The sequence below is a fragment of the Prionailurus viverrinus genome, chromosome B4 (genome assembly GCF_022837055.1).
Source record: "Prionailurus viverrinus isolate Anna chromosome B4, UM_Priviv_1.0, whole genome shotgun sequence".
Classification (NCBI taxonomy): Eukaryota; Metazoa; Chordata; class Mammalia; order Carnivora; family Felidae; genus Prionailurus; species Prionailurus viverrinus.
Window position 1 is genome coordinate 131,459,719 of NC_062567.1, and position 250,816 is coordinate 131,710,534.

The window sequence follows — 250,816 nt, forward strand, 5'->3', positions numbered from 1 at the left end:
TCTGTGTTTTTACACCCATGCCATCAAATACAAAATGAGTAAAAGGAACCTATCCAGAAATTTCATGTATCATGCTTCTACACCAGCAGATTTATGATCCAGTTAGTTACACTGCAACCTGACAATGTTAGTGATCTGGGGGAGTACTTAAAGCCATTTTAATTATATACCAGATAACTAGCTTTTCAGAACCGTATACATGTCTAGTTCTATTTACCTCCTTGCTACTTTCACCTAAAGAGAATGTCAAAATTCTTATAGACAACTTTATAGAAAATTTTGAATTTACACTTCCACCAGCACTACACACAAAAGGTGTCACTGAATTGCCAAGAGACTTAAAACCTTCACCAATTTCACGTTTACTCTTTCAAAAGCTTAGTGGCTATTTTAGGATTTGTTGCCTATTTATCTCAGGGTATTTTCCTCCCTGAATTATGCAAATAGGTATGCTATATTGGTTGTAAATACTAAACTTTAAAATTACTGCATAATTTTTAAACCTTTTTTTTCTTGTCCTCATTCTTGGGCGTCACAAGCGTTCTAAGCCCTTCAAGCACGATGCTACATCCCTTACTATCCGGAGAAACCTGTTGGGTGTGCACATCAGTACACCCAGTGATGTACGATATTCCTTATTTAGCCAATCCTCCTCAAATTTCTTTCCAATTTTTTGAAGTAATGAACAATCCTGCAAGAAGCAACCTTCGCCAGAGGGCAGCAGGGCATAGAATTTAAGAGGAAGACCTTGGGGGCAAGGCAAGGAGGAGAACCTTTGAAGAATAAGACTAGTTAGAATATCAGCTTCACAAATCAGCAGGAGTGTTAACTTAGGCAATTTATTTTTTTTTAATGTTTATTTTTGAGAGAGAGAGAGAGAGAGAGAGAGAGAGAATGAGCAGGGGAGGGGCAGAGAGAGGGAGGAGAATCCCAAGCAGGCTCTGCACCTTCAGAGTGGAGCCTGATACAAGGCTGAAACTTGAGTCTTGACATCATGCTCTGAGCCAAAACCAAGAGTCGGACACTTAACTACGCCATTCACGGGCTCCAGCTTGGGCAACTTACTTTAAGTGCTTCAGTTTCCTCATCTATATAAAATGGGAATAAGAGCACTGACCGTTATGGTCATTACCAGAATGGGGTCAATGCTTTCAAACTGATTACAGAGCACCTGGCACAGAGTGTACCTGATATAAGTACTTACTTGGATGCTTTGTTAGGTATTAGCAAACCTCTAAAATGTTGTTTCTCCCTTATCCCAATTAGGCCAGCATATCCTAAGGTGGCAGCCTGCTAGCTGTTACCCCAGGTAACAACTTTTTCTTCTGTAGTTTTTTATTGGGTACATGACCACAAAGCAGTGGACTATTACTTTCTAGCTTTCCTTGCAGCTAAATATGGTCTCAAGACCAAAAAAAAAAAAAAAAAAAAAAAAGACCAATGGAATATGAGAAGTCATTAAAATGTTAATTCTGTGTATCAGTCTCAGTATCTCAGTATGTGCTTCCCTGACGCCCTCTCCTGTTTCCTCAGGCTAGAAGATGATCATCAGAACAAACACTTTTGGACTCAGAAGCTGCCTGTGGAGTATGGCAGAACAGCTTACCTCTGGACTGCTACCTGAAAGAAAAGCTCAGCTCTGTTTAACATCTAATTTTTCTTATGAAGTCGTTGTAACAGCACTTTATGAACTAAAGCCTACTGTGTCCAGCAAATAACTTAAGGTGAGTGCTAAAGACATAAACAGAACATGTACTGGGGAAAAAAAGTGTGTGTGTGTGGGGGGGTCAATATCCAGTTTGAAACCATAGTTTATTTTTAATGTAGCTAGAAATCCATTAACTATAGATTTTTAAGCAGAAAAAAAAAAACTACTTTACTTTTCCTTCTTATAGCATTGTTAGCACAAGAAAAAAACACTTCTGGTTTAGAAATGATACTGAGTTTCTATGAAAATGAATGTACTTTGTATTTGTGGAACTTAAAAGCACAGGACACATTTTTCTGAAGACCAATTTTACTTTTACCCATTTATGGTACTATTTGCAATGTTAGAATGTATTTAAGTAATATATAATTAAGTAAATCAAACAAGGAACCCAAAAGGAACTGGTCTTCTTGAGTTATTCACAGCACACATTAGAAATTTTGAGAGAACACACATTAACAACAACAAAAAAACACTGGCAAGCTCAAACGCAAGTTTATATGCTGAGTATTTTTAAAGGGTTTAAAAAGCATGCTCAGTTAGCATACAGCCTTTTCTCACTTACATAACAGATGCATTACTATCTGTTTGTGTACAGCAAAGGATGAGAACCTGAATCAACTCACTTATGACTCCAGAAATGTGCTATTTCAGAAATGTATTCCATGAAATTTTTTTACTGGCTCCTACCACTGATTCTTCAAATAAGCAAAGTACAGAGGGTCTCATCCCTTGAAACTGTTTTTAAACACCAGCCACTTTAAATTGAAAGATAGGTAGAAACCTAGCAATTCCTGGTACGGTGCCTGGACTTAATTAATGTAAGAGTTGAATGTACAGCAGAAAATCTATCATTTCTTTATCCTTGAAGAGAGGGAGGGAGAAAAAGGAGAGGTGGGGATATGGTGCACTATTTAAGAGATGAATAGCAGTACAATGACTCATAATAATACCATTAACTCCACAATGAAGAACCATGGATCTCATCAATTTTATAATTCATGTTGGACCAAAAAGTTTAGTTCCTCTGTAGTGTACCAATGAAGTCAAACCTCATGCTTTCCAAAATATGAAGACAAATAATGTAAGATAAACTCCAATTGCAATAGGTATTTCCTAAGTAGAGAACTGAACACAAAGGGAATCCCTCCTTCCAACATCTTTTGATATAAGCTTTCACTGAAGTGAAAACCTAACACTTAAATATGAAATCTGTTGGCCAAGAAACTACAGCTGCTATGGATATTACCTTCCATAATCATTTATATGTATTACATATTAAATTAAACCCAGCATTACATATGCTTGCACAATTATGCTGTGAATGATATTAGTGATGGTGCCAGTGAAAAAGGACAATCTTTAGCCCAAAAAGAATAAGGGGATGGGGAGGCGAAAACAAGTAGAAAACACACAATGAGATGGGCCATTTTCTGACTAGGAAAGGTCATTCTAAACACAGAAATACAAAAAGAAAAGTATTCCCTTATTTCCCGTGTGGAAATAATACGAAACATTTATTTTCTGTATCACACAAGAACACAGCTAATCCAACTCTACTGCAGCATTATAAAAATCATCCCTTCACCACAGTGTAAGATTTAAATGCATCTGCACAAGTGTGCATGCTGTATTAAAGGAGAAAGGTTGCTGCTGCCCTGCCAAGAACTTCCGGCCCCTATCCAGGTCCTACTGCAATACTGGTGGTCCCAATGGTTTTATTGAAATAAATCATGTTTAAAAAATAAAGCATTTAAAAAGACAAGTCAAAATGCCTCAGTAACCATATACCCAACTTAAACTTAATCTATTTAAATGTTATATTTGCCTCTCGCTAATAAGCCTTTATTTCAAACTGAGCAATAAATCTTCCATACTGAAGTATCTTCCTTGCCCAATTAATCCAAAGGAAAAAAACTGAAATGATTAGTAAAGAAAAATGTAGGGATTAACACACCCTTTTAATATGTTTTTAAATATTTTTAAGGTTTAAAAAGTATTTAAAGTTTGTAATTCCTAGTAGGAAAACATCATCTGAATGAAAACCCTAATGGCAAACCACTGAAAAATGTCTCAGTTGTATGTGGGGCAGAGGGGTAGGGATTATCTTCACAGCACCCCAGCTTTCTCCATGAGAAGGTCAGAGGTACACTGGTTTGTATTATTGCGACATCCAATAGGTGATCGAAGTTGCTTTTCCTTCAGCAAGGGCTTTATTTGTCAGAAAGGCATTATGCTTGACCTCCAAATTTGGCTGACAATTTACTGATGAGATTCATAACCTTTGGGTTACTCTGATATTTTGACATATTTGCTGGGTTCTGGGCCACATCCTGGAAGGCCACCATAACTTCTGGATCCTGAAAAAAAAAAGGTAATGTGTTTTTTTTAGTGTTTAAAGGAGTTCTGTGGTTTAACATTTATTATCCTGAATCTTATCTCTTTATTTCAACTTGACAATTTTGTCAGAGACAAGTTAAATGGAATTTTGGACAAGTCCCCGAAGTACAAATATTATTAATGTGCACTTCAAAGTCAAACACCAATTATATCACTTTAGATAATGAAAAAAAGCATACACAATTTTGATTAAAAGGACGACTAAATTAGGGATGATTGGGTGGTTCAGTTAAGCATCTGATTCTTCACCTTGGCTCATGTCATATTCTCACAGTTTGTGGGATCGAGCCCCATGTCAAGCTGCGTGCTGTGCTCTCCCTCTCTTTCTGTCCCTCTCCTGCTCGTGCGCACTCTCTCTCTCTCTCTCACTCAAAATAAACTAAGGGTGCCTAGGTGGTTCAGTTGGTTAAGCGTCTGATTTCTGCTCAGGTCATGATCTTGCAGTTCATGAGTTTGAGCCCCACGTTGGACTCTGTGCTGACAGCTCAGAGCCTGGAGCCTGCTTCGGATTCTGTGTCTCCCTTGACCCCCCTCGTTCATGCTGTCTTTCTCTGTCTCAAAAATAAATATGTAAAAAAAAAAAAATTTTTTTTTTTAAAAAAAGGACAACTGAACTACTAAATTCTACTCATGAAACCAGTATTACATATAACACTATGTTAACTAACTAGAATTTAAATAAAAACTTGAAATATAAATAAATAAGTAAAGACATGTGGATATAATCAAGCTATTACAGACTAATAGTATTATAGAACCGTATTACAAACTATACTGCAAACTATTATTTTTAGTAACTTAAGCTACTCATTCTGAAACAAAAAATGAACAGAACTGTATAATGAGCTATTTGGTAATTCTGACAAGTGAAACATGTCTAACATAGTAACCTTTGTCTCTACTTAGAATTAATAAAAGAAATACCTTAGGGATACAAGGCCCAACTTTGTTCTTCCAAGTCTTACCTGCATGGCTGCGAGAACCTCTGGGTCACTAAGAATTTCATTGAGCCCAGGCATTCCTGCCATTCCAGGCATTCCCCCCGCCATTCCAGGCATGCCTCCAGGAAAATTACCAGGCATTCCCCCAGGAAAGCCACCTGCAAGAATAAATGAAGTAACTGCAAGACACCAGCCATATTCTTTCTCAAGTAGTGACAGCACACTATTTCCTTCCAATGAAAATCACACACACTCACAAGTGCATGCAAAAAGAACAAGGGGGCTACTAACCACAAAGTAGTCTTAACATTCTAACTGGATGCAAATGAGAATTTTACCTTCAAATTTTCTCCTAAAAAATAAGGCTGTAAATCAACTTTACTACATTTTGCATTTACTTTTTCCTAGTAATTAAAACTGTTAAAGAAACTAATCTTAGCTAAAAGAGAAACCTAATAGTCCCTGGAATTACAAATAAAGTCATCTCAGTCATCTTATTTTCTCTTTTTAATACTATGTGTTTCAATTCCAAGTTCTAATTTGTAAGACTTTAGTTGTTTCTGTTTAAACTGTATTCCTGACAGCATTCTTTCAAGAACTACATGAAATGCTTGTTTTAAAAAGCTGTGGATTTCTATCTCCACCATAGACACAATCAAAATCTGTGAAAGTGAAAATCTGCATTTTTAACAAGCACTCCTGGTATTTCTTCTTTACACTGAGGACAATCAATACTCTAGCAAAAAGATTTCAATCTCCCAGTATATTTTTAGATTATAAACACAAATTATCTTCTACTCAGTTGTTCACTACATACACCTTTTATGTCTACTGGAGATATTATGAAATCACAATTATACCAACACAGACATCTATAAGGGAATACACTTTACATTAATGTATCTTACAGATCAAGGGTGACTACACATAAGCCATCATAAAGAAAAAACACAAAGAACGAAGTCATTTCCTCCTGGCTCAACAACTTAAAACATTCCCATAAGTAGCTAATAATCACAGGTAAGAGAATCTAAGAAGCTGGAAAAAAACTATTAGCTTCTCTTGATGCCCCTACTCACTGAAAAAGTAGTTTCTATCCATAAAAAAAATAACTGGTCCAGCACAAAAAGAGTTAACCGGCCTGCTTGTCAAATCTAGACAATAAAATCCACATAATAAAAAAATTTTCTCGGGGCGCCTGGGTGGCGCAGTCGGTTAAGTGTCCAACTTCAGCCAGGTCACAATCTCGCGGTCCGTGAGTTCGAGCCCCGCGTCGGGCTCTGGGCTGATGGCTCAGAGCCTGGAGCCTGTTTCCGATTCTGTGTCTTCCTCTCTCTCTGCCCCTCCCCCGTTCATGCTCTGTCTCTCTCTGTCCCAAAAATAAATAAATGTTAAAAAAAAAAAAATTTCTCTAGTACTAATCTACACTAGTGGTTTTCCTCTAAAGCAAAGATACTGGATATAAAATTATTGACATTTTAAGCAGAACATAAGCTATGAACTGCATTTTCTTGCTTTTTCTTCAAACAGAAAGTCATCCGCAATAGATGTTCTTTCTTTTTACTTGCTTGGCACATGACCTTTCAGAATAAAGGCTATCTTTTCTAGCCTGTGACCGTGGAACTTAAGTTGCAGCCAGTGGCATACACCCATTAGGGGGTGTGTAGCTGCCTCTGTAAACCTTCTTTCAGAGAAAGCTGGTTACTATTAAAACAGCTGAAGGCAGCAGATTCCCCATTAGAATTACAAACTTTAAAAAAATCTCTTCCTGGTTTTTAAATTTCACACTGTCTCATTTAGGAAGTATTCAAAAATTGTTCCTGCAGTGCCTTTTTAACTGTTCTTCTACCTGTATCATATAGGCTAGGCCTCTGCTATCACTGAAGACTTTGTCCCTGTAGTAATTTCTAATCATTTGACATTTACAAAAAAGAGCTTGTATTATTTTTACACTCGACTCAAAATATTTTTCATGAATAATAATTTCATACAGTGCTTTTACCTAGTATCTCGTGAATATCAACATTTAACAGAATAAAATCCAATTGTGACAATTTAGAAATATTTAGAATACATCATAATCAACTCTTACTCCATCTCTTAAAGTACAATGTTCATACCTCAATAAATGTTAGCTGCTCTGGGGTGGGTGCCTGGGTGGCTCAATTAAGTGTCTGACTCTCAATTTCGGGGCTCAGCTCATGATCTCACAAGTTGTGAGATCAAGCCTTACCTCAGGCTCTGTGCTGGGTGTGGAATCTGCTTACGATTCTCTTTCCCGTTCCCACCTCTCCTCACATGAGCGTGCATGGGTACTCTCTTAAAAAATATATATACACTGCTCAAAGTGTGAGGAAAATAATTAATATAATACTATTTCCACTAATATAACATTTTTAAATGAGAATGAAACTTTCTAGAGGCTAACATTCTAAAGACTTTTTTCAGTATTCCATGGACTAATAGTACTAAATATAATAGACCTATTTGAGCCCCAATTCAGAATATTTTCCGATTATTTACAATACTAATAGTTTTAAATTTTCTTTAAAAATACCTGGGAAAGAGCCATACTGAGCTCCTGATTGTCGTCTGGCTTCTTCCTCCTTTAATACAAAGAAAGAAAGAAATTATATAATGGGGGTGGTGGTGGTGGTAGTGGTTACGAGTCTGCAAAACCATGCAAAAAACTGTAAAATCAGCTAGTTAGAGGAATGACAAGTTTCAAATGGCAATACTGGACTAAAGGACACGCCCCATCTGCCTCTCCAAAATTTTCTAGCTAGGTTGTAAGAAGCATTACTTTTAGTAGAGCTGTCTAGTGTTTTACCTCTACTTGGGGTAGGAAAAAAAACACCTAACAACTGGAAAGCAATACAGTACTGATTGACGTCTGTCCATGCTTATGCAAAGTGTAAATTCTTAACGTTAAAACTCTAAAATGAAAGCACATGGTTAAATGATGAAGACTGCCAATAGCTTTTGTTTCTCAGGTTCGTCTTTTCCATACTCTCCCCACATAACTTAATACTACCAGAATTTTACTGATTTGTTTTTGCAATTTCCAACAAAGAAAATACAAATTTTCCTCATAACCAATCATAACCTCATCAAGGATGTATAATTGTAAAAATTACTTTTGACGACTATAAACCGTAATCCTAAAAATTAAGCATGATGCTTTAAAAGCATTTATTATTGTTAAATTATTTTATTAAATTCAATTATAAATTAGCTTTATTAATTTTGTTAAATATTAATATTTAATATTAAGTGATGAAAAATTAGGATGTCATGTTACATAATTATAACATAGCTTTACATCCTTTTATTCACAACTGTTGGAAATAACTAGATGGAAGATGATAACATCAAATGCGAAAAACTAAGAGAAACAAGAACAGTAGGAATATTGTGGACGAATTACGAGTAACTTTTCTTTTATCTAAGTTTTATGACTTTGTAACTAAAAATAAAAAATAGTCTATTTTAAATAGCTATGAATCCACACTGGAACAGGAGGAATCGTAAAATAACAAATCAGGGAAAGCATCCACAAGAAATCAAATACTACTAACAAGTTTTAATTACCCGACCAAAAAAAAAAAAAAAAAAAAATCCCTAATTTTAGGAGGACACAACATGAATATAAACTGGGGATGTATAAGCTCACTTAAGAATTTAAGGACAAAAGATATCCCTACAAATTAGATAAGAAGGAAAGAAAACTCTCTGTAAGTAGTATCAGCCTACAGAACTGCAGCCAGCATTAAGAGCCAAGAATCAGAATGATATCCTAAAACTCTAATCTACTGTATTTCCCTTTGATGGTTTAGCTACGGAAACTTTACCCTCTGGGCTCTCTCATGTTCTTCCCGAGCCTTCTTAACCCTTTCTATTCTTTCTTTGATCTCTCGTTCTTCACGTTTTCGCTCATACTTTCTCCGATGTTCAGCAATTTTCTGGGCCTACGGAAAAAAAACACACACACACAGAAAAATGTTTCCTTTAAGAGCTAAGTGCAACCCAACCACCAGTTTCGTTAAAGAATCATTTTTCTTTGTGGAGAGGTGTTAAATTCAACACACAGTTCTGAATGACAGATTTACCTTGTAAGAAAATACCTTACATACTCAGACTTTAACAAGTCCACTGTGAAATAAAGGAAAGAGGATGAGATTCTAAGTTAGAAAGGTTATAAATTTCAAACAAGTAACTACTCAAGGATGACAATTAGGTTTCCAATTGCACAATTCTTGTCTGATGCCTGCCATGGCAAGGTAGAGACTGAGAATATACACACCAGTTATTTGCGACAGTCTAACTATACTTAAGTTTTCCCATCCATAAACTGAGGGGATGGTGGGCAGGAGAAGAGAAATACTTAAGTCTTATAGAATGCTGTAAAGATTAAGAGAAAATATACATACCAGGCACTAGCACATAGCCTGGGCCAAATATTTGGAATCTATTATTTATTCAGAAAACAAATTTGAAGTCATATTCAATTGTTACTTCCGTTTGTTTATGATTATTTTTTTTAAGAATCTTGGGGTGCCTACATGGCGCAAGTGGTTAAGCATCCGACTTCAGCTCAGGTCATGATCTCACAGTTCCTGATTTCGAGCCCCATGTTGGACATTGGGCTGACAGCTCAGAGCCTGGAGCCTGCTTCAGATTCTGTGTCTCCCTCTCCCTCTGTTCCTCCCCTGCTAGCACTCTGTCTCAAAAATAAATAAATATAAAAAAAAAAAAATTAAAGAATCTCATGTTCTATGGGTGCCTGGGTGGCTCAGAAAGTAGAGCATCTGATTCTTGATTTTGGCTCAGCTCATGATCCCCTGGGTCATGGGATCAAGCCCCATGTCAGGCTCCGTGCTGAGCATGGAGCTTAAGATTGTATCTCAAAAAAAAATTAAAAATTAATAAAAATTAAAAAATAAAAGCAGGCTCTGTGCTTACAGCAGAGGCCGATGCAGGGCTCGAACCCACGAACCATGATTATCATGACCTGAGCTGAAGTCTGATGTTTAACCCACTGAGCCACCTGGGCACCCCTTAAAAGAATTATCTTAACAATTGTTTTTAAAACACAATCATTTTAGTGCTCGCTTCGGCAGCGCATATACTAAAACACAATCATTTTAGTTTTTGGATTTAATATTCTTTTTAAAAGGATGAAACCTGCTACTTCCACAAGGCCCTCAAGCTTTATACAGGGCTGCATATACCTACAACACAAAAAGACCGGACACAACCTTGGGTCACATTTTACAGGTTTTCTATTTTTTTCCTTGCTATAAACTTGATGCCCCCTTTCCCATTTCTAATTTTCTGGTTCAAGCCTATTGCAGGCATGCAAACCAAAGTAACAGTTTGCTTTAATACAGCAAGAGAAAGAAAGGCATGACAACCTAATGACATTTCCAGAGGTGAGCATAAACGTCAGTGATAACAGATGAAAACATCCAAATGTCTGTTTCTTTGTATGTTCCACAGGTAAATTATTGCAAGGGGCTGAGTACTAGAGCCACAGGGCATCACAGTTAACAACATTCCCTTTCTGTACTTTAACATACCCTTGGCTGAACTTCTTTCAACATTGCACTAGCATCTTCATCATAATCCAGTTTACAAGCAAGGGCAAGATCATGTGCTGCTTCTTCCCAATGGCCCAGAAGTCTGAAACAGATTAAATTCATTTTATACATATCCACTTATGTGGCATGGTGTCTTTCTTCCTTGTTAAAAAAAAAAAAAAAAAAAGGTTACTGAACAAATTTAAAATTAAATATCTGAAGTATAAATTTTCACAAAGCAATTCAATTACTATGTTCTACTCTATAAAAACTTGGAAGTTTAATCTCCTCTTTGGTAACTATAAAGTTGCTCTTCTAAAAGATACTTTAAACTTTAAAAAATTACTTTAATTCAAAATATCGTAAAATTTTTCAAATTATGTACAGCTACAATTTTCAAATTTGAAATTCTGATTTCAACTCCTTAAAAATGGAATTAACATAATGGATATTTAGTATGCTATAAAGGCAAAAGAGAAACAATACATGTGTACACATTTTATTGACAGGAGAAACAAAAGATTGTGGGAGAAGGTAAGAATGGAGTAGACGGGTAACAACAGAAATGACTTTTCTGGGTATACCTGTTAACTCAGTTTTGACTTTTTAAACACAGAAGGGTTTTATACATGTGAACGATGAAAATTAAATCAGAAAAGGCAGAAATAAAGTAACCCCAAAACCTGACCACAAACAAAGAAAAACAAACAAACAAACAAAACCAGCTGTTTATCACACAGAGCATACGGCATACGGGAAAGTCAAATACCTTAAAACAGTATTTTGAGGGGCACCTGGGTGGCTCAGTTGGTTGGGCATCCAACTTTGACTCAGGTCATGAGTTCAAGCCCCGAGTCAGACTCTGCGCCAACAGCCCAGAGCCTGGAGTTTGCTTCAGATTCTGTGTCTCCCTCTCTCTCTGCCCCACCCCCACTTACACTCTCTCAAAAATAAACATTAAAAAAAAATTTAAAACAGTATTTTGACTGTATATCTTAACTGAGATATACTCTAAGGATAAAAACTGCAACAGACACAAAAACTTTCAACTTTGCTTAGGGAGTATATTATTGTTAAGGTAGGACTGTAAAAACAATTTTATGTATGTTATTGAATAACAAGTAAACACATTATAGACAAGGATTTTGAGTCTAAGAGAATAGTGTCAAAAATGCATGGTACAAAAACAGACATTCAGATCAATGGAACAGAATACAGAACCCAGAAATGGACCCACAAACATATGGCCAACTAATCTTTGAAAAAGCGGGAAAGAATATCCAATGGAATAAAGACAGTCTCTTCAGCAAGTGGTTCTGGGAAAACTGGACAGCGACATGCAGAAGAATGAACCTGGACCACTTTCTTACACCATCCACAAAAAGAAACTCAAAATGGATGAAAGACCTCAATGTAAGACAGGAAGCCATCAAAATCCTCAAGGAGAAATCAGGCAAAAACCTCTTTGATCTTGGCCGCAGCAACTTCTTACTCAACACGTCTCCAGAGGCAAGGGAAACAAAAGCAAAAATGAACTATTGGGACCTCATCAAGATAAAAAGCTTCTTCTGCACAGTGAAGGAAACAATCAGCAAAACTAAAAGGCAAATCACGGAATGGGAGAAGATATTTGCAAATGACATATCAGATAAAGGGTTAGTTATCCAAAATCTATAAAGAACTTATCAAATTCAACATCCAAAAAACAAATAATCCAGTGAAGAAATGGGCAAAAGACATGAATAGACACTTCTCCAAAGAAGACATCCAGATGGCCAACCGGCACATGAAAAAATGCTCCACATCACTCATCATCAGGGAAATACAAATCAAAACCACAATGAGGTACCACCTCACACCTGTCAGAATGGCTAACATTCACAACTCGGGCAACAACAGATGTTGGCGAGGATGCAGAGAAAGAGGATCTCTTTTGCAATGCTGGTGGGAATGCAAACTGGTGCAGCCACTCTGGAAAACAGCATGGAGGTTCCTCAAAAAGTTAAAAATACAACTACCCTACGACCCAGCAATTCCACTACTAGGTATTTATCCAAGGGATACAGGTGTGCTGTTTCGAAGGGACACATGCAGCCAATGTTTATAGTAGCACTATCAACAATAGCCAAAGTATGGAAAGAGCCCAAATGTCCATCGATGGATGAATGGATAAAGATGTGGGGTGTGTGTGTGTCTGTGTGTGTGTATACATACACACACATACATATATACACATACACACATACATACATATATACAATGGAGTATCACTTGGCAATCAAAAAGAATGAAATCTTGCAACAATGTGGGTGGAACTGGAGGGTATTATGCTAAGTGAAATTAGGGAAAGACAAATATATGACTTCGCTCATATGAGGACTTTAAGATAGAAAACAGATAAACATAAGGGAAGGGAAGCAAAAATAATATAAAAACAGGGAGGGGGACAAAACATAAGAGACTCTTAAACATGGAGAACAAACAGAGGGTTGCTGGAGGGGTTGTGGGAGGGGAGATGGGATAAATGCATAAGGGGCATTAAGGAATCTACTCCTGAAATCACTGTTGCACTATATGCTAACTTGGATGTAAATTTAAAAAATAAATTTTAAAAATGCAAAATAAAAGGGAAAACATTTAATATTGAATTTTAATTGAAAACATCAGTATAAACTCAAGGTTTCATAACTTTTTTCCTTAAAATCATTATTTAAAAAATGTTTTTCTAACTCTGTTCAATGAAATGACAGAAATAATGCTATCCCAGAGGCAATGAACATATCTAGTGGCCAAACTTTACTTTCTGTAAACATTATCCTCACAAAAATGAACCCTAGTTTCTTGGAGAAATGGTTTCTTCTGAGTCTAGGACAAGCAAAACAGGAGATGAGCCCATGCTACCTTGTACCATAAAGCAAAGAAATGCTCAAAGATTACTGGGCTCTCAAGAGGATCAACAGCAATACATGAACTTTTTGACTCCCAGAGCACTAATTCTAATCTTTTACCTTTATCTTTGACGTGCATCTTCATAATCACCAGAGCTTTTTTGAGTACCTAATACAGTTGTCCCATGCATATCCATTTTCATTCCCACCCACACTTGGAGTACAACACCCTTCTAATCCACATAAGACGTAAATGTCATTGGACATCTCATCCCCAAGCCACAAATACTCACTTGTATAACACTAAGTTTTGCTTCCAGGAAATGATGACTAATCTAGGATAAATTCACTTCTTTATTTTCCCCTTTTTCTGATTTTCAGGTGGCCTGTAAGTAACTAAAGTAGTTTGAGGCTAAGGAATTCCTTCTTCTACAACATATTGTTTAACGTTAGGTTACAGAATTAAAAGAAAATTTGTAAGGCCATGTTCTTTTTTAGAAATAATTTTGATCCTTACCTTAAATTTGACTATATGTAGTCAAAAACTGTAAAACAATGGTTTTCTTTGAAGAAATAAAATGAATTTTTATTTGTTCCTTATAGTCCCTCAATTATTATCAAGCACATATTATCTTGAAATTAAATCCTTGGGCAACTTCGTTTTGCTTTAAAGGCATATTAAAACATCAGATTTAAATTTTAAAAGTTCTGGGGCGCCTGGGTGGCTCAGTCGGTTAAGCGACTGACTTCGGCTCAGGTCACGATCTCACGGTCCGTGAGTTCGAGCCCCACGTCGGGCTCTGGGCTGATGGCTCAGAGTCTGGAGCCTGTTTCCAATTCTGTGTCTCCCTCTCTGTCTGCCCCTCCCCCGTTCATGCTCTGTCTCTATCTCAAAAATAAATAAACATTAAAAAAAAAAAAAAATTAAAAAAAAAATTTTTAGAAGTTCTGAAAATAATGAAATTCCATTATTTACCGGTGTGCTTTCCCTCTCCACTTGTAAGGCTGAGCTGAATCAGGATTTATTTCAATAGCTCTGTCACAGTCTCGGATGGCAGCATTTGGCTTCTGTAATTTGATGAAGACACTAAAAAAGAAGTGTAACATTAAAAAGTATTTATTTTGGGGCGCCTGGTTGGCTCAGTCAGTTGAGCGTCTGACTCTTGATTTCGGTTCAAGTCATGATCTCACAGTTGTGAGATCAAGCCCCACATTGGGCTCTGTGCTGAGAGTGGAGCCTGCTTTGGATTCTCTCCTCTCTCCCTTTCTCTGCCCCTCCCCTGCGCATGGGCATGCTCTCTCGAAAGAAATAAACATTAAAAAAAAGTATTCATTTCGAACAATAACACCTTTGGGATAGTCACAGAAGCAATTCTATTGAAATCAATGAGCAGAAATTATTCACAGCAGAAAGGGATGCTTTTTTTGTTTAGAGCTCTCACCTGGCTCTCTTGGCATACAGAATGGCCAAGCGAGGATTCAGCTTGATGGCATCCGTGAACAAGTCAATGGCTTTCTGTAGTTCACCTAAAGTAAAACAGGTTGAGAAATAAAGATTAAGAAATATCTCCCATTCTTAGTAGGACTCATGAGTTTTTTTTAAAGAAAAAAAATAAAAGGATAAAATTAAACTTACAAAGAAAAAAGTACTCATACTAAATTTACAGGGTTGATTAAAAAACTATTTGAATTCACAGGAATGATATAAAAATTCAAGAAAACCAGAACTCATGCAAAGTCCATAACTCACATTTTAAATTCATTTACTGTGTATCCTATTCACATAGTTAGCTTCTTTGTGTATTAGTGCCTTCAGTGAAGTCATTCAACAAATAAAACATACTATACAACTGGAATAAGTCTTTGCACAAAGTTTAATTCTTGGGCATAGGAAACATGGGGAGGGAAGACAAACACAGAGTTTTAAAGGTAATGTCACAGTTCACTTTGGAAAATACATTTACCCAGCTAGTAAATGTGTAAAGAAAGAACTTTAACAGAACTCCTAAACAATGCAGAAGAATGTGGAATGTCATTAGTTACTAATGCAGATGTCTATTACAAATTATTACGCTTGGAGGTCTAATAAGTAATTCACAGCTACCAAGTTCAAAATTGAACTCTTAACTCTGACCCCATCTCTAAAATCCACTTCTCATCCTTATATTATCAACTAAATATGTGGTTCTTTCATTCACTCTAGTTTAGAGGTCAGCAAACTTTTCTGGAAAGGTCCACATAAAAATTATTCTTGCAATCATCAACTATTCAATTCTGCTGTTGTAGTTGCAGACAACACATAAACAAATGCATGTAGTTATGTTGTTCCATTACATTTTTATAAAAATAGGAGGCTATAGTTTGGCTAATTTGTCATCTACCTCATGCCCCAAATCTTGGGAGTCATTCTCAACTCCCCAATCTAAAACTGTTTTTACTGATTGCTATGACAAAAAAGTAAGAACTGTAGAAAAACAGATGTGGAACGGGAAATGAGGGTGGCAGTGTTCAATATGAATCCAAGATGCGAAAAGCTATTTAGTGCCCAAATATATACATTGCTTATTAGAAAACAAATATTACGTAAGAATAAGATTAAATATATTTTTTCAATTTGTGTATACGATTTTCCAATCACTAACTTGTTATGACACAGATACTTATTAAATTATTTGGACCTAACTACATTATAAATGGAACTCTTAGCCATTTCTTTTGGCCTAAAAGGTATGTTCAAGTCATGACAGTAAGGACACTAGGAACAGAGAAAGTCTGGGACTCTTTGCCCTAATCCAAGCCATCATCATTAGCCACTTGGATTATAAAATATGACTTGATTTCTTGCATTCCCTCTGTAGTATCATGACAATGCACTTTGTATCTGCTGTGAGGAGCCGGAGAACCCCATCTTCTGTGCTCAAGGATACACTTCATAAGCTGCTCCCAGCTAATGTTAATGACTAAATAACAGCAAGGACACCAAGACTGGCCCATTATTGTGAGACTGTTAACTCCTCTATTGGACAACTCTGGCTTGCCAAGACGTTTTAGAAACACACCCATAGAGGATTGTGTTTCTCTCCTACACAGGGATAAACACTTACACAACTTTCTCACTGCCTTCCAAACTCCTCTGGCTCTCCCCACTCCCCCTATTTTCCCTCTCAGGTATTTTCTTAGATTTCTGGCACATCAACACATTTTGACTTCTTCTGCAATGAACATACCCTTATTTGCCCCTATAACCTGATTTACATAAAAGAGCAAGAATAATCCTTTTCAAAAGTAAATACATCTCACAATGAAGCTCTCCTACTCAAAAACAAAAACCCCTACCCACACAACACCTCAATAGCTTCCCAATCATCCTTAAGGATAAAATTGTTAAGTCCTTAGCCTAACCTACAAAGTTTAGTGATCTATCTTCCCCACCACCTTCCCACCACCCATCTCCCACTACTCCAAAGTGCTTCTATGACCTCAACTCCATCTGCCATTCTTACCCCTTCACTTGCCTCGCTCCAGCTACAAGGCCCTTCTGTTATGCTCTCCCAGTTAGCCTCTGTACTTGTTCTTCACCTGTCTCAAAGGCTCTTCCTCACATTGCTTACTCACTTCATCATATACTTTTCTGACCACCCTTTGCAAAATATAGCTTTCATCAGTGACTATTTTTTTTACTCAGCTCTATTTTTCTTCATCACGCTTATCACCACCCAACATTAAATTACAATTTGGTTTTGTTCCCCAGTAATATATGAGGTTCAAAGGAAAAAAACGTGGTCTCTTTTGTTTTTCTCACTGTATATCTAGCATCTAAAACACCGCCTAGGGCGCCTGGGTGGCTCAGTTGGTTGAGGGTCTGACTTCAGCTCAGGTCATGATCTCACGGTTTGTGAGTTTGAGCCCCGTGTCGGGCTCTGTCCTGACAGCTCAGAGTCTGGAACCTGCTTCGGATCCTGTGACTCCCTGTCTCTCTGCCACTCCGACGCTTGCCCTCTGTCTCTCAAAAATGAATAAATATAAAATAATCTTAAAAATAAAAAATAAAACACTGACTAGAGGGGTGCCTGGGTGGCCCACTCTGTTGAGCGTGTGACTTCGGCTCAGGTCATAGCATCTCAAGGCTAGTGGGTTCAAGTCCCCAGTCAGGCTTTGCACTAACAGCACAGAGCCTGCTTCAGATTCTCCATCTCCCTCTCTCTCTGCCCCCCCCCCCCCACTCACGCTCATTCTCTCAAAAATAAATATTAAGAAAATAAAATAAAAACACTGCCTAGAACATGCTACGCTTTAAATATATTAAACGGAAAAGCGTAATAAAAGTAACATAACTAATAACGTGACAGCTAAAAACACTTACTAAGATCTTAAATTCAGTAAGAATACTGACACTTTAGAAATACCAGTAACTTGGGGAGCCTGGGTGGCTCAGTTGGTTGAGGGTCTGACTTCAGCTCAGGTCATGATCTCACGGTTCGGGAGTTTGAGCCCCGCGTCAGGCTCACTGCTGTCAGCTTAGAGTCCACTTCGGATCCTATGTCCCCGTCTCTCTCTGCCCCTCCCCTGCTCATGCTTTCTCTCAAAAATGAATAAACATAAAAAAAAAAAAATACCAGTACCTTAATAAGAATGGTACCAGATACTATTCTAGGCATAATACACATATTTATTCCTCAATATACTATGTAGGTACATTATCCTTATCGTACAAAGGAGGAAACAGAAGCAGAGACAAAGAGTAACTTCTCTAAGTTTGCCTAGCTAGTACGTGCCAGAACTGGGATTCAAAACCCAGGCACTCTGGCTTCCTAAGTTCAGTGTTTAATTATATTCCTGTCTCTCCAACCCCACGCAGGGCCTGAATCTACAATCCCAGGCTTAGAATACTAATGTTTTATCCCTCTACGATATACTATAAAATTACATTTATTCTTAAACTAGAACTAGGTTAAATTTACACATGAATACAGCTTGGAAAGAAATGTGGAAAAACAAGAACATGACTTATTAGGTAGTGGCAGCAGCTTCATTTTATTAAAAATTGCTAAGGCAATAATAAGAAAACAAATTTAAGAAATATAAAACAATATGCCAAAATAAGTGACAAAAATAATAAATGAATTGGTATCATGGCACAGTAAGATCCTGCACAAGTCAAAACCCTTCTGAGACCTCAGATTATTCATTAACCTGTAAAATGGGAGTAGTATGAGGTTTTAATGAAATAATGCACATTAAATACAATAAAACTGTCAGGTAGGTAGAAAGCACAAAATAAACGTTGGATAAATAGACATTAGGTAGTAGTAAAATTAAAAGATTAGTGTGGAAAAGGAGTGGTCAGGAAGAGAAGTGGCTGAGATCAATTGATGGGTATGAATTAAAGCAGAAATAGGTGAAGAAGAGCTTTAGAGAGAAGCAGCAGAGCACAAGTGTAGGAACATTCTAGGACAGCAAGGTCTGGCTGTAATGAGAGGTTAATATTCAAAAAGAAGAGAACAAGGCTGGGAAGGCAAAATATGGGATCTGACTCTAGCAGGTTTAATGCCTTGATGAAGATCTTCAGAAAGTGTGCAAAAAGCTAGTCAGAGGTTACAAGCAAAGGAATTTGTGGAAATAAAAAGCGGTTCTAAGAAAGAATAATCTAGGGACAGTGAACAGAAAGCAATAAAGGAACTAGACATTTAAGGTAGGCAAATTATTGAGGCTAATGCAATGGCATAAACATGTGAAAATGACCTAAACTAAGAAGGTGGTGAGATCACAAAAAAAAGAAAGCGAATACATTTGCCAACTTGGAATAGCAATCAACGCTAAACTCCTAAAGTTCAGTCATCTTCTAATTCTACAGGCGGAAGTCCAAACGCACTCCAGCAACAGACAGCAGCAGCCCCACCACAATGGCATTGTGGCACACTAACACACAGCTATGGAAGGGTCTGCATAGTACCCAAGAAAGGATTTGTTTTTATAAATTATAACTGATTCAACATTATGCTTAATACTACCAGCACTCTCCCACTTTGAAAGGATTTTCTGAAGTGGATCTAAAATGCAAAGATTAGAATAAGAATGTTATTATCCTACGGACATCATTTGCCAAGGGTGTTGCTGTGTCAAAAGTTAAGAGCCACTGTGCTGCTACTACTACCCTTTTTTTTTTTTTTAAGACTTTTGCCTCTTCTCAGTATAGAAACACAAGGATATAGCTGGTAAAGGAGTCTTTGAGTCACAGAAAGATGTGTCCAATGCCCTGAGGCAAGGTAATTGATACCTGAGTGGTTTCAGCCTCTTTATCAAAGGGGAAGGGGTGGGTAGAGAATAGGACGCTTACTTTCTTCTACAGTATAAGATACTCAGCAAATTTAAGTTCCCTTCCACTTTTCCACTATTTTAACAGCTGCTGCAGGGAAAAAGAGAATATATAGAAATATAGCAAAGACGAAAAAAAAAATCACTCACCATCATTTAGGGCATCAATGGCAGCCACTTTTTTATCATTTGCCTGATCCATCATTTCCTCGGTTATCTAGGGGGAAATCGTAGGTCAACTTAGAAGTAACAGAGAAAGCAAAGAGAAGGAAGCAGCTTGGGCTTTCTTAGGGATGGGGAGATATAACCCTCATTTTCACTCATTCTTCTCTTGTTTCCAGGGAACAAAGAGGATAACTACGGTAAGTGATTAGTAAGAAATTACACAGGATGAGCTTTAATCTTTCATAATGAACAATAAATTGCACTCCCTACCTTTACTTTAGACATCACCTTTGTGTCCCTCCATCCCAGCCAACCTAAGCAAGATGTTCCTGCCCTGGTCTTATCAACTCCTTTCTAGTTATTCACAAATACTAAAACTCAATCTCCTCATAAAGATGTAACTAAGTCCTGTTATACTTGAATTTTAAGTGAAATCTCTCATCCTTTTGTTCGAACAAAGACCTGCAGAGTACCTATACTGTACAGAATACAAGATGTTGACAGTACAATCATCATTAGTAACAAAAACTTAGAGCAAACATCCCACCTAAATGGAAAGTAGTTATTTCTTTTAAAAAAGGCAAAAAGATTCATTCCACCATTAACCACTGTGTAAAAAATATTACTGTTGCTGGCTAGCTCATTAAGAAAATAACTTGACAGGTTTAAGAATTGGAAGGAAACACCAAGCTGTCTTCATATTTAACCAGAAAACCCAATAGAACTGACAGGTTGTTAGACCTACTAAGACAATTCAATAAAGTCCTTAGAAACACAGAAACAACATAAAAAAATAAGAGTTCCTCCACATCAGCAAAAATCAATTACAAAACTGGACAGAACAGGATACCATTCTAAGAACATGTAAGACTTTCAAGGAGAGAAAAAGTAAAATTCTATTAAAGAACACAAGATGTATACCATGTTCATGGGGAAAAAAAATTTTTTTTAAAGTAGGCTACACGCCGAGCATGGAGCCCAATACGGGGCTTGAATTTATGACACTGAGATTAAGACCTGAGCTGAGATCAAGAGTCAGAGGCTTAACTGACTGAGCCACCCAGGTGCCCCAAGAAAAAATTTTTTGAATACTTCAACCGAACCGCAAACTACTCAGCAAATTCAAAGTAATTCCAACAAAAACTCCTACAAGTTTAAAAATCTTTTTCAAACAAAGAACAAAAAAGAACAAAGACACACTTTACCAGATAGTCAGACATCCTACAAATCCAGAGTACTTAAAAAAGAAAAAAAAAGACAACTCAGTTTATGGCAACATGGTACACATAAAACCCTGAATAAATGTAGAAGTCATCTTTGACATAAGAATGTAGAAATCCTCAAAGAACAAGATTAAATGAAGACTTGAAATCCAGTAAGCTAGCCAAGTACTCCATCTGCTTTCACCCTTTTAGCAGGTGTCAAACCCAATGATCTCACAATTCTGTTTTTGAATGTAGTGGACACATGAAAGAAAATCTAGATTCAGGTGAAGAGAATACATGTTGTCTAATCAGATACCCTCCAATAAATCTGGAATCCCACCCACATGCCTATACCTGCAAGAATAGCAAACCCAAAATAAATTGGTCCCAATGAAAGGAACAGCCAAGTAGAAAGAAAAAGAAACTCCCCTGTAAACTTATAATGATAAGCCAGAGTTTCTGGTGGAATTCACATTACTTGTATAGTTACACAAACAACAGAAAAACCATGCTGAGATTTTAAAGTGGTCCTTGACTTGGTAGCTCCAATCCAGAGTCTTGATGGAAGCAAACACTTCCCTCTTTGGAGGAATACACCTTCTACCCAGGCCCCAAAAACTTTTCCACAGGTGAAATGTCAAAGAACTCATGGTCAAAATATCAACACATAAGTACACACAGTCAAAATATCCACACACACACAAACCATCCACAAATAAATGAGCAAGAGTCAGGAAAAGTAAAAGAATAAGGCCAGTAAGAGTTTGATAAAGATTTTAATGTGTTTAAGAAAATAGAGGCACATTTTGAAAATGAGTAAGGAAAAAGTGACTTATAAATAACCAAGTGTACTTTAAAATGAATCAAAGCAAAACATAAAGATGAAAAACACAAGCATTCAAATTCAAACATCAACAGCATACATCATTCAGCAGTGATAAAGAGATGAAACTTAATAGTGAAAAAATCTAATACATATCTAACTAGGGCTCCAGAATGACAGTAGAGAGAATGGGGAAGAGGCGATATTTGAAAGATATTAGTTGGAATATTCCAGAACTAAGAAAGTTAACCCTAGAATTTAAAATGCCCAACAGGGGCCCCTGGGTGGCTCAGTCGGTCAACTGTCCAACTTTGGCTCAGATTGTGATCTCACAGTTCACAAGCTCAAGTCCCATGTCGGGCTCTGTGCTGACAGCTCAGAGCCTGGAGTCTGCTTCAGATTCTGCGTCTCCCTCTCTCTCTGCCCCTCCCCCACTTTCTCTCTCTCAAAATAAAAGCATTAGAAAACTTTTTTTAAATGCCCAATATATCCCAAGTAGCACAAATGAAGTATTATAAACCTAAATACCTGAAAGTGACACATCATCAATAAATAAAATCCGTAATTTAAAAAATTCCTTTTACAAAGAATGACAAAAAGTACCTATATTTGTTCTTAAAGATGCACACAGCTTTATGGAGAAAATGCTAAAAAATTACTTAAAAACATTAGGAAAGACCTAAAAAATTAGATACAGATTCATGGGTAGTTAATCTCAATAGTGAACTGTATCTTCTCCTAACTTGATTTAGATTTAATGCAATTCTAAATCAATTAGATTTGGAGTGGGGGGATGACACTTGATAATATTCTAAAATTTATATGGAAAAAGAAAGGCCAACAAAACAGCCAAAATATGCCTAGACCACTGGGGGTCCTTACCCTAAGGTTAAGGTAAGACAATGTGTCATCAGCACACAGAAAAAAATTAGACAAGAACACAGCACCAGAAGTGGCTCACACGTACATGAAACAGTGCATTTTGGCACTGGTGGGGAAAGAAATTCTTTAATAGCGCTGACAGATAGATTAAAGGTGAAAGGTTAACATAAAGTTTTCAAAAGGGAAAAATATATTACAGTAATTATAACCTTGAGATAATAAAGCATGATGTATAAGAGAATTATCAATTTAAGAGAAAAGATTGTTTATTAAAACATAAAAAATACAAGTCACAAACTAGCAGAAAATATGTAAAACACATATAAATGACAAATTGTTAGTCTCTAGAATATAAAATGAACTATAAATCGGTATGAAAAAGGCAAACCAGAAGAAAAATGGGTAAAGTCAAAATAGGACTTCACAAATACCTGTGAATGAATGACTAATAAACATTAGAACATGCTCAACTTTATTAGAAATCAGAAAAACTCAAATTGAAAGCCACAAGGGCATACCATTTCACACCTGGCTGAGATGAAATCTGATAGTATCAAGTGTCGACGAGGAAATGGACCAAGCTTCTAAACCACAATTACTGTATTTCAGTGTCTCTCAAGCCTTTCTCATTATCAAACCCCAAAGAACCATTTGAGACATTTTTTAATACTCCCCCACTCCATTTTAATACCACACAGATATACCACATGTATGTTATGACCCTCTGGAAAACCACTAACCATTGTAATATGTAAGGTTTTTTTTTTGTAAGCTCCCCTCCCAAGAACCAATTTTCACCACCTTGAGGGTAACACTGTACCCATTGTGACAAAATCACTTTGGAAGCCAATTTAATATTAGATATCCCATTAATAAGTAATTCCATTTGTAAATGTAAATGTTAGGTGAACTTAAACAGCAGTCAAACCAGATGCAAATTGAAAAAGCAGATAAATGACAAATAACAAAGATTTCAAAGATTGTTAGAGTATGATTACAAATAATGGGAATTTCTACAAATGTTTTAAGTACTAAAATAAAATGCTTTCCTAAATGCCTTAAGTTAGAGAAAGATTTAGTATGTGATTTTCCTGGCAGAATTACATCATAAAAGTCATTGCGATAGGTGGGACCTTTACATTCCTTACTACAAGCAGAAAATAAGCCACTGGACTCACCTCTACATTTTCATCTCCCATTTCTTGAGGGGCATCAGTATCTGGTTCAATCACACCTTCATTGTCAATTTCTGCCAAAGTTAAAAAAATGATAGTAAGACCTGTGATGCCCCACATAGCAGCTACCAGCCACATAAGACTATTAAAAACTAATGAACTATGGCTACTGCAACTGATAAGCTAAGTATTTTACGTTATTTAAACATAAATAAAAATATTTCCTTATTAAATACTACTGTATTGTTTTGTTAAAATTATATTTCATTTTAACTGTTGCATCACCAGCAGTATTTAATCTTATACTAGAAATGTTGGCAAGTGCAGTTTCTAGTATTACACACACACTCCACTGACTTTGTGTCAAAATGATTCCATTCAAATATTTTATTCTACACATCAATGTACTATAATGTTTTAAAAAATGCTTTATGCAGATAGCACAAATTATAATGATGTAAATCATAATGAAGTATTTACTTTTTAAATAAATTTTAATTTTAAAATAAAGGCACCCTGCTAATGCAGACTCAAATGCCAAAGCTAGCACTATAACCAAAACAGTAATAAGAGGTATGTCATAAATTTCATGACAACTGTAATTTGTTACAGCAAAGCAAAACAAAATAACTGGTCTATATAAAAAACTTTTCAAGGGGCGCCTGGGTGGCGCAGTCGGTTAAGCGTCCGACTTCAGCCAGGTCACAATCTCGCGGTCCGTGAGTTCGAGCCCCGCGTCAGGCTCTGGGCTGATGGCTCGGAGCCTGGAGCCTGTTTCCGATTCTGTGTCTCCCTCTCTCTCTGCCCCTCCCCCGTTCATGCTCTGTCTCTCTCTGTCCCAAAAATAAATAAACGTTGAAAAAAAAATTAAAAAAAAAATAATGGGCATTAAGAGACATTTTTAGCAAATAGAGCGAATTTAATGTTTCCTGTTGTCAAAAAAGAATGAAACTGAAATTAGCTACCTGAAGTCAGAATCATCTCAAATGAAAACATTTCAGTCAATTTTTAATGGTAACTGAGCCTGTCACTTTGTCTAATCATAAAACAGCTTACTTCATACAAAAAAAAAAAAAAGAAGGAAAAGCTTTTGGATGAAGAGTTAAGACATTATTATACTAATGGAAATTTTTAGAAAATTACAAGACTAAAAAAGATATTACACAAAAAGTGAAAGATCTTCAATTAAGCCTCCAAACAAGAAGCCCTTTCTAACAGTACCAAAGTTCACTTGGTTCAAAATTTGAAAAATTACAAGTACTCTTCTTTAGCTTTTAGACAGATTCTATGAGTTAGGAGACTGCCCATTTAGAATCTGGGATATGTGTTTATAGTTTCAAAGGACTTCCAAACTTAGGAAGAGACTTTTTGTCAGTTTGCAGCCTAAAAAAAAAGCCCAAACAGAAACAACCAAACTAATGGCATATCATCTCTTCTAAAAGGAACAAGTTTCATCAGTGTGTGTACAAGTACAAATAGGAAAATAATTTTTTGGTATTTGATTCAGTTATTGAAAAACTTAAAAACAGTTTTTATCTTATCACTGGATCTTATCAAAAAAAATTTTTTTAAGTTCATTTATTTTTGAGAAAGACAGAGACAGTGTAAGCAAGGAAAGGAAAGAGAGAGAGGGGGAGAGAATCCCAAACAGGCTCCATGCTGTTAGCAGAGCCTGATGCAGAACTCAACTCATTAAACTGTGAAATCCTGACCTGAGCCAAAGGCTTAACCAACTGAGCCACCCAGGGGCCCTTGGAAAACTTTTACCAAAAAAAAAAAAAACAAAACAAAAAAACAGGGAAAAAACTTTTACATATATTTAAAACTTGGGTATGTTACCCAACTTTTTCAACTACAAATTTCATTAAATTTGAATATAGATCAAATATTTCCAAGAAAAATATAACCTCTAATATCTGCATTGAAATGTGCTGTAAAGATAAAAATACACTCTGGATTTCGAGACGTCGTATGATAAAAAGGAAAATATTTCACTAATAATTTCTCCGTATTGATTACATGTTGAAATGCTAACATTTTAGGTTTGTTAGTTTAGATACATTTATTTGAATTAATTTCATCTGTTTACTTTTTAATTTTTTTTAAATGGCTACTATAAATTGCATTTCATATGTAGCTCAGCTACATTACATTTCTATTAGATAGCCCTGATTTCGTCCATTTAGTAAAAATCAGCACCGGATCTTATCATGAGGTTATCAAATACAAACTAACTACTACCTCCTCACCTAGATCACTTTCCTCACTTGATGGTTCGTCTGTCTTTATGTTTTCCTCCGCCTTCTTACTATCTGTTTTTTCTTCCTAGCAAAGGGAAGGCAAACAACGCTTTCAGTATTTAATAACACACCCAATATATACACACTAATTTATAAAAACTTATATGTAAACTGTTCACATCCGTTGTATTTCAGTTGTTAATGCTCCCTTTCTTGTTCTGTTTTGGTAAACTTTAGTTCTGTTTTCATTTCTTTTTAAATCAAATATAGGTCCAATCCTTCATCCAAACATTTTAGACGAGTTTTAGAATTTAAAAAATATTGCGTTATAGAAGCTAATACAAATGCATATCCCACAGTTATGTTACACCCTCAACAGGCACTGTGGTCTACAACTCTCCATAATCAACACATTACTTCTGCAAAAGAAAGTCTGAGCATTCATAATAAGTGGGATAAAGACTATAAATAGCCTCACATCTGTTTAGATTATGCTTTACTGCCAAACAAACTTACTAAAAATCTTCACAATTTCAAGGGTTTTTGAATTTGGAATTTCAAATAAGGAGCAATGGAACTATAATACACAAATGATGAGAATTCAAAGAATTTCAAAGTGCACATGAGGAAAACCAAATTTCTTTCCCATTCTGTAAGTAACCGCTGTGATTTCTGGCATATCCCATTAGATATTCTCAATGCATATATATAAGACAGCTCTGCACTTTGACCTTTCCATTTAATGATGCTGTGTATCGTAGGCAATAGATCACAATCAGTACACCCGGTCTATTCATACAATTGTATTAGTAAAATTACATAACCAGTTATTTAGGTTTCTCTTTGTAATTCTTAAAAATTGGAATCAAAGCCCTACGTTATTACAAAATATATGTTGAGAATACCATATGCAAGGTGTCAGATGCTTTAGCATATATGCTGAATAAGACCAGGTAGAATTCCAAATCAGAATATTTTGCTACAAAAATATTTTAGCAGAAATAGATTAAATATAATTTTGTCTTCATACACGTTTACCACATGGTAAAATATCCTATTTCGGTATCCTACCAAAAGTATCCTATCAGAAACTACTAAACTCACAAATGATTCCTCTAAAAAAAGAATAACTACTTTGAAGGCTTTTGCTGAAGTTCTCTTATATCACTTGCTCAAAGACAGAACTTCTGATTTCATATCTAAATAGATAAACCTTGTTTAAGGTTCTAAATAATAAAATAAATTTTCTTATCAACTTCTAATCAGTAAACTTGGGGATTTTAGACATAAAAGCCCAAAATAGGAGAAATAAGAATTCTGAAGGAAGCATTCTTAAGAGTATACCCACCCCCATCACTAAATTTCAGCTACTGCCAAACTCCTCCTGATCTTACTCACCTTTTTGGCAAATATGTTAAAGCAACATCATGACTCATAACTTAGAAATATCCCTGAGGTGGTATGGCAGAAAAACTTAAGAACTACTGATTTGGGCTATTTTTCATTTACTTTGCAAGTATTAATTAAGTACCCACAATACACAAAACCCTGTGCTAGGTGCTAACCATAGAATGATGATGAAGACTACAAAATGCATACAATCACAGAGCTTACCACCCACAGGTCATGCATATAACACACACAGAACATTTACTCCCAAACGTGGTGAACGTTCAACCCTGGTGTTAAATCAGATGCCAGACACTTGATGTCCGAATAGAAATTTTACAAAGATCTTATCTCCAAGAGATCCTAAAGAAACCAGGAGTGGTAATTTGAGAGCAGCACTTTAAAAACACCTGTAAGACACTTCATATACAATTTTATTGCTAAACATACAAATGAAATTCATAACTTACCTTGATATTGTCTTCTGATTTAGTTTTATGAGTAGCAGGTGGTATTTTACCCCCCATGCTTGAGGAAGATGAGAAAAAAAGATACTTGTTTAGAAAACTAAAATTCACTGAGCCAAGCAACATTATTTATGCTGGAAAGAAAAGACACAGATGATTATCTTTTCAAACCTTTAAGAGTAAACTCAATTAATTTGAATGCCTCAGTATTTTTTAATCGTAAAATTTTATCTATTTAGCAAGCTGGTTTTTTTTTTAACTTTTTTATATTAATTTATTTTTGAGAGACAGAGAGAGACAGCATGAGCAGGGGAGGGGCAGAGAGAGGGGGGGACACAGAATCAGAAGCAGGCTCCAGGCTCCGAGCTGTCAGCACAGAGCCCGATGAGGGGCCTGAACCCACGAACCATGAGATCATGACCTGACCCAGTCGGACGCTTAACCGACTGAGCCACCCAGGCGCCCCAATTTAGCCAACTGGTTAATGAAAATCTAACCCTTTCTTCGCCTCACTTAGCCTAATAAAAACATAATTACATAGCCGGTCTGTGCCCATTCCCAGAAGAAAAGAGGCAGAAAACACGTTAATGACAAAATCATTTGTACAGGTATACTGAATCCAAAACTTCAACTTTAGTAAGAGCTCACTTAAATTCAAATAAGCAGTTTATGAAATGATTATGAAATCACAGTATAATTCAAAATGTTTCCTCTGACTGGGACCTACAAGGATTCTTTCTGCTTATATTCAAATGCCCCTCACAGTATAAATTTTCTCCTTATCCCTTCCCACAATCCACCGATTAATACTTCCCCTTGGCCTTGCAAGTCCTTCTTTTCCAAACATTCTAAGGCAACACCATGAATCATACACAAATAACTTTAATACAAGAAGGTAAAAGATTATGAAGAATTAGTGCTATATGCTCCATTTGGGGCAGACTCTGAAGCATATGGGCCCCAGGAAGCAGTCCAGTGACTAAAATGTTAAATGGATTAAGGGCCTCCAGGATAGTGAAAGCTGGAGATCACGAAGACTTAACTAAAAATTTGCCTTGAAAAAAGATTAAGTTTCATGTAAAATAGGAGATATATTAACTTGGAAAACAAAAAGGAATCTACTTCAGAACACCCTTAAGGATTGATTCTTTATAACTAGAGTTCTATATCCATGTTTACATTCATTTCAGGTGGGTGGAATTTCTGGACATAGGGTATGTGTATGCTGGATTTAAATGGATACTGGTTCCCCAAAGTTCTACCAATTTATACTTCTATCAGCGGTGCCTAAGAATTCCAGTTGTTCCACAACTTGGCCAACACTTAGCTATTGTCCGTCTTAAATTTTTAGTCATTCTGATAGATGTACAGTGGTATCCCATTGTAGTTGAGTCTCTTTTCACTTATTTGTCAGCCATCTGCATAGCCTTTTTTGTAAAATTCAACTCTCCTCCAGCTATTAGATTGTCACATTTATCTGTAGGTGTTTGTATACTCTGCATACAAGCCCTCTGTCAGTTTTATGTGCTGCAAATAGCTTCTCTCACCTGTGGCTTGTCTTTTCACTTACACTGGAGCCAACAAGAAACAAACCTAGAAATCTAAAACAGTAAATGCAGGGGCACCTGGATGGCACAGTTTGTTAAGCATCTAACTCTTGATTTCAGCTCAGGTCACAATCTCAGGGTTCTGTGAGTTCAAACCCTTCAACAGGCTCTGCGCTGACAGTACAGAGCCTGCTTGGGATTCTCTCTTTCCCACTCACTCTGCCCCTACCCCGCTTGTATGCTCTCAATCTCTCTCTCAAAATAAGCAAACAACAACAACAAAACAAAATAGCAAATGCAATAACAAAGTCTGGAATTTCTTGTTAAGCACCAATCAAGAGAAATGTGCACACTTTTCCCATTCTGTTCCACAGAAGTTACAAAAAAATCTTCACTTAGTACCTTTCACAACAAAATTCTTTAAAATTCTAATCTACAGAGAAACTGCTTTTCAAAAGAGCACAGTAATCAAATGACAGTTCTTTGCAGTTAAATTTTAATGAAGACACATGGCCTCTCTTAAGGCCATGTTTTTTCCCTAAGTTACGAAATGCAACATTCAGGAATGTACTGAGGTACACATTCAAACGCAGCCGTGACAGTCTAACCTACATTAAAATTTGGGGAAGGGCCAGTCTTGCCAAGAAATGCGTTAAGCTAAATCTAATCCTCAGGAAAGATGAGACAAACCCAAATTGAGGGAAATTATCCAAAATAATTGGTCTGTAATATGCAAAACTGCCAAGGTCATGAAAGTCAAGAAATGACTGAAGAATTCTTTCAGAATAGATATTAGGAGTCATAAACAATAAAGTACAACATATAATTCTGAGGATTTGATAGCATTAATGCAGGATTCTTAGTTTCCTAGTTTGATGATTACACTGTACAGACTGTCCTTGTTTGTGGGAAATACACAAAGGTGCTGGGGGCACAACACTGGGAATAGTTTCAGGAAACATATCATTTGTATCGTACTTGCGATTTTCCTGCAAGTTTCAAAAAAAATTTTTTTTCATTTTTAAAACTGGAGGGGAGGGAACACAAGGTTTATTCACAAGCTACATACAGTTTCTCACATTCTGAATTCTAGTTACCTGTCAGAAGATTAACACCAATTTATATGTACAGAAATTTCATTTAATGCTTCCGAGATTTAAAACAAGCTAGTTCCCTGCCCAACAGTGCAAACTGGGCTTTGCCAGTATAGTCTTTTATGCTGCCAACTAGAGCTAGTGCAGAGACCTTCCTCATACGGAATCACACAAGACCTCATTCATAATTTCCTTCATTTGATACATACCAATTGCTTTAAGCAATAGTTACTTAGGCACCTGTACAAAAACACTGGGTGTTACATTCTAAACTCATTGAGACTAGAAATGCAACCTGTTCATTTAATATATTTACTGAAAAGCCATATGCCAAACACTGTGCTGGAGATTAGAATACAAAGATACTCCCTTTGATCTTAAATCACCATAGAATGAAATAATAAAACAGTGTCAAACAATGCTGCTTCCTTTAAAAAAACATCCCAAAACATATTTGTTGAAAAGATCATAGTCTCCCAGGATCCTCAATGACTAATAAGACAAAAAAATTTCTGCTTCGTATTTCCCTTTGTCCCATTGAAAAAGCTCTTGTTGGGGCATATGGGTGGCTCAGTCGGTTGAGGTCAGCTCAGGTCATGAGATCACGGCTCATGAGTTCGAGCCCTGCATAGGGCTCTGTACTGACAGCTCAGAGCCTGGAGCCTGCTTCGGATTCTGTGTCTCCCTCTCTGTCCCTCCCATGCTTGCACCGTCCCTCTCTCTCTCTCTCAAAAATAAACATTTTTTAAAAGGAAAAAAAAAAAAAAAAGAAAAGGCTGTTAAATAAATTTTTAACACCAAATAAAATTTTAAGCTATAAACAATGGTAGAAATTCTGGCAAATAAGCAAATAGACTAAATAAATTGTTCTTTAATGTCTAAGCCAGGGTACCTACAACTAATCTAGTATGAACAGAGAACTCTGAAATGGTTGCAACTTGGGGAGCTCTAAAAGTAGGATTAGGTTTAGGAATATTCCTGGGCCCAGAAATCTCCACATTCAGCCCAATCTTCTATAATCCTGCACTTAAGAAGGATGACGTGAAGTCAGAGAGAAATTGATGTACTTCAAGCAAAGGCCTCAAAGCCTACAAAAATTTTAATTTAGATTAAAATAAAGAGATAACAAAAGCTTCAGAATAGGGCCCCTACACGTGCCAAGATGCCTCATCCCAAAATGAAACCAAAAATTTAGGATGCCACATGAAAAGTATAAATGGAAAAAAAAAAAAAAAAGTATAAATGGAACCAGGAAAAAAATCCTGGAATTACCAATGTGAAATGTTAAAAAAAAAAAAAAAAAGATACATTAAGTATTTTCTGGAAATAATGTCTGACAATATTTTCCAGACCTTAAACTAGAATTCTCTACACAGCCATAATCACTCCAGCACAAGTTACATTGTTTTTAAGGACGTTTTAACCTTTTCTTCACAGCTCCCTTTTTCCTCTTGAGCAGTGGAACAAAACATTGTATACACTCAGTATAATGTTCACTCTTGATGCCAAGTATTAAACTTCCCTGTGGTATATATGCCTGCTTTACCTGGAATTTTAGAAACAACTTAATTGTAGGCTCTTTCCTTTAATGACTAAATATAAGAGAATAAAAGCATACTCACGTGTCAAGTGAGACACTGAAATTGTCAACTTAGTAAGAAGAAAGAACCAAAATCTAGGCCTAAATTCCTAGTCCTGAAATTAGCATCTTGTAGGTTTTTCTGTTACAAAACGGTATTCTTGTTAGCTATTGTCAATAATAGTTACGTTACTACAGTAAGTGTTCTCGGAATCTTACACTAATAGCATGAGCAAAATCTTACAGTAGTTCAAAAACTGGAGAAGTAAAAGACTGAGAAGCTTCTCAGAGAAAAAAAATTGTACCACTATATACACCGCTGACAAACTTTAACTTAAGCTTCTTCCTTAGAAGAGTTTGTTGAAAAAAACATTCTTTCAGGTATTTGGTAATCGTGTGTCCCTCCTCCCCTATGAAAAGATCAATGTTCAGAGTAGTACCTCTGAGTCACGTTGCCTTGCACTGTCGCTATTATCACCATGAGGTGCGATTTGTGCCTGTGTTGCATCTTTTAAATTCCTCACCACTAATAGTGATTTTTAAAAATCATCTCGGGGAAGATTTCCCTTTCTCCCTTAAGTTCCCCTCCAATATGCAAAATATTAATCTCTATTATATGGTAAATATTACGACAAATTTCCGCATTTATTATACTGTTTCCAAGCATCTGGCACAACGCCTACTCAATTCCGCGCACGTAGCGAAGTACTCCAGATTTAAGAATAACAAGAATAGATCATGGCTACATGCTGGTCCTCGAAAAATCATTTTTCAAGTGTTAAGTGTGATGGCACTGCTACTACGGAGATACAGTGATTCCCAAAATAATTCTACGCAGTTAGAATCGCTGTAAATTTAAAGGTAGCCAAACAGTGTTACCATTTTTATTACAACTCATTATATAACAAGTTATCATTATTGCAACACTATTTAAAGACGTAGTGCGTAAAATAGCTATGTGTCACTGAGACCTTTTAAACAGGACGCCCGAGATTTCAAGAAAACTCTACGCGAAAGAGAAATCTTGCAGCTCCCCTTCCCCACCACCACGTCTACAGTGTCCCAAGTCCCTGCAATCGTCTGCATTTATATTTGGATCAAGACACACCCCGGACGACCTCAGGGTGAGGGGACCCAGCTGTGCCCCCCCCCCCCCCGCCTCTGTACTATCTACGCTTCCCGGTCCTCCATTAGCCCCTGAAGTCGCCTTCCTTTCCTGGCCAGGGAGAGCCACAAAGAGGAGGCAACTCAGCAGGCCTCGCGGCAGAGCTCCCCGCTCGTCCTCCCCGCGCCAGCTGCGGCCCAACTCCCCCTCCGGCCGTCCCTCTTCCCACCCCCAACGGTCCTCGGCCTGGGTCTCACCTCTCCACCCACTCCCGCAGGAAGCGCATTTCCTCGGTGTGCAGAACGCTCGGATCCTGCTTACACATTTTCACGAAGGCCCGAAGCTCGCTCACTTTGCGGGGGTCCATGGTCCAGAAGCGACGGCGGGCGGCGGACGCAGCTAAGGTTGCGGCCCGATTCCAGGCGCAGGTACTAGCCCAGCGTCACCGTGGGGAAGGGGGCGGCTGCCGCGAGACAGAACAGACTAGAACCTCCCCGGCCGCTGGCTCCTCCTACCCAACGGTCTCGTGACCCCGGGTCCTTCGCCTGTTCATTCCTACTCCCTCCACCTCTGCTCCTGCGCACTGCCTAGAACCTTCTAGAAGTATGGCTGTTCAGGCTGTTGCCTGCCTGTACGCCCGCATTCTTATATTCTAAATGCTGACCCAGTTCTCTGGGTGCATCAATCCCCCCACACGGTGCTTTTAAGAAGACGAGAAATATCAGCCCCTGCTGGTAGTCATTTAGAATCGGGCATCCTATGCGTACCGGCATTTAATGGAGCACGACGACCTGGCGCCAAATGGGCTCTCTATCAGGAAGGCAATCATAGCGCTAAGGCGTGACGTCATCATTCAGCGCCGCTGGGGGGAAGGAAAGCCCCGCGAGCGGCGCCGGCCGGAAGGGGAGGGGTGTTTGGCTTGGTTTCCTGGCGACACAGCTCCGCGGCCCGTTGCTTCTCTGGCTGTTTTCCTTTTATCCTTCCTGCCGCGTGTGCGAGGCCGTCATGTCTTGGTTGCTGTCAGCAGCTAAGCTGGTTCCCGCCGTAGCAACCGCCCGCTGCCTCTCAGGTTAGACTCACCTCCCACGGTGTCCCTTCCGGGGCTTGCTCTCTGAGAAACCTGAGGCGCCCTAGAGGAATCCAAGTTGGTCTCTGGGAATCCCTGGTTCGGCGGACCATTCTCGTGCTGGGGCTTCCACTCCCAAACCCTTTGTGCGCTCCTCGGATTTCTTTTTTACCTGCTGCTCCTGGAAAAGGGTGGGCCCTGTTCTCCCTACCGTTAAGGTATTCTGGGAAGCTGGAATGACTGCCGAGAGAAAGTGTGTGCCATCCCCCAGAGGGGCTGTCTTCAAAGTTACTCGGACTCCCAGACGTTGTCTCAGTTATCACTTGCTTAGGTGACAAAGTGTCTCACATCAAGTAGCTCTTGCTTTTGTTAGGTTATCGAAAATCCTGTTTTCGTGTTTTCAAAGAATGGCTTGAGAGCTGTCTACAGAATGTACAAGAAACATGTTTAGTAATACAAATCATTTGAGCAGTTCCTCTCGGAAGAGGTAATGCTTGGAGATACTCCCTGGGCTTTTCAATGTCTGTCTGAAAGCCCTGTTGGTAAAGGCAAGATGAAGGAGTCCAGGAATAATGGGGACCATTCTTTTAGGGTGTACCCTTTCGTGAACAATTAATCTGATGAACATAAACCTCGATCAGTGAAAGCTGAATTATCTACCCTGCGGGCGGATCTGCCGTTGGATCATATTTCAGGGTTTTTGGCCAATAGGTGAACGGTGTGTGAACCAGAGCATGTGGTATTTGAAATCAAATCTATGTCTTGGAACATATTTGTTACATTGATGTACTTTAATTTATTGAAAATGGGGTGGTAATTATATCTAGATTTCTTCCTGTAAAAAATAAAAAAGTAACCATTGTCCCGTGCACAGAACTTGCTCTTTGGTTCTAATAGTTAAGCTACAGAAAGCTGTCCTCCATGGGAGTAGATGAATACATTTGGAGTTCATCTTAATCACAGAGCCTTGTGACTTTTTTTTTTTTTTTTTTTTTTTTTTTGGATTTGTTGAGGCTTTGTGTAAAACCTTATTAATGAAAGTTTAGGACTAGATACTGGAGCATACATGCTAAGATCGTTGAAAAATGTATTCATTGTGCTTCAGTTTGCCTCAATGCAGGAAGTAAATTTAACCGCTTCTTACCATTAATATCATAATATGTATTGGCATTTTGACTGGATAAGATCTCCTTGGATCTTCACAAGTTATAAGTTAGGGTAGGTATTCTCAATTTATGGATGGGGAACTGAAAGTAACACAGGATCACAAGTTGCAAGTCAGAAATTTTAATTGTGTAATTACCATCTAGTCCTTTTTCTGTTGTACCACCATTAGGTCTTAACTCTGGCTTAGTAGAGGCCTTTTGGAACTTTTTATTGAGCCAGAAAGAATGTTCTCTTCCTTCAATAACTTTGTAGCAGTCTTTGTGGATGAATCTGCATTTCCGTGGAGTTGCTCACTATCTAGTCAGAATGATGGATAAGCGATAGATAAATGACAGTATAACAATGGATTGTAATAGTCTTGACTCACGTGACTTAGGGGCTCAAGAAAGGCAGTAATGGATTTTTTTTTTTAAATGTCATTTTGGGATTTTACTAAGTTTCAGAGTTTAAAAATTCTACTGACTTGAGGTGCTCGTAAATAGACTTTTGAATGTCTGTGGTGCTCTTGGTTGCTGTTTAGAAAGACTCTGGGTACAGAGCCTTTGAGTAGAGTATTGGGTACAATAGGAAACTTTGAATAAGTAGAGAATAATTTTTTAAAAGCCTGTTTGCAGTTAATTCTTTCAACAAACATGGAGCACCACACATGAATATAGAGCATAGTTTCTACCATCATGGGAGACAAAAAAGCAAGTAATTGTAGTATAACATACTAAATTTAGTAACAGTGCTGTGGAGAAGGAAAAAGTGATAGATGTTTCCTGACAGCAGGGAGGGGCCAAGAGGTAACGTAGGGCATGCCCTTAAATATTAGGAGATATTTGAGACTTGAAAAAAGGCTTTTACCAAGCAGACTAGAGTGACGTAGCCATCCTGGCAGGGGGAGCATATGCAAAGGCATGGAACAAAGCTTTGCAATCATCAGTAAGCCTGGGGGAGCTTTTTTGAAATATGGTCCTAGGCATGTTAGCAGGTGTTAAACCAAAATGGTTCTGTGGTTAAATAAGTTTGGGGAAAGCTGCATTTCATCATGCACATAATAGACTAATTCTGAGTCTCTAAGAAAGAAGTGTATTTGGCAGTAATTTGCAAGCTGAATTTGACCATGGGGCCCTTTTTCTGTGATGAGTCTTGAATTTTTTATCCCTTAGAACACAAAAGATGTATAGGGTGAGGTGATTAAAAAACCAAGTTGGGGGATGACTGGGTGGCTCAGCCGGTTAAGCATCCAACTTTGGCTCAGGTCATGATCTCATGGTTCATGGGTTCAAGCCCCACTTCAGACTCTGTGCTGACAGATCAGAGCCTGAAGCCTGCTTCAAATTCTGTACCTCCTCTCTACGCCCCTCCCCTGCTTGTGTTCTCTCTCTCAAACAAACAAACAAACAAACAAACAAACCAAGTTGGGAGGAAAAGGAGGTTGTTGGCTCATGAAGGGTCTTGTTATTTCCACACTTCTGGGCAGTGGGAAACCATTGAGTAACTTTAAGCTATTGAGTAAGACTAAGTCTGAATTTTTAAGAGTGGAAAATGGACTGAAGGGTATGTCAGTCATTCTTATATTTTTAGAGATGCTGGTTTTGGTTTTGTTACTGGAAAATTGCGTTTTTTCCAACCCTGAGTTGTCCCACATACATGACAGATACTTAACTAAATACCACATTTTATAAAAGTAACATTTAAAATACTTTAAGCTTTTATGATTTTATTTTCTGAAAATAAGTTTTAAATGCAAATTGTCCCCAGACCTTTCTATAGAATTTCCTATCTACCAACCAACACAAAGTTAAACAAAAGCCCTCATTTTGCTATAGCAGTCATTTAAAGAGTAGATGTTATAATCTTTTTTGGTTTCCAGATTTATTGCATTGCTAAATGCCACTGAACTGTATTTTGCCAAAGGTGATTGAGTTTTAGTTTTGCTTGATTATTTGTTCCCATCTTTTAGTCACATTAAAATTTGCAGTCATTACATTTCTAAATGATAAAAGATTAAAATATAATCTTTTTGCTAAAAAAGAAAAAAACTTAAGAATTCAATGACAAGGAATATGCAGGATGCAAGTTAAGAAATTATTTTCAGTTAATAAATTCAGGCATCTCAAATGCAGCATGTCCAAAACTCAACACCTGTGGTCCTATCTGAGATAATAGCAAATCCCTTTTTTCAGTTGCTAAAGCCAAAAACCTTGACTCCTGTCATGCCCAATATTCAGCCTATCAGTAAATTCCGTTTGGCCCTACTTTTAGACTATATCCAGAATTTGATCACTCTTTCCCCCACCTACGTCCATCACCCTGGACCAAGCTATTACAGACTCTGCCTGAATTCCAGCAATAGCCTGATTTCCCTGTTTGTACATCTGCTTACTTTGAGTCTTTTCTTGATGACAGCAGCCAGAGTGGACCTGTTGAAATATGTCAGTTTGTCATTCTTCTGCTCAGAGCCTTTAAGTGGCTTCTCGTCCCACCTATAATAACAAAGTCCATAATGTGATCTAGCAGTACCTGCATAATCTGACCTCCTGTTACCTAATTTCATCTGCTTGTTCTCTTAATCATTCACAATGATCTCTTTGAGCCTCAAACACACCTTACACATTCTGCATTAGAGACATTTCACTTGCTGTTCCTTCTCCTATAATTCTCTTTCACTTCATATCCAAATGGCTAACTCCTTCACTTTCTTTACATCTTTACAAAGATGTTAGCCATCACTTTTCCCTCAGTACCTTAACTAAAATTTCAACCCTCCTACTCCAAAACTTATGTCCCCTATTCTTACTTTATTTTGTTTTCCTTAACACCTATGACTGTCATATTTTATTTAGTATTTGTTTATTGTCTTTCTCCAGCTTTAAACTCCATGACAGCTAAGGTTTTTCGTGTCTGCTCATTACTGTATCCCAAGTACCTGACAAACCGTAGGTACTCAAAAAATACCATTGAATGAATGAATGAATGAATAAAACTCGTAGGCGGAAAAGTAATATATTTTGAAAATGAAATAGAGGAAACTAAGAAGTGATTGTGTTGAAATTAAACTAAGCTCATTTAAAATGTCTGAAAACATTTAGCTAAGACCACTTGCTCAATATCTGATGTAACTCATTTTTCTTCCATTGTAACCTTAAACTATAGTGGGTAGAGATGTTTTAGAGTAATGTATTTGTAGATCCTTTGTACGTGGTATATACTAAAAAAGAAAATAGAAAGTTTCCTATCTGGAGTGCGTCACTGGTGGCCTGCCATACATGATATAGCCACATTGCTCTGAGAAATCCAGGATAAGTCTAGCTTTCTTTTTTAATTGTGGTAAAATACACATAACATAAAATTTACCATGTTAATTGTTTTAAAATATATATTGTGAAACAGACCACCAAACAACACCTCTCCCTCCCTTGCCTCAGTAACTACGATTCTACTTTGTTTTTATGAACTTCTTACCTTATGTAAGTAGAATCATAAGGTATTTTGTCTTTATGGCTGGCTTATTTCACTTACCGTAATGTTTCAAAGTTTACCTATCTTGTAGCATTTAACAGGGTTTCCTTTTTAAAGCTGAAAAGGGCCGCCTGGGTGGCTCAGTCAGTTAAGCGTACGACTTCAGCTCAGGTCATGATCTCGCGGTTCATGAGTTCAAGCCCCGCGTTGGGCTCTGTGGTAACAGCTCAGAGCCTAGAGCCTGCTTCGGATTCTGTGTGTGTCTCTCTCTCTCTCTCTCTCTGCCCCTCCCCCACTCACGCTCTATCTCTCTCTGTCTCAGAAATAAATAAATGTAAAAAAAAATTTTTTTTAATAAAAAAAAAAAGCTGAGTAATATCCCACTATATGCATGTATATTCATTCATTGATATTTGGGTTGCTTCCACCTCTTGGCTGTTGTGAATAGGTGCTACTGTAAACATGGGAATGCAAATATAACTCTGGCTATTTTTAACTTAAGAGAAAATACTTTATACTTTAATTTTTGTTTATAATGTACTTATGTATAAAATGCTCTACCTCTATTGGAAAAAAGTCATTTCATGAATAATTATATAGTCTGAATCTGTACATCGTAATAAATTTTTAGCTCCTAATGCGGTACATATTTCAGGAGTTTGTATAGTTGTTTTAAATAGATAAAAGGAATGAAATAGATCATGAATTCTGCTAAAGAAAAACTCTATGATTTGTAAATGTTCAGCTCAGAAATAGTAAAATAGTATTTCCTGTTTTCCAAATTCTTAACATCACTGTCGCCACAAACTCGTCTTTTTCTGACATACCTACTCCAAACAACACTGACCACAGGTCCACAATCCTGTTAAACATGTTAAAAACATAACATTAGTATAGTTCTAAACAAATGTTATCTACAAAACTCTGTGATTAACAAAAACACACAAAGAGTCACATTCAATTGTTATATGAACATAATGTGTCTGAAGAGTCAATTTAACAATTCCTTTTGGTTGACTTCTGCACCTCTTTATGCTTCTTTTTTTTCCTCTTACCACCTTCTTTGAATCCTGCTGAGAAAATAGAGGGATCCCAGTTGCTGGTGACCCAAGGTATATCTTGCTCATCATTGTCCACAAAAGTATGTTGAGTTACATGTTTGGGTCTGAAGTACTTTGGTGAATAATTGTTGAATAACTGTCTTCTCCAGCTGCATTCTTCTGCAAAGCCCTCTTCATCTGCCACACCATTTATAAGGAAGGACTTCAGTTCGCCATCATCTTCAACTTCTCTTTCTTGATCATTCTCGATAATTCTCTGTGTATTTGTATTTTTGCCATTAACAGTTTTACCCGAAGTTTTAACAGATCTGTAGTTGCCCATCCTACTATTATCAGATGCCAACGAGGAGAATGAATTAAGGCCCTCATGGCCCGGTGAACCATATGGTATATATCCTGTAGCATATGAAGAAAATCTCTCAAAAACTGGATATTCACTGGAGGTAGCGAAGAAGGATCTTGTACCACTGCTTCCATAGGAGCCTCTTGGACTATTTAAAAGGTCCTCAAGTGAGTCTTCAAAGAAATGAAATGAAAATGGATCCCTTTCACCAAAAATTTCTCTAAAGACATCATCTGGCTTACGAAATGTGAAGCCATACTCAAAAGAATCATCAAAATGACTTCTGCTTCCACCATTTAATCCTTCCTGGCCATATTTGTCATAAATGTCCCGTTTTTCATTATTTGATAATACTTCATATGCCTCAGCTACTTCTTTGAATTTTCTCTCAGCTTCTTCTTTATTTTCTGGATTTTTATCAGGGTGCCATTTAAGTGCCACTTTACGATAAGACTTTTTAATGTCCTCAGGTGAAGCATATCTCTGCACTCCTTGAACTTCATAGTAATCCACCATGTTTTAACAGGTCATTGGAAAGGGGTGTTCTGGGTCTGAGTAGTGAGAACTGTAGTTTCCTCTCAGCTGGAGCACTCCTGGTGGTGGGGGTGGAGGCAGTGACTGCAAATAGGCACTTTTTACATTGAAGACAATGTTACTACCATGGACACTGCTAGGAGACATTAGGATACTGATTTTGTGGCAAGCAGAGTTACCAGCTTATGTCAGAGAGGTTTGCATTATGGTGTCATTCCGGGGTTGGGGTAGGGACTAGACCTTCCAAATAAAGCTACTCCAGAGTCATACCAGACCATCCTGAACCCTCAGGACTATTTCCTCTATATTTCCCTGGAAGTCTCCAACAGTGCCTCATAAACTAGTGGAACCTGTTGTTGATAGCCACAGCATGCCCCTTGCATGATAGGACCTTCAGGCTGCTGAGCCTTAATAACTTCCCAGTTCTGTGATTTGGCTTTGAAAAATGAAGAAATTGAGAACTACACGAAAAAGTATTCAAATAGTTGACATAATTTATTTCAGTCAAGAGACAATTGTACTGGAAACAAACAACTTGATTACGGTATAATAAGGGCTATGATGGGGGAAGCACTGGATGCTAAGCAATCATATGAGAGACACCTAGCCCAGACTTGGGGTGATTCCTGAGGAAGGAGCATAATATACAAGCTTTCTGCATGCCAGTATTGAATCATTTGAGATGACAGTATCTTTACCCACTTAAAAGTTTACAATTTTAAAACACGTAAAGGTTTTGAAAGTTGTACACTTATGTATTCAGTATATATTATTGAATTTCTACTTTGTGCAAGGCACAGTTTTAACCACTGATGATAATGACATTAAAAAAATAGCAATTTTCATGGTGTTTTCATTAATGAAGTATAAATAATAAATGATTTGAGATAATGTGATATGTACTCCCCCTCAAAAAAAAAAATGGTAGTGTGATGGGGGCAGAGAGCTACTCTAGATTGGTTTTTCAATTCCCTGTAGTATATATGTCTACATGTATGTATGGTATACACATGATTGTATTTGCTTGCTATTGAAAATAATAACAAGAATAATAAAATCATCTGAGTACCATTTTTAGGTCAAACACCTAAAGTGTTTACACAGTTTACACAAATGGCTTAACACAGTCTCTCATGTAATTGTAACAGCATTCCAGAAAGTAAATATTTTGTGCCCATAGGAAACCTGAGGTTCTTCAAATACATTTGTCTAAGGCTATCTAGCTTATTAGTGAAAAATATGATATTTGAACTTGAATCTGATTCCAAATTTTACTCTTTCTACTCTTCTGCATTTTTTGGACAAGGGTTTAGGAATTTAGGTTCTAGACATTCTACAAATATGTATTGAGAACCTGTGACACAGAGAGGAGTTAGGAAATAGAAAATTCTGCTCTCAAGGAGTTTATACAATTGAAAAAAACATTCAAAAACTAACTTCAATAGAGTGTGAAGGTATAAAACAAGGATTTGCTTCTAATTATTCCCCCTCCCTTATCTATTGGCCCTTCCAGCTGCTATGCCACTTTCTCTCATTCCTTTACAGTAAAACTTGTCAAAATTATCCTCTCTGCTTGATGTTTCTGCTTTCTTCCATCCTGTTCTTTGTTGGCACACTCCAATCTGGCGTCTGCTTCCCCCCCCATCTCATTAAGTTATAATTTACATATAACATGTTTAAGGTGTACAATATAATGATTTGATGTATGTATATATAGTGAAATGATTACCAAAATAAGTTTAGTTATCACCCATGACTTCACATAGTTACAATTTTTCTCTTGTGATAAGACCTTTTTTAAGTAAATTCTGCCCAACGTGGGGCTTGAACTCACAACCCCGAGATCAAGAGACTCATGCTCTACTGATTGAACCAGCCAGGTACCCTATTTTTCTTGTGATAAGAACTTTGAAGCTCTATGTTTTTAGCAATTTTCAAATACACAATGCAGAATTGTTAAGGATAGCCACTATGCTGTAGATTACATCCCCAGAACTTATTATCTTATAATTGGAAGTTTATACCTTTTGACCACCTTTACCCATTTTGGCTTCTATCTTTCATACTTTACTAACATTGTTCAGGTCACCTTGGTGGCTCAGTCAGTTGAGCAACTGACTCTTGATTTCAGCCCTTGCAGTTTATGAGATCCAGCTCCACTTCAGGCTGGGCTCTGGGCTGACAGTGCAGAGCTTGCTTGTGATCCTCTCTCTGCTCCTCCCCTGCTCATGCTCTCTCTCTCTCTCACTCTCTCTCTCTCTCTCTGAAAATAAACGTTTAAAAAATAAATAAGGGGCACCTGGGTGGTTCAGTCAGTTAAGCATCTGACTGCAGCTCAGGTCATGATCTCACGGTTCACAAGTTTGAGCCCTGTATCAGGCTCTGTGTTGACAGCTCGGAGCCTGAAGCCTGTTTTGGATTCTAGGTCTTCCCTTCTCTCTGCCCCTCCCCCACCCATGCTCGCGCGCTCTCTCTCTCTCTCTCTCTCTCTCTCTCTCTACAATATTAGAAAAAAAAATTTTTAAGATGAATAAATAAAACTGTATTTGTCAGGTTCTGCATTGAATTCTGTGCTGCCAAATCCAGTGGTTGTCCTCACACAGGTGAGCACTTCCTCTATTAAATTATTAAATACTTGTTTAACTTCCTAAAAACCATTTTCCTCTGGTTTGCTTCCTTTTCTCCTGTGCTTTTCCTTCTCACGATATAATGGTAACTAAACTTGACCTACACAGTTCTGTGTAGGTAATATCCAGTCCCAGGGCTTTAGATACCATCTGTGTGCTTATAACATCTTAATTCACGTATCTAGCCTGTTGGTTTCCCCTGAACCTCAGATTGCCTATTTGAACTCTCATTTGGAATATCCAATAATTATCTCAGTCTTTGCCATTTCGTTTAATGGTACAAACATCTATCCTGTTATTCAGGCCAAAAAACCCAGGAATCGTCTTAATTTCTTTTTTCTTCACTCCCTGCATCTAATCAAAAGGCAGACTTCTTGACTTGTGGTCTTCAAAATATATGCCAGTCTAATCACTGGGGAAATAAAGTCAAAGAACAAATGATTCCTGCCCTTCCAAAAGTTTATAATAGACTGGCAAACTAATTAGCAATTAAGTGCAGTATAGTAGGTATTAACAATAGTAACAGAAGTAAACATGGGAACATTGAGGAGGGGCATTTACATCAGAATCAATAAGGATAGGGAATTAGACTTCTTAGGGTAAGTGATGTATGAGCTAATTTTTGAGCTCATGGAAGCAGGCAAAAGCCATTGTTAAGAGAACTGTATTTTTGAAGGCAAGTACTGTTACAGTACAGACTAATTAGCTGGGGCTCCTCCTGTGTGGCTGTACTAATGTTCTTTTGAGGATTATTAGGCCAGAGGAATAGACAGGGGCCAGATCATGAAGGGTGCTAAGCTAGGGGTTGAAGTGTATTCTGAAAGATAGAAAATTCTAGGCATATACTGTTAGCGTAGGAAGCTGGAAAGTTAAGGACAGATCCTGAATTTAAACAGGAATTAGTTGGGGCGCCTGGGTGGCGCAGTCGGTTAAGCGTCCGACTTCAGCCAGGTCACGATCTCGCGGTCCGTGAGTTTGAGCCCCGCGTCGGGCTCTGGGCTGATGGCTCGGAGCCTGGAGCCTGTTTCCGATTCTGTGTCTCCCTCTCTCTCTGCCCCTCCCCCGTTCATGCTCTGTCTCTCTCTGTCCCAAAAATAAAATAAAAAACGTTGAAAAAAATTAAAAAAAAATTTATTAAAAAAAAAATAAACAGGAATTAGTTGACAGTACTTTTGAGGACATCAAGGCAAAGGACTAGAGGGATCACTTTGGAAATAGTATAGCTATAGAAGATGAGTTACAGAAGAAAGACAAGATCCAAGAAAGGCAGACCAGGTAAGAGACATAGTGTCCAGGTGAATTGAGGAGGGTCTATACTAAGGAAGTGTCCCTACTTTGGATCAGATTGGATTTTAGAAATAGGACTCGACATACCAGTTTTGCTACTATGTGATACTGAGCAAAAAAATCCTGTTTACTTAAATGTAGGTAAAGGTATTGTTTATTTGCATTTGTTAGACTTAAGCTTCCTATGCCAGGAAGTGGTCCAAAATAGATGGATTGATATTCTAGTATTATTTCATTTGAACATAAAAAAAGAGAATTGAGGGGCACCTGGGTGGTATGGTCGGTTAAGCGTCCAACTTTGTCTCAGGTCGCCATCTCCTGGTCTGTGGATCTGAGCCCTGTGTCGGGTTCTGTGCTGACAGCTCAGAGCCTGGAACCAGCTTTGGATTCTGTGTCTCCCTCTCTCTCTGCCCTTCCCCCACTCATGCTCTGTCTCTGTCTCTCTCTCAAAAACAAACATTAAAAAAATTAAAAAGACAATTGGTTAACATTTTACATCCAATTATTTTACTGCCAAAATGGTAGTGTAGACAATGTAGTCTAATGGTTATGGCTCTATAAATAGATGGTTCAAATCCTAGCTCTGTCTCAGTAATTCTTCATCTTGGGCCAGTTTCTTAACTTTTCTGTGTATCTTTTTTTCCTCATCTTTAAATAGGCAGTGCTGTAATAACATCTGCCTCAAGCATACATGCTATTATTTGTTTAAAGAGAATATAGATGTGGTTTCAACAAAAATAAGTGATTTCAACAAAAAAGTGATATTACTGGCTGTTTCAAGGAAGGGAGACAGGTTAACTTGGGGACAGGTGTGAGAGGAAGGCTTTTCCCTATCAATTTACTACATCTTTTGAACTTTGATCCATATGAACATGTTACCAGCTCAAAAATAAGTTAAAAGTTTGGAATAGTAGTTACATTACACAGCTGTAAGGATTAAATAAGTGAATACATGCAGAGTCCTTAGAATACTTTCTGGAATATAATAATAGTAATGTTAGCTGTCATCAAGATCATTATTATTAGCAATGACGCTGGGATTTGAAAGTATTAAATACACTATGCCTCTATTTGTTGTAATCAGGAAAAATGGAGTGGAACCCTATAATGAACTTTGATTAATAAGCTCCTATAATGGAGCTTTGATTAGGACAAGAGTTTGTTTACAGGTGAAAAAAGCTCAGGTAGTTCTGCTAAACTCCTAATTGTATTCCTCTTCTTCATAACACTCCATCCCAGTCACTGTACCAACATGTTCGTGCACATGGACAGCCCATTATCTTCTCTTCCCTGTTAAAGAAGAGAAACACTTCTCTACTTTCTCTCTACTTTCAAGAAACACAACTGTCAAGCGTCAAATAACTAAAAGGTAAAGTGGGCCAAAGGCCGCTATGCATAGGGAAAGGTCATTTCTGCAAGTAACACTGTAGGGAACCTGATGATTGGATGAGGCGGAAGTTGGTCTCAGGATCCCCTTCTGCTCTTAACATTATTGAGCATCCTCACATCCCTCCTCCTCCTGAACTGGAGCCGCCGTCAGTACAGAGATACAGTCTTTTAGTGCAGTGTTTTCCAGTGACAAGTTGTAATCTTAGTGGGTCATCGTATTGGTTTCCTGAGGCTGCCATAACAAATTACCACAAACATGGTGGCTTAAAATAATAGAATTCTCTCACAGATTTGGAGGCCAGAGGTCTGAAATTAAGTGGCAGTGGGGCTGTATTCCTTCCAAGAGCTCTAGGAAAGAATCTGTTCTTTACCTTTCCAGCTTCTGGTGGCTGTAGGTGTTCTTTGGCTTGTGGCCACATCACTCCAATCTCAGCTTCCACATGCCTGCATTACTTCTTCTTTTCTCTTGCCTATCTCAAATCTCTCTCTCTGCATTCCTCTTATAAGAGGACTTGCCATTGAATTTAGGACCTACCCAGATGATCCAGGATGATGTCCCCATTTCAAGATCCTTAATTACATCTGCAAGACCCCTTCTTTAAATAAATTAGCAGTCACAGGTTCTAGGGATTAAGATGTGGACATATCAGGGCGCCTGCATGGCTCAGTCAGTTAAGCGATCAACCCTTGATTTCCGCTCAAGTTGTGATCTCACAGTTCATGAGTTTGAACCCCAGATCGGGCTTCATACTGTCAGATGCCATCAGCACGGAGCCTGCTTGGGATTCTCTCTCTCCCTCTCTCTCTCTGCCCCTCCCCGGCTCACACTCTCACTCTCAAAATGAATAAACAACAACAACAAAAAAGGATGTGGACATATCTTTTGGGAGCCACCATTCAAGACATTGCAGTAATAAAATCATGTTAGTGCATTGAGAAATTTTTTAATGAAATAAGACAGAAAAGTATCAATAGTATAGTATTTAGTGAAATTTTTATGTAGATCATATTTATATGTGTAGACTAGGTTACCACGTAAAATATGTTTCTTACTGGGAGTCTTGGTTTCACAAGTTTGAAAGCCACTACCTAATATTACTGCATTATTTCACAGGTAAAGAAGTGGTGCAAAGGAATTTATGTAACATGCTGAGATCACATAGATCATAGAACTGGCATTTTTTTCCTACTATACCACGCTGCCTTTAACTCTGTCTTGGATTGCCTTTCAGATGATGGTGTACTTCCTTCATTTTTCTCTATGCTTAACTCATCTTTTCTTGTTCCTTTTATTTTATTATGAAAAGTTTCAAACCTATACAAGTAGATAGAGTATATATAATGGACTCCCATGTACCCATCACCCAGCTTCAACAATTATCACCTTGTGGCTTCTTTCATCCAAATCCCCGTTCATCCTCTCCCCAATCCACCCCACCCCCATGTTATTTTGAGATAAATTCCAGGTCATATCACTTCATCTATAAAGATTTCAGTTTATATCTCTAAAAGTATGTGGTTTTAACATAAGCACAGCACTATTATCACACCTTAAAGAAGTAAACATTACTTCTGTAATCCTATTAAATATGCAATTGTCCAAATTTCCAATTTTTTCGTAATTATAGTAAATAGTATGAGTGGATACTTGATAGACAATTTGTTGCTTGAATCAGGATCCATATAAGGCTCACATAATACAGTTGGTTGATCAATTTTTTTAAGGTTTTGTTAATCTACGGATTCCTCCTTCCATCTCTTACCGTCCCTACCTGCCATAAAATTTATGTGCAAGAAACGGAGTTCTTTGTCCTGTAGTATTTCCCACATCTGGATTTTGTTGATTACATCCCTATATTGTCCTCTAGCAAGTTCCTCTGTCCTCTGTATTTTTGTAAATTGCTTGCCTCATCTTTATTAAGCTTTCAATTTATATAGACTGGACATATTCCCTAATATGTATTCTGTACATTTTCTAAACAGATTCCAGGAAATACTTGTTTTGTCCTTTTTCTTATTTTTTCACTATTTTTAACTGTTTTTTCATACTGCCCAGAAACTTTTGCCATTTTCTGTATTTTTAATCATCCAAAAAGCTATAATTTTTTTCAGTAATCCTCTGAAAATTTAATTCAGAGTTAACATTTAATATTCTTAACTCATCAAATATATACACCCCATTCATTCACACTACATAGTCCCTACAAAAACCTTTAACTTGATCCAGACATCACATTCTACCATTGTAGCGATTGTAGGTTCACAAGGAGATTTTACAGTACTGATTCTGTTTTTGGGATGAGCAGAGAACACCTACTGAGCAGCAGGATGGAGGGATAAGAACAAAGATTTCAAAGTTTAATAAATTTAGGCTTGAATCCTAGCTTCCTCATTACTAACTGTAACATTGCACAAATTACTTCTCTGAGCCTGATTCCTTTTTTGTAAAAAAGCAATGTTGATGGCAGTTAAAATCCTAATTCCTTAATTTGGTGTACAAAGCTTTCAATGGTCTGATCCTTACCTTTCTAATCTTTTCTTCCTCCATCAACACTGACCTGAAACTCTCTTCCCCCTACACACACACACACATACACACATGCATGTATGTACGCACATACACAGTGCCTTCTATGACTTCCCTTTTGTAATCTCATTTATGATACCTTCAACACCCCTCTTTCTCTTTCACTTGGCTTATTCCTTTTTTTTTTTTTTTTAAGATTTTATTTTTAAGTAATCTCTACACCCAACTTGGGGCTCTTACTAAAACCCCGAAATCAAGTTGCATGCTCTACCCACTGAACCAGCCAGATGCCCTTGACTAATTCTTATTCAGAGCAGGCATCCCCTACCTCTAGAGTCCCACACCAACACCCCTTTGTGTGCGTCTCTGTGTTCCTCAGAGCACTGTATCTGTATCTATATCATATTGCACCCATCCCACAGTATTGTTTCAGTCTTTGTGCTCTCAAAAAACCTTGTGAATGAATCCACCATGGTGTTCACCATGTAGTGCTTGAATGTTTTGTCTCACCTCCACTAGACTGTGTATTCTTTAAAGACCAGAGCATATAGTCCTCATTCTTTTGTCTTCTTCTAGCATGTGTTCCAGTCACATGCTTAATCTTACTGAATGAATGCTAATAGTGTCTGTTGTATACTATGATAAAGCATTTTTATACCTTATTTTATGTACCTCTAACATTCCAAGATTCAATGAGATATCATGTTTTTTTGTACTTCATATATTCTCAGTAAAAATGTTAACTCTCTTTTTCTGAATTTTAGGATACAGCTTTTTCTGAATTTTAGGACACAGTATTTCTGTGAAATACTTCCTAACCCCTTCCTTGCTTTTGTTTGTTGCCTTCCTTCTGTTCCCATAGTTCCTTATTCATACCATAGTCCTATTCTGTATATATGTACCTCTATTATACTATAGTAGACTGAAGTCACTAAGGGTAAAAATGATCTCATTTCTGTTTTCCCAGGGCCCAAGACAGGCTCTGACTGGCACAGAGGGAGGGCCATATAAATATTGAAGGAGATACTAATTTGCATTTTTCTAGAGCATCCAACTGCTAGAGATCGATAAATGTATATACACTGTGAGGACTTTCTTGATTATTGTTCCATTCTACTCTCTTTATTTTTCCTTCAGGATTCATGTCATGTTCTCAGCGAAGGTACTCCCTCCAGCCCATCCCAGAGAGGAGAATTCCAAACCGATACTTAGGCCAGCCCAGCCCCTTCACACACCCACACCTCCTTAGGCCAGGTAAGCCCTTTTAACCATAAATCTCTCTCTTTAGATGCTTTATTTAGAACTGTGCTGTCCAATAGATTTTTTTTTTTTTGCAGCAGTGTAAATGTTCTAGGTCTATGCTGCCCAATACAGTAACCACTAGCCACAAGTGGCTATTATATACTTATAATGGTGCTAGTGCAACTGAGAAACTAAATTTTTTATTTTATTTTTATTTTTATTCACTTAATTTTAAACTTAAAAAGGTATGTGTGGTTGTTGGTCCGGTGTTGACATTGCTATCTAGAGCAATAAATATAAGTCTTACAATTCAGAATTATCCTTGAAAAGTATATAAACCATAATGTTTTAAAAGTTATATTACTTTCTAAGACAGTTGCTAGAACTGTATTCAAATGATTGATTCCTTGTGAACTGCTGTGTTAAAGACATTTGAGAAAACATGTTTTTCTTGAGTGCCCCGTGGGCTCAGTTGGTGGCGAGTGCAACTCTTGATCTTGGAGTCGTGAGTTCAAGCCCCACATCGGGCTTGGAGCCTACTTAGAGAAATGAAAGAAAGAAAACGTGTTTTTCTTCAAAGTACTAAATGTTCATTTCCTTTTGGTTAACAAAAATATTGCTGTATAGGTTACACTAGATTTCCAGATTTGACTTTCACAGCTTTGGGAGGTGATAATAGTGACAAAAAGGCAGTTAAGGGATGAACTGTGGTGAATGAAAATCATCACAAAGAGGTAAGTAGGGTAAAACCAAATGCTTTGTAGAAAAAGCAGTCAGGTTTTCAAGGGAAATTAATCATTGCTTCTGTCATGGGAAGGTAAGTCTGTATTTACTTTGTGAGCATATGTACTAAGAATCTCAATTGCCTTTAGAAATATGTTACTCTTCCACTGTCTCCACTCAGTGAATGATACCAGTGTGTCTCTCAGTGAGGGCTTCCTTTTGCTGATTCTTCATCAGACTGGAATTCCTGCTGGGAAATCGGCTGAGACTCAGGAAATGCAGCTCACCACTGAAACACACAAGAAATCAGAGTTTTTCAAAGCTGTAAGGTAAGCTTAATAGCAATCCAGTTAGTATTAACTTAAGTATTTCTCTAATCTGTCAACCTACCTGTAGCTTCAATTTTTTTAAAAGGAAATAGAATTGGCATTAAGTTTTACCAGCTTTGAAAATTACTGATTTCTCGTGGTGAGATATTTTTACATGGTGAGCTGCATTTTCTAGGCCTTGAAACTAGTAATTATATTGTCAAGATGATGGTCTCTGTGTCTTAAACAGTTGGCTATTGTATGTTATGTGCATGATAACTATATAAAAAATGATTATGAATAAAAATACATATACACATTCATACATATACATATGTTCTTTTCAGCTATGGAGGGAAAAGGGATGCCTGTCTTAATTTTTACTCTTCTGGACATAGGATTTTAGATATTGGGCTAAGAAGGAATAGAATTTTAACTTTTTTTTTAATGTTTATTTATTTTTGAGAGAGACAGAGACAGAACGTGAGTGGGTTAGGGGCAGAGAGAGAGGGAGACAAAGAATTCGAAGCAGACTCCAGGCTCTGAGCTGTCAGCACAGAGTCCGATGCGGGGCTCAAACCCACAAGCCATTAGATCATGACCTGAGCCGAAGTCGGACGCTCAACAGACTGAGCCACCCAGGTGCCCCAGAAGGATTAGAATTTTAAAACAGAATCATCAGGATTAAAGAAACCAGATATACAATTTCTGGAGGCAAAAACTATATAAGTATCCAAAATATTAATCATTTGTCTTTTTCCATGTAGATATGGAAGTGGTAAAATGGTTATGGAGTGGAGAAAGAGTAAATTATTAAGAAAAATTAAAAGGGATATAATACTTTTTTAAAAATTTCTTTCACAGAGCCAGTCTGTTAGTTTGGAGCGTGAAATTATATCCTCCGTTACTTGGTTTGCTTCTAAAAATTTCATGTTTAGCATAGCTATTTTCCTAGTACTTATAAGTACTTAAAACTTTTGGAAAACACCTCAGTCCCTTCTCTAATTATTACACAAGGTCTATATAGAAAAACTAGAGAATACAGATAAAAGTAATTTTTTTTAATTACTCAAAATCCCTCCACTCAGAAAACCGCTATTGAGATTTTGGTATATATATCTTTCTAGACTTATTTCTCATATAGGTGTGTGTGTGTGTGTGTGTGTGCATGTGTGTATGTATACACATGTGTACACATTCTATACCAATCAATTATTTCCTTAAAATAAATTCTTAGAAATGAAATTCCTGGGTTGGCTTTTTCTGAATGTTGGGGAGCTATTTCCTCTGGGTTTCTCCTGGCTATACCTACCTAAGTTTGCTGAAGCAAGAGTAACCTGGAAAATATTCAGCAGAATGGCTCAGAGATAAAGGAATTCTGTCCTAGTTATGCTACTACTGCTTGAGATAGAAATAAAAAATCAGATTTCCCCAAGTCCTGGTGATTTCTAAAACTTATTTCCTTAAAGAAATCAGCATTGTAGACGATTGATTGATTGAATGATTGATTTTTAAGTAATCTCTACTCCCAATGTGGGGCTCAAACTCACGACCCCAAGATCAAGAGTTGCATGCTCTACTGACTGAGCTAGCCAGGCACCCCCTCTCCCCCATTTCTTTTTTAACATTGCCATCCTGGTGCTAAGGACTGTGTCTGTAGAGCCAGAAAATGTCAATTCATCCACCTTGATCACTAAAATGCCCTCCACTTATCACCCAAGCCAGAAAAAATGATTCCATGAAGGAAGGCAAATGACACAGTTATGAACTGTGAATCTACTTTTTATAATATTTGTGTGAGAAAGTTCTCTGACATTGCCACAAGAATAACGCAGTCATTAGGATAGCAAGGTGTTCAACTCACATAAACACTGCAATTTATCAGAGAATAGGAAGAATTACTGCCAAATGAAGCATTATTTCCAAGAACATGTATTTCTAACATTGTTACATTCCTAGACACAATAATTTTGGATATGTAATACAGTTTGTAGCGCCTTAAGAAAGGGCTCTTATTTAGAGAGTTTGGCTTATCAGAATGACTTGTCTGACATATCCAGAACTGGTTATTGGTTTTCTTTCAACTATAACAGTGAACAGATCCATTGGGAAGTATTCAACTGTATGGCCCACAATTTGGGAAAATGCTTTTACCATTTACCTGATTGTCCCTTATCAACTATGATGGCTAAGACTATACAGTTATTATCAAGTATTTTGTTAAGTAATATTTAAAATGATGAAAAGAGTGGTTCTAGAGTGAGTGCTAGGTAATAATTCCTGAATCTTCTTCCCTTAGAAGCGTCCAAACCAATTAGGTATCCATCTTTCAGTCATGGTTTAGTTGTAGTTCTGCCTTGAGCAAGGGGTATGTTTTTGGTTTTTTTTTTTTTAAGTTTTGTTAAAATGGTTGACTTTAAAAGATCAAGATTTATTTTGGTGTGGTGAGATTTTTATACTATTTAAAAGATTAAAATATATGTTCAAGAAATGATGGAAATTAAAAATGGTCTGAATCTGCCTAGACCATTGAGTGAGTTTTTTCAAAATATAAATACATGCTAGGATCCCATAGACTTACTGAATCTCAAGGGAAGGGCTTAGGCCCTATGTTTTGAAGAGCTCCCTGGGTGTTTCTGATGCACACCACCTGCCTAATGGGCACTCATTAGATGGGTGCGTGAGATGCCTAAAGCCAGATCTTTGGCCACAGGCCATATTTTGAAGCGGAGTGTACCTTTACTTTTCTTATGTCCTCATCCCCAAACACTCAGTTCTTAAATTTATTCATATCTTTGAGAGAAAGAGGGACAGAGCGTGAGCAGGGGAGGGGCAGAGAGAGAGGGAGACACACAATCTGAAGCAGGCTCCAGGCTCTGAGCTGTCAGCATAGGGCCCGACGCAGGCCTTGAACCCATGAACCATGAGATCATGACCTGAGCCGAAGTTGGATGATTAACCAACTGAGCCACCCAGACGTCCAAATTTATTCATATATTTATCATCACCACCATCACACATTTACTGAATGATTACTTTGTATTTATGTAGCCATTTCAAAACACTGTTTATACGTTATACCTGATAAGCAGAATAGTAGTATACAAACATTTTATATTCTAGAGCTTCTAAATTTAAGTTCAGGGCCTACTTTTTCATAGATATTTTACCATGAAGTGTCCCTGTTTTTATAAAGTAACATATTTTCTTTTCTCACTTCCTGTGTACCTCTGGAATTTTAAAAATAACGATATATTCGTATTGATTATTCATTTTCCCTTTGTCTTCATCTTCTGAAGTAGAGTTTTTGTTTTTTTTTTTTACATCCAAGTTAGTTAGCATATAGTGCAATAATGGTTTCAGGAGTAGAATCCAGTGATTCATCCCCTACATATAACACCCAGTGCTCATCCCAACAAGTGTCCTCCTTAATGCCTCTTGCCCATTTAGCTCATCCCACCACCCAGAACCCCTCCAGCAACCCTCAGTTTGTTCTCTGTATTTAAGAGTCTCTTATGGTTTTTGTTCCCCTCCCTGTTTTTATATTATTTTTGCTTTCCTTCCTTTATGTTCATCTGTTTTGTATCTTAAATTCCTCATATGAATGAAATCTTTCCCTGACTGACTAATTTCACTTAGCATAATCTTCTGAAGTAGATTTTAATGCAAAATAAAGACCAGAGTATTTACATATATAAATTTACAGGTGAATAAACCTATATATTTAACCTATATGTATATGTTAATTACTCATTCCAAAGTACCATTATACAGATAGCTAGCTCATAGAAATTCCATAAACAGCCATCTAGTACAGAATTATAGAGTATTTCTGTTTTTTAATGCTGGGAGAAAAAAAATTTTGAATTATAATAATGTTCCTGCAGCTTAAATACTGGTACATTAAGAATAAATGACTTTTCTGTTTCTCTTTAACCTTTGTGCATATTTCTCATTCATATCGAGAAATTCTCTGAAGTAAAGATTAGCAAGAATCTGCCCTAGACAAGAATCAGGAATTTTCTAAAGAATTGAATAATAAAAAGCTTCTGAATCACTTGTGAATGATAAGACTCATTCTTTTTTTTTTTTTTAAGTTTTCATTTATTTATTTTGAGATAGAGCAGGTGAGGGGTAGAGAGAGAGGGAGAGAGAGAATCCCAAATAGGCTCCCATGAACTGAGAGATCATGACCTTAGCCAAGATCAAGAGTCGGACACTTAACCAACTCAGCCACCCCGGCTCCCGGAGACTCATTCTTAATTGTGTGAGAAAGCCAAAGACTTTCAGGGCTTCAATCTAAAAATTACTTTGATAGAGATAGTAGTTGTCCGTGTAAATTTTACTCTTCCAAGGTCCTACTTGGCTTTGGATTACCAGGATGACAACATCTTTAAGTGTAAATTCTTTATGGTAATAATTGTAACTAATATTTATATAGTGCTTACCGTTCTGAGTATTTTATTATTTAATCCTCCTGACAACTTTGAGAAGTAGTTGCTTTTATTATCTCCATTTGACAAATGAGAAAACTGAGTCATAAAGCAGTTTGGTAGCTCTCCCCAAGTCACTCAGTAAGTTGTTAAGCCAGGATTCCAGTTCATAAAACTCTGACTGTTGAGTCCACACTTAACCACAAAATAGTACAAAACATTTGTACCAAAGAATACTATCTGGAATTTCTGAAAAGTCTATCTTTATCATGATATTTTTAATAAGAATAAATTCAACTGAGGGAAGTCTTAGTCTAATAGGTATTTCAAGTTTAGAGAGTGGTATACTTTTTTTTAATGTGGTAAAATTTACATATAATGAATTGCACAGATCTTAGATATGCGCATCAGTGAGGTTTTTAAAAATTTTTTTTAGTGTGTGTTTATTTTTGAGAGACAGAGAAAGAGGCAGAGTGTGAGGGGGGGAGGGCCAGAGAGAGAGGGAGACACAGAATCTGAAGCAGGCTCCAGGCTCTGAGCTGTCACCACAGGGCCCGACTCAGCTCGAACCCATGGACTGCGAGATCATGACCTCATGAGCCGAGGTTGGATGCTTAACTGACTGTGCCATCCAGGTGCCCCACAATTCAGAAGATGATGTGGAGAACAAAGGCAAAAGAAAAAATTAAACTTCTTTACAACTTATAGTCCATTGATAAGTACATGAGAGAAGGCAGAGTGACCTTCCTTGAGGAGCTTGCCAGAATGTTAAATTTTTGCTAGAGGCAAAAGGCAACCTTAGCTTGACATTAGCCCAACCTCCAGGATCCTTTATCTCCACACCACCCCTCATCCCCGCCCTACAAGATGTGTTTTAGCAATCCTTCTCTAAGTCTATGGCCCACTGTTATACATCTGAAGGATCTCATGTCTGAGGTTTTACTAAACAGTAATAAATGACCTTTTCCTAATAGCCCCTCAAGGTCCTGGAAACCTTGCTTCAAAATTCCTTAGAGACTTACACTACCCCTAGCCCCCTCTCATCACAACCCCAGTGCAGCTCTTTCTGCCCATGGGTTCTGTCCCTGTGGTTTAATAAAACCACCCTTTTGCACTGAAGACATCTCAAGAATTCTTTCTTGACAGGTCACTCCCGGACCCCAACATTTCAGATCAGTAGGCCCCAATATAACCCACACACCCCAGTCAAGATATAGAACATTTTCATCACCCTAGAAAATTTTCTCACACCCCCTCTTGTCTGTTTCCACTTCCATCCTTAACCATTGCTCTGGTTTCTATCAACATGGATTGTTTTGCCTATTCTTGGAATCATACGGTACGTACCTTTTCTGTCTAGCTTGTGTTGCTCAATATACGCAAATAAAATCTAGGGTATTTTTTATTGTTTATTTGGTCATTTCATTTTTTCAGAGAGGTCTGTGTTTTACTTTAAAGAAAACATTACCTTTTTTTTTAACCCCCATTCTCCACCTACATAGAGATCATTTTATAAACTACTTTCTTGTAGACAATAAAAACTACCTAATATTAAACAATTCATTTTAAGGATGCAGTTTCAAAATCAGACCATGTTAAAATACTAGTTACTTTTAGGAAATAATTAAAATACATACCTAGATTGTAACAAACACCTGCATTTTCCCATCCATTTTCAGTCTTTATAAAACTTTCTTCTTAGGGGTTTCTGCTTGGCTGATTAAATATGAAGAATATTTTTCTTATTCTCGTGAGAAGTCCAATCCTAAATGTCCTGGAAGAGCTTTTCTTCTTGGCTGCAGAGTCTCTGAACTGATTGTAAGACTTTGCTATTTGCAGAGTCCAGATTACGACCTGTAGGCATTTGATTGGTAAATAAACTTGTTAGAATAGCCCCTCTATCCTTAATTGACTCAAGGTGATAAAGTACTAACTTTGTTCTTTGCTATGTTACAATTTGACAAAGTTACCAGAGTGTCTATTCAGACAGTTTTATCAGATGAAATTCAGGCCAGATTGACCATTACAATGGTTAATTCTATGATCAAAGGCCATAATAACTGCCAGGTTTACCTCTAGGGTTAAAGTTCATTGCTTTATTACCCCCCCTTTTTTTCCTCCTTCGAATGATAAGAAAAGATATCTTTTTTACTTGAATAATTTTCTGTCACAACCAAAGAGTTCTTTTTTACTTTGAGATTTCAGAAGTGTGGAAGCATTTAGTTAATGGTCACTCCATAGTGTTGATGATTTATAAACTTGGGAAAATGTAGCCCGTGTTTTAAATGTTTCTCATGTAGTCATTTGTATGAAATTGGATTCAGGAAGATGAATGCCTTGAAGGGAGTAAAAGATAGTTTTCCAATCCCGTTTTGATTTCCAAATAATTGTATCTTTTTTTAGAAGTTATTTTCGGGGCGCCTGGGTGGCGCAGTCGGTTAAGCGTCCGACTTCAGCCAGGTCACGATCTTGCGGTCTGTGAGTTCGAGCCCCGCGTCAGGCTCTGGGCTGATGGCTCGGAGCCTGGAGCCTGTTTCCGATTCTGTGTCTCCCTCTCTCTCTGCCCCTCCCCTGTTCATGCTCTGTCTCTCTCTGTCCCAAAAATAAATAAACGTTGAAAAAAAAAAAATTTAAAAAAAAAAAAAAAAAAAAGAAGTTATTTTCCAACATATTTATATATGTGCTTTGTTATTAATGAGAATGAGAGAGAACACATATATTAAGGTCGTTAAAATTGTGAATTTTCTTATTTTCCAAATTTAAAAAAACCCACAAAATGAATTGATTTTTAATTTAGTTTTATTACATGGACTGTAGCTGTGAAGAAACCAAAAGCAAAGCAAACCAAAAGGAAAGGGGAAAAGGAGAAGACAAAAGGAAAGGTCGGATGATCTATCAATTATAATCAGCCTCTGCTTTTATAAGAGTATCTACTGCTTGGGTAAACTGGGAAATTTCCAATGTTGGGTAACAGTGGCAGACTTAACATACGTAATTACCGGTCAGATAGTTCTGGCACAAAGGTCAGAATTCTGCCCAAAAGCCCTAGAGAACTCTTAGCCAGCTTAATCCAGGGGAAAAAGAAATGCACTATGAGGGGCACCTGGGTAACTTAGCTGGGTAAACATCAGACTCTTGATTTCAGCTCAGGTTGTGATGATCTCACAGTTTGTGAGTTTGAGTCCTGTGTTGGGCTCTGTGCTGTCAGCTTGGGATTCTCTTTCTTTGTCTCTCTCTCTCTCTCTCTCTCTCTCTCTCTCTCTCTCTCTCTCTCTCTCTCAAAATAAATAAACTTAAAAACAAAAAGAAAGAAAAGAAATGCCACGTGAGCTCTTCTAGGACTGACTCTGTTGCTTATCTTTTATTTCTTACCAACTTCATCAATAAAAGTGTACATTTTTTTCTGTTGTAAATGAATAAGAGTTAAATAAAAATTGATATTAATGGAATGCAAACAACAGAGTTGGCTGGAGAGATAAACTATACATAGGTAAAACAACTAGATGGTTCCAAGGTAATCATAAACAACTGAGTTACATGTACTGAACATGAGTACTAAAAAAATTCAGAGGTCTTTGATCCAGCAATGTCTGTCCTAGGACTATGATAGAACTAAAAGCACCAGGACATAGGGCATAAAAGTAGCAGGATATAAGTACAAAGATGGTTATTATTACAGCAAAAACTGAAAACAATATAAATGCCCACCAGTATGGAAATGGATCAACAAGTTTTGATATATCAACCCCAAAAATATTTATGGAGACGTCAAGCAGAATGAACTGAAGCTATGCAAGATGACTTGGTGGGAGGAATTTCTATAAGGTATCGCTGTGATAGAAAAAGCAAGATACAGAAGAATGTGTAGTATCCCATTTTTGTAAAATACTAGTGACCAAAAAACCCTAAATGCAAGTATATGAGTATCGAGAAAAATAGGAAAGGATATGTGCCACATTACCAACGTGGGTGAGGTATTGATGTGGGTAGAAGGGAAGGGGAGTGAAGAGTCAAACAGCAAAGGAAAAGGGGGAAAATATTTATTGAGAGTTCAGTATGATGTGATTACACTTATACACAACTATAGGATGTATATATATAAGAAAATGAAACAGTTAAATAATTCAGAGGGACAAATCAATGTGATCTAGGCTAATCAGGAAAGCCTTTTGAATGAGAGGAGTCTAAAAACAAACATGCATTGAGCCCAAAATCTTGGGAGTGGAATTGCTATGGAGGGAGAAGAAATTTTGGAAAAGGGACACATCATAAGCAAGGTACTAGGGAAAGAACAGATTAGAGCTATGTAAGACATAAGAAGGAATTAATTTCAGAATAATTGGAGAAATGATTTTAAAACGTTGGCCAAATCACCAAAGACCATATATTGTGTGATTTCATCATATTAAATCTCTACAAGAGACAAATCCATAAAGACAGAAAATAGATTACTGGTTGCCAAGGGCTGGGGGTGCAGATTGGGAGGAGATGGGGAGTGACTACTAATAGGCAAGGGTTTCTTTTGGGAGTGATGAAATACTCTAAAACTGACTTTTGGTTTTTGTTTTAATTTTTTAATGTTTATTTACTTTTGAGACAGAGGCAGAGCATGAACAGGGGAGGGTCAGAGAGAGGGAGACACAGAATCCGAAGCAGGCTCCAGGCTCTGAGCTGTCAGCACAGAGCCCGATGTGGGGCTCAAACTCACGGACCTGAGTGAGATCATGACCTGAGCCGAAGTCAGACGCTCAACCGACTGAGCCACCCAGGCGCCCCTCTAAAACTGATTTTTGTAATGTTTGCACAATTGTGTGAATATACCAAAAACCACTGATTTGTATACTTTAAGTGGGTAGATTGTATGGTATGTAAATAATATCTCAATAAAGCTGCTTTTTTTAAGTTAAATAAATAAATATAAAGATATTTATGTTTATAAATAAATATAAAGATAAATTGGAATCCTCTGGTAGAAAGCATTAAAATCTACTTGAGTTTGAATTTGATGTAATGGACAATAAAGAGCCATTGTAGGTCATGAGTATGGAATGGACTGTCCATGATTTCTCTCTTTTATTCTCTTTTTCTCTTTATTTGGAATTTTTATTATAAAAGTATATACTCATTGAAACAAAATTCAAGTAATATTAAAAAGCATGTTAAAAAGAAAATTTTAGTCTTAACTCAATCCCCATAGATTGGTACTATAAAAATTGAGATTCTTTACTAAATTTTTTCTCTCTCTTCTTTTTTTCTTTTTATTTTTTAACATAAATGGGATCATATTATCCATCTTGTTCTGTAATTTTTTCATACAGCAGTATTTCATGGCTATCTTTTCATATTTGCATATGAAGCCTCAATACTACAGGGAATAATAATAGTACTCCACATCATGGAATCAATGTAAAGATTAAACGAGTTGATAACTGTAAATAATTAGGATAGTACCGGACACATAAAAAGCATTCAGTAAGCATCAGGTGTTGTTTTACTATTATTAATGCTAAGTGTAGGCTAAAGGATACAGCTTTCATGAGTGTTTTCATAGTTCTTTTACTTTGGAACCTAAAGCAAGAGCAGGCATGATTTCCATTTCAGAAGGGAAGCATTCACCCAGTCACCACTGGGCTAGAAGCCAGACAGTCTGCTGGGTGCTAATATTGAGAACTAACACATAACATTTCATAACACAGGTTCTTAATACAAGTTTTGTGGGAGGGCTTAGGGGAATCAGATATTCTTGAAATTGTATGTCAAAAGCTTGTGTGTGCCTAGGTGCAGTAAACAGTGAATCCACAGCTTTTTAAAGATTCCCTAGGGAGTCTTCAATCCTTAAGAACCACGTGCTTTATCAAGTTTACTTCTCCTGACAGCCCTAAGGAGTAGATAATATTATTAAAGTTTTTTAAAAATACAAAGATGAGGGGCGCCTGGGTGGCGCAGTCGGTTAAGCGTCCGACTTCAGCCAGGTCACGATCTCGCGGTCCGGGAGTTCAAGTCCCGCGTCAGGCTCTGGGCTGATGGCTCAGAGCCTGGAGCCTGTTTCCGATTCTGTGTCTCCCTCTCTCTCTGCCCCTCCCCCGTTCATGCTCTGTCTCTCTCTGTCCCAAAAATAAATAAAAACGTTGAAAAAAAATTTTTTTTAAATACAAAGATGAGGGGCGCCTGGGTGGCTCAGTCGGTTAGGCGGCCGACTTCGGCTCAGGTCATGATCTCGCGGTCTGTGAGTTCGAGCCCCGCATCGGGCTCTGGGCTGATGGCTCAGAGCCTGGAGACTGTTTCGGATTCTGTGTCTCCCTCTCTCTGACCCTCCCCCGTTCATGCTCTGTCTCTGTCTCAAAAATAAATGTTAAAAAAAAAATACAAAGATGACCCCAATTGGAAAATACAAAGATTTTCTCTCAGGGAGGGAACCCTTAAGGAGATTATATGTACCCAGCTCTACTATTAATACAAAAAGACCTATTAGAAGGGTATTATTATGCTTTGGAAATTCAGAAGGAGATTGGCCTTATTATGTTAAAAATTATACATCATTTAACAAATAATTTACCAAGTGCCTGCTATATTCCAGTTGTTATTCTAGGCTCCAGGAATATAACACTGAACAAACAGACAAAAATCTATGTCCTCATGGAGTTTACATTCTTTCAGGAAAGTCATACACGGATAATGTGATCCTTCTCCTCGCCTTTCATGTTGATACTTCAAGTCAACCTTATTATATATGCCTAGCAATGCCTTCCACATGATAATGTTTAGTAAATATTTGATCAAATGAGTAAAAGAATGAAAGAGCTACAAGAGATATTAAGGGGTCATGATCCTGGTTTTCACGCAGGACCACGTTTGACTATCATTTCCAAAATTTTTACAATGGAATAGAAAATTTGGACCTGTGCCATCTCCTTCATTCCCCATGTGCTATGAATAGATTTGGCATAAATTGAAGAAATGAACTTGTGTGTTTCCATCTAATATTGTTACCTTAAAAGTACTTTGGCACTATATAAATGCAAAGCATCACTGTTATTTCTCATTTCTAGGAGAGGTGACGCCAGGACTATCTCAAGTGGAATATGCACTTCGCAGACACAAACTAATGTCTCTGATTCACAAGGAAACACAAGGGCAGAGTGGGACAGACCAGACGGTGGTTCTGCTGTCCAACCCTACATACTACATGAGCAATGATATCCCCTATACTTTCCACCAAGACAACAATTTCCTGTACCTGTGTGGATTCCAAGAGCCCGATAGCATTCTGGTGCTTCAGAGCCTCCCTGGCAAGCAGTTACCAGCACATAAGGCCATGCTTTTTGTACCTCGGAGAGACCCTAGTCGAGAACTTTGGGATGGCCCACGATCTGGCACTGATGGAGCAATAGCTTTAACAGGAGTGGATGAAGCCTATACACTAGAAGAATTTCAACATCTAGTACCAAAATTGAAAGGTAATAAATGGAACAGAGGTCAAATCACAGGCCAGATTTGGGATTAAGACCTTCCTTGCCTATTTAGATGAAGTTGTTAATTTTTCTTTCTCTTTTTTTAAAATTTATTTATTTTGAGAGAGTGAGTGCACAAGCGCAGGAGGGACAGAGAGAGAGAGAGAGAGAGAGAGAGAGAGAGAGAGAGAAAGAGAAAATCCCAAACGGGCTCCGTGCTATCAGCACAGAGCCGGACACAAGGCTCAAGGTCTCAGGAACTGTGAGATCATGACCTGAGCTGAGATCAAGAGCCAAACACTTAACCGACTGAGCCACCCAGGCGTCCCTAAAGTTCTTAATTTTCTAAAATGATGATCATGGCAGCATTTCCTTGAGCACCATGAAAGGAACATAAATCTTTTCCACAAGACTAAATATTTCATTTACGCATTTGCTAAGTCTTTGTTAAATTATTCATTCATAGAGACTGTGAACTGTCCTAGTTTGAAATCGCAGAGAGAATTTTCTTTTAAAGTGGAGGATGGGCATGGATCACTCTTCAAGATTACCAACCAATCCATCCACCTTTGACCACTACATATTACTTCTGCCAACTCTTCAGAAAGAAGCAGTATTCTCAAAGAATGATCAGTGCTTCACCAGTGTCACAATTACCTGGTGATACATACTAGAATTACAAAAGCATAATAGATAGCGGAAATGTAAAATTTTAGCCCCCCCCTTCCATATCTGTTAGATCAGAATCTGCCTTTTAACAAGATTCTCAGGAGATTCATACAGTACAGAGTTGAGTCCATGCCACTCAAAATAGTCACTTTTTCTACATTTCTTCTGGTAAAATTATAATCACTCATAACATTTTGAGATTCTTTTTCTGGAACTTTTTAGAATCTACACTACATTATAAACTGTCTTTAATGATTCTCGTAAATCTACGGCCTGGGAAGCATTTTATTTTTTGAAGTGTCCAAAAGTCACTTAGAGCCAAATTGGTAAATAACATAGATAGTCAAATTGTAAAGTACTAATTTTAGACAAAATAATATATGGCTGTAAAATTAAAGTCTAATTTTAGGTAAAATAATATATGGTGTAAAATTAAAGTCTAATTTTCTAATGTTTAATTTTCTAAAGTCTAATTTATAATGGTTTATAAACCATTTCTGAAGTCAGTTTCTAAAAGAGAATTCCAAAATTGTTTCCAATGATCATGGAATTTATTGGACTTGTTCCATACAAAGCCTTCTTTGAAAGAAAATACTCAGTTGAATATGCAAGTTCCAGTATGTTTGAATTGTTTCATTGCTTTATACAAGTGTTCTCTATTTTACAGAGATAATTACTCAGCTAAACTAGTGGAACTTTTTCGTATCTTCAAAGTTGTCATAAATGTGGGATACAGAATCATTTTCTTTTTAGCTTTTTGATTTTCTGAATTAGTTGCTAGCTGTCCTATTCAATAGTCTAAATTTCATTAACCCAGTATTGTTAAAACCTTACACGAAATGTATTTCTCAAAAGTACTTCTCATTCACCATCCTTTTTGTTTTTTAATGTTTATTCATTTCTGAGAGAGAGAGAGAGAGAGAGAGAGAGAGAACAAGTGGGGGAGGGGCAGAGAGAGAGGAAGGCACAGAATCTGAAGCAGTTCTAGGCTCAGAGCTGTCAGCACAGAGCCTGATGTGGGGCTTGAACCCATGAACCTGACCAGCTCAGATCATGACCTGAGCTGAAGTCAGACGCTCAACCAACTGAGCCACCCAAGCGCCCCTCATTCACCATTCTTAATGTTAGTAGTTTACTAGACAAAAGCAGCAGGCAAAGGAAAAGATTCATCAAATCGTATTTATGTAAAAATTTAAAAACCAAAAAAAACTGGGCTATGATTTCATACACTGAAAACAGGTAGTAGAGGTTGTTTTACTTTTTAAAAACTACAATTAAATTTCTATTAAAAGTAAGATTAGCATTTGACATGTAATATATATTAAAAACCATTTTTATTTCAAAATGAAAATATTTAGGAGATTGTATCACTAATATATAGCCAATAAAAATTTTTAGGGTTTTTCCCTTTTCTGTCCCAAATACTTTGCGTAAAACATACATTCAGACTTCAGTTGTTGGAAATGCTGCTAATAAGCCATCTCAGGAAAATGGAAAGGGACGAATGGAGACCTGGTTTAAATGGGAACATTTTCATCATGAGCCTTCTCATCATGTATCTCAGGCACATACAGACTATTTCCTTGGGTCTCTAAAGTTAAAAGGAGAACTGTGGTCTTCTAATGAGAATACATGGCAGATGAGAAAGGAAAAGCCCTGGGTAAGTGTGGGCTAGCACATATCATCAACTATAGTGTTTCTATAGCCGTGAATATTTGCTCCTAAATGCAATAAGAACCTCATTCACTAACACAGCACAGAGCCTGATGCAGGGCCCAGACTCACAAACCGTGAGATCATGACCCGAGCCAAAGTCGGACCCTTAACCGACTGAGCCACCCAGGCGCCCTAGAAAGGGAACACTTAACCACGTCATGATCTGAGTACTTTTTTCTGTCCGTTCATGTTCAGTAATTCAGCAGGGCATCTAGCTCAATTGTAGTGTGGAGAACACTTTTATAGTTGTTCTTTAATGATTAGTAAATAATAAAATCAAAGCTTGAGAAGAGCTTTAGTCCCATCTATCATCTATATAAAGAACACTGAAGTTTAGGGGCAGAGAAGCTGGATATTCGGTGTCAGAATATCTTGCCATTCTCAGGGAATAGCCTTTCCAGTGATAGATGATCTAACCTTTCAGTTGCTTCAGTCCTGAGAAAGTTTTTGCTCACTTCAGAATTCCACGCCACAGGTTTTATGGTTTTGACTCTTGTTCAAGTCATTATAGCAGTTGGTATTTCTTGTTGCTGTTAGTTTTATTTTAAAATTTATTTTCTTGCTGCTCATTTTAAGATGAGACAAATATGGTCTGGTATGACTGGATGAGGCCCTCTCACGCACAGCTTCACTCTGACTACATGCAGCATCTGACTGAGGTCAAAGCCAGGAGCAAGAATAAGGTCCGGGCTGTCCAGCAGCTGGTACAGCGCCTCCGGCTGATCAAATCTCCTGCAGAAATTGAGCGAATGCAGATTGCTGGGAAGCTGACATCACAGGTATGGTTCCTATTGAAAAAGTTTTCTCCAAATTAAAAAATCTAAGTTCCTAGGGTTCAGTGGGTACCTTGAGGTTGTGTACCCGAGGGAGGAATTTCATAGTAGGTGAACATCTACCTTCTGCTTTAGTTTAGTGAACATGTCTAGAAACTTGCTCAATACCTTGCAAGGCAAAATAAAGCTGCCTTGCATCTTTTATCCATGATCTTAGTTGTTTCTCAGTGGGACAACATAAATTAATTAGTGGTATTCCCTTTCCTTATGATAACTGCAATAACAGTGGCAGTTAAACACAGTTTGATTGCTAAAGAAGACTCAGGACCCAGAATGACAGTACTTATAAGTCTGTAACTTATTATAGGAAAGGGGTATAGTATAGCAACAGCATTAAAGTAAGCATACCTGTCACAGTCAATGGCCGTCCCACAAAAAGGATCCAGAGAAGCCAAGTGCAGGATCTTGTCCTATCTCAGCAAGGGCCAGGTGGGATGCATTTTTTCTCATGGATAAGGAACCACAGATGTGGTGGTGTGGTGATGTACACACACAGAATATCTTGGAACCAAGGAGCCCAAAATGGAATCTCACCTAGGGATTTTTGGGTTTTGCTCATATTGGCATATTCCTGCTATGTAACAGCAGAGCTCCTAGACCAGTACAAACCATTAATCTCACTGTTACCAGTATTGAGAAACCGATACAAACTGCCCCAAAATTCCTTGCAACACTTTTCATTAATTGTGGTGAAATATATACAGCATAAAATTTGCCAATTTAGCCATTTTTAAGTATATAGTTCAGTGGCATTAAATACATTCACATTGTTGTACAACCACCACCACTGTATATCTCCAGAACTATTTCATGATCCCCTGCTGAAACTCTATACTCATTAGACAATAACTGCCCATTTCTCCTTCCCTCTAACCCTTGGTGACTACCATTTTATTTCCTGTTTCTATAATTTGACTACTTTAGGTACCTCATATAAGTGAGTCATAACAATATTTGTTCTTTTGTTTTTGACTTATTTCACTTAGCAAAATGTCTCCAGGATTCAACCATGCTCTGGTATATATCAGAATTTACCTTCTTTTTAAGGCTGAGTAATAGACCATTTTATGTATATGCAACATTTTATTTATCTATTCATCTATTGATGGACATTGGGTTGTTTTTTTTTTCATTAATTTTTTTAATTTTTTTTTTAATTTACATCCAAATTAGTTAGCGTATAGTGCAACAATGATTCCAAGAGTAGATTCCTTAATGCCTCTTACCCATTTAGCCCATCCCCCTCCCACAACCCCTCCAGTAACCCTCAATTTGTTCTCCATATTTATGAGGTCTCTTATGCTTTGTCCTCCTCCCTGTTTTTATATTATTTTTTTTCCCTTCCATTATGTTCATCTGTTTTGTCTCTTAAAGTCCTCATATGAGTGAAGTCATGATTTTTGTCTTTCTCTGACTAATTTCACTTAGCGTAATACCCTCCAGTTCCATCCACATAGTTGCAAATGGCAAGATTTCATTCTTTTTGATTGCTGAGTAATACTCCATTTTGTGTGTGTGTGTGTGTGTGTGTGTGTGTGTGTGTGTGTGTGTACCACATCTTCTTTACCCATTCATCCATCGATGGGCATTTGGGCTCTTTCCATACTTTGGCTATTGTTAATTGCTGCTCTAAACATGGGGGTGCATGTGTCCCTCCAAAACAGCATACCTATATCCCTTGGATAAATACCTAGTAGTGCAATTGCTGGGTCATAGGGTAGTTGTATTTTTAATTTTTTGAGGAACCTCCATACTGTTTTCCAGAGTGAATGCGCCAGCCTGCATTCCCACCAACAATGCAAAAGAGATCCTCTTTCTCCGCATCCTCGCCAAAATCTGTTGTTGCCCAAGTTGTGAATGTTAGCCATTCTGCCAGGTGTAAGGTGGTACCTCATTGTGGTTTTGATTTGTATTTCCCTGATGATGAGTGATGTGGAGCATTTTTTCATGTGTCGGTTGGCCATCTGGATGTCTTCTTTCCTTATAAGGAAAGACACTTCTCTGGAGAAGTGAATATTCATGTCTTTGCTCATTTCTTTACTGGATTATTTGTTTTTTGGGTGTTGAATTTGATAAGTTCTTTATAGATTTTGGTTTCTAATCCTTTATGTGATCTGTCATTTGCAAATATCTTCTCCCATTCTGTCGGTTGCCTTTTAGTTTTGCTGATTGTGTTGTTTCTGTCTTTAGGCTAGTGTGAATAATTCTGCAATGCACATTCTACTTTTCAAACCCCTGTTCTCATTTCTTTTGGATATATGCCCAGAAGTAGAATTAACTAGATCAAATGGTAATTCTGTGTTCAATATTTTGAGGAACCACCATACTGTTTTTCATAGCACCTGTGCCGTTTTACATTCCCACTGACACTGGACAAGAGTTCCTATTTTTCCATATCCATTCAAACACTCGTTTTCTGTTTTTTGATGATAGACGTCCTTGTGGGTGTGAAAGGATATCTGACTGTGGTTTTGATTTGCATTTTTCTAATGGTTAATGATGTTGAATGTCTTTTCATGTCTTTATTGCCTTCACAACACTTGTATACTTCATCTATGCTTCATGCTATGCCTTGACCAAAGTCAATGTCATTCAGGAGTTTAGCAAAACAGCTCAAGCTAATTCCAGGAAATAGCTCTCACAGAGCAGTCCATTCCCATGACCCACTATCAAGCCTTTTTTCTAATAAAACAATAATCCTTAGTGTGATATCATTTACTTGCCTTATAATATCCTATAATCAGATCATCAAAATGTACATGCAGAATCTAAACATTTACAACATCCAGTGTGGAGTTAGTATGGATTTAAACAGATAGTGGAACCATCCATTTATACTTTTCCACGTTTTTCTTTTTTTTTTTTTTTTAAAGAAGAAATGTCTTTTTTTTTTTTAAATTTTTTTTTTCAACGTTTATTTATTTTTGGGACAGAGAGAGACAGAGCATGAACGGGGGAGGGGCAGAGAGAAAGGGAGACACAGAATCGGAAACAAGCTCCAGGCTCCGAGCCATCAGCCCAGAGCCTGACGTGGGGCTCGAACTCACGGACGGCGAGACCGTGACCTGGCTGAAGTCTGACACTTAACCGACTGCGCCACCCAGGCGCCCCTTCCACGTTTTTCTAACTATATAATTATTTTGTTGTTTGGATCTTTAAGTGTCTGGGTTGTTTTGTTTTGTTTACATTTATTTTTGAGAGAGGGAGCACAAGGAGGGGAGGGGCAGAGAGAAAGAGGGAGACACAGAATGGCTCTGAGCTATCAGCACAGAGCCCAACACGGGGCTTGAACCCATAAACCATGAGATCATGAACTGAGCTGAAGCCGTATGCTTAATTGGGTGAGTCACCCAGGCACCTCTGTAAGTGTCTGCTTCTTAATAAATCTGCTGAATTATTAATCTATCATTAATCAACTCTGAATATTTCTCAGACCAGTTCTTCTACATAGGGATAATGTACTGAGATAGCTTTAATTCAATCTCCCACTATATTTTATCATTAATATCAGTATTATGCTAAATTTGTTAGTATTTACAATATTAATTTTACTTATGCTTCCATGTAATACCATATAGCAGCACCACTGTAGTTACAGTATAAGTCAGAAAATCATGGTATAATTATTTTGTCCCTCCCAACACAATCTACCTTTTATTATAGCCATATATTATTTCTCATAGGACTATAGATCAGAGGCCATATCTCTGTTTTTTCAGGATTCAAAATATCTTGAGAACATAGCTAAATTCCTTCCCTCAGGTTAGGTGGTTTGACAGATATTGGTTCCCAGTTGGAAGAAACCAGCAACAGAACCTATTAATCAACTACAGGAAGCACTCTAGTTCTGTTTATTTTTTTTTTATATATATATGAAATTTATTGACAAATTGGTTTCCATACAACACCCAGTGCTCATCCCAAAAGGTGCCCTCCTCAATACCCATCACCCACCCTCCCCTCCCTCCCACCCCCCATCAACCCTCAGTTTGTTCTCAGTTTTTAACAGTCTCTTATGCTTTGCCTCTCTCCCACTCTAACCTCTTTTTTTTTTTTTTTTCCTTCCCCTCCCCCATGGGTTCCTGTTAAGTTTCTCAGGATCCACATAAGAGTGAAACCATATGGTATCTGTCTTTCTCTGTATGGCTTATTTCACTTAGCATCACACTCTCCAGTTCCATCCACGTTGCTACAAAAGGCCATATTTCATTCTTTCTCATTGCCACGTAGTATTCCATTGTGTATATAAACCACAATTTCTTTATCCATTCATCAGTTGATGGACATTTAGGCTCTTTCCATAATTTGGCTATTGTTGAGAGTGCTGCTATGAACATTGGGGTACAAGTGCCCCTATGCATCAGTACTCCTGTATCCCTTGGATAAATTCCTAGCAGTGCTATTGCTGGGTCATAGGGTAGGTCTATTTTTAATTTTCTGAGGAACCTCCACACTGTTTTCCAGAGCGGCTGCACCAGTTTGCATTCCCACCAACAGTGCAAGAGGGTTCCCGTTTCTCCACATCCTCTCCAGCATCTATAGTCTCCTGATTTGTTCATTTTGGCCACTCTGACTGGCGTGAGGTGATACCTGAGTGTGGTTTTGATTTGTATTTCCCTGATAAGGAGCGACGCTGAACATCTTTTCATGTGCCTGTTGGCCATCTGGATGTCTTCTTTAGAGAACTGTCTATTCATGTTTTCTGCCCATTTCTTCACTGGGTTATTTGTTTTTCGGGTGTGGAGTTTGGTGAGCTCTTTATAGATTTTAGATACTAGCCCTTTGTCCGATATGTCATTTGCAAATATCTTTTCCCATTCCGTTGGTTGCCTTTTAGTTTTGTTGGTTGTTTCCTTTGCTGTGCAGAAGCTTTTTATCTTCATAAGGTCCCAGTAATTCACTTTTGCTTTTAATTCCCTTGCCTTTGGGGATGTGTCAAGTAAGAGATTGCTACAGCTGAGGTCAGAGAGGTCTTTTCCTGCTTTCTCCTCTAAGGTTTTGATGGTTTCCTGTCTCACATTTAGGTCCTTTATCCATTTTGAGTTTATTTTTGTGAATGGTGTGAGAAAGTGGTCTAGTTTCAACCTTCTGCATGTTGCTGTCCAGTTCTCCCAGCACCATTTGTTAAAGAGGCTGTCTTTTTTCCATTGGATGTTCTTTCCTGCTTTGTCAAAGATGAGTTGGCCATACGTTTGTGGGTCTAGTTCTGGGGTTTCTATTCTATTCCATTGGTCTGTGTGTCTGTTTTTGTGCCAATACCATGCTGTCTTGATGATTACAGCTTTGTAGTAGAGGCTAAAGTCTGGGATTGTGATGCCTCCTGCTTTGGTCTTCTTCTTCAAAATTCCTTTGGCTATTCGGGGCCTTTTGTGGTTCCATATGAATTTTAGGATTGCTTGTTCTAGTTTCAAGAAGAATGCTGGTGCAATTTTGATTGGGATTGCATTGAATGTGTAGATAGCTTTGGGTAGTATTGACATTTTGACAATATTTATTTTTCCAATCCATGAGCAGGGAATGTCTTTCCATTTCTTTAAATCTTCTTCAATTACCTTCATAAGCTTTCTATAGTTTTCAGCATACAGATCCTTTACATCTTTGGTTAGATTTATTCCTAGGTATTTTATGCTTCTTGGTGCAATTGTGAATGGGATCAGTTTCTTTATTTGTCTTTCTGTTACTTCATTGTTAGTGTATAAGAATGCAACTGATTTCTGTACATTGATTTTGTATCCTGCAACTTTGCTGAATTCATGTATCAGTTCTAGCAGACTTTTGGTGGAGTCTATCGGATTTTCCATGTATAATATCATGTCATCTGCAAAAAGCGAAAGCTTGACTTCATCTTTGCCAATTTTGATGCCTTTGATTTCCTTTTGTTGTCTGATTGCTGATGCTAGAACTTCCAGCACTATGTTAAACAACAGCGGTGAGAGTGGGCATCCCTGTCGTGTTCCTGATCTCAGGGAAAAAGCTCTCAGTTTTTCCCCGTTGAGGATGATGTTAGCTGTGGGCTTTTCATAAATGGCTTTTATGATCTTTAAGTATGTTCCTTCTATCCCGACTTTCTCAAGGGTTTTTATTAAGAAAGGGTGCTGAATATTGTCAAAGGCCTTTTCTGCATCGATTGACAGGATCATATGGTTCTTCTCTTTTTTTTTGTTAATGTGATGTATCACGTTGATTGATTTGCGAATGTTGAACCAGCCCTGCATCCCAGGAATGAATCCCACTTGATCATGGTGAATAATTCTTTTTATATGCTGTTGAATTCGATTTGCTAGTATCTTATTGAGAATTTTTGCATCCATATTCATCAGGGATATTGGCCTGTAGTTCTCTTTTTTTACTGGGTCTCTGTCTGGTTTAGGAATCAAAGTAATACTGGCTTCATAGAATGAGTCTGGAAGTTTTCCTTCCCTTTCTATTTCTTGGAATAGCTTGAGAAGGATAGGTATTATCTCTGCTTTAAATGTCTGGTAGAACTCCCCTGGGAAGCCATCTGGTCCTGGACTCTTATTTGTTGGGAGATTTTTGATAACCGATTCAATTTCTTCGCTGGTTATGGGTCTGTTCAAGCTTTCTATTTCCTCCTGATTGAGTTTTGGAAGAGTGTGGGTGTTCAGGAATTTGTCCATTTCTTCCAGGTTGTCCAATTTGTTGGCATATAATTTTTCATAGTATTCCCTGATAATTGTTTGTATCTCTGAGGGATCGGTTGTAATAATTCCATTTTCATTCATGATTTTATCTATTTGGGTCATCTCCCTTTTCTTTTTGAGAAGCCTGGCTAGAGGTTTGTCAATTTTGTTTATTTTTTCAAAAAACCAACTCTTGGTTTCGTTGATCTGCTCTACAGTTTTTTTAGATTCTATATTGTTTATTTCTGCTCTGATCTTTATTATTTCTCTTCTTCTGCTGGGTTTAGGCTGCCTTTGCTGTTCTGCTTCTATTTCCTTTAGGTGTGCTGTTAGATTTTGTATTTGGGATTTTTCTTGTTTCTTGAGATAGGCCTGGATTGCAATGTATTTTCCTCTCAGGACTGCCTTCGCTGCGTCCCAAAGCGTTTGGATTGTTGTATTTTCATTTTCATTTGTTTCCATATATTTTTAAATTTCTTCTCTAATTGCCTGGTTGACTCACTCATTCGTTAGTAGGGTGTTCTTTAACCTCCATGTTTTTGGAGGTTTTCCAGACTTTTTTCTGTGGTTGATTTCAAGCTTCATAGCATTGTGGTCTGAAAGTATGCATGGTATAATTTCAATTCTCATAAACTTATGAAGGGCTGTTTTGTGACCCAGTATATGATCTATCTTGGAGAATGTTCCATGTGCACTCGAGAAGAAAGTATATTCTGTTGCTTTGGGATGCAGAGTTCGAAATCTATCTGTCAAGTCCATCTGATCCAATGTGTCATTCAGGGCCCTTGTTTCTTTATTGACCGTGTGTCTAGATGATCTATCCATTTCTGTAAGTGGGGTGTTAAAGTCCCCTGCAATTACCACATTCTTATCAATAAGGTTGCTTATGTTTATGAGTAATTGTTTTATATATTTGGGGGCTCCGGTATTCGGCGCATAGACATTTATAATTGTTAGCTCTTCCTGATGGATAGACCCTGTAACTATTATATAATGTCCTTCTTCATCTCTTGTTACAACCTTTAATTTAAAGTCTAGTTTGTCTGACTCTAGTTCTGTTTAAAAGTTATCCATTATTGGGGTGCCTGACTGGTTCCGTCATTAGAACGTGTGACTTGGTCTTGGGGTCATGAGTTCAAGCTTCATGTTGGTTGTAAAGATTACTTAAAAATAAAAAAAAATTTTTTTAATAAAATAAAATTTGTTCAGTGCTCACAAACTGTGCTGTAGGGAAAGGATGGTTAGCATCCAGTCAAAGGGCTGAAGCTGTTAAAGAGCACCTGAATAGTTTGCATCCTCTAGTTAAAACTTACAGTAGAAAACAAAACTTTTTTTTTTTTTAACGTTTATTTATTTTTGAGACAGAGAGAGACAGAGCATGAACGGGGAGGGTCAGAGCGAGGGAGACACAGAATCTGAAACAGACTCCATGCTCTGAGCTGTCAGCACAGAGCCCAATGCAGGGCTCGAACTCACGGACCACGGGATCATGACCTGAGCTGAAGTCGGACGCTTAACCGACTGAGCCACCCAGGCGCCCCAGAAAACAAAACTTTCTTAAGACTGTAGGGCCCATAAGTGGCCCGTATTTGTGCATCACCTAGGTTTCTGCTGTGAGAATGCCTAGCCACTGTGCTTGGGATACCTTGGACTCCATTTGAATTAAGGTATCTAATAATCCAGCTTGTGTTTTAACACGCAGTCTTGTTCCCTTTGCTGAGTTGATTTGGGCGAGTTGTTTTAGTGTGTGATCTAATTATAAAATCCATTTTGTCAGCATCGTGTTATCTTTTCAAGTGGCTTGCCACTTTTGTCCTTACTCCTTAGACCTTAGTAGGTCTTTTTCAGCAGTATGTCTTTCCTCATTAAAAACAAATCTGCCTGACCAAATAACTCCTAAGCAGCTCCTAATTCCATGAAGGTTCTCTTATTTCAAATGGTCTGACACAAGATATGTTGTCATGAGTACTGACTGCTTTTGTACAGTTAGGAAATACATTTGATATCTTGAAAATGTTAATTCCCCCAGGCTTAGATCATGTGAGTAGTAGTCACTCCTAAGTAGACTTTGGTTTGAGTGTTCCACAGAACTTCCCATAACCAAACAAATTTCAGGAATGTGGACCCACCAAGTTATACCTAGTTCTTATCCTTTATCAGTGATCCATGTGTCCCAATTGTTCTTCCTCCTCATGCCTATTCACCTACAGTAACAGGGCAAATAGCTATTCTTACACATAATATTATTTTGACAGGTGGGATATGCAGTAGATAGCATTCTACCACCATATTCTGGTACCTTTTTTAAACCATCATCACGATTAATGGCTATGTAATGTTCATTTAGATTATTAATATATTTCATATTCAACTAGCTAAATATTTTCTACATGTTGCTTTCCAACATAGCTCCTCTGTAGTAGATCCATCCTGTGAAATGAGAATCAAAAACATTTGCATTGTTGCATACAGTCCTAGACAGAGCTCCCATCTCTTGATCTATTTTGAGGACATATGTCACTCAGGGAAGTGTATTTGTTAGGTTAGCTATTGTTCAACTCTCTCTCAGAAGAGGAGACTTCATCAGACAGAGTCCTTTGCCCCAAGGGGCTTCTGGGTCAAAGCTAAGAGAAAATATTATTCTCTTCCTTTAAGCATCTCCTTAGGCACCAAAATTATGTTAGATTTTCCTTTTTGTGGAACTCATTTTTTGGCTCCCTTCCCCTCAGTGACAATCTGGCCTTTCTTCCATTTGTCATTCATTTTAACCCACATCTTTACCACTGAAGAAGAATTTTCTGGTTAGTCCATTCCCAATAATAAAAGGACAAATTGGATACATACAGAAAAATGGGTCTAAACTATTGGCAACCAAAGCAATTTTTATTAACAATTTGAGCTTCAGTGGGGGCCAGTGGTCTATGTCTTTGTTTAGTACATTGCTGCCTGGCTTGAGTCCCTCCATGTCCATTCGTTTCATGGACCTTCATTGCCATTTCAAGAGAATGAATTAGGCCATCAACTTGTTGATTCCATTTACCTTCCAACCCTGGCATCGGGTTTCTTTAGTAAGCATCATATGGCCTGCTTTGATTTGGCCTCAGACTTTCCATAGAGATTTCCAAAGAGCACTGGTCCCACATGTGGGGATCTTTTACTATCCAGTTATTTATGACCCACTTGTTAGACCAATTGAAAGTTGATTGGAAATAGCCTAGGATCAGTACTATCCAAATAGTAAGGCTTCTATTTGCATCTAGTTCTTTTGTCACAGGTAAGAACAGAGCATATAATGCAGCTCAGTGGACAAAATTGTATTACATTCTTCCATAAGGATTTTCTTTTTTTTTTTTGAGGGAGAGAGAATCTTAAGCAGGTTCCATGTCCAGCACAGAGCCCGATGTGGGGCTTGATCTCGCGACCGTAAGATCTTGACCTGAGAGGAAATCAAGAGTCAGCCGCTTAACTGACTGAGCCACCCAGGCGCCCCTTCCAAAAGGATTCTACGTTCTTCTGCACTCAGAGCACCTGCTTTCTATACAGAATTACTCTCAATTCTGGAGCTACCATCTATGAACCAGACCAATTGCCTGGTGTCCTTGGGCAGTTGGTTGAAGGAAAAGAACCAAGGAAAAAAGACTTGTAAATATGAGTCTGTCCCATCCTCTGGTAGCATGCTCTATATAGTGCATTTTCATTTTATGATGGAACTTCTTTGGGTATCACCCCTCTTACTTAAATTTTGCTTTTCTGACATCACCAATGACATACATATTTCAGATCTTAATTTGCTCTTATAAGTCTTTTAGTTATTGGGGCTACCTCAGTAAATGCCCCACAATAAGTCAGCAGCTATCTTTCAAAAGACATAGAGTGGAAAGCAGCATCTAACAATGTCTTAGCCCCAAAGCCCAGAGGCTATCTTGGAGTTGTGAGTATGCCTTTTGCTAGAAATTCCAGTTGGGATGAGTATGGATGGCTGACACTTTTAATATCATCTCAGCATTAAGATCATGTGATCCTAACATAATAGCTTAAGCCACAGCCTTCTGCAGTTCTAAGAAGGCTTCTTTTTGTTGAGGCCCCTAATCAAATAAGGCCTTTTTCGCTGTGATTTTATGAATTGGGGCCAAGAAAATCCCTAAGTGAAGTATAGTTTCTCTAAAAGCCAAATATGTACAGTTAGCTGTTGTTGAGCCTCTTTAATCTGAGGGTCAGGGAGTGATAACAGTTTATTCCTAGTGTCCTGTGGTGTGTCACGGATTGCTCCAACCCATGTCATCTCCCAAAATTTCGTAGTCTGTGTAGGGCCCTGGATTTCTAGCAAGGTTAATCAGTCATCCCCAGTCAGTCATATGATTTATGACCTTAGTAAAGTTGCTTTTAACTTGACCCATGGTTTCAGATGATAATTATTTGTATTGTCCAGCTATGTTAGATCTAGGTCCTGCTTCATCAGATTGTGACAATACTCAGAGGAGTTCTAATATTTTTGAGGTAATACTGTCTATTGGGAACCATTCTGCATGAATACAAGTGGTTGTAGGCTCTCGCTGGTGACTGACAATGAGAAGACTGCATTAGCCAAATCAATAGAGAATACCAGTCACCTTTATCTTACATGAGTTGAATAGTCAGGACTATACTGGAGACAGCTAAGGCTCTTCAGGATATGGTTTTATTGAGTCCCCTATAGTCTGCTGACAGTGACCTGATTCATCAGTTGGCCTCACTGGCCACACTGGGCTGTTGCAGTGAGTTTATGGACACTAATATACTTGCATCTTGACATTTCCTTATTTAGAATAGTAATTTCTTAGTGCCTTCCAGGTATCTAATAATGTTTCCAAGTTACTAGTTGAGTTAGGTTAATTCTAAAGGCTCCCATGTTGCAAGTCCGATGAGTACTGGATGCAGGGAGGACAGAAGTTATTCCTTTCTTCTTATTACCCAGTAGGGGGAGGAATTTTTATTCAAACATTATATTCATATCAATTATACATCCAGGTAAGGGAGACATCACAGTATCCTTTTTATTTACATTCCAATTTCTAACTACACTTTAATTTTTAACCTTTTCACAGTATCATCCCCATGTTCCTTTGAATTAATTTTGTCATCCCTAAAGGGGTTCATTTGCAGCCCTAGGCAGTACTGCATGCTATGTTCCTAAATTCAGTAGATCCAAAAGAGTTTCTTCTCCACATCCAGCCAGCCACTCACACATTTGTAAAATGTCTTGAGTTCCCTGCCAGAGATGACCCTGGTCTTCATGTCAATATTCTCTTTCCATTATTTTTATATTAAGAGCCCATATGTTGACATCTGATGATAGCGGTTCATTGGAATCTTTTTCTTTCTAAGTTCCTCTAAACTCAGATAAATTGAGTATATCTGCCTTGGAATTTTTATACCCTGAGGAGTTTGAGGAAGGCAGTTTGCCAATTCTCTGCCTTACTTAAAATTATCAAAATTTGACACTCCTCAATTTCCTCCTTTTTATATCATTAAAAAAATTTTTTTAAGTTTATTTATTTTTGAGAGAGAGAGAGTGAGTGGGGGAGAAGCAGAGAGTAAGGGAGAGAGAGAATCCCAAGCAGACTCCACATTGTCAATGCAAAGCCCAGTGTGGGGCTTGAACTCACAAACCATGAGATCATGACCTGAGCTGAAACCAAAAGTTGGACACTTAACTGACCAAGCCACCCAGACGCCCCTCCTTTTTATATCTTTTTTTTTTAATTTATTTTTTAATTTACATCCAAGTTAGTTAGCATATAGTGCAACAATGAACAATGTTGTTGCCTGAGTTGTTAATGTTAGCCATTTTGACAGGTGAGAGGTGGTATCTCATTGTGGTTTTGATTTGTGTTTCCCTGATGATGAGTGATGTTGAGCATTTTTACATGTGTCGGTTGGCCATCTGGATGTCTTCTTTGGAGAAGTGTCTTTTCATGTCTTTTTCCCATGTCTTCACTGGATTATTTGGGGTTTGGGTGTTGAGTTTGATAAGTTCTTTATAGATTTTGGATACTAACCCTTTATCTGATATGTCATTTGCAAATATCTTCTCCCGTTCCATCAGTTGCCTTTTAGTTTTGCTGATTGTTTCCTTTGCTGTGCAGAAGATTTTTATTTTGATGAGGTCCCAATAGTTCATTTTTGCTTTTGTTTCCTTGCAGCCAGAGACGTGTTGAGTAAGAAGTTGCTGTGGCCAAGGTCAAAGAGGTTTTTGCCTGCTTTCTCCTCTAGGACTTTGATGGCTTCCTGTCTTACATTTAGGTCTTTCATCCATTTTGAGTTTATTTTTGTGTATGGTGTAAGAAAGTGTTCCAGGTTCATTCTTCTGCATGTCGCTGTCCAGTTTTCCCAGCACCATCTGCACCATTTATTCCATTGGATATTCTTTCCTGCTTTGTCAAAGATTAGTCGGCTGTTTGTTTGTGGATCCATTTCTGGGTTTTCTGTTCTGTTCCTTTGATCTGAGTGTCTGTTTTTGTGCCATATATCATTTTTAATTAATCATAAAAAAACTGAATTATTTTAGGATCTGAATTATTGCCCCCTCTCTTATTTTTTTTGATTTGCTATTTTTGTTGTAAAATTTATATGACATAAAATTTACTATTTTAGCCATTTTTAAGTGTACAACTCAGTGGCATTGAGTACATTCACATTGTTGTACAACCAGCATCATTATCTGTTTCCAGAACTTTTTCATCATCCCAGATAGAAATTCTAACCATTAGAGTTTCCCTTTTCAATAACTCCCCATTTCCCCTTTCACCATCCCCTGATAAGCTCTACCCTACTATGAACTTGTCTATTCTGAGTGCCTCACATAAGTAGAATCATACAACATTTATCTCTTTTTTTCTTGTGTTGCCTATACTTTTGGTGTCCTATCCAAAAAATTATTGCCAAATCCAACATCATGAAACTTTTCCCCTATGTATTTCTCTATGAGTTTTATAATTTTAGCTCTTACATTTCAGTCCTTGCCCATTTTTTAGTTAATTTTTGTATGTGTTTCTTAAGAGAATCATATGGGTAAATCTTCATGACCCTGGATTTGGCAATGGATTCTTAAATATGACACCAAAAGCAGTAGTAACAACAACAAAAAAATGAACAAATTGGGCTTCATCAAAATTAAAAACTTTGTGCATCAAAGGACATCATGAAAAGAATTAAAAGATAACTTATGAACAGGAGAAATATTGGCAAATCTGTATCTGATAAGACTCTAATATCCAGAATATATAAAGAACTCTTATAACTCAACAACAAAAAGACAATGGTTCAACTTTTTATTCTTTTGCATGTCCTCTTACTGGATTTTATTTCCCTTGTAAAGTCCTCAATTCATTCTTATCTTTTTATTATCCATAGGAGGAAGTTGAGATTAAAGATCTGAAACTGTCTTTTTATATCCTCCTGGGGTCCAACAACAAAGTCATATATGAAATCCCTTATTACAGTGTCAGTCATAACCAAGTAAGGGGCATCCCATAAGGGTGTTCATTTCCTTCATCAGATAGCACTGACTATCTGATGCAGCTTCAGGAGGTACTGACCGTATATATAACAAGGGAGAGTCAGGACAATATCCCTTCTATGTTGGACACATCCCTTAATCCATTCTAGTAAACTAGGGATTGTCATGTGATCCACAGTAAGCCCTAACATTTCCCTCTCCTCAGCAGTGTTTAAAGCCAAAGATACTGCTCCTTGATCTAAAATTCTCAGGATTCATGTTTAAAAAGAATTCATCAGGTTGCTGCATCTAAATCTGAAAAATGGTTCATTTCCTTCACTGAATAACCCCTTTCACTATCTTTTGTCCTGCCTCGTCAGTTTGCCCTACTTGAATTAGTTGTAGTGAATGTCTCTCACAAGTTGATTTATCAAAAAATAAAGTGGCTTGGGTTCCTTTGGTCGGAGCACCACCTATTGGCCAAAGGTGGAATTCTTGTGAAGGAGATTCTGAGCTTGCTTTCAGCTGATACAAAGCAGCAAACAAACAAACAAAAAAACACTGAGTTTTTAGCAGAACTGCCATTGATGTGCACTTCTCTTCCAGTCCATTTTTGCTAGCTGCTAAGGCTCAGGTTCTATCATTTCCTGATTCCACAGATTTCAAAGCCAGTGCTAATTCAAACCAAGAATGGTTTGGCAGTCACCCAAGTTCGTAATTGGATTTTCATCCTCTTTATCAGAATCATTCCTTTTCTTTTAAAATAATGCTTTAACCATATATTTAATAAAAAATAACTCAGGTATGCTGGAACAAATGGATATCCACATGCAAGAGGATGATGTAGGATCCCTACCTCACACCATATACAAAAATTAACTCAAAATGGATCAAAGACCTAAACTTAAGAGCTACAACTATAAAATTCTTAGCAGAAACAAACATTTATGACCTTGAATTCGGCAATGAATTCTTAGATATGACACCAAAATAAGCAACACAAGAGAAATAAATTGGACTTCATCAAAATTATAAACTTCTATGCATCAATCAAATGACATTATCAAAAAAGTGAAAAGACAACCTATAGAATAGGAGAAAATGTTTGCAATCCATATATCTGATAAAGGTCCAGTATCCAGAATATGTAAAGAGCTCTTGCAACTCAAAAACAAAAAGATAACCCAGTTAAAAAATAGGCAGAGGACTTAAATGGGCATTTCTCCAAAAAAGATATACAAATGGCCAATAAGGACATAAAGAGATGCTTAATATCATTAGCTATTGGGGAAATGCAAATCAAAACCAAAATGAGATACCACTTCATACCTGGTAAAATGGCTATAATTTAAAAACAAAGCACATAGGAAGGGAAGATGGCAGTGGAATAGGAGAATCCCTAGGCTCTCTTCATCCCACAAATACAACTAGATAACTGTCAAACCATCCTATATACCCCAGAAATTGATCTGAAGACTGGCAGAACAAACTCTACAACTAAAGGTGGGGAAGAGGCCACATCGAAGAAGGTAGGAAGTGCAGAGACACCGCTTAGGAGAGAAACAGAATGCAGCCCCTGCAGTGGGGAGGGAGCCACGATCCCAGGGAAGGGCTAGAACAAACTAGCACACAGGAGAGCACTCAGGGATAACAGATCCCCATAGCAATTGGCTTGGAAAGTGACAGGGCACAAATTTTGTGAGTTCTTACAACCAGCAGGGCTTAAAGCCTGAAGTTTGAAAGGTCAGCATGCTTGGCTCTGAGAGAGCTCAAAGGACATTGGGGCCGTTCTTGGAGAAAAGGCAGAGCAAACAGCCTGTGGACAAACAGTGTGGAAACCGCTATTTGAAGAGCACCTGAGGCACAGACTGTAGAGGGTTAGTTGTTCACCTCAGAGTGTATCCCAGTGAAGCAGCAATCATGGAGAAATCCCTCTAAGAACAAAGGAACTGTCAGGCTCCATTTCCCTCCCCGACCCCTCAGCATAAGCACAGGGCCACTAGTGAGAACCAGCAGTGTCAACACTTGCTACCTAAACTGCCTACACCAATCCTCCCTTTTCCACTCCAGTGGAACTGCTCTTCCCAGTCACACTTTCCTCAGTCCCGGGTCATTGGGTCCCACTCCCATCCCAGAAGACCAGCCTGAACCCCTGCCAACACATTTCCCAGCCCGGGAGTTTTGCAAGGCCTTGGTTCCAAAGGTGGGAGCAACAGGTCTCTTTGCAAGCAGACCAGAGAACACTTAGTTGAAATGCACCACATTCAGGCCAGGGACCAGACACTGCCCACAACAGGCAAAGAGAGCCCCTGCAGACAAGCGGCCTGAAGGATAAAGCAGCCAGGACATAGCAGCACATGTCGGAGACACTCCCCGAAGCACCAGGCCCTGGGGACAGAGGACACTACATTGCAGGGCACTGCAGGACCTCTTCTTCATAAAGCCATTGCCCTTAAGAACAGGAGATGTAGCTGACTCTCCTAAACAAGCACAGACTTAGACAAAATGAAAAGATGAGATTTGTCCCAGTTGAACAGGACAGGGTCATGGCTGGAGAGCTACGCAAAACATGCAGAAGTACTTGCCAATGAAGAATTTATTTTTTTTTTAATTTTTTTTCTAACGTTTATTTATTTTTGAGACAGAGAGAGACAGAGCATGAACGGGGGAGGGGCAGAGAGAGAGGGAGACACAGAATCGGAAGCAGGCTCCAGGCTCCGAGCCATCAGCCCAGAGCCCGACGCGGGGCTCGAACCCACAGACCGTGAGATCGTGCGGACGCTCAACCGACTGAGCCACCCAGGCACCCCACCAATGGAGAATTTAAAGCAATGATTATAAGGTTACTCAACGAACTTGAGAAATAGTGGAGGGCATCAGAGAGATCATAACACAGAGATAAGGAATAACGTAGCAGAGATAAAGGGCCCTTCTTCCAGCAGTCTGGAAGAAGCAGAGAAACAATGTAATGACCTAGAAGACAGAGTAATAGAAAGTAATCAAGCTGAACAAAAGAGAGAGAAAAGAATTATGCAAAATGAGAATAGACTTAGGAAATTCAGTGACTCCATCAAACATAATAACATTTATATTATAGGAGTCCCAGAAGAAGAACAGAGAGAAAAGGGGGCAGAGCATTTATTTGAAGAAATAATAGCTAAAGACTTACCTAATCTGGGGAAGGAAAGAGATATGCAGATCCAGGAGGCACAGAGAACCCCCCAAAAAATCAACAGAAGCAGATCCACACCAAAACATATTGTAATTAAAAGGGCAAAATATAGGGGTGCCTAGCTGGTTCAGTCAGTAGAGCATGTAGCTCTTGATCTCAGGGGTCATGAATTTGAGCCCCACATTGGGTGTAGAGATTACTCAAATAAATAAATAAACACGTACATACATACATACATAAAGCCAAACATAGTGATAAAGAAAAAATATTAAAAGCAGCAAAATAGGGACACCTGGGTAGCTCAGTTGGTTGAGCAACCGACTCTTGATTTCAGCTCAGTTCATGATCCCAGGGTTGTGGGATCAAGGACAGCATCTGACTCCACAGCCAGCATGGAGCCTACCTGAGATTCTCTCTCCCTCTGCCCCTGTCCCCCACACTCTCGCTTTCTCACTCTCTCTATAAAATAAAATGTAAATATAAATAAATAAAAGCAGCAAGATAAAAGAATACAGTTACATACAAAGGAAATACCATAAGGCTATCAGCAGATTTTTTCAGGCGAAGCTTTCCAAGCAAGAAAGGAATAGCATGATATATTCAAAGTGCTGAATGGAAAAAACCTGCAGCCAAGAATATGCAGCAAGGCTATCTTCAGAACAGAGGAGAGATAAAGAGTTTCACAAACAAAAACTAAAGGAGTTCAGGACCACTAAACCAGTCCTATAAGAAATATTAAAGGAGAATTGAGTGGGGGGAAAATGACAGTATGAAGATAGGAAACACAAAAGCAGTAACAATGAATATTTCCGTAAAAAAAAAATCAGTCAAGGAACTCACAAAATAAAAGGATGTCAAATATGACACCATGTACCAAAAACATGGGGAGGACAGGAGTAAATAATGGGTTCAAACTTAAATGCCCATCAACTTATATAGACTGCGGTATGCAGAAGAGGTTATATACAAACCTAATGGTAACCACAAGTCAGAAACCACTAATAACTATGCAAAGAATAAAGAGAAAGAAATCCAAATATATCACTAAAGAAAACCAGCAAACCATGAAAGAGAGAAAGACAAGAAAGGATCAGAAAAAAATTTTAAGAAACAACCACAAATAAAATGTCCGTAAATATGTATCTACCAATAATTACTTTGAATGTAAATGGACTAAATGCTCCAATCAGAAGACATAGGGTGAGGATGCCTGGCTGGCTTAGTTGGTGGAGCATGTGACTCTTGATCTCGGGTTTGTCAGTTTAAGCCCCTCATTGAATGTGCAGATTACTTAAAATCTTACCAAAAAAAAATTGGGGAGATGGGGCACCTGGGTGGCTCAGTTGGTTAAGCAGCTGACTCCTGATTTCACCTCAAGTCATGATCTCATGGTTCGGTTCGTGGGATCAAGCCCTGGTTGGACTCTGCACTCACAGTGCGGAGCCTGCTTGGGATTCTTTCCCTCTCTCTCTGTTCCTCCCCCTACTCCCGCTGTCTCTGTCTCTCTAAAATAAATAAACTTAAAAATAATAAACATTAAAAAAAAAAGACATAGAGTGACAGAATGAATTCAAAAACAAGACTCATCTATATATTGCCTACTGAAGACTCGTTTTAGACCTAAAGACACCTGCAGATTGAAAGTGAGGGAATGGAATAACAGTTGTCATACAAATGGATGTAAAAAGAAAGCTAGAGTAGCAATACTTGTATCAGACAAAATGGACTTTAAAACAAAGACTGTAACAAGACAAAGGACACTATATAATAATAAAGTGGACAATCCAACAAGAAGATATAACAATTATAAATATTTATGCACCCAACATGGAGCACCCAAATACATAAAACAGTTAATAGCAAACAAAAAAGAATTAATGGATAATAATACAATAAGAGGACTTTAACACCCACTTACATCAATGGATAGATCATTTAATTAGAAAATCAACAAGGAAACAGTGGCTTTGAATGACATACCGGACCAGATGGATTTAACAGATATATTCAGACATTCTATCCTAAAATAGCATGATACACATTGTTTTCAAGTGCATGTGGAATATTCTCCAGAATAGATCACATATTAGACCACAAAACAAGCCTCAACAAATTCTAAAAGATCGAAGTCATACCATGCATGTTTTCTGATTTTAATGCTATGAAATTATAAGTCAACCACCAGAAAAAATATGAAAAGACCACATATGCATAGAGCTTTAATAACATGCTACTAAACAATGAATGAGTCAACCAGGAAATAAAAGAAGAAATTAAAAAGTACATGGAAACAAATGAAAACACAACACTTCAAAACCTTTTGGATATAGCAAAAGCAGTCCTAAAAAGGAAGTTTTTAGCAATGCAGGCCTACCTCAAGAAGCAAGTAAAATCTCAAATAAACAACATAACCTTTCACCTAAAAACTAGAGCAGAAATAAATGATATAGAAACTAAAAAAAAACAAAAAAACAACAAAAAAACAGAACAGATCAATGAAACCAGGAACTGGTTCTTTGAAAAAAATCAATAAAATTGGTAAACCTCTAGCCAGCCTCTTCAAGAAAAAGAGAAAGGACTCAGATGAAATCACAAATGAGAGAGGAGAAATAACAAACACCAGAGAAATACAAACAATTATAAGAGAATATTATGAAAAATGGTATGCCAACAAATTGGACAACCTAGAAGAAATGGGTAAATTCCTAGAAACATATAATCTACCCAAACTGAAATGTGACAAAATAGAAACTTTAAACAGACTGATTACCAGCTAAGACATTGAATCAGTAGTCAAAAACTCCCAACAAAGAAAAGTTGAGGACCAGATGGCTTCACAGGCAAATTCTACCAAACATTTAAAAAAGAGTTAATGCCTATCCTTCGCAGATTATTCCAGAAAATAAAAGAGGAAGGAAAACTTCCAAATTCATTCTATGAGGCCAGCATTACCCTGATACCAAAATCAGAAAAAGACACCACAAAAAAAGAGATCTCTGATGAGCATGGGTGCAAATATCCTCAACAAAGTACCAGCAAACCTAATCCAGCAATACATTAAAAAAAGCATTCACCAAGATCAAGTGGGATTTATTCCTGGGTTTCATGGGTTCCAATATTTGCATATCAATCAACACAATACATCATATCAATAAAAGAAAGGACAAGAACTGTAGGATAATTTCAATAGATGCAGAAAAAGCATTTGACAAAGTACAACATCCATTCATGATAAAAATCTTCAACAAAGTAGATTTAAAAGAAACATACCTCAACATAATAAAGGCTACATGTGAAAAACTAACAGCTAACATCATTCTCAATGCGAAAAAATAGAGCCTTTCAGCGAAGGTCAGGAACAAGACAAAGATGTCCCCTCTCACCACTTATATTCAAAGCTCTAGCCACAGCAATCAGACAACAAAAAGAAATAAAGGCATCCCAATCAGTAAGGAAGACATAAAACTTTCATTATTTGGAGGTGACATGATATATAGTTAGAAAACTCAAAAGACCCCAGCAAAAAACTGCTAGAACCAATAAATGAATTTAGTAAAGTCGCAGGATACAAAATCAACGTACAGAAATCTGTTGCATTTCCATACACCAATAAGGAAGTAGCAGAAAGAGAAATTAAGAAACCAGTCCCATTGGGGCACCTGGGTGGCTCAGTCGGTAGGGCGTCCAACTTCGGCTCAGGTCATGATCTTGCAGCTCGTGAGTTGGAGCCCCGCATCCGGCTCTGTGCTGACAGCTCAGAGCCTGGACCCTGCTTCGGATTCTGTATCTCCCTCTCTCTCAAATATAAACAGGAAGGAAGGAAGGAAGGAAGGAAGGAAGGAAGGAAGGAAGGAAGGAAGGAGGGAGGGAGGGAGGGAGGGAGGGAGGAAGGAAGGAAGGAAGGAAGGAAGAGGAAACAGTCCCATTGGAGTGCCTGGGTGTATCAGTCGGTTAAGTGTCTGACTCTTGGTTTTGGCTCAGATGGCGATCTCGCAGCTTTGTGGATTTGAGCCTCACATCAGGGTCTGCAGTGGCAGTGCAGAGCCTGCTTGGGATTCTCTCTCCTCTCCCTCTGCCTCTCCCCTACTCGCGCTGTCTTTGTGTCTCTCAAAATGGATGAATAAACTTGGAAGGAAGGAAAGAAGTAAACGAAACAATCCCATTTACAATTGCACCAAAAAGGGGCACCTGGGTGCTTAAGCTCAGGTCATGATCTCACAGTTCATGAGTTCAAGCCCTGCATTGGGCTCTGTGCTGACAGCTGGCATTCTGTGTCGCAGCTCTCTGCCCCTCCCCCGCTCACACTCTCTCCCCCCCCCAAAAAATAAATAAGCATTTTTTAAAAGTAAAAAAAACAATTGCACCAAAAATAATAAGATACCCAGGAAACCTAATCAAAGAGTGAGAGACCTGTACTCTGAAAACTGTAAAACACTAATAAAAGAAATTAAAGACAGTACAAAAAATGGAAAGACATTCTATGCTCACGGATTGGAAGAACAACTATTGTTAAAATGTCTGTACTATACAAAGCAGTCTCCATACTTAATGCAATTCCTGTCACAATACCAACAGCATTTTTTCACAGAACAAACAATCCTAAAATTTGTGTGGAACAACAAAAGACCCTGAATAGCCAAAGCAGTCTTGCAAAAGAAAAACAACTGGAGACATCACAGTTCTGGACTTCAAATTATTTCAAAGCTATAGTGATCAAAACGGTATGGTACCAGCACAAAAATAGACTCATAGATCAGTGGAACACAATAGGTGGCCTAGAAATAAACCCATAATTACATGGCCAATTAATTTTGACAAAGCAAGAAAGAATATCCAGTGGGGAAAAGACAGCCTCTTCAATAAGATTGTGCTGAGAAAACTAGACAGCAACATGCAAAAGAATGAAGCTAGACCACTTACACCATACACAAAAGTAAACTCAATAAAGACCTACAGCCATAAAAATCCTTGAAGAGAGCACAGGCAGTAATTTCTCTGACTGGCCATCACAACTTTTTTCTAGATAGGACCCCTGAGGCAAGGGAAACAAAAGCAAAAATAAACTGTTGGGACTACATCAAAATAAAAACTTCTGCACAGTGAAAGAAACAATCAACAGAACTAAAAGCAACCTACAGAATGGGGGAAGATATTTGCAAGTGACATACCCAATAAAGAGTTAGTATCCAAAATATATAAAGAACTTATAAAACTGAGCCCCTCTCCCAAAAAACCCCAAATAATCCAGTTAAAAATGGACAGAAAGGGGTGCCTGGGTGGCTCAGTCCATTAAGTGTCTGACTCTTGATTTCAACTCAGGTCATGATCTCACAGTTTGTGGGTTCAAGATCCATATCAGAGCCTGCTTGGGATTCTCTGTCTCCCTCTGTCTCTCTCCCTCTCTCAATCTCTCTCTCTCTCTCAAAATAAATAAATAAAAACTTTTTTTTTTTAATGGGCAGAAGACATGAACAGACATTTCTGCAAGGAAGACATCCAAATGGCCAAAAGACACATGAAAAGATGCTCATCAGGAGTGCCTGGGTGACTCAGTTAGTTAAGATTCAGCTCAGGTCATGATCTCATGGTACAGAGATCTCTGCTGATAGCATGGAGCCTGCTTGGGATTCTTTCTGTCTCCCCCTGTCTCTCTCCCCTGATTGTGCTCACGCATGCTCTCTCTCTCAAATAAATAAACTTTAAAAAAATTAACCAATTTTTTAAAAGTGCTCATCATTGCTTATCATCAGGGAAATGCAATTCAAATTACAATGATATATCACCTCACATCTGTCAGAATGGCTAAAATCAAAAACACAAAACAGGTGTTGGCAAGGATGTGGAGAAAAGGAACCCTCTTGCACTCTTGTTAGGAATGCAAACTGGTGCAGCCACTCTGGAAAACTGTATGGAGGTTCCTCAAAAAGTTAAAAATAGAATCACTCTATGATGCGGCAATTGCACTCCTGGATATTTACCCAAAGAATACAGAAACACTAATTCAAAGGGATATGTGCACCCCTATGTTTATAGGCACATTATTTACAGTAGACAAGATATGGAAGCAGTCCCAAGTGTCATTGATTGGTGAATAAAGAAGAGTAGTATGTATATATATGTATAATGTGTGTATACACACACACATGCACGATGGAATGTTACTCAGCCATAAAAAAAAAAAGAATGAAATCTTGCCATTTGCAAAGGCATGGATGGAACTAGAGAGTATAATGCTAAGCAAAGCAAGTCAGTTGGAGAAAGGTAGATACCATGTAATTTCACTCATGTGAAATTTAAGAAATGAAACAAATGAGCAAAAGGGAGATAAAAGAGAGACAAACCAAGAAAGAGACTCTTAACTGTAGAGAACAAACTGAGGGTTACCAGAGGGGAGGTGGGTAGGAGGAGAGGGTGAAATAGGTGATTAAGGAGTGCATTTGTGATGAGTGCGGGGTGATGAAAATAAAAACTTAAAAAGTAAATAAATAAAAGTAAAACACACAGGAAAAAAAACAAATTTTGGTAAAGATGTGAAAATTTGGAACATTTTTACATTACCAGTGGGATTGTGAAATGTTTCAGCCACTGTGGAAAATAGCTTGGAGGTTTCTGAAAAACTTAAACAGAATTAACATGTGCCCTAGCAATTCCACTCCTAGGTGTATGACCAGAAGAATTAAAAACAGGTACTCAAACAAATACTTGTACACAAATGTTCACAGAAGCGGTATTCACAGTAGCCAAAAGATGCAAACAACCCATATGTCCATCAATGGTTGTATGCATAGACAAAAGGGTGTATGTGTGTGTATATATGTGTGCACAGGCACACATGCTTACACGTGTGCCTTTCAGTAAAGGTTTGAAAGGAAATTAATAAAAAGACAAAGGGTGCTGGTTAGAGCCAACAAACAAAAAGACAAGGGCGCCTGGGTGGCTCAGTCGGTTAAGCGTCCGTCTTTAGCCCAAGTCATGATCTCGCAGTCTGTGAGTTCGAACGCCTCATCGGGCTCAGAGCCGGGAGCCTGCTCCAGATTCTGTGTCTCTCTGCCCTCCCCCTACTCGCACTCTGTCTCTCTCTCTCAAAAATAAACATTAAAAAAAAAAAAAAGACAAATCCCTCTTTTAAGTGAATGAGCCTCACTAGAGATCCCATACTCTTCTCTTGTTCTGTTTTGTTTTAGCTTCGTGGTGAAAATGTAGTGCCAACAATTTATTCATCAGCATTTGCGTGTGTATGTATGTAAATAAGTATGCTTTAGATTTAATTAATTCATTCAGCAGATATTTATGGAGTATTTGCTGTGGTGCCAGGTACTGTTCTAGGTTCTAAAGACACAGTGGTGAGCAACCCAGACTTGCCGTGTGTCGCTGTCTTCAGTGTACACTCCAGTTGAAAGACAAGAAACAAACATGCTGTATGGTCAGCTGGAATTCAATGCTCTCGAGAAAAATGAAGCAGTGGAAGGGATAAAGTAGTGCCAGTGCTCAGTTAGGCAGGGTGATCAGAAAGGCCTAAGGATGAAACTTTTGAGAGGATCAGAATGAGAAAAGGAGCAAGCCCTGAAGCTGTTTCCATTATCATCCCTCTCACTTATCCTCCATTGGGCTCTTCTATGGTGAGGTCATTGCCTTGTATTTAGAGAAATGTTATTAAAAACATTCCTTCCCACGTTGCCTTCACTCTTAGAACATAGCAACTCCAGAGAAATTCATTTCTAGCTATGGTATCATATAGCCCTATCCCTGTGCATCTGATTTGTTTTTATCCCATAGGCATGGGAAATAGAGCTGATGTTTTCCTTTTTCACACTGGCTGCTAGAAAACTCAGTTATATTTGTGGTCTGTCCACAGTTGCTATTGTCATCAGGAAGGTCATTATGGTATACATTACTATTTTGTTGAGCTCCATTCCCCTTAAGGCTTGCTTTTTTTTTTTTAACTCTACCATGAATTTATGCTATCTTGTTGTGTTTTGTGCATCTGTGTAAGCTAATCTAAATCTTTTTTGGCATGGGGTATAGTGGTGAATTTTAAGCATATATATTTATAAAAGTAGAAAACACACACATGCACTGTGGCTACTACAGAGAAATAATTTAAGTACTTATACTATATGTGACTCTTAAACTTATAGTATAAGTACTTATACTATATGTGACTCTGAACTTGGGGCAGTTTTGTCCCTCAGGGGATATTTGGCAATACCTTATTGTCACAGTTGGGGAGTGCTGCTGGCATCCTACATTGAACAGGACAATCCCCCCACCTCCCAACATACAGTTATCTAGTCCAAAATGTCAGCAATAGTGCAGAGGTTGAGAAACCTTGCTATAGACTGGACCATTCAATCCATTATTTCATATATTTCTGGGCTATTTTGTTACAGAAATGGCAAAATGTGTTCCCGTGTTGCTTATTGTAGCATACAGCGTATATTCTGAGTGTGACAGTTGGGTGCCCTTTCCACTAAATCTGTCATCAGTCACATAGTCCTAAAAGCAGTAGTTTCCTCTTCAGAATCTATATTGTCATGCTCACAAAGTCACAACTTCAGGTCAACAAAATTGGGGAGAAGGGTGCTTTTCACCTGAGCTGCAGTATTTTGAATGTTTGAGTAAGCAACAGTTAAAATGAGACTGTTCTTTTCATTCTCCGTTCTGTCTGCAGGCTTTCATAGAGACCATGTTCGCCAGCAAAGCTCCTGTGGAGGAAGGCTTTCTCTATGCTAAGGTGAGCTTTAAAAGATTGGGAAGGTTTTGGGGTGCCTGGGTGGCTCAGTCGGTTAAGCGTCCGACTTCAGCTCAGGTCGTGATCTCACAGTTCGTGAGTTCCAGCCCTGTGTTCATGCCCTGCATCAGGCTCTGTGCTGACAGCTTGAAGCTTGGAGACTGCTTCGGATTCTGTCTCTGTCTCTCTGCCCCTCCCCTCCTCGCTCTCTGTCTCTCTGTCTCTCCGTCTCTCTCTCTCAAATATAAAAAATAAAAAATAAAACATTAAAAAAAATAAAGATTGGGAAGGTTTTGTTGGAGGCAAAAATATTAAGTAGTTCATTAGCAGATGGCTTCTAGTTGGCTTTCATGGGAGTGACCGGGATATCAGTGGAGAGGACTTGGTTCTTAAATGTCACTGATAATGTATTAGATGTGTCTAAAATACTCAGAGCTACAATTAAATGAAGAAAATCGCAAAGTAGAACACATGAAGAAGCAAAGACACGATTGTGTCTCCTCTCACAGGAGGAGAATCTGAGTAGTATTGGAGACAGCTCCGTGGGTGGGCATGCTCCATCCTAGGACAAAGTGAAATTGGTAGAATTTACCATTTGCCAGGCATCCTTTTTCACTTTTCCAGCACATGTAGGTTGGTAGCTATTTGAAAAGTTGAAATTAGTAATGCAGAAGTGTTGTTAATGCAAGCCGTATTCCAGTGTTTATCTAAATAAGAATAAAAAATAGTGGGGCACCTGGATGGCTCAGTTGGTTAAGCATCCAACTTCGGCTCTGGTCATGATCTCACAGCTCGCGAGTTCAAATTCCGCGTCAGGCTCTGCTGACAGCTCAGAGCCTGGAGCCTTCTTCAGGTTCTGTGTCTTCTTCTCTCTCTGCCCCTCACCCACTTTCTCTTTCTCTCTCTCTCTCTCTCTCTCTCTCTCTCTCTCTCTCTCTCAAATATCAACATTTAAAAAAAAGAATAAAAGATAGAAACTTTACTTGACTGTATCTCTGTACTCAGCATTGATTGTAAGTTTTCTGTGTTCTCTTCTGGACTTAATTTGAAAATCTTAGGAAATTTGGAGCACTCAGAGGAACCAAGCAGACATAATAATAGGGTCAAATAACAGGATTGGAGTGGGGAATAAAAAATAGACTGAAATGGAAGCATAAGAAGTTTGGTTAGATTTGATAACTCGTTTTCCAGAAATGACAGAGAAGTACTTGAATGGAGGGACGGACTGTCGAGGAGAGCCCTGGCTGGCACAGCCCGGAGGAAATCCTGTCTTCAGTCATACTTGTCGTCATGCTTGGCTCTTGTTTTTCAGTTCGAATTTGAATGCCGGGCCCGCGGTGCAGACATCTTAGCCTACCCGCCTGTGGTCGCTGGAGGTAATCGGTCCAACACTTTGCACTATGTGAAGAATAATCAGCTCATCAAGGTACATGAAATGCCTTTCAGTGCCGCTTCCTATGGTGCCACTTACAAACCACTTTATTGTTTATAAAATGATTTTACAGACATTATCTCATTTGATCCTCATGTTAGTACTTTGAGATAGGAGCAACTATTGACATACCTGTTTAATAGATGTGGAAAATAAACTTAAAAAATTAGGCAACTCATTAGGGCAGAGCCAAGAATTCTACTCTAAGGCCTTTGCTCATCTCCTTCTGAAAGGACTTGTGGCAACAGTGGATCAAGCATATTTTGGGAGCAGACAGATTTTAAGAGTACCTTATTAGCTATGAGGGAACCTACCTTTTATGGTTTTCTCCCCAAGTGACTATACAAGTAAAGATTGTATATACCTTTATTAAGTCCACTTTCAATTTTATTTTATTTTAATTTTCAGTAATTTCAAAAGAATAAATATAGCATACATGTAAAGTATACAGCATATTTTTTAAATGAATACCCATGAACCAATCACTCAGCTCAAGAGCTAGAACATTACCAATACTGTATGTATCTTTATGCTCTGCTATCCTAATGCCTCCCTCCCAGAGGTAACTAATTGGTACCCTAAATTTTTGTTCATCATTCCCTTGATTTTTTTTATGTAGTTGTATCACACATACATGATTTCCCAAACAATATTAGTTAGTTCTACTTGTTTGTGAACTATATAAAAATTATATACTGCTATATGTAGTTTGGGGGAATTTTTTTCTTATTCATAAGTGTGATAATACAAATTTTTTCCCAAGTATTTGTACCTATTTATACTCCTACTGGTGGTGCGTAATTCTGTTTACCACATCCTCTTATCCTTTGATGCTATCAGACTTCTTAACTCTGCCATTCTAATTGGTATAAAACAGCATCTCGTTGTGGTCTTAATTTCCATTACCTTAATTACCAGTGGAATTAAGCATTTTTTTTTCTGTTTTAATCTGTAGCACTGCTATTTTCAACTTGCTGATGTGTTGTTTGGGATGTAATAATCTATGTTCATGGATGAAATTGGCTTATTTTTCTCATACTATCTTTTTCTGATTTGTATATCAAATGAGTTAGGTTGTTTTTAATATTATGAAATGATTTAATGTGTTTTTTTTTTTTTAAATTGAGTAGAATATCCCTGTAGACCTATTTGGGCCTGATATTTTCCTTTGTAGACTTTTCGAACTACCGATTCAATTTCATTAATATACTAAAGCTTTCTGTTTTATTTTTTAACAAACATTTATTCTTATAAAATGTAACTACTGGTAAAGTACTTAAAACTTAAAGGAAAAGTTTAATATTAATTACAAAATGAACACCACGTAACCATTGTCCATACTTGGCAAGCTACACCTCCCTAGGCCAATCCAGCCTGCTCCTTTGTTTTGTGAATAAAGTTTTGTTGGAATACAGCCGTTCCTGCTTTCTTCCCACAGTGGCAGCGTTGAATAGTTGCATCAGAAACAGTATGGTCCACAAAGTAAAAAATATTTACTACTTAGCCCTTTACAGAAAAAGTTTGTGAATGCCTGAATCAGGACATTACTAGCCTTCCACCCCTAAAAAGCTTTTCCACCATGTGGTTCTTCCCAATGATAATTTCTTCCCTCCCTGATGGGATAACCACCACCCTGATGTTGATGGTCATCAATTCCTTGCTTTTCATTTTATTTTACTACTAATGAATAATAGAGTTTAACGTAGTTTGGTTTTGGTTATGTTTGAACTTTATAGATTTCAAATATTGTATCTGCATCTTTTTCGTATAACAGTATGTTGTTGCATGCTACTGTGGTTTGTTCTAGTGTGGAACAGCAGTTAAAGTGTGGTCCATGAGAATACCCAGACATTTTCATAAGAATACCCAGACATTATGCGTCTCTTTCACTCTCGTTCTCTTCAGCGCACAGAGATGGACCCTAGAGGCTTTATGACATCAACATCATACCAAATTGAAGGCAAAAGCAGATATGAGATGCTAGCTGTTTTTTGTTTTGCTAGACAAAGAGATTTGTAAAAATGTACACTACATTTCTAACTATTTTTATTTAGAAAAATAGTTACTTTTCATTAAAAATGCTGTTTATCTTAAATGTAATAGGTTTATTGTTATTTTTAAATGAATTAATAAATATTATAAAGTTTTCCGTTTTAATTTATTAATATGATAAATACCTATTAGGTGGACATTTCTATTATTTCCAGGTTTTTACCATTATGAACAATATTCTGTGAACATTCTTGTACGTATTCCTAGTATATGAGTCATCAAGTTTGTCTAAGGACACTTAATTAGTGGAATTGATGGGTCATAGGTATGCATATTTGTAACTTTAGTAGAAAATGCCAGACATTTCCAAAGTGATTATATCAGTGTATACTTCATTTTGCCTGAGACAGTTTGGTAGGTTATAATTTTATACCATTATGTCTAAGGTTTTAAAATTACTCATAGTATTGTCTTACCTTTTAATCTTTTGTAATTACAGTTATGTACCTTTTTACATTCTTGATATATTTTTGCCTCTTCTCATTTTTTCTAATAAATCTTAGTAGTTTCTTTAAAACATAAACATGCACCAGCAATTCCATTTATAGGTATTTTTCCAAAAAAATTGAAACGTAGGTTCACAAAATGCCTTGTACAAGAATGAATGTTTATAGCAAGTTTGCTCCTGATAGACCAGGCGTCTCTTACCAGGATATTAAGTAAGGAAATTGCTATGTGGTGTATTCTTAAAATGACAAGGAACAAACCACTGTACTACCAACAGATAAATGATCTCAAAGCATTGTGCTGACTGAATAAGTCAGACACAAAAATTAGACGCTCTATGATCCCGTCTGTATGAAGTTCTGAAATAGGCAAAAACACTCTGTATTGATAGAAATCAGATCAGTGGTTGCTTCGGATGGAATATTGACTGGGAAGGCACCTGAGGGAGTGGTTACATGGGTTTTGACAAAACTGACCTAACTCTATATACTTAAAAATCTGTGCATTTTACCGTGTACATTATACCTCGAGAACTTCGACTAAAAAAGGAAATCCCAATAAAAAAAAGAGGTTTGTTCGGTTTTGTTACTCTTGTAAAACCAACTTTTCATCATTAATGCTATTTTATCTTTGTTTATTATTTCATTACACTGGCCCCTTGCCTTTATTAATTTCACCCTTCTCCTTTTTGTGTTTATTCTCTTGTTTTTTTCTTGTTCTTAAATTAGATACTGAACTCATTAATTTTCATCCTTCTTTTCTTATTATAAGTGTTTAAGGATAGATTTTTCACTTTCATTATAGTCCATAAGGTTTGCCTAAGTTGTTAAATGTATATTAAAAACAATAAATAGGGGTGTCTGCGTGGCTCAGGTGGTTAAGTATCTGACTCTTGGTTTCAGCTCAGGTCATGATCTCACGGTTTGTGAGTTCGAGCCCCACGTCAAGGCTCTACTAGTGCAGAGCCTGCTTGGGCTCTTTCTCACTATCTCTCTGCCTCTCCCCTGCTTGCTCACTCTGTCAAAATAAACTTTAAAAAACACACAATAAATATCATGTACTGCTTACAAATAATTATCAAATAAACAACCATGTGTCTACCATCTAGGATGAAAAGAACATTACTAGTCCCCTGGGCAATATCAAGTACATCTTTCTGTCTTCTACCATCTTGACTTTTGTTTTAATCCATTTTATTTTGTTTTCCTGGTTTTACCACCAGTGTGTCTGTTCCTAAACAGTATAGTGTTCATTCCTGAAAAACTGGAGAATAAGCACCAGTGTCGCTGTACAGGGACAGAAAAGTATTGCCATTATTAGATAAATTGGCCTGAGAGAAAAAAAGTTGAGAACTTCTAGGTCATAGTCTTGGCTTTGGTTATCTGAAAGTTTACAAGGGTCCTTTCTGGTGAAGTCACTGGGCAAGGTCCTCAACAAGCTTTAAGAAATGCAGGGTACTGTGGGGCCTCTGGGAGAGCTCTGGTGTGGACTTGGTAGTAAGCATCTGGCAGAAATGCAGTCCGAGAGCGGGCTGCCCTGTGGTTCTGCCTCTATGCTCACCACAGCTCTCTCCAACCATCAGAAGCAGGTTTGTTTCGATTTACATGCATGTTCACCTTTCCTTCTCACATCTTCGATGGCCCTCCCGGGATCACCTTCCTTCAGCCTGAAGAAAATCCTTTAGATGAAGGTCTGTTGCTGAGAAAATTTTCTGGTTTTGTTTAGCTGAAATATCTTTATTTCATTCTCAATTCTTGATGAAGGCTGTACCAAAGAAACTATCTTCACTTTTCAGTCATCACCTGTGGTATATCATTCCCCTTTCTCCTGACTTTCAGTGTTGCCGATTAAAAACAAACAAACAAACGGGCACCTGGGTGGCTCAGTTGGCTAAGCGCCTGACTTGGGCTCAGGTCATGATCTCACAGTTTGTGAGTTCAAACTGTGTTCGGGTTGTGTGCTGACAGTTCAGAGCCTGGAGCCTGTTTCAGATTCTGTGTCTCCCTCTCTCTCTGCCTCTCCCCTGCTAACGCTGTCTCTGTTTCTCCCTCAAAAATAAATAAACATTTTTTTAAAAAGTTAAAAAACAAACAAAACATAATTGTCATTTCCTATGGGGTCTCTCTTTTTGCTTTGGCTACTTTTAAGATTTATTTTTCTTTGGTGTTTCTGATTTTTTGTATGTCTAAGAACAGATTTATTTTTACATATCGTCATTATGGTCCCTTCTTCCTCCGGAATCTGTGCGTTCGTGGAAATCCTCAGACCGTGGTGTAGATACCGTCTCTCCTACGCTGTCTCGATCCACTTCTTCCGTGATCTCAGTTAGATGCATGTTAGACCTCTGTCTGGTCTCAGTAAGCTAACTTTCATGTTTATTTTTGCCTTGTCTCTCTCTGTCATGTTCTCAGAGCCTTCGGTATGTCTGTCTTCCATGAAACTAGTTTTTTCCCCTTTGGTTGTCTTATCTGCTTCTTCAGCCATCCCCTGGGTGATTGACTTCAGCAGTTGTTTTTATTTCCTTTTGGTCCCTTTCAAATCAGAGTTATTGTCAGTTGTCTCTTGTTGCTTATTCATCTTTGTGATTCCGTACTTTATCCCTTTAAGGCTTTCATAATAGCCCTTCCTTATCTGAAGTCTTGGAAGATCTAAATTTGTTGTTCCTGCCGACTCTCAGGCATGGTGACCTACATCAGGTGCTTGACAACCTTGGCTTGTGAGTTCACATTTGCCTGATGTTATTTTTTAGAAATCATGCCAGCCCAGATTTGGGGGAAATTTCTTCCAAAGGTTGTTTGATTATGCTTTTGCCAGAAGTCAAGTGGATCCTAGTGCCCTGCGACTCTTATATCCCCTATGAGCATCCTAGGTTAATGCAAAAATGTCCGGCTCCTTTTCCCCACTTTGCTGCAGGACCTCAGGGCAACATCTCCTTTTCTATATATACTGTACCACTTACCTTATCACTACTTTCAGCTCTAGTTTCAGTTCTAGGGTGTCTTTTTTCAAGAGAGAAAATGTCTTTAGGACATCTCTTGCATTATGTAATGCCAGCCTTTCATAAAATATACTTTCGATCCAGCATCTAGTTGTTTTCTAACAAGAAACGTATTCTGGCATTTTACCAGAAACAAAAACCACATCTATTCTTCAAAGTTGCTATTATATATATGTACACACATAAATACTCATTAGCCCATTATTCTACTACATGCCATGTTGTGTGCTCATTTATATATGAATAAGATATCCCCTGTCTTCAAGGACATAAATAATTTCAATATAACATGACAAGAAGTAAGGTAAAGATACCCAAAGTTTTTTTTTCTTTCCCCACATGTACTTTGATGGGGAACAAATGGGGAAGAGATATTCTAAAGTTAAATGGTTAAGGGTAATTGTATTTGAATAAGGCCCTGGATACCAACTTACATAGGATTTGTAAAACTAATAATGATAGTAGTAACATTTATGATGATCTAAGCAGTGTGGTTCCAGAGCCTATGTACTACTATGCAGTGGCACCTTTCTTGAGTCAATGTGAATTCATTTGAAAAATTGAGATGCTGTTTCTTGTGAGAACGAACACAGATTAGTCTTCTTTAAGTTAGCTTTTTACATATATATATAAAGTGAAAGGCACAGAGAGTTTAAATGAGAAGAAATAGCTGACAATCATAAGGTCATCTACTTTGACATATCTCACTTTTGTTGCAGGATGGGGAAATGGTGCTGCTGGATGGAGGTTGTGAGTCTTCTTGCTATGTGAGTGACATAACCCGGACCTGGCCTGTCAATGGCAGGTAGGACTTCTACAGATCCCACTGCTTCTTAGGAGTATGAGTTGGAATATGGGTATATGAGGAATAAAGGACTAAAGAAACATACTCAGCCCCTCTAGCTCAGGTTAACTGCCTTTGCAAAGTACCTGATGACTTTCTAAGACTGCTTTATTTATCATATCACTGGATCAGACACCTAGACACACCTAGTTAACACACCCAATTAACATTCACATTTTTTAAAAATAAAAATAAATTTGAAGAGTGCCTGCCTGGCTCAGTCAGTAGAACATACAACTCTTGATCTCAGTGTTGCAAGTTTGAGCCCCACACTGGGTGTGGAGATTACTTAAAAATAGAATCTTTAAAAAAAAAATTAAGGGGCACCTGAGTGGCTCAGTGGATTAAGCATCTGACTCTTGATTTTGGCTCAGGTCACAGTCTCACAGTTCATGAGATCAAGCCCTGTGTCGGGCTCTGTGCTGACAGTGCAGAGCCTGCTTGAGATTCTCGCTTTCTCTCTCTCTATCCCTGCCTCTCCCTGCCTCTCCCCCACTTGCACTCACACCCTCTCAATATAAATAAACATTTTTTTTAATTAAAAAAATTTTTTTATGTCTATCACTGAGAGAGAGAGTGAGGGAGGGGCAGGGAGAGAGGGAGACACAGAATCTGAAGCAGGCTCCAGGCTCCAAGCTGTCAGCACAGAGCCCGACGTGGTGCTCAAACTCACAAGCCATGAGATCAGACCTGAGCTGAAGTCAGACACTTAACCGACTGAGCCACCCAGGAGCCCCTAAATAAATGTTTTTTTAAAAATAAAAAATTAATTAACTTTAAATAAATAGACTGGCTATATATATATATATTGGCTCAGTCTATTGAGTGTCCAACTTTGGCTCAGTCATAATCTCATGGTTCATGAGTTCAAGCCCTGCATTGGGCTCACTGCTGTCAGCACAGAGCCTGTTTCAGATCCTCTGTCCACCCTCCCCCCCCCCACCCGCCTCTCCCCTGCTCATACTCTCTCAAAAATAAACATTTAAAAATAAAATAAAGTAAATAAATTTGAAGTTTAATTTTCTGATTACAAAAGTAATTCCAGTATTCCGTTAAAAAAAGATCACTAGACATGAGAAGAATCAGGAAAAGAATCAAAATAACCATAGTCGAGAAAAATACAGCCAATAAAAGCAGATCTTGAATAACCCTAAAATTTCAATGAGCAGACAAGAACTTTAAAGCAGCTATTACAGATATGTTCATAGAGTTAAAGGAACAAATATAAATATAGTGAGTGAACAGATTGAGAGTTTCAGTAAGAAATAAGAAACTAAGAAATAAGAACCAAGGATTCTGGGGAGATGGCAACAAAAGCATAGTTTTTCTGTCTCTCCAAATTGTCAAATAACAGTAGAGCAACTAGGTAGCAAAACCAAACACTGGGTGATAGGGTATCACTTCAACCTAAAAGTACAAACACTTATGAACACACTCTATACAACCACAAGACCTGGCTGGTATCACTATCTGTGTGGAAGGAAAAAGAAGGAAACAACAGTAGTGGAAGAAGCTGTCTGAAGTGCTTGAGAACAAAGAACTCCCAAATAACCAATAGCTGTTCACTGGAAAGGATGATGACCAATTCGAGAACAGAAACTGAAATGGGAAAGATTTGTCACTCCAAAGGCCCAAGGAAGTTTGAGGGTGCTGTGCTCCCTTCTCACACTGAGGAGAAACTGCTGGAAGTAGAATCGAAATTGAGCAAGTTCGGGACAAGGGAAAGGAATGAGTGGGAGAGGAATTGAAAGCAAGCTACCATATTGTTTACCACTGCACCAAAACAAGAAAAAGCTCTGTGATGCTAAAAAATCTTTCCTAAATTCTGCCTCATTCAGAAGTTCAGGAAAATTAATTTCACATAAAGTAAGCAATAAAAAAAGTATCTTGGTTAATCTCATACAAAGTTAATAAAAAACAAAGAAATATAAAACAAAAGAGTAAAAGATGATTTTAATTCTGTCCTCCTTGTGTCCTCAAGAACCCAGAAGAAAGAAGGCAAATGAAATATAGAGAGGTTACATAAAAATTCTGTGGTCTCAAATTTTAATTGAAATATCAATATGCGCTCAGGGGCGCCTGGGTGACTCGGTTGGTTAAGCTTCCTACTTCAGCTCAGGTCATAAGGTTCGTGATTCAAGCCTCGCATCAGGCTCGCTGCTGTCAGTACAGAACCTGCTTCACATCCTCTCTCTCTGCACCTCCCCTGCTTGCCCTCTCTTTTATTTTTTTTTATTTATTAAATTTTTTTTAACATTTATTTATTTATTTTTGAGACAGAGAGAGACAGAGCATGAACAGGGGAGGGGCAGAGAGAAAGGGGGACACAGAATCTGAAACGGGCTCCAGGCTCTGAGCTGTCAGCACGGAGCCCGACGCGGGAGATCATGACCTGAGCCGAAGTCGGACACTTAACTGACTGAGCCACCCAGGCGCCCCACGCTCTCTCTTTTAAATATAAACATTTAAAAAATTACATGAAGTGAATGAAAAATAGAGAATTAAAATTATTACCACTTTGCAACACCCATTAATGTATAGATATAAGTACTAAGGATCAGTGGCTGCTAAGATCACAAAAAGAGATAATCAGATATTATGTGCCTCCTACAATTTTGCCAAGTACTACATATAGCCAGTCTTACCAAAGAGACTGAACCTGAGTCTGATTCATTCTTGGGGTCCAACTGCCAATTTGTAACAAATAAAAAAGACAAAGGAATATGTTGAACTGCACTAAGAGGATATGTATGTTAGCTCGAGTTGCCGTAACAAAATACAACAGACTTAGTGGCTTAGACAACAAAAATTTATTTCTCACAGTTCTGAAAGCTGGGAAGTCCAAGATCAAGGTGCTAGCAAGGTAGGTTTCCTCCGGAGGCCTCTTCTCCTGGCTTGTAAGCAGCCGCCATCTTGCTGTATGCTCACATGACCTCTTTTACACAAAGAGAGAAAGTAAGAGAAAGCAAGCTCTGTGGTGTCTCTTCTTATAAGAACACTAATTCTGTCAGAGCAGGGCCCCGCTTTTATGACTTCATGTTACCTTAGTTACTTCCTTTAGAGGCCTCATCTCCAAATACAGCCACACTAATGGGTAGGGCTTCAATATAAGAAGTTTGGAGAAACACAGGCATTCATTCTGTGAATACAATTAGCAAAATTCAGACTGTGACAAACTCTGTATTTCAAACAGCCTGGATTCTTTAACACATAATTTACGAGGGAATAAAAAAGGCTAGAAAAAAGAACCTGTTGGGGTGCCTGTGTGGCTCAGTCGGTTAAGCGTCCGACTTTGGCTCAGGTCGTGATTTCACAGTTTGTGAGTTTGAACTCCACATTGGACTCTGCTGGCAGCTCAGAGCTTGGAGCCTGCTTCGGATTCTGTGACTCTGTCTCTGTCTATCCCTCCCCTGCTCACACTCTGTCTCCCTCTGTCTCTCAAAAAATAAATAAACATTAAAAAAAGAGAAAGGAACCTGTTGACTAAAAGAGATTCAAGAGACAAATCAAATTTATTTTAAATAAGCAGGAAGATAATTATCCTGGGATGCACATTTGGGTTATAAAATAGTTTTTTAAATACAAGGAATGGAAAGTGACTGTTAATGGATACAAGAAGGGGGAGGGGGCATGAAAATGCTCTGGAATTAGATAGTGATGATGGTTGCACAACTTTGTGAAAATGCTAAAAACCACGGAACTGTAAACTTTTTGAAGTGGGTGAATTTTATGATCTAGAAACTATATCAGTAAAAATGATAAACATGTACATGCAAATGAAAAACTACAAGGAAATGATAACTGGGAAAGTTAGAGTAATGGTTACATGCTGGGAGAATTGTAATAGTTATGAGGCACATAGAAGGGACTTCTGTGACAGTTGGCCAAGTTCCACCTTTTATCTGACTGGTCAACCTTACACTAATTTCTTAAGGTATTTATATTTGGTTTGTTTGGCTTTCTGTGCCTCTGTTCTGTTTACAATAAAAAGATTTTTTTCAAAAACTAAATAAATTCTAAAGCCGAAAAGGACAATAGCTGAAACGGATAATTCACTAGGTGGACTTTACAGTCCAATTGGAGGCAGAAGTCAAGTGAACTTGAAGAGAAATAGAAATTATCCAGTCTGAAGAAGAGAAATATACTGTAGAAGAATGAACAAAACCTCAGAGACCTATGAGATATTTTCAAGCCATCTAACACACATCTAATTAGAGCCCCAGAAATTGAAGAGCGAATGCATCAGAAAAAACCTTTGAAGAAATAATGGCCAAAATCTTCCCAAGTGTGGTGAAAGATAACAACTTATAGATGTGAATTACATTATTGACCACCTTGATTGTATTGACATTTGTCCAACTTGTACAGCTCAGATTTATGCATTTTAGTGTATATAAAATTTACACTAAAAATAGAACTATTAATGGGGCACCTGGGTGGCTCAGTCCAACTCTTGATTTCGACTCAGGTCGTGATCTCACTGTTTGTGGGTTCCAGGCCTATGTCAGGCTCTGTGCTGGCAGTGTGAACCCTGCTTGAGATTCTCTCTCTCTCTCTCTTTCTCTCTCTCTCTCTCTCTGCTCCTCCCCTGCTTGTTCTGTCTCTTTCAAAATAAATAAACTTTTAGAAAAAGAACTATTAATGGGCACCTGGTGGCTCAGTTTGTTAAGCATCAGACTCTTGGTTTTGTTTGGCTCCAGTCACGATCTCGGGGTTCGTGAGTTCAAGCCCCGTGTCAATTAGAGCCTCCTTTGGATTCTCTCTCTTTGCCCCTCCCCTACTTGTACGTGGGTGCATCCTTCACGCTTTCTCTCTCTCTCAAAAATAAGCAAAATAAATAAATAAATAAATAAATAAGAACTATTAAAAACTCTTTAGAAATACTGTGGGGGTTGGAGTGTGGGCAGCCTCATAGTGACACAAATATAACATGTTGCTCATGGCCAAACTTGGATTTGGGATGTAGATGTTCATTATACTCATTATATTGTTATATTTAACCATTCTTATTAGGGGACATTTAAAGTTTATTACAGTGAACATTTTTATATACTCAGCTTTCTTTGAATTTCAAATATTTTCTCTTTTTTTTCAATATATGAAATTTATTATCAAATTGGTTTCCATACAACACCCAGTGCTCATCCCCAAAGGTACCCTCCTCAATACCCATCACTCACCCTCCCCTCCCTCCCACCCCCCATCCACCCTCAGTTGGTTCTCAGTTTTTAACAGTCTCTTATGCTTTGGCTCTCTCCCACTCTAACCTCTTTTTTTTTTCTTTTCCTTCCCCTCCCCCATGGGTTTCTGTTAAGTTTCTCAGGATCCACATAAGAGTGAAACCATATGGTATCTGTCTTTCTCTGTATGGCTTATTTCACTTAGCATCACACTCTCCAGTTCCATCCACGTTGCTGCAAAGGGCCATATTTCATTCTTTCTCATTGCCACGTAGTACTCCATTGTGCATATAAACCACAATTTATTTATTTATTCATCAGTTGATGGACATTTAGGCTCTTTCCATAATTTGGCTATTGTTGAGAATGCTGCTATAAACATTGGGGTACAAGTGCCCCTATGCATCAGTACTCCTGTATCCCTTGGGTAAATTCCTAGCAGTGCTACTGCTGGGTCATAGGGTAGGTCTATTTTTAATTTTTTGAGGAACCTCCACACTGTTTTCCAGAGTGGCTGCACCAATTTGCATTCCCACCAACAGTGCAAGAGGGTTGCCATTTCTCCACATCCTCCCCAGCGTCTATAGTCTCCTGATTTGTTCATTTTGGCCACTCTGACTGGCGTGAGGTGATATCTGAGTGTGGGTTTGATTTGTATTTCCCTGATGAGGAGCGACGTTGAGCATCTTTTCATGTACCTGTTGGCCATCCGGATGTCTTCTTTAGAGAAGTGTCTATTCATGTTTTCTGTCCATTTCTTCACTGGGTTATTTGTTTTTCGTCAAATATTTTCTTAGGATTGATTCTTAGCACAGAATTATAAGCTCAAATTTTATGAATATTTTTATTAAAACCTTTGACTTAATCAGCTATACTAATTTACACTCCCCATCAGCAGTGTAGAAAATACATATCATACACCGCACCAGCTTAATTTTTTCTCGTTTTTCTCCATGATTGCTAAAGAAATTATTATTCTAAGGATACCTAGTAGCCAGAGTATCTACTAGTGTATCTCATGACATAGGCTTTACCTACAAGAAGTGGATTCCTAGGCTTTGTTTTCTTTTGCTTTTTAAATGTTCATTTATTTTGAGAGAGAGAGAGCACATGGTGAGAGTGGGGGAGAAGCAGAGAAAGAGGGAGAGAGAGAATCCTAAGCAGGTTCCACACCAACAGCACATGAGCCCAACCTGGGGCTCGAACTCAGGAACTGTGAGATCATGACCTGAGCCAAAACTAAGAGTCAGAGATGCTTAGCCAACTGAGCCACCCAAGCACCCTTTGTGTGTGTGTGTGTGTGTGTGTGTGTGTGTGTGTGTGTGTGTGTAAAGTGGTAAAAAAAAAAAAAATGGAAAGGATCAAGCTGAGGCTGGTCTGACCCTCCAGATGCATTCATGGCTGACTTTATCTGCTAGCCTCACCTCATGTATATCTGCTAATCGTTTGCAGGAGAGGCTGTTGCTGCCCCAGCTTGAAGAGTTATTGTTCTTCCTATTGAGTGTCTAGGTCACAATTAAGGTCCTGTCAGTACTGATATATTGATACTGATTAGGTGTCAACAATGCCCCATCATCAGCACCTTGGAGTTTTTCCTAATCAGACTTGGAAGCAAACTTCCTGCAATATCAGATTATTCCAAATGTGAGTTCTTTGGTTTTCCTGTCCCCAGATTCACAGCACCTCAGGCAGAACTCTATGAAGCTGTTCTAGAGATTCAGAGAGATTGTCTGATGCTCTGCTCCCCTGGGACAAGCTTGGAGAACATCTACAGCTTGATGCTGACACTGATAGCCCAGAAGCTGAAGGAGTTGGGGATTGTGAAGAACATTAAGGAAAATAACGCCTTCAAGGTATGGCCCCTCTTTTGACCTCGGCTCTCAAGAACACCTGATGTGCTGCTGGGTTTCAGCCTCTAGAAAACTAATTAGATTTAAAAATGGTCTTTGTGATTCTTCATCTAGAAGAGGTTTAGATTGAACATGGATTAAAACAAAAGGAGTCAGTACTTATTTCTTCCAGAAGATGGCAGCACATTCTAGATCGTTGCATCCTGTGTAAGTAGCTCAGTGGGCAGAAAATATAAAATGAAGGCTGATGCAGACAGAATGGAAAAGGACACAAAAAGGATAAAAGGTTAACTCTCAATCCTTTTGTGGTGATTTTGAAAAGTAGAAATCATGGGGGAGGGTGTTTGTTGCTTCAGTGACATTGGTGAGACTAACAATATCCCCAAGGGCCACGTCTTTGGTGAATTTCATCTGTAGCCAAAATGTAATGATATTCAGTAAAAATGTAAAACCTTAGCTGTAAATTAAGATGCCAGGTGGCCACACCAAACAGACCATTAAGGCATCTCATCTCCAAGTTTAGGCTGCCAGGATTTCTTTTATCAATAGGAAAGACGCTATAAATTCCTCCTGCTGCTGCAGCCAACAAATCTAATTAACAGATAGGAATATCCAAGCCGGTAAATGCCTAATAATTACTGTGTTAATTTAATGTCCTGTGCCTACTCCACAAGTTGCTGTGAGATATTCAGTCTCCAGAGCAGGCTTTCTGAGAGGGACTTGTGAACATTGAAAAGAGAACTATTCTAACATAATCATCCTCCCTCCACCCTGAAAAGAGTTTCATTTACTGTAGTCATTGCTGGGGTTACCCAAGTCAGCATGTATGTAGTATATCAAATAGTGGGAATGGAAACTTGGACGCATTCGAATGCCATCAGCAGAATTGCATTTAAGAGGTAGCAGTTTATCGGTTCTCTTAGGCATTAACCAGAGGACAGGTTAAACCTAAGTGGCAGAACCAGGGGGGAGGTATTAACACATATGTCACTGATCGATACATGCCCAGCTTTCCCCTTAAGGGGTCATTGCCCTAATAACACTGTGGTGATTATCTTTTCCAGACTGCTCGAAAATACTGCCCTCATCACGTTGGCCATTACCTCGGGATGGATGTCCACGACACCCCTGACATGCCCCGTTCCCTCCCTCTACAGCCTGGTATGGTAATCACAGTAGAGCCAGGTAAGGGCAGGTGCAGGCCCTGATCCCGTGGGACACATGACACTATCAGGTAGAAAGGTAAATGTTGTTTAGTTTTACCTGAACCAACATAATTAAATTAGGAGAGACAGGAAAATGGATCTCTTCAGTGTAGAAGGGAATTTTATTTTAGATTTTCCTTGAGCTTTCCTATTTAACATCACACAATTTGTTTCATTTGACTTCTCCAGTAAACAACAGATGGAGACTGCTTTCTATAAGTAGATATTAAGAAATAAATCTTTTTTTAAACCCTGCCTTTCCCGGGGCCAATTTCTACTCGTCTCCTGTTTAGTGGTGGGATGCTCACGCCTCTAAAGCCACAGGTGCTTTCCTTCAGAGAGCTGCTCTGCTTCTTGGTGTCCAGGTCCTTTCTCCCAAGTTTGACAGGAAGCTGGCAATCTAATGGCTCCCCGGCTTGAACGATCCTGGGCAGTGGACAGAATTCCACAGAAAAGTGGTGGTCACAGTGGAGTGTAAGGACTGATGTTACAAGAGGGATTTTTGGTTTTGTTTTTTGTTTTTAATTTTGAGAGAGAGAGAGAGAGAGAGAGAGAGAGAACCTTAAGCAGGCTCCATGTTCAGCTCAGAGCCCATGGGGCTTGATCCCACAAGTCTGGGATCATGACCTGAGTCAAAATTAAGAGTCAGATGCTCAACCGACTGAGTCACCCAGGCACCCCAAGAGTGATTTAAAAAAATTTGTTGTTGTCGTTTGAGAAGGTGGGGGGGGAGCAGAGAAAGAAGGGGACAGAGGATCCGAAGCGGGCTCTGTGTGGAAAGCGGAGAGCCCATTGCAGGGCTTGAACCCACGAACCATGAAATCATGACCTGAGCTGAAGACAGATGCGTAACTGACTGAGCCTCCCCGACGCCCCCCCCAAAAAATTTATAATGTTTATTTATTTTTGAGCGACACAGAGTATGAGCAGGGGAGGGGCAAAGAGAACTGGAGACACAGAATATGAAACAGGCTTCAGGCTCTGAGCTGTCAGCACAGAGCCCGATACAGGGCTCAAACTCATGAGCCGTGAAATCTTGACCTGAGCCGAAGTCAGACACTTAATTAACCAGCTGAGCCACCCAGGTGCCCCCCAAGAATGATTTTTAAATTGTCAAGAAAATGTATTTCAACAATAGATTTCAAGTGTTTTCATCTCTAAAGTATATAAATTATAGTTGGGACCCGACTTTATAGTACCCAGTCACATGTTGCTATTATGTATGCCTTATGTATTATTCAGTATAGTCTGGTGGTGCATGGGTGCTTCCTTAGACTTTGAATACATTTTCCTTCGCTGATCTTTTTTCTTTTTATCCCAGGGCAGCATCTGTGAGTATAGTGGAGGAAGTTTCCAGTTTCTTAAATATGAAAAGACCTGTTCTTATCTTACTTCATGATTAGAAAGGGGACTCTTAGAATTGTCCAAATGTCTGTTAAAGTCTTCCTGTTTCTCTCTTACTCTCCATTGTGTACATCAGTTATATTTACGGCTTATTGGAAAGAACTTACTTGAGTTTTTCTAGTTTATGGTTGTTCAGGCTAATAATCTCAAAATAAGTGTTTTTCATATATTTTAAAATACTTTATGTCCTTATTTTAGCAAAGTTCCCTTTTCCCATGGGATGACTCGGGAGGGAAGGAATGCATTTATATAATCTACTGGTTTCTGGCACATATTAACATACTCAAAAGTAACTTTAGTGGCCTGCTTGAACCACTAGAATATGACAGAATCATGATCACTATTATCATGGTCACGTGGCGCCTGTAGTCTAGTTCACAAAACTAGAGTAATAGTTCTAGCAATGATAGCCAACATTTATTGACCATTATGTGCCACACACTTTTATGTGTATTATCTCAGTTAATATCCAAAATCTAGGTAGATACTGTTAGGATCCCAGTTCTACAGATGAATTGTAACACAGAGAGGTTAACTTACTTATCCCAAATCATCCACTTACTGCCATTTATGAACAGCACATTCTTTTTTCTACTTTTCAGGCATTTATATTCCAGAGGATGACAGAGATGCCCCAGAGAAGTTTCGTGGTCTTGGTGTGCGGATTGAAGATGATGTAGTGGTGACTCAGGACTCACCTCTCATCCTTTCTGCAGATTGTCCCAAAGAAATGAATGACATAGAACAGATATGCAGCAGGGCCTCTTGACCCTCACTGCAGCCCACGTGCAGCTCAGGTTCAAACGGGGTGTTTGTTCGCATCTGTGCGCGTGTCCTGAGTGTGTGTGTCTCTGTGTGCACATTTATACACGTGTTCTGTTTGGGAGTGTGGCAACTGTATGAATGTATGTAATTGTGTGTGATCTTTCTTTGTTGTAAGTATCTAGAAATCTGGGAAATTGAATTTTTGAACTGGATGTTACTACAACTTCAGTAACATTAACTCTGTACAGTTAATGACCAAGGCAGTTTGAATTTTTAAATGTAAAGAAAAATCGTGGTTACATATCTCCATGCATTCCAGTTAACACAATTAAATATACAGAAACTTTTCTCCTTCTCTCCAGGTCTTTCCCTTTCTGCACTTTGGCTAAGATCTACCTAATGTCATAAGATGTTTATGATGCTTGTATTTTGAGCTAACCACCAGTGTCTCTGCCTATACTAAAAACCACCTGTCAGTGATTGTGGGTGGCTAGTACATACCTTCCATAACTGCTGTCCATTTTTTCCAGATCCTACGTCTCTACTGGAGCCATATGAGCCCTTGTGGGCACTGGTGTCCTGCAGTCCCACCATTCAGCTCTAATCCAGATTCTAGCAACACTAACTATTAAAACAGTTTTGAGTTTTTCTTGCTATTTGGCTGCCTATGGCCTGGAAAATGTTTAGACTCTTGATAAGGGAAGAGATGGAAGAGAAAGAAAAACATATTTGTGTCTTCTGTAGATCTAGACCTCTGTCCATCTGTTCTCAGGCTGAAGATGATTCCTATCCCAGGCATCCATGCTTTCTTGATAGATTCTTAGTGCACTGACCCTTATGGCACACCCTAGAAGCTGCCGCCCCGGGGAAAAGGTAGATCCTCTCCTTAACCCTCTTGAAGTCGGAGGAATGGCACCCACGTTTCAGAGAGATGCTCCTGTTACAATTCTGTAGTTTCCTCTAGTGCAAAATGCGGAACTCACCAAGAGTTCACCAAGAACATCCTGTGATCCTTTCATTTCTCTAATATTAGCCCTGGAAGGGCAGTAGGAAGGAGTCATATTTCCCTCAACACAGTACTGGCTGCAGTCATACAAGAACTCAGTTTGCAGAATGAATAGGGCTAGATTGTCACAGGTGGTTTATTTGGGAGCTTCTGTCCTAGAACTAGTGTGTTCACCTCCTTTAAACCTGGATATGGCCCAAGATGTACAGAACCTGCTGGTTGTTAGAGCGTAAAGTCAAGGGATTTTACGAAAGAAACAGGCGAGGGGATTAACACTTGGTGTTAGATATTTGCCCGTCTCACCAGGAAAACCCAAGGTACACAGCCAAAAGCAGACACACGGCATCATCAGGGGACAAAGATCATGTTATAAATCAGTGATACACACGGTGTCCTGCCAGTGCTCACCCTCGAATGCTTGGCTCTGCTAAGCAGCTGTGGGAACGGATGGCCACACAGCCGGAGTCTCGTCCCCAGGCCTGTCCTCCCCGCCTCCCTCCAACTTCTCAGCCCTATGCTACTTTCTAAAAGAAGGGGACTGAAAATAAATCCACAACTTCTCACCCTCTGGGCTTCTGTGGCCCCAACAACCCTTTCCTTGGATTGAGTTTCCTTTGTTCATTTACAATACTGAAATAAGGAATTTCCTTTTCTGGCTATAAATCGTTTTCAGGAGTCTTCAACTTTCTAAGTAAAAGCCCAGTGACTTTTATGTATAGCGTCATACCTGGACATGAAACAGACTTCTGGTTAGAACCTAGTCAAGTTCTGCAGCTGTCACGAGCCACAGAATGGCTGTTGCAGAATTCTTCTGGTGATTTTTAGTCCCTGGCCCAAGTATATTGTCCTTTGAGTCCCAGATTAACTTCAGTAGCTAAGCATCGGATCAGACTACCAGCACCATCAAGAGCCGGCCTAGTGTTTCTGGGCCGCCTGATATATTCGGGATTTGTTAAGCAGATAGTGGTGCACAGTGCAAGAATCTCACGCGTTCTTAGCCACACCACAGACATGCCCCACATTTCCTCCATGTCGAAGTCTCATACACCAGCCTCTCCGAATGAAAACCTTAATTCTCAGAAATCCTTCAAATGTTACACTAGGATCTTTCTCCCTCAGTTGAAGAGAGATGGTTGGGTCATTGATGATGCATACCATCTAAATGAAGGAAGCACTTCCAGATAGGCTCTGCCACATCCGTTTGTGTGTTTGTCTCAGGAATTGCTGTTTTTCTTCATTTATTTTTATTTAATAAAACACAGTATTTTATTTAATAAAATATTCCTGTTTATTTAAAACACAGGAGTAGAAATACTGGAGTAGAAACCCTCCTCTTCCCATAGTCCTCATATCCAAATTAGGAAGGTACTCCTCATGAGATGACTTAAAGTTCTCTTTGTGTCTTCTTTTAAAACTTGGTTATTCTTTCACTAAGCTTTGTAACAAGGTCAGAAAGGGAAAAATCCTACCATAGACATTATATCTTAATTTGAGATAAAGATTCATAAAGTAAGAAAACCCAAGATAAAGACATTGTAACTCATTAAAATAGGAAAATTGAGCTGTTATATTTTTCAAAGCTTAGATAACCGACACCCTCCTTTAGCTTTCTTGATAATACAAAGATTACAGATCTGATGCAGGAGTGCTGGCTCCCCTTCCCCCATGTCTGTGTGAGAGATCACAAGTAAGGCATGGGGACTGCCCACCAGGTCAGCGGTGACCTCAGAGTCCTTTGGAACACTGTGTTTCCAATAACCGCTACCAATAAAACAAAGTTGGGATCTGAGTCAGAACCTATCTGCCACCCCTCAGTTGGCATATGATCAACAATAATGTAGTGTGTGTGTGTGTGTGTGTGTGTGTGTGTGAGTGTTAGAAAATAAGTGAGGACCCAGGCTGGTGGAAGCATAAAGGACCCTCTTGGAAGAGGTTTTTATGATGTTAATTTTTTTTTTTTTTTTTTTTTTAATTTTAGTTTCCTGAAGTGGGAATCTGTCACCTAAAACTTAAGCTGATAGGGTTACATTTTAAGCCTGGGAAAATATACTTCAAGCTGAAGTGTTTAATGTTCCTAATATAATGAGAAAGTGAATGCATCATTAATGCTAATGTTTAATGAGAGCAGAATTCCATTGTCACAAAGCATGTGGGTCCTCCTGACTGTTCTTAACCTCTGCCTAAGTGTCACTGAGGAACTTGGCGTGAGCATCAGTATTGCTCAGATCAGGGGTCCCCACTGAAATCAAGGCCTTACAGGGTGTGCTCAATGAGGATCTGAGAGAGCTGCAGGCCTTGTTAGCATTTCTTAATGCTTTGTATGACTTTTGTGCAATTATACAAGTTCAGTTTGAACAGAACGCTGTTACTTTTTAAGTCTCTATCCACTGAAAATAGGTATGTCATTTCCCAACAAGGGAAAAGCATTTATTACTATCATTTTAAAAATAAACCATATAACAGTGTGTGGCGTGTATGTGTTATTTTCACATCTAGAGTTTACAGCTTTAAATGTGAGAACGTTTTGTTTTACAAAATGTCTTATAAAGAGGCACACCTGGCTGGCTCAGTCAGTAGAGTGTGCGACTCTTGATCTCAGGGCTGTGAGTTCAAGCCCCACATTGGGCGTAGAGATTACTTAAATAAATACATATTTAAAAATATATAATTTAGGGACACCTGGGTGGTTCAATCAGTTACATGTCCAACTCTTGATTTTGGCTCATGTCATTACCTCATAGTCGTAAGATCAAGCCCCACATTGGGCATCGGGCCCCTGTCCTGGGCATGGAACCTGGGTGGGATTCTCTCTCTCTACTTCTCTCTCTCTCTCTGCCCCTCCCCTGAATAAACAAATAAAAATTTAAAAAATATTTGCAGAGTATTAACTGCTGTCACAAAATCATGATTTAGACTTGAGATGATCTTATCAGAGGGGGGAAATGAATGGATTAGATCCAGCCAATTAAAAGATTGACTCAAGTATCTAATGTATAACACGGTGACTATAACTGATAATGCCATATTGTGTAATAGAAATGTGATGAGAGAGTAGAACACAAATGTTCTCACCAAAAGAAGTGGGGGGGGGAATAAATATGTGAGTTGATTGATACATGTGTTAATTAACCAGGTGGGGGGACATCCTTTCACAATGTGTATATCAAGTCATCATGATGTACACTTTAAACATCTTACAATTTGGTTAGTTACACCTCAAGAGAGCTAGGGGGAAAAGGTTGACTCTCCACAAAACTGACCCATAGGTCTCCAGACAGCCCCTGTACCACTCAAGACTATAAACTTTGGCCATGAGCATTTTATGAAGGATGAATTTTGTAGGGAAGTAATACCAGTGTGCAAAGTTGTAAATTTGTGAACTTTCTCAGCCATATAAAGAGCCATAAATGTGGCCATTTCTTCCTAGTAGGAATCCTCTTTAAAATCTGAAGCTTTCTGGCTGGCTCAGTCAGTAGAGCATACAACTCTTGATCTTGGGGTTGTAAGTTTGAGCCCCGTGATAGGTGTAGAGATTACTTAAAATCTCTAAAAAAATTTTTTTTTAATCCTTAAATAAAATCTGAGGCTTTCTGTAAAGTGTGCCTCCAAGCATTTTTCACATACTGGCATACATAAAAAGATATTTGTGAGGGGGTCCCTGGCTGGCTCAACTGGTGGGGCATGTGACTCTTGATCTCGGGGTTGTGAGTTTGAATCCCACATGTGGTATAGAGATTACTTAAAAATAAAATTTTCTGGGGCACTTGGATGGCTCAGTCGGTTAAGTGTCCTACTTTGTCTCAGGTCATGATCTCATGGTTTGTGAGTTCAAGCCCCACATTGGTCTCTGTGCTGACAGCTCAGAGCCTGGAGCCTGCTTCAGATCCTGTGTCTCCCTGTCTCTCTGCCCCTCCCCTGCTCACACTCTGTTTCTCTCTCTCTCTCTCTCTCTCTCAGAAATAAATAAACATTTAAAAAATTAAAAATAGGGGCACCTGGGTGGCTCAGTCGGTTGAACGTCTGACTTCGGCTCAGGTCATGATCTTACAGTTCGTGGGTTCGGGCCCCACATCGGGCTCTGTGCTGACAGCTCAGAGCCTGGAGCCTGCTTCGGATTCTGTGTCTCCCTCTCTCTCTGCCCCTCCCCCACTCACACTCTGTCTCTCTCTGTGTCTCAAACATAAATAAATGTAAAAAATTTTTTTAATTAAAAAAATAAAACATTGGGGCGCCTGGGTGGCGCAATCGGTTAAACGTCCGACTTCAGCCAGGTCACGATCTCACGGTCCGTGAGTTCGAGCCCCGCGTCAGGCTCTGGGCTGATGGCTCAGAGCCTGGAGCCTGTTTCCGATTCTGTGTCTCCCTCTCTCTCTGCCCCTCCCCCGTTCATGCTCTGTCTCTCTCTGTCCCAAAAATAAATAAACGTTGAAAAAAAAAAATTAAAAAAAAAAACAACATTAAAAATAAAATCTAAAAGAATATTTTTTGTGTGTGGCACAATGGAATAAACGAGGGGACTTAGGAATGTATACATGTGACTTAGAGAAAAAAAATTCATTCTATATCCTTTATACAATTATGATGAGAAAAATAATATGTACAAAGTTTTATAGAAATTTTTAAATTTATATAACAGTTCTAAGAAATGATTTTTAAAATGTCAATAGGGGCGCCTGGGTGGCTCAGTCGGTTAAGCGTCCGACTTTGGCTCAGGTCACAATCTCACAGTTCGTGAGTTTGAGCCCCACGTCGGGCTCTGTGCTGACAGCTCCAAGCCTGGAGCCTGCTTCACATTCTGTGTCTCCCTCTCTCTCTGCCCCTTCCTGCTCATGTGTCTCTCCCTGTCTCAAAAATAAATAAACATTAAAAAAAAATTAAAATAAAATAAAATGTCAACAGAAGACTTAAGTCATTGTGGGAACATGACTTTTTTTGATAACAGTCTGAAATCCTACACACAATCCCTAATCCAGACTTTATAGTGATAGTATCTTCAGATTCTTCATAATCACCATCATACAAGAAATTTATGTGCACAAATATGTCACAAAAAATTTAAAACCATTTTTATAATCGTTTAAAATTTATGATTGGAGGCTCAGTCAGTTGAGGGTCTGACTCTTGATTTCAACTCAGTTCATGATGCCAGGGTCGTGGGATCCAGTCCCACGTCAGGCTCCACGCTGAGCATGGAACCTGCTGAAGATTCTCTCTCTACCCGCCCTGTGCTACTCTCCCCCACTAGCACATGCTCTCTCAAAAGAAAGAAAGAAAGAAAGAAAGAAAGAAAGGAAGAAAAAGAGAAAGAAAGAAAGAAAGAAAGAAAGAGAAAGAAAGAAAGTTATGGTTGAACTGATGATAAATGAGATGTAGTATATCCATATGGTGAAATATTATTCGACCATAAAAAGAAATGTACTGATACATGTTACAGCACAGCTGAATCTCGAAAACATTATGCTAAGTGAAAGAAGCCAGACTCAAAAGGCACATAATGCATGACTTCATTTATATAAAATGTCCAGAATAGGCAAATCCATGTAGCCAGAAAGTAGATTAGTGGTTGCGAGGACCTGGAGGTAGAGGGAAATGGAGAGTGACTGCTAATAGAGTTTCTTTTTCACATGTTGGAAATAGTCTGGAATTAGAAGGTGATGGTAGATGCACAGCTGAGAGCATGCTAAAATACCTTGAATTGTATACTTTTAAAGGGAATTTTATGGTATTTGAGTTAAATCTCAATAATTTACAAATGAAATTAAATTTAAAGACTCCAACTCCTTTCATTGACAAATGTGATATTTCTTATAACGTGGACTTCAAACTGAAATCAGTCACATCAAATATTTCAAGATGATGAAGCTATAATTCACAGAAGGTACATGTGTTTTTTTAGAACAGTCATCCTGGGGGTGCCTGGGTGGCTCAGTCGGTTAAGCATCCAACTTCAGCTCGGCTCGTGATCTCACAGTTTACCAGTTCAAGCCCTACATCGGGCTCTCTGCCGTCAGCACAGAGTCTGCTTTAGATCCTCTGTCTCCCTTTCTCTCTGCCCCTCTCCCTCTCATTCTCTCTCTCTTTCAAAATAAATAAATAAACTTAAAAAAAAAAAAAAAAGAACAACCACTCTGCCCATGGCTTTGACCACAAAGGTCAGAAGTTTTCCATGTATGTGAAGCAGAAAGCCAGGCTGTCCCGAGCTATACCTGCAAGGATCCTTAGCCCCATCTTCAGCCCCCATTCCTCACATGGCTAGCAGCACCGTGGGTACCTGAAACATCAGATGCTATAGCAACACTATGGCCCCCTTGTCTTTGATGAGCAATAGCACACTCAGCAGCTGCTGCCGAAGTGAATGACCAGGTGGTGGCATCCCTCCTTGGCCAGATTTCAGTGAGTCCAGGACTCCTAGTGACCAGGTGACCGGTAATGGAGCTCTAGCTACTCCAAGTTTCATCCATCTGGCCATCCTGGGGACAGTGGAGATCAGTATCTCCCAGCACACTGATTTCAAGGCACATCACACAGGGTATTTAAAATTGTAATACCTAGGAGCGCTTGGGTGGCTCAGTCGGCTAAGCGTCCAACTTTGGCTCAGGTCATGATCTCATGGTTTATGGGTTTGAGCCCCACGTCAGGTTCTGTGCTGACAGCTCAGAGCCTGGAGCCTGCTTCAGATTCTATGTCTCCTTCTCTCTCTGCACCTCCCCCACTTGTGCTCTGTCTCTCACTCTCTCAAAAGTAAGTGAACATTAAAAATAAATAAAATTGTAAAATCTAGAATTGTGCTGACTGGAGCTTACCTTGGACATAAGAATTTGTAGCACTATGTAAACATTGATCCAGATTCGCACCAGTTTGTAAAGCCTCGTGGTTCTGGTTAGTTGCTACTAAATGCAATGTTTTCTTAGGAAAGTTGAGATTGGGAAGCCTACAGTAATATATCAAAAATGTTTTTAAAACCAGTCATCTTGAAAACGTTATTCAATGTTTCATTGCTCAGTATTTGGCTATGCTGTCTACTCTTGTCACAGATTAAAATCTCTAATAGAGGCTCCTGGCTGTCTCAGTCAGTAGAACATGCGACTCTTGATCTCAGAATCGTGAGTTTGAGCCCCACATCGGGTGTAGAGTTTACTGAAATAAAAATAAATAAATCTCTAATAAACTATAGCCAATCCTTGCACTAATTATAATCTGGGCAGTGGGCTATACATTACATGCGAATGATTCTATTTTACAATAGGGATCGCTGTGCATAGTAAATTGTACCTGACATTGCGTAAAATAGAGCAGGCATGGGGTCCACCAGCAGAGGCCTGAAAGAATATGCTCTTGACAAAAGTATTTATAAGAATATGGTGGTTCCTCAAAAAGTTAAGCAGAGCTACCATTTGACCCAACGATTCCACCTCTGAGTATGTACTCAAAAGAACTGAAAGCAGGAACTCAAACATATTTGTATACTCATGGTCATTGCAGCATCATTCACAATAGCCAAACAGTGGAAACAACCCAAATGTCCATCAGCGGAAGATGGGATAAACAAAATGTGACATATACACACAATGGAGTATTCAACTTTTTAAAAATGTAGCTCTCATACATAGCTACAACATGGGTGGACCTTTAAGAACTTATATTAAGTGAAATAAGCCAGATTTTAAAAAGGACCAATATTGTATGATTCTGCTTATATGAAGTGCCTACAGCAGTCGAATTCATAGAGACAGAAAGTAGAATGCTGGTTGCCTGGGTCTTGGGGGAGGGACGAATGGGGAGTGATTGTCTAATGGGGACAGAGTCTGGTAAGGGAAGACGATAAAGTTCTGGAGAACTGGAGAACCATCTGGTGATGGTTGCACAACCATGAGAATATACCTAAAGGCACTGAACTGCACACTTAAAGAGGTTTGAATGGTAAATTGTATATTTATCACAATAAAAAAAATCTTAACTAGAAAAAGAACTATATTAGCATGGGGGCAAGGGGAAGAGGAGAGCCAAAGGCAGACTGAGTTTGACAGTATTTATGTAATTAAACTCTTCGCAAATCTGCACGTCATTCTCTGCAGGGGCCAGGCTAATCTTCCCCGTAGTTCTGGTTTTAGTGTACTTGCGGCCAAAGCGGGCACCGGTACTTAAGTAATTAAAATAAGAATTGATAAAATGCTAAATCGCTATCAGCAAATAACAGGAGTTTGTAATCCCTTGGTCACTGCAATAATCAGACGATCAGTCTGAAGTGTCGTGGGTATTTTGAGGTACCTATTTTTAAAAAGATATACCCAGGTGAGTGTTAGCAGGAAATAGTGTCATAAAAAGAGGTTGAAAGAGTGGGGCTATTTTGAGTGGAGAAGAGAAGGGTAAGGGGAACGTGCTGGCTAGCTAGCTCTGAATATCTGAAAAGCTGTCATGTAAAACATTTTATTTTATGCCGCTCCATTAGGCAGAACCAGAACTGGTGGGCGGAAACACTCTCATAGAATCAGAATTTTAGAGGTAAAAAGGGGGTTAGCGAATTTGTCCAAGCCCCTTACAGATGGAGTGAGGTGAGGGCGGTCAGGTTCACAAAGACGGGTCCGTAGATAGATGCGGGTTCCCACAGCCCATTCCCAACCATTTCCACTCTCTTCCAGATTTCAGTACCTTTGCCTCCTCAAAATTGGCCCCATATGTTCCCTTCCGTTTGCAAGGAAAATAGCACCTCATTGTGGGCTCTCTCCTTCACCCGCTCCTGACTCTCTTCTGCCTGTGCCCTTGGTCCCCTCACTCTCAGTGTCCTCGGTGTCTCCAGCCCCCAACAGTGCTCCTGCCTCTTCCCCAGAGACATTTCCTCAGCCTGCGACAATCCACAGGTGGATGTCTTTTTCAGTGTCACTCCACCTCTCTAGACTGTACTATTTTGTTATGCTGTTGTCCTCGCATCTCATGAGCCACCCCGTGGGATTCACTGCTAAGCTATGACTACTCCGAAACCAACGCTGCTGACGAAAGACGTTATCACACTTTGCCTCTAGGGTCTGAGGGGCACGTATGTCCATCGGAATCCAGTCAGGAAAATAGAAGTTACTCTAAATATTCAAAACAGAAAATGTAATATCAGGAATTGGTCTCATAGGAGCCCCAAGAGCAGGACAATGGCATCTGAGGCCTCCCAAAGACTGCCAATGGCTGGAAGCTTCCCTCACAAGTCAGCTGCAGAAGCTGGGCCACAGAAGGCCTGCCTGCTGATGAGGCGACATCACAGACTCAGCCCCTGCTGGGGATGCCGCTGGACAGGACAAAAAGGAAGGGAAAGTAAACTCCCTCCCTCTAGGCCACCCCCTCTCCCCTCCCCTCGCCCCTCCCCCACTCCTCCTCTCCCTTCCCTCCTTCACCTCTCCCTCCACTCCTCCCCACCTCCTCTCACTTCTCACCCTCCCTTCCCTTCTCTCCTCCCCTCTACCCCTCCCCCCTCCTCTGTCCCGCCTCTTTTACCTGTCCTCTCCCCCCTCCCCTCCCCCTCCCTTCCTCTTCCTTTCTTTCTCCCCTCCCCACTCCTTTCCCCACCCCTCCCTTCTAACCCTCCTCTTTCCCCTCCCTTTCCCCCACCTTTCCTCCTCCCCTCTCCTCTCCCCTCCCCTTCCTTTTAACCCTTCCCTCTTCTCCCCTTCCTCTCCCCCTCCCTCTCCCCTGTCTCCTCCCTCTACCCTTCTTTCCTTCCTCCCCCTCCCCCTCACCTCTCACCAGTGCCTCCCACTGGCTGAGCCAGAAGCCAGCTGACACTGACCTCCAGGTCAGTCCTGCCCCCACCCCATGACATGAAACAACAGAAAAAGGGTGAGGAACATATCTGAAGGCCAACAGATTTTGTCATTTTATGAGTGCACAAATGATGAAGTTACACAGTGAGTGTATAAACCCTCTTCCAACAAAACCCACATGTCTTTTTTTAATATGCAAGACCAGAGTATATATGTAAAGATCTCCTGATACAGAAGAAGATAGCGAAGTTTGATACCATTCTAACGAAAATTTAATGTATGGGTGCTGAGGTGACTCGGTTGGTTGAGCGTCTGACTCTTGATTTCGGCTCAGTCATGATCCCAGGGTCATGGGATCAAGCCCTGCGTGGGGCTCTGTGCTGGCCATGGGGCCTGCTTGGTATTCTCTCTCTCTCTCTCTCTCTCTGCCCCTCTCCTCCACTCGTGCTCTCTCTCTCTCTCAAAAAAAAAAAAACCTTTAACTTCTAAAAATTGACAGCTTTTCCACCATTTTATTGCTTTACATCAAGTTGCTATTTGATGGAACACACCTTACAAAGGTTAACTTGCAAAAGGTCATACTGAAAATGAAGTAAGGTCTGTTTTGCCTTTCTTCCAGGAATGCTCATAGCAGCTTTATTTGTAACAGTTCCAAACTGGAAACAATCAGAACATTCATCGACAGGTGAAGGGACTAACGTATAAATGTACGACCATACAATGGAATACAACTCAGTGGTAAAAATGGATGAACTATTGATGAACGCCGCAGCATGCATAAGTCTCAAGATAATTATGCTGAAGGAAAGAAGTCAGACCGAAGCAAGAGTACATATATACTGTATGGTTCCATTTACATAAATTCTGGAAAATTCAAGCTAATCTACAATGACCAAAGCAGATTCAGTGGCCACCTGGAAGCAAGTGGAGGATGAAGAGGGATGCGAGGGAGGGAATCACAAAGGGCACGAAGACATTTTTGAGGGTGATGCACATGTTTGCGATCCTTTTTTTTTGCTCACCTTCTCTGTAATAGATAAGCTTAACATGGGTGGCAAATTTTAATAGAGTAGAAAGCCTTCACTATATATCATCTACATTTAAAGTGTATTCATCTTTATGAAGAGAGAAGTTCCAAGACTAACGTGCACTGAAAATGAGAAATTTAAGAAATTGGCTAAACTGCTAGTTTATTAAAGTTGTTTCACCTGGTGGTTACAGTTTGTTAAATCAGTTATATATTGGCTTGAGAGCAACTGGTCATGATAAAATTATCCAAAATAAAGACTTATAAGATAAGTAGGCTTTAAAAGAATACCATACTCCTAAAAATACCAATTTTTATCTTTTAGGAATTGGTCAAATGTAAATACATGTATTACATTATATGTTTGTCTATCTAGTTTATTTCTTATAATAGTTTTTGAAAACTATCACCATAACAGAGGTTATTTCACAGAGGGACTTATGTAGTGAAGCAAAGCCATCAAGCACCCATAAACATATGACATCTATCATGAGTACCTGTTCATATACCTTCTCTCTGTCACCTTATCCGATCACCACCCTCAAAAAAATTGTCATTTTCATAATGAATTCCCGAACTATCAGGCTTACCAAACTTTAGCGCTCTTCCTACCCCACACCCTACTCCACCACACACACAGACACACACACAGACACACAGACACACAGACACACACACACACACACACACACACACACACACACGTTATTAAAAATCAGTACATGCCTTAAGCAACCTTGAAGAATGTAAAATCTGTCATTCTGATATCAAGTAGTTCTTTATTTTTTTTTTAATTTTTTTTAACGTTTATTTATTTTTGAGACAGAGCATGAACAGGGGAGGGTCAGAGAGAGGGAGACACAGAATCTGAAACAGGCTTCAGGCTCTGAGATGTCAGCACAGAGCCCGACGCGGGGCTCGAACTCACAGACCGCGAGATCATGACCTGAGCCAAAGTCGGCCGCTTAACTGACTGAGCCACCCAGGCGCCCCTCAGGTAGCTCTTTAAAAACTTTAATAAGCATAAGTTCACATGGAGTGTTTAGTATTTAATGCAGATTTTCATGCCTACTCTTAGAACTACCAATTTCATGGTTCTAGGTGAGGAATCAGTGTTTTGATCTTTCACCTTTGACATTATAATTATTATGTGTTGTGGTGTGGACCTCCTTAGGTTCACTTTCTTTGGAACTCTCTCTGCATCCTGAACCTGGATGTCTGTTTCCTTCCCCACGTTATTTCTTCAAATAAGTTTTCTGCCCCCTTCTCTCTCCCTTCTCCTTCTGGGACCCCCATAATGCGAGTGTTTGTTCGCCTAATGTTGCCCAACACATGCCTTAGCCTTTTCTCATTTTTTAAAATTCTATTTTCTTTTTGCTCTTCAGCTTGGGTGTTTCCCATCACCCTGTCTTCCAGGTTGTTGATCTGTTCGTCTGCATCTTGATTCTCTCCAGCATGTTTTTCATTCCAGTTATTGTATTCTTCAGCTCTGATTCATTCTTTTTTATGTTTTCTATCTCTTTGTCAAAGTTCTCACTAAGTTCTTTCCCTCTTCTCTCCAGTCTGGTGAGCATCTTTAGGACCATTACTTTGAACTCTTGATCGGGTAGTTCATTTATCTCCTTTTCATTTAGTTATTTTTCTGAGGTTTTTCCTATTCTTTGGTTTGGAGCATATTCCTCTGTCTCCTCATTTTGCTTGACTTTCTGTGTTTGTTTCTGTGAATTAGGTGGAACAGCTAATTCCCCTAAACTTAATAGAATGATCTTGTGTAGGGTCATCCCCTGTGTGGACTGCGTGCCTGGTGACTTTGACTCGCTGGCTAGAGATACGGCTGGTGTGGGCTGGGGGTCCCAGGGCACTCTGTGCTGGGGCTGCCCTGGTGGGATGGCCAGAGCTGAAGGAGTGTGGGCCGGGGTAGTCCCAAGACTCTTGGCACAGAGGGCACACTGGCAAGACAGCTGAAGCCAAAGCAGGCACAGGCTGGAGGTGTTCTGGGGCTCTCTGCATTGTGGGCACACTGGGAGGACAGCTGAGGCTGAAGTGTCCCAGGACACTCCACATAAGAGCACCCTGGCGGAGAGGCCAGAGTGGAGGCAAGCACGGGCCAGGGTGTCCCAGGGCGCTCTGCTCCAGCAGTGCCCAGGCAAGTCATCTGGGGCTGAAGTGGTGCAGACGTGGAGTGTTCCAGGGTGCTCGCACCTTTGTCACCTTGGTGAGATGCCTGCAGCTCTAGTGGGCACTGACCAGGGGTGTCCCGCTGTGCACTGCACCGGGCCACGTTGGTTGGATGTTGGGCTGATGTGGGCTAGGAGCCCAGGGCTCACTGAGGCAGTAGGCTGGCTCGGGCACCCAGACTCTGCTCCCTTCCACACTATCAAAATGGAGGGGGATGTAAACCGTAGCACTTGCCAGCCTCTCTGACCCAGAGAGTGTTCCAGCAGCTCCCCCACCATTTGGTAGGGTTCTTGGGATGGACCTTTATATTCTAGTTGCTATTTTATTTTACTCTCATTATTTTTAAATAGGCTCTGTGCCCAACGTAGGGCTTGAACTCATGACCCTGAGATCAAGAGCCACATGCTCTACTGACTCAGCCAACCAGATGATACTCTTCTAGTTGCTGCTTTATTTTTTTTAATGTTTATTTATTTTTGAAAGAGAGACAGACAGACAGACAGAGAACAAATAGGGGAGGGGCAGAGGGAGAGGGAGACCCAGAATCCGAAGGAGGCTCCAGGCTCTGAGCTGTCAGCACAGAGGCCAACACAGGGTTTGAACTCACAAACTGTGAGATCATGACCTGAACCGAAGTCGGAGGCTTAACCGACTGAGCCACCCAGGCACCCCTCTAGTTGCTGTTTTAAACGACTTTTTTTTTTTTTTTCTGTGCCCCAGGGTGTCCAGAGCTCACTGAAGCTGCAGACTGTGCAGCAGGAGCTCTGCTCCTGTCTCAAGGTGGAGGGAGATTGTGAACCACGGCACTCCCCAGCACCCCCAACCTGCACCCCCACCCCCACTCCAGAATGCAGTCCAGCAGCTCCCCAAAGTGTGGCACGGTTCTAGGGCTGAATCCTTTATATTCTAGTTGCTTTTTCAAACCATGGCTTTGAACCTGCTCTTACTCGCTCTCTACTAGAGAACTACCCCACGGCAGTTCTCAGGGTCAGGGTGGGGGTTCCCTTCGTTACTGTGTGCCTGTCTCTCTCCCTATTCTCAGTGTGGTCTTTCTATATTTTTGCTGTGCAGAAGCTGTTCAGTCAGCCCTCACTTCTTCTTCAGGAGGAATTGCTCTGTAAGTAGGTGTGGATTTGGTGTGTTCGTGGAGGAAGTGAGTTCAAGGTCTTCCTCAGTCACCATCTTGGACTGAAACTCACAAAATAGGTTCTTGACTGAGTTCCTTCTCAGTTTCTTCCCCGCTGTTCTGGAACCATTTAGAATCTATCTTAGATCTGATTCAGGTCCTCAGCAACCAATTTGACCATGTTCACCTAAAGCATTTGTGGAGAGCCAAAACACTCTCTGGTAAACTAATATACATCCAAGCAGCATCTTCTGAGTGACTTCAATTACTTATGTATAAAAATATACGTGAAGAGGGTTAGTGACATCTGTAACCCTAATGAAAAAGCAATTCCCAATTCTCTTATTTTTACCTTGGAATTTTTTATGGGATGATATCATTTTATGTCAAGATTATACTCCAGGAAAATTCCACATTATAGCAAAGAGGGGAATTATTTTTATAGAAATTAATGTAAAAAGTCTAGCTGCATTTCCAGACAGCTAGTCCCAAACATTCTGATCTATTACTTATACAGATTGTCCCCAAACTCTTTGAATGACACGATCATTCCTAATTTTAAAACGTGGATTCTGGGGGCCCCTGGGTGGCTCAGTCAGTTAAGCATCTGACTTCAGCTCAGGCCATGATCTCACATCACAGTTCATGAGGTCGAGCCCCACATCCGGCTCACTGCTGTCAGCCTGTCAGTGCAGAGCCTGCTTCGGATCCTCTGTCCGCCTCTCAGTCTGCCTCTCCCCCATTTCCTCTCTCTCTCTCTCTCTCTCTCTCTCTCTCTCAATAAATAAATAAATAAATAAATAAATAAAACATTAAAATGTTGATTCTGGGCTCAAGAGGAGAGTATACAGATATTCTTGGTACTTCCCCAAAGATGACTACTCAAGTGTAGTCTTTGACCAGAGGGAATTAGGCAAAAGGTGAGGACACAGCTAAAGTCAAGAGCCAAGGTGGGCACCCCCAGATCCATATCCAGGAGACAGCAGCTGAGTGGGTGCGAGAACATGCAGTTGACAGAGAGTCTCAAGTCCTCCCTCTTTTTTCAAGACAGTGAAGAGTGTCCATTTCTCTCTGCAATAAATCTTAGCCTTGAGAATCTCACAGTAACACATGTAAGCACTACATAACTACAAAATGCATAACTTAGAGCAAAATTATCCTAAATAAACGTGTCAGTGCAAAAGGGAGCAACATAGAAAGGGTCAACATGGAACTCTATAGTTTTGTTCTGTTTTGTTTTAAATAATGCATATGGTTGTGTATCTCTGCTGGCCAAAGAGAGAGGGAGTTCAGATGTGTACTACTCATCAACAGAAAGAAGCCTGCCTGCAATTGAAATTTTGCTTTGGGTGAAATATGTGAGGGCAGCTCAGGGCTGGCTGGGCAGATGCATGAACTGCTAAGGGGAGGTGTGCTCCCACCCAGTGCCCTGTACTGCAGACACTGGGGCCCAGGCCCATACTCATCGTCGCTCATTCAACTTCGCTGAGCTTCGACTGAGCTAGGTGCCGGGGTGAAGAGGGGAAACAGTCCCTGCCCTCGAAGAGTTCTTAGTCTATAAGACACTGGCATGGAAAGCATTATAATACAATATAACATTGTAATAGAGTTGCAGAGGCAGTACAGGAAGGAAGGCATGAGCTGCATTTGAGAAGGGACTCGGGGGGCGCCTGGGTGGCTCAGTCAGTTGAGCGTCCGACTCTTGGTTTCAGCTCAGGTCATAATCTCATGGTTTGTGAATTCAAGCTCCCCGTTAGGCTCTGTGCTGACAGCATGGAGCCTGCTTGGGAATCTCTCTCTCCCTCTCTCTGCCCCTCCCCTGCTGGTGTTCTCTCTCTCTCTCTCTCAAAATAAGTAAATAAACATTAAAAAAAATTTTTTTTAAAGAGAAGGGGAGTCAAGATCACTGGTCAGAGAAGATACCCCATGAGTTTCATAATAAAATTGCCGTATTTGGATAGTACTTTCACTTACATTACTATCTCACTGATGCTCAGAGTGATCCTGTGAGGTACGTTATTATGTTCATCTTACAGACATGGAAAGTAGGCTGCCAGAGGTTGTGACTTACCAAACTTCATGTAGTTAAGTAGAAGATCTGGCTGGAATTCCGTTCTTCGGACTTGAAACCATGATGTGCAAACCTAACACTCACTGAGCCTTTACTGGGGTGATGTGCTGGGCCAGGCTTTCTGTGGCGTTATTTCATTTAATCTCTGCAGCAATAATTCTTACCACTCCTCATTTTAGAAATGAGAACACCGTGATTTATGGAAGTTAAAGTAACTCGTCCAAGTCAAGATTGAATTTAGCTATGACTCAGATCCTGAGCCCCTAACATCTTTACCGCATGATGCTGTTTCCCACCCTTTCTCAAGGAAGGACTTCAATTTTCAATGATCCAAACTGGCTTAGTGCGGTTGGTACCAGACATACCTGGGCTAGAATCTTATTGGTCATTAACCAGCTCTCGGATCTTATAAAAATTTACTTAACCTCTTAGCTTCACTTTCCCCAATATATGGGGAAATCTATATAAGATTAGGAATTGTATATATCTGGCCACCCTGGTTGTTTTGCTCACAGCATTTTTCCTCATTCTTTTATTTTGCATTTCACCTGATTCGCAATTAATTGCTTTTGTCTGCCTCTACCTGTAGACTCTAAGCTACAGGAGGCCTAAGACTCCCTACACCCACTTTGCTTACCGTTGTATCTCCAACATGTAGCACAGAGCCTGGCACGTGGTGGGTACCCAATAAATACTTGTTCAATAAATAACTCATCCCAGAGGAAAAAGAGACTTCTCCCCCTCCCCCCCGTTTCATTATATAGGACTTCCCTGTAAGGATTCTAGTAGAAGTAACAGGGCAATGAGATATTATGAATGACCAGTCCTGGAATATTTAGGACCATCTCCTGCCAAGGGAGGTGAGATGGTGATTGGCAACACTACCAGAATCACAAGTAGGGCCAGCATCACATAGTGCGATGGGGAACGATGAGGCAACATTTCTACCAAAACAAGGTTGGGGAATGCTGAAAAGTCCAAAACTGTGAACACCATATATGTCTTGAGAAATGCAGTTACGTGCTCAGCTCGTAATGAGATAGACTGATGAGCTCCTTGAAGGCAGAGATAATACCTTATTCAGTGCAGTCTGTAGCTTAAAATGGTGCTGGCATTTTCTTTTAATCAATCTTATTATTTTGATATCACTGTAAATTCCACCTGCAGTTATAAGAAATAATACAAAGAGATCCAATGTGCCCTATACTCAGTTTTCCCCAATGCTAAGATCTTGCAAAACTATAGTACAATATCACAACGAAGATATTGACATCGATGTGGTCCAGACACCCAAATATTTCCATCACTGCAAGGATCCCTCGTGTCGCCCTTTTATAGTTACACCCATTTTTCTCCCACCTCCTTTCCTCCTTAACTCCTGGCAAGCAGAAATCTGTTCTCCATTTCTATAATTTTGTCATTTCAAGAATATTAAATAAATAGAATCATACAGTAACTCTTGTATGGTTTTTTTAAATATTTTAAGCTTATTTATTTATTTTGAGAGAAATAAAGAGAGAGGGATGGGCTGAGAGAGACGGAGAGAGAGAGAGAATCCCAAGCAGGCCCTGCACTGTCAGCTCTGAGCCTGATGCAGGGCTTGAACTCATGAACCATGAGGTCATGACCTGAGCCGAAATCAAGAGTCAGGTGCTTAACTGACTGAACCACCCAGGTTTTTTTAATTCAGCATAATTATCTGCAAATTCAGCCACTTGGGTATATCGATAGCCCATTCCTTTTTATTACTGAGTGGTATAGATATACCACAGTTGAACCATTTACCCATTGGAGGACATCTGCACGTTTCCAGTTTGGGGCTGTTATAAATAAAGCTGCTAAAACCCATGTATGGATTTTATGTAAACAGCAGTCTTCATATCTCTGGGATAAATGCCCAGGAACTCAATCACTGTAGTTGCGTGTGTACGTTTTAAAGATACTGCCACTTCTCACTGAACGCTGCCAGTGTGGTGTTCAGGCATCTCACGGAGGTTGGCCCAGTAGCCTACGTTTACTCTGGGCCCCGTGCCAGGAAGCTGGTCATGATTGTAGGTGTTATTGATCAGAACAGGGCTTTGGTTGATGGACCTTGCACTCAGGTAAGGAGACAGGCTATGCCTTTCAAATGCATGCAGCTCCCTGACTTCATCATCGAGTTCCCTCACAGTGCCCTCCGTAAGTATGTCTGACAAGCCTGGCAGAAGGCAGATATCAATACAAAACGGGCAGCCACAAGACGGACCAAGAAGATTGAAGCCAGAGAAAGGAAAGCCAAGATGACAGATTTTGATCGTTATGAAGTCATGAAGGCAAAGAAAATGAGGAACGGAATAATCAAGCTTGAAGTTAGGAAGCTACAAAAAGCAGCTCTCCTGAAAGCTTCTCCCAAAAAAGGAGCTGCTGCAAAGATTACAGAAAAAAAAAAAAAAAAAGATGGCCGCTGCAGGCAAGAAGGCTCCCGTCCAGAAGCTTCCTGCCCGGAAAGCTGCAAGTCCAGAAGGCGGTGCCTCCAAAGGCTCAGAAGGATCAGAAAACTCCAGCCCAGAAAGCACCTGCTCCGGAGGCATCTGGCAAGAAATTCTAAAAGCATGAGAGGCTTTTATAAATAAGTAATAAATTTTCTTTTGGACAAAAAAATTGAATAAAGATACTACCAAAGTGTTTTGCAGGGTACTGTACCATTGTTCATTCCTACCTGCAGTGTATGAGTGATCTAGTTTCTCTGCATTCCCGCCAACATTTCATGTTGTCACAGTTTTTAATTTTAGCCATTCTGATAGGTGTATAGTGATAACTCATTGTGAATTTAATTTGCATTTATCTATTGGGTAATGACGTTGAGTATCTCTTCATGTGCTTATTTGCCATCTGTATGTCCTCTTTGGTGAAATATTTCTTTGTTGGGGCACCTGGGTGTTTCAGTCGATGTAAGCGTCTGACTCTTGCTTTCGGATTCAGGTCATGATCTCATAGTTTGTGAGATTAAGCCCCACGTCGGGCTCTGTGCTGACAGTGCAGGGCCTGCTTGGGATTCTCTTTCTCTCCCTCTGCCCTCCCCCACTTGCAATCTCTCTCTTTCAAAATAAACAAACATTCAAAAAATACATATATCTCTTCGTGTCTTTTGCCTATTTTCCAATTGGATTGTTTGGTTCTTAGTTTTAAGAGTTCCTTCTATGTTTTGTTGGATATTTGGTTTGCAAATACTGTTTTCCCACTCTGTAGTTTGTCTTTTCATCCTCTTAACAACATCTTTTATGGAGCAAAAGTTTGTAATTCTGATGAAGTCCCATTTATCGATTGTTCCCTTTATGGATCATGCTTTGGTGTCAAACATAAGAACTGGCCCTAAACCCCGCACATTTTCTCCTATGTTTTATTCTAAAAGTTGTACAGTTTTATGTTTTACATCTAAGTTCATGATACAGGTTAATTTTTGTGTAAGGTGTGAGAATGGTTCAAATGGTTGCTTGTTTTGTTTTGTCTATGAATGTCCATTTGCTCCAGCACTGTTTATTGAAAATGCTCTTTCTTCCATTAAATTGCTTCTGTGCCTTTGTCAGCATTTAGTTGGGTATGTTTGAGCGGGTCTTTTCCCAGGTTCTCTGTTCAGTCCATTAATCTCTGTGTCTGTTCCTCCACCACTACCACAGAGTCTTGATTACTGTAGGTCTATGATGAGTCTTGAAAGCAAGACTGTACTTCTCCGTCTCAAAATTGTTTTAGCTATTCTAATTCCTTTGTCTTTGCATATAAATTTTGTTTATTTATTTATTTATTTATTTATTTATTTATTATTTTTAAATAGGCTCCATGCCCAATGTGGGGATTAAACTCCCCACCTTGAGATCAACAGTCCGATGCTCTACTGACTGAGAAACCCAGGAACCCCTCCATATAAATTTTAGAATAATTTTATGGTAACTACAAAAAACCTGCAAGGGCTTTTATAGGAATTGTGTTAAGCTGTATATCAATTTGATGAAAATAGACATCTTTTCTATGTTGAACCTCCCAATCCATGAATATGTTTTATCTCTCCATTTATTTAAAAAAAAAAAAACTTAAAAAGATTTTCTCTCATCAGTGTTGTGTCATTTTTTTCTTTCTTTCTTTTTTCTTTGAGAGAAAGAGAGAGAGTGGGGCAGAGGGACAGAGGGAGAAAAAGAGAGAGATAGAATCCTAGGCAGGCTCCGTGCTGAGCATGGAGCCCAATGCGGGGCTCAATCCCATGACCCTAGGATCATAACCTGAGCTGAAATCAAGACCCAGACACTCAAGTGACTGAGCCAACCAGGTGCCCAGTGTTGTATCATTTTAGTCTTACAAGTCCTATACATGTTTTGTTAGATTTATATCTAATTATTTATTTTTCTTGATGATTATAAATAGCATATTATTTTAAATTTCTATGGCCACATGTTCATAGCTAGTAGACACAAAACAATTACTTTTTGTGGTTTTTTTTAATTTTTTTTTTAATTTTTTTTTTCAACGTTTATTTATTTTTGGGACAGAGAGAGACAGAGCATGAACGGGGGAGGGGCAGAGAGAGAGGGAGACACAGAATCGGAAACAGGCTCCAGGCTCTGAGCCATCAGCCCAGAGCCTGACGCGGGGCTCGAACTCACGGACCGCGAGATCGTGACCTGGCTGAAGTCGGATGCTTAACCGACTGCGCCACCCAGGTGCCCCAACAATTACTTTTTGTATGTTTATCTTGTATCCTGTGACCTTACTATTCTTACAAAAGTAGTTCTAAGTGTTTTATTTTTAAGATTCTTTTAGATTTTCTAAATATGTTGTCTAAAAATGGGATGGTTTTATTTCTTTGTTTTCATTCTGTATGGTTGTATGCCTTTTACTGCCTTTTTTACTGCCTTATTACACTGGCTGCAAGTTCCAGGGTTATACTCAATAAGAGTGATACAAGAGGTCATCCTTGCCTTGTTTCCAATTTTAAGAGGAAAGCATTCAGAATTTTGTTAACATTAAGTATAATGTTAGCTGTAGGTTTTTGGTAGAAGCTTTTTATCAAGTTCATAAAGTTCTCTATTCCTACTCTTCTGAGAGTTTTTATCATAAATGGGTGTTGAATTTTGTCAAATGTTTTCCTGTATCTATTGATATGACTGTGTGATTTTTCTTCTTGAGCCCAATAATATGGCAGAATCCACTGATTGATTTTTTTAAGTTTATTATATTGAGAGAGATAGAGACAGAGAACCAGTGGGGGGTGCAGAGAAAGAGGTGGGGGGGGACAGAAGAGTTGAAGCAGGCTCTGTACTGACAGCAGAGAGCCTGATGGGGGGCTCCAACTCATGAACCATGAGATCATAATCTGAGCCAAAGTCGGACACTTAACCAACTGAGCTACCCTAGGTGCCCCTGATTGATTTTTTTTTTAATATTTATTTTTGAGGGGGGTGGGAGAGGCAGAGAGAGAGAGGGAAAGAGAGAATCCCAAGCAGGCTCCACACTGTCAGCACAGAGCCGGGTTCAGGGCTTTATCTCATGAACCAGACATAATGACCCAAATCAAATCAAGAGTTGGACGCTTAACTGACTGAGTCACCCAGGAGCCCCATCCATTGATTGATTTTTAAATATTGAACCAGACTTGCATCCCTGGAATAAACGCCACTTGGGCATGGTGAGTAATACTTTTTTATATATTGCTAGATTCTATTTGCTAATATTTTATTAAGAATTTTTGTGTCTGTATTCATGAGAGTTAGGGGTCTGCAGTTTTCTTTTTTTGTATTGCCTTTGCTTTTGTTATTAGGATAAAACTGACTTTAGAAAATGAATTGGAAAGTGTTCTTCTATTTTCTGGAAGAGATTGTGTAGAACTGGCTTTAATTCTTCTTTACTCACGTGGAGAATTCTCCAGTGAAACCATCTGAACCTGGATATTTCTCTTTTGGAAGCTTTAAAATTATACATTAAATTGCCTTATTGGTTATACGGATATTCAAACTATCTATTTTACATTGGATGAATTGTAGTAATTTGTGTTTTTGGAGGAAGTGATCTATTTTGTCTAAGTTGTTAAGTTTGTGTAGAGTCTGTGATATTGCCCTATGATCCTTTCATGTAATATATGTAGTGATATCTCCTGTTTCATTCCTGACATTGGTAATTTGTATCTTCTCCCTTTTATCTTTGTCAGTCTTGCCAGAAGCATGTCAATTTTAATCTTTTCAAAGGATCAGTTTTTTGTTTAATTGATTTTCTGTTTTCAATTTCATTGATTTCTGCTCGTATCTTTATTATTTCTTTCATTCTGCTTGCTTTGTTGTTTGTTTTTTTTTTCCCCCTAGGTTCTCAAAGTGGGAACTTAGGTCATTCTTTTCCTCTTTTCTAAAGCATACATATAGGGGGCCCCTGGGTGGCTCAGTCAGTTAAGTATCCGACTTCCGCTCAGGTCGTGATCACCTGGTTCACGAGTTTGAACCCTGCATTAGGTTCTGTGCTGACAGCTCAGAGCCTGGAGCTTGCTTCAGATTCTGTGTCACCCTCTCTCTGCCCCCCCCCCCCACTCACACTCCGTCTTTCTCAAAAATAAGCAGTAAAAATTTTTAAAAGATAATAAACTGTACATTTAGTGCTAAAATTTTCCCTTTCAGCCCTAATTTAGGGTCCCACAAATTTTGATTGATATGTTGTTTTCATTTTCTTTCAGTTCAACATTATTTTTTTATTTCCCTTAAGATTTCATCTTTCACCTATAGATTATTTAGAAAAGTGCTGTTTAGGGGCATCTGGGTGGCTCAGTCAGTTGAGCATCTGACTTCAGCTCAGGTCGTGAACTGGCAGTTTGTGAGTTCAAGCCCTGCATCGGGCTCTGTGCTGACAGCTTGAAGCCTGGAGTCTGCTTCAGATTCTGTGTCTCCCTCTCTCTCTGTTCCTTCCCCACTCTCACCGTCTCTCTCTTTCTCTCAAAAATAAAGATTAAAAAAATAATAGAAATGTGCTGTTTAGTGTCAAGGTGTTTGGAGAATTTCCTGTTATCTTTCTGTTATTGGCTTCTAGTTTGATTTCATTTTGGTTGGAGAAAACACTGAGATTTCAATTCTTTAAAAATTTTTTAAATGTTCATTTATTTTTGAGAGAGACAGAGAAGAAGACAGAGAGAGAGAAAACAAGTGGAGGAGGGGCAGAGAGAGAAGGGAAGAGAGGATCCAAAGTGGGCTCTGCACTGACCAAAGAGAGCCTGATTCGGGGCTTGAACTCACAAACTGTGAGATCATGACCTGAGCCAAAGTCAAGAGTCAGACACTTAACCAGCTGAGCCACCCAGGTGCCTCACCCACGGCCCTTTTAAAAGAATATGTATGCTGCTGTTATTGCATGGAATGTTTGTGTTATTTTTATTTATTTATTTTTTAAGTAAGCTCCATGCCCAACATGGCACTTGAACTCATGACCTTGGGATCAAGAATCACATGCTCCACTGACTTAGCCAGCAAAGTACCCCTGGATGGAATGTTTTTAAAATGTTGATTAGTTAGCTAACTTGACAAATTATATATATGAATAAAAATAAATAAAATGTTGATTAGATCCTGTTGGTTGACAATATTGTTGAGTTCTTCTATATTCTTGCTGATTTTCTGCCTAGTTGTTCTACCCATTGTTGTGAGAGAGGTGTTGAAATTTCCGACTGTGATGGTACATTTGTTGATTTCTATTTCCAGGTCTATCAGCTTTTGCTTCACATGCTTTGCAGCACATTTTTTGGTGCATAAACATTTGGGGTTGCTATGTCTTCTTGGAGGATTCACTTTTTTAGCATTATGTAACATTCCCCTCTCTGGTAATCTTCTTTACTCCAAAGTCTACTTTAGGGGTGCCAGGGTGGCTCAGTGGGTTGAGTGTCTGACTTTGGCCCAGGTCATGATCTCACTTCTCATGGGTTCAAACCCCACATCAGGCTCAGCTCCGACAGCTCGGAGCTTGGAGCCTGCTTTGGATTCTGTCTCTGTCTCTCTGCCTCTCCCCTGCTCACACTCTCTCTCTCTTAAATATAAAATAAAACATTAAAAAAAATCAAAGTCTACTTTATCTAATATTAATATATCCTGATTTCCTTTGATTAATGTTTGCAAAACTTTTTCCATCCTTTACTTGGACCCTGCTTATATCATTTGAAGTGAGTATTATTGTAGACAGCATATACTAAGCTATGTTTTAAAATCCACTCTGCAAACTCTCTTAATTGATATTCTCAGATCATTTACACTTAATGTAATTATGGATATGGTAAGAATTAATTCTATTGTTTTATTTTTTGTTTTCTGTTTGTTCTGTTTTTCATTACTGTTTTCGTTTTCCTGCCTTCCTATGGATTACTTAAACATTTTTTAGAATTCCATTTTTATGTATCTATACTGTTTTTGAGTGTATCTCTTTGTATATTTTTAAGTGGTTATTCTAAGTCTTACATCATATATACATAACTTATGACAGCCCACTGATGTCATCATTTTACCAATTCGAGTGAAGTACAGATACCTTACCTCCCTCTATGTCCATTTACTCTTCCCATTTTATAATATAACTTTCTTTTTCTTTTTTTTTTTTTATTTTCTTTTTTCTTTTCTTTTTTTTTTTTTTTAGGCTTCATGCCCAGTGCAGAGCCCAGAGCGGGGCTTAAACTCATGACCCTGAGATCAGGACCTGAGCTGAGATCAAGAGTCAGACACTTAATGGGGCACCTGGGTGGCTCAGTTGGTTAAGTATCCAACTTTGGCTCAGGTCATGATCTTGCAGTCTATGAGTTTGAGCCCTGCTTTGGGCTCTGTGCTGACAGCTCAGAGCCTGGAGCCTGCTTCGGATTCTGTGTCTCCCTCTCTCTCCGCCCCTCCCCCTCTTTCACTCTGTCTCTGTCTCTCTCAAAAATGAATAAACACTAAAATAAATATAAAAAATAAATAAAGAGTCAGACACTTAACTGACTGAGCTACCCAGGTGCCCCATATAATTTTCTTAAATATTTTATCCACATATATTTAGAACCACAAAAGACTATATTTTTAAAATATTTTTTAAGTTTTATTAAATCCAGTTGACTTTTTAGGTGAGCTGCATGCCCATCATGGGGCTTAAACTCACGACCCTGAGATCAAGAGTGGCACATTCTACCAACTGAGCCAGCCACACACCCCACAAGACTATAGCTTTTACTCAAACTGTCAAGCATGATTTAGAAAACTTAAGAAAAGCCTATTGTATTTACTCCTGTTTTGCTTACTGTGTTCTTCCTTCTTCCTAATGGTCCCAGGTTCCTTGTTTTATTGTTTCCTTTCTGTTTAGAGAACTTCCTCTATCCATTTTTTTTAAGTAGGTCTACAGTGACAAACTCTCTAGTTTTTCTTCATCTTAGAATGTCTTGATTGTCCTTCATTGCTGAAGGATATTTTCATTGGGTATAGGATTCTGTGTTGACAGTTGTTATTTTTCCCCCTGTAATTCAAGCTATATTGCTATTTCTTTCCGAACTCCATGGTTTCTGATGAAGAACATGCTGTCATTCAAATTATTTTTCCTCAATAGGCAAGTTGTCATTTTCTCTGGCTGATTTCAAGATTTTTTGTTTTTAGTTTACAGAAGTTAAATTGTGATATTTCTTAGCATGAATTTCTTTGGGTTTATCCTGTTTAAGGTTTACTCACTTTCTTGAATCTACAGGCTTTTATGTTTCTTGCCAAATAGGAGAAGTATTCAGCCATTATTTCACCAATTACTTTTTAAGCCTGGCTCTCTTTGTCCTTTGTTCTGATGACACAAACATTAAGTCTTTTGAGATAGTCCCACAGGTCTCTGAGGCTCTGGAGGGTTTTGTTTATTTGGTTTTGGTTTTTGTGGGCTTTTTGTTTTTGTTTTGATTTTCAGACCATTTTCTTTTCTCTTGTTTAGATTAGGTAATTTCCATTGTGCTATCTTCCAGCTCAGTGATTATTTTCCCCATCATTTTCATTCTGTTGTTGAACCCATCCACTGAGATATTTATTTCAGTTATTACATTTTTCTGTTGAAAACTTTCCATTTGGGTCTTCTTTTTTTTTTGTTTTGTTTTCTGTTAAGTCTATCTTCCCACTTGTTTAAAGCTCGTAATTGCTTGCTGAAAACTTTTTATCATTGCTGATTTTAAATCTTTGTCAGAGAATTCTAACACCTCTATCATCTTGGTGTTGGTGTCTATTGATAGCCTTTTCATTCACTTTGAGATCTCGCAGTTCTTGGTAAGTTGAGTGATTTTTCAGCTGAAACTGGACATCTTTCTATTACGAGACTCTGGATTTTATTTAAACTTTCTACTCTAATTGGCTTTTTTTGACATCAGTGCAGCAGGGGAGGATGGAGGTAGAAGTCCAGTTTCCCCACTTAGTTCCCATTAACACCCAGGGGTGGGGGTGGGAGCTCCCTACATGGTCTCCACTGACACTGCAGTGAGGGCACCTTCATCATTATGGAGTGATGGTGAAAGTCCTGACTCTCCACTAGCCTCCTCCAACACCAGCCCAGCAGGGAGAGAGAGGAGGGTTGCCTCAATACTTGGGTTGGAGTGGATGTCCAGACCTTGTCATGGTCCTGTCTTACACAACAGCATTAAGGGAACTCATTATCAGCCAGAAGGGAGGAATGTTCCAACTCCTTAATTGACCTACACCACACTAGCATGGGTGTTGGGGCACCTGGTTAAAAACCTGCAAGCTGTACAGACCAGCTGCCCATTCAACTTTGCTGGCATAGGTGGGAATGGGGCCACATTTTTTCTGTGTTGTTTGAATGGAGTAAAGCAGTTATTGTCTAAAAGTTTTCTCTTTGCTAGTGAAAACAGCCTTGTTTCTTCTCTTTTTTAATATTTATTCATTTTTGAGAGAGAGGGAGAGAGAGAGAGGCAGAGCATAAGCAGGGGAGGGGCAGAGACAGGGGGAGACACAGAATCTGAAGCAGGCTCCAGGCTCTGAGCTGTCAGCACAGAGCCTGATGCAGGACTCAAACCCATGAACCACGGGACCATGACCTGAGTGGAAGTTGGACACTTAACCGACTGAGCCACCCAGGTGCCCCTCTTTCTTTCTTATTTGTCTGTACTCACTGTTATTTCTGGTTGCCAGATTCTTCAGCTCCAAGTATGGGATAGAGGAGGTAAGAAGAAAACCCAGGGAACCTCACTACCATGTCATTCCTCAAGTCCTGAGGTCCCTAACTGGTCTGCCTTCTTCTTTCCATCTCTTGGAGTCTTATTATTTAAACAAATAAACAAACAAACAAACAAACAGTGTGTGTGTGTGTGTGTGTGTGTGTGTGTATGAAATATCCTGGGGGCTCCTGGGTGGCTCAAGCAGTTAATCATCTGACTCTTGATATTGGCTCAGGTCATGATCTCATGGTTCTTGGGATGAACCCCAGCATGGGGCTCCGTGCTGACAGTGCAGAGACTGCTTGGGATTCTCTCTCGCCCTATCTCTCTGCCCCTCCTCCACTTGCTCATGCATGCTCTCTCACGCTCTCTCTCTCACACAAACTAAATAAATAAACATTAACATTTTTTTTTCCATAGGGCGACATGGCTAAACGCACCAAGAAGGTCAGAACTGTCGGTAAATACTGGACACATTATGGTGCCTCCCTCAGGAAAATGGTGAAGAAGACTGAAATAAGCCAGCACGCCAAGTACATTTGCTCCTTCTGTGGCAAAACCAAGATGAAAAGACAAGCTGTGGGGATCTGGCATTGCGGTTCCTGCATGAAAACCATAGCGGGTGGTGTCTCTTCCCACAACACCACTTCTGTCACAGTACAGTTAGCCATCAGAGGACTGGAGGAGTTGAAAGACCAGTAGAAGCGCCACCATTTGAAACATTGCTAGCCTATGATAAATGGGTTAATTTATACAAAATTTTTTTCATAAAACAAAATAAATAAAAAATATATCCTGTTCAGGGATTTCAACTGTACGTAAGTGAGAAAAATAGGGAAAAGCATGTCTACTCCATCTTCCCAGAAGTGGAAGCCCTGCCTAGCGCTTTTTAAAAGTGCACATCCGACCATGTGAGTCACTGGTTAAATTCTTTCAATGGCTTCCCATCACTAAGGATAAGGACCAAAACCCTTTGCACAGGTCTACTGAACAATCCTGCATGACCTGGCCCCTATCAGTGGTAAATGTTTAATAACCAAATTGGGGAGTAGGAAACCCTGATATGCAGCATTTGCCCATTTCCATGGTGTAAATACTACTATTGTGGCCAATTTCAAGCTACTAACGTGAAATTGCTAAATACAGAATTGGGAAGATGTGAACAATGGACTCTTGCACATTACAGACCCATGTGTATCACTCTCTTCGTCACCATGTCACCGTCTCTATGTCACTGTTAGTCCCTTCCCCTAATTTAAACCATCCAACAACTTCCCAGAACATCTGCAAATAAGATCCCTACCTGTGATCTGGCCTCTCTCTCTGCCCGTCTGTCTGACATCTCTTACCACACTCTCCTTGCTTGATAAGCTTCAAATTTGTTCTCTCAATACATGCTGACCCTACCCACACTGTATTGTTACCAATAAACAAAACAACAACAACAAATCCCCTCTCTTGGTGAGGACACACAACAATAAATCCAATGAGTTAGTAAATGTACCTTTTTTTTTTTTATGAAGAACACATATTAAATGAATGGATAACAGATCATGCAGGATCTTTTAGGCCCTTGTAAGGACTTCAGCTGAAATGTCACTCCTCATAGAGGCCTTACTAATCACCCAATTTAATGTTGTCTCCGTTTCCCTCAATTTCATGACCTTGTTTTGTCTCCTTAATAGCACTTCCTGGGTTGTTGGTTTTTTTTTAATGTATTTACCTGTGTATTATTTTCCTACTAGAAATTTGTTTGACTCCTTCATCACCATGTCTCTCCTATTTATAAAAGAACCTTGTACATACTCAATGAATTCGTTTAATGAAGGATAAATATGCCCTCAATACCTTAATTTACTATGGGTTTATCATATTCCGCAGGGGCCTTTGAGAACACAATAAATTAGATGATAGAAATCTCAACATGGAATTATCACTCTAACAAAACTTGGGCTAAGAAAAACTTTGTAGGGTTCCTATAATGTTTTAAGGTCTCACACAATTTTTCTCTTTCCGAGTCTGGCTAAAGCTATGGTTTTCACGGATTTGTTGTTCCTGTTTATGACTAAGACAAGGAAACAAATCACAGTCCTTCCGGTTTGGCAATGCAGTCAACACATTTTATTACCTTCCAATTTTCTTTTAAGAGAAAATGTGAGATTTCAAATAAGCCAATACAAGATTTAAGAGGGATCTAGCGGAGTCGTACCTCTGCATGGTTAGAGATTCTAAAAGGAGGGGCTGGGTCTAGAAATGGGAAGGTGACGTAAAGTACAGGTGCTTTGGCTATAAAGGAAGGTCCCGTAAGAATAAATGGTCAAATGCCTCACACACACACACACACACACACACACACACACACACACACAATTCAAGACGTACAGCGACTGCAGTTGTGACTACAGAGCAAGAAGCCGAAAGAGAACCGAAAACAGGGAGAAAAGTCCCCATTGTTAGATGACCAACTGAGGAATGGGAGAGATGTGCTCAAGTATGTGAAGTTGAAACCGTGTACTTGAACCAAAGGCCATTCTAGCACGGACTGGCGTTTCGGGCAGGCTGGAGATGGCATCTCCCAGGCTCCTAAGCCTCCTCCGCCTTTTTCGGGTGGGCAGGTTAAGGCAGGACTGGAGAATGCCTGCACAGTGGGGCCCTGGACAGGTCATTCGGGGAGATCCCGTCTCCCCGTCGAAGCCTGAGCATTTCCCGAACTGGAATCAGGAACCAAACGGTGCCTGGGCCCGGCTCTCCCAGGGAGGCTGCACGTCGGGCCTGGCTCGGAAGTGGGTCGGGACCTGCGACACCACGGGGTCCCGGTTTCGGCAGCAGAAGGCGGGGCGCCCACCCTCGACCCTTCCCCGGCGGAACGCTGCGGAACACCAGCCGGCACTGGAGCGCTGCGGCGGCGGCGGGGAAGCCGGGGCGGGGCCGGGGCGGCAGGTCGCGGCCGAAGCGGAGGAAGCGGCCGCCGCCCCAGCTGAGGGAGTGTGGCCGGGGGCTTCCCGCGGGAAGACGACGAGAGGTAGTCTCTCGAGCGCTTCTAGCCCTCTCGAGCACGTCGGCTCGACCCCGCCCGGCCCCGCCCCAGCCACCGCCTCTTCCACAGCCGACGCAGGGGCCGGGGGGGTGGGAGGGGAGGGAGGGACCTGCGCCAGCGCCTTTAAGGGGCGTGGCCACATACTCCGTCCCCACACGCCCCTCGCGCGCCAGTAAGGGGAGGGGTGCGGGAGGAGGAGCCAGGGCGGGAGGGGGGGTGAGGGGGGAGAGCCAGGCGTGCGCTGATGCGCAGGCGCAGTGGCCGGACGACAGACCGTGTGTTTCCAAAATGGCGGCAGCGATGGATGTGGATACCCCGAGCGGCACCAACAGCGGCGCGGGCAAGAAGCGCTTTGAAGTGAAAAAGGTTGGGTCTCGCCAGCGCCTTCCTCAGGGAAGCTAGAGAGGCGCGGATCTGGCTGGCAGGCCCGAGGATGACCAAGGCGCGGAGGAAAGGGCTTCATTGCAGGGCGTTCCTGGGACCGGGTACCAGAAAAGGAAGCTGGGGGGCGGGTCTTAGAGTTGATCGGCGTGACTGCGGCCCACTGCCAGTGGCAGTATTGGTTTCGCCTGGAGTCTGAGGGACCAATCACGGATGTGCTTATTGAGATGCTCGGGGTTGCGACTTGGCTAAGGGAGCCAAGCGCCTGAGCTGTCACTGGAGGGGTGGAGGGGTGGGGAAGAGTGGGTGGGGTGGATAGAAGGGGAGTCGGAGCGATGCGGTGGGTGGAGGATGGGGGCAGTGCGGCGAAAGCCGGGACCTGAGTTCCTACCGCATTGGAGGCCTCTGAGGAGCCCGGCTGGTGATCTCCTTGCCCCGCCCCTTCCCGAAGCTCGGGGTCTCTCTGACTCCGAGGGACCCCAAACCGTTCCTCGACTAATCGAGGCCTCCCTTAGCCCTCTCTCTAGCCTTCGTCCCCTCCGAGTTAAAGTGTCGCCAGTCTAACCACTCTTGGTTCTTCTAAGAGGTCTGTTGGTTAGTCATACAGCCGCCCCAGTCCTGTGGTGATAATCCAGAATCCCTCTGTCCAAAAAAAAAAAAAAAAAGCATGGTGGAATTTGTTAGAAAATGCGAGCCCAAACGTTGTGTCATTTAGGAAGGGTTGAGTACTAGTGGCGAACGACCGGGTGAAAGTGGGGAAGCAAAAACGTGGAACGTGTGTTTTTGCATGAAATGCCTTACAGTGGGTTTGCCAACAGTTGGGGAGAAAAGTACCGATTCCCACATAGTATAAAATAAATCTGTTCAAATGAAGACTCTGAAATAGGGAAAATGTTATTCCTGGAACATCTGGCTGAACGCTGACAATATTCCCCCTCCCAGTGCTTTTTGGTGTTTCATTGTGGGCACTGCATGCTCAGTTACAGCCAGCAGCCATATTGAAGAATAGAAATAGGGTTTGTTTTTTTTTTTCCTTCAAGTTGAAGGTGTCGGCTGAAAAGTGCTGGAGAAGTTTAACTAGACACAGAGAATTGGGTTTGAAAGAGCTGAAGGTTTTGGAAGTGGCACCAAATTAGTGGATGAAAAGGGAGTTTGGGAATCTTTATAATTGCAGAAGCCAAAAGGTTGAATTACTTAAATAGTGCTTTTAGATAAACTCTTGATTGGAATTATCTTAACTAAATATGAGTCTGAGCATGTAAGCGGTGAGAACATCAGTTTATTTGACGGTTGGACCTAGACAAAATTCTCGTGAATTCTAGAGTTCGTTGTGAAATAATCTTGTGAGATTTAAGTGATGACCTTGTTCTGTGTACTGACACTGGGTAATTAGTTATCCAGCTTATCCCACGATTACCCATTTTATGATCCAATCATCATCTTAGTTCATTCTGTTCCTAGCTTTCACCTCCCTCCTCGAGCTTGCAAAGTTGCCTTGAAAAGCAGATACTGATCTATGCAGAAATTGAGCTCTTCAGGAGAAACCTGTACAGAAATTCGAGTTTGGGCTTATTAAACCTAAAACAGGCACTTAAAAATTATTCCTCATCTCTTACATTGATATTGTCGATTAAATTATTTTAAGCTGTAGGAAAAAATAAAGATGACTCCTTAATTTCTGTGTTCATATACTCAACCTTTTGGAGAACGGGTGAGCATACGTGTAGCCTGCTGTTGCCCTCTGATAAAATAAGAGTAATGTAATGTCCCCAAACTCTTGTGTTTGATGGTCTTTGTGGCTCTGGGTTAACTGCAGCCGCAGTGTGCAATCCTAAGAGTGTGCGTGCCTGTGTTACAAGGAGAGTGTATTGTTCCCCCCTTTTTCTCTTTGCAGTGGAATGCAGTAGCTCTCTGGGCCTGGGATATTGTGGTTGATAACTGTGCCATCTGCAGGAACCACATCATGGATCTTTGTAAGTAATTGGAGGAGGATGGGAGGAGATTGAGAAGGTTACAGAGATTGTGCCTATCTTGATGTGACCAGTTTTTTTCTTCACAAGGAGATATAAAGCACAGTCAGAACACTTGGTGTCTTCTGCATCTAGTCCATTGGTAGGTTTGAAATAGAGTAGATTTAACGATATCCTGGAGGCATACTCATCTCTCAGAATAAATCTACTCAATCTAAAGATGGCAAGCACACATTTAGAATGAATTGTGGACACAGAGGCACTGTAGATTATTCCTCTATATTTCCGATCTCATACCCAGACTCAAAGGCAAAAATAGTGAAAGGGAGAAAATAAACTTTGAGCTAAAATATTCTATCAAAGCTAGTTTTTGCTTGGCAAGATTTATAAAGAAAAGAAGCCAAAGAAGTAAGGAATTCAATGTTAGCCCCAAAGTTTAGAGAACATTGCTGCCAACATCTAAATAGGCAACTAATTGCACTAAAGAAATTCTGTTTAAATCTCCTACAGATTCCATCACACATAGTAGCCAATACATGGTGGATTTGATTATAGCTGTTGATGGGCTAAGTATCCTTATAGTAATAGGAGCGAGAATATTGATCATGTCAGGAACAGCCGAGGTTACTTTTTCATCCAGGTACTAAAATGGTCTGTTAGTGAGATCTGATACAAGCAAAGAAATTTCACCTTTCTCGAGTTGAAATTATAGGCACTTAGAGTTTGAAAATCACTCACCTCGTCTCCAGCTTCATCTTGTACCACTCTCCTGCTCACTATGGTAGTTTCTCTGGCTTACTTTTCATTCTTGAAGTGTCCATGCTCTCTTTTAGAGCCCTTACATATCCTGTTCCCTCTGCCTGGAATATTCTCCCTCTTCTCCCCACTACCTTTGTCTAACCCGTTAGTCTCCAGTCTAAATATGAGCCGCAAATGCCAAGTACATACATAATTTAAAATTTTCTGGTACCCACATTAAAATAAAAAGAAACATGATTTGTACTTATTTATCCTGCTATATCCAGAATATTTTCATTTCAATATGTAAGTAATATTTTAAAGTGAACTATTTTACTTTTTTTTTTTTTGGTACTAAGTCTTTGAAATGTATTTTACACTTCGAGCACATCTCATTTCAGACTAGCCACATATCAAGTGTTCAGTAGCCACATGAAGCTAGCGGTTACTTTATTGGGAAATGCAGAACTAATCCATAGTTGGTCTTTAGATCTCCCCTTAAACTTGCTCAGAAATGTTTTCCTAACCATACTTACATATACACAGGCTACGACAGTTCTGATAATATACCAACCACCTCCTATAGTTTCCTTTGTAGTTGCTATTTAATTTAGTTAGTTCTTGATCATTTACTGCTAAATCGCAGCATCTAGCATAGTGTCCAGTGCATAATAGGTTCTCACTAAATACTTGCTCTATGAATAATAAAAATACAAAGTAGGGGAATAGTGTGTGATTGTTGCAACTTGGAAAGCACCAGCCAAGTAACATGTGTGGTAGTTTATTGCCCTTGGTTTCTTTGAGTTTTGACCCTGTTTACCTTCTCACACAACAGTAGATAGCAGCTACCATGATGTTTAATATAGATAGAAGGAACCTATCACGGAGAAACACATGCACAGTTTTAAATGTGTTTGGGTGGGGTCTTTGATTATATGTTTGCCAATTTTGTTGCTGTGCATTTTCACAAGTAGTTGTGCCCAAAGCAAATTTTATTTTCTTTGGGCTCTCTTCTATTAATAGTTAATGATTTCAAATAACACTGTTTTTGTTTTTTTTCTATATTTAAGTCATTTTGTGTCTTTCTGGATGCAAGAGAATGTACTTCTTGGGAGGACCACAACAGACAAAGGCCACTGATATTCTGACTTAGAGTGGAACATTTGAGGGATCAGTGTAGGTCTTCAGTTAGATACCTACTGGCTTTATCATTTATTTTAAATGTTAGATGAAGCAGTAGAATATGAAACTCTTTTTTTTTTTTTTTTTTCTTAAGTAAGCTCCATACCTAATGTGGGTCTTGAACTCATGACCCTGAGATTAAGGGTCACATGCTCTACCAACTGAGTCAGCCAGGTGCCTGAGAATATTGAACTCTTATAACAAAAAATTATGAAAGTGTCTTTAAGTCATGTCTTTTTTTTTTAATTGAGAAGTTGATTATTTTTTTTTAATATTTTTTAAGTTTTTAATTTTAATTCCAGTTAGTTAATACGCAGTGTTCTGTTAGTTTCAGGTGACAATATAGTGATTCAACAGTTCTATACATCACCCTGTGCTCATCATGACAAGTAAACTCCTCAATCCTCATCACCTATTTAACTCATCTTCCCACTCTCCTCCCCTCTAGTAACCATCAGATTATTCTCTAGACTGAAGAACCTGTTTTCAAGTCATGTCTTTTATTCATTCAGTGAATACTCATATCCTGGGCATTTTGATAAGATGAAAACAGTGACTGAGATCAAGCCTTTACCCTTAAGAAACATCCCTTTTGTTTATTACAAACACTAAAGAGTAATCTGGTAGCTACAACTGGGCTTGTCTTCCATTAGAAAATAAATGGATTATGATCCTTGTAAAAGGACTTTTTGTTAAAGCTGAAAATAAGAATCTTGATTTAGCAATGGCCATTTTCTAATAAAGTGTGGCATTAAATGAATGATTATATATACAGCTGTAAATAAATAAGAGTGATTGTGGCTGTGCCCCGGTTGGATTCTTCCATAAAGCATTCTTGGTCTGAAGACTTCCTCTTTTGAGTCAAAATTGATACTGCATGCCCTCTTACAGCTTTGTATTTATTTTACATTGCTCCGTTTCTTGGTTGTTCCAAAAATACACAGTCTGCTAGGTGTTATTTTCTCCATTACCTCAGGTAATTTTGTTCCAGATGAAAAGGGCGTCCAGAAGGGCTTAGACCCAGCCTTTGCTGTGAGAAGTTAGCCTCTTCCTAAACCACATGTCCATGCCTGTTTTGAAAGTGTGAAATCTGTCCAAGATGAAGCCTTTGCTTCCCTAGCAGTCCTTTGGTGGTAATGCTCTTGTACTGAAGTTTAAAAGTCCCTAAGCTTTATGTATCACATGCTGTAAGCTTCTGTCTTTGCAGGGGTATGACAGGAACCTATTATGTGCTGCTTGATTGTCTGCTCTAGGCTGACAGTAAACAGTTAGTTTCCCTGTTTAAATGAACTACTCAACTCCTATACTCACTCTGCACCAACAGCTCCAGAACATTTCCTATTCGAGAACATTTTACACTCATATTTAGTAATTTCCCATGCCATATCCATTCTTATTTGGCATTCTAAATTGCAATCCTCTTCCTCCTATATATTTTTGTTCTTTGTTAGGAATTGTCAGGTAAAGAATACATATGTATTTGCTCCCCATTTTCTCTGTAGAAATGGGTTTTGTTTGCTTATTCAAGTACCAAGAGTACTTTGGACTTGGCATAGAAAGACAGAGTCCCTTAAAAATACCTTGACCTGGGGGCGCCTGGGTGGCTCAGTCGGTTAAGCGTCCGACTTCAGCTCAGGTCATGATCTCACGGTTCGTGGGTTCGAGCCCCACGTCAGGCTCTGTGCTGACAGCTCAGAGCCTGGAGCCTGCTTCGGATTCTGTGTCTCCCTCTCTCTCTGCCCCTCCCCTGTTCCTGCTCTGTCTCTCTCTGTCTCAAAAATAAATAAAACATTAAAAAAAAATAAAAATAAAAAAAAATACCTTGACCTGGAGAAATTTAAACATGATAATGTACTTGGAAACAGTTGTTATTTATTTAAATAATTTTGCCTCTTATTCAGCTGATTTCATAATACATTGTTCTCATCTAAGTGAGAGGATCCAACTTGAAGAACATCAGATTTTATTTTCTCTCCTTTTGAATATGGTAGTGCAGTCACAGCACCAGTAAATCCTTGAATATACTGCACAGATCCTAGATTGTCCAGTCCTATCAGAGGGAAAATCCAGTTACTGTCTTTAGGGTGAATGTGGATAGCAGGAGGAAGTGCTGTGATTTTAGATCCTTTGCCTTTCATATTTTTGAAGGGTGGAGAAAAACCCATATGGTATATCTCTTCCCCTAAGACCAAATATACCCATTCAAATCTCAGCATCATTTGCCTACAGTTTTACTGTTTTCCACCGATGGAAGTTTGAAGTAATTGTCTCCTATTAAGCAGTCTTTCCTGAACCTTTTTACTCTTCAAATGGGAGACTCCATTTAGTTACCACCTTCAGAGACCGCAAATGATACATTAGTAATTCTTGTTCCTTGAATATTTATCCCCAGTAGAGTTTTACTCATCAGTTCTTGATCTCAGATTTGTATTCTATTTCACTTCCCCTCTCTTCCCCTTCTATGAAATTGGTACTTGGGTATATTTGCTGTAGTTTGCTCTATGTAGTCACCAGACAAAATCACCTCCGAGGTAGTAAGCATCACCAAGTCGTGCGCCCCAAATCTCTAACCCATTGGCCTTACAGATTTGCTTTGCTTCACAGTGTTTTAAAGACTTTTGAGTTTTGCTGCTTTCACATAGCATATGCTACGGTTTGCCACAGGCCTCTTCCCTCTCCTTTATTTTGCTTCTGTCCCAGTTCACACGTCTGCCTGACCCCTCTAGGGACTGAAGCTTGTTGCCCAGCTATGCCTTCTTGTCGTGAGGGCCTGCGAGACAGCATCTGCCGAGAGTAGGGAGAAGATGCCAGTTCTCAGAACAGGCAGAATTACGAGGTAGCTTTAAGAATTTACTAAACTTCCCAAATTAGGAGTAATCACTTTCATTTGGACAGGTCAGGTTATGGTGAGAACTAAAATGCGCCTTTTCCTTCATAACTCAGTCTGTGAACAAGGATAGGAAATCATTGCAGAGCAAACTGTTAGGTCACATCTCTGCCTTCTGTGCTTCACCCCTTTTTTGTACTCATTCAAAAACGATTATAACTAGTTAACCACTTGAGATTTTGTTCAGGTTTGTACCACCCTCGCCCCCACCCAAATCACGTCCTTTTGTAATTGTGCAGGGAGGGCTGCTATGGACTGAAGGGTCGTTGCTCCTGAGGTCCAGTGATCCTGTCGTTCTTCTTCCCGCAGGCATAGAATGTCAAGCTAACCAGGCGTCTGCTACTTCGGAAGAGTGCACTGTTGCGTGGGGAGTCTGTAATGTAAGGAAACATCTTTCCCTATCAGCATGGCATGTAAACATATTACTACTTTTCCTGCTTTGCCAGTCTTGAAAATAACTAGGAAAAAAATGACTAGCCCACGTTTCTCCCCAAAGGTATACAAATAATAAAAAAGATTTTAAATCTTTGTACTATTCACCTGTTACAGATGAAAAATTACTACTTATTGCAAGGGCACCATATTGTCTTAATTATAAAGTGGACCCACTTTTGTTAGCGCTTTGGGGATTCATCTTTGGGAATTGCCTTCAAAGCCTGTGGCAGTGTTTGGAATATTCTCCTGTTGGTAGAAATCCTTACCTTCCGAACAGATTTTTTTTTTCTTTAAAGTGCTAGATACCTTGTGGAACTAAGTTTGGTGAATAAATTGATATTCAAGGGCCTGCGCGTGTTTTAAAGTATGGCAAATGTACTAAGTTAGGATTTTGTTTTAACATGGCTCATGCCAGAAATGTTTTGTCCAGCATCATTGGACAGAATGTACAGCCTTCCATGGTGTGACAGCTGTGAACGATAACAGCATCAAATATGTTATTTCTAGCATGTGTTAAAAATTCATCTGTAGAGCCATATAGTCCTAGTCACGGGAGCTAAAATTGTCCTGTCCGAGCCTCCTGTGCCAAGGGGACAGAGGAACTTCAGCTCCCAGCATGGCACAGGCCTAAGAGTCTCTGGAGTCAGACCCCCATTCCCTGTCCTGGACTCACTTGCTAAGTGACTTCCAAGCAAGGTATTTGACATCCCTAAGCCTGGGCTCCCTCGTGTAGGCACAGAGTTATAAACAGGATGAAATGATTTTCTTCTGCCACGTAGTAGACATAAGTTATTTGTTGAATAAATACATATAAATACAAATTTGGGGTGTTGGTGGTTACTGAGCAGATGGCAGCTGTCAGTACTTTTCCCCATCAGGCTGAGGCTCTCCCCTCCCCGCTCCCCCAAGCCCCGTGCCTTGAGGTGCACCTTCTGAATTCTGCCAGGGCCCTTTGAGGAGTTTCACAGTAGCCTGTAGTGGCCAGGGGACGCCTTTGTTGTTTATGGGGATAAAGAAAACATAATCTGGTTCCTTGCTCTGCCTGACATTCAGGCATGTACTAAAAGCCCTGTTATTTTTTTGGTGGAAGGAAAAGGGAGTGAAGTTGCCCTTAAATTTGGCTACAGAGAGCCTAGCTCAGGGAGCCTGCCATAAGGGAGAGCTGGCATGGTGCGGCAGAAACCTTCGGACTAATGCTGGCTTCTAGTTCTGGGTCTTCTCGCCAGCTCCGTGAATTGGCAAGTCCCGCGATTTGTCTGCGTTTCGCTTCCCTGTCTGCACGATGAAGGTAATAATACCTGTCCCGATGGCTCTGAGGCTCCAGTTAGGTGATACGTGTTAGCATCTTCTGTAAAGTGTAAAGCACTGGTCAGCGTACTTTAAGACTGCTAAACACACCCGTGAGCAGACCTTAGGTCATGAACAGGAAGAAAGTTGGGACCAGGTGGTCCAGCGATTGCTGTCACCTGCCTCACAGCCTCTTTCCCTCCATCTTCTGCGGTAGCTGCAGCGTACAGGGACCCGATGCCTGACGGGGGAGGGGGGTCATGGAGAGAGGGGTCTTGAATACTCTTAGGTGTCCCTGCCACCTGGTCATTGAGAAAAATGCCTCAGCCTTCTGCTCTTTAGAAATTTTGTTCTCTTTTACAAAGAGCTGCGTGAGAGTCAGGGAGTTGTGCGAAAGGGATCGCGTGAAAGCTCTCACTCTGGGAAAGTATTTGTCCTGTTGAGCATCCGTAGCGTACTAGCTGTGGGTTCCACTTTTAGTTACTGAATTCTGTTCTTGTCTTTGTCAGAAGACAACACACGTGATAATAATCCACTCAGTGACTCTTCTTGAAGTTCCATGCATGTTTTGGTAGCCTTGCCGACCAGATTTCAAGGCTGCTATTAAATCAAGCTTGTGAAAGTTTTCGTTATTTTGTTGGGGTGCCCACATTACTCCCCTGTCCCCCACCTGAGCCAGCCCCTCACAGACGAGAGGAAACCACACCTGCTGCTGCCGTCTTACCACTCTGCTCCCGGGGAGGGAGGAGAGCAAAGGTCCAGGCGGTGGTGGTGTGGTTAGTGTCTACATGTCATTAACCCACTGCGTGCAGCTTTTTCTTTCCCCCAAACCTGAAAGCCGCCTCATAGCTCTCTGTCAGTTACCAGCTTTCTTAGTAGTCTTGCCGTTTTACTTCTTGCCTCGATCACGAAATAAGCCATTTGATGCTCCTTTAGCTGCTTGTATGCAGTTTGTCCGTCATCATGCTTCCTTTTACCCTAATTTTCTATCTCATTCCTTTTTAAAAGGACATGCCTCACCCCTTAAAGGCTTCCTGAGTACTGAGCTATTGTAATATCAGTACATCTTTGAACAAATCTGGAAATGAGGTCCTTGGAACAGAGTTGAGCTGGGTGTGGGAACATTGGGGAAGTGCCTGTCTCAGCTCTGGGTGGGTGGCAGTGGCAGCGTGCTACCCCAGGCTGAGGAGAAGACGCTGCCCCCGGGGTTCCCATTCTCCAAGATGGGGGAGGGGCAGTTGGGGACCCTGCAGGGGGAAGTTTCAAATCTGCCTGTGCTCAGGGGCTCCCGGCTTGTGTCTGAGGAAAGTACAGGAAAGTAGGAGCCTTCCCTTATATCCAAATAAGACCAGGAGGCCACATTCCACCTTCCCTTAAGGGAAGGGGAGAGAGCATACCGGTAGACCATGTACCGTGCTTCCTAAGTAGTTTCTTCTTTTAGTGGTTACAACATTTTTAACAGATGTTTCAGTGAACATGGCCTGTACCTGACCACGGCGTAAGCAGTTGTTGACCTTTTGCCTCCCGTTGTTGTCTCCCATTGCTCTCCAGCCCCGTGTGTCACCACTCCAGTGCCCCTGAGATGTATTATCAGTGGATGGCCAAGCCCGCACAGGATGATTTTTAATAAAATGTGTCTTTTCTTCCAGCATGCTTTTCACTTCCACTGCATCTCTCGCTGGCTCAAAACACGGCAGGTGTGTCCGTTGGACAACAGAGAGTGGGAATTCCAAAAGTAGGTGTCTCTGGCTGTTTTGACGTTGTAAGACTGGGTTTTATGGTCCGTGCCCTTCTTTGACTCACCCCAGGCTGGAGGGCGCATAGTCTCAGAAGATGGACACATGAAACATACCTTGTTTACAGACTAACTTTTGATTAAGCAAGGACTCATCTGTGAGGAAAACGCACAAAGGTGTGGCATCCTAGAGTGTGCCAGCTCCCAGGGTCTGTGAAAGTAGAATATAGGAGAATCTGCTAACCATTAAATATTTCCAGAATCACATCCATAATAAGGATCCAGGGGCTCACCAATGTCAGGTATCTTTCCTTTGGGCTAGAATTACATCCACCGATCCTGTTTCATTGGTTTATCTCATGCTGATTAATTCTGATATAGTATTTACGGTTATATCGACTAAATTATTATATAAATAAAACATGACATGGTAGATTTCTTAAAATTCAAATAGTCAAGAGGGCATACCAGAAAAAATTAGTTTCCCACCTTAGACTCTTAATCCCAGTCTCACAGGTGACCGTCAGCTTCTTAGTACTTCTGACTATCCACACACATGCTTGCATGTACACGGGTAGATATACATGTATAATTTTAATATAAATATGAGCATCCTACATAGTAATTCACCTTGCTTTTTCATTTCATACATTTTAGAGTTAGTTTTTCTATATCCACATATATCCTTTCTGATGGTTGCATTTTTTTATGTTGATGTACCATAATTTATTTAATCAGTTCCCATTGATAGACATTTGGGTTTCAAATTTTTCACTGTTAGTATGTAGGGATGAACATCCTTACACATGAATCTTTGTGAATATGTGCGTGTATATTTATAGCAGTAGTTCCTAAAAGAGGACTTTCTGGGTAAAGAATGTGTACCTTGTTTATTTTTTTTTTTATTTAAAAAACATTTTTTTTAATGTTCATTTAGTTTTGAGAGAGAGACAGCAAGCTGGGGTCGGGGGGGATGCAGAGAGAGGGGAACAGAAGATCTGAAGCGGGCTCTGCACTAACAGCACAAAGTCAGAGTTCAACGTGAGGCTCGAACTCACGAACCAGAAAATCATGACCTGAGCCAAAGTTGATGCTTACCCAAGTAAGCCACCCAAGCACCCCCCCCCCATTTTTTATTTTTGATATTGTCAGATTTTCCTTTCCCAAGAATGCATTCTAATTGACGCTCCCTCTAAACAATGCAACAGAATGCCCCCTTCTCCATTTCCTGTCAACGCTCTATTATGGCACTTTTCCACCTTCACTAGTCTGATAGTTGAAAACTAGTATTCAGTTGCCTTTTCTGAATTTTGAGTGAGATTGGGCTACTTATCATGTTTTTATGCCTCTTTTTCTGTAATGCCCTTTTTTGTTACTGTTGAGTTTTTGATCCTTTTCTTTATCAAATTTTTTATGAGAAAGGGGGTTTTTATTTAAACATGAGTTTTTGGGGGGTTTTTTGTGTTTTTTTGTTTTTAAAATTTTTTTTTTCAACGTTTTTTATTTATTTTTGGGACAGAGAGAGACAGAGCATGAACGGGGGAGGGGCAGAGAGAGAGGGAGACACAGAATCGGAAGCAGGCTCCAGGCTCTGAGCCGTCAGCCCAGAGCCCGACGCGGGGCTCGAACTCACGGACCGCGAGACCGTGACCTGGCTGAAGTCGGACGCTTAAACGACTGTGCCACCCAGGCGCCCCTAAACATGAGTTTTGATTAACAGGATATAATGAGATTTATAAAACAAAAATTGGGATTCTTTACTTTGTTAAATGTTTAGAAATCCGTTATTGGTACAGATATTTTGCTTTTAGACTTATTTATTTGGTAAAGAATTTTGGAACTCTTACCCAATGCATGTTCATTTTTTAAGAAACCTGTCAAATACCCAGTGTTTAACTCCTACCATTGTTCTTCATTCAGCATGTATGCTACATAATGTGTAAGATGTAAAAACATATGAGACAGTCCTTCCCCCTCCTTAGGGAGCTTGCATTCTGGGTAAAACCATGAAGTCATATCTATCAAGGAACTTTTCTACGTTCTGAAGAGGCCTTCATAACTGGCTCTGCCCTGGAGCAGGCTCCGAATTCCGTTTTGGACCACAACTGTCCCATGTTTCCCATGGAATATTCCCAGGACTGAGCCTAGAAGGGGGGCCCTGTGTGTGAAGAATTCCTCATGTTGGGCTCTGACAGCACCACTTTATCCCGCAGTTAACGGTACATTGGGAAAACAAATTCCTAGGGAACAAGTTGCGGCATTCTTTAATCTGATGGACAACTTCTGGGTTGCTCTCCAGTCCACTAACAAACACTGGAGCTCTACCCTGTATGGAATTTGGCACAACTTTTTTCTAGACAGTATTCAAGTGGATTTCTTGTGGAAATGCAAAAAAGATCTAGTAGTCCTTTGGGCTGATCGAAGCCACGACCCAGAATTTCACTGCCCTGGGGTCCACCCATGTATCAAAGTATTTTAATCAGAGGCTAACTATTCAGAAAGAACCAGGACAGAGGCCCCCGGGTGGCTCAGTTGGTTAAGCATCTAGCTTCTGCTCAGGTCATGATTTCAAGGTACGTGGGGTCAAGCCCCACATCGGGCTCTACGCTGACAGCTCAGAGCCTGGAGCTGCTTTGGATTCTGTGTCTCCCTCTCTCTCTGCCCCTCCCCTGCTCACACTCTGTCTCTGTCTCTCTTAAAAATGAATAAAAAACATTAAAAAAAAAAAAAAAACAGGACAAAGATTGAGTAAGACAACAAGGAAGGATTTTTGTTCAAGAAATCCACTTATATGTAGAAGAAATTTCCCAGCCCTGTTTATTTTTATAATCTTGTTAGAGCCAAATTTTGGCTTTTGGGGAAATCAGAAACTACCTGAAATCCATACCTCTCTACAGTTCTCTTTCTGAATGTGATCAGGCTGGAAATTGGACCTGGTGATAGATTTTGAAATTGAAGGCTGTTCAATGACTATTCCCTGTATTTGCCTGAGTTAGCAGAGTTGAAGTGAAAATAGCCTGCAAGCGGAAGGGAGGCCGAGCGCTCAGGGGTGTCTGAGCCGCTGACTGGAGCCAACAGGACAGTTCCCTTTCATAGCCACCGGCTCCTCCTTTTCCCTCTTGCTTCCCTAATACTGCCCAGCATATCTGGTGACTGGGAGAGTCAGGTGGGTATAGGTGAGTCCCATGGAGGGACCATCACTAAGAAGGGGATAGTAGGTAGGAGTACCTGGGTGGCTCAGTCGGTTAAGCATCCAACTCAGGTCATGATCTCACGGTTCATGGGTTCAAGCCCTATGTCGGGCTCTGTGCTGACAGCTCAGAGCCTGGATCCTGCTTTGAATTCTATGTCTCCCTCTCTCTGTACCCCTCCTCTACTTGTGCTCTGTCTCTCTCGCTTTCAAAAATAAATAATAAACATTAAAAAAAAATTTTTTTTAAAGAAGGCGGTAGTAGGTAAAATGTTACAAAGGACAAAATGAAAGGGACAGAGAAGGTTTTCATCACATTTCCTCATGTGTTTTTAGCAGATTTTATAGCCTCAAACAGGAAATTACTAAGGAATTAATAAAATGATATACTTTGTCTTTCAGGTATGGGCACTAGAAAGAAAATTCTTCCATCGAGCTCAACTGTTCTGTTATTCATTTAATGACTTGCCCTCCAGTTACTTAAGTATAAATTAGATAGAACTGTGTCTTTTCTGCTTTGTCTTTTCAGTTTGCTATTCCTGCAGCCATATTGTATTCTGTGTCAAATAAAATCCAGTTGGATTCTAGAATAGATGCTGTCTCTTGTGTATGTGAAAAAAGTGAACATAAAGGCTGGAAAGCCAGCTTTTTAAAGTGACATGTTTGTTCATTAGAGCAGAGTTGTCCTGTGAGTCTGCCGCTTGGTCACCAGGGATCCCGATCCACAGCCCGCTCGCTGATGGCAGCCTTGGGTAGGTCATCTCTCTGCTCTTCCTTTCCCTTTAGAACGGCTAAAAGGCATCATATGCGCACAGAAAGAGGCTTTGTAAAATGTAAAACCACTATACAAATGTTAACTTTGACCATGTGTGACATGTTGCTTTCTCTTCTTAGTTTAGAAAAATAAACCTGAAAAAATCTAATACGTAATTTTGGCTGGCGAAAGAATAATTTGTAGGCTCAAGTTGAAAATTGGTGTCACTTAGAATGGAATCGAAAAAGTTGCCTCTGTCACCACCATCTTTTGTAATTTGTTCAAAATGTCTTAGCCATGGGGACGCCTGACTGGCTCAGTCAGTAGAGCATGCAACTCCATCTTGGTTGGGGTCATGAGTTTACGCCCCGTGTTGGGCAGAGATTAAACAAAAAAGGCTTGGCGATGAAGGAATTGCCAGTTCTAAAACTAATTCAGTGGTGATCATGTAGTCTTTAGCTGAGAAAGTCGAGTTTACTGTAGCGGTTCTCAAACAAGGGTCTGAGGACTCCTGGGGGTTCCTGGACTCTTTCAGGAGATTCATGAAGTTCCTTTTCCACTACATGTCTGTATGAGGCCAGCTTTTCCTTACAAACTTCAACCAAAGTAACACACTGAATGAAGAAGCAGGCATGAGAATCCAGCTGTCTTCTATTAGATATAAAAGAGATATGCAGAGTGTAAAATCATGCCACTCTTTAATTTTTTTTGTTTTGAAAAATAGTGGCTTTTAATAAAAATATTTGTTAACATGTGATGGTTTTTGTTCTTTTAATCTTTTTAATTTCTTGGTTTACATTCCATTATGGTAAATGTAGATATTTACTCACAAAAACAAAAATTCTTTGAGGTCTTCAATTTTTAAGATCATCTAGGGATCTTTAGAGTAAAAAGTGTAAGAATATCTAGGGGCGCCTGGGTGGTTCAGTCAGTTGAGCGTCCGACTTCAGCTCAGGTCGTGATCTCACACTCCCTGAGTTCAAGCCCCGCATCGGGGCCTGGAGCCTGCTTCAGATTCTCTCTCTCTGCCCCTCCCCCGCTCATTCTCTCTCTCAAAGATGAATAAACATTAAAAAATTTCTTAAACTTTTTTAATGTTTATTGTTTATTTTTGAGAGAGACTGACACAGCATGATCAGGGGAGGGGTAGAGAGAGAGAGGGAGACACACAATCTGAAGCAGGCTTCAGGCTCTGAGCTGTCAGCACAGAGCCCAACGTGGGGCTCAAACCCACAGACCATGAGATCACGACCTGAGTTGAAGTCGGATGCTTAACTGAGCCACCCAGGCGCCCCCCAAAAAAATTTTTTTTAAGTTTAAGAATATCTAGCTTAGTTATTAAGAACTTTGAGGTCTTAATGAACCTGGATCAAACCCACCTTGCTCAGCTAACAGCCCCAGGCACACAGCAAGCACTCACAAGGAGGTAGCTGCTACTGTTGGCTGTTAATTTAGGACCATCTCCCTCAGCAGAAGCATCCTCTTCTAAACCCCTTTCAAGTGCTCAAACTGTGTGAATAGTTCAATAGCGAACACATTGCTTTTCACACAGATGACATTACATATCTGGGGAGATCGGCTTGAGTATTAATTAGTACCCTAGGCTGCAGAGTACAGAGATCCAGCTTCTGCTTAGGTAAGGGAAACTTAACTGGCGGGTATGAGGCTATGTAATACAACAGAAGAAAGGGCTAAGGATGCGGTTGGACCCGAGAATGAATGGAACCAGGGAGGCACTGCTGGGATTCTCTGCCTCTCCGAGGACTCCCCTCCTATGGCAGGAAAACAGTGCCAACACTGCCACCTCTTCTCCCACAGCTGCTACGTACGTGAGAGGGACTCACTCCAAGCTCAAATTCCCCAAATCCCAACTGGGTCAGGGGCCCATACCTGGACCAATGGGCACGTTCGTGTGGACAACAGTGACTGCCTTGAGAACCCCCATCGGAATGGAGGGTAGCCGTTCCCAGAAGAATGGGAGACAGACAACACAAGAGGTGTCTACTTCAAGACTTGCTAAGGAGTTTTTTTCCCTACCTTGAGCCAAAACATCTTGCAACGGACATCTCGTTATTCTTGTGTTGCCTCGTGAAACTGGTGGACATGAACCTTCCCTGAGATATTAGTGACGTTACTGCTGAGTGCCTGTTGTGTGCCAGCCTAGAGGACACAGCCGCATTAGACTAAATCTCTCCCCTCAAAGAGCTCATAGTCTAGCCGGAGGATCCTGGGAAAACGAATGAATATGGAACTTAATTCTGGAGAGCTCCACAGGGCTCAGACGTGGGCTTGATCTTGCAGTGCCCATTCTCTCTTGGTTTTCCTTCTCTCAACTCCTATGCCTTGGAAGGGCTCCTCTATCTCAGTCTGCCCTGAAGATTCCATTCTTGAAGTTTTGCTTTGTCTGAGAGACGGCATCCTCACCTGGAGTCACAATAGCGGGCCAGACCCTCCAGTGGGCTCCTGAGACCGGTCTGTGCGCATCTCTTCCCAGATCCACTTTTGGTAACCTCATGTTGGTAGTTTGAAATTGGCCATAGTGGGTGTGTTTACACCACAGGAATTGGGAAATGCTACAAATCAGAGCTTCCTTTCCGTGGAGAGCCTGTTGTTACCAGCACACCACTGCATAGTTAACTGTCTTTAGGATAGTGGTATCCAAATGTGTCCATTGTCTATCCCTGGCTGTGTGTCTCACCGGCACTTCAAACTCAACAGGTCAACGATGGCTTTCCTTCCATTTTCCCAAAACATAACCCTCCTCCTGGATGACCTCTCCCGGTTAATGGCATTGCCACTCATCCAATTCCTGAAGCCACAGTCATTCAAAAAGCATTTTAGATGCTCTCCTCTTCTTTGCCCCCGTGTCTAATTAACCATTAAACACTATTCATTCCGCAGATGTGCTCTCACTAAAACCTGTACCCTCTTCTCCATTCCCACTCCCACGGATGGAGTCTAGGTCCTCTTCATTTTTCTCTAAAATGATTGCAGGGGCACCTGGATGGCTCAGTCAGTTGAGCGTCTGACTCTCGATTTGGGCTCAGGTCATGATCCTGGGGTCGTGGGATCAAGCCCTGTGTTGAGCTCCGTGCTGAGCGCAGAGCCTGCTTAAGACTCTCTCTCTCCTTCTGCCCCTCTCTCCCACTCACACGTGCTCTCTCTCTAAAATAAAATTAAAAAATAAGTAAGATGATTGCAGTTCCCTCCAACTGGTCATACTGTCATTTGTCTCTTGGCTACAAACCAAAGTGAATCTTTAATTTGGTCTGATGCCCCTTCCACTGGTTGAGAAATTCCCCACCTTGAAGAAAGCAGAATTCATTTCCCATCATAGACTTTGAACCTCCCAGTTCCTGGCTCCTCCAATTTCCTTGCAGCTGGAACCAGGGAGGTTACCTAACCTTCACTAGAGACATGCACCCTGCCATCCATTACGGCCGTGGGCAGCAGCACCGGCAGCACCCAGGGCCCAGTGCAGGTGGCAGAATGGGTTATGACACCCAGTGTTGAACGGCCTCAACAGCCAGCACCTTCCCAAACTGGTTCTGTGGCATAATGTTGGCTGGGATCCCAGCTGCTGCCTGTTTTCTGAGCCCAACTCCCCATCATGCCTGGTGTTGCTATGAACTCTCCAACATCCTTTCAGTGTCTGCTGTGCTAGAAAAATCAGTCAGCAATTTGGTTCTCAACTCTCAATATTATCCCCTCTCATCCCCACAACTTTTCCTTATCCACTCTTTTTAAATTTTATTTTAATTTTTTTAAATTTTACATCCAAATTAACATACAGTGCAACAGTGATTTCAGGAGTAGATTCCTTAATGCCCCTTCCCCCTCCCACAAACCCTCCAGTAACCCTCTGTTTGTTCTCCATATTTAAGAGTCTCTTATGTTTTGTCCCCCTCCCTGTTTTTATATTATTTTTTTTGCTTCCCTTTCCCTTATGTTCATCTGTTGTGTGTGTTAAAGTCCTCATATGAGTGAAGTCATATGGTATTTGTGTTTCTCTGTCTAATTTCACTTAGCATAATACCCTCTAGTTCCATCCACATAGTTGCAAATGGCAAGATTTCATTCTTTTTGATTGTCGAGTAATACTCCATTGTATATATACCACATCTTCTTTATCCATTCATCCATCGATGAACATTTGAGCTCTTTCCATACTTTGGCTATTGTTGATAGTGCTGCCATAAACATGGGGGTGCATGTGCCCCTTCGAAACAGCACCCCTGCATCCCTTGGATAAATACCTAGTAGTGCAATTGCTGGGTCTTAGGGTAGTGCTATTTTTAATTTTTTGTTCCAGTCCACTCTTTTTTCAACGTTTATTTATTTTTGGGGGGGACAGAGAGAGACAGAGCATGAACGGGGGAGGGGCAGAGAGAGAGGGAGACACAGAATCGGAAACAGGCTCCAGGCTCTGAGCCATCAGCCCAGAGCCTGACGCGGGGCTCGAACTCACGGACCGCGAGATTGTGACCTGGCTGAAGTCGGACGCCCAACCGACTGCGCCACCCAGGCGCCCCTGTCCACTCTTTTTTCTTAAATAACTTCATTTATTTATTTTGACAGAGACAGAGACAGCATGAGTGGGGGAAGGCAGAGGGAGAGAGTCCCAAGAAGGCTCTGTGCTGCCATCACAGAGCCCAATGTGGGGCTCAAACCCATGAAGATGTGAGATCATGACCTGAGCCGAAGTCAAGAGTTGGATGCTTAACTGACTGAGCTACCCAGGTGCCCCTCCTTATTCACTCTTAAAACATTCCTAAAAAGCTCATCATTTCATTATAATGTCATCTGACATTTTCTACTCCTTTCCTCAGCCAAAAGAATAGTCTTCTGAGAGTCCTTTGTCTATCTTTTCCATTCCTTGTTCATGTCCCATGTTTTGATCAGGCTCTTTTCAAATCAGAACCCAGAGAGTCGATTCCCTGGGTAATGACATTATTTTATTTAGATGCTCCCTCTTTTCTATTTGGATCAGTTTTCGACCTACTGTTAGATCACCTTCCTGGGCTTCTTGTAGGCCTGCTGTCCCGTCCCCTAAACTGGGCCTTCACCGCATGGTACACAGAGCCTCATGCAGCCTATAACGGCATGGCAGCATATCCTGGTTCTGCACATCCCCTTACAGCCTCACACAAGTCCTTTGGACTGATCCCAGGGCTGTGTTGTAGCTTCAGTTGTCCTTGCTTGACTTTCTGTGCTCCTTCCAAGAATATCTCCCACCCAATCCAGTCAAGCTCCTAGTCCCTCACCTCAGAACTGGCCCTGAGAGGCAGGTCCCCCTCCAGGCTCCTCTAAATACAGACTAGGCCCCTGCCACCCTTTCGGGCCCCCATCATGGAGGCTTCCTCTTTTCTCTGAACATTTTGAGATCTCTATGGTGAAGTCTGCAACAGCACAATTGCTTTCACCGAAGTGTCCCCTTTAGTCAGAGTAACCTCAGAGTAGCAATTTTTCAAACTAATTGTGTCTACGTTTTGGATTCTGAGACATGAAACTATCCATTACACAAAAGTAGAACCTATCAGCCTATACTTACAGGAGAACTAAACTTTTTTGAGATGCCTTGATAATTAAACATTCTATTTTTTGCCAAACTCCTCTTCCTGCGACGGATTGCCTCTATCTCGCTTAAAGACACTACCATCTAGTCAAACAGGTGAGAAACTTTAAAGTCGTCTTTAATGCCACTTTTGCCCTCATCCCCAATATCTGTGTGGCTGCCATGTCTTATCTCTTTGACTTCAGTTTTGCTCCACATAAATCCACTCTCTTCCCTCTTCCCCCACTGTCTAGGCCTTGAGCCTAGATTGGCCTTAAGCCAGCCTAGGCCTGGATTGTTGAAATGGGTTCATTAATCCCCTCACCTACAAGATTCGGGAGCTGCAGTAGTAGAAAGTATCATAAAAGAATAACTCAGGGGGTTGATGAGGGGTTGGGGGGGGTGGGTGATGGGTATTGAGGAGGGCACCTTTTGGGATGAGCCCTGGGTGTTGTATGGAAACCAATTTGACAATAAACTTCATATATTGAAGAAAAAAAAAAAAGACTAACTCAGGGGGGCCCAGTTCTAGAGTATCTGAAGATTCTGCTCTTTCATGAAGCTCATGTCCCATAGGTCTTCTAGATTGTCAAGAGTCTTCAGAAGGCATCTCCATTTGTCCACAGCTGTTGGAGAACATGGCAAAGACAGTGGAAGAAGGAAGTTACATCAGCCAACCATTTCTCTTTGTATTCCACTAATGTTTAAATCTCACTGAACATCAGAACATCTTGAAAATACAATTGCTTAAAAGGTATAAAGACACAGAAACAACCTAACACTAATAAGAATGGTATAATAATTACCGTGTGTGTGTGTGTATGTATGTGTATATACATATATACAATATATAATAATAATGGTATTTTTCAAAACTGTGAAAACCAAGAAACACAGAAAAGCATTTCTTACATGATGCCAACAGGAAATTGAATCATCATGGGCCTTGCAAAAATCTTTAAAAAAATATATACAATATGTGGGGCGCCTGGGTGGCTCAGGTGGTCAAACATCAGACTTCACCTCAGGTCATGATCTGACGGTTTGTGGGTTTGAGCCCAGTATCGGGTTCTGTGCTGACATCTCAGAGCCTGGAGCCTGCTTTGGATTCTGTGTGTCTCTCTCTTTCGATGCCCCTCTACCACTCACGTTCTGTCTCTCTCTCTCAAGAATAAATCAACATTAAAAAGAAAAATACGTACAACATGCAGGGGCGCCTGGGTGGCTCAGTCGGTTGAGCATCCGACTTTGGCTCAGGACATGATCTCGCAGTTTGTGGATGCCAGCCCTGTTTCGGGCTCTGTGCTGGCAGCTCAGAGCCTGGAGCCAGCTTCAAAATATTGTGTCTCCCTCTCTCTCTCTGCCCCTCCCCAGCTTGCGTGCTCTCTCTCTCTCTCTCAAAAATAAATAAAATTTTTTAAAAATTTTTAAATAAAAAAAATATATACCACATGTAAAAATGGGATTTCAGTTAGGCGGATTAAATGCTGGGTCATATATAGCTGTTTTCATGTATTCTTGTTGTTTGCTCTTGCATTTGAAATAAGGAAGAAATGAGCCCCCTAAGCAACTAAACTGTTTACAGTTCTCAGAAGGTTCCATTTATGAAGACCAGTGACTCAACGTGTTGAAGGTTTATCCCCAGGATTTAGCCCTTCCATAATGCTCTCATAGATGCGGGGAGCCTATTTGCTCCGCCCATCAGATCTTTGCTTTTGAACAAAGTCAGTTGCGGGGCTCCTTGTCTCCACTCCCACCCCAGCTCATCTCTGAGGCACCTGAGACTATATTTAGCTGCTTGTGCTACATTGTCAATCTTGCTCCGTTCATTACCCACCCGCTGTGTGTTGCAATGAAGATGGCAGAAGCTATAAGGCTCTGGAGCCTTTGTCTCTCTCCTTGCTTTATCTGAGTTTGCAAGCACCTCCTCTTGCTTCCTTATAGCCCCTGTCCTCCTGAGTATCCGGCATCATCTGTGTATTTTTACACAGCGATTCAGATTTCGACCTGAGGCCTTTTTGATGCCCGGTGTCTTCCTATGGTGAGAGATCAAACGAGCTTAGGTTAAAATCCCGACTCTGCTACCATCACATGAGGTGACTCTGAACAAGGTTCTGAGCTTGAGTTCCTTACTTCTAAAATAGGGATAAGGAAAAAAATGGTATAACTAGGGATACCATGAAAGGTGATAAAGAAAATTAGATTGCCCACTGAAATTAACACTGAACAGATCAGAGCTGGGATTTCAGATGGGCAGAGAGAGGAAAAGTGGGTCCCAGGCAGGCAAGAATGGACTGTAAAGGGATTGAGGTCATTAATATATCTGAACAAATAATATGTTGATTTCTAAAAGGGATTAATCATGGAAACCCCAAACTGGAGCCTCACTGAAGCATAAGTAGGCAGTGCCCACCCCTGCTCTCTGCAGAGGGGGCAGCCTTGGCCAAATAGATTTTGATTATTCACAGCCCGTTGGCAAAGCTAACCTCAGTTTGGAGATTTTAGCCTGATCATTTTAAATATTTTCAACATCTAACTAACTTTAAAGAACCTGCCCATGGCGTCCCATTGTACTTAAGAAAAATTGAAACTTCTCACCCAGGCTGACTCATCTCTAGGTGACTTGGCCCCTGCCCTCCTGCCCGACCTCATTTAAAAATGCCATTCCCAGAGGAACTGGGTGGCCCAGTAGGTTAAACGTCCAGCTCTTGACTTCGGCTCAGGTCATGATCTCACAGTTCATGGGTTCGAGCCCCATGTTGGGCTCTGCACTGGCACTGTGGAGCCTACTTGGGATTCTCTCTTCCTCTCTCTCTGTCCATCCCCCGCTCATGTGCTCTGTCTCTCTCCTCAAAATACATAAATAAACTTTGAAAAAAAATTTTTAAAAAAGAATGTCGTTCCTTCTGGTGTTCACAGAGTTCCAGCCACTCTGGAGGGAGTCAGCACCTACCCTGTGGTCTTGGCCTGGGTCTCCCCCTGACATCTCTGCATGGCCGCCCTCTTCAAGTCTTAGAACTCGCCTGAACTATATCAGCTTCCCAAGGAGGGTTTCCCGGCCACCCCGTGGAAATGGCCACCCAGTTCACTCTAATACATCAACCGATTTTTTTGCCTCCATAGCACTTAGGCTTATCTAAATTGTCTTGGCCACTTCTGTGATTACTTGTTTACAGTCTGTCTGCCCTCCTGGTTCTGAAGTTCCAAGAAAGCTCCTTAGTCTGTCCTGTTTGCCCGTGCATCTCCAGCACCTACCATGGGGCCTTCATTGGTGGAATAAATAAACAAAAGAATGAACCAATGAACTGCCCTTGCTTTTATTTTGTTCATGCCTACCAAGCTAACTGTCTGATCAGGATTTGGTGGCCCACTGGGAAAGAACATTGAACTGATGGTACAGAGGTGAGTATTTTTTCTCATCCCTGTAACAGTTGTGATTCACTTTGGAATTATTTTTGTATAATCTTTTTATATATGAGTCTAAGAGCTTGGAAACTATTGTTAATGTTTATTAGTATCAGTATTTACTGATATGCTAGGCATAGATGGGAACTTTACCATCTATTTAATCTTCACAAAAATAGAATCTATGAGGTTAGTGCTATTACTGCCCCCTGTGACAGATCGGGAAACTGAGGCTCAGAGAGCTTAAGTGACTGTGTAAGTTCTCATCATAAGGAATGGCAGAGGCAAAATTTGAATCAGGATTCATCTGACTCCAAAGCTGGTGTGTTCCTCCCTAGCCCGACGGGGGACACCCAGCTCCTCCCCTTCCCCACTCCGAGGATTCAGCTCACCCTGCCTTGGTCTTTGGTGATGATGATTCTACCTTGTCGCATCCCTTGCAGAGGCCTGGCCACCGTGCAGGGAGCATGAGCCAGGGAGAGGGGCAGAGGGAGAGAGAGAAAGAATCTTAAACAGGCTCCATGCTCAGCACTGAGCTGGACTCAGGGCTTGATCCCATGACCCTGGGATCATGACCTGAGCCAAAACCAAGAGTTGGACACACAGTCAACTGAGCCACTTAGGTACCCTGACAACCTTTTTATTTTAAACTGTGGCGAGATATTCCTTTTTATAGCTCTCTTCTCTTCCCTTTAGGGAAGGAGTGAAGACACCACCTGTTGTTTTTTGTTTGTTTGCTTTGCTTTGTTGTTTAGAACCTCAGTTCTTCATATATCGAAGGTCAAAACTGAGTATGCCGATCAATAATAATAAATGCTGTTCATTAAATTGGGGCTTGGAGGAACAGCTAGGTTCCCTGATTAACTGGGAAGCCTGACATTTGTATAGCCCTTAACTATTTACAAAGGGCTTTCACTCCATTATCTCATTCTCCCCTCACACTGGCCCTCGGAGAGGCAACTTGGGCCGGTGAAGGCGAGGCAGTCTTGGAACGAGTAAACCTGGGTCTACACGCCAGCCCATCACTGAGGAGCTGTGTGACCTTGCGCCGGTCACTCCATCTATCTGAGTGCCTCATTTATTTTTTATTTTGAATTATCATACAATGAACTTGACTTTTTGGAGCGCCTGGGGTCAGGTCATGATCTCATGGTCCATGAATTCAGCCCTGTGTTGGGCTCTGTGCTAACAGCTCAGAGCCTGGAGCCCACTTCAGATTCTGTGTCTCCCTCTTTCTCTGCCCCTCCCCCGCTCACGCTCTGTCTCTCTCTTCTTCAAAAATAAATACACATTAAAAAATTTTTCAAAAATGAACTTGGCTTTTTAAACATCTTGGTGGGTAGTTCTCTGAATTTCAACATGTATACAGATGAGAGTATATATACCACCACGGAGTGCAAAATAATTCCGTCTCCCAAAACACCTCCCTCATGCTATCTCTATAAACACACTCTCCTCACCTCTAACCTCTGGTGACCACTGATTTGCTCTCCATCCCTCTAGTGTAGTCTTTTCAAGAACATTATACAGTGGAGTCTATACAGGGTGTCATATTCTGAGGCTGTCTTCTTTTGCTCAGCATAACGTGTTTGTGATTAACCCAAGATCTCCTGTGTATGAATAGTGGACTCCTTCGTGTCCATTCCATTGTATGGATGTGCCACACTTTGCTTACTCTTTCACCTGGAGAAGGACACTCGGGTCGTTTCCTGAGTTTTAAGTCTCTCGTTTTTTTGTTGTTGTTTTTGTATTTTTTTTTTTTACAAATTTTAAAAAACTGTGGTGAAATACACATAGCATAAGATTTACCATCTTCCTTGTACAATTTAGTGGCATTTAGTACATTCACTATGTTGTCTAAGCATCACCAACTTTTCCAGAACTTTCTCATCGTCCCAACTAGAAACTCTATGCCCATTAAGCAATAACTCCCCATTGCTCTCTGCCCCCAGCCCCTGGTAACCTCTGTTCCACTTTCTGTCTCTCTGAGTTTGCCTATTCTAGGAACCTCATATAAGTGGAATTATATAATGTTTGTCCTTTTGTGTTTGACCTAGTTTACTTAACACAATGTCTTAAAGGTTTATCATATTGTAGCATGTATCAGAATTGCCTTCCTTTTGAGGCTGAATAGTATTTCGTTGTGTGTATATTCCACATTTCATCTCTGCATTCATCTGTTGATGGATGCTTAGGTTTTTTCCCACATTTTGGTTATCACGAATACTGCTACAAAGAACATGATGTACAAATATGTACAAATATCTCTTTGAGAACTTGCTTTAGTTTCTTTGGGTATCTACCTAGAAATGGAATTGCTGGATCATATGGTAAGTTCTGTGTTGAGCTTTTTGAGGAATCGCCAAATCGTCTTCCGCAAGGGGTATGTTATATTACATTCCCACTAGCAAGGCTCTAATTTCTCTACATCTGTATTACTCTGCTCATGCTGCTATAACAAAATACCAAGACTGGGTAACTTAACAGAAATGTATTTCTCACAATTCTGGAGGCTGGGAAGTCCAAGATCAAAGTGCTAGAAAATTCTTTTTTTTGTTTTTTAAGATTGTTTGTTTGTATGTTTGTTTTAAGTAATGTCTACACCCATCGTGGGGCTCAAACTCATGACCCATGCTCCTCCAACTGGGCCAGCCAGGCGCCCTAGCAAATTCAATTTCTAGTGACAGCCCTCTCCCTGGCTTGCAGATGGCCATCTTCTGGCTGTCTTTTCATGGCATTTCCTCAGTATGTGGGTTTGGGAGAGAGAGAGAGAGAGAGAGAGAGAGAGAGAGAGAGAGAGAGAGAGATCTAGTTTCTCTTCTTCTCATATAAGGACTCCAATCCTATCAGATTACGTCCCCATCTTTGTGACCTCATTTAACGTTGATTATCTCCTGAAGAGCCTATACCCAAATAGGGTCACACTGAGGGTTAAGACTTCAGCATATGAATTGAGGAAGTGGGACACGATTCAATTCATAACAACATCCTTACCAACACTTACCATTTTCCTTTAAACAAAATCCAAGGGAGTGAAGCAGCATCGCATCCTAGCTTTGATTTACATTTTTTCCCTAATGGCTAATGATGCTGAGCCTATTTTCATGTGCTCGTTGGCTACTGGTATTATCTTTGGTGAAGTGTCCATTCAAGTTCTTTGCCCATTTTTTAATTGGGTTGTTTGTTCAACGATGCATCCTAGGATTTCTTTATATAATCTGGATATTAAATGTTTATCCTGTTTACATATGATTTGCAAAAATCTGCCCCCATCCTATGGGTTGTCTTGTCACACTCTTGATAATGTCCCTGGATGCACCAAGGTTTTTCATTTTGATGAAATCTGATTTTGTCTTTGTTGCCGGTGCTTTTGGTGTCATATTTAAAAAACTATTTTGCCAAATCCAAGGTCATAAATATTTGCCCGTATGTCTTCTTCTAGGAGTTTTAGCTCTTGGATTTAGCTCTTTGATCAATTTTGAGTTCATTTTTGTTGATGGTATGAGGTAGAGGAAGGACTGCATCCTTTTGCATGTGGATACCCAGTTTCCTCAGTACCATTTGCTAAGGAGATGGACCTTTCCCCTTTGAGTGGTCTTAGTGCTTTTGTCAAAAATCAGCTGACCTGGGGACGCCTGGGTGGCTCCAATGGTTGAGTGTCTGACTTCGACTCAGGTCATGATCTCGTGGTCCGTGAGTTCGAGCCCCGCGTCGGGCTCTGTGCTGACAGCTCAGAGCCTGGAGCCTGCTTGGATTCTGTGTCTCCCTCTCTCTGCCCCTCCCCTGCTCGTGCTCTGTCTCTCTGTCTCTCTCTCTTAAAAATAAAATAAACATTAAAACATCAGTTGACCATATATGTGAAGGTTTCTTTCCGGGTTCTCTATTCAAATCTTGTGGTCTACATGTCTGTCCATGCCAGCACCATACCGTGCTGTTTGTTAGAAGAGGATAGTACCTCCCTTAAAGCTGTCATGAGAATATGAAATAATGCAAGTGAAGGTCTTGGCACCCAGTAGGCACTTAACAATGGCAGCTACCCTGGGGAGAAGTCTGCTCAGGTGCCTTCAGGTTGAAAGGCCCAGAGAGTCAGTCATTCAGGTTCCCCCAGACACACTGGGAACCTGGCTGACTGGAAACCATCCATCCCACCAGTCGGTCTGGGGAGACTGGAACGTTGCCCAGGAGGCAGCAGGCCCTCATCTGGTCATCTCTGAGTGTGTCTACTGCTTCTCGGCACTGGAAGCAGATTCTCCATTTCTGCTTCTCTCTTCCAGTGCTGCTGTCTAAATTTGGATTCCCCAAAGCAGACCCTGGGACAAGAACTTGGTAGTTAATTTTGGAGGATGTTCCCGGAAGCACAAGGAGGGAGATGGAAAGTGAGAGAAGGAAGTGAATAAAGCCAACAGCAGGCTGCCTCTGTGGGCACCCAGGGCTCAGTCCCACCGGGGCCAGCCCAGCGACCGCAGGGAGCACACACTGCTGGGGGATTTATCCAAGGGCTCCCACAGTCCTAGGGGTTTTAAACTGGCCCTTCTGGGGGCGCCCGTGGCTCAGTTGGTTAAGCGTCTGACTTCCGTTCAGGTCATGATTTCACAGTCTGTGAGTTCAAGCCCCAAGTCGGGTTCTGTGCTGACAGCTCAGAGCCTGGAGCCTGCTTCGGATTCTGTGCCTCCCTCTCTCTCTACCCCTCCCCGGCTTACTCTCTCATTCAAAAAATAAAAGTACTTTAAAAAAATTTTTTTTTAGCTGATCCTTCTGGGCTACCCTACACAAAGGGCCAAGCAAGTTCCCATACCTCCAGAAGAAACCCTGAGGCTGAGAGGCAGAGTGATAAGGGGACTGGAGGTGAAAACTGTCTGCGTGCAGGGAACTATCTCTTGCACCTAGAAGGGGACAAAGACCAAGGAGGGGATATGGGGCGAGGCATCATCGGCCTCTGCAACCACCACCAACAGCCGCCTCTCTGCCTTTATTGCTTGGTGACTCCTGCATGCTCAAAGCTTCTACTGCATCAGCTTCTACTTTGGGCTTTAATTTCTGTGGATCTCTGGGTTTCGTGTCGCTCTGCTGCCCACATCTCTATGTAAGTCTTGCGTTTATTTTTTAAAATGTTTATTTATATATTTTGAGAGAGAAGGAGTGCACAAGTGGGGAAGGGGCAGAGAGAGAGAGAGAGAGAGAGAGAGAGATTGGGAGACACAGAAGCCGAAGTAGGCTCCAGACGCAGAGCTGTCAGCACAGAGCCTGACGTGGGGCTCAAACTCATGAACTGAGAGATCATGACCTGAGCCGAAGTCGGGCGCTTAACCGACTGAGCCACCCAGGCGCCCCGTAAGTCTTGCATTTAACCTGTCCTCGAGAGAAGCCTGAGTGGCTGGTTGAGTCACTGCCTTGACTCCCACCGGCCCAGCTCTCCAGCACTGGCCTCAAGAGCTGGCTGCCCCTTCACTCCAGGCCCTGATCCTCCCTCAGTCCACATTTCTCAGGTCCCAGGAATAAAGCATAAAAACTTGTTCACGAGATCTGTTTCTTCAGTAGGCGCTCTGATGTGACAGCTAGCTCCCAGGGTCTCGGCAGCAGGAATACGCAAGTGAGGATACTGGGGCTCAGAGAAACTTGAGCTCAAGAAACTTGCTTAAGGGCATACGGTTAGTGACATGCAAGCTTGGACTCAACACAGTCTCCTGATTCCAAATCTCTTACTCTTTCCACTCCATCATTTTACCTCTTACGCAGGGAACGAAACCTCCAAGTGTTAAGTGTTAGGGGAATCTTGTTAGGAGGATCTGCTTGGCAGGTCCCTTCACGACGGAAAGGGGTCTGCCCAGGGATCCGGAGACTTTCGTGGTCCTGGAGGGCAGAGCACAAGACTGAAGTCGGACAAAACCCACGATGAATAGACCTGTACCTTCGGTGCCAGATCAAACACTGCTTTTTATGAAACACGAGTTGGTGCCAGTGGTAGGAGACACCAACGATTCCAGGAAAAAATTGGGGAAATCCAGGAAAAAGCATGCGATGGGGAAGGATTCTGTCCATGGCCTTCCATATTCCTGAGAGCTGAGGAGAGTTGCTTACCCAGCCGTGGTCCTGGTGGCAGACAGCAGAAAGCCGGCTGGCTAGCTTGCGCAGGAAAGGGTTTATTGGGAGGACGTGGAATTGTTCTCAGAATGGCGGGAAGGCTAGAGAAGCAGCTTAGACTGGAACCGGATGGGAGCTTCGTCATTCAAGACCAAACCACAGGAATGGTCAGCTGGCACCATCCCTCCTGGGCACTCAGGAGGGAGGGCCTGCTGGGCTGGCGGCTACTGCCCGCTGCTGGGCTCTGGCTCCAGCCTCAGTTCAGGAGCCCGGGTCACGCGGCCGTGCTGGGTGCGTGGAAGGGGGTGAGGTCTGGTCCATTTCGGCTTCCGGGATGGGAGTTGGGGGCTTGAGATAACACCCCGGATTGGAAGAGTGTTTGGAGGCTGGGCAGCCAAAGTGAGAAATATTTTCAGAACTGCTGTTACTCTACCTCAACGCTGGGCACTCCCCGGTTCTTCTTCCTTGACAGTGGCTCAAGCCTCTTCCTTCTTTTTTTTTCTTTTTAATTTTTTTTAAGTTTATTTTGAGAGAGAGAGACAGAGTGAGTAAGCAGGGGAAGGGCAGAGAGAGAGGGAGAGAGAATCCCAAGCAGGCTCTGCGCCTTCAGCGCGAAGCCTGGTGCGGGGCTCGAACCCTCAGACTGTGAGATCATGACCTGAGCCGTAACCAAGAGCTGGACTCAACTGACTGAGCCACCCAGGCGCCCCGCAAGCCTCTTCCTTCTTAAAACATTCTCCGTCATGAGACTTGTTCCTGCAACTCATCTCCCTCGGCAGCCAGGCTTCTTGAAAGGACTGTACATACTCACGGCCCCCACTTTGTCCGTCTCTCCCAGTGGTCTGTCATTTCTTCCCACCCACTGTCCCCACTGAGACTGCCCGCCAAGGTTACCAGGAACTTCCGGATGGCAAACCCACTTGTCACTTTCCGCCCTTCTCTGCACGTAGTGAAACCCTCCCCTCTCCAGTTATCTGCTTCATTTCTTTTTTTTTAACTGTGGTCATCCGTCATATGGTATGACAGGGGCAGGTTCGAGTTTTATGGGGCCTGAAGCTTTTGAGTTTGGAGGCAACTTCTTTAAGAAAAACAATGCAGAGTTACGGAGAGCAATTGCTAGAACCCCTTCCGGGCATTCAAAGGAGCTGATGCCAGGGAGGGGCAGGGAAGCTTAAGCTTCATTAACTTCATGAATCCTCCCTGAGAAGAGACGAGCCAGTTTATGGAACCACCCATCCCCTACCAAGGGACATGATGCGTTTGTCAGTGTTTGGCTATTCCAAAAGTATAACAGAGAACATTCTTACATGCATCTCTTTTGTGAACACATACGCTTCTCCACAATAGACAGGAATTGCCGGACCTTTTCATTTTTATTTGAAGGTTTTATTGGGAGGAGGCCCAAATCGCCCTCCAGTGAGATGTCACTGAATCCCACTCCCACCAGCCATTGCGGTGGGCATGCTCTCACACCCACATCCTGGCCGGCACTGGATATTATCATCTTTTTTTGTTCTGTTTTGTTTGCCAAGCTGATGGGAAAAATAAAAAAGGCATTTCAATGTCATTTTAATTTAGTGTATTAATCTCTCGGGCTGTTGTAACCAAGCACCACAAACTGGCTGGCTCAAAAAAAAACACAAAACGAAACAAAACCCGGAAGCTTATGGTCTCAAAGTTCTGGAGACTAGAAATCAAGATGCTGGCAGGGCCGTGCTCCCTCTGAAACCTGTAAGGGACTGTCCTTCCTTGCCTCCTCCTAGCTTCTGGTGGTGGGGGTTAACCTTTGGTGAATGGCTCCAATTCTCCTCACGTGGCGTTCTCCTCGTGTCTCTGTTGTTGTAAGGAAGACACTAGTCACACTGGATTACGGGCCCACCCTACTCCAGCATGACCTCACGTTAACTAATCACCTCTGGGACGATCCCATTTCCAAATAAGTCACATTCTGAGGCCGACGGGGTTAGGATTTCCACGTATTTTGGGGAAGGGGGAACACAATTCGGCCCCTAACACTTACATTCCTTTAGTTCCTAGGGACCTTGAACTTCTTTTCACTCGCTTACTGGAAATTTGGATCCTTTCTTCTGCAAATCACCTTCCCGTATCAGCTGCCCAGTTGTCTGTAGGGCTGTGCGCCATTTTCTTATTTCAGTACCTTTCATCTTGTTCACGATGGACCCATTATACAGGTGGAGAAGGTTTGCTCTCAGCTCGCCACATGTGCTTTAACTTTGGTTTTGGCGTCTGCCTTGACGTCTGTGACACAACACTCCCCAGGTTCCCCTCCTGCTTCTCTGGCCCAGCATCTGTCCTTCCTCCTCCCTCTCTTCCCTTGAGCGTCCCCCCACCTCATAAATGGCACCACGTCCGTCTATGCTCCTGCCGGAAGCACGGTGCCTCCTTTGATCATCCTTCTCCCTCATTCTCTTTATCTGACTTATCACCAAGCTCCACCCATTTAGCCTCCTAAAAACCTGCCAGATCCATGCATTTGTCTACTGGTCTAAGGCACGTCATCTATCACTCAGACACTTGCCAACAGCTTCCGGCCTAGTCTCCCTGCATCCACTCAGCCCTCTCCAACCCATGCCCTCAGGATCTCTTTTAACCCGACTGATCTTGTCACATCTTCCCACAGGGGCCGCTTCTGGCACTGAGAATCAAGACCAAAACTCTTGTGGCCCCCAAGGCCCTGGCCCTTCTGGCTGGGGCCACTTTCTCCTTCGGGATGCCCTCCACAGCTCTCCAGCCACACCGGCCTTCAGAGCAAATCTTCCCTCCAAAGCTCCTCATTTCCTGGAGGACTTTACCCTTGAAAGCGCCCAACCACCACGTCACTCCCACGGCTCAAGTGCAGGTGGAGTCCCCCACCCCCACCGCCACTTTGGGCCACATGAACACTGATGCGCAGCCAGCCCTCGGACTCCGAAACGCAATCCACAAGTGGGGACACAGGTGGGTGCGCTGAGCCTGCCTCCTTCCTCTTTTCAGAGATTACAGAGGCTAATGCCATGGAAGGCAGAGAGTTGCCCTCTTCCTTTAGGGAAAACCATGTCCGTTATTACGCTGAGAAACACACGATCTCTTTCTGCCTGCCCAGGACTGGTCTCAACCAAAAAGAAGATTAGCCATAGATGTGCACTTCACAGCGTTCCCCTTGGACCTTCCACCTGACACAGAGCAGTGACGACCTTGGGGGGACTTAGAATTGCCTTAGGAACACATACAACACAATGGCCAATATTCAGGTTTTGGCTTTCAGAATGAGCTCTTGAAGCCCATATCACATAAAATAGTCTTCTCTTGTGTATCTATCTTTTCAACAAATAGTTAATAAGCCCTTACTATGCGCTGGGAGGAGTTTGAAGTGTGGCAATACAGCAGTGAAAAAGGTAGGGGTTTGCACACGCCCTCCACAAAACTCATTCCAGGGGAGAGAGAAAATCATCAAATAAATAAGTATAGTACTGATTTATAGGAAGTATATTGATGTGCATGAAGGAAAACAAAGCAGAATAAGGGTCTGAGAGGAGGGAGGAGCTATTTGGGGCAGAAAGCGAGGGCTTTCTAAGGGAAAGCTACTCTAAGAGGGCTTTCTTAGGGAGGGGGGCTCTAAGGGCAGTGGGAGGGCTACTCTAAGAAGGTGACATTGGAGCAGAGCCCTGAAGGCGGTAAGGAATGACCACTCCAGGCAAAGGCCCAAGTTGGGGACAGATTTAGTGATAAAAATGGGGGATCATTGGCAGAGAGTATTCCAAGATGTAGGATTGGGTTAGATCATCTATGGGTTGAGTTTTAATAGAAAAGAGAAGGAATCCAAAGCACATGTAAAGGACAGGAGCCCATCATGCTCCATGCTGCCCAAAGCCCACCCAGGTCACCCCTCATCATGAAGAACCCCAACCCCATATGGTTCTGAACATCCCCTAATTTGCCCCAGACTCACACCTGCTACACTGTCATACCCTGGACCTTGTCGTTAGCAAGTACAGCACATCTTCCAGGACTTCCATGTCTAACATCCCAGTCTTAGACCTCCTCCTCCAACTGTATTTCTAGCTCCTTCCTTTTACTCTCCTGATATGACAATTCTTCCTCATGTTTGGGACCCCTAAGCCACCGGCCCTCATCTTTTAACTGGTCATCATCTCCTTTCCTATCTCCACGCCTCTCTTCTCCCAGATTGGATTTGTGGCCCATCACTTTAATCCATTCCTTGCTCAACAGCTGAATGTGGCTCAGCCATGTTGAATGTTCTCTCTCTCTCTTTTTTTTTTAATGTTTATTTTTCAGAGAGAGAGAGAGCATGAGGTGGGGAGGGGCAGAGAGAGAGTGGGGACACAATCTGAAGCAGGCTCCAGGCTCTGAGCTGTCAGCACAGACAACGTGGGCCTCGAACTCATGAACCGTGAGATCATGACTTGAGCCGAAGTCGGTCGCTTAACCGACTGACCCACCCAGGCTCCCGAATGTTCTCCTTTTGACTTCATCACAAAATCTCAAGCAGGTCCTACGTGTGACGAAGTCACAGTGAGAACTGTGCTGCTCAGAAATCCAACACCCACACAGAATGCTGATCCATTTTTTTCTCCCACTTCTCCCAGAGAGAAGTCATCAGTCATAAACACGGTCTCCTTCTTGCCGCTGACTTCGTAGACATCTTGTCTGGATGAAGTGGGAGAGGGGTGACGGGGGCAAGGAGATCTGAGAGCTGTGCACCCATCCCGCGGTGGGAAGTGCTGAGGCAGAGAGCTAGAGTTTTTTATTTGTACGAGCCAGGTAATGAGACTGGAGGGACCCCTGAACGGGGAAGGACATGGTATTTATCCATCAACAGTAGCTTGGAAAGAGAAGAGACAACCTGTCAGGCTTCAGCTGGGGTGGGACGAGGAGATTACGTCTGGGAGTACAGGTGGAAAAAGAGAATGGGGATGAGTTTAGCGGATCCTTCCTGACGCTGGAGAAGAAAAGGAATCCTCTCTGGGTGCCCGGCCTCCACAGGAGAGACAAAGCAACTCCTAGGACCATGAGACACCCACCACCCTTCACGGTGTCAAGGAAGACGGTGAGCTCTGCATCTTAACCTCAGAGGAGGGTCTCTCATGACCAACTGCCTGCACATCACCCACCGGCTGCCCAACAAATGATGTCTTTCTGTCTCGAGGTCTCACTCAGGGCTTCCAAAGTATTCCATGTGACCAATGACCTTGTGGATAGCCCATGACAGATGTAAGCACCACCCCCCCCAAACAGGAAGGAACTCTGGACTTTCTGGGGGGCTCTTGTTATTGGAAAGCCCCCTACCATAGATGTTCTGAGGGCGTCTATCTAGAACTAGCCTGGGATGATTCCCCTTCGTGGAGACCGTGGTGACACCTAGTTCCATTACCCTAGCGTTTCAGGGCCTTGCTCTTTTTGGAAAATACGCCAATCCTATTTAATTATTTCCCCAAGTGGAGTGTGGTAAGGGAGGCTTCTAAGCCGTCTCTGTGCACTCTCCTGAATCCAGCCGTCTAGTTCTATCCTCACTGCCACTTGCCTAGTGTGTATTCTCTCTCCCAGATTGCTGCCATGGCCTGCTCGCCAGCCTCCTGGCTGGCAGCACCACCCCCACTCCGATCCATCACCTAAAACCCAGCTCTGACTGCATCACTCCCTTGTTTTCCATCAGGGTTGGCAAACTTTAGCCTGCAGGCCCTGGGAGTTAAGACTGGCTTTACTTTTTTTTTTCTTTAATTTTTCTTTATTTTTTAGACACAGAGAGAGTGTAAGTGGGGGAGGGGCAGAAAAAGAGGGAGACAGGGAATCCCAAGCAGTCTCCAAACTGTCAGCGCAGAGCCCAATGCAGGGCTTGAACTCACGAGTTGTGAGATCATGACCTGAGCCGAAACCAAGAGTTGGGTGCTCAATGGACTGACTAACCCACCCAGGTGCCCCTGGATTTTACATTTTTAAGTGGCTGAAAAAAATTCAAAAGAAGAATGGCATTCTGTGACATGAAAATTATATGAAATTCGAATTTCTGTGGGCGTAAATAAAACTTTATTGGGACACATTCACACTCTTGTTTTTGTTGTGTTCTATGGCTTCTCTGGTGCTACACCGGCAGAAGCAAAAAGTTGCAACAGTCTAAAACACCTGCTATGTAGCCCATGACATAAAAAGCTTGCCGACCTCTCCTTTAGGTCATGTATGTATTCCCACTGCCTCCAGAATAAAATCCAAACGGCAGCCTCTTTACCATGACCTTCAAAGTCCTTCACACTCTGTCTCCCAGTTCAACTTCAGGAACGTTAAACTTCTAGCAGTTCACAAATTCTGGGATTCTTCCCATTTTGTAAAATGCCCTTGCTCCCCTTCTCTGCTTGGCCAACTTATACACGTACATTCACGCTCTGCCCTGGGTCACTGCCTCCAGGAAACCCTCTCTGACCCTCCCCAGGGCAGATGAAATCTCTCCCTGGTGAGTTCCCACAGACCCCTCTATCACAATTCCTGCCGCAAGGCAGGTATCCGGGAGGTTGGTTAGTGTGGCAGAGGAGCCAAAAAAGCTCATGACTTAGAAGTGTCGGTTAGAAAAAAAATAAATTAAAAAAAAAAAAAAAAAAGAAGTGTCGGTTAGAGGGGCGCCTGGGTGGCTTGCTCTGTTAAGCTTCTGACTTCGACTCAGGTCATGATCTCACAATTTGTGAGTTCAAGCCCCCTCTCTCTCTGCCCCTCTCTGCCTGTATACATGCTTTCTCTGTCTCTCTCTCTTTCAAAAATAAATGTTTTTTATTTTATTATTGTTTTTAATTTAAAAAAATTTTTAATGATTATTTCTTCTTGAGAGAGAGAGAGAGAGAGAGAGAGAGAACATGCGTGCAAGCGGGGGAGGGTCAGAGAGAGAGGAAGACACAGAACCTGAAGCAGGCTCCGGACTCTGAGCTGTCAGCACAGAGCCTGATGTGGGGCTTGAACTTACTAACCGTGAGATCATGACCTGAGCTAAAGTTGGACGCTTAACCCACTGAGCCACCCAGGCGCCCCTACATAAGTACTTTTTAAAAAAAAATTTAATAAAAGAAAAAAGAAGTGTTGGTTAGATTGGGCAATTAGGGGATTGGTGATGACCGGCAAGAAAAATTTCAGTAGAATCAGGAGCAGGAGCCAGGTTGCTTTGGGGAGGAAGTGTATGTGAGGAAACTGAGGCAGCCAGTGTAGACGACTCTTTCAACAAGTGCTTTGGCTTAGGAGGGAAAGAGGCTAGTTGCTGGAAAAGGACACAAGGTGGAGGGAGGGAGGTAGACACGTAAGGACTCTTATTTGTTCTTGTCAAGGAATCAGTGGGGAGACATCAGAGAAGCCCGAGAGAACATCAAGGGGCCGAAGGTAGAATCTGGTTTGGGATCCAGCACAGTGGGGAGGACTGGCCTTAGGCAGTGCATGCCGCTATGACAGCATACCATAGACTGGGTGATTTGCAAACACAGTTGCACAGTTGCACACTGTCGTATAATGGAAGGATGAGAGATCCTTCTGGGGCCTCTTTCGTGAGGACACTAATCCCATTCCAAAGGGCTTGGCCCTTGTGACCTAATCACCTCTTAAAGACCTCACTTCCTAATGCCATCCCACTGGACATTGGGGTTTAACGTATGAAATTTGTGGGATACAAACATTCAGACCTGTTTTCTCCTTGGAGGCAATAAGTGGGTACGGTCAGGGGGGAACCTTGATGGCAGGACGATGGGAGAGTCCCTGTCCGAAGGCTTCCAGATTCTGTGTGCGATAGTGGGAGAGGCCAGCGGTCTGGGGAGACTGGAGATGGTCTTAAATAGCCACTGTGGAAGATGGCAGGGTGAGCCCATGAGGAAAGCAGAGCACGCTGTGTGTAGTACCGGGGGCCTGGCCACAGTTGATGTCCACAAATTAATGGCACCAGACTCTGTGGTGACATGGTTTTCTCCAGCAGAGCTGATGGCCCTGGTGTGCCCATGGAGAGGAAGAATAATCTGACTGACCTGAGTTGGGGTTTCCAGGCAGGTGCGGCGGACAGTCAGCTGGAGAGGAGTCGTGAGGTTTGCTAGAGGAGCGGTCAGGGTGGGGGAGCCACACAGGAGAGGGCAGGAAGTGAAGACAGGAAGAGTGGAGTCAAAGACCACCTTGAGGGTAAGAGAACAGGAAGTGTGAGCACAGCAATGAACACGCAGCTGGAAAGCGGGGGCCACAGGGGGAGAAAGGGCTCCCACGTGTAACAACGCGGGGTGAGGTAACGAGGTCCACATTTTGGGCCCGTGGAAGGGGGGGCAGGTGGAATGTCCGGGCGAGGCGGAGGGCAAGGAGCTGAGCGCAGGAGGCGGTCTGTTGTATGGCCCCGCACGTGGGCACAGAGACAGCAGCACAAAGGAGGGCCTGGGGGGGAAGAGAAAGAGAAAGCAAGTCTGGGCCCAAAGCGGCCATGAAGGGGTGAGGCAAGAACGCCAGGGGAGACAGGGTCTTTACCAGACAGTAAAGGAGAACGGGCTGGAGGAAGCCTCGGGCAGGTGCGAGAGTGGCAAGGAAAGAGGGTAAAGGGGAGGGGTGCCAGGAAGAGGTGCCCTTACCCACCCTCTAGCCTCAGCCCCAATAACCAACCCATCATGTCTCTATGGATTTACCTGTTGTGAAGACTTCATACGAGCGGAATCATACAAGAAGTGGCCTTTTGTGGCTGGGTTCTTTCATCGAGTTTAATGTTCCCAAGTCTCATCCATGTTACAGTCCATGTCAGGACTTCATTCCTGATTATGGCTAAATCATATTCCATTGGACGGACTACCACACATTGTTCATTCGTTCCTTCCTTGACAGACTTTTGGGTTGCTTCCATTGTTGGACGTCCTGAATATTGCTGCTGTGAACATTCACGTCCAAGTCTCTGTGGGAACTGTTTTCGATTCTCTTGGATTCTCTTCAATTCTCGGGAGTGAATTGCTGGGTCACGTGGGAACTCTGTGTTTAACTATCTGAGGAATGGTTAATTGTTTCAACCACACTGAACCGTTTTACATCCCCCCAGCAGTTGTGGGAGGGTTTCGTGCCTCTCTTGAAACAACTGAAGACCTGACCAGACTGAGTCCGCGTTCCCCACATGAAGCTGGCTCAGGACGTGTGGGCTCTCCAGCTTGTCAGTGTCGTTACCACTCCCAGTGGGTACACGCGTGTTCACCCCTGGCCATTAGCCCTTCATACTTCATGCATTCTCCTTACCGGCCGGGCCCCAGAGTTCAACCCTAGGCTGTGCAATCAGCAGGCAATTTTGTCGACCAAGAACCGGCTTTCCAAAGGACCAAGTAAAAAGTTTCGGGACGGTGGAGACAGGGGGTCGTTGAGACAAAAGAGGAATGACAGAGCAGTGTGGAAATAAGAGATGACCAGAGGAGCTGATATTTGGGCAGTGACCAAGAATGAGAGGCGCGGCGGGCTGAGCATCCTTGCCGAGGAGGGCTGAGGTTGGGCCCCTGCCGCAGTGGTCCTGACGCATAGGGAAGAACCAGGCTTCCAGGCCCTGAAGCTCAGTGACTTAACTAGCAACTCAAGGGAGAATTTGTCTCCACCTAGATCAGCACTGTCTAATAACGATAGTTATGAGCCAGGTATGTTATCAAATGACTTTTATCTTTGCTAATCATTGAGGATATCTCACGGTGGCTCTAAAAAAAATTTTTTTTTTAACATTTATTCATTTTTAAGAGACAGAGTGTGAATGGGGGAGGGGCAGAGAGAGAGGGAGACACAGAACCAGAAGCAGGCTCCAGGCTCCGAGCTGTCAGCACAGGGCCCGACGCAGGGCTTGAACCCATGAACCGTGAGATCGTGACCCGAGCTGAAGTAGGACACTCAACCAGCTGAGCCACCCAGGCGCCCCTAGCATCTTTTAATAAATTTAAGAGCTGTGTCAATTTCCTTTCCTGAGAACTCTTTGTTCACATTCCAGGACTGCTTTTCTATAGGATTTTAGTCCGGCACTTTGATTGTTAGGAGTTCTTTTTATGCTATGGAGATTTGTCTGCATGTGTGTTGCATATATTATTGTTCTGTTTACTGTATTTTGATTTGGTTATTTTTTTTCTGTGGAAACTTTTTAAAATGTTATGGTGGTCAAAGTTGATGACTTCTGAGTTCTGAGTCATGCTTAAACAAACCCATCCCACTGCAGGATTATAAATTTTTTTTAAATCTGATACTTTAATGGTTTCACATTTTAGATTTATATCTTTGAGCTGTTTGAAGTTTATTTTAGTGTAAGTAATGCAGGAAGGGTACAAATGCGTTTGTTTCCAGATGACTACTCGGTATTCCCAGAAGGATTTATTACATTTATTTCCCATGTGTATTGGGGTCTGTTTCTGAACTTTCTATCCTATTCTATTGATCTGTCTATTCATGTTCCCAAACAAAAAGTATTTTTTTTAATTTTAATGTTTATTTATTCTTGAGAAAGAGAGAGAGACAGAGACAGAGCATGAGCAGGGAAGGGTCAGAGAGAGAGAGGGAGACAGAGAAACTCAGGCAGGCTCCAGACTCTGAGCTGTCAGCACAGAGCCCGATGTGGGGCTCAAACTCACGAGCTGTGAGATCATGACCTGAGCCGAAGTCGGATGCTCAACCGACTGAGCCATCCAGGCGCCCCTAAAAAGTATTTTTAATGACCGTAATTTTACAGTGTGTATTGACATCTGGTTGAGCTAGCCTTATTCTTCTCACTCTTCTTAAGAATTTTCTTAGGGGGGCACCTGGGTGACTCAGTAGGTTAAGCATCTGACTCTTGATTTCAGCTCAGATTGTGATCTCGTGGTTGGTGGGATCGGGCCCTGCGTTGGGCTCTGGGGTGACGGTGCAGAGCCTACTTGAGATTCTCTCTCTCTCCCTCTCTCTGCCCCTCCCCCACTCACACTGGTGCTCCTTCATTCTCTCACACTCTCTCAAAAGAAATAAAATAAACTTAAAAAAAAAAAGAGTCTCTTCCCATAAGCAGCCTGAGGCGATCTCTGAAAATGGTTCGCTATTCACCTGATCCAGAAAACCCGACAAAATCAAACAAACCAAGAGGTTCAAATCTTCATGTTCACTTTAGGAACACACGTGAAACTGCCCAGGCCATCAGGGGTATGCATATCTGAAAAGCCACCAAGTATCTGAACGACGACACTTTGCACAAGCAATGTGTTCCATTCCATCACTCCGATGGTGGAGCTGGTAGGTGGGCCCAGGCCAAACAGTGGGGCTGGACACAGGGTCGGTGGCCCAAAAAGATGGCTGACTTTTTACTGCACATGCTTAGAGATGCAGAGAGTAATGCTGAACTTCGGGGTTCAGATGGAGATTCTCTCGTCATTGAGCACATCCAGGTGAACAGAGCCCCCAAGATGCAAGGTAGAACTCAGAGGGTTCAAAGTCGGATTAACCCATACATGAGCTCTCCCAGCCACACTCAGATGATCCTTACTGAAAAAGAGCAGATTGTTCCTAAACCAGAAGAGGAAGTTGCACAGAAGAAAAACATATCCCAGAAGAAACTGAAGAAACAAAACTTAAGGCCCGGGAGTAAATTCTGCATAAAATAAGTGTAAATCAAAGTAAAAGCAGAAAAAATTAAAAATAAATCAATAAAAAATAAAAAGAATTTTCTTAGAGGTACCTGGCTGGCTCAGTCAGTGGAGAGTACAGTTCTTGGTCTCCAGATTGTGGGTTCAAGCCCCACGTTGGGTATAGAGATTACTCTAAAAAAAAAAAAAAAAGAAAGAAAAGAAAAAAAGAATTTGTTTAGCTCTTTTTTTTTAATGTTTATTTATTTTTGAGAGAGAGAGACAGAGGGCGAGTGGAGGGGATAGGGAAGCAGAGAGAAAGGGAGACACAGAATCGGAATCAGGCTCCAGGCTCTGTGCTGACAGCTGACAGGGCCCCAACCCATGACCTGTGAGATCATGACCTGAGCCGAAGTCTGACGCTTAACCGGCTGAGCCACCCAGGAGCCCCGATAATTTGTTTAGTTCTTAAAAACTAGCTTTTCTTGGGGCGCCTGGGTGGCGCAGTCGGTTAAGCGTCCGACTTCAGCCAGGTCACGATCTCACGGTCCGTGAGTTCGAGCCCCGCGTCGGGCTCTGGGCTGATGGCTCAGAGCCTGGAGCCTGTTTCCGATTCTGTGTCTCCCTCTCTCTCTGCCCCTCCCCCGTTCATGCTCTGTCTCTCTCTGTCCCAAAAATAAATAAACGTTGAAAAAAAAAAAAAACTAGCTTTTCTGGGGCTTATTTTTTGGGGGGAGGGGAAGCCCACATTAAATCGATACATTAATTCAGAAAGAATTAATATCTTTCTAATATTGATTTCTCTCCTTTTCTTACACAAAAGTAGCACACCACATAATCTATTCTACTCCCTTTTTTTCACTCAACGTATCCTGCAGATCTTTCCATCTCACATCATAGTTTCCTTACTCTTGTGCACAGCTGTGTGGCATTCCACTGGTAGATGTACCTTAGTCTGTTGACTGGTTCCCTATAGATGAATACTTACTCTTTGACTCTTTTTCTGTTACAGATGTGACTCATTTTGCGTGCACCCACTACTCCACCCCGGGGTCTTTGCTCCCTTCCCCCCCCCCCCACCCCAACCCCCTATGCACATGGCTCATCTCCTTACCTCCTTTCTTCTCCAGGAAGCCTATCCGGGCCACCCGGCAATCCTAAACTCCCTATTCCGCTCTACTCTTTTCTGTTAGCAATTACCGCCTTCTAACACACTGTATCATTTACTTTTACTATTGTGTTTATTATCTGTTTCCTACACCAGATTGGAAGGTTTTTGGTTTGGGTTTTGGTTTCGTTTTGTCCAATTTGTTTACTCATCTGCATTCTTGGCATCCAGAAGAGGATCCGATGTGGAATGAATAAGCACTCAGTAGTAATTGCTGAATGAATGAATGAATGAATGAATATACAAGCACACTGGTAAGATAAATTCCCAGAACTGGAATTTCTGGGTCAAAATGTAAATCTTCCATTATATTTTCAAAATAATCTTTTTTATATATAATAAGGTTATTGACTTTTTAAAGATTTTTTTTAATTTTTAGGTAATCTCTACACCCAATGTGGGGCTCAAATTCACAACCCCGAGATCAAGAGTTGCATGCTCCATCGACTAGCCATACGCCCCAAGCCTATTATTTTTGCATACTAAATTTGTACTTAGACACCTACTGAATTCTCTTTGTGCTACAGTTTTTAGTTGAATTTCTTACGTTTTCTGAGATATAATTGTGTCATATCACCTATAAATAATAACTATATCTTTTCTTTTTTAAATTTCTATACCTCTTTTTTGTTTCTTTGTCCACTTGTTTAATTACATTGGTAAGTGCCTCTGGAACAATTTTAAATAAAATTATGTATGTGATGGTAGTGAATATCCTTGTTTTATCTTGACATTGATGAGAATGCTTTTAATATTCTAGTATTTTATCCTTACAAATTGGCTTTTTGGCTTGAGGGGTGTGTGTGTGTGTGTGTGTGTGTGTGTGTGTGTGTGCAATTGTATTTTAAGAACATATCTTTCCCTTCCTGTTGTTTAGAAATTTTCTTTTTAAATTAGGCATGGACTTTGACTTTCACCAAATACCTTTGCAGCATTATGTAATAATCATGCAATTTTCTCCAATGATTTATAAGTATGGTGAATAATATCAATAACATTCCTAATATTGAACCGTCTTATGTTCTTGGTATACCCATACTCGGTTGTGGTATATATACAATTTTTATTGTTTGCTGGATTTTGTTTGCCAAAATTTGGCTTACAACTTTTACTGTTATGAAACTAGTCTATAGTGTTCCTCCCTCCTGCTATCTTTGACAGATTGGCGTATTGATATGTAATATTCATAAAAGGCATTTGGAAGAGTTGACCTGATAGAGTGGTTAAGAGAGTAAGTTTCTGGAACTAAACTCACCAGGTTCAAATTGGGATCTGCCATTAACAGTTGTGTAGTCCTGAAACAAGTGATTTAACTCCTTTTGCCTGAGTTTTTTTCATCTCTAAAATGAGGATAATAACTTATCTTTTTCATAGGATTATCATGAGAATTGAAGAATACAACAGAGTGCAGCTACCATGTAGGGACTCAATAAATATAAGGTTTATTACGATTATTGTCTCTAAGATCTTGAAGCATTTGAATGATGTTTTTATTTATCGCTCCTTAAAGTGTTGAAGTCATCAGAGGACTTATATGACCTAGTGTTCTTGTTTTTTTTTTTTCCTTTGTGGGTGGGAAAACTGCTCCTTGATAACATTTTCATTTTATGTGTATGATATTTGGTCTGTTTAGAATTGAATTGATTTTCGGGGGGTCTGGGTGGCTTCTTCGGTTAAGCGTCCGACTTCGGCTCAGGTCATGATCTCGCGGTCCGTGAGTTCGAGCCCCGCGTCAGGCTCTGTGCTGACAGCTCAGAGCCTGGATCCGGCTTTGGATTCTGTGCCTCCCTCTCTCTCTGCCCCTCCCCCCGCTCATGCTCTGTCTCTCTCTCTCAAAAATAAACATTAAAAAAAAAAAAAGAATTGAATTGTCTTCATGGATTGATTTTGATAATTTATGGTTTCCCAAAAAAACCATCCATTTAGTTCAGGCTTTCTCACTTATTTGCATAATAGTCAATTCTTTGAAGTTTTTGCTTTTGTTTGTTTGTTTTTAAATGGCTGTGGCTATTTCTTCATTGTCAATTCTTATTTTGTTTGGAAGGGTCTTAAGTTATTTTCAGTACTTCAAAAAGTCCAGAAGCTATAGGTTTCTACTACTTAGCAACACTGGCAATTCTCCTGCTTTGAGCTAAAATGCTATCAACCTGTTCAGGTAACGGCGGTTATCTCCTGCTGATTCCAGGCACCGTTGGTAGAGTGGGGTTATAATTTAGTTACCACTTAAAGCAGATGTCCTCAACAGATACCATTTTTTAAGCCACGCATCTGTGGTAAAGGTGACAGTGGTGGGTAACAGAGGGTCCTTGGTCAACAACCACGGTCCATAACATTAAAGGTGTGTTAGCAAATATCTTCTTACTCTTGGCTGGTTTGTGTTAACCCTTGCCCGCATGGACAGAAAAGCCTTACCTAGTTTAGCAAGAGAAGGGTTCACTGCTTTTGTCCTGAATCGCCTGTAGCTGTTGTTTCTAAGTTCTAAGAGTTCAGTTACCATGGCAACTGTGCTAGCAAGCCCCAGAGTGTTTGTTAACTTTGAACAGGGTGAGTCTGGAAGGAGATACAGAAGAATGGAAAGACCTTGGTGTGACCCATTCATTCATTCTCTTGGCATTGGGGATACCCATGTGAACAAGACAGACAAAAGCCTAGCAAGACTTACAGATTATAAAGAGTCATGTAGACACATACTCCACTGCCAGCGCTGAGGTTTTTTTTGTTTTGTTTTTAGTTTATTTATTTTTGAGAGCATGAGAGAGAGCGAGAGAGTGTAAGTGGGGGGAGGGGCAGAGAGAGAGGGAGAGAGAGAATCCCAAGCAGAGAGAATCCCCGTGCTGTCAGTGCAGAGCCCCACATGAGGCTTGATCTCACAAATTGTGAGATCATGACCTAAGTGAAAACCAAGAATCCGAAGCTTAATGGACTGAGCCACCCGGGGCGCCCCCAGCCCTGCCTCTTAATAGCTGTGCGATGTTGGGCTGGTCACTAAGCCTCCCAGAATCTCCTCTGCAAAATGGAGCTATTAGCATACACCCTGCAGGTGGTTCATAGAACGGCTCTGAGGCACCTGGACAAGAGCCAGTGCTATATAAACATTGGTTCGCTTCCTCTTAGACGAGTCCAGCCATTTACAGGCTGTGTGACTTGGGAGAAGGTATTTTATCTGCTCGGAGCTTCCATTTCCTCCCGGATATTGTCTAAAGTCCCTCCTGACTCTGGGAGCCTTGGACCCTGAAGGGTTAAATATGGAGGTTTGACTGTCTGCTCCCCCCCGCCCCTTTCCTTCCCAAGCAGAACCAACCAGACCCGGAAGTACAGGTTCCAGGGCAGGGCTGATTTTAGATGTGAATCCCATGCTTGTCAGACCAGATTTCCTGGTTTGGGATTTGGGCAATCCAGTTGCTCTAACCTGATCTCACAGGGGACACATCCCTTTGCTTCTCTTGGCTACTCCAGTCCAAGGGGAATGGAGACTGCTGGGCCCAGTGGAGAATAGCAGCCGGGGTCAGTGCACAGGGCAGGGAGCTACAGAGCCCTGCATTAGGTGCTTCAGAGGTTTTGTTTGTTTGTTTCATCGAGGTAAAATTCACATAACACAAAGTTAACTATTTTATTTATTTTTTAAAATGCTCATTTATTTTTGAGAGAGAAAGAGACAGAGAGAGAGAGAGAGAGAGCAGGGGAAGGCAGAGAGAAAGGGAGAGAGAATCCCAAGCAGGCTCTGTGCTGACAGCCCAATGCGGGGCTGAATCTCATGAACCATGAGATCATCACCTGAGCCAAAGTCTGACTCTTCACCAACTGAGCCACCCAGGCGCCCCTAAAGTTAACCATTTTAAAGTGTATCATTCAGTGGCATTTTGTGCATTTTCAATGTTGTGCAACCATCACCTCCATCTAGTTCCAAAACATTTTCATCACTGTCACAGCAGATCTTGGACTCATTAAGTAATCACTCCTTTTTTCCCTCTTTCCCCAACCCCCGCAACCACTAATCTGCTTTCTGTCTCTACAGATTTAAATTTCCCTATTCTGGGAGTGCCTGCTTGGCTCAGTCGGTGGAGCGTGCGACTCTTGATCGCAGGGTGTTGAGTTCAAGCTCCATGTGGGGGTTGGGGCCTACATTAAAAAAAAATTGTAAATTTACCTACTCTGGATATTTCATATAAATGGAATCATACGCTATGTGGCCGTTTGCAGCTGGCTTCTTCTTTTTTTTTTTTTTTAATTTTTTTTCAACGTTTTAATTTATTTTTGAGACAGAGAGAGACAGAGCATGAACGGGGGAGGGGCAGAGAGAGAGGGAGACACAGAATCGGAAACAGGCTCCAGGCTCTGAGCCATCAGCCCAGAGCCTGACTCGGGGCTCGACCTCACGCACCGTGAGATCGTGACCTGGCTGAAGTCGGACGCTTAACCGACTGCGCCACCCAGGCGCCCCATGCAGCTGGCTTCTTTTACCTAATGTGTTCTTGAGGTTTCCTTGTTACTGTTGAATAATACCCCATTGTATAGGCATCCCACATTTTATACATCCTTTCATCTGCTGATGGACATCTGAGTCGTCTCCACCTTTTGTCTATGGTGAATAGTGCTGCTGTGAACATTCATAGACAAGTATTGGTTTGAATACCTGTTTTCAATTCTTCGAAAGGGCGTATACTCTTGGTAGGACTTCCATTCTGTCAAGCTGGGAGAATAATCAGCCTTTCTCACCGTCTGGTGTGAGGATCAAGGGTGAGGGAAAGAAAAATAGTAGTAGTACTTACTAACAACTCCCAAATTTATGTCAGTAATCTGTTAAATATCTCTGTGTGGCTAACATCTGTATCTTAATACATCCCAAACTGGGGGTGCCTGGGTGGCTCAGTCGGTGGAGCCTCTGACTCTCGAGTTTGGCTTAGGTCATGATCTCAAGGTTCATGAGATCGAGCCCTGCATTGCGCTCTGCCCTGATGGTACAGAGCCTGCTTGGGATTCTCTCTCTCTCTTGCTCGTGCATGTGTGTTCTCTGTCTCTCGAAATAACTAAACTTAAAAAAAAAATTTTTTTTATTTTTTTCTAAATTTTTTTAATATTTATTTATTTATTTATTTATTTATTTTCAACGTTTTTATTTATTTTTGGGACAGAGAGAGACAGAGCATGAACGGGGGAGGGGCAGAGAGAGAGGGAGACACAGAATCGGAAACAGGCTCCAGGCTCCGAGCCATCAGCCCAGAGCCCGATGCGGGGCTCGAACTCACGGACCGCGAGATCGTGACCTGGCTGAAGTCGGACGCTTAACCGACTGCGCCACCCAGGCGCCCCAACATTTATTTATTTTTGAGAAAGAGACAGAGCACGAACGGGGGAGGGTCAGAGAGAGGGAGACACAGAATCTGAAACAGGCTCCAGGCTGAAACAGGCTCCCCGACGCGGAGCTCGAACTCACGGACCTCGAGATCATGACCTGAGCCGAAGTTGGACACTCAACCGACTGAGCCACCCAGGCACCTCCCAAAAAAATTTTTTTTAGAAAATTACATCCAAACCTGACCCCTTGATCTCCTCCCCAAACCTGCTTCACCTGCAGCCTCCACCTTCAGGTGGCCACTGATCCCTTCCACTTGTTCAGATCTCAAACCCCACAATCATCCTGGACCCTCTCTCCCTCTCACATTCCACATCCAAACCCTCAGGAAACCAAGCTGACTTTTCAAAATACACCCAGAATCTGACTACCCCTCACCACCGCCCCTGCCAGCACACTCAGCACACCGGCCACCGGGATTCTGTTCTTCTCACCCTCCCTCTCCCCCTGCAGTCTCGGCTCAACCTGGCAGTGCCTTGTCCTTCTCATGAGTAAGTAGGATCCTGTCATTCTTCTGCTAAAAACTCAGCAGCTCTTCTTCGCTCAGAGTAAACTTTTAAGTTCGCGGCGGTGGCCAGCAATGTCTCGTGGGATCTGGCCACCCCTACCCCTGACTTCCTCTCCCTGCTCACTCCTCCGCCACCACTGCAGGCAACACCCCACCCCCACCCCAGCTCTGGGTTACTCTTGCTTGAGATACTGGCCCACCTGCCTCCCTCACCTCCAGCAAAGGCTCCTACGCCACCTTCTTAATGAAGCCTACACTGACACTCGATTTAAAATGACAATCCAGGGGCGACTGGGTGGCTCAGTCGATTAAGCTCCTGATTCCTGATTTCTGTTCAGATCATGATCTCGAGGTTTGTGAGATCGAACCCCAAATAGGGGCTTGGGATTCTCTCTCTCCGTCTCTCACTGCCCCTTCCTGTTTGTGCTCTCTCTTTCTCAAAACAAGTAAATAAACATTTTATTTTATTATTATTTTTTAGTTTATTTTTTGAGAGAGAGCAGGAGAGGGGCAGAGAGAAAGGAGAGAGAGAATACCAAGCAGGCTCCGCACCATCAGCACCGAGCCCGATGTAGACTCGTCCTGAGATCACGTCAGATCACGTCCTGAGCCGAATCAAGAGTCAGATGCTCAACCGACTGAGCCACCCAGGTGCCTCCACATTTAAGAAAAGTAAAAAAGGTGACAACCCAGTCCATCCCCCTGCACGCCTCATTCCACAACCTTGTCTATTTGTTTTCTCCCCCATGGCATTTATCTCTTTCCAACATGTTACTTCACTCATCTCTTGATTATTGCCTCTCTCCTCTACCTGAATGTAAACCCCATGAGGCAATAGGTCGTGGTGTGTCTTGTTCAGTGATCTGGTCCTTGTGCCTAGAGAGCACCTGGCACATAGTAGGTGCTTGATGCACATTTGTGGAATCAGTAAACAATACTAACAACAGTAGTGACCATTTACTAAGCCTATCGTGTGACACCTGCTCTACAGACATCCCATGTAAATCTCATAAACAAGGTAGAATTTTCTGCTTTCATTCTATGGTTTAGGAACCAGGGGCCCCAGGACATTTTAGGTGGCTTGTCCCCAAGTCTCGCAGTGAGTACCTGGCAGAGAAAGGGATTGAACTCAGGTCTGTCTTCCTGACTTTGGAACTGTTGCTCCTTTCTACTTTGCCCCATGGTTAGTGCAGCTCTGTTTACCATGGTTTATTCATTCATTCATTCATTCATTCAGTAAATATTTCCCAAGCCTCCTCCAGCAAAGAGCCAGGCCCTGTATCACTCAGCAGGCACCCTCACCTAGATGGTCATGGATCCTGCCGGGGGAGCTCCGGTTCCACAGCCTGAGCCACGAGTGTCCCTGTGGGCTTTGCAAACTGAACAAGGGTGTTCCTCTCCCCAACAACTCCTCACTAGCTCCACTGAATAGGAGTCTGTCTGAACTGATGTCCCTCCTTTACAGCAGAAACAAAACAGCTTCCCATGCCATGTCCCCTGGCCCCCAGCCTGAGGGAGGCCGAAAGTGCACATCCCACAGCATCTGTACCTCACCAGGTAAACATGCCCAAAGGAGGGGGGCGGGGGGTATGGGTGAGGCCCAGGGCCAACCAGATCAGACCACAGGTTGAGAGGCGGGAATATTAGGAGGAAGTGGGCAGGGGCAGTGGTGGGTCTGGAGCAATCATGATTGCCAAATGGGAAAGATGCCAGCCCCAGATGCCTTCCTCGGGCTTTGTCTTCCCTTTCTCAACCTCAGGGACTCACCTAGCACAGCTGAGTGGTGGGGGCCAAGGTGCCCTTCCCCCTGCTTCCTTTCCTCCCCATGTCCAGGACTCAGCACTCAGTGCCTCCCTCCTGGCTGTCCCACTGTCTCATCCCCTTTAACCTTCCTCCTCTACCTCCCAAGGAACCATTTGGCCAACTAAGTGTCAACCGCCTTGGCACTTGATTTTATAAAAAGTCACTAAGGAGTTTAAATTGGATTGGGGTGTGAGTAAACACACACACTCTTGGCCATGCACTCTGGGTGGCGTTTCTTGTTCATGTTTCATTTAGTGAAAAGAAACACGTTTATGAGAGCTTCCTCTGCGCCAGACCCTTGGCCAGTTGTTGGGGGCCTGAGGAGCTCCAGGTCTGCTGGAGAAGCTAAAAAGGCAACCATAAACCACAGTGCAGCCATGGGAAGAACCGGGGGCTCTGGGACCCCAGAGGAGTCCTGGGAAGGGCGGGGGTGGGGGGGTGTTGCCCACAGGAAGATGTGAATGACAGTATTGTTATGATAATGAATGAAGCTCCAGGTTCTGAAGTGGAGCTCATTGATGTAATAATTAAGTGCCTACTGTGTGTGTACAGGACGCCCACCTTCTTTCAGAAGTATGGGGGCTACTGCCTAGAATTAAGTCCAAGCCTCCTTTGGAAGGGAGGCATGAGCAGCAGAATGAATATTCTGTCCTTAAAACTGTACAGCTGCGAATGAGAAAGGGCACTCCCATTATAGAGAGGAAGAAACTGAGTCACAGAGGTGAAACTTGGTCACTCCCCTAGATCACGGGCTGCCCTGGAGGTAGGAAATCGGGCTTAGTGTTGCATCTGTCACACTGAGGCATGAAAGACTTTTAAAAATTATCCAGTAGTAGGATATTTATTGTGATGGTAATATATTACAGAAACAGGTTGCTAAAAAGATATACATTGTATGACCCAATTTTATAAAATACACAGGCACATCTACATCAATTTTTAATTTTTATTTCTTTCTTTATTTTAAAGTTTATTTTGAGAGAGACAGAGAATACAAGCAGGGGAGGGGCAGAGACAGAGAGAGAGCGAGAGAGAGCGAGAGAGAGAGAATCCCAAGTAGGCTCAGCATTGTCAGTGTGGACCCCGATGTGGGACTTGAACCCACGAACCGTGAGAGTATGACCTGAGCAGAAATCAAGAGTCAAACCTTTAACCAACTGAGCCACCCAGGTGCCCCTACATCAATTTTTTTAAAAGACTGACGCTGGTAACCTACAAAGTGGTAATACTTATTATCTCTAAGTTGTAGAGTGCAGATGTTTGTAAAAGATTTTATGATGTAGAATATTGGACATACACTAAAAAAATAGAATACGAAAATGAAACTTCATCAGCCCAATAACCATCAAATCATACCTGACCACACCCATCCATACCTCCATGACATATTCCATGGAAGTAAATTCACATCTCGTACCATTTTTTCTCTAAACATTTCAGTGCACGGGGGGGGGTGCCTACTAAGCCTGACTGGTCAGTCAATGGAACATGCAACTCTTGATCTAGGGGTTGTGATTTCAAGCCCCCCATTGGGTGTAGAGATTACTTAAAAAAATAAAACCTTTAAATAAAATAAAATAAACATTCCAGTGTGTATCTCTCAAAATAAGACCTTTTGCTATATTACTATATACAGGGGCACCTGGCTGGCTCAGTCAGTCAAATGTCCAACTCTTGATTTCAGCTCAGGTCATGATCTCATGATTGGTGGGTTCAAGCTGAGCATTGACAGCATGGAGCCTGGTTGGGATTCTCTCTCTCCTTCACTCTCTGTCCCTCCCCTACTTTTTTTCTCAAAATAAATAAATATACTTTATATATATTACTTTATATATATATATACTTTATATATATATAAATATACTTTATATATATAAATATACTTTATATATATATATATATATATATATATATAATAGATATATAGAAAACCACAATACCATTACAACAAAATAGACATGCAATTATTTCTTAATATTGTCACAGGGCCAGGCAGTGTTCAAATTTCCAATAGTCTCATAAATGACCGAGATGTTTCCCTCTTACAGTTTTTTTTTAATGTTTTTATGTTTATTTATTTTTGAGAGAGAAAGAGAGAGAGTGTGAGCAGGGTAGGGTAGGGGCAGAAAGAGAGAGAGGGAGACACAGACTCTGAAACAGGCTCCAGGCTCTGAGCTGTCAGCACAGAGCCCGACATGGGGCTCAAACTCATGAACCGAGAGATCATGACCTGAGCCGAAGTTGGATACTTAATTGACTGCGCCACCCTGTGCCCGATCACAGTGTTTTTGTTTGTTTGTTTTTTTAATTAGGGTAAAAATTAAAACTGCACTGTACAATTACTTGATATGCTAGTTCAGTCTCTTTTATCCATGGTTCCCCGCTCCACATCTTTTTCTTTTCTTTGCAAACACACAACTTATCCTATCCTATCCCATTGTGTGGGTTTTGCTGCTTGTATCCCTGTGGTATAATTCAACAAGCTCCTCTGTCCTTTGTATTTCTGGTGAATTGGTAGTCCAATCTAGAGCCTGATTAGATTCAGATTAGTGTTTTCTGGCAAGACTAACTTAAAAGAGGTGTTTTGTGATTTCATTAGGAGGCAAATCGTGTCTGGCTTTCTTTGTGTGACATAAGCGGCCACTGCTGTTCAATGCTTAGATCTCTTAATTCATGAGGAGCTGCAAGAGGAAGTCATCCAGTTTGAGCGTTCTGTCTTCTACTATTGGCTGGCATACTTCCATGCGGAGAAACTTCCCTCATCACCTACTTGGTTCCTCTGAGGTGCAAGTCGTGAAGGAAGGGCAGGATAAATGCTTCCTTCTTGACCTTTATTCACTGATCTTCAAAAGAATAAGTTGGATCTCCAGCACCCACTAAGGGTGACAGATTAATTTTTTAAATGATTACGTTGAACATAATTAGGAACCCACGGATTTAAATATTTGATGTACTCTAGTCCATTACAGTTATTATTCTTGCGGATGTTCAAATTATCCCATCTCTGGTCTGTGCAAATCTCTTCAGCTTGGCTCTGGAGTCCTTGGGACACCCTGTGAGTCATATATATATATATATAAATTTTTTATTTATTTATTTTTGAGAGAGAGAGAGCGAGCAAGTGAGGGAGGAGCAGAGAGAAAGGGGGACAGAGGATCCGAAGCAGGCTCCACATGGACAGCAGAGAGCCCGATGTGGGGCTTGAATCCATCAACCACGAAGTCATGACCTGAGCCAAAGGCAGCACTTAACCGACTGAGCCACCCAGGCGCCCCAACCCCTCAATTTTTTTCAATGTTTATTCATTTTTGAGAGAAAGAGAGAGAGAGCACAAGCAGGGGCGGGGGGGGGGGTGGCGGGCAGAGAGAGAGCCAGACACAGAATCCGAAGCAGGTTCCAGGCTCCTCACTGTCAGCACAGAGCCCGACGTGGGGCTTGAATTCACCAACTGTGAGACCATGACCTGAGCTGAAGTCGGACACTTAACTGACTGAGCCACCCAGACGCCCCTTCGTGGGAGTCTTGATAGCTTCTTTGACAGTTAATGTTTCAAGGTGTTCCAAACTCCTCTTCAGTTCTGCCCCTCGTGTTCTGACCTGGAATCGGCCATTCTCTAAGGAGCCCTGGTTCCTTTGAGGGAAGTAGTATTTAGAGATCACAAGCTGGGGGCCAGGGGGATGATAGCCTTCTACATTGTTTTTTTCTTTTTCTTACCTTTTATTTTGAAATAATTCTAGACTTACAGAAATGTTGCAAAAATAGCCCAGAGAGTTCCCGTATATCCTTACTCAGCTTCCTCTCAGGTTAACATCTTACATAACCATAGTACAATTATCAAAACCATATTAAAATAAAATAAAATAAAATAAAATAACGTTGGCACAATGCTACTAACTACAGACTTTATTCAGATTTCACCAATTTTTCCATTAATGTCCTTTTTTTTTCCTGTTCTAAAATCCAAGCCACATCAAGCCTGTCATGTCTCCTTACTCTCCTCTAATCTGTGACAGCTCCTTCGTCTTTCCTCATCTTTCATGACCTTGACACTTGAAGAATACTGGTCAGGTGTTTTGTAGAATGTCCTGCACTTTGGGGTTGTCTTGTGTTTTCTCGCGATGAGATGGAGGTTATGCCTTGGAGGGAAGAATAACACAGAAGTAACCCTCTTCTCATCAGGGGGTATATGATGTTGCTATGTCTTATTCCTAGGATATTAAGCTAATCACTTGGTTAAGATGGTGTCCACCAGCTTTCTCCATTGTCCTGGGAGTATTTTCCCTTTGTAGGTAACAAATATCTTGGGGGAAATATTTTTAGACCATGCAAATGTTCTGTTTTCCTCAAAATGTGCCCTCTAATTTTCCTGTCCATCAGTGGAACTTGCCTGCAAAGTTTATCATTGCGGTGTTCCAATGGCGAGTTTCTATTTCCCTCATTCATTTCTACATTTATTAACTGGAATCCTACTGAAAGAAAGAGCCATTCCTTCCTCTCCCCTGGCCCCATTTATTTATTTACTCAGTTATTCCTTTACATCAGCATGCATTTGTGGATATTTTATTCTGTGGCTTGTAATCCAGTATTACTGCTTGTGTAATAGGCTTTGAATAAATGTTTCCGGGAGAAAGCAGGGGGAGGAGAAAGAGGAGAAGAAATTGGGGTTTGTTTTATTTAACCATCTTTATCAGAGCATACTGTACAGGTCAGGCAAGGTGTTCCAGGCCATCCGTGTGGTACGCCAGTGGCAAGGACATTTCTACAATAGAAATCTGATTCTGTTGGGGCGGGGGGGGGGGGAGTACCCCACCACCTGAGGCCCTGGGGGGTTGGTTCAGTGTCTGATTGGCATCTCTCTTAGGACTCAGCCTGGCCAGGGCAGGCGCACTGGATGCTCGTTTCTTTAAGTCAGATCCTGCCCCTCCTGAGCCTACAGCCCTGCAGCTTCCCCATCTCACTCAGAGTAAAAGCCAGAGGCCTTACAATGGTTTCGGGGTCTGCATACCCCGAACCAGAACCAGCCCTCCACCCTTCCTGCCCTCTTCTCCTCCTCTCTGCCCCAGGTTCGCTCGGCTCCAATCACATGAGCTCCATTCTGCCGGGGCAGAGTCTTTGCACTGGCCTGGACTGTTCTCCCCCTAGACGAATGGTGCTCCCCAGTCCCTCTGCTTCAGGTCTGGAAGGCCGTCCTTCACAGGAGAACATTCCTGACCGCCCTACCCAGAACCGCCGCCTCTCCTGCCACACTGCTCGCTTCGTTACCCCTCATAGTGCTATATAATTTTTCCTATTCGTTTTTTCCTCTTCTGTCTCCTTCCACTGGAATCTAAGCTCCGGGAAATGCAGAGGTACCACAGTGTGACAATGGGAGGGGGACAATGACAGCACAGTGTGACAACCCAGGGGGGTGGTCAGGGGGTGCTCCTCAGAAGAGGTTCCCTCTAGATCCAGAGCTAAGGGTTACTTAGGTGTCGGTAGATGGATGAACGGAGCCATGTCAGGGAGACAGAAAGTCTTTCAGGAAACATGTGAGAGAGAGCAGGTCACTCAGAGGGGACTGTGGATGACATGGAGTCACCTCAGCATTCCAGCCAGGGTCTGTCCAGTGTCTCATGTGTGCCAGGCCACTCAGACACAAGATGCTCAGAGGGGAGAGTGGCAGACAAAACCACAGGCTCCTGGAGTCACCAGGGAGATCATGAACAGGGTAAATGAGCAAGTGTTTAATTCCAGTGGGAGAAAGTGCTGGGAAGGAGCAGAGAAGAATGGCACCAGAGAGGTCACCTTTAAAGTGAGGGGCTGGAGCAAGAGGGGGCGTGGCCTGGGGTTGGTGGGGGCCCTGGGAATGCTCCAGTACCAGCCCCAGGGCAGATAGGAAAAGCTAGGCGTCCCAGGCCAGACCTCGGAGAGGTGGAGGAGGTGATGTGGGGCCAGATTTTCTGGAGAACATGAAATTTGGTCTTTACCCCCAGGGCAGAGAGCCACTGAGTGGTTTTAAGCCTAGGAATGACATTGTGTGATTTGCATTTTGGGGAAGATTCCATCTGTGATTTTCTGAAGAAGAGACTCCATTCAATCATGCCTAGTTCTCCGGCCTCTTTTAATTCTTATTACTCTTGTTTTTAAGTTTATTTATTTATTTATTTTGAGGGGGGCTGGGGGAAGGGTCAGAAAGAGGGAGAGAGAGAGAGAGAGAGAGAGACTCCCCAGTAAGGCTCTGCCCTGTCAGCAAAGAGCTCGATGCAGGGCCGGAACTCACAAACCTCGAGATCATGACCTGAGCTAAAAATCAAGAGCCAGACACTCAACGGATTCAGCCGCCAGGGCGCCCCTTCTGGCTTCTTTTTTTGTTTGTTTAAAGTTTATTTATTTATTTTGAGAGAGAGAGAGAGAGAGAGAGAGAGAGAAAATGCAAGTGGGGGAGGGGCAGAGAGAGAAGGAGAAAGATTCTCAAACAGGCTCCACACTGTCAGCGCAGAGCCCAGTGTGGGGCTCAAACCCATGAACTGTGAGATCATGACCCGAGCCGGATGTCGGACGCTTAACCAACTGAGCCACACAGGTGCCCCCCCCCCGCCCCCGCTTCTTTTTAATAACTGTTTCCCCTTCCACATGAAGCCTCAATTCCCCAAATTCCTGAGCACTGAATAACCGTAGCACAGGTAGGGGGCCCCCAAAGTGTGCAGCCTCTCCTTTTCTTGCTGACTCCCGTGTTTGTCCGTTGAGCCTGTTCTTTGCATTTTCTTCTTTCTGCATTTTCTTCTTTGTATTCTTCTTTGCATAATTTATAATTATATATTTGTGTGAACGTTTACTTGTTTATAATGTCTGGGTCACCAACCACTGTTGTGGATTACATACTTTCATTCATTTCCAAAATGGTTTTAGGGGCGCCTGGGTGGCTCAGTCAGTTAAGCGTCTTGACTCTTGATTTCGGCTCAGGTCATGATCTCACCGTTGAGTTCACGCCTCACCACGGGCTCAGTGCTGATTGCCTGGGGGGGGGGGGTGCTGCTACCAGTTCTCTCTCTTTGCCCCTCCCCTGCTCATGTGCGTGCGCTCGCTCTCTCTCAAAATAAATAATTCGGAACACACTAAGGAGCATTAACTTATGTAAACTTTATCACTACCTTGTGAGGTTGCACTATTTTTTTTTTAACGTTTATTTATTTTTGAGACAGAGCATGAATGGGGGAGGGGCAGAGAGAGAGGGAGACACAGAATCGGAAGCAGGCTCCAGGCTCTGAGCCATCAGCCCAGAGCCCGACGTGGGGCTCGAACTCACGGCCCGCGAGATCGTGACCTGAGCTGAAGTCGGACGCTTAACCGACTGAGCCACCCAGGCGCCCCAGGTTGCACTATTTTTTATCTTCATTTTACAGATGAAAAAAACCTGAGACCCTTTTAAAAGTTTTTTTTTTTTTTAATGTTTTGTTTACTTTTGAGAAAGAGCGCGAGCAGGCAAGGGGCAGAGAGAGGGAGACACAGAATCTGAAGCAGGCTCCAGGCTCCCAGGTGTCGGCGCAGAGCCCGACGTGGGGCTCAAACCCGTGAACCGGGAGATCACGACCTGAGCCGGAAGTCCGACGCTTAACCAGCTGAGCCGCCAAGGCTCCCCCAAAACCCTGGGACCCTTAATGTGCGGGACCATACTCCACAGGCTATCCCCCGGCTTCTTTTATTTAACTGTATTTTAGAGATCGCTTCTGGTTCGTATATATTAATATAGTTCACCCATTTCCCCTTGGTTGTAATGTTCCCATGCAGGACCAAATTCTTATTATGCTCTCTACCTCCTATTAAATTAACCCTAGTCGGGGCGCCTGGGTGGCTCAGTCAGTTAAGCGTCCTACTTCAGCTCAGGTCATGATCTCACAGTTCGTGGGTTCAAGCCCCTCATCAGGCTTTCTGCTGGCAGAGCAAAGCCAAATTAGGATCCTCTGTCTCCCTTGCTCTCTGCCCTGCCCCCCCCCCCCACTCATACTCTGTCTTTCAAAAATAAACATTAAGAAAATTAAAAAACAAATTAGCCCTAGGGTTTTAGTGACTTTCTTTACATGTTAAATCTCTATCCCACTGTATATCAATCTTCCATTGTACTTTGAAAGAAATAATAAAGTCCAACTTCCCAAGTTAATGGGGAGGAAATGGGGGAACCTAGGTACCCTGGGGTGGATTAGGGAGAAGCAAAGGAGGGAGGTCTGGGGTGGCCTTTCTCCAGCCTGAGAAAACTTTCTGTGTTGCAAATCTGGCCTTTCTCTAGGGTTTAACATTGTTTAAAGGCTTAAAAGACTACCTGACCCAGTCCTCCCTTTTTCCAAAGGAGACCAGGGCTGGAGAGTGCTATCCGGTCACAGGGCTCTCCTGGTCCACCTGGAGTGATGTGACCAAGTTAGAACTTTTCTGCCTTTCTTTGCTGCCCTTGTGGGCCCTGCATGCATTGCCTGCGGGCTCAGGTGTAAGGCGTCCTCCAGGCTCGGGCCGGCCCAGCCCTCAAGCCTTGTCTCTCCCTCCCCCGCCTGACCCCTCCCACAGCTCATCTTCCTCCTCCTGGGCCCTGGAGCTCCCACATCTCTCCACTCAGCATTACTGGATTTGACAATGGCTCAGTTCGTGTGCCTGTCAGCTCTCCAGCTCCAGGAGGCAGGCAGGGGCAGGCTCTGCTTCGCTCCTTGAGTCCCTGGCTCCTAGCGCGGCCTCCAGCTAAGAGACTGAAGAAAAACTTGCTGAGCACATGGACGCTTGCAGTGAGAGACGGGTGGAAAGTTGTCACAGAGGTCAAGGTGAAAATAAAGGTATGTCTGTGCTGGGTCAGTGATAGGCAGTGGAGGTGAGCGTGGGTCACGGGGAGAAATGGGCCCAGATGGGAGAGACGGTTTGCAGAGGGAGAGTTTAGAGGTTTGTTTTTAAGGAGGAAAAAATACACTATGGTCAGTCCACATTCTACTTGTCCCAAAGGGGTAAGTCACCAACGGGACAGAGGATTTAGAGCCACTGAAGGTTTCTGAATAGAAGAGCGGTTGCTTCGTGATGGACATTGTCCTGCACGTTTTGTGTTTTGGAAGTTGCCTCAGACTGAGGGTAACAGGGGCCTGGGCCTGGTCTGCAGAGGAAGCCCACAGGGCCCCTCACCCCTCTGCCCACTTTGGTCGACCCCAAACACCACCCCAGAATCCCAACAGGTATGGCCACTTTGGAGATGCCTGAGTCTCTCAGGTTCACATGCATGCAGATAATGACTGGTAATTCCACCCGCAAAATCGCAGATGCAGGGACGTGGCTGTTGCCATGGTAACAAGGTCGCTTTGGCAAGTTCCCTCAGACTTGGTTGCTAAACCGCACTGGGAGGGAAGAAGGCCAGCTTACCACCAGGTGGCTCATGGCCCCTGCAAGCCAATGAGTCAAGAAAAGGCCCACCTGTTTATCCTGAATTCGAATCTTAGTGGAGTAAGACAATCTGTGTTCAAATCCTGGCTCTGACACCTTCTGTCCTCACGTTACTGAACTTCTCTGTGCTGCATTTCCCTCAACAGTAAAATGGGAATGTGAGGGTTAAATGAGATTATACACGAAAAGCCTTTGGCACAAACCTGGTATGTGGTAAACGTTAGCTGATATTAAATGCCCTCAGTGCCTCCCCCTACCCCCACCCTCGGGTCCTCTGCAGAAGTCTGACAGGAACCCACAGGTGTCTTCATACTAGTGAAGCCACAGTGAGGTGCAAGACAGTCTTCTAGAACAGTCAAAAGAGCAGGCCCGAGATAAGGAAGGGGAAAAGGTAGGCTTTAGTGGCTCTTGGCAAGGCCGAGAGCTTCCTGGATCCCCATGTGGCTGGCACAGCTGCCCCCGCGAGACCTGCCATTGGTCTTGTCTGATGTTGGGTGGGCATGTAACCACATTGTGATTATTTGCTTAAGGCCCATCTTGGAAACTCACTGGACCCCTTCATTCATTCTTTCACTCATTCGACTCAACACATGCCGTGCTGGACTTTAGGGAGTCTGTGCAACGAGACGGTCCCATCAAGGACCTCACAGTCCTTGCAGAGGAACCAGAAGGGCACATAGGTGACTCTAATCTGAAAGCACCTGGGGAAGCAGGTGTGGCTGTTGGCCTACCAGGTGGAAGGGCCAGCTGTGTGGCGGGGCAAGGAAGTGAGAACTTCGCTTTTGCTGCCATCTTAAAGCCTGAAGTGGGGTGCCTCAGCAGCAGGCTAAAATGTGGCCCAGAGCTTCGTAAGCCACGAGAAAGTGTAGACTTCATTCAGAGGGCAAGGGACTACTCCCCGGGGGTTTTAAGGACGGAGTCTGCTTTTTCAGAAAATGCAGGATAGGGATGGGTTGAAAGGGAGAACTGGCAGTTGGAGGTGGCAGAGAGGAGGGAAATGGTGCTCTGTGTGGTGACCTGGGACAAACGGGGAGACCTGGGTTTAAGGGACATTTGGGGCTCGAATCACTAGGATCTCGATGGACCCTGGCTGAAGTGATGGCCCCACAAACTCCCAGAATGACAGTCCAGGCCCCTGAGCTGAGAATACCAGGCCACTCAGCTCCACTCCAGGCCACTGGAGTTGTGCAAGACCCACAAGGCAGGACAGGAAGCTCAGCGCCTCCAGAGCCCACCCCACGACACAGAGCAGCCTGGGTTTGGCCGAACTACCTGAGTGACCTGTGTCCCCTCTTATATGAGGGCATGCAGCTGTCACAGCATAGACAGTAAATGGTAGCCGGGATTATTCATTTGTAGGACTTTGGGGACTACTCAGGGGAGACAAGACATCTTCTGTTCACTCCGTATTCACCCACTAAACACCTTGGGGACAGGCCTTGGACAGGACCAACTGAGCCTAGTGCTGCTACTTAATGAGGGACGAGCAAAGGCATCAGGCTCTAAATACCACAGGACTTGGGGAGAAAAGACGTTTCCTTCTGAGCACTATGCAGAGGTGTCAAGAAAAAAAGATCTTTCAGCCTATTGAGGGGGCGAGGGTCTGGCTTCTCAGAGTCTACGCTGAGGCTCACCGTCATTCGGCAGGAACGCCAACAGGGTTCAGGCCACGTGGCCTTTCTAAAAACAGGCCAGGGAACAAACACTCCAAGTGCAGGGCACCTCCTGGAGACCCTGGGCCCAGACACACAAAAGGGCCCAGGTCAGGATAGGGCCCCGGCCGGCAGGCTGGCTTCCGGCATCTTCCAGGGCCCACTTCCTGGCCCCAGGGAAAGAGGTGGCTGTTTTATTGGCTTCTCCAGGCCCAGCCCGCTGCCTTTATCATGCAGCCTCCGCCCAGCACCGGCCGGGTGCCAGAAACCTCAGAATATTTAATGGGAGGAAGGAATGAAAACCCGTGTGACTGGGTCTGCCCAAACTGAAGTGTCTTAAGGCAGGTTTGTACCCAGCATTTTCCTCGGCAGCAAAGAGGCCGAGGGCGTTTTGATGAGCATGGCGGGTGCAAAGCAGAAATGCTTTATTTTAAGTTGCCATTCCCATTACACAGACCAGGAATCCAAGGCGGAGAGGCGACAGGCTGAGGTCGTACAGATCCTGTAGAGGCAAGCGCTGCCTGCCTCTACAGTAGTGTTCTGTCTGCTCGGTCCCTGTCTGTACCTTTTACCGGCCCCAACCCCCGCCCCCCGCCGGCCCGGAATAACTACGGGGAAGAGGAGAGCGGCAGACTCCTCCATTCCGTGGTTCAAAGGAACGAATGCCTCGACCGTCCCGCCTGGGTCGCGGAACCGACCTTCCACTTTGCGGGGTTTCCTCGCCGCAGCCGGCCGCAACCCTGGCCCCTACCGGTGTCCCCCGGCCCTTCCATCGGGGGTGCACAGCTCCCGGCTCTGAAATGCCGGCGGCTCGGGCCGCGGCCCCCACCCGCCGGCACACACTCTTGCCCCCTGCGCTGTGCGGTGAGGCCCCTACGGCCACACCTGCCTCCCGAGCGCGACCTGGCTCGAGTCGGGGCACCGGCGCCATTTCTGGAGGCGGCGCGCAGGGGGGACGCTCCCGCAGCCCGGTCGGGCCGCGTTTGTTTTTCAGCGATCCGGGCTCGTCGCCGCACTCCGAGGGCGTCTGCCCGCCCAGGGTTCCGGCCGGAGGCGCTGGGAGGGCGGACTGGGAAAGGGAACTCGAACGGCAAAACAACCCCCCAGCGCTTTCCTTTCCCGAGCCCCGGAGACACAAAGGGTCCGCGCGGGGCGGCGGGGGCGCAGGTCGCACGGCGGGGCCCGGCGGCCGGCGCGCAGGGACTTCCGCCGAGGAGGCGCAGCGCGCGGCCACACCCGGCCACCTGGCCCCGCCGCGCTCGCGACCCGGGGGCCGAGGGTCCAGGTCGCGGGGGCGGCCCCGGGGCGGCGTGGGTCATCTCGCCCCGGGGTGTTTCTCTAACCTTTGTGAGGGCCGAAACTCGAGCCACCCGCCCAAGCCCCGGGGCTGTGCCTGGCCCGGGACCCCGAGCCTTCGCGCTTACCCTCGCGGTCGGCGGGGTGGGGGGGAGGGGACGGTCACGGCCCTGCGCCGACCTGGGAGGGCGGTCACGTGCCCGCGGTGGGGGCGGGGGAGGGAGGCGCCCGGGGTCCCCCCGCGGCACGTGCAGGGCCTCACCAGGGGCGGAGCTTCGGCCCGGAGCTGTGTCCTCCCGGCCGCCACGAAGGTGTGGGCCCGGCCAGGGTGCGGAGCTGGGGGGGGGGGGGGGGGGGCGGGAAGCCGAGTAGACTCACCCGCGGTCTCTGCCCTGGTGGCGCTCCGCAGGGAGAGGCTGTGTCCCGCTCCTGCTTGTTAGAACAGCCAGCCCTCCCGAAACTTCCCCTGTTGCGGATCTCCGGAACTAGGTCTGACTTTTGGAGCCCAGGAAAAGGGTGCCTAGCCATAAAGTCGGTACAGAGGAGTTGGTAACCTTGCGTTTTCTACTTGGTTTATTTATTTTTTTAAGTTTATTTATTTTGAGAGACAGAGCGTGAGCGGGAGAGGGGCAGAGAGAGAGGGAAAGACAGAATCCCAAGCAGGCTCCTTGCCGTCAGCATGGAGCCAGATGCAGGGTTCAGTCCCATGTGAGATCTTGACCTGAGCCAAAACCAAGAGTCCCATGCTTAACCGACTGAGCCACCCGGGTTGATTTTATTTTGGGGCATTTTTAACACAAATGAAAGTCATGATGGTGAAATGAGCCCCCAGGTGCACATCACCCAGGTATGATTATTAACTACTGGCTGTCTGGTCTGTCCATCCCTCACTTAGTACCCCCTGCCCCTGCCCATCATTGTGAAGCAAATCTGTGGCCTCAGGTCGTGTTTCAGTTGTGCCCCCTGGCTCCCTGACAGTACCCTGGTTTTGAGGAAAAGCCTGTTTGTTTAAAAAACTTTTTAAAAACTGGGTTGATTAAAATATTAAGGAGTGGAGATAAAGACTTGCTTGGAGGGGCGCCTGGGTGGCACAGTCGGTTAAGCGTCCGACTTCAGCCAGGTCACGATCTCGAGGTCTGTGAGTTCGAGCCCCGCGTGGGGCTCTGGGCTGATGGCTCAGAGCCTGGAGCCTGTTTCCGATTCTGTGTCTCCCTCTCTCTCTGCCCCTCCCCCGTTCATGCTCTGTCTCTCTCTGTCCCAAAAATAAATAAAAGTTGAAAAAAAAATTAAAAAAAAAAAAAGACTTGCTTGGAGTTGAAATGGAGATAAACAATGGTGGGTGGGAGGTGTGGAAAGAGGAATGATGGAGAAAGCCCTGGTGGTGCTTTCTGGGGACACCAGGTGCCCCCCCCCCCCAAAAAAAAAAGCTTGAGCAAGCTGGTGGGAAGTGTCCTGATACAGGGCACGAATTGAAGGTTGAAGTGACCAGATTTGCCAGTTCATTGGACTGGAAGCTTGAAGGAAAGAGAGAGGCTTCAAGAATGAGAAGCTGGGTGGCTGGCAGAGCTTTTATTAACTGCCGTGGGGACCAGATATGGGAGAAGGAGGGAAATCAAAATAAGGTTCCACCAAGTTACATCTGAGCTGCCTCTTAGATATCCAAGTGGCCATATCACAAAGGGAAGTATTTAAAGAGACTTCTCAGACGTGAGAACAGAACTAGAGATGTAAATTCAGGAGTTGACAGCATATAGCGTATTCAGAGTCTTGGGAGTGGAGTTGTGGGTAGTAACCAATGAGGTTGGAGAGAAACCACGAGAGTGTGCTCTCCTAGGAGTCGAGGGAAGAAAGTGTTCCAAGAAAGAGGGAGGGCTCAACAGTGTGAAATGCCACTGAGGTCAAGGAAGGGGAGGACAAGAAATTGACCATCAGATTTAGTAATGTGGACACCCCCGGTGACCTTGGCAAGAGCATTTTCAAAGGAGTGACAGCTGAAAGCCCAACGAGAGAGACTTGAGAGAGTGGTAGTGAGGGAATGATAAGCTAATCTCTGAAGAAATTTTGATGTGAAGGAAGAAAGCTAGAGATACGGGGCTTAAGGACAAGGCACATTTCAAAACCACAAACCCCGAACAAGCTTTTTTTAAAAAATTGTTTGTTAATGTTTATTTGAGAGAGAGAGAGAGACATAGAATCTAAAGCAGGCTCCAGGGGCTCAAACCCGCAAACCGTGAGATCATGACCTGAGGAGAAATCAAGAGTCAGATGCTTAACCAACTGAGCCACCCTGGTGCCCAAGAGAGAGAATTTTAAGCAGGCTCCACACTCAGTGTGGAACCTGATGCGGGACTCAATCCCGCGACCCTGAGATCATGCCCTGAGCCGAAATCAAGAGTCAGACACTCAACCGACTGAGCCACCCGGTCACCCCTGCCTGCGGTGTTTCTGCCAGTGCCATCATCCATGGACTTTTTGAATACCTTCTACTCTCTCGTGGTGTGTACAAGCACACAGCAATGCTTTTGATCAAGGGAATAATTTCCTAGCAAAAGAATTGCAGCCGTGAGCGTGTGTGCACAGAACACACTAATGTTACCGTGGACCCCATCATCCAGAAGCAGCTGGCCTGAAAGAATGACAGAATGACCCACTGGAGAGTCTGTTCTGGCACCAGTTGAAAAAAAAAAAAGCCATGAGAGGATGGTGTCTATCTTACACAATGCTTTGAACCAGTGATCAGTAAATGTATGGTACTGTTTAGAGGTCTGAAACTTCTCATTATTACATCTGCTTTTAATTCCTCTTCCCACAACTTTCAGTTTGATGGGAGGTCTTAGTTCCTAAGGGAGGATATGTAATATTAGGGGACACAGCTATGGTTCCACGGAATTGGAGTCTGGACATTTTGCATTTCTCAGTTGGTGAAGAAAGAGCTTACTCTGCTGGCCAGAATGATTCACCTCAGTTGCCAAATCAAACTGTTGGTTACAATGCATGCAGCAAAACTATGTCTGGAACCCAGAGGATTCTACGAGGCACCTCTTACCACTTGCGTGACCGGTATTAAAAGTTAATGGGAAATCAAAACAACTCCAATAAAGCAGGTCCCCTGAGAATTCGGATCCTTTAAAAATGAAGTTTTGAGGCACTGCCAGGTAGAGAATGCTAACCTGTTGAAGCTCAGGCTGAGGGCAAAAGAAACATAGAGTGGGGTAGGGGAAGAAGGCATGAGTAAATATTAACCACAGCTTTGTGAGCAGTTACAGACCTGATACAGAGAGTTGTGGCAGATAACGCACCACAGCAGTGTCTTTTAGACACAGCATAGACCAGCAGCTTCAAGATACGGTATGTGGATCAGTGTTGAAGTGATCGAGATTCTTCGGGACTGTATTGTGATAGAAAGCAGGAGAGTTAACTTAGCTCTGGGGTAAGACAGTGACTGCGGCCTGTCCATCACAGATGAATGCAATCTGTTTCTTGGTAGCCACTGAAAAGAGGGCACTTGCCAGGTCAATAGCGCACCGGGTGCCAGAGGCCGTGCTGCTGTATTCCGGTAAACACACTGCGTCTGGCACGGCAGCTGTGAGGAGGGCCACCGTTTGGTTAAGTTATGGTAGTCCCCTATCATTTACCGTGATCCATCTGGCTATTCCAGTGAATTAAGCATGATACTAATCTCTTCCATTTCATCTAGGCTGTGGGAGTGCTTTGGATTTGCTGTGTTGGCCAAAGGAAGGACTCTGACAGTTTCAGGAACTTCTACTTGGTCTTTACCGAACATAGTGGTCCTTACTCTCTAAGTCAAGGAATAAACGTGTGGTCCTGCCGACTGATAAGTCCATTCTGATCACTCAAAGACTTGGGGAATGGCTAGAGGACCGTAACTCCATTTATCACCAGCTTCCAAATGTCCCCGTTCTAACAAGAGGGCCGTGATGGCACTTGGGTCTCCTGGTATCCGTGTCAACTCAGACCCGTAGCTAACAGCCCTCAAAAGATCTGGGTATTCCTCTGTTCCATAGTGAGCATTTATTCTGGTAAATGACCAACAGTCCTTTGGGAGAAATTGGGGAGCTTCTATTGTGTGTACTTGTTGCAACGCTGCAGGGTCCCTTCCTCCCTCGAGGGAAACTGGCCTCCTCTTCATTGGATGGGTCCAGGTGTAAGAACCAGTTCATGTCTGCCACGTAGGTGAGAAATGTAGATTTTCCAATGTAATGGCCATCAATCACCACAGATCTCTGTGTTAAAGGTCATCTGGTTGCCATTCTAGTCTTCTGCCCCATTATAATCATGGTTTCTATCTTGTCTGTTATGATTAAGTACTACCACCTGGCCTCTGCTATTCAGACTCCTATCATCCACATTGGCAGTGAGGAGCCCAGCTCCAATAGCTGCATCTTTTACGTAAGCCCAGGCCCACAGGATGGCTAGTGCTGTTCCTCAACAATGGTGACCTCTTATTAGTGCATTCCAAACCGTTTTAGGGAAGACTGTGACTTCCAGAGATTGTGGTCAGTGGGCAGGTTCTCTGGTTTTAAATCCAGTCTAACGTGCTCACCTCCCTCAGTTTTTTTAGTCTTTTCTCCACTCTGCCCAGGCAAGTCCAGCATTTCTACCTAATGTACTGTAGGATGTCTTTGTTTCCAAGCTTTAAGGGGCCATTCTGGAGAGTATTAGAACTGGAGCTCCAGGAGGCCTTGCCAGAATGTTAAATCCTGAATCATGAGAGGGTTTCCCAAATCAATGAACTCTCCCCTTTCCGGCCTTATAATCCACCCTCCCTGATCCATTCGTCTCCGGACCCATTCCCAGGCATGGCCTTGTTCCTGCTGGAACAGATTAGCCATATTCTGAAGCTCTTTTGTAAGACTTGACCCCAGTTTGGGGTCTAGAAATCTTGAAGGCAGGAAAGGGCAGATCTCAAGGAGGGCAGGTATCATTGTGCAGGACATCTGCCCCTGGTGAGGACTTTACAAGGTGTCCAGGTAACAGAGGCTGTGTTCCCCTCGTGAAGGCGAGGGGGCCCGTTCTGCTGTCCCAGATGGTTAAGGTGATCTAGGTATTTAAGGTTCTCAGCTGAATCTACTCAAATGTCACAGCCATGTCTCAGAGCCCCACTCCTTCCCTTTTTAACCCCTAGCAGAGGAGGGAGCAGTGATTTCAGCCTCACTTGTACTTGTAAATAAAATCTTGGGCCTGATTTTCAACACTGTCTGTACTCTGGGTACAGGAAACGAGGGTCTCTTTAGATATCACCTTTTCATACTGTGCTTTGAGTTGATAGTGGACTGACCTGAGCTTATTAAGTTTCTACCTTCTGGGCTTTCATGGCAGTGAGACAGCTTCATAATCCTTATAATAACCATTACCCTTGTGTTTTTCTTTCTTTCTTTCTTTCTTTCTTTCTTTCTTTCTTTCTTTCTTTCTTTCTTTCTCTTTCTTTTTCTTTCTTTCTTTCTTTATTTCTTCCTTCCTTCCTTCCTTCCTTTCTTTCTTTCTTTCTTTAAGAGAGAGAGAGAGAGATCAGGCGAGGGGCAGAGAGACACAGAGAGAGAGAATCCCAAGCAGGCTCCGCACTGTCAGCACAGAGCCTGATGTGAGGCTTAAGCCTACCAACCATGAGATCACAACCTGAATCGAAGTCAGACACTAACCAACTGAGCCACCCAGGTGCCCCTACCCTTATATTTTTCAAGTGATAGAGTTGTCGCAGACTCCAGTGCACCTTCTACCTGTACCCCATTCCAGCCTACCGGAAGTTAGAGTCCTGGCAGTTGTGCTGGTACAGCATGCTTGGGGTTCTCTCCATCCCACCTAACATCAATGACAGAGCCCTTGTTTGCCACCCAGCTGGCATGTGATCCGATTCCGAAATCCCATCGGGAGAGCTTGCTTCCTGGAAGGAACCGTCTCTGGTAACATCTTGTTTTAGGTTTCATCAAATGCAAATCCTTAGGCAAGGGTTTGAGAGCAGGTAGCTTATTTTGAAAATGCTCCCAGGAAGCCCTCGGAGAGTCATAGGAAAGTGAGCCAGGACAGGTGAGGAAGCTGACGGACAAGAGTTCGGCGGATACACGGGTGTCATCCGTGCACAGTTACCACTGTGGGCAGCTAGGACCCTGTCTCAGACTCCGTTTAGGTGTGCATAGCTCTCCTCTAGATTGTTGCACTCTAGGAGTGAGGAAGCTTGGCATTTATCCACTAACTTCCACCTCCCACCATTTTTGTTAATGTTTATTTTTGAGAGCGAGAGAGAGAGCGAGAGAGAGAGAGAGTACGCACATGTGAGTGGGGGAGGGGCAGAGAGAGAGGCAGGCAGAGGATCCCACGCAGGCTCTGCCTGACCACATGAACTGCGAGGTCATGACCTGATCACACACTCAACCAACTGAGCCACCCAGGCACCCCTCCGCTTCCCACCATCTGAGGACTGCTCCTGGGGTGCTAACTTCCTGGCACTTGCACAGTGCCCACATTCAGATTGGGCATGTTCCTGCGATCAGAGAAAGTGCTTTGGGCCAAGAGGCTTGGGCACTTGCCCTAGGAAGCCTTGGGGCACATAGGAACGACAGGTGCTTCAAGGAGCTGAGAGGGTGATGACAGTGCTGAAGTCTGGGTCCCAGCCCCACGAGCCCCTCCTCTGGGTTGTCACTCGCCGTCCCGCCCCCCCCCCCCCCCCCCGGGCCCTGTGTGATCTGCCCTGGCCTACCTCCCCATCTTCATTTTGTGTGTTCTCCTTTTCACTCGTGCTGGTCTGTGTCTCCATTCATGAATTCCTTTATTCATTTCCAGGCAGGAAAACAGAGACCAAACTTGTTATTTTAACCAGGAGGGATTAATGTAGGAAATTGGTTAAACAGGTATTGGAAGACTGGAAAGGCAGGAGAGGAACTCTGAGGTCACACAGAGATAGTAACCTCAGGAAGCACCTGTCCTCCCCCCAACCCCCACCCAGGACTGGGGGGCAAGGGGAAGGATTGAAGTAGGCAGGGCCAAGTCATGCAGGGCCTGTGGGCCATGCAACAACCTTGAGGGAAACAAGTGAGAAAGTACTGGGACTCACCCTGGCAGCATCTTGTTCTATGCATGGCGTGGGAATGGTTCCTGTTTTCCCTTCCTGTCTCTGTTCCATCTTTGACTTTAATTCTGCAAACATTCTACTGACTAGTCCCTGTGCCCAGAGTAGGCCATGCAGGGATGCGTGCCTGACTTCGGTCTCAAAAGAACTCATGCGTGCCTGAATTTTAGGGCAGGCTTCAACCTTGTGGATACAGATTTGGGGAATCTTGGTATACCCTCTGCTCTATTGATATTGAACTTCCTGTGGCCTCAGATGTGCCATGCAGTACCATAGCTCAGGGCCTTTGCCTGTGATGTTCCTTTGCCTTGGTACATGGTTTCTTCTGTTCCTTCTTCCTGTCCTAACAAACTCCCGCTCCTCCTCAAGACCTAATTGAACTCTCCCCTCTCCTTTCCCTGACTTCTCTATACAGGACTGTGGCTTCCTCTTTGGAATTTACATATGCATGCACCCACCTATTATAGCCTGTATTAAAACTCTCTCTCTTTTTTTTCAATCTGGTTTTTCTCCGGCCCAGAGTATGGCCTCTTTGGGGCCTCATTCATCCCTGCATCTTCATTCATTCATGCAATGAATCTTTTTTGAGCCCCTGACTGTCCCAGGCGTGGGAGCAGCTCAGTCAATGTCTGTTGAAGGGATGAATGAACTGGTGTGCGGTTGCTATCTCGATGGATGCTGTGTTGCTAGGTGACAGACTCTAGTGATGATTAGCAAGAAGGGGGCGTGACTGCCATCATGTGAGATGAGAGTAAGCTGTCGACATATCTTCCTGCAGGATCAGGGAAACTTCGTGGGTGGAAGTTCCACACTTCAGCACTGCCAGTGAGGCAGGGGTGAGGTTGGGCTTCTGACAGTGGGGGGAGATCGAGAGGGGACAGTGGGAGTCTTTCTAGGACACAGGAGCGGTTTGAAAGATCCCTGCGAGGCTATCCTTCCTTCCTCCTTCAAGTTGAGAATCCCTGAATTAAAAGTTTTCTAAATAAGAGTAATGAGGTAGCTGCAGAGTCGGGTTCTACACAAAAGTCTGTACAGATGCCCATGAGGACCAGGCAGGAAAGTGTGAGTGTTAGAAGCGGGTTGAAGGAGGATGTGGCTCACGTCTGGAGCCACAGCTACTCAGCACAAAGAGATAGTCACCCAGAGGATTTGTCAGCTCCGTGTTGCAAGATCTTTTATGTTTTTAGGAGAGGCTACGAGTCCAGCTTTTATTGTGAAAGCTCCCAATTTTCTGTCTTTTTGGAAATTGCCCAATTCTTCTTTTCTTTTCTTTCTTTTTTTTTTTTTTTAGAGGTGGGGGGGTGCAAGTGAGCAAGGGGGAGAGGGGGAGAGGGAGAGAGAGAGAGAGAAGCAGGGCTCGTGCTCACCCACTGTGGGACTCGAACTGACCAACTGTGAGATCATGACCTGAGCCGAAGTCAGATGCTTAACGACTGAGCCACCCAGGTGCCCGGAATTTTTCGGTGTTGAAAGCAAATCAAGATTTTACAATGCTGGGGTTTTTCAGATTCCGTCTTCTCCTAGCCTGATACAGATCCTTCCTCCGAGGCCCAGCCTGGAGAACACCTTTCCGGGGAAGCCTTCCCTAGCATCACTGGCTCGGCTTCGTTAACATTACGTAACCCCAGCTGTGTGCCAGGAGCTGTGTTCGGTGCTGGGGAAGCATCGGTGAAGGTGTCTCTACTCCTGCCGGCTCCCACTGTGCATCTGCTGCTTGCGGTGCCTCCCTGGCTCTGGTTTCTCCTCACTGACCTGCTGGTTGGTTTCCATGCCCACAACCAGCGCCTGTCTAGTCTGTGAGCGCTCTGAAGGCAGTCATAGTGCTGTGTGTGTCCCTGCATGTGGCACATAAAAGGACAATAAAGGCCTAACAAGCCTCTGGGGGAACGCGGGCCTCAGGTAAGGGAAAGACCATCATGTGGATTTGGCAGACAGGTAGGGCCTAGAGAGTGGAGCTAGGACCTTACAGTCAGAGCTCAATTTAGTAGGAGACAGCGTCTCTAACAATGAGACAGGTGGCCTGGAGAGAGGCAAATGAGCTCACCAACCCTCAAGGTATCTGAACAGAAGTGAGCTGACGGGCCACTGAAGATGCTGGAAAGAGAGAGGAGCTTTACTGGGTGACGGGCTGTGCTGGATGGTTACCTGTTCCCTCCAGCTTCCGTGATTTGTGCCTCTGTAGAGCAAGACAGAGCAAGCTGCTAAACTAGGCCGCAGAGGCGGTCGAGTGGTTAGGGCCAGGGCCTGTGCCTCCAAGGAGACCTGGGTTTGAACCTGGATTCTGCCACTCAGCTGTGCAAAAGTGGGCAGGATGCTTCACCCTCTGAGCACGAGTAACTTAGCGTCTAGGGGCCTGGAATGCTTCCTCACCTCTTCTCCCCTCCAGGGCACTGACCCTCAGAGCAGACGCAAAAGGCTAACTTGGAAATGGAGAGCAGGCACTGATGCTCTTGGTTAAGGGGAAAGTTGCTCATGGTTCAAAACTGCTCTTCAAACTCCCTTGGCAGGTGCCACGGTGGGGATCATCCTCTCCCACAGTGAGTCCCATGCAGCCAGTTTCCTCTCCTGTTTTAGAAAAGAAGACCACTGTTGAGCATGAGAGGAAGTAGCTAGCTTGCGTCTGAAGGCTAATGTTTTGTGAGAAATCCCCGTCCTTGGGCATTAGAATCACTTTTAGTAGTGAGATGCCCGTGCTCTAAGGGGCATATGGGATCTGAGTAGGTCGGAGGAGCTGCAGATTTGGGTCTTCTGTCTCCACACTCTGGGCCAGAGATTCACTGCGCTGGGTGGTGGGTGCAATCACTTCCATCATTTAAATCACTGTTTTTCTCTCCATCTCCCTTTCCTGTATTTTCCAGGCCTGTGTACCTGAGTCTTTATAGGTTACTTTAGCATATGAGAAAAGTATTCTATCAACCTGGGCAAACCAGAGCTATAACCCAGGGCTTTTGGTTAATTGTGCTGGGAACTTGGCTTAGGCCTGTGGCCCAGTCCGGCCTTCCTACTCTCCCCATTAGGAATGAAGACAGCTGGGCCCCCAGGGGGTAGGTAGGAAAGTTGTAAGGGAGTGAGACCAGCCACCTCCCACAGGTAGGACAGAAAGGGAATGGGTGCCTGCCGATCATTACATTTTTTTTTTTTAACGTTTATTTATTTTTGAGACACAGACAGAGCATGAACAGGGGAGGGGCAGAGAGAGGGAGACACAGAATCTGAAGCAGTTCCAGGCTCTGAGCTGTTAGCACAGAGCCCGACGCGGGGCTCGAACTCACAGACTGTAAGATCATGACCTGAGCCGAAGTCGGACCCTTAACCGACTGAGCCACCCAGGCGCCCCTGCCGATCATTTTAAAGTGAAGCCACCTACAAATAAAGTGGTTGTCAAGCTCTAAACCTTAGGTTAACTCCTCTTCCCATCAGGGAGAGCAAGGGAGGGAGAGAGAGAAAGGCTGGACGTGTTCTCTGTGGGCATTTGGATGGAAGCACTCTCTGTGATGGAGGCAGCCGTGCGAGTAGGCACTTGTAAACATTTCTTCTTGCTACCACGCACTTGCAATGAGAGCATCCACGTAGAGGACTTAGCACAGTGCCTGGCACAGGGTAAGCCTTCCAGAAATGTTAACTGTGGGGGCGCCTGGCTGGCTCAGTCAGTGGAATGTGTGACTCTTGGTCTTGGGGTTGTGAGCTTGGACCCCACGTTGGGTGAAAAACAATACAAATCTTTAAAAAATCTTAATGGTAGCAAATAATAGTAGCCAACAACAACAAAAATAATAAATACATATAATAAAAGTAAAAATATTAACCATAGAAAAAGAGCATGATAATAAGGGTTCCTGAAGTCAAACTTCACTACAGGTTCAAGTGCTTTTATAGTCTTCATGTGATACTAATAATGTGCTTTTCGTGAGTTCTTACTGTGTCTGTATTATCTTTACCACCTTCATTTTACAGATAAGAAAAATGAAGCTTAGGGAAACTTAAATAATATAGCCAAATTTATACAGGTAGTGAATTTGCAAGCCCATGTAATCTGGCTTCAGAACCATATTTTTCAGTATTATGTTCTTTTTTTTTTTTAAGAGAATCTTTTTCTCTTTTTAATTTTTTTTTTTATGTTTATTTATTTTTGAGAGAGAGCAGAAGAGGGACAGGGAGAGAGGGAGACACAGAATCCGAAGCAGGCTCCAGGCTCTGATCTGTGAGCACAGAGCCCAACGTGGGGCTCAAACTCCTGAACCGTGAGATCGTGACCTGAGCCGAAGTCGGACGCTTAACCGACTGAGCCACCCGGGCGCCCCTTTCAGTATTATGTTCTACTTATTCACTGATGTTGGGTCATTTTACCTATCTAGATAATAATTGGTAACTGATCATTCCAGTAAGTGGTAAGAAGAGCTATACCTGGCCTTCACATTGAACTGTAGTCAGGAACCAGTGCAGAAATTGGATGATAATGGGTTGATCCAGGCGACAGCAAAGCCCAGGGGAGGTATTGGCTGCGGGCATGGCCAAATGGCCCAGAGTGGATATGGCTCTCCATTTCTTGACTCTGCTGGTCATTATTTCCCTTTGCATGTTTGTCTCATTCCCTTTGGCCACAATCAGACTCTCTTTCCCTGGTGAGAAAGGCAGCCTCCACCATTAAAGGTCACAACCTGAAAGAAGAACCCTGTCCCTCCTGGTGTCCCTACAGCGAGACGGACTGGGAGTCACCATTGGGCTGCATGTCCATGGGAGATGAAGCACCATACTTGTCCAAACCTTGACAATAGGACCCAGTCCCACAATTAGGTGGCCCTATGAGGGAGCATCCCACCACGGGACGAAATGGAGTCGGTTCCCCAGGGGAAAGAGAGATGTCAGGAAAACAAAAGCAGGCCTGGAATATTTCAACACGATGTGGTAGGTACTGGGTTCTGTGGGTTTGGACTCCAGGGACCTGTCGTTGAAAGAAGCCTGGCTGGCTGACATGGCCTGGCACCTTGAGTAATGCAGCTGAGCAGCAATCCAAAGCTGCTCTCCGTGCTCCCTGGAGGCCCACCTCCTCTGTAATTCCCCAGCTTCCCCAGCTCAGCACAGTGGAAAAGGCAACAGGTTGGACATCAGAATGCCAGAACTCGGTATCTAGCTCTGCCATCCAAACTGGGTGACCTTGGGCCAATGGCATCAGCAGACAAGCTATGAAGAGCAACGCAGGGGTGAAAGGTCACCCCTCGGTCCATGGCTGAGCCTCACCATGCCCCTCCTTCCAATCCCGACTCTTCCCTCCGATGGTCTCTGCATTTGCCTAGTAGGCAGGGAGGAAGACAAATGAGAAAGAACTGGACATAGAAGGGGAAAGCGTGACCCTTGACAGCCACTGAGTGGCCATTTCTCTGTGGTTTTTTGAGGGCGAGGGGACTTAATGGTAAGAGTTCACAAAACACCAAACACAACCTCAAACTCCTGCCACTTAAGCCAGCCTGCGTGGATCAAAAGCCAGCCTAGGTGGGTGGGTGTCAGGAGACTAAACTGCTGCACGGTTGCCTTGGCAACCAAATTTGTTAGTGATAAAACCTCAGAGCCACAACAGAGGGAAAGCTACAATCTACAACATGTTCACTGATTTATCTAGTCAAACAGAATCCTGAGTGCGAAGGGGCTCTCTGGGAAGGAGCTCTGCAATTCCCCTTGATAAGAGGACCTGGGGGTGCTGGGCATCCATTCACCAGTGTGGCAAGGAAATAACCCACATGACTGCATGTGCCCCTGCTCAGAGGGGCACGGTGCCTCCATCCGCAGGACTGGGGACTACAGCGTTTTGTCTGTTCTTGGCTGACCTCCTCCAGGTGTGTGGACAAGAGATGGGGCCCTTCCTGCACTAGAGGTGGGTGATATGCCCACCCCTGTGGGCTTGCTGTGTCAAAATGACCAGAACGATCTCTAAACTTTTGGTGTTTGTTCCCTATTTTCTTCTTCAGGATTCTGCTGCCTTCTGTTTCACACTGTGGGAACGGACCACTTTTTAAGTAAAAAATGCTCTATAACATGAGAGTGGAGATGCACAATCACAACTGCTTAATACAGTGAGTGAGTGTGTGTGTGTGTGTGTGTGTGTGTGTGTGTGTGTGGTGCTGGGTAACCTTGTTCCCATAATTTTGATATCTGTCCATCAAGAAGATGAATATTAACCTTCAATATGAGAAGCCGCTTTCAGATCTGGGCCTGCCCACATCTGACATCAATTCTGCTCTGTTTAATTACAAGGGAAAAAGATCCTGCCCAAGCTGAATTCTGCCATTGGCTCTGCAGAGGTCAAGGCAATCAACAAAGGTGCTGCTACATAGTTTGGGATAAGTTCACTGTACGTGTGGACCCCAGAAATTCTTCCCCAAATGTTCTGGCCCCTAAGTCAGATTATTATAGTAACTGTTATGATTTCTCTCCCTAAAAAATATTATTTTTATACCTTGGTTTTCATTGTCAAACTAATATTATATTACAAAATTTGGTAACACCACTCTAAACTTTTTTGTGTATTTCCTTAGAACCTTTTCTCCCCTTTATTAGGTATATTTTATTTGTTTAAAATGATTGCAACTATATTGTATGTGTAATTTTGCTTTTTTTTTTTTTTTTTTTTTTTTTTTGCACTTGACATCACGTAAAAGCATTTTACTTAGAAAACTAAGAGAAAATAAGCCAGGCGCCTGAGTAGCTCAGTCAGGTAAGCATCCAGCTCTTGATTTTGGCTCAGGTCATGATCGCATGCGTTAATAAACTTTAGTGTTTATTATTTTTGAGAGAGAGAGAGAGTGTGTGTGTGTGAGCGGGGACAGGCAGAGAGAGAGAGAGAGAGGGAGACACAAACTCCAAAGCAGGCTCCAGGCTCTGAGCTGTCAGCACAGAGCCCCATGTGGGGCTTGAACTCATGAACTATGAGATCATGACCTGAGCCGAAGTCGGATGCTTAACCGACTGAGCCACCCAGGCTCCCCCAAATAAATCAACTTTAAAAAATTAAGACGAAAAGAAAAGAAGCCTTTTTGTGAAACAAGCTTTTGCATATATAAACACACGTAATGGTGGCCACTTTCACTACCACACTTTTAAAGGTAGTATAGGGCCAAAGTAATTCTTTTTATTACACTTTTATGATATGTGAAGGGAACTCACATGTGCTTTTCATTTTATTTTTAATTTTTTTAAGGTTTATTTATTTTTGAGAGAGAGAGCCTGAGCAGGGGAGGGGCAGAGAGAGAGGGAGACACAGAATCCAAAATAGGCTCCAGGCTCTGAGCTGTCAGCACAGAGCCCAATGCGGGGCTCGAACCCACAAACTGCAAGATCATGACCTGAGCTGAAGTCGGACACTCAGCCAACTGAGCCACCCAGGCGCCCCTAACTTGCTTTTTATATTGATATTGAGGAGCAAGTCATACTAAAATGTACGTGTCTTGATTTAGCTTTCAAAGTGCTTACAGTTTATATTAAATGAAACCTTTCTGCAGCAAGTTGAGTGATACAATTTTCCATCCATAATTTTAAATCTTGGGGAAAGTTTCCATCAAATGGAGAAGCAGCTGCGGTAAGTAGTTTGTGTGCAAGGCAAGTATATATGTACATATATGTGCATGTGTGTTTCTGTGTGCCCTTTATAGCTCCTAGTTACTTTTGCCATTTCATTTCCTTCTATTTTACAAGGCACACATTTCACTTACAATGACTCAATATTTATAAATACTTTAAGAAGGTTTATTTGACATTAAAGTAAGAAGCAATTGGGGCGCCTGGGTGGCTCAGTCGGTTAAGCGACCAACTTCAGCTCAGGTCGTGATCTCGCGGTCTGTGGGTTTGAGCCCTGCGTCGGGCTCTGTGCTGACCGCTCAGAGCCTGGAGCTGCTTCGGATTCTGTGTCTCCCTCTCTCTCTGCCCCTTCCCCGCTCATGCTCTGTCTCTCTCTGTCTCTTAAAAATGAATAAACGTTAAAAAAAAAAAAATTTAAAGTAAGATGCAATTGACGACATCAATGTAAGAATTTAATTTTTAAAAGAGATTTGAAAGGTGTCCTAATCAGAAATTATAAGGCAATGGAAGCAACCGAAAGTTAACAATTAAGAACGGCTAATTACACGATCGTACATACACTATTGCCACAGCATGCTAAACAGCCATTACAAGAGAGAATCATAAAGACGGTGTTGCAACAAGAAACCACCCCTGCTACATTACGTGAAAAAGCAGAACTAGAAATTTCATGTACCCCTACAATTGTTTGCTACAATGCCTGGCATCCAGGATGTATTCAATAAACACTGTTTTGTGGCTTTTGTTTTGTTTTGTTTTAATGTTTATTTATTTTTGAGACAGAGCATGAGCGGGGGAGGGCAGAGAGAGAGGGAGACACAGACTCCTTAGCAGGCTCTAAGCTCTGAGCTGTTAGCACAGAGCCTGATGCAGGGCTCAAACCCACAAACTGTGAGATCATGACCTGAGCCAAAGTCAGAGGCTTAACTGACTGTTCCACCCAGGTGCCCCTGGATAATGGTAGATATTATTAATTATTTGTCTCAATGTAAAAAAAAAAAAAAAAAAAAAAAAAAAAAAAAAAAAGTATGTCTATGGAAAAGAGTATCAAGGGACCACACCCAAAATAACTGATTTTTGTGCTGAAGGGGTGGGGATTTTTTCACACTATAAATTACGTTCTCTCAATTTGTTTTACAAATTATATTTTCTAAATATGAATTTGATAATGCAAAACCAAGAACCCCATACCAAATGGAATCGACAAATGGAGAGAGGACAGACAGACACTTCTCAGTAAAAAAAGAAATGAGTCAAACAAATGCAAAAATGCTCAGTCTCCCTCATAATAGGAGAAGCATACGTCGTAATTAGCCTGACACGTCCCTTTAAATCTGTCGGGTTGGCAAAGTCCAGAAAGTTTGATAACGCCGTGTTGCAAGAATGTAGGGAAACAGGTGCTCCCATGCCTTGCGTGGGAGACTGTAAAATGGTACAATTCGCAGCTAGCAAATTTGGCAATATTTATGAAAACTTAAAATGGACATGCCCTTGTTCCACCAATTCTGCTTCTAGGAATTGATCCTATGACCTACATACATTTATACAAATAACATGAAAAGTCTGTGTATCGCGGCATTGATATAATATCAATGTATTCTAAACAGTCCAGATGTCTACTAATAGGGGATTCGTTTAAATAGTTCACGTGAGGGGTGCCTGGCTGGCTGAGTTGGTGGAGCATGCGACTCTTAATCTCGGGGTTGTGAGTTTGAGCCCCACATGTGGTGTAGAGATGACTTATAAATAAATAAATAGTTCATATGAAGGAGTCCTCTGTAGCTTTTTTTTTTTTTTTTTTTTTTTTTTTTTTTTAGCGTTTATTTATTTTTGAGAGACGGAGAAACAGTGACTGGGGGAAGGGCATAGAGAGAGGGAGACAGAATCCGAAGCAGGCTCCAGGCCCTGAGCTGTCAGCACAGAACCCAACACGGGGCTCGAACCCATGAACTGTGAGATCATGACCTGAGCCACCCAAGCGCCCCGCTCTGTAGCCTTTGAAAAGAGGCGAAGCGTGTTACAGTGAACAGGATTCAATAGGTGTTAATAAGCGGGAGGAGCCAGATGTAGAACGGTGTGTGTCCAGTATGTTCCCCTTTGTTTAAATGAGAAAGGAACGTGTCTCTTATGCACAGACTATCTGTAGAAAGATGCAGAGAAGTTTCTGCCGTGGCTCCTGGAGTTGGGGGGTGGGATAGGGTCCCTAAGAAACAATGAGAAGAAGGCTTTGTGTTGCAAAACTTTTTTATACCTTCTGAATTTTGTAACTTTGTACATATAACCGAAAATGAAATAAAATAGCATGCAAGCATGTTACCACTGTTCTTTTAGAACTTAACGAAACCATAGCCCTCTACAAGGCTTCTTAATTCAGGCTTGCGGAGAGGTCACTTGGTTCAGTGGCACAGAAGCCAGAAGGTTTTCAGCTCTCAGTTCTGGTTCTGCCTCTGACTCAGTGGGCCACGGTGATTGGTTTCTTTCCAAACCTTCCTTCCTCATCGGTGGAACTGGATCAGAATGGCTTTCGCCCTGTGAGTGTGTTCGAAAATGTTTTACAGTTTACAGAAAAGAAGATCTCATTCAGGAACATTTGTTCAAGTCAATGTTTTATTGAAGTATAATACGCAGAAAAGCGCGCCCACCGTAAGAGCACAGCTTGGTGAGTCAAGCAACACATCCCTGTAACAACGAGCGAGCTGGTGGACGGTAGAATGTCACTGGCGCCCAGTCGCTACCACACCCCAGGGGAACCATTATCCCGACCCGATAGGTTCGTTTTTGCCGAGGACATTTGGAAGCAAATCACCCCAGCACCCTGAAACAACCGTTTTCATGTTTGCACTCTTCTTTCCAGCCTTTTGAACATGGAAAGACCCATGAAGTTCGCCAGAATGTGGTTGACACCCACGTTTGCTTCCACCCCCCTGCCGCTTCTTTGCCGTTTCAAATCTAATGGCAAGTAACCCATTGATACTGTTTTCCTTTCTGCTGCCCATTACGATGTTAAAGGAAAAATGCCATTTCAGACATTTCTAGACAAATCACACGGGAGCAAAGTAAACACGTGGATGAACTGCCTGGAATTCACTCTCATCAGATAAGGGAAAAATCCAGGCTGTCTTCTGGTGTCTGCGCTCACATAGCCCTGGGCGGGTGTCCTGGTCCCCTGGGCTGTGGCTCCCTGGCGCTGCGTTCAGGGGAACCCGTGGATTAGCTGGCTTCCTGTGCACTGCAGTGTTTGCGGCCGAGGCGACAGGCCAGAGGGCGCCCCTGCCGTCCCCACGGCCCCCACGGTGTGTGTGAACGAGCGACTTTTATGTCAGACTTCCCAGTTTCCAACTTGGCTTCTCCGTGCAGCCTCTCCCCGTACGTCCACATTGCTTCCGCTGCATGGTGTCGAAAGGCCTCTGGATATTTAAGAAAAGTTTGCCCGCAAGGATTCAAAGCTGCCACCCTTGGCTTGAATGGAATGGATGGGATTTGGGGACCAGGGGGGCGTGTTTCTGAGCCCCGGCCTGCTCCCCCACCCCACCCCACCCCCACTGCCAGGAGCTGGCCGGCTTGTGTCATGGGTGATTTATGGCCAGCGGGGCCCAGCTGTTGGGGTGGCTGGGGCAGCTGCTCAAGGTTAAGCGGGACTTGTGTGCGGGATACCAGTCATGGGATGGCCCCGGTGCAGTTGTTCCCTCTCGGGGTCAAGGGGGCGATCATGTTGCCAGGCTGGGAGCCAATACAAGCCAAGGAAAGGCTGCAGGCTCCCCACCCCCCACGCACTCACCCTGCTACAGCTGAGGCCCAGAGCCCTGCTCTCAGTCTGAACCCTCCTGGTGGCCCGTTGATTCTGGGCTGGCTGACCTGAGCGGCTGCTGAGGCGGCCCGGCCCGGCCCTGCGGGAACATGGTTTGAGGGAGCTGCTCTCCACTGCCCACACTACCATCTATCTGATTGTCACCCACCAAGAGCAGACATCGGGGCCAGAGCTGAGAGCAGAAGGGAACATCCAGCTCTTCACGGAGCTCTGACTGTGCCAGGCACCGTGCCGAGTGTTTTCCTTGCGTGCTCTGATCTAACCCTTGCTACGGGCCAGTGAGGTCAATTTTACTCATGTTCCCCCCTGAACCTCCGGAAAACTGAGGCTCAGAGAGGTTCAGGAAACTGCCGAAGATCACACAGCTGGCTGCCTGTCTTGAGGTAGAGCTTCTTTTTTTCTTTTTCCACTGGATGATCATGTATCATTATTGTTCGCATTTTATTTATCTATTTTTTTTCAACTTTTTTTTTTTTTTTTTTAATTTTTGGGACAGAGAGAGACAGAGCATGAACGGGGGTGGGGCAGAGAGAGAGGGAGACACAGAATCAGAAACAGGCTCCAGGCTCCGAGCCATCAGCCCAGAGCCTGATGCGGGGCTCGAACTCACAGACCGCGAGATCGTGACCTGGCTCAAGTCGGACGCTTAACCGACTGCGCCACCCAGCCACCCCTATTTATCTATTTTTTAAAGTCAGCTCTTCGTCCAGTGTGGGGTTTGAACTTGTGACCCTGAGATCAAGGGTCGCACGCTCTACAAACTGAGCCAGCCAGGCGCCCCAGGAGCGAGAGCTTCTGACAACGCAAGCACCCACCACTGTCAGGCAGTTTGTTCAGGCCGATATTCAATCTCCTCACCGACCCAGAAAAGCCGGCCGGCAGTGCTTTCCTCATATAGGAGTTGAAGAAGCAGGTGTCTTTCCTAAGGTCACTTAGGCAATGAGTGGCAGAGCTGAGATTGTTCCCCCTGTGCTGGACACCAAACTCTGTGGTTTTTTTCCTACTCCTTCAACCTCACTGGACCCCCGTCTGCTTCAGGGAGGTTTCACTGGAGCCCACTGTTGACTTTTTTTTTTTTTTTTTTTTTTGCCAAAAGTGCACGACAGTCTGCCTGCACCTTTCTGCCCGTTCCACTGCCTTTGACAAACTTGATTCCCCTTTCCCACAACACTCTCCTCTCTCGGCCTCAGCTCGTCCACACCACATGGGTTTCTTCTTCCCCGTTGGCTGTGCCTATTTACCTATGTAGCCTCCTTTCTGAATCCCCCTCCTCTCCCTCCCTCCCTCCAATGAGGAAGGGGCTCAGGACTCCATCCTGAATTTTCTTACCCCTCTATGTATCTTTCCAGTGAAAGCTCATCCACCCCCTTCTGCTGCCCCATATCTTACAATTTATCTCTCCTGCTCCAGCCTCTCCTCTGAGAGAATGCACCCAACTGTCCCCTTGACTATTTTTTTGGACATTATTGAGATATAATTTCACAGGCCATACGATTCACCCACTTAGAGTACGCATACAATTTAGTGGCGTTTAGTAGACCAATAGAGTTGTGCACCATCACCACAATCAATGTTTCAGAACATTTTAGAACATGTTTTAGAAAATGTTTTAGAACATTTTCATCACCCCCAAACCCCATACCCATCAGCAGTCACCTTCCACTCCTCCCCAGCTTCCGGGCCCTGACAACCGCTAATCTGATTCTTGTGTCTGTGGATTTGCCTATTTGGGACATTTCATATAAATGGGACCATACAATTTGTTTCTGGCTTCTTCACTTAGCATTATGTTTTCAAGGTTCATCCATGTAGTAGCATGTATTGGTCATTCATTCCGCTTCATAGCCAAATAATATTCCACTGTGTGTGTATACCACATTGTGTTTATCCATTCATCTATTGATGGACATTCATGTTGTTTCCACTCTTTAGATATTATGAATAATGCTGCTATGGATATTCGTGTATAAGTGTGTGGACTGATATTTTCATTTCTTTAAAAAAATTTTTTTTTTCAACGTTTATTTATTTTTGGGACAGAGAGAGACAGAGCATGAATGGGGGAGGGGCAGAGAGAGAGGGAGACACAGAATCGGAAACAGGCTCCAGGCTCCGAGCCATCAGCCCAGAGCCCGTCATTTCTTTTAAATATATACCTAAGAGTGGAATGACTAGGTCTTATGGCAACTCTATGGATTTTTTTTTTTTTAATTTGAGGGTTATATTTTATTTTTGTTTATTTTCTTAAGCAATCTCTGCACCCATCGCAGTGCTCGAACTCACACCCTAGAGATCAAGAGTCACACGCTCTACCAACTGAGCCAGCCAGGGGCCCCGGCAACTCCATGTTTAACTTCTCAAGGATCCACCCAGGTATTTTCCCCAGTGCTGCACCGTTTTACATTTCTACCATCAGTGTGTGAAGGTTCCGGTGTCTCCACATCCTCACCAATACATGTTTTATCTATGTTGATTGTGGCCATCCTAGTGGGTATGAAGTGGTATCTCATTGTGGTTTTCATTTGCATTTCCCTAATGGTTAATAATGTTGAGAATGTTTTCATGTGCTTACTGTTGACTTGTACATTTTTTTTTAAGATTTTTTATTTGTTATTTTTTTGGGGGCACCTGGGTGGCTCAGTCGGTTGAGCGTCCAACTTCGACTCAGGTCGTGGTCTCACACTCATGGGTTCAAGCCCCGTGTCAGGCTCTGTTGCTGACAGCTCAGAGCCTGGAGCCTCCTTCAGATTCTGTGTCTCCCTTTCTCTGCCCCTTCCCTGTTCATGCTCTGTCTCTCTCTCTCTCTCTCTCTCTCTTGGTCTCTCTCTCTCTCTCTTTCTCTCTCTCTGTCAAAAATAAACATTAAAAAAATTTTAAGGTTTTTTATTATTTTTTTATGCTTATTTTATTTTTGAGAGAGATAGAGACAGAGCATAAGTGGGGGAGGGGAAGGGAGAGAGGGAGACACAGAAACCAAAGCAGGCTCCAAGCTCTGACCTGTCAGCACAGAGTCCGACATGGGGCTGGAACTCACCAACTGTGAGAGTATGACTTGAGCCGAAGTTGGACACTTAACTGACTGAGCCATCCAGGTGCCCCTAAAATTTTTTTTATTTCTAAGTAATCTCCACATCCAACATGGTGCTTGAACTCATGACCCCAAGATCAAGAGTCGCACGCTCTGCAGACTCAGCTAGCCAGGTACCCCTGTGTATCTTCTTTGGAGAAGACAGACTTTGCTTGTGCTTTTAGTATCATATCTAAGAAACTGTTTTCTAACCTGAGGTCATGAAGATTTACTCTTGTGTTTCCTTCTGGGAGTTTTTATAATTTTAGTTCTTACATTTAGGTTTATGACCCGTTTTGAGTTAATTTTTCTGTACAAGATGAGGTTAGGGTCCAACTTCAATATATTGCACGTGCATATCCCGTGGTCCCAGAACCATTTCTTAAAAAAACAAAAAAACAAAAAAACAAAACATTTCTTTCTTTCATTGAATTGTTTTGGCATCCCTGTGGGAAATCAGTTAACCATCAACAGTTCCATTTATTTCTGAATTGTCAGTTCTTTTCCAATGATCTATATGCCTAGCCTTATGCCAGCGCCTCACACGTTTTAAAGTCAGGAAGTTTGAGTCCCCCAACTGTTCTCTTCTTTTTCAAAATTGTTTTAGTTATTCTGGATCCCTTGCACTTTCGTTTAAATATTAAGATCAGCTTACCAATTTCTTTTTAAAAGTCAGCTGCAGGGGAGCCTGGGTGGCTCAGTTGGTTAAGCTTCCCACTTCAGCTCAGGGCACAATCTTGCGGTTCATGTTTTCGAGCCCCGCATCGGGCTCTGTGCTAACATCTCAGAGTCTGGAGTCTGCTTCGGATTCTGTGTCTCCCTCTCTCTGCCCATCCCCTGCTTGTGCTCTGTCTTTGTCTCTCTCAAAAATAAGTAAACATTAAAAAGCAAAATTTAAAAAAGTCAGCTGGGATTTTGGTAGAGATTGTAGATCTAACTCTGTAGATCAATTGCAGGGGTATTAAAATCTTAAAATGTTAAGTCTTCTAATCCATAAATATATTCCATTTATTAGCATCTTCTTTAATTCCTTTAAACAATGTTTTGTAGTTTCCATAACATATCTTTTGTTAAAATTATTGCTAAGCGTTTCATACTTTTTGTTGGTATCGTAACTTAGATTGTTTTCTTAATATCACTTTTGGAATGTTCCTTATTGGCATATGGAAATAGAATTCATTCTCATATATTGATCTTGTATCCTGCAACCTTTATTAGTTAAACTCATTTATTCTAATAGTTTTTTGATGTATCCCTTAGGATTTTCTATGTATAAGATCATCTCATCTGTAAATAGAGATAATTTTACTTATTTCATTCCAAGCTGGATACCTTGTATCTCTGTTTCTTGCCTGTTTACCCTAGCTAGAGCCTTCAAAACAATGTTAAAGAGAAATGGTGGCATTGGACATCTTTGTCTTTTTGATCTTAGGGGGACGTCATTCAGTCTTTCACCACTAAGTTTGATGTTAGCTAGGGGTTTTTCGTAGATTCCCTTTATCAGATTGTGGAAGTTCTTAGTTTGTTGAGTATCTTTGTTGTGAAAGGGTGTTGGGTTTTATCAAATGCTTTTTTCTGCATCAATTGAGATAATTATGTGGGTTTTTTGTCTTTTATTCTGTTAATGTGATATGTTACATTGACTGATGTTGAATGTGTTAGGAGTCCCCAAGACCACCTTCTGGATCGATGATTCACAAGGAGTTTTCATAGGACTCAGCATATAGTCATACTCATGGCTCAGTTTTATTATAGTGGAAGGATACAGCGCAAAATCAGCAAAGGGAAACAGCCCATGGGGCAAAGTCCAGAGGAAATCAGGTACAAGCTTCCAGAATGCTCTCCCTGTAGAGTCAACACAGGAGACACCTAGTTCCTCCAACAAGTCATGGCAGTAGGAATGAAATGTTGTCTACCAGAGAAGTTCATTTGATAACTTCAGTGCCCAAGATTTTTAATAGGGGCTGGTCCTGTAGGCACTCTCTGTTTAGCATGTACCAAAATTCTGACTCCAGAAGGAAAGCAGATGTTTAGCATAGACCACACTCTTCGTACAAACAGTGGAGGCACGGTGAAGCCGCTCTTACTGGTCCTAAAATCCATGTTGGCCAGCTAAGGGCCAACCTCATAAGCACTTCTAAGGAGAGCAGTCTGTGGCTCCATACACGAACCCTCTTCTGCAGATGTTAAACCAACCTTATACTCCCAGGAAAGATCCCACTTGATCGTGGTGTATAATCCTTTTTATATATTGTTGGATTCAGTTTCCCAGTATTTTATTCAGGATTTTTGTACCTAAATTGTGTCTAATAGTATTTGGTTCAGGATTTTGGGGTCTAAAAGGGATACTGGTCTGTAGTTTTCTTGTGACGTCCTTGTTTGGTTTTGATATCTGAGTAATACTGGCCTCATATGATGATTGGGAAGTGTTCTTTCCTCTTCTGTTTCTTGGAAGGGTTTGTGGAAGTCTGGTGTATTAGTTTCCTATTGCTACTATAAAAAGTTACCACAAACTTAGTGGCTTAAAATAACAAATTTATTCTTTTATAATTCTGGAGATCAAAAATCCAAAATGAGTCTAAAGGACTAAAATCAAGGTATGGCAGGACTGGTTCCTTCTGGATGGTCCGGGAGAGAATCTATTCCTTGCCTCTTCCAGTTGCTAGAAGCTGCTTATGGCTCCTTCCTCCATCCCCAACGCCAGCTAAGTAGTAGCTTCTCTTTTGGACTCTGCTCCCCTCTGCTTCCTTCCTCACATTGCGATCTAACTCTGACTCTTCCATCATCCCTCCTATAAGGACCTTTGTGATTACATCGGGCCCACTCCAATAATCCAAAATGATCTCCCCATCTCAAGATTCTTAACTTAATCACATCTGCAAAATCCCTTTTGCCATGTAAATTAACATTCATAGGATCTTCAGATTAAGACATAGATCTCTTTGGGGAGCCATTCTTCAATCTACCACAACTGGTAATAATTCTTTGAATATCTGGTAGAATTTACCAGTGAAGCTATCTGGGACTGAACTTTTCTTTGTGGGAAGTTTTAAATTATTAATCAGATGCCTTTATTTGTTATAGGCCTATCTATATTTTCAGTTTCCTCTTGAGCCAGTTTGAGTATTTGTGTTTTTTAACAACTTGTTCATTTCAGGGGCTCCTGGCTGGCTCAGTTGGTGGAGTATTAGACTCTTGATCTCGGGGTTGTGAGTTCAAGCTCAACACTGGGTGCAGAGATTACTTTAGAATTGGTCCATCTCACTTAAATTATCTAATTTCTGGGGCACCTGGATGGCTCAGTTGATTAAGCTTCCGACTTCGGCTCAGGTCATGATCTCGTGATTTGTCGGTTTGAGCCCCACATCAGGCTCTGAGCTGTCAGCACAGAGCCTGGAGCCTGCTTCGGATTCTGTGTCTCCCTCTCTTTCTGCCCCTCCCCTGCTCATGCTCTGTGTCTCTCTCAGAATAATGAACATTAAAAAAAATTTTTTTAATTATCTAATTTGTTGGAGTACAGTTGTTAATAATGTCCTCCTCCCCCCCCTTCTTAATCAGCTTTATTTAGGTATAATTAACAAATATATAAAGTTGTATACATTTAAGGTGTATAACATGACAATTTGACATATGTATACTTTGTGAAATGATTGCCACAATCGTGTTAATTAACACATCCATCACCTCAGATAGTTGCCCTTTTTGTATGTGTGGTGAGGACATTTCAGGTTTATCCGTTGGCAAATTTCAACATGATACACAACATGGTATCATTAATTGTAGTCACCATGCTGTCACCATTAGACCCACAGAGTTTATTCGTCTTATCACGGAAGGCTTGTGCCCTTTGACCAGCATTTCCCTATGGTATCCTCTTATAATCTTTTTTATTTCTGTAAGTTTTGTAGCTATGTCCCCTCGTTTATTTCTGATTTTTGTTATTTTATTTTGATTTTGATTTTTGTAATTTTCATCTCTCCTCTTTTCTTGGTCAGTCTAACTAAAAGGTTATCACTTCTGTTGATCTTTTCAAAGAACTGGCTTTGGGTTTCGTTGATTTTCTCTTTGTTTTTCTATCCTTTGGTTCCTTTATTTCTGCTCTAGTCTTTATTGTTTCCTTCCTTCTTGCTTCGGGTTTAGTGTACTCTTTTTTTTTCTTTTTTTCTAGTTTCTTAAGGTGGAAGTTCAGGTTATTGATTGAGATCTTTTTTTTAAAAAAATAAGCATTTATACTTAAATTTCACCCTGAGCACTGTTTTACCTACATTCTATACGTTTTGGTCCTTGAAATTTAAGAGACAATGTTGTGTAGGGGTTAAGGTCACAGGCTCTGGAACTCACACTCCCTGGGCTGAAATTCAGCTCTGCTGTTTAGTAGCTGCCTGGCCTTAAGCAAATGGCCCATCTGTACAATGATATAATAATAATGGTGAATACTTCACAGAATTGTTGTGAGCGTTCTACATATATACATATAAATATAGGGTATAGAACAATGCTCAGAAAATAGAAAGTACTCAATACGTGTAGCTGATATTATTTATTCAGTGAATACTTACTGAACCCCACTATGGAGCAGGCTCAGTTTTCATCAGTGGGGACAATGACATAAATAAAAGTAGGGCACTACTCTCCTGGCATTTGTGTTTCATAAATGGGAGAGACAGGCAGACAGACAGAAAATAAATAAATAAGTAAAAAAAATATGAGAATGTGTTATATTGAGAAGTAAAACAGAGTAATGTGCTAGAGGGGCTCCTTCATATTGGGAGGGGGGTTAGGGAAAGCCATAGCTAAGTGAAATCGGCCAGGACAGGACATGCCAAACTGAGGATAGGACTCACACAGGGGTCCCACGATAGGAACAAGAGTGACACGCTCGGGACCCCTCGGGAAGGCTGGAGATGGGGACAAAGAGACAGTGGTAGAAGAAGAAGTCAGTTTAGGTCTTTCAAGTGCCTTCATGAGGTTCCAGAGTCTGACTGTTCCATAATCTTAAAATATTCTCTTCTTGATAGTTGTTTTCCAATTTGTTACTATTACAAACAATGCCAACACACCAGGTGCATCTTTGTGCGCTCATGGGAGTCTCTAAAATAGATTCCTAGAGGTGGAATTATTGGGTTGTATTACTTTTTAATTGGAAACAATGTTATTACAAAATAAATGAGGGACATGGGATGGGAAATGGGGCTCTCTACTATTGGCACCACAGACACATTCTAGAAGACTCTCGTGTGCAGGGAATTTTAGCTTTGGGGTAGCAAGAGGATACTGAATAATAAACTAGAGGTAACCGTGTGGGGAGCCTGGGTGGCTCAGTAGGTTAAGTGTCTGGCTCTTGATCTCAGCTCAAGTCTTGATTTCACGGTCACAAGTTTAAGCCTACACTGAGCTCTGCGCTGGGTATGAAGCCTACTTAAAAAAAAAAAAAAGAGCTAACCATGTGCCTGCTGCCTGCTATCGGACTATTGGTACTATCGTATTATTGGTATCCATCATTTCACAGCCAAGGAAACAGAAACTGAGTTAAAATAATTTGCCGACAGAAGTCACATGGCTCATAGGTGGTGTAGTCTGGATTTGAACCTGGGGATCTTGACTCCACTTTTCAGTTTAAGCAATATATCTGGTGGTTGAAGAGGTGGGAATCTGGAGACGCTATTGGTGGGAATGGGTCAAGAACGCAGGGTCTACTTCCTCCTAGGTGAGAGTAGCTCTGAGAGTTTTGAAAGAAATCACTGATTAGCGCCCATGATGCCTTGAAATTAATATTAAAACAAAAAATCTACACTCAGGGGCGCCTGGGTAGCTCAATCAGTTAAGCGTCCAACTTCGGCTCAGGTCATGATCTCACAGTTCATGGGTTCGAGCCTTGTGCTAGGCTCTGCGCTGACAGAGCCTGGAGCCTGCTTCAGATTCTGTGTCTCCCTCTCTCTCTATCCCTCCCCCGCTTGCTCTCTCTCTGTCTCTCTCTCTCTCAAAAATAAGTAAATAAACATTTTTTAAAAACTTACACATACACACGCATCCTGTCAGCTGCTTTCTAATTAACATCCTCTTTCACTTTTCCCACTCAATGTAACTTTCAGAAGGCACCTGTTACCAGGATAAAAATCCCATCTCTCACCCTCCTTGCATTTGCTGTGGCCGTGTATCTTGCAAGTGGGGTATAAGTAGATGTGCTGCCTGGCGCTTCTAGGGACAGTGAGACACCATGGGTGTCCCCTTTGCCTCCTTCTTCATCTCTCCCCAAACTTCTGCCTGGACTGCGATACTGCAGACACTCTCCTGGTGCTTGAGGACAGAGGCCACCCATTAGCAACAGAGGGCCGGCCAGAGAGCTAGGAGCAGCCTGAGCAGAGACGTTAGTACAGCAGAGCTTCTGTTCCTCAGGAGCAGGACCTCCTTAAAACAAAACAAAAAGTTGGCTGCGACCCACTTGACATCACAACACACCAATAGGTCATGAGCGTGCCAGCAGCCCTTGGAAGACAAGTCCCAAACAAGGCAGGAATACTGGAGAAGTGGTAGGGAAAATTCAGTCCTCCTGTGTGTTGGGTGCTGTTTGCTGCCTTTTCTTTCTTTTTTTTTTTTTTTAAAGTAGGCTTCATACCCAGCGTAGAGCCCAACACGGGGCTGAGATCAAGACCTGAGTCTGATGCTTAACCGACTGAGCCACCCAGGCGCCCCTGGCTTTGAGAGTCCTATTAGATACAGCAGGGTGCAGGCGGAGGCATTTCAGTCTTTGGTAGAGATAGAAAGGAAGATATGCCACTGGTGGTTCCACAATCCAAGTTGTCCAAGAGTTCCACAGCGTGGAGGTTTTCACAGCTGAAAGAAGCCATCTGTTTCAGTATTTCAACCCCGAGCAATTGTGAGGAAGGGCATGGGAGCAGTGGCAAGAGATTAACTTCCCCCCAGGGGCTATGAGCCTGAAGGCAAAAACGGGATTTAAGGGCATTGCTTTCCCACCCTATTACAGATGTCCATTTGTAAAAGACCAAAGTATCCAGGCTTAAAAGTTTTGTCTAGGTGAGATCCTTGGTGGTGGTCATTTGCACTGGAAGCAGTTTGAAAGCCAGCTAAGGATTTGAAAGAATTATATCCCCAAAGAAACCACTAGGTTGGCCTGCAGGCCTGCAAAAATCTGTGACTACTCAACCCTTGAAGCCATTCTCAGGCTCCAAACCCTGCACCAGCAGGCAACACCCTCTGAGAATTGTGCAGCCCCAGGAGGCCATCTCCCCAGTGCCCACCTGTCCAGTGTCCATGGAGGATAATGGACATCTCCCAGATGGCAGAGCGAGGGGCTGTCGGACAGGTGCACACAGGAAGTCAATTCTACTGCCAGAGAAAGGAATCCTCCCCGTTTACTCAGATGTTATTGATTGATTCCAATGGACCATCACGAAACGTGAGATCACGACATGAGCCAACGTCGGACGCTTAACTGACTGAGCCACCCACACACCCCTCCTTTTTTTTTTTTTTTTCCACTTTTGCGTGAAAAAGAATGCTGTTAGTAATGATGTGGGATAGCAGTGTAAACCAAGACTACCCCGTGCAAATTGGAACGTATGGCCATCTTTCATATACATAGGGTGGAACGTGGCAGAGAAAAGTGTTTCCCAGTTTACGTTTCCCACTTGGTCTGTCAAATGTAGGTGTGCACATGGCCACTGAGAATGAAGTCCATATTTCCAACGCTGCCTTGCCATGTGTAGCCATGTGGCCACATTCTGGCCGATGGGATATGTAATGGGAGGTGCAAGTCTTGGGGAGAGCCCTTCTAGGGAGGGGCCTGCTTCCTTCTCCCATTTCCTCCCTTTCCAGGCTGGAATGGAAATGTGATGGCTGCTGGATCTTGGAGGAGAGACAACTTGGGAAAGAAACATGCACAGGGCAGAGCAAGGGGTGGAAGGAACTGATACCAGCTGGAGTCCCTAACACCAGTTCTGGACCACATACCTCTGGACTTTTACTAGAGAAAGAAATACATTCTTGCTTTGTGTGTTTTGAGGTTTTTTACTCCTAAGTTTTACAAATACTCCTAGTAGCTAGTCACTGATTGTTTTCATGCTCTAAACATTACTGATCTTAGAGTAAGTTTATGGAAATCCAACCCAGTTCTTTGCTTTGTTCAACTCCGCCTATTTTGAGTTCCCCTACCCTTCACACCCCCTCCTTGCCTTTTCTCCTTGGCCTTTTGCTCCCCCTTTCACGGCAAACAAAGCCTCTCAGCATCATCGAAGCTCAGAGCCCACTCTCTGCAGCAGCTTGTTTTCACTGGCACCTGGTGAGCCTGGCCTTGTCCCTACAGCCTCGGAGCAGAGGCTCATGCTTCCTCCTGTGCCTCGGGCACTAGCATTGCAGCCTCTTCCTGCTAGTTCTTTTTTTCAACGTTTTTATTTATTTTTGGGACAGAGAGAGACAGAGCATGAACAGGGGAGGGGCAGAGAGAGAGGGAGACACAGAATTGGAAACAGGCTCCAGGCTCCGAGCCATCAGCCCAGAGCCTGACGCGGGGCTCGAACTCACAGACCTCGAGATCGTGACCTGGCTGAAGTCGGACGCTTAACCGACTGCGCCACCCAGGCGCCCCTCTTCCTGCTAGTTCTTTACCGCGAGCCTTCTTGAGACCTCTCCTGGCACTCTGCCACACTCCCGGAGAACTTGGGCATCTGGGACCCAAGCAGATCCAGCAACAGAACCAGAGGGCTGATGGTGCTACTGATTGACCTGGGGTCGAAACTCTGCCCACCATCATGAGAGTCTCAGCACCTAGGAAATCTCAGTCTCTGACCTGCCCTCTGGCCGCCGCTCTCCACCCCCGTACCTGCCTTTCAAAAGCCTGGAGCCTCCCCATTCCTTCTCTGGTCTCTTCCTCCTTCCTCTCAGCTTCACCTTTTAATCATGCCCCTTTTCCTACAGGCGATGGGTCCCCCTGGCCTGCACCCAATCCCCCCACCTCCTGTCTCCTCTAGGGCCGGAGTCGGCAAACTTTTCTATAAAGGGCAAGATAGCAAATACCTCAGGCTCTGCTGTCCTTTCTTCCTGGTAGCTAGAAAGCAGCCGCAGACAATCAGTAAATGAATGGGTGGGGCTATGTTCCAATAAAATTTGATTTACAAAAACCGGCAGCTGGCCTCTGTGGTTCGCTGCCCCCCTGCGCTAGGCCATTGTTCCACCCGTTATTCCTGACCCCGCCTGGATTTTTAATTTCTTCCTCTATGCCAGTTTCTTCTTCACATTCTGCAAATATGTTCAAGTCTCTGTGTCTTCATGGGGAATTAGCTGAAAGGGGAGAAAGGAGGGGTCAAGGGCAAGGGAACTCGCAACAGTTTGTGGCTGACTTTCAAAAGAAGGCAAGAGGAGACTGAAAGTGATTTCAGTGGACATATATCAGGAGCAAGTCCTGGTTTCTGGAATCTAAAACACAAAACAAATGAACCAACAAACGAAAAGCAGAAATAGACCCATAAATACAGAGAACCAACTGGTGGTTGGCCGGGGGACCAAGGGGGTGGGCAAAGGGGGATAAGGGGGTGGGCAAAATGGGGGAGAGGGAGTGGGAGGTACAGGCTTCCAGCTATTGAATGAATAAGTCACAGGGATGGAAGTGCAGCGTGAGGAATATAGTCAATGGTATTGTAATAGTGTTGCATGGTGACAGATGGTAGCCACACTTGTGAGCAAAGCATATTAGGCTCGTGGAATCGCTTTATTGTACACCTGAAACGAATGTAACATGTACGTCAGCTATTTTTAAAAAAAAAAAAAGAGGAAGAGGGGAGACTGGGTGGCTCAGTCAGCTAAGTGTCCGACTTTGGCTCAGGTCATGATCTTGTGGTTTCCAAGTTCGAGCCCCGCATCGGGCTCTGTGCTAACAGCTCAGAACCCAGAGCCTGTTTCAGATTCTGTGTCTCCCTCTCTTTCTCTGCCCCTCCCCTGCGTGTGCTCTCTCTCGCTCTCAAGAATAAATAAACTTTTTTTTTAATATTTTAAAAAGAGAAAAGGAACAAATTCTTGTAATTATCATCTCTAAGCCATAAAAATGATAAGAAACCGGCCCTTTTACCAACCGGAGTAATTTCCCGGGCCACACCAAAGACCTGGATCACTTAGAATTAGGTTTGGCTGGCAGAAATGGAAAATAAAAATAACAACAGCTCACACAAGATTTAAAAAAAAAAAAAAAAAAAGCTGAGGGACACACAGTCTATGGAGGGAATGACTCTCCGGAATTCAAGCCACTCTTCTAGTCAGCAGGCAGAAGAAAAAGGGAAAGAGGGGAGCACATTCCCACCCTGGCGGGGGGCAGGCAGTCTCTATAATGGTGCCCAGTTATCCCTGCCTCCCAGGACTCACATCTTTGTGTAACCCTCTCTTCCCGAGCGTGGGCTGGACTTTCAGGAACGGAATACAGGAGAAGTGGTAGGATGTTACTTCCAAGATCATAAAAAGATGGTGGTTCTGTCTTGGGTGCTTTCTTTCACTTTCGCTTGGGTGGCCCGCTTTGGGGAAATCCGGCTGTGTCATGAGGCAGTCCTGCACAGAGCGCCATGTTAGTGAATTTGGAAATGGATCCTTTGAGGCCTGCCCATACCCATGGAAGTGGGCTCAGAAGCAAATCCTCCTCTCGTGGAGTCACGGAGTCTTTAGGAGTCTTTAGGGGACTGCAGCCCCAGCTGGCATCTTGATTGCAGCCTCGCTAGAAACAACCACCCAGCTAAGTTGCTAACCTACAGAAATTTCAAGAAACAAATGTTTGTTGTTTCCAGCCACTTAGCTTTGGGGCAATTTTTTATGCAGCAATAGACATTACAACATCCCTCTTTATTTATTTTTTTAATATTTTTATTTTTATTTTTGAGAGAGAGACAGAGCACAAGTGGGGGGGGGGGGCGGACAGAGAGAATCCAAAGCAGGCTCCATGCTCCGAGCTGTCAGCACAGAGCCCGACGCGGGGCTTGAACCCACGAACCGTCAGATCGTGACCTGAGCCGAAGTCGGACGCTCAACCGACTGAGCCACCCAGCTGCCCCACAACATCCCGCTTTAAAAGTACTTCTCAAAATTTGCCTTCACCGATCACATCTACATCTGATTGGTCAAAACTTACTCTATGACCACACCTAGTTGCAAGTGGTGCTGGAAATATAGTCTTTCTGGGGAGGGTGGCCAATGCCTAGCTAAAAATGGAGAGTTCTACCGAAAGAAGGGATATTGGGGGCTATCTGCAGTCTCTGCCAACCTAGAACATGACAGTGACCAGAGGAATGGTTTGAGATGATTAGCTTAGCCTAAATTCTGGAACTAATCACTCACAAGAAAAATGAGTTTTCCATGCTATCTCAAACTAAACAGGATCAAATGCTGGAGCTGGGAATGGGGTCAGATTCCTAAGATTCTCATGGGTGGCCTGGGGAGGTATGAACACCCGAACAAAACCAAGGTTCCGGTTGGAAGGAGGAAGGGAGCTGTGAACACTAGGAAGTCAACCAACAGCATCCTCCCAGGCTGAATATAAAGGGTGATAACTGATGTTCTTTCTTCTCACTGTCCATGATCTCCATAGGAGATAGAGACAACAGACTGATATCATACTTTACTTGACATTTTTATCCAGCCCAGACCCCGCTCTAAGGTTGAGATGCCACATACCCAACTTGCTTGCTGTCATCAGCGCATGGTCCTTCTACAGGTGGCCCTGTCCCAAGGGCTTCCTCATCAGCTGTGTTAATTTGCTTATCATAGGCCGAGTGGGTTAAACAACAGAAGTTTGTTTTCATACAGTTCTGGAGTCTGGAGGTCCAAGAGCAAGATGTTGGCAGGGTTGGTATCTGTTGAGATCTCTCTCTGTTTTTAGAGGGCTGTTCTGAACAATTTTCATAACATCACATGTTTGGGCTTTTTCTTCTATACCAACAACCAACTCTCTGGACACCAAATGGGTGTCCAGTTCAGTTCAAATTTTTTTTTTTTAATGTTTTATTTATTTTTGAGAGAGAGAAAAAGTGCAACCAAGGGAGAGGCAAAGAGAGGGGGGGCAGAGGATCCCCTCTGTGCTGACAGCAGGGAGCCTGATGTGGGGCTTGAACTCATGAACTTGAGCCAAAGTTGGACACTCAACTGACTGAGCCACCCAGGTGCCCCAAACCTCGTTTACTTCTGGCCGAGGCTATAAATTGGGGGGTTTCCACGACCCCCCCCCCCACCTCAGGTTCAATAAATTGCTAGAATGGCTCACTTAGGAGGCCAGTTTATTTCCTGTTATCTGTTCATTATAAAGAATATGACTCAAGGACAGGCAAATGAAAGAGGTGCATAGGGCAGGATAAGGAAGGAGGGGCTTGAAACTTTCATGCCCTTTCTGGGTGTGCCACCCACCCAACACCTTAATGTGTTCACCAACCCAGAAGCTTTACAAACCCCAGTGTAGCATTTTTGTGGAAGTTCTATTACAGAGACACATTCGATTAAATCACTGACTGTTGGCGATCAACTCAATCTCCAACCCCTCCTTCCTCCCCAAAAGTGGGGGATGGGGTGGATCTGAAAATTCCAACCCTCCAATCACATGGTTGGTGATCCTGAAGCTATTTAGGGGCTAGGGGGCACCAAGAGTCACCTTATTCATAGAAATTCAGGTGTGGTTGAAAGGGGCTAATTATGAATAACAAAAGATGCTCCTCTAACCCCAGTCACTCAGGAAATTCCAACGGTTTTAGGAGCTCTGTGCCAGGAGCTGGGGACAAAGACCAAACATGGATTTCTTATATCATAATATCACAGCTGCCTTCTCCCTGTGTCCTCACACGGCCTTTTTTCTGTGTGCTCAAATCCCTGGTATCTGTTTCTCTTCTTATTAGGACTCCAGTTACATTGGGTTAGGGCCCCATCCTAACAGTCTCATTTCAACTTAATCACCTCTTTGAAGATCTTATCTCCAAATATAGTTACATTCTGAGATACTGGGGTGAGGACTTTATGAATTAGGAGGGACACAATTAAGCCCATAATATCATCTTGCTCCAGAAATCTTCATCATTCATTTATTCGCAGACTCCCTCAACAAACATTTGCTGAACCAATGTAGAGACGGCACTTACAGCCTGCCAGGGGGTAGAGTGTGGTATTAGAGGGCCAGGGACTGAGATGTGGGGAGCTCAGTATTTTAAAAGCAGAGGAAGAAGACCCAGAAAATGAGATTGAGGAGGAGCAAAAATCCTCCCCTTCCTGGCATGTGGATCCTCCCTCATTCTCCTCTTTCACTTCTCTGGTCCTTCTGTGAGCCTCCTCCACAAGCCCTTCCTCACTTTGAGCCCCCCTCTGCTCCTTGAGACTCCCTGTCCCCCCTGGCAGGAGAGCAGTGCCACACCATCTGCCTTCTGGTGGCACAGTCCCACCGGATGTCATTGGAACCTTCCTCTGCTTCAGCACCTACTGCTTCCCAAGAAGATTGGGGCAAGAGGGAGCACTAGACTCTTACAGGGGTGTAAAATTTTAGGCATTTCCTCTTCAGTTTGATTGCCCCGTATCAGTAGTTGCTGTAGCTGTTTTGTTTCTCAGTTACCAAAGGACAAACTCACCACAGGCTTTATTTTCTTCCAACTCCATACTGTCTAGTTATATGAAAAAACACAATTTCCTCCTATTGATAGGATTTTGCCCTGTTCCTTGAGAAATGATAACGATTTCCTGGTCTTTTTGGTCCCAGAAATGCATTCGCTTTCCCCCTGGGGACTTGTTAATAAAAATGATTGTGTGAAAATGCCCCCAACTAAGCCACCAGGGAAGGAAGACCCCATTCTGAACTAGGTCTTCTCTGATCCTCAAGATTTCTCCTCTAATCTGGGGAGGGTTTGGTTCGTTCTGCCATACTATTGAAACTGGAAGAAGGGATAGGCACCAGAGGCATAGGGGAGTGGAGATTTGGTAGCAGGGACGTGAAAGTTGTCTTCTGAAGCTTTATCGTTGCTTTGTGAGGTAGGAAGTGAGGCCATCTACTGAGAGTGAAAGAGGAAGGCAAGGGGAGCACACAGTTCAGCAGAGAAGGTTAACAATCGTTCCGTGCAGAGCAGGAAGGAGAGCTGACCAGAGATGGTCAGTTATGTTCTCAGTATTGTTGAAAGTCCAGGGAGATGGGTCGCCTTGAATTTCAAGTCATACCAGTTTGCCTCCACCATGTACAGCAGTTCGATGCATCACTGCCCCCTCTATCTCCTTTTACTGGTTAATGACACTAGTGCCCCTAATTGGAAAACCTCAACCGCACATGTAACTGGCAGTCAATCATCAACCTTATAGATTCAATCACCTGACTATTCCTCAAGCCCACCCCCTCTCATTGTCTGTCACCTTGCAATAGCTTCCTCACTGCACTCTGTGCCACTCTTCTCTCTATGCTAGACCCAGGTGATTAGAGTGAGTTTTCAAAATGCTTTCCAAATCCTCAAATTTGATTGTGTCACTCCCCTACTTAAAGTCCTTTAATCGTTCCTTATCACCTATGGGCTTCATTCTACGAGCAGTAGTAGGCCATTGGAGGGCTCTGAGCTATAGAGTGATATGAGCCAATACACATTTCTAAAAGATCACTCTAGTCTTTGCGTGGAGAACAGATTTGAAACGGGGCAAGGGTAGAAGCAGGGAAACCAGTGGAGAAGTCTTGTGATGCAGAGGGAATAGTAGCTTAGACAACATGCTGGTAATAGGGATGGAGATGAGTGGATGGACCTGAGACACGATTTTAAAATAGGACTCATCACATTCGCCAATGGTTTGGATGTAGAGTGCATGGGAGAGGGAAGTGTTACCAAAAACCCCTACTGCTAGAGACTCCCTAATTCCTTTGTTTCCACAGGCTTTCACCCTTCCCCTCTCTGTGACCAGTCTTTTCATCACTGTACATTCACTGCCAGCTCCTTAAGTGGGTGTGCTTCTCCAAGGTCCATGGCCCTCTTCCATTCTGTCTTCATCAGTGCTTTCTGGGCAAGAAAGCAGGGCTCATTTACCCCTTAACTGCAACTCTTCACTATATGTTAACATTTTCCATGCTTACATCTCCATTCTTGACCTACTTATCATGCTCCTTATCAGTATTTCTGTCTGCAATAGGCATCCGAAGTTTAACATGTCCAAAATGAAATCTGTTCTTTGATCCTCAAGTATGCCCCCCCCCCGCCCCCGCTTTCTGTACTCTGGATCTCAATGCTTTCACCATCTCCCCAAATATTCCTTACTATATACTAGCACATCGTCATCTTCACTTTTCTCTCCAGTAACCCTCAAATACTGTGAGCCAACAAGTTCCATGGTCTTCAGATATGCTTCTCTGAAGCCTCTGATTTATTCAATCCCTCATTATTTCTTGCTTGGACTATTCTGACCTCCATGAACTACTCTTTCTCTAGCATTTTCCTCTGGGTTTCTGATGCTTAGAATTAATATTTCCCTGGGATTGTTCCACAGATGGGTTGGTCAAAGTTCAGGTGATGTCACCTGAAACCAGTCTCATATCTCCTCCCTGCTCCACTTCCTCTGTGCTGACTCCATTGCTGGATTCCTAGGTTCTGTTCTCCTCATGCTGCCACAACTTGGGCCCTTCTCACTCAAGTGCACAAACTAGACACCTAACATTGAGCCTCACTGGCTGTGAGTGGCCATGTTTGTGTCATGAACCCCTACTTGCACCTATCAGTGCGTTCAAGAGTACAGTAGGTTCTTGTTGGCTTTTGATGAGATCACAGGCGCCCTTGGTAAAGAGGTAGAAGTTTCTCCCAAAGCATAATGGTTGAGAGTGGGGAGAGAATTGTTACCAGGGTACCATTATCAGAAGAAGGCAGAGTTGATGCTGGGCATCATCTACGACAAGGTTCCTCTTCCTCTGTCCTTTTCTTATTGAGTAGATCCACCTTCAGTTTAACCACCTGAGGTAATCCTTGGCACATCCAATCAAATCCCAAGACTCACTCCATTTTTCCTTTCTGTCCTCAACAACCAGTTGCTATAAACTATCCTATATGTTCACAAGCATTCATTTCCTCTAACCCTTAACATATTTCCCTGGCTTATTGATTTTGGATTTTGCCACATGATATGCTCTGGCCAATGGGATGTTGAGTATATGTGACCTTTGTCACGCTCAATCAGAGCTTTAAATGCAATTGTGGGGCTTGGCCAGGGGACTTTTGCTCCAGCTCTTTGCCATGAAAAATGTCCCAGAAAGTGGTTGGTTATTCCTTCAACCTGGATTCCAGAATGAAAAGATATGTGTAGCTGAGTCTAGCAGAGAGATAGCCAACCTGCAACCTTCTTATTATATGAACAACAAAAAAAATAAGTATGCATTGCCATATGCCATGAGATTTCAAAGCTGTTTGTTATACAGCCTAACTTAGAGAAAGCTGAGTAGTACATATACCTCAGTTCAGATCCTTAATATTTCCACCTGGGTCACTGCAACCATTCTTTCCTTACTCTCACTGCAACATCCTCCTAGCTTGTCTTCTGGCCTCCTCCTGCCCATTCTCCACACTGCAGTCACAGGGATCTGTCTAAAGGGCAAGTCTGATCACATGATTTCCCTGGTTACCTCCAAAGTGTCACCACTCTTTTCAGGATAAAATTCAAACTCCTTGGTTAAGAAGCCAGCTTTTCAGGAGCTTATCCAGATCCCCAGCTGTATCTATTTCCCTTCCCCACACATCCACCCATTGCCCCAGTCTCACTGAACCCTTTTGCAGTTACTGAAGATGTGATTTTAAGTTAGCAGTACCTTCACCCACACTGCTGACTCAGACTGCAATGCTTTGCCTGTTACTCATTTAGGGGACATTTAGTTGTTCATCAAGACTTAACCTCTAGGGGCGACGTCTGGGTGGCTCAGTCTACTGAGCATCCAACTCTTGATTTCAGCTCAGGTCATGATCTCACAGTCATGAGATCGAGCCCTGCATTGGGCTCAATGAGGAGCATGGAGCCTGCTTGGGATTCTCTTTCTCTGCTCCTCCCTCCCTCCCTCCATCTCTCTCTCTCTCTCTCAATGAAGAAACTTAAAAAAAAAAAAAAAAAAAAAAAAGACTTACCTCCAGCCACATTTTCTACTGAGGAACTTCCTGCCTGAGGTGGATTTAAGTCTCCTCTCCGTCTCTGTTTTCCCACAGTTCCCTGTGCCCACCTATCCTTCTGATAAGTCTGACTAATATTACTCCTCCCTGGCCCCAAATTTCCACAAGGTCAAGGACAAGGTCTGGTTTGTCTCTGAGTTCCCTGGGCTTAGTGGTACCTCACACAAACACACAAGTGTTTGGTGATGCTCCAAATCAGCCAATCTTCCACACTGGTGCCAGGCTTCTCCTGCTGGGAACAAGATTTGATCATGTGACTTCCCTGCTACAAAAACCTCTACGGACTCCTCTTAGTTTGTCACAGTCTAGTTTCATCCACTCTTTTGACCTCAGGCATTATTTGTATGCTGATGATACCCAAATGCCAGCCCAGAATTTTCTCTAGTTTTCGATACAAAAGTTCCTATTTTGCTTACTTACTCCCGTGCCTTGCAGGGACCTGAAACTAGAAGAGTCAGATGTGTGCTTTCCTCCTTGAACCATCTTCCTCTCTTGTGTTTTCTCTCAATAAATAGCATCATCCACCACTCCGTTGTCCAAACCTGGAAACTGGGAGTCACCTTTAAGAGACCGGTTAAGGGTGCCTGGGCGACTTAGTCAATTAAGCCTCCAACTCTTGATTTCAGCTCAGGTAATGATCTCACAGTTCATGGGATCAAGCCCCATATTGGGCTCTGTGCTGACAGCGTGAAGCCTGCTTGGGATTCTCTCTCTCCCTCTCTCTCTCTACCATTCCCTGCCTCTCTCTCTCTCTCTCTCTAAATAAATAAATAAATAAACATTTAAAAAGTGAGAGAGACAGGTTAAGAGAATGAATGTGGTAGCCAAATAAATGGCTTCAAATACTAGCTCTGCCACATACCTATGTGACCAGCGAGTTCCTGAACCTTCTTAGACTTTAAATCTGTACTCTCATCACGGCAGTACCTACCTCCCCATTGAGTGCTAGATAAAATCACACCAAGTGTTGGGCAGGTACTACCACCTAGAAAATACTTACCAAAGTCTTTATTATTATAACAATCCTGTCCCTCCTTCACCCCATCATCCAACCAGTAAGCCTGTATATTCTATATTCTCAATGTCTCTTGAATCTGTCCCACCCTTTCTGTCCCCACTGCTACCCTCTTAATCCAGCCTCTGGTCCTCTATTATCCAATGAGTACAGAAGCCCCCTGACCAGTCTTCTTGACTCCACTCTTGCCCTCTTTCAATCCTTTCTCCAGATTTCTAATGTGGCTTTTTCTAAAAACCAACTCAGCTCATGTCAACTTCCGGCTTTCAGTTCCTCAAATGGACCGAACTCTACTCTCCCTCCACAAATGCTGTTTCCTCTGCTGGGGCCTCTGCTCTCTGTTAGCCACCTCCGTGGGCTGGCTCCTTCTTCTTTCTACTCCCCATGCAAACGTCACACTGGCTGCCTACCTCCAAGACTCAGATGGATGTCCCTGCTCTGTGTCACCTTCCTCCGAAGTGCCTCAATGTCCCCTGCTCTAGCACCTATCACATGTCACCACAATGATGGTTCTAATGACTGTCTCTCATCACTAGACTGGGAGCTCCATAAGGCAGAGTCTATTTTGTTCACCACCATGTCTCTAGGAATTAGCATAGGTCTGCCCCATTACAGGAACTCAAAACATTTTAAAACGATTTAATTTACTTTTAATAGATAATACATGCAACTAGTAGAAAATCCAAAAGTTGCAAAGGAATGTACAGTAAAAAAATGTCTCGTTCCACCTTGATTCCCCAAACATCCACTGTAACTATTTTCTTGAGGATCCTTCCAAGACATTCTATGCAAATACAAGTATATATGCATATTCACTGTAGGTGTGGTAGCAATTATACACAGTAGGCGACACCTGCCAATTCTCTCACTTAACAATATATCTTGGAATATATTCCTTTTCAACCTGTATAGAACTGAAAAAAAAAAAAAGTCTGCATTAGTGTTCCCTTGTAAATTTGTATCATAAATTACTTAAGCAGTCCTCAGCCACTGGGTATGTAGTTGTTTTCAATCTTTTGCTATTATAAACAATGTTGCCCTGATTATCCTTGAACACATCATTTTACATATAAGGGAATATATCTCTACAATAAATACACAGAAATGAAATGGCTGAATCAAACTGTAGGTGCATTTCATAGTGAGTTAGACATGCCAAACGGATCTCCATGGAAGCTCACCCATTTACACACCCATGTATAATGTACTAGTGTAGTACATATACGAATGTATATTATTATACATTCTTCACGTGTTCACCGACAAAGTATCATCAAGCTCTTGGATTTTTGGCCAACCTGACAGTGATTTAAAAATGCCATCAGAGTTTTGTCACCTCTTTTTGAAATTGGGGGTGAGCACCTTATCATATAAAGGACAGGTGACAAAGTAGGAAATTATAGACCGTATCAATCAGACAAAGACAAACAAACCATGGGAAAATTGAACCAAAACTCGAACTGACACTTCATAAGAACTCCAAATGGACATTAAGGTAAATACAAATTAAAATCACACTAAGACAGCACTGCATACCCACTGGAGTGGTTAAAATGAAGAAATCTGGGTGCTGAGATGAGCACTGGGTGTTATATGTAAGTGAGGAGTCACTAAATTCTACTCCTGAAGCCAATATTACACTATATGTTAACTAACTTGAATTTAAATAAATTAAAACAATTTTTAATTAAAAAAAAAATCTAGTGGTGCCTGGGTGGCTCAGTCCATTAAGTGTCTGACTCTTGGTTTCGGCTCAGGTCATGATCCTGTGGTTCATGGGATCAAGCCCTGCATTGGGCTCTGCGCTGACAGTGTGGAGCCTGCTTGGGATTCTCTCTCCCTGTCTTTCTCTGTCCCTCCCCTGCTCACATGCGAGCTCTCCCTCTCTCTCTCTTTCTCTCAGAATAAATAAACTTAAAAAAAGTAAGAAATCTGACAATACCAAATGGTGTCAACAAAGCAGAATGATAGGAGCTCTCATCCACTGTTGGCAGGAATATAAACTGGGTAACTGCTCAGAGAAACTGAATTTATGAATACTACATAGGCCAGCAATTCCAGTCCTAGGACCTATACTCCTTGCCCGTGTGCACCAGTTCAGAACAGAACTGTTTCCTCTTTTTTTTCCAAAATTTTTTTAATGTTTATTCATTTTTGAGAGACACAGAGAGACAGAGCACGAGCAGGGGAGGGGCAGAGAGAGAGAGAGACAGACAGACAGACAGACAGAATCCGAAGCAGGCTCCAGGCTTCGAGCCGTCAGCACAGAGCCTGACTCAGGGCTCAAACCCAGGAACCATGAGATCACGACTTGAGCCGAAGTCGGAGGCTTAACTGACTGAACCACCCAGGCGCCCAGAGCAGAACTGTTTCTAATAGAACAAAAATGAAAAGCTTTGAATGTCCATCCACAGTAAAATGGAAAAATAAACTGTGGTTTATTAATAGAGTGGAAAACCATTTAAGCAATAGAATAGACAAATCACAACTTCATGCATCAACATGACTGGGTTGCATAAGAATGTTCAGCTAAGTAAGGACATCACAAAAGAAGGCTATGATTTCCTTTTTTTTTTTTACAGCTTTTTAAATATTTAATTTATTATTTTTTTAAATTTACATTCAAGTTATCATATAGTGCAGCAATGATTTCAGGAGTAGATTCCTTAATGCCCCTTACCCATTTAGCCCATCCCCCCCCCAACCCCTCCAGTAACCCTCTGTTTGTTCTCCACATTTAAGAGTCTCTTATGTTTTGTCCCCCTGAAGAGTATGATTTCCTTTATATAAAAGTCAAAACTGGGTGAAACTATGCTACAGTGCCTGATGATGCATACATAGGAGGGAAAGCTATATTAAAAAGGCAAGGGAATGGTAATGGCTGAAATCAGTGTAGTGGCTATGCTTCTGAGAAGCAAGGGGTATGTGACGAGAGGCCATACAGCCCTGGGCAGGACTGCTAAACATTGGGTATATTTTATTACATGGTCTAGATGATGATTACACAAGGGTTAGCTTTGCCTTTAAACTGTACATGTATGTTTCACACACTCCTCTGTATGTATGATGTCTATCACAATTAAAAAAATTTTTTTGAAAGTTCAGAAGAGCACATATATACCATTTAAATAAAAGAAAAAAGTTGGGGGCCCGGGTGGCTCAGTCGGTTAAGTGACTCTTGATTTTGGCTCAGGTCAGGATCTCACGGTTCGTGGGATGGAGCCCTGCATCGGGCTCTGCACGGAGAGCCTGCATGGGATTTTCTCTCTCTCCCTCTCTCTCTTTGCTCCTCCCTCACTCTCTCTCTCCCTCTCACAAATAAACATTTAAAAGAAAATATAAAGAAATATAAACTTATTTGCTCAAACATGTACTGCTCAGGTCTGGAAGCATATGGGAGAAAGTGGTAACAATGATTGGGGTGGGGCCCTAATTGACTAAGGGACAAGAGTAGGAGAAAAAAAATACACCTTTTTTTTTTTAAACATTTTATGTATTTACTTTAAGTAACCCCTACAGCCAACATGGGTCTCGAACTCATGACCACTGAGATCAAGAGTTGTATGCCCCACCAACTGAGCCAGCCAGGTGCCCCTTTCTCATTTTTGAAAAATTAAAAAACGACTTCATGAATCTCCTACCAGCTTTTCCACACATTATTAGCTACAGCAACAGTGACTTCATCAAGCCTTTGTAGAGTCTGTTTCCCTTACCTGGAAAGCTGAGCTGGGTCAAAACACAGAATTTAATTGAGGTTCAAGGATGGGTAAGAATGTTGATTTAGACTGACATGTAATTGCTCTGACTTTGATTTATGCCAAGATGAGTGAAAGCAGTAATCCAAAGAAGAAACCTGCAGGGAGGAAGACAAGGCAGATATTCCTCCAGTGTCTCGGGGAGATGCACCTGAAGTCCTGGAGAAGGAGATGTTTTTCAGGGTGGCAGAGTGTAGAACGCTGGGTTTGCTGCTTTGTATGCCTCTAATGACCTCAGCACCCTAAGATACCTCTTGTCATCAGGTGATGCCATACATGTAGCTCCCCAGGAAGCCACAGTGCCCATAGTCCAGGGTTCGGGCTTTATGGTATTTGCTGTGCCACCTCTGGGCACTCTCCCCTTACCTGTGCCTGGACTGCAGAGCTAAGGAGTTCGATTATTTCCCATAGGGGTTTTTGTTTGTTTTGTTTTGTTTTACCAGGATAGCCACTCTGATTCATTCAAGACTCAGCTCCTAGGCTGTCTCCTAGAGAGACATCAACATTTCCAGGCCAAGGTAGTTGTACCATCATCTTTGAGTGAATTGTGAGCATTATAATTGATCTTTGTATTTACATTTCTGTCTCTTTCACTCAATAACAAGACCCTCCAGGGCAAGGGCTGAGTCTCATTTACCTATAGACCTGTATGTCCATCTGTCCATGGGAGATGTCCATCTGGGTGTCCCACAAGAACATCACCATGTCCAAAGCTGAACCCATCCAAAGCACCCATCTGAGGGGCGCCTGGGTGGCGCAGTCGGTTGAGCGTCCGACTTCAGCCAGGTCACGATCTCGCGATCCGTGAGTTCGAGCCCCGCGTCAGGCTCTGGGCTGATGGCTCAGAGCCTGGAGCTTGTTTCCGATTCTGTGTCTCCCTCTCTCTCTGCCCCTCCCCCGTTCATGCTCTGTCTCTCTCTGTCCCAAAAATAAATAAACGTTGAAAAAAAAAATTAAAAAAAAAGATACTTGTTACAAAGCACCCATCTGAGTATTCATATAGCACTCAACATTCTATTATTGCATCTTTTTTTTTTAAGTTTATTTATTTATTTTGAGAGAGAGAGAGCATAAGCAGGGAAGGGGCAGAGAGAGAGGGAGAGAGAGAATCCCAAGTAGGCTCTGTGCTGTCAGCACAGAGTCCGATGCAGGGCTTGATCTCACAAACCACGAGATCATGACCCAAGCCAAAATCAAGTGTTGGACACTTAACTGACTGAGCCATCCACGTGACCCTCTATCTATCTAATCTGGTATACTAGATCATCGTTTCCTGTTTATAAGACTATCTCTACCACTAGATAGTGAGAAATTGAGGGCAGAAACCATGTGAATTTTATTTATCTTTACATTGTTGGAGCCCAGTCAAGTGCCTCCGTACAGGAACTATTCAGTAAATATTCAGTCATCCGAACTGGATATCTGTATCTTCAGGACCAGGTACCATGAGAGTACCTAGGAAATTCTCAGGACACGTTTGTTACATTAGATTCTAGGAAAGATGCTTCTCCCAAAGCCCTCTGCCCGCCCTCCTTCTCTGGCAGGCTTAGATTAACAGTGAGAGCCAATAGTTTGTCACATAGCAACAATAGTAAAGAATGAGCTACTGCCGAATAGAGCAGACGCTTGCCTGCCGCAGAGAGCAGAGCAGAGCTATTTTGAGATTCTTTAGGTAAAGTCACAGTCTGATAGGCCCACACATTGTGGCGATAGTTACCATCAGCTTAGGGGTACAAGGCATTGAAAACATCTTATTTGCATGTCTGTCGTTTTTGCCATCCTTTGGAGAACCCTTTTAGAATACAAAGGACCAAATTTTAGGTCATGGTTTTCTTATTTTGAAGTCAATCAGGTCTTTATTTATAATACTGCTAACATATTTTAATATCCCACTGAATTACTGTACAGATGTTCTAATCTGTAGATCAAATGACCACATATTCCAAATAAAAAACAGGTCTCAGTCCAAATTTCCCAGTATGGCCACATGGTCTTTTGTGGCCTGGCCTGGCCTGGCCACTTTTGCAGCATCCTCTCCTACCCGGGGCCCTCTCATTAGCATACGCTCCAGTCTTAGTAACCAATGTAACGAGTGTGTTGCTCATGAATTATCCATCCTTGATTGCCTTGAGAGAGCCGTCATCGCTCTGTTTGATAACTATCACTATGGGTTTCTCTCCAACTGGATGGGGTGCCCAGAGGACAGGAATAATGTCTTCTCCATCTTGGAATCCATAATACCCAGCAAAATGTTGGGCACAGAGAAGTTGCTCAGGAAAGGTTGGTTTTGGGGTGTAAAGATTACAAATTCTTGCTTGCTGGCATTTTACTTCAGTCCTTATGTTGGGACACCATGCTCAACACAGAAAGTTACAAGTTCTGTGGCTGCTTTGGTGGTTTTGGCCCTGTATGTTCCAAGTTTATAGAAAAGGTTTTGTGAATGTGTGTGTTTGAGTATATGTTTATGTGTATAACTTTCTTCTTCTTCCTTCCTTCCTTCCTTCTTCCTTCCTTCCTTCTTCCTTCCTTCCTTCCTTCCTTCCTTCCTTCCTTCCTTCCTCCTTGCTTCCTTCATTCAACAGACACTCATTGGCTATGAATCCTGCAGCAGTTCCTGTACTAGGTACCAGAGGCATGAGAAAGCATAAGACCGGCTTCCTGCCCTGAGGGTTCAGTGGAAAGAGGCCTGTATGTGATGTTGGAAAACCTGAGTTCAAGTCTTCCTTTTGCCTCAGTTTGGGATCTCACAAAGGACATTTTATTTGCTTCAGAGTCTCAGTTTCCCAAATCATTAATGAATACAAACACTTATTCTCCTCCTGTGATAATTATAAAAAACCTGGGTCAAGATGTTCAAGATTCCAGGAGAGAGGAAGATTAGCTATACCTGATGGGCAGGTAAGATAGACTGTGTCCTTGTCACTGCAGTTGAATAAAAGGATGGACAAAGAGACCCACACACTCAGACCAGATTGACAAATTGATGGTATCTAGTCGTTTGTTCAAGAAGTTTGAGTTGAGGGGTGCCTGGGTGGTTCAGTCAGTTAAGTGTCTGACTCTTGACTTCAGCTCAGGTCATGATCTCATGGTTTGTGAGTTCCAGCCCCACGTTGGGCTACAGAGCCTGCTGGGGATTCTCTCTCTCTCTGCTCCTCCTCTGCTTGTGTGTGATTCTCTCTCCCCCTCTCTCTGCTCC

At 42.1% G+C, this 250,816-nt stretch overlaps 5 protein-coding genes and 2 pseudogenes across 12 annotated transcripts; 5 read left to right on the forward strand and 2 right to left on the reverse strand.

Annotated features, from left to right (window-relative positions):
* Positions 1-2,187: 2,187 nt before the first annotated feature.
* On the reverse strand, positions 2,188-34,025 carry ST13 (ST13 Hsp70 interacting protein). Its single transcript, XM_047865077.1, has 12 exons — positions 33,760-34,025; positions 28,181-28,238; positions 26,331-26,406; positions 24,085-24,155; positions 19,982-20,048; positions 14,959-15,043; positions 14,493-14,603; positions 10,629-10,731; positions 8,901-9,017; positions 7,607-7,655; positions 5,074-5,207; positions 2,188-4,068 (listed from the first exon to the last, which is right to left on the reverse strand). Exons 1-12 carry the CDS (start codon positions 33,867-33,869, stop codon positions 3,940-3,942), a joined length of 1,110 nt encoding a protein of 369 aa, XP_047721033.1. The 5' UTR covers positions 33,870-34,025; the 3' UTR covers positions 2,188-3,939.
* Positions 34,026-34,184: 159 nt separating this feature from the next.
* XPNPEP3 (X-prolyl aminopeptidase 3) lies at positions 34,185-129,974 on the forward strand. Of its 8 annotated transcripts, XR_007153740.1 has the most exons (13): positions 34,186-34,571; positions 50,088-50,204; positions 62,706-63,113; positions 66,069-66,271; positions 92,287-92,349; positions 93,659-93,772; positions 99,995-100,080; positions 106,972-107,152; positions 108,214-108,334; positions 110,361-110,603; positions 113,054-113,064; positions 117,074-117,080; positions 129,861-129,974. XR_007153740.1 is itself a non-coding variant. In XM_047865074.1 (11 exons), exons 1-10 carry the CDS (start codon positions 34,508-34,510, stop codon positions 110,525-110,527), a joined length of 1,524 nt encoding a protein of 507 aa, XP_047721030.1. In that variant the 5' UTR covers positions 34,185-34,507; the 3' UTR covers positions 110,528-110,555; positions 111,054-113,994. The 8 variants fall into 8 exon arrangements, 3 of the variants coding, with proteins under 3 accessions (XP_047721030.1, XP_047721031.1, XP_047721032.1); XR_007153737.1 differs by lacking the exon at positions 117,074-117,080 and having other exon boundaries at positions 129,685-129,974; XR_007153738.1 differs by lacking the exon at positions 117,074-117,080 and having other exon boundaries at positions 129,713-129,974.
* Positions 40,179-41,228, reverse strand: DNAJB7 (DnaJ heat shock protein family (Hsp40) member B7). Its single transcript, XM_047865078.1, has one exon. The coding sequence runs from the start codon at positions 41,100-41,102 to the stop codon at positions 40,179-40,181; it is 924 nt and encodes a 307-aa protein (XP_047721034.1). The 5' UTR covers positions 41,103-41,228.
* LOC125170683 (60S ribosomal protein L14-like) lies at positions 122,164-130,264 on the forward strand (annotated as a pseudogene).
* An 8,931-nt stretch (positions 130,265-139,195) lies between these two features.
* Positions 139,196-139,534, forward strand: LOC125169602 (60S ribosomal protein L37a-like). Its single transcript, XM_047865079.1, has one exon. The coding sequence runs from the start codon at positions 139,259-139,261 to the stop codon at positions 139,532-139,534; it is 276 nt and encodes a 91-aa protein (XP_047721035.1). The 5' UTR covers positions 139,196-139,258.
* Positions 139,535-142,103: 2,569 nt separating this feature from the next.
* On the forward strand, positions 142,104-156,266 carry RBX1 (ring-box 1). The gene is made up of 5 exons (XM_047866996.1): positions 142,104-142,235; positions 144,145-144,223; positions 149,337-149,407; positions 152,399-152,484; positions 156,077-156,266. Exons 1-5 carry the CDS (start codon positions 142,158-142,160, stop codon positions 156,087-156,089), a joined length of 327 nt encoding a protein of 108 aa, XP_047722952.1. The 5' UTR covers positions 142,104-142,157; the 3' UTR covers positions 156,090-156,266.
* Positions 156,267-182,468: 26,202 nt separating this feature from the next.
* LOC125170684 (60S ribosomal protein L17-like) lies at positions 182,469-183,059 on the forward strand (annotated as a pseudogene).
* Positions 183,060-250,816: the final 67,757 nt, after the last annotated feature.

Bases quoted from the DNA above. Each gene is read 5' to 3' on its own strand.
- LOC125169602 (XM_047865079.1), top strand. From the start codon at position 139,259: ATGGCTAAACGCACCAAGAAGGTCAGAACTGTCGGTAAATACTGGACA.
- RBX1 (XM_047866996.1), top strand. From the start codon at position 142,158: ATGGCGGCAGCGATGGATGTGGATACCCCGAGCGGCACCAACAGCGGC. The intron at 142,236-144,144 runs GTTGGGTCTCGC...TTCTCTTTGCAG, and splicing joins AGCGCTTTGAAGTGAAAAAG to TGGAATGCAGTAGCTCTCTG. The intron at 144,224-149,336 runs GTAAGTAATTGG...TTCTTCCCGCAG, and splicing joins GAACCACATCATGGATCTTT to GCATAGAATGTCAAGCTAAC.
- DNAJB7 (XM_047865078.1), bottom strand. From the start codon at position 41,102: ATGGTGGATTACTATGAAGTTCAAGGAGTGCAGAGATATGCTTCACCT.
- ST13 (XM_047865077.1), bottom strand. From the start codon at position 33,869: ATGGACCCCCGCAAAGTGAGCGAGCTTCGGGCCTTCGTGAAAATGTGT. The intron at 20,049-24,084 runs GTGAGTCCAGTG...ATTTCCCCCTAG, and splicing joins TGGGAGATGAAAATGTAGAG to ATAACCGAGGAAATGATGGA. The intron at 15,044-19,981 runs GTGAGTGATTTT...GTTTTACTTTAG, and splicing joins CATTGATGCCCTAAATGATG to GTGAACTACAGAAAGCCATT.
- XPNPEP3 (XM_047865074.1), top strand. From the start codon at position 34,508: ATGTCTTGGTTGCTGTCAGCAGCTAAGCTGGTTCCCGCCGTAGCAACC. The intron at 66,272-92,286 runs GTATGGTTCCTA...TTCTGTCTGCAG, and splicing joins CTGGGAAGCTGACATCACAG to GCTTTCATAGAGACCATGTT. The intron at 107,153-108,213 runs GTATGGCCCCTC...TATCTTTTCCAG, and splicing joins AGGAAAATAACGCCTTCAAG to ACTGCTCGAAAATACTGCCC.